We start from the raw sequence: 288,358 nt of genomic DNA, 5'->3' as shown, positions 1-288,358 counted from the left end.
GTATTCACTGCAACTCTAAAGAGGAATATGGTATTGTACTGCTCTTTAGCTAGAGCTGCAACCTGATAGCTATCATTACTGCTTCAGCCTCTCATTATTTGTAAAAATATGTTGTGCAATTAAAATAATTAATACATGGAAATGTTCAGCATGATGGGAGAAGATATGCAATGTTCGTTAACACTTCAATATTGCGATCACGTTATGCAGTGGGATAAATAAACCCAAAAAAATGTTATGCTAGTTTGGCACCATGCTGAGTGAGGACGCATTGTATAAATGACCTAATCTGTTAACCCTTTATAAGTGCTCACATTGGTTCATTTTAATGGGATTTATTGTTGTGTTTTTGTTTGTTGTGTCAGAGGATGTACGGGTTAAACGTGATTAGAGCTGATTTATAAAAATACAAAAAATCTTGTTATATTTTAAAAACAGTTATAATGACAGCACTTCAGTCACTTTTTGTTTGTGTTTTTTTAAGATACTTTAACATTTAGTTAAAACCTGCTTCTAATTTGTATGTAAATTATTTTGAAACAATGCATATGGTCCAAAACTCACTCTCTCAAATGGGTTTAGAATTGGGTTCAATGTTGACATCTGGAAACTTTTAAATCAGCAAAGCATCAAATAAGAGCCCACCTACTAATCCCACAGTTATTACAAAAAGTAAGTAAGTAAAGCAAGGAACTTTTTAGTTTAAATACAATGCGGTATTAGGTGACTTAACTTTACTACTAACATTGCTGCTAACATTACACAATATTTCAGGGCTGGTTTTGAGGGGCTCTGTGAAAGTATACCTGTCATGCTGTTGTATATCAACTTATCATGCCAGGTTTTCCCTTTAAATCTAAAATCCTCTTTGCTCGTCTTACTTACGTTGACCTTAACCTCAGAGACCTGAGGGCCATCATGCTGAGGGGGCAGTGTGTCAAACAGTGGAACAATCCTGTGATGGATGGCCGGGATTCCCCTCAGTCAGATTGACCTTTTGCCCTTTTGTCATTGACTAAACACGAGAAGCTAATCTTACGCTGCCGACTCTTTTACATTGGGCTGTTTAATGTCTCAAGTTCACTGACTATCAGTACAACAAAGGAAAGGGGGTAAAGTGAGATTGATATTTGACATCAGTGACACTCAGACTGCATAGTTTTGATGTGCAGAATACCTCCAAGCTCTACAGGACCATAACTATATCATTGGTGCTGCAGAACAGCAGGGAATGCGACCTGAGGGCATGTTCATCACTCCATCCACTTCATTTGAGGTCCTCTGATAAATTTTTCAGTCTACAAGCAGACCAGGGCAAGTGTTGACTGGTGCTCTTCTATGTTTACTCTCCCTGTTGGAACATTTTCCTGCAGGAAACTCTGGTTTTGTCTCGGGAAATCTGTTGTGTGTTGAAAGCTTGAACAAAGCTATTCGTTTTAACACCAGATCCATTGTACCTAAGACTGGCATCCAGACCTGTTGGGCTTCCTTTTAGTAACCTTTCAGTCTTTCTGTGAGTTGTTAACTCCACCTGCAAAATCTTCACAATTTACCTTGTGTTACATGGATTTGAAGATGTGGTGAAAACATTCAGTCAGGAGATCCTTCTTTACATGTTTCTGTAAAGTTTAGCTGAAATACATCAAATATTAAGAGCATAACTTATATTTAGATGGTATTTACATGGTAACGGTTTTGGTGATAGGGAGCTTTAAAAGATACTCCACAAATATTCATCACAAAATCCACACATAGATACACACTTTATACTGTGTGTGTATTCTGATTGCAGATTAAACACTAAAAGCAACCAATCCTCAGCAAAATCAAAAATCATATCCGAAAAAACCCCACATAAGGATGATCTCAGTTGGCATCTCATGTTAAACATTTTCAGTCTGAACCAAAGTGATGGCTCTACGGACTTAGTGACTGTTCTTTTCTCAGTAAAGGCCACAGGCATTACAGAAACCTAGCAATTATTATCGTAACCTTGCTCCAAACAGGTTTCTTATGTGACTGTTTCTTCTTCTAAATCCTGAAAAATGCTGTCGCATGGTTTGATGAAAGATTATTTAGGGGGCAGTCGACCTAGGAAAGGAATCATTTAGAAGTCTGCAGAAGCCAATAACAAACCAATCCTTCAACAAATCCTGTATTTTTTACAGAGTGGGTTAGGGTGTTAAGTGTTGACATTATGTAAAGTAAATATGTCAAACCTGTTGTTCCTGCATCAAAGCAGCTGGATTTCAGTTCATTGAGAGTGAACCTGGATAGTAACATAGACATTTAAAATCAAATTAAAGCACAGTTGAGTATTTTTATTGGGTATTCTTTTCAATATTTTTTACAGTTAATACAGAAACCTGCAGACGTAATGCTACTATGACCACTAAGCACCACACAGGGACTCTCTCTCTTCTCTTACTCATGCCACCATCATTTTTAATTTAGTTTCCAGATGACTGGCTCCACTGTTCTTAAGGCCTTCTTTGAGGGGATTACAACAGCAGTTAAGTGAGAGAAAACCAGGACAGGAAGTTTTTATGTCCCGCTCAACCCTCCAGGTCTGAGTGATTAGTTGTTGTGGGTAACCAATCTGAATATATGCAGGACAAGAACCAGTCCTGCGGTCTTAATGGTCCATCCTAGGAGGGACAAAGGGCCTTGAGATTTATTTAGCCAGGAAAACAAATAAAAAAAGTAGGAATGTACCATGGAATATGTGCATGTTTTATTAGTAGAAGGAGTCTGGTGTAAACGCAGAGCGAATCAGAATTTACTGTTTCCAGAAGTTCACATTAAAAGGAATACATTATAGTATTCTCTTTTACTCGCTACTCCTGCAACTCTGGTTTCAGTCTGTGATCAGATCCCTCCTGTTCCTCTAGCTCTGCCTTCCTAACATCGTTCCTCTTAAACATTCTCTTTATGGGATTGTAACCCCCTTAAAACAGAACACACTTCCTGCTTTTTCAGTCTAGGAAATGTTCAAGACGAGTTCATATCTGACCTGTTCACACTCAGTCTCATTACACACAGGCTAACAGTGTAGCTGTTATATCCATTCAGTCCACTTAAATCCCTCTGTGCCCTGAATCAGGCTGCAGGCCCAGTTAACCAGCCTTTCTTCACACAAGCATAGATTTAATGTAAGCTCAGGGATATCCTCAGTGAGGAACACTTATTGAAATAGTATCCTGACATTTGATCTCTTGCTCTTTAATAGTTGACATACAGTCAGCGGTCTGATACTGTACTGACAGACGGTATTTCCATTAGAGTGCTGCGTCTGTGAGCATTTCACCATCTCCTGTTAAAGCTTAGTGCGGTAGGTGTGCTCATCACTTAAAGCGTTGTTGATTACCGACTGATTGAAATATTTAGCCACATGGAGTTTCTTCTTTCCTGTGTTCACCCAACTTTCGTCTCTTATTTTCTACTCATCTGGCCCACTGATTCCCTGCTCGTTCTCCACCGGGGCAGGAGGAAGTCTTTAATCTTCTGCCTTTTTTGACCGCCCCCCTCCTGCACAGCAGAGCCCAGTAATTGTACTAACACAGTAATGGATCTATCTGTTGGTCCGTCTCAGACTATTATAGTAATGTGATCCCAACGCAGGACGGCATGGCGGCATGGCGGCTTGATTGCGGCTGCTGGAGGTCGGCCAGACCAGGAGGTAGTGGTGGACATGAAGGGTTTGATTAAGTTGGAGGGACGATGTCTTATCCTGCCCCTGAGGTTATCAGTGCACAACCACCCACTAAATAATCTAAAGGTTATCCACAGACAAAGGAAGACCTTCTTGTAACATTAAGTTTTATGTCCTAGTGATATACATTAAACAGCATTTTAAGAAATGGATGATATACTTCAGATGTTTACTGTTTAGTTCTAAACATTGCAGCTGTTTGAAAATGTTTAAGCTCACTGCTCTTATTACACATATTTACATTCAGTAGAATGGGAGAAATGTATCATTTCTTTAGAGTCATGTCTTTGAAGATTAAAGCCTACATGTGGTTTGTTCTTCACCTACTCTTGAGAAAATGAACAGAATTTTTGCTTTTTGCTTTTTTGGGGTTGTTCAGGCAAGCCGTCCATCAACAATCTGTTGTGGGGGGGGGGGGGGGGGGGGGGGGGGGTTGTTCTGGCAGGCCGTCAACCAACGATCTCGAGGAGCCTAAGAGAGCTCAAGAGCTCTCAGGAAAGTAGGTGGTTAGTGACTGAGATTTACAGATAGATACATGCAGTAATATGATGTACTGTATATGCACAGAGAGAGAGAGAGAGAGATAAGAGCTCAAGGTGCCAGTTAAGCCTATAGCAGCATAACTAAGCTGGTCTACACCAGCACTAACTATAAGATTTATCAAAAAGGAAAGTTTTAAGTCTATTCTTAAAAATACAGACTGTGTCTGCCTCCTGGACCCCGGCTGGAAGACGATTCCAGAGGAGAGGAGCCCGATAACTGAAGGCTTTACCTCCCATAGTACACTTAGAGACTGTAGGTCTGCATTCTGGGACCGTAATGTTCTCGAGGGGCAGTACGGCACTAGTAGCTCGTAGCTGAGATGGTGCCTGGCCATTTAGAGCTTTGTAGGTTTGTAGGTGTATGACTTCATCTGAACTGGAGGTCTGAATGTTGACACTTTTTTAGAACAGACTTCAGTAGAAATTATGACGCTACACTTGACTTCTTTCTTGGGATCTTTTTTTTTTCAGTACTGGAGGTAAATTTGATTATGACATCGAGGCATTAGCCTCTTTTTACGTAGTTTTTCGCTCCAGTTGTAAATCCTTAAAAAGTCCTACCCCTAGTTCAGGTAAAACATGCTGTGTAAACAACAGACAGAGATCACACAATAGACAGTTGAGTGAAGGCATCTCAAACTCTCCACCTGTGCCCTTTTAACCCTTTAAAAGTCCACAGTCCACCATACATAGTACTGTAAACAACACAGTTAATAAACTCTGGGAGCTCAGTTCCCTCTGTGTCCCTTGAGGTCTGTCACGTTGTACAAAAATTATAAACTGTAGAAACGTGCCTGTCTGTGTTTGAGGAGGAAACAGGCCCCACTGATTAGCTCACAAAGTTGACGTGCCGTAAAAAAGCTCTGGTAAGATGTGGAAGAACATGCAGTGTTTGTGTCCTGTATCACTGACCCTCAGTGACCCCTGCATGCCAGGTCTGACCCTCGTCAACTGACACAGCTGCATGAACTCCATCACTAGGACTGGGACGCTGTGTAGAAGTCCTCATTATTCATTTTTATCCTGAAGGCTTTGTAGTACATACATTTTCAAAGGGAATGAGTGTGTGAAATACGTTTTCTCAGATAACTTCACACCTCTAACTCAGTGGCTCCGCATAACTCCAAAAGAATTGTTTGTTTCAGCTCCTCTTTGTAGTACTACTTGAACTCATTGGTTTCCATAATGGGGTAAACCGACTTGTTTTTTGAGCATTTTACAAAATCAAACCAAATATGTTTCTTCAAGCATGAATTATACTTATTCCATATTGATAAATTATATATTTTTTAGATGCTCTTATTTGCAGCCTACATTTGTGTTTTGATAGATAAATCAATACTGTGAATATTCTTGATATTTATCCCTGACAAACTGATGGCCTCTTTCACATTATTTTTCAGTCACCATACTAACGTCAGTGTGCGTTGTGGCAATTGACTCTCAATAAATGATTGATTTGACCAAAAACAGCAATATATTTTTTGATCACAGAATGCTGTGCTCTTTATTAATTAAGTGAGTAATGCATAAAGTGTATGGACGTAAAACTAAAATGTAATTTTAAAGTTCAAATGGTATTCAGCTTACACATTCTTTTGGCCTGTTACAAATGATTGCTGATTGATGGTTTATGACCCTTTAGTCTAAGGCAGAACCTGGCATCTTCTTTCTCATGTAGGCCAGTTTTTTCTTCCTTTCAAACTGTCTGCATTAGCCTGATTCAGAGCTGGGAATCAGCCAAACTCCATAATTGCTGCAACTCCAGAGAGTTACAAAAATAGAGGAATTGTAGACTGGCTTTGCTCTGGCCTCATGCCATTCTCTATTGTTGGCTCATGGTGGACCTGAGCTTTGGTACCTACTGTAACAGCCTGCCATAAAGTCTGAAAGCTCCTTACGTGCTACACTGATGTCTGAGCCAAAAGAAATTAGTTCAATCATTAGAGGTGTGTCCAAGGCTAAGTGCCTTGGGAATGTGGACTGTAGTGGAGTGCAAGGCTTTTCTTTTTGGCCTCACTCTGCTCCAGAACTCAAAAGTCAGTCCAAAGAAAACCCTGTTTTGATGTTCACACTGAAGCATCATCCCTCTGGAATGAGAAGATTTGAATGTCTGAGGTTTTTCACCCTTGAAAATGCAGAACACGCTCAGAGCTTTCCTGGTTTTAAATTGATCCATCTGTTGAGCACTTCCACGACTCATTTTTCATCGCTGTCAAAGTGATTTTTATCAAAAATTTGATGACAGCATTGTAAGACGATATTCTTTTCTTGAGGCAAATTAAGTGGGCACAGTCTGAGGATGATTTATATGGGTTGTTTACTGAGAAATGATTAGATGGATGCTGTGTGTGGCTGTGGGCTAAACTCATCTTTTAGAGTGGACCACATCCAAAAGCAAACAAATGTGCAACCGAACCGCCAGATTACACTCTGATTGTTGTTTGATTCCTGTTTTTTTTGGTTGTTGATACAGACGTTTTGTTTGCATTATTTCTCTACAGTATGTGTGGCTGTAGGATTCATGAATTCAACTGTTCAGACTGAGTACATGGATATCCCATCTGTGCAGTCTTGTGTGGATTAGAGCATTTTGGTTGAAATGGGAATGTGGCTGTGTAAGTGTGTGGCTGTTGCACAACAGATGCCTCTGGTGAAGTAACTGATTCTCAGTTCAGCGTTGGATCTCACGCTTTGATAGCAGCACTGCCGAGCCAATGGGATGTATCAGTTTGTGGCTGGTTGTCTCTGGTTTAGCTTAGTCAGTAGAGTAGTCGTCCCATAAACAGAGGCTAAAGTCCTAAATGCATCGTCTGCAGGTTCAACTCCTGGCCTTGACCCTTTGATGCATGTCAACCCTATACTCTCTCTTCCAACATGTCCTGTCTCTCTTCAGCAGTCCCATCAATAAAGGCAACTAAAAATCGTGTGATTAACACATCACTAGCTCACCCCTGTTAAACAGAAAAGAGGCATTACACTGAACATTAATGCTCTTATCAAAATGATCAGTTCTTGTTAACTCAAGGCTGCAAAATGTAACTTCAATCCTTAAATACATTTCTTATTTAAACCTTTATTTCTTTATGGTGGACAAGAACAATGGCATATCTGCATGTTTACCTACTAGCAAACAAAACACATGGACCCTTGGTTTAACATGAAGGAAGAAAAGGGGAATTCATGTCTCTTCATATTGTAATGCAGAACGCAGGAGAACCATCTAGAACCAGTGTTTCTCATAAACACAAAACCCCATTCAAAAAGATCATAGATGAGTTACATGTGATCAGCCTGTCAGAGGGTTTTTTCCCCCACATTGTTAACTCTGCTTTGTGTTGAAACTACAAGTGTATACATTTCTGGATGATAATCATGAAGGAGAAAAGTTTTCATTGTCGTCCAAAACATTGTCATCCATTGTCATCACTCACTGATCAGTCATAAAGCGTTCATCAAGTAAATCAGATGAGATCTTTGTAGTAGCTATTGAAGTAGAGTAAACACAGAATTACTCAGGCCTTGTTCCTATTTGTATGCATTTCTCTCGAGAGGCTTTTGTATTGTTTTGCATGACAATGATGGGTCATTAGGGTCTCCATTTGTTGCACAGATTATCACTTTTTTTTCTCATAAAGAAGACAACGGCAGAGATTTATGGAAAGCATCAGAACATGTCATGATAATAATGAGAAGATGCAATGATCGGGGGAATTCTGAAGAAGATCCTACACAGCTGTTTGTGATTTTCAGTATCTCTTTCCCTGATGCTCTGTGTTCTGTTCATCTCACTGAGTTAATGTATTTGGCTCATGCTCATTTCCAGAAGTTACCCATACAACCTATGGTTATGTTACTATTATTATCACAAGCTTTTATATAGTTCAATACAACTAATGGAAAATTGGACCAAACTATTGGGTACTACTCCACTACGTAGTGTCAACTTTTTGTCTGGGTTAAAAAGGACAATAAGCTAAAATATCCAAAGACTAAACTTACGCTGAAACGTCTTACTGTTCACACGATTATTTTCAATGTTAAACATCTGTTTAACTTTTGCAGGAAACAGAACAGGCATGACTGGCAGCCCCCCCTCATAATGACTTGATCCTTTGATTATAGTGTTTGGAGAAAAGCACATGAGTACGTACCAAAGTTTCCTTGAGGGCACAGTGTTGGCACATGAACATTTCTTTCATGAATACTACCGAACAAGTGAGGCTTAATAGAGATCATCAGAGCATTAGTGTGTGAGAACATTTTCCACATCCTGGGGCGATAAATGACTGCTCATTGAGATATTGTAGCATCAACAATCCCTCACACTTGCTTCTTCATATAACAACAGAGTTCCTGCTCTGTGTGATTGATGCTAATGTTGTTATTATGGTTCATTGCAATTTGTAAATTGTTAGAAGCCTGAGTAGTTTTTGAGTGTAAACATAGCCTGGTAAATGAGAGATCTCCTTATTCACTGTGCAAAAACACATCTGATGCATATGTAAACATACATTTTGTGAAGACTGGTGGAATGAGTATTCTTGCTGTTGCAAAGTCTTGGCTGTGGTTCAAACTAGTCCTTATAAAGTCAAATGTATGTTTCTACCTTTTAAGCTCTTGATTTTGTTTGAATCATTGTACCATCCTTTTGCTGAATCAATGTCTTGAATAAGTGATTGGTTGATAAACAGAAAAACAGAATTGTTAATTGCTTTTTCCTTCTGTATTGTCTCGTGAATATCTTAGACATTTGGATTGTTGCTTGGATCTTGGATTCTGGGAACTTGTGATTTTCTTTTTTGTCTTTTGTTTTTTATATTTGGATTTCATTAATTCAATGTAGAGATAAATGACCGACTTCTGAAATCATGTAATGCACTTTTGTATTACATGCCTCTTCTGCTTCTTTATGCTTCACCTGCATGGGGCTCATAGGGGTGGCTGTGGCTCAGTGGTAGAGACGGTCGCCTCGCTCTAAAATCTTTGATTGCAAAGTAGAGTATCACATGCAGAGGTTTCCAAAGATAAAATTCAAAATACTTATGACTCACGCTGTTAAAAGTCAATAATCTTGTTCAGTAGAGAAGTCTCTGTGTGGACTTGTTTGGTCAGCAGAATCTCTGAGCTTGAAGAACGGTTGTGTCAAGCGAACCCTATATAGAATTCTAACTCTTTTTCTTGGAGCATTTTTAATCAGTAACATCAAATGTTAGCAGAACAATAATTCTAGACTCCAATATTCTCGTCTCCATTTATAAAAATACCAATCCAAAATGCAAGTCTGAAACTGGACAGAGCAGATGTTCTGTTCATCATCTTTATTTCTTAAAGCCTAGGATGAATTTTTAAAAAACCTCATGTGCTTACAATTGTACCTGTTGTTCGCTAGCTTAGCAAACGTTTTGACCTCACGTCCATTAGTGCTGTTAACTGCAGGCTGAAGGTACAAAGAAACCCATCATTAAAATCATTTTTCCTTGCTAAGTGGTCCTCGTCCATATATCACGGAGGATTCCTGGAAGGCTGTTATGCTGGAATTTTTAGTGCGACACCAGATATGTTCCCTCGATGCCATTCTTCTAGGCAGCCGAGTGTGACCACTGTGCTCTCTGTGGACCTGTGATTTGTCTGGCACTGCTGTCAAGACAACTGTAAAGGGAAAATGAGTCTCTAAAGATTCATTTAAAAAGGCTCAAGGGTTTAATCCACTTAAACAATCCCATATCTGTGGAAACAGTCCTAAGACATGATGAGACTTGTTCATACTGTTTGAATCCCAGGGACTAATGTTATAGTGCTGCTACAGTAACCTGGAACTCACCTGATCTTGTAGATCACTCTGACATGACTGGTCTGTAGTCCAATGGATGATTTAGTCTTTTATTTACTCAAATGAACTTTCTCTGTCTGCCTTATTCATCTCAGCCCCGCCTCTTACATAATAGGCAAACTTTGAAGTTTGGAATGATTTCACTTCCCTGGACACATTGTCATCAGTACCCAACAATGCCCTTCTTTGTTTGGTGATTCACCCTCTTCAAAATAATGAATGGCTGTGTTCATAATCCTTTTGAAAAACTAACCAGGAAAACCACCTGTGGACAGGAACATGACAAATGGCACGTAAAGTTCAAATGTAATGCTCTCCTTTTAACTAATTTTTAATGATGCGAAAAGCCAGTTGGTGAGAGTTCAAACAATGTCCGGCACTGTAGGGTACTGAAAAAAGTAGCAAATACAGAACTAGGATGGAACTTTTGCAGCCCCATTCAGCTTTGAACAGCAACAGCCCCTGTAAGTGGTTTCTGGTTTTCTGTAATGCCATCAGTGCTCTGTTCACAGTGTGGTAAGGATCTTTTTAAAGGCCTGTTCACAGCATGTTACAGTTTTTTTTTTAAGTGCCTGAAGGAGAATGTTTTTTGTGGTTGTTGCAGCAGATGGTCGCTGCTTTGGTCTCATTATCATGAAACTTTGCAGCACATACACTTAGTGTCCATGTGAACATCCGTTATAACATTAAATGATTGTTGAACAAGCTTTTCCAAAACCATCCGCTTAGTGTGAGAGCTTTAGAGCTTCCATCACATTTCAGAACATGAATAGATTCAGTCCCATTCAGATGACTCAAAATGTAATTCAGTGGAATACTGGAGCACACAAATCACTTAAGGCAAATGTAATAAAGGTACAAAGGACCAACGTTTCAACACACTGCGTCTTCCTCAGAATCAAACAGTACAGGTACAGATTTGAATGAGCTGAATACACTCCTACTCACAGAGAATCATCACTCATTAGTTAATGAAAGACTGTTGTGTGTGTTTTTTGTGAGTCCTGCTCTTTTGAGTTCAAAATCCTAAAAGAGTCCAGACTCAAACAGGAAACACTGTTACTTGTCTTGGAGACTGGAGTTACTGCCATGTTGAAACAGGAAAGACCTTTCACAAACAGTTGTATACATCATGTTTTCTATCATTGCATGTTAAAAAATGGAACCATTCTTTATCATGACCTATCCATGGTTAGCTTAGCATTATTACGCTGCTAATATCATTTACAAGAAGACGCTTCGGGAAAAATGTTGAGACTAAAGTTTATACAGTGTTACAAAATTACAGTAGTAGAATCCTCTAAACCCAGGGAAGTGGACATTTTGTTTTACTCGTTCATTTACAGAAAGTTTTATATTCTTTATAATTACATGCATTTTTTTACTGACAGGAAAATGTTACTTTTCTCAGACTGCACAAAAAAGAATACCCGTCATGTTTGAAACTAAAGGGACTTAGATGAATATGATCCTATTGTTTTAATGATGTATTAAAGTCAGATTGTATGCATTACATGTTTCGTTTGCTATGTTGTCACATTGATGTAAACAAAACAATATATCACCATGATCACAATAAAGTGACATAATGAATCATAAAACCTAAAACGTATAACCAGATTAGTGCCTTGTTTAATGTCCTGTTGGTGATCAGAGGAGCACATAATTCATATTTGCTTCTGTCTTTAATGGATGTTGATTTGTATTCTTTCCTGAACTCTCGTCACAGATGAGGTGAACGTTCTGCTGGAGCTCTCTCCTCTTGTGTCAAACAGCAGTAATGCGTCCCTGACTGTAGATGATGGCAGGTGTCCGGTTCTCCAGGTGGGACAGTACTCCACTTTGGCTCTCCCTCTTCAGCAACTCCTCACTGACGGGTTAGTTTAAACTTTTTACTGACTGTACTAAAGGTATAAATTATTCCAAACGGGTGTATCTTTTATATTTCCAGAAAAAGTAATGCAGCCTAATGGTGTGTTTATGTGTTTGTGTTAAGATTTGCAGATGAGTTCAGTTTGCTGATGCAGCTGAGGAGTCCTCAGAGGGATGAACGCAGCGTCTTCACCATGCTCAGTCCTGACAGTCATGTTATGCTGCAGCTGCGGATCAGCGCGTATGCCGTCATCTTCATTGGAACCCAGCAAAGACACTACGAGTGAGCTCCTGTTTTCTTCTCTTCTTTTCCAGAGCCAAATTGACAACAATAGGATGTATTGAGTGCTTTAAAACCTCTTCAGACGATTAAAGAAGATTTCATTTATGATTTATAAGCTGCAATTGTTCAAAATGTACCAGAAAGAAAAACAAGAACATGCTTTTAACTTTTATGCATTACCCATTATCCAAAAAATCCAGCTGTCAGTAGGTGATTACAGCAGCCATCTCAGGTAATTGAGGCCGCCTCATGCCCATTCCTGTTTCTTGGCAAAGTTCTATGTACGTCTGTCTGCAAGATGGAGAAAGTTCTGTGGAAGTGTATTTGTTTGCTGCCTGTGCGTATTTGTTTGACTGTAAATTGTGTTGGCCTACATCTTTGGAGGAATTATTTATTAGCTGTCTTTTGGCAGGTTTCTCCCCTAAAGGAACCAGAGCTTCAAGCAATACATCATTGCAAGACAGAAATATTGACACACCTCGATACTGTAACTCACCTTGTACAGTTTGCACGTGGTTAACAAGAATTTTAAGCTAATATGTCTTAAAGTTATTTCAGCTCCAATGATTGGTATTCAAAATATTAAAGGACAACCTTAAAGGGATACTTCACCCATTGAAACATGACTCTGTATTGACATTGGATCATATATGTAGTAGAAATGTGAAATACATTTTGAAGTTGGTGCCTTCATCACCGAGAAAAGGCAGAAAGTGTCTTTTTGGCTCATGTGGATGAAAGACACCAAATCCCAGAATGCACAGCACCGCAGGCCACTCCCACTAAGGTCAGGTTTACAGACATGTTTACTTCAACACATGATGCCGTTTCCTCAACTGATTCAGAGATTTCTTCCAGAAGGAACTGGTATCTTGTAAATTCCTGTCAGAAAACAGACTCTATGTCAGTGTCCATAGACAAACAGTGAGAGCACCGACACTACCAGTCCGCCCCAGCTCGAGCTGGCCAGGGCTCCTCGTAAATTTGATTTACAGCAGTGGACAATAACAAAACAGGACAGTGCAACACAACCTTATGGAGTACAACCAAGAAAAAGAAAGTCTATGTGTTTGTTAAATGGTAAATGGACTTGATCTTGTACAACACTTTTCTAGTCGTTCTAGTTCTGTACCTCTGACCAGAGGGGATGGTCACAGCTGACATGTATAAAAAACATATATACATTTTGTGGCTTCACATGAAGCACACAGAATCCTAAATTTCATAATCCACAGCTAACAGGGTTCTCAAATGAAGTCACCTGGACAGTTCAGATGGCTGAAGACTAAAAAATCATGTTGTCTTAAGTGAGCTTACCAGGACTCTGTAGCCTGCTCCACATCTCTGCTTGAGTTCTTGAGCTGGAGACAACATTTACTGCCTCTCACATTTTATGGTCAATCACTTAATCTTGTAAATATTACAACCCTCCTTATCTGACGTCAGCCTGTGCACACTGCCTTGTATATTGCCAAAGTTTAATGTCCTGCTTTTGTTCATAGAGAGCACAGTTTATGGAAGTTAAATTCCTCATATGTGTCAGCATATCTGGCCAATAAATGTCTTAACAAACATTACTGTGTTTACTGAAGTACAGTTTCTTTTTACACCCCACCCCCTACGCCAGTCCAAGTGTAGGGCAAAAACTTCACTTTACCAGTCTCCTTAATATAGAGCACAAACCTGAATGTTTAGCTAAGTTTGCAGAAATAAAAAGGTTTGGGTTTTTCTGCGAACATCTGTCAGGGACTCATTTGAACTCATCTCCTGATTAAAACATGCAGGCATCACAAAGCATTAATCTTTGATATTCAATAACATCATACCCCATGTGCCTCTCTGTCAGGTTCCCATTCAGCGGTCTGTCTGATGGAGAGTGGCACCATGTGGCCGTCAGTGTGTCTGCCAAGAAGCTGGCGCTGTATGTGGACTGCTCTCTGCTGGAGAGTGTAGACTGGGTGTACCATGGCATGGGGATCAGCACAGACGGGCTGCTCATGGTTGGAGGCATCATCGAGGGGTTCGAGACTCCGTTTGAAGTGAGTGATTTCTGTCCCATTTCATGTTTGTCCTTCACTGCAAGTCCTTTATATTGCATGTGTGTATAATAACATATATGAGAAGATGGTTATGCAAAACAACTGTTCCTGGGTTATAGTCCACATGTGTTTAGTCCTGTATATGTGGAGTAACTTATACTAAAAAGACATGCTCATCCTTTGACACACACACACACACACACACACACACACACACACACACACAGAACACACAAGTTGATATTCCAGCCCCGTGGTCTTATCCAACCTTTCCTTTTCATTACAGGCACAAAGAGGTGTAGTCCGTAATCCTTAGAAACCAATGTTTGTTTTCATAAAGTATGCTTAGCAAATCCCTGTAACCTGCTCTAACCACAGACTCAATTACCTCCCAAGCACCAGAGTTACATAAGGTTACAGAGGAAACACTGATGACTGTTTGGACAGAGGATGAGTTCAGTATCCTCAACCCTCTCCCTGAAGACATCTCCGTTCACTTCATAGTTTTTGAACTACACCTTGAAACTCATAGAGAAGAAACTTTACATTGTACCTGAACCTTTAAACTCTGAATTTATTTTTCTCAAAGTTATATTATTGTTTTAGGGTTATTCACTTTATGTGCAGATTATTCTTAAAAAGCAATACATTTAAGTTTTCATCCCATGAGAAAGAGCTAACGTTTCCATTAAAGGCAGTGTTTGAGGGCCCACAATGCACTTGGCATTGCGTTGTGGACATGCCTGCCAAGTTCCACACACTCACTCATGCAGCCTGACAGTCAGAGCTGGCAGTGTGACTGAATCACAACTGGGGTTAGGAGAAGCACTATAGAAACGGCACCTGGATTTGTCCTTAGAACAGATAAGAAATGGATTCTCCATTGCCCTGTTTCCCCTGTTGACAGATTTTACTGAGCTCCAAGGACGGAGCACGTTCACACAGAGGTGGTGACAGTCATGTCTCCAGACGGTCTTTTGTGTTATGCAATGCTAATGATACATTACTGTACTTCAGCAAGACCCTCCCTACATGCACTGGGCCAATAGATTGATGGACATGGGTCTCATTTTAGTGTTCTTGTGTTGTTACAGTTGCTATATTATTAATAACACTATTTCCAGATTTGCATTTAGTTAAACATTTAAGTGTACTCAGAGTTTATACAATGTTGGCTGCAGGTTTAGTGAAGACTCACCATTGACATTCAGTGATTAAATAAGAAATAAGCATGACTAAAATCTCAATTTCCAGAAGACAATATCTACAATTGAGTTGTTTAGTTAACTTCAGTTCTTTAAGTCGAGTTTATCTTTTGCTCACATTAATACGTTAACAGACTTTTTTTGTTATGAATGTTGTCATGTAGAAGTATATTCAGTATGTGGATAGAGTAATAAGTAGTTAGAGAAACAGATCATACTCACTAATGAAATGGTGGTTCTAATCTAAAATCATAACTTTATCAGCCCTCTGCATCATAAATCCCAACTCGTTAATAAGATGCACACAACGTTAAACAACTTCATGTTTTAGGCTATTAACAACTGACCATGTTAACCTTGGTCAGACCCATACCCAAGCACACCAACTTAGGCTAAAATAAGAAGCGCATTTAAAAAAAAATAGTAACACATCTTAATTGACAATATGTTTTACTTACTTTCCCAGTAAACATGAATAATGGAGTGAAGGGCTCATTAAAATGTATCAGTCCTGTTTTGATCTCACACTTAATGGTTTTAAGGATTGACATAAAACTCTTTTTTCTTAACTTGATTTCCATAGTGATGTTAACATCTGTTTTGTTTTTTTTTGCATGCATGCATGCATGCATGCATCGGGATCCATCAGGGCATCTGTGTTTGGCTAAATTACATCTGTTCAATGGCTCTTGATCAATCCCAATTTAAATACAGTTGGATGTTTTCCTAACATGAAAGTATACTGCAGGCATGTTTGTTTTGCAGACATATGTGCAGTGCATATTTTTAGAGCTTTATGAGGTTTTCTGGGAAAAGATTTAGATTTTCTGCAGAGAACATGTCAAATTTCTTAAACACAATCTAGCAAAAATACAGCAATATGTGTGTCTGCATTAAATAAATGAGCAACAGTTCAAGAATGAAGTTCCCTGGAACATGTCCTAAATACTTCTGCACATGGTTTGGTATTTTACTGTAGTATGGGGCACAAACTCACACAGGGTAACCTCATCAAATGTTGTTGGTGGTCTGGAGCCAGGGATGAGGAGACTGAAGAAGCTGTTGTCCCGGTGGAGATGGTGGGGTCTTTATCAGAGTCATGATGCAGCAGAGTTTCATAAGGTTCAGCCCACCACAGTGCAATTAAAGTCTATAGAAGTATGAAGTCAATGAAAGGGAAGTTTAAAGGTGACAGTGAATTTGGAATACTGACATGGAGATAAAATCAGAGATGAAATGGCAGAAAGGTAAAAGAAAAGTGATACACAGTGATGGTGGAGAAATATGAAGAAGTTGGTTGGAGCTGTCAAAGCAGTTGTGGAGTTAAACAGTTAAAAAGTTAAAAGACAAACACAAAATATGAGAAATGCACCAAACAGACACAGGGAGGGTTGAAAAGTTTAAAAAAATGAAGGGTGGGTTGGATAGGAAGGAATCACAAGATGAGGGGACATCAGAAGGAGAGAGATGTTGGATGGATGAAATATAGAAAGTCAGTGGGGGAATAAGGGAATAAGGAACTAGGGATGTGAGCAAAAGAAAAACAAGGAACGAGAAAAGAGTAAAAGTGTGTTTTTTACAAAGGTGTAATACATAGAAGTCCAAAGGATGGTGTGTGAAGTAAAATGGGTGGTAATGTAAAAGAAAAATGAATGAAAAAGTGTAGAGGGCAGGAGGGGAGAGATGAAAGAAAGAAAATGAAGAAGAGAATAGGAAGATGAATGAAGGTTGAGGGAGTGGTAGGCAGGATTAGAGGACCATATGTATTCCTACATGAAGGACAGAACGGATGGAGAGCTGAGGGAAACAAGATGTAAGATAGTAATGGTAAGAGGTAGACAGGAGAGGTAAGTGATAGAAGAGAAGATGAGAAAGAGCTATGGTCAATGGAAGCTAGATGAAGATGGATAGGAAAATGTCTACCACGGACGGGGCTGGCTCCAAGCTATATAACAGAGTTACTGACACCATATGAGCCAGCCCGCAGTCTTAGATCCTCGGGTGGGAGCCTCCTGGTCGTTCCAAAGTCGAGACTTAAAACTAAAGGTGACCGGGCCTTTTCAGTCAGGGCCCCTCGACTTTGGAACGACCTCCCTGAGGAGATAAGACTCGCAGACTCCCTCAATTCTTTTAAATCCCTTCTTAAAACATACTTTTACAGACTTGCTTTTATGTGATGTCGTCTTCTTAATGTCTTCTCTTACTGGTTTTACTATTTTTATCTTCTTTTACTTCTTACTGTCCTTTTATTTATGGTCTTATTTTGTATTTATGCTCATATCTTAATCTCCTCGTGTTTTAACTTGGTAATTTCTTATCTTACTTACTTTGTCTATTTATGTTTTGTATTTATAGTTAATTTTTATTTTTATTAATATTATAGTTTTGGGTTTTTTGATCCTTTAACCACTTGTTTTTATTTCTTTTACTGCGCTTACCTTCTCATTGCTTTTGATTTGCTTTTATCTCTTAGTTTCTTACATCTTTTTAAATCTTTGGTCCTCTTGGTCTCAGCTCATGTTGTTGGGTTCTTGTGTTCCTGGGTTCTTATGATGGTTCTTATGATGGTTGGGTTATATATGTCTGGTTGTGTATCGTGCACTTTGGGTTCTTTTCTGTTGAATTGTTTTTAATTATTTTTGGTATTTTGCATCTGTTATATTCTTACTGTTGTTAATGTTTTCCTGTGTTTGGTTTAGTTTGTTCTTGTTTTTGCTGTTTGTCAAAGCACTTTGTAAACCTGTGTTTTTAAAAGGTGCTATATAAATAAAGCTATTATTATTATTATTATTATTATTATTCTAAAGAGGATGAAAGTAAAGAAAATAGATAATGGACTGAAAGGGTAAAACTAAATGTTAGAAGGAGGATAGGAAGTGTGGAGAGTAGGAATGGATAATGAAGGAAACTGTAGGGGAGATAGAGCATGGTTTGGAGAGAGACAATTAAGAGGAAAACTGTTGGAAACTGAACATGAAAGGGGAATCATCTTGACTGCTTTTATTTGAGACTCAGTTCTAGTAGTTATCTGTATCCTCTTAAACATAGCTACAAAACATTTTGTACTTTTTCTACAAGAATGTTGATTTGTGTGTCTCTGCAGGGTCATCTCCGTCAGCTGACCTTTCTGATGGGTGACCCAGGTGCCGCCAAGCAACACTGCAGCCACCACCCGCCCCGCTGTGGTGAGATCGCCCCGAAGCCTCCACGCTCCCCTCGCACTAACAACGCCTTTGAGGTGAGGAGATGTTAATAAGAGAGGGGGGAAGCACATCAGGAAAAGTCATGTCTTTTCTAGGCATTGTTCCTTTGACTTATATAAACAGCAAGGCTCTGACGCGTCACTGAGGTGTTTCAGGTGAAACCCACAGCCCAGACACTCAGACTCCTACAGTTAACACTGTGACATGATAAAACATCATTAGAGGATCTGAAACAAAAACTAGACTGACTCCAGTGGTTTTTTGATCCAGTCTAGTGAGTTTAATCACTGGGAGTGTTTGGTTGTTCATCGGTTTAAATCTGAACTGTTTGTTTCTCTTATAATATATAGAATTTCTCCATTTTGTTTCCATACAGAACATACTGCTGGCCTCAAATGACCTGGAGGACCTGCTTGGGGAGAACGAGTCCTTTTTGAATTTTCGCAGAATTGTAAGTTTATTTCTGACTTTTTTAGCTGTTAACAACATGTAAAGAAAATCACACAATGTCTTAGTTTGCTGCTGTGGACCGGAGTTGTAGTAGAAGAATGTAGTCCACTGACCAGTGGTCTGTGTGGTTGATCAAAGTGTGGGCTGTGATTCATGTACACCAACCACTGGTCTGGTGTATTTAGCTTCACCAGTGTCAGTCTGAAACCAGCATCTGGCTTTAATAAGCATTGTGGTGAGGAGCCTCAGGCGTCTGAGGCAACAACCAACCGTACCACCTCTGGTCCGTGTGTGTGTGTGTGTGTGTGTGTGTGTGTGTGTGTGTGTGTGTGTGTGTGTGTGTGTGTGTGTGTGTGTGTGTGTTCTGTGAGATGCCTGTGTGCCTAACCTGTCTGTGCTCTGGTCCATCAGTCTTTGTCTGTTTGCTGTTCTTTGTTGTGGCCTGTAAAGTGGTTTATCAGGGTTCTGTAGCTAAAACACTGTTATGTTCAAATACAGTTTTCCTCATTACTTATGGCTTTAATCTTTTAAAAAAAGTGTATGATTTGAATGTTTAAATGGGCGGTGGGGGGGTTACTCTTGGAGTTTCTTTGTTTCTTTAGTCACCAGTTACAGAGAGCATTGCTTTGAAAATCAAGTCATGTCACTTATTTTTACCCCATAATTTGCAGCTTGGGAATGTGAATATTTTATGCTTTCTGTCACACAGATGATTTAAAAAAAAATGTTTTAGTCAGACAAAACTATTCATTTTAGGCCAACATCTTAAAATGAGGGAATACATAGTTTTTTTTATTTTTACATTTTATTTCTCGTACAGTGAATTGAAATGCATGCACTTTCATTTTGCATGAGTTTTGTAAAGTATAGATATAGCTATACCATTTTCCCTGTCCATAACCAATTCAGATACCTGGACTAAAAAAAAAAAACATAGTGTTGGGGGTGGAGAACACTGATTAATCTGAAACCAGTCTCTCTCTTTTTTTTTGCCAGGCTTAGTTTTCATTGTGTCTGATTGGTGCATTGACAGTTTTGTCCCATTTTAAGAAGCATTGATAGGGCCTGACAGATATATTTTTTGGGGCCGATACGGATATAGATATTGGGGAGGAAAAAAAATCAGATACCGATATGTTTGCCGATATCTTTCTCAGCCGATTAATCTATCGAGCTCTAGGTAGTAGTGTTGGTTTCACAAAAACTCTAATGTCAAATTCAGCCCAACACTACTGATGTTATCGAGCAACAAGGGAAGCAGCAGTATTTGTATTTGATGGCCTAATAGGGGAGGTGTCGGGTCATTCTTGGCAGCATTTTTATATTCTTTGTGTTCAAAGATCCCGTTTAATGGATCACTGAACTTCCTGGCAAACAATGTATCTTCATAGTGACCTAATGTTGAAATAATGGTTGTGACTCAGAAATCAAAGTAAAGCTGTCCAAACACCATATGGATTAAGGCTGGAGACAACGTTAAAGAAGTAATGACATTACATTCAGCATTTAAACTTGTGTTGATGAGGATTCATATTATTTACAGATCATTGTGCTGAAATCCACAATGAGCCATCTTTCTTTCATTCAGAAATCTGTTTGTTATGACTATACCCTGAAAACAGAGTTCCTGAAATACATATGGTTGTTTACATTGGCACTTGAAGAATAAATCTTGTTTCTGGGATCTGCATGTGTTTGAAATAGAAACAATGTAAAGGCCGTGCTCTTGGTAATGCAGGAGAAGCAAAGCTGGTTTAAATTTACATTTTCATGTCCATGCAGTATGCCTGTATCAAATCTGGTTCTCTTTACAGTGCACAGTAGTGTATCTGCAGAGCAGTGCATAGTAAAGCCCAGCAGACCAGACCATGCCGTGCCATGCCAGCCCCACCAGGCAGAGCTTCTCCATCACGATGGCATTGAGATGCCTTTGTGATGATGTAAACCACAAAGTGTTCTCCTGCTGTTTTGTGTTACACATTAATGTTTGCAGAAACAAGCTGCACCAGATCTGTCTTAATAGTCACTGAAATCCCGTCAGCTTGCTGCGTCTCTTTCTCATTATCTCTCTTCTGTTCATCTGTTTCTGCTTCCAGTTTATTTTGTTGTGTCTGAATGTGTCTCCATGAGCTCTCTGTCTGTCTCTTCATGTATACTTGTCTCTGTCTGCTCAACTGTTAAAATTACTTTGTGTCTTTCTCTGTGCTCCATAGCAATGACTGACAATAACCCAATCAAACATCCCTTTTTTATGTTGACCTACGTTACTGTACTTTAAAAGTTTAAAAACGACAATGTTGTAAAGTATATTTCTGTACGCCCATCTAAACTTAGCTAACCAGCTGCAGGTTTCCCTTACATGTATGTATGGGGAATATTAACTACCTCTAACTATTTAAGTAACCACCAGCCTTTTACTATCACGAGTTGAAAACTATTTCATGACTTTGGATGGTGTTTAAAAGATTTTGCACTCTGTCAAAAGTACACTTTGTTATGACATCTGGTAGACTTGAGGTTAATAAATTAATCACAGACGTGAAGATATTAACAGTAAAACTCAAGTCAAGTCTTATCTGCACGTTATTATATAGGGGATGGTGAACAAGGAGAACAGTCTGCAGCCTGTTTCTAATTAAATACACACACCAGAGCTGTGGAGGTACAGCCACCCCGTCTCTGGCTCTCTTCACAATCTGCATGTTTAAAAGAACAAAAATAACATTAACAAGATCTAGTTTTCCTTCGTTAAGGTCTGCTGCTGTCGTCTTTGAAGCGGAACATTTCTGACCGTGGGGCCACGTGTTGGGGTTTCCTGACTTTGATGCATGTCCTGTCTGGGGCCAGCAGCTCCCATGACAGGTGCTCTCTTTAGAGACAAGGTACTCCACCAGTTAGTCTACCGCTCCTCCAATGGGCTCTAAGATGTTACACACTCCTGGAGGTCAGGGACCTTAGAGTTTTGAACTTGAGAATATGTTGATGGCTTTGAACCCTTCTAATCATCATGCTCTGCATTTGCAGAATTACTTACCTTTGTTAGATTTTAGTGCCTATGTTATGTGTGCACAAATGTGGATTTTGTTGCATATTAGGAATGCATGTGTGTCGGGGAGGGGGGCATGTCAGAGCTTGTGTTTTTTGTTTCTTTACTCAACATCAGTACGAGAGCAAATCTACTTTGTCTGAGGGCTTTCAGTTTTATAAATAGAAGTAACACTGTACTCGTCAGCGATGGATGGGGAGAGAGAGTGAGAGGCAAACATACACACACACGCACACACAGGCAGGCGTAGACATACGTCTGTGGTCGTTGTATTCCTGTTCTATGTCCTATCACAGCCAAGTGTTTCCACTGGGGTCTCTGGAGAGGCCTCCTTCATAAAACTTGTCAAACAAAGGCTTTTTAATGGCCAGGTCAGACAAAAACAAAGAGGCGGAAAAAACCATCCATTATTTTCACACTTCTTCATGACTCTGTCAATCCACCAGGGTCCATGCAGTATTTATGTAGTCTGGCAGGAGTTACTTAGTATAACTAGACCCAAGGTAGAACTTTCATGTGTAAAGAAAGTTTAAGTGTAGTCGATCGGTGTAATCAATACAAACAACTCCTTTTTACTGAACATATCAGAATCATTAAGGTCTGTAGTTTAAGGACCGCTTGCATTTAACTTTCTTTTTTTGCACCTTTTTCCCCTCACTTTTTCTTTTCTTGGCTGGAGGCATCAGCAGGGGTCAGTGGTCAGGGTCATCCAGATGTGTTGAAGAGACAATTGTAAGGGGCATTTAAGTCCGTGATCATCTCATCCCATATAAGTCGGGGCGATAGTTGTTTCTAAAAAAAAATATTTTAGATGTCATCGATGAATTCTGGATGACTCATCCTCTTCCTGTCAGGAGAGCTTGAGAATAGCAAATTGTGCACTGGAGTTCTAAAAAAGGCTGATCTTTTTTTATCTGTCAGAGCTTCTATGAGTCGGTGTGAATGTTTTGTTCCTGTCCTGTTATTAGCCAAAAACAACACGTTCTCATGCCAGCTCACCTCACATTAAGTCCTTGATCTCTTGATACTCATTTTTTCTGCCTTCCTGTAACTGTTGATATGTTAAACACACGGTTGCTAAACACAGACAACATTTTCTATTTTTCCAATCATTAATAGGGAAGGAAGATGCTACATGTGCTGACAGATCCAAACGTACAGACTCAAGAATTCTCTGCTGTATTCAGCCAAAGAACTCAGACGAGTACTGTCAATAGTCAAAAGGCCATGCAAAGTGTTGTAATACTGTTTACTTAACAGTCATGTAAATATTATTGAGAGAGAAAACACCATTATGTAAGCACTTATTTTGTGTTTAGACTCTGTAGTTAAGTGAGTTATTTTTTAAAGGTCAACTCAATCAGTTTGCTGTCTCATAAAACACTTAAATTAAAGAGCTCTGAGCATGAACAGAGCTTTAAGCTGTGTGTCATCTTCTTGCAATGCATTGCAGAAAGATTACATACTGAAGCAGGAACATGTCAGAGCAGCATCAGAGGGGAAACGGTGGGAAACAGAGCTTTTGTTTTCAGATGGTTTAATGAAGACTTGTATAAAATCAATCCGTTCAGTCCATCTGGTGCGATAAAGTCTTGATCCATAACTTTGTTTCTTTTGAGTTACATGATGCATCAAAGTCTGTGTTAAACGGCTCACAAAATGTTGAGCAAACAATTTGTTTAATTGAAACACAAGGACCAGAAGGAATGCTTTGTGTTAGTGTTACAAAAGGCATAGAGCATGCTTTGATTTCTCAATGAACATTTCTGCTCACTGTCAGACTTTTATTTTTTACACAACAATTCATTTAGCAGTTATGTTTCATCTTCTTAAAGAGTTGGTTTAATTGTTTCCAAAAGAATAAATAAAGTGATTCCAGATAGGCCAGGCAATCCTCACATTATAGGACTCGAGGAAGACGGGATGCTCAGATTAAAGGACGAGAAGAGATTGTGTGTTTGGGAGGAAAAAGACAGAAATGGAGAAAAGAAGATAGAAGAGTTCTTCCCTAAGTCTTTTCTCTCTCTCTCTCTCTCTCACCTAGAGGCATAGAACAATTTTCTTTAAGTGAGAAGCCACAGCATGCATCAAACTCGTAATTTTTCTCTTCAAAACTATAATTTAGTGCAGAGTATCTATGCACTGAAGATAAATCAGCAGTGTAACTGCAAGGTGATGGTTGACTCTGCTACATCAGCAACCTGCAGTTTCTCTCCTTTGTGTTTCTTTCCAGTAATAAACCACTCCACAAGAACCAAAATCCTTCCACTCCAGGTTTCGCTATGAAGTGCATCAAGGATTATGTTTTCAGTGCAGACAGCGGGGCTCTCTGGAAGCTATTATGTGGCAGGGAGATGTGCTGGGAAGTTGTTTAGAATTAAAACGAGATCATTGATTTCCCCCACACATCTGCCCTGCAGTTCATAAAGCGGCAGCGCCCACAGAGGTTCTGTTTGCCCTGAATCAACCTCCCTCTGCTCTCGTTTATTTTTATTGCAGTTTATGCTAGACCACCTCCCCCTTTGTTCCTTAAAGACATGAAGTAATGCTTCCTGTGGCAAGGAGCTGCTCAGCAATTCTCAACTTTCATGCAGAGGAGGTTTTTCTTTGCATCAAACCCAGTTGAGTAAATCAAACCAACCTCAGACAATCCTTGGTTAATTTTCACCCTCAAATGGTCTTTCTACTGTGGTTGTTTTGCTGAATCGGGGCACTGCAGCTTTCCCCTCATTTTATTCTTCTCTAGAGGCTTTTGGTTTTTCCCTAGGTCTAGTTATGTGCACGCTCCCTTCCACCCAAATCCATCCATGTGTGAAGTGGTGGGGATTCCCTCACATCATCCCTGGTTCCTTTTGTTCTGCTTCCATAATCTGAAGCAGTTATTCTCTGTAGCAGGTTTTTAGTTGCCCATGGTGTTGTGGTTGGTATGTTGTGCCAGCAGCTTGCTGCGATCACATGTTCACTGTCACCCTCAATTTAGTTAAGTAATAGGACTGCTGGCAAACCGTTTGGATGATGATGTTATCATGTGCTATAACATTGAATGTATGCATTGGTTTAGTCAAATAATTAATTCACCATGGACTGTACATCTTCCCTTGTTTTACTTTTTTCCAGCATTCACAGAGGCCACCCTGAGGGCGAGTGGGCTGGGCCACAGTCTTCTAAAGTATATGTCACATTAGATGTATTGTTTGTTCAGATGTATGGTTGGTACTTGTGGAAGGGTGTGTACCCAGTAGGTGTGTGGGTGTGTCTGCAAGGAGAGGTCTCCCTGTGGGTACAATGTGCACAGAGGTAAAGTGCAGACAGACCTGAGGTGTCTCCTGCAGTCATGCTGCACCGTGTTGGATGCTACTTGCTGCTGGGATGCCTGTTGCTGGATTTAGACAGATTGCACGTGCAAGGTCAAAGGCGACGGAAAGCAAAGGTACTGCCTGCTCTAACCCTGTTCTCATCTGTCTTTACTTCTTTTTGTACCTTGTTGCTGTAGGTTGTGAAATGCTCTTCAGACCACTGTATTACATACGATTGATAAATGCCTCCTGGGGTTTAACTGGGAGGAGGGGATTTTTTTCTTCTAGAATGGATGTTGTTATGATTTTAGACAAAACACTTCTTGCATTTGTGGCCCCTAAGGGTTTGATTTTGCTCTTGAGCTGAAGTACTTGGACAAATAATTTTCTGACAATGTCAGACATTTGCAGGTGCAAGCTTCTCAAATGTAAAGAGTTACTGTTTGTCTTTGTCATTAAAGAGTCTTTGGGTTTTGGACTGTATGTAGGACAAAAGAAGACAAGATAGTTGTGAGCATTTCACATTTTGATTTGATGTTTTAAAGACTTTTGGATGAATTGATTTATCATGAAAATATTGATATATGCCCCTGGGAACGGGTGCATATTTCTCCATAATTCACGTGAAGCCAGAGGTTAGCTACCAGACAGGACTGCCTTTTCTGTGCCGCATTTCCGTTGCAGTTGTGAACTCCACACAAAACAATTGTCTTGAGATATACTTGCAACTAACATGAATTAAGTTTGATGAAATAACTTCATGATGCAGATTTGTAAAAAGTGAAAAGTCTAGCTTTGTCAGCCCGGTCCATAACAGGATCATTCATTAAACAAGTTTTGAAATAGTTGAATTAAGGTCTGATCGATAATTTCTGATGCATTTCAGATAGTCAGTGAATCTAAACGCTGATTGGCTTTTGCGACACATCAAGCAGACGTGTGGCTCATGTTGAAATATTTGAACTGTAATTGATTGTTAGCTACACTTTTATGTAGATATATTTTTATAGAGATAAATAAATCATTTTCAGAATTACATTAATGGGAGCTGGTATACCATTAACATTCTGCTTGCTTTTTGCTGTACGGACAGTAAACGTAAAGTAGAACAATACATCTATCATTATGGAAACTCTCCAACTGATTGTATTGTCTCTGGGTCTACGTAGTGTGTCCATTTAATGCTTGTATAGGAATGTAGGCCTTTTACTCAAGTTGGAGCTTAGCTAGAGGTTGCAGATCAAATGTATTGTTTAAATATCAAGGTCTTTTGTTTTCTGTTTTATCCTAGGACCACCACTGGTGATTTGTTGGGTACTTTGATCCCAACCATAAGAGGGCACATGGGTGGTCCTTGTGGGAATTCAATCTCAGATCATGAAGGTGTTAATGCTGTCCAAAACCTGCTGAGCTCAGACAAACAAAGACTGTCAATAAGAAGTCACATGCTCACTCTTCTGCACATGACATTATGCTCAAAGTACACATAACCACATATAAATACATCCATAGTATAACATGCATGCTTGTTGTGATTTAGCACTTTGAGACTGGACCTTGTGACCTTAGACCGTACAAATGTTTGGGGATTCAAAGGCAGAATCACAACCTACTAGCATTTGCCTCCTCATCTTCTCACACTTCTGCTGCTGATTTTGTTGCACTGGTTTGCACAATTTTCGTGGCATTCTTTGTTAATTTGTTAAGCAATACTTTTCTAGTTTTTTTTTTTCGCACTCTTCAGTTTTTGGTAATTCAAAAACTGTCATATGTGTCTGTCCTTACTCCTGAAACATCAGATCACTGTCATCATGCATGTTTCCAGGCGAAATTGCCTTCTGCTATTTGCAAGACTGAGCCAGTCGGAGAGCGTCTGCATACCTGTGTCTCGGCTAGATTTACGGACCTTGCCATTTGATTAGCCCTTTGTAGGAGCAAGTGTTCATTGTCTGTGTGTGTGTGCATGTGTGTGGTGATGAAAGTGCTCTAGCCTGCAGCGCTGAGTGTCAGGCTGAAAGGCCTCCATAGATTTAACAGAGGATCAGTCAGCTGCACATGGAGACAGACTTCTGCTGATGGAAGGACACAGTGGTTTGTTAAAACCATTAATGTAGCCCACTTATGCCATGTCAAAAGCTACCCCAAGTCTAACCTATTTACTGTTCAAAATATATATATATATATATATATATATATATATATACATTTTTGCAAAATTTTGCAAAAAAAAGGTTGAGTGGCTCTCCATTTTCTTTCTGTATTGGTAGAACACACACTAGCCGGGCCGTAGCTCCGGTTAAAGGCTACTGCCAGATTTCCCTATGACCCTCATGTAAACAAGCTCAGTAAGAGCTGTACATTTTTGCAGTGTTTACATCTAAAAAATGGAAATAACTTTAAATGAAGGCTGTGTCAGCTTTGACTGGTAAACTATCACTTGACCGTAGAAATGCATGACCAGCACAAGCATGTGGACGACAACCTGCAAGGAGGACCAAAGGCTCGAAGTGTTGGCAGTGCTTGCACTTCTAATCAATCTAATTTGACATTTGTTTATCCACAGTCTGTGTGATCCCATGATTAGCCATGTTAAATCAAGTGTTCTAAATTTGACTGTTTTGAGTGTTTTCTTAACTTTAGACTAGTTGACCAAAAATAATTTAAATCTGCGTTAACCGACTCTAAAATAACTCATCAGGAACATCTCTAGTAGAAATTGCTCTACTTTACTAATGGATAACTGATGTTTGGTCCCCTTTATGCAGTCATGTGTATAAATTACAACCCAGTTACATATTTGTTTAAAAATATCTTGTGAAATTGAACTGGAGTCTAAAGTGGACAGATTTTCATTTAAAATGGCAAGCTTATCAAATTTATCCAAACATGGTACCCGCAGCACCACACTGACTCACAAATCTGTCAACTGCATTACCACACCATGATACTGAGGCAATAATAAAGTAATGTGACAGTGTGATGGATCAGGAAGTTTCAAGTCCTGGCAAGTCAGACCAGTGTCTGTCTTAAAGGCTGAAAAGCTCATATAAAAAAGTAAAGAAGAAATGCTTATATGGCAATTATACAGTATGTGTAATGCAGACGCTTATTCAGTACATTCTGTCATATTTGTAAAAAAAACAGCTTTTAATTTGGTGAACTTATGTTGACAATTCAGTTGTGCCGACTGAAATCTAAGAAGCAATAGTCGGACAGATATTTTTAAATCCCTCACATCGTCATGATAAATGTTTGGGGCTTAATCAGGCCAAAATTATAGCACCCATGATCATACATGTAGAAAAAGAAAGAAGAAACATGGCAAAACTAAAAAAAGAAAATCCACAAGATTAAGGTATCAGGCTACAGTGAATACCACTTTGCACCGATGATGTGAATGTTGTCTCATGTTTAGGGTCATCAGAGGTGATGGATCAGGTAGAGGTCAGGGCTCGGTGCAAACCACTCAAGATCTTTCACACCAAACTCCAGCAACCATCTTTTATCAGCCTGACTATGTGAGGCCAGTTCAAAGGAAGGTTGTAGAAGGCTTTAATAAGAAAAAAAAGTCCAACAGCTGTTGCAACAAACTTGGGAGATGCACACTGCTGATCTGTCCTAAACTTCATTGTGTCCTTTAAGCATTATGATTTCTCTGCACTGAAATCAAACTACCAAACAATTATGAGCAGCCATAATAATAATGATGTCTGCTTCTGAAGGCTGAACCCTCAGTGGTAAAAGGTTACGTACTTGAGCTTAAGGATTAGAATTTAGCCACTGCCGCCAGTGTATGCATAATAGTCAATGGGGTGAATGGCATTTTGTGTAAAGAGCTTAAGGGAGTTAAAAGACTATATTGGAAATATATAACTACAATCCATTTACGATTGGCCATTATAAAATCAGTTTTAGGGTCCTGAGGGTTTAGGTGCTGATACTGCAAATACTTGTGATCGTGCAAAGTTTCATTTCAAGTAGAAGAGAAATCAAGAGTTCTCATCTTGCAGGAGCATTAAGAGCAATTAAAAATTATGTGAAACTGTTCTGTCAATTCTTCAGCCAGAAGCCATGAACACTGAGAGAAAGTAACACTTGATACCCTGGCTGTCGTTTTCACCTATAGAGTGGGCCAAAACCTTACTCACTCATGTTGTGCTTGTGATCAGACAGTGTGGTGTTAAGATACAAAGGCTAGAACACACACATTGAATAAGCATGGTGTCCATGCTTGCTACAGCCTGCTATCTGAGAGTGTAAACATTGTCTTGGCATGTGATATAAAGCTTTAAATAGGTATTAACTGGGATGATTAAAGATTAGTTTGACAGGCTAATTACTGAGATGTATGAAGTGCAGTGTCTGCTCTGGTGTCAAATCTATCAGCTTGATGACCTAAAGGAGTCTTCTGAGTTTCATACCACTGCTACAAAGATATCAGCTTTTGGGCCTGGATTACAATATTCTAGTGGTGAAACGGATCTCGCTTGAACAAAGAGAGTTCTGTAGATTACAGCAAACTTGTTAATACGACCTCCCTGAGGAGATAAGACTCGCAGATTCCCTCAATTCTTTTAAATCCCTTCTTAAAACATACTTTTACAGACTTGCTTTTATGTGATGTCGTCTTCTTAATGTCTTTTCTTACTGGTTTTACTATTTTTATCTTCTTTTACTTCTTACTGTCCTTTTATTTATGGTCTTATTTTGTATTTATGCTCATATCTTAATCTCCTCTTGTGTTTTAACTTGGTAATTTCTTATCTTACTTACTTTGTCTATTTATGTTTCATATTTATATTTACTTTTTATTTTTTTTAATATTATAGGTTTTTTTTATCCGTTAACCACTTGTTTCTATTTCTTTTACTGCTCTTACCTTCTTATTGCTGTTCTCTTTTTATTTGCTTTTATCTCTTTTAGTTTCTTACATCTTTTTAAATCTTTGGTCCTCTTGGTCTCAGCTCGTGTTGTTGAGTTCTTGTTTTGCCTGGGTTCTTATAATGGTTCTTATGATGGTTCTTATAATGGTTCTTATGATGGTTCTTATAATGGTTCTTATAATGGTTCTTATAATGGTTCTTATGATGGTTCTTATAATGGTTCTTATGATGGTTCTTATAATGGTTCTTATAATGGTTCTTATAATGGTTCTTATAATGGTTCTTATGATGGTTCTTATAATGGTTCTTATAATGGTTCTTATAATGGTTCTTGTGATGGTTCTTATAATGGTTCTTATGATGGTTCTTATAATGGTTCTTATAATGGTTCTTATAATGGTTCTTATGATGGTTCTTATAATGGTTCTTATAATGGTTCTTATAATGGTTCTTGTGATGGTTCTTATAATGGTTCTTATGATGGTTCTTATAATGGTTCTTATGATGGTTCTTATAATGGTTCTTATAATGGTTCTTATGATGGTTCTTATAATGGTTCTTATAATGGTTCTTATGATGGTTCTTATAATGGTTCTCGTGATGGTTCTTATGATGGTTCTTATGATGGTTCTTATAATGGTTCTTATGATGGTTCTTATAATGGTTCTTGTGATGGTTCTTGTGATGGTTCTTATGATGGTTCTTATGATGGTTCTTATGATGGTTCTTATGATGGTTCTTGTGATGGTTCTTATGATGGTTCTTATGATGGTTCTTATAATGGTTCTTATGATGGTTCTTGTGACGGTTCTTATGATGGTTCTTATAACGGTTCTTATGATGGTTCTTATGATGGTTCTTGTGTTACCTGGGTTCTTATGATGGTTCTTATGATGGTTCTTGTGTTACCTGGGTTCTTATAACGGTTCTTATGATGGTTCTTATGATGGTTCTTGTGTTACCTGGGTTCTTATGATGGTTCTTATGATGGTTCTTGTGTTACCTGGGTTCTTATAACGGTTCTTATGATGGTTTTTATGATGGTTCTTGTGTTACCTGGGTTCTTATAACGGTTCTTATGATGGTTCTTATGATGGTTCTTGTGATGGTCGGGGTTTTATATGTCTGTTGTGTATCGTGCACTTTGGGTTCTTTTCTGTTGAACTGTATTGAATAATTTTTAGTATTTTGCATTTGTTATGTTCTTACTGTTGTTAATGTTCTTCTGTGTTTGCTTTAGTTTGTTCTTGTTTTTGCTGTTTGTCAAAGCACTTTGTAAACCTGTGTTTTTAAAAGGTGCTATATAAATAAAGTTATTATTATTATTATTATTATTATTATTATTATTATTATTAATAGACTAGTTAATAGACATATACCTACATATAATCTGCTTTTGCAAACTTCCTCCTGTCTCTTCAAACCGACTAACCTTTGCTAATATGCCTGCAGGCCTACATTAAGGATCTGTGCTGGGACTTCAATCTTGTTCCTTCTGGAGCTTGTCATAGTCATATTCTGCTGTACAGATGAACTTAGAGGGATGATGATGACCAGGGGAGATCTAGTGTCAATTCATCCACAGTTGCTAGCTGTGTGGACTGGGTTAAGAGAGAGAGAAAGGGGGCAGAGGCAGTAAATTGGAGAGTGCATTTTGTAATACTTTGTATACCTAATGGTTACCTGGTATAAAAAAAGTTTGGTTTTTCTAAGTATAAAATAGTTTGGTCCGGCAGTATGAATCATCTGCTCAGGATGAGAGGCAAAAGTTTGAACTTCAAAATTTGATATACAATTGGGAAATTGTTAAGGGAGAAAGACTGGACTATTCATTTGGTATGCAGTGCCATAGTTCACACTCCAAAAGCTCTATCCTGATTCCTGAGAAAATATTTCTGAGCATGCAGACCACTGTTCTCATACCCTCGTGCTCTCCATACTGTAGTTCTCTCAGCTCCACTTTACTACTCTCCATTACAAGCCATTAGGGTAATCAAAGTAAATTTACAGCCCTTTGCTCCCTATCCCTCTCAGCAGGGCCCCTATCCCCGCCCCACTGTTCCCTGAGGCCCAACATATTGATGTGCATTTGTTGTGTTTCTGTCTGCATGTAATACTCCATGACATACAAGGGGAGATGGCTGGGTCACAGAGTTTTGCATGTGCATGTTTCTGTTTCTCCTTTCACCTCTGGGTACAGCAGAACTTTAAACTGCTTTGTTGTTTTCTCTTGAAATACGTGTTTTTAATGTGGCAGAGACTTAATGGGAGTCAATAATAAGTTCATATTGTGGCAACTCTTGTTATTAACCAAAGTGATTTACAGTGAACACAATTATGGTTAGTTTTATGTAAGATGGTTAAATTTTTCTGGGAGTGATTTTGAAATGAAGGGAGGTAGCCTTCTCCAGAGGGGACTCTGGAAATAGAAAAGTGTACACAGGTGTGTAATCAACACATGTCCAAAAAGGTAACACAAATGGAAACATGGTTGTGATACCTCCTCATCTTATGATATTAAATTTAAGGTCAAAGATGAAATGGAGGCTCCAGCAGTGTGAGGAGTTTTAGTTCTAATAATCACATATTTGCTGTGGTTTGGAAACACAATGCAACTCGATGAGAACCAATGAAATGTTAATTAGAGACATCATATCCAAGTGTTTTGGACAGAAATTAAACAAAATATGTTTTAATGAGCAGAAATCAAAAAGGCCAGGGGTAACTGCCTAGAAAAGGGGAAAAAAGGACTCCCAAGGCCAAAGAAATCAAACCATTTGTCAGCTGTGTCAGATGTCATGTCATATGGCGGCTATTAAGAAGATGAGAAGATTTGAGGGAGTGTTTTTATGAGAGTTGTAAGCGAGTGATTTAGTTCTCTATGTAGGAAAAGTTCCATTACAACAATAACTGGTTTACAGTCATTTTTCATTCTTTGACACGTCTTCTCGGTCTGGATGGTATGACACTGCTTTATATATCTGTATTCTGTACAGTGATTTGATTCATTCTAGATATATCTTTGAACTTAAACATTTCTCTGGAGACCAAATGGGTCCCCCAGATTATTTCTGCTACACCCAGGTTCGCCCCCCCCCCCCCCAATATAATGGTAGGGGAAACACTGGAAGTTGATGTGCAGAAATTACAAACTAGAATACGGTAATGTTCAAAATTTATTGTCCTTCAGACAAAGTTGTTGGCAAAATAAGACATCCATATCAAATCTAGGTATGTACATCAAAACAATACACAACCCAGCAAAACATCTGTTAAAACATTGTTCATGAATAATCTCCAGTTCCTGTTTTCTTTCTCCACAGAACGGGTTTCTGCGACGAGGGAGTTCTCGAGGAGACGGAACGGTTCCTTCTGGATCCAATCGAAAAGGCTCAGTAGGTCGAGGGGATGTCTTTGTGGTAGATGAGGACACTGACTTATTGGATCCAATCTTCCAAAATGGAGGACAAATCAACCCTCAGTGGAAACCGTCCAGAAATGGACTTAAGGGAAGCCAGAAGGGGAAGCCTGAACTGTCCTCAAAGGACTTGGAGGAAAATATAACCACAGACAAAAAGACAGACTCCAATGGAAGGACTTCCTCACTGTTCCCTGGAAAACCCTCCGATGAAATTATTGATTTGGATGGTGAAGGGGCCACCAAGAAGCCCTCAGTGGGATTACCTGTACTTCCAAAGATCCCTTCAGGTCCAATTACAAACACCGACTCATTTAATGGGGAGCCTGATGAGAGGTCCAGGTCAGTCTCGCCTACACCTCGTGTAATCATCCCTGGTTCTTCTGCAAAGACAGAATTTGAGGAGGGGAGACCAATTACCAACAAACAAGAAACAGAGAACAAGGGTAAACAGCCAAAAAAGGAGCGCCCTGGCACTGTAACTATAGTGTCCAGAGATGGAGACCTGGTCCTAGGCTCAGATGGCAAAATGTACCAGCTCCAGAGAGGACCACCAGGCCGAATGGGTCCACCAGGGCCAGAAGTGAGTGGTCTTCTTACTGATGTAAATCCCTTGTTTTATAGTTTATATTGTATCAGTTTTTGGACATTGCTTAAGGCGGGACTGAGGTTTGTTTCAAACTGACTCATCTTTTCATTTTATGTTTCCTATCAGAGAAATCTGATGTTGGATAAGATAAAAAAAAAGTTAGATCAAGCCTTATGAATGAAAAAACCAATGTTAATGCTTTACAGCTTACAAGAGCTGTTCTCCATCAGCTACCATCTGAGTTTGATCAGGGAACATTACACTGCTCAAACATATGTTGATCCACATGTCTTTGATGCTGAGATCCAAGCTCCAAGGGAACCTCATGGTTAAGGAGTCTCAACAGTTTGTCATAGCGTCACTTAATTTGAGAATCTTACTCTCTGGTTGACGAGTTGTCTTTGATGCCTGGAAATAAGAGCATCTAATACTATCCAGTCAGAAGGTTTACCTGGTGGGAAAGATGGGCCAACACAGGGACCTCAAGACGGACAGAATCCGAACCAGACTGCACATCTGGTGGCGTCTGGGTCAGCCTCTGGAGTCAAGCCACCATAAAATCCACAGGATCACTCAGCACGATTAGTGTGATTGAAGACGTCTGTAGGAAACATGAAGGAGGATGTCCTGTTGGCTTAGAATTTTCTTTTCATGCACCAAATTTCAGGTCTTTCTTGCATTGCCTGCAGCTTCAAACCTATACTTTAGCAAAAAGTATGAATTTTGTGGAAATGCAAGGTAATCTAACCATGACATGGCCCCAAAAAATCCACCTCTCAGATGGGTTGGCAGGTGCATTGAAACAATATATCAAGATGTCTGGAGTGTCGTGCATTTCTTCACCTCTGCCAATCTTTTTAAAACAATATTTGTGTATCAGGGCACATTTTTTTCATTGGTACGGGTTGTTTGGTGTTTTAACTGAGTTCCCTCATATTATAGAAATTCAGTTGAAGAATCGATTTTAAGCTGTAAAGTATTTTGTTTTTGGTGCCAAACCTTTTAATAAGTGTAATATTAATAACCAACAGGGTACCCCATGTACAGCCAGCCTATGTTCTCAGGTGCCGGGACAGTTGTGGAAACATACAATGAAAAAATGGCAAACAGAAAATGACTTTACTGTCACTTTATTGTGAGTGAACAAGCTGTAGCTTCCTTGGTGGACTTGAGGAAGCTACAGGCAAAACACGTTGTTCCCTCACAATAAAGTGACAGTTAAGTAATTTTTCAGTGTACTGCTGTTTATTTATTTTTTCTTTAAATTAGTGTTTTGCAGACAGTCAAAAGGCCACACACTCTGAAGTTGTATTTTAAAATTGTTTGACAAAACTGTATTAAAGTCTGGGCATTGTTGATGCATTGCACTATTACTTAAGAGTATTTATATCTTTTAGTGTTTCAGTCTTTTGAGCAGTTTTATTGAGGGTTGTTACTTTTTTCACAGGGTTGCTCAGGTGATCCTGGCCTTCCTGGGTTTAAAGGTGATAAGGTGAGAGAAACTTGTTTATGACTTTACAGCCTATGATGATGTGTTAACTTTGTCCACTTGACTCTGGATTTTAGTGCACCTGTGATTTTTGCATGTCCAGCACTGGGGCCATATCTTGTTTCATAGCTCAGTATCACCTTTGACATTTTAATACCCACTGCTATAAACTCATTTCATTCCTCCATTAAGTCCACATGAAGATTATTAATGCCACAACTCAACACTTAAATGAGCTAAATGAGAAAACGAGGCTGTGGCATACAAAGACTAATTGATTAGTCTTGCATTAAAGTAGCATTTCCTAATTGATTAGTCTTGCATTAAAGTAGCATTTACTAATTGATTAGTCTTGCATTAAAGTAGCATTTCCTTGACATCTCATAGGGTAAGATGGGCCATGAAGGGAGTCCAGGAAAAAGGGGGGAACCAGGACCTCCTGGCCCAGCAGGTTTACCAACCTTCTACCTGTGGAAAAACACAGCAGAGGAATGGGCTGCCTTTCAGGTAAGACAAGCTGAGTTCTTATTGCAGCAGCCCTACTAGTCATATTAGGAGAATGTACCTCTTGATGGCAATGTTTGACTTTCATCTGGTTGTTCAGCCAACCACTATAGTTATATATAAAGTATTTGAAATTTTCCCAAGAAATGGTATCACACTAAGCTAGAATTAACTGGTGAGAAGTCACTGGTGTATCTTTTCTATTGCAGAGTTCTAAAGGTCAAAAGACAACTTTTGACCCTAAAGGGGACTAACTGTATCAACATGTCTGTGGTTTTTGAGCAACACAAGGCTAAACACATCCCGGGATAATCTCACTACAGAATCAGAGTGATGAAATCCACATTTCATCCAAATCATACTAAGCTAGCGCATTTGCTCGAAGTCTCTTAAACATCTTTCACTTGGTGTCTATAGACAAGATAGCGTTTCTTTGCTCTTCTCTTCTTAAGCCTTTGTGCAATTCATCATCAGTTACCTTAAAGATATCAAATGTCCCCAAAGGCTGAACTATCCTACCCTCTGTTAGTCGGATCCCCAGACTATCTGTAAAACCTCTGACCCTGCAGTTAGCATGCGTGCAAGCTGATGCTCTGTTTAATATCTCTGCAGTGGCCACAGCTGTGTGTTGTAGAACACACCCAGCAGTATGTCAGCATGATGGAAACTGCAAGTCTGATCTTGAAATAAGAGGCCCAAAATAAGTCTGTTGATAGTTTGTGAAGGAGATTTGTTACTCTAAGTGCTTTGAACTTTCTGTGGACGTCCTGCAGAGGTCATTCACATTATTCCCTTTTTTCTGAATGGAGTAAGTGATTAGCCGAAGACAGATTTGTTTAGTAAGAGGGTCTGCAAGAAGCTTATGGTATTCATTTTCAGTTATGTGTTCCACAGGGTTTCATCAGGCATACTCTATTTTTCTTTTATGTTCTTTAACTCATACTGTGTCTCTAATCTCCCTGCAGCAAACCAATTTCTATCAGTTACTTCGTTCCGGTTGGCCTGTAAGTATGCTGCAACATTTAATACCCTGTCTTTTTTTGGTGATAAGTTTTTGTCCTGGTTCTTGTTGACCTGATGCTGGTTTCTTTTTTTGTGAGTTTACAGAGTAAAGAAGGCTCTGCAGGACCACCTGGAGAGATGGGTAGACCTGGCATACAGGTTAGACGAACCCAAATACAGATAATGAGGCTAAGTTGATATAACACACAAAATATCTATTTAATGACATCCTCCTGATCTTTTTGTCTCAGGGGCCACCTGGGGAACCTGGGGAGCGAGGACAACCTGGGATGCCAGGAGAGATGGTAAGCATCCAAAACTTCACTTCCTGTTCCACAGATCACATTGTTGTTTTTCTAACTGTCGACCATTTCTTAGGTGTCTTGTCTAGGGTTGCAGGTTTCTGCCTGCAGGAACTTATACAAGGCAATTTTAAAATAACACTGCCAATCATGATAGCCTCAAAGACCTGTCAATAAAGTTGTTATTTAGACTTAATGTCCCAATGATTTTTATTAACCTCTTGAATGATTTAAAATGTGAGCCCTTTATTGACGTTTAATGATGCCTTCAGTTACAAAAAAGTAGGTCACATCTTCATGGCAGCACTATTGAATATTTTGGAAATATCTGGGCATCATTTCATGTTAAATGAAATCTGACATATTTGGATTCATTCTAATCTTTAGATCATTCATCATAATGTTCAAATTAACTTCAAAGGGATTGACTTGTGAACGAGAAAACAATAAGAGTTTATTTTATTTTAAGAACAGACCGAGCTATGGATCCAGTTTCACCAAGTTTAACAACAGAGTGTTAGGTTAAATGAAGTGTAGCAGAGCTGGAAGAGCAGGGTGAGTGTGGTTAAAGGGAGTGGGTGTTTGGAAACCCTCTGCACATGAACCTCCCTATGATGTAATCTTTCTCATTTTGAGAGAATAAGCAATGAAATTATATTTATTGCTAAATTAAGATGTTCCATATTTTTTTCCAAGTTTGATTACACCGAGGAGTACTGGATCCAGTTTTCTCAATTTATTCTGAGTTATTTCACATGTTTCGTATTCTCTCATTGCTTGTGATTTAGTGCAGGATCCCATCAGATTTGAAAACCTTTGACTTTGTTTGTTTGGGTGGACAGCCTTAAATGGTGAAGGTGAATTAAACTGTGTTATATCCATGTCAAAAACCATTTTAAAATACATAAACATGCGTCCTGGAAGTCCGCTGTGCCCATGTGGAAAGTGTGAGCCTGATGACATATATAGTGTGAGGTCTCAGCTGAGTAATGAGTTGGTACTGAGACCAAACAGTGTGGTTTGGATAGTTGGACACACTCAAGTTGCCGGTACACTTTGGTTTGTTTAAACCCTGTGTGGCAGAGAATATAGATCCACTGTTTGTGTATGTTTGTGTTTTAGTCACTTTGTAGCCTGCATGAATGTAAGCATGTTAGGTTTGATGGGTCATAACCAGATATCTTCTTGTTGGTAAGGTTACCTCATCTTCTGTGAGCATAGATATATACATGTCCAATACATACATACATGCACAAGCATACAATAATTTGGCTTAATTTTGTGACGCCTGTGTGGTACACAACATAACAATCATTTCCAACCTGAGGCGCTGGCGCCAACAAGAGTTCACAAGACAAGTCATAGGGTTTGTAAGTTTTATTTTTGGATTTTTATGATTCAATATGTGATTGAAATGATTACAGTTTGCAAGCTTGTCATAACAATGCTCTAAGTAGCAGACGAAGCCTAGTGACCTCACAGTGAAGCTTATGTTGAAGTGCTTTGAACCTGTAATTATTTAGATGTCCAGCAGGAAGCAACTCCACTCTTTGCAAACAGAAGTTAGATGTCCAAGGGGCTGACACGGCATCTAACTTGAGTTATTTCCTCAGTAATCATTTTTCAAATGATTGTATTGTCTCTACTGACACGTTTAACGCGGGATGTTCATATTGTAAATAACTGTCCCATTTAGAGTAAAATAGATACAAAAGTGGTTCAGGCTTTCTGGGATGGCTTCCTCTTGTTTACATGTTGCTATTACAAAATCTTTCATCTCTGATAGAGAAGTAGCTGTGTACGTCCACCCTCTCATCTGAATGACTATGGTCCCTTCTGGCTTCAAAAAGCAAGTTTGCCAAAATGCTGCACTTGAAGTATTCAAATTATAGTCTACAGCAAATGGGTGATGCACCCTACTGTGAGTGGCCGCAGTCAAACAATGTTGGTTTAAGGAGCTGAAAACCACTGTTGTAGACAATGCGCCACTTAATTCAAACCCCATGCTATCTGAACACATTTGAAACAAATTGAAAGAAAAGGCCCAGTGAGCAAGGCACAGAATCCCCGACTGTTCCAGTGAAGCTTTTTCTGCATTATAATTATACAGGCAGCTTCCAGGTGTGTGTCCATTAGTCCAGGCATCACAAATCAATCTGATAATTACTTATCTTTCAGTTTAATTGCAAACATGTTCAAATTAAAATAAAGGAAACATGCTTATCATGCCCACTCTGGCATGTGTTTCCCCATAAGGATGATTCTCTTGCAGCTTAAGATATAACACTGGATGGCAGGCACAGGTGGTTTAGCCATTCTCTAGATACATAGATACATGTTCTCCACCTGTCTGCAGAAAGAGTTATTGCAGCCACAGTCTTTTTGGCACATCGTTGATATTCAGGTGATGACCCATCTGTGTGATGAATGGCTCTGGTGAGTGAAGGAGAGGGTCAGTGTCTTCATGGTGCAAACGTCTAATGTAAAGTAAAATTCTTCTACAGTGTGTAGCTCACCGTGTCTGTAGATTAATGTCAGTTTTGTCAACATGATCTTTAAGTGATCTATAAAGATGTCAGAACTGTTCACCAAGCCTGATAAAGAAACAGCCAGCATCAACAGGAGGAATACTTTATTTTGTCTGGTAGGGTGAGATGGGTCAACGGGGCCCTCCTGGACGAGCCGGGGCCCCAGGGAGAGACGGGGAGAATGGAGAAGATGGAGAGCCCGGGTCATCTGGTGCTCCTGGATCACAGGTGGGAAAACTCTGTATAGTAATCACTTTAACGGCACACGAATAATGCATGTGCATTATAGTTTATATATAATGAGGTTCTTATTGTTTCTCCATCCCATGTGTGTTTGACATCAGGGCCCCTGGGGATACAGGGGGGAGCGAGGCACCAAAGGGGAAAAAGGGGATGAGGTGAGTAATGACATTCAAGATTTACTGTTTGTTAAACTGTGTGCAATGTGAGCTCATTTTTATATTTTACCACCTAAATATTCATTAAGCTCCTAGTTTTCAAATCTGTCTCTGTAGCTAAATGTTTTTTTCATTTTCCTTTTTTGTTTTGTCAAGTGTAGAGCAGGTAGTTTGTGGATAGATTTACATTTTTTTAGGTGAAACCAGCTGCTGTGAATTTAATCTTTATCACATTAAATGGTTTGTTCTTTACGTATTCAGGGTCTTGTTGGCCTTAAGGGTCCGAGAGGGGAAGTTGGTGAACCTGGTGAAAAGGTACTCATTAATGCTATTCATCAACCATACTGAATATAAAAAATATAATTTTTTCTTGCAAAATGCTGATTCATGCATCACTGCTACACAACATGAAGAGCTTTTATTAGCTTTTTTATGAGGTATGAAAAAAGCAGACCGACCATGTTGCCTTTACTGTATACTGCGGAGATTGCTGCATAACTTTTTTATGATGTTCCGTTTTATAGGGCTCAACTGGTTTACCTGGCCTACCTGGTCATGTCGGACCCCCAGTAAGTCTCATACCCTTCTTGTTTTGGTTCATAAGCCAGGAGCATTTCTCTGTCCTCTGTGATCTTATTTATGAAGAACATGTCATATATAATCTGAGGGACAAGTTGCCTGGACACTACAGGATTTGTTTAAAGAATGACTCTTACAGCTGTCCTCATGTGATTCAAATCTTAGTCTTTAATGTGGTGTTAAATCAGAGAAACAAAAAAAAGAAGCAGCCTGTGAGCACTTTTATATTGTTTTAGTCCCGCTTTGAGCAGTCAGGACCTGACTCCTATTGTCTCTTCACTCTATTGTCAGGTCGATTATCACACTAATAAACTGGCATGAAATAAGAATCTCTACCTCAACTCAACACAGGCACAGTGGACTGCAGTCATTGATGAATCCTCTTTTTGTATACAGTGTGCAGAGTCTGTGTGTTATGATGATGTATTGTTGTAAAGTCTGCATTAAAAACCTCAATCTTCTCTGCAGGGGCCTCAGGGGGTGCGCGGTGGCGACGGGCCAGAGGGGCCTATTGGGCCTGATGTGAGTGTTGTGCTGTCAGACTGTAGTTGCTTGTGAAGTTCCTCCTCTAAGCCACTACCACTCATTGTTGTTGGGCTTTTCTCAAATATAATATTTACACATAAAAGATGTTTCTTTTCTTTGGTTATATCGTTCACAGTTTCCTTCTGCCTGACAGCCTGGCTGTATCTTCATGTGGTTATCTTGACATTCAAAGAATTAGATCAAGAAACATCGTCATGAAATTATTATCCCAGAGCAACTATAACAACTGAAATATGTAATAAACATTAAATGTACTCCTTTAATTATACTATGGTCCCACTCCAAACTATTGAGCTTGTTTTTTCTGTGGTTTAGCCACAAGGAAAGTATACAGTATTTATTCAGCTCGCTTTGAAGCCCAAATGAAGAATATTTGAGAAAACAAAATGTATTTATATATCCTCTTTTTACGGCTGTACCAATTGTCTCAGAGATGTGAGTGAGGGAGAGGAATACCCTACTCTACATGGGCTGTGTTTGGCTTTCATACAACCTTCAGTACATTTCAAAGTCTTTGTAATGGATGTGCAATTAATGACAGACTTTTTTGGGGTGACTTTCCACTTTAAAATGTTGCTATAGGTGTTTTTTTGTAGCAGAGGGTGACCATTTATGCTGTTCTGAACTTGTTGTCATCAGGGGGAGAGAGGACTGGATGGTCCTCCAGGTGCACCTGGGCCAGCGGTAAGCAGACCAGCAGTAAAGATGTCTAAATATTAAGTTAGTGCTCGTTATCAGCATGTGTATGATCTCTGTGTGTTTCACAGGGCGCCGCAGGGTTCACAGGAAGAGTTGGCAATCAAGGGGTTAATGGCTCGAGGGTAAGGATTTAGTACAACAAATAGTTAATACAACTCATTCTGATTGGTTACTTGAATTTGTTCTTACATGCATTTGTTAAAAGATATAGACAAACACAAAGATGATGAATGTACATGAAAAGGTGATCTCATTCTCACACTGCATGAAAATGTTTTGTATTTTTAAAATAGATTTTATGTGTGTTTTAGTTTTAAGACATTTTCAAAAAATTAACAAAGTGTTTGAACGTGTGAGCTATAATACATGAAACTATGTTATTTTATTACATTTGTAGAGAAAGCTTTAAACATTTTGGTCTGAGTGTCTCCAGGTAGTCAGCAGGTGAGGTCCCGTGTGTATAAATGGTTTATTGTTCCTTTCAGGGGGACATGGGTCCTGCTGGCAGTGTCGGTCCCAAAGGCCCACAGGTATACATACATTATGTTTGCTTTTATATGCTCCAGTTATTCAACTTCCAGGAAATGTTGTGACACTTTGTTTGGCGTTAAATGTTTGGCTTTCCTTTCCTTGACTAGGGGCCTCCAGGTTTAGAGGGACAGATGGGACCTCCAGGACTCAGAGGATCCCAAGTGAGTATAGTTCAAGGCCATGCTGCTAACGGAGACTGATGACTGGTGCTTCATTCACCTTGCAGCTACTAATATGCAATGGCTCATATTTTGGGACACTGCTTTGGTTTAAGTTAGCCCTCAGGGGCCCCCTACTGGTCTGGGGCCCCAGGCAGTTGCCTTCCTTGCCTGTTGACAAACATTGCCTCTGCTAATATGCACAGGGTTACAGTTGATCTTTGTATCTAACAGGGTCATCTCGGACTGATGGGTGCTGCTGGACGTAAAGGAGATTCTGTAAGTTTTTATTATCAAGTGAACTTTTTTTCCTTTTCCTTTTGTGAGCCAAAAGAGACCTCCATAAAATAAATATAAACTTTGAATTATTTTAAATTAGAGTGTGTAATGTTATTGAAATCTCATATCCAAATATAAGTATATCCTTTCTTGGCCCATGTCAAACTTTTCATACCCAAATGTAAAGACCAAGCGTGAGTTTCTGTACGAGCTTGTCATGGGTCTCGACTGGTGGGTGTCCTGCTTCTGTTTGAAATGAACACTTTCTGTGTGACTTTCATTCTCCTCCACGCCGGGTTTTTCTGTAGTAAATTTTGTACCTGCATCCGATCAATGCAGAAGAATACAGAGTCTTCCAAATAATGAAGAAACAGTTGCTATCTAGAGAGTGTGAGCATTTACTGTTCAGCAACTGATGCACTAAATTAAATGTGTTAATGCGTAATCTAACTTTTATGACATATTCATGTATTTAAACCTGTCTTGTGTATTTGATAACCATTTTTAACTGGTACGTTTCAATTGTGATGAATTGGAATAAAAAAATCATTATTATTAGTTGTACATATTCAAAAGAAAATATTGATAGTATATTAAGGGTATGTCCGTATGCATGACTGATCTAAGAATATTAAGAGGAGTGTAAGTTCTTGAAATCCTCATGTTGGGAAAATACTTAATCAACTATGCATTTCATGCTAGAATCTATCAGTTTGGGAAATGTTTTTTTTCTCATAGCTTATTGAATCGTGTTATAAATCTGTAGTCAGGTTTTAGAATCACTAAGTTTTTTCTGTTTTGCATCGTACAGATTAGTTTTACATTGATGATGTCCTACTTTATTTGTCTGCCTGTAAAAACAACTAGCTGTGTAAAATACTCTAGTCTTATCTAAGAACAGAGAAAACAGAGAATATAATATCTAATCCTTCTGTGATGTTTCTTTTTTTCAGGGGCCTGTGGGGCCCCCTGGGGCTCGTGGGGATCCCGGCTTTGAGGGACCCATGGTGAGTGGCATTCAAACATGTTCTTCAGGGATTCACATCATCACATTACAGTCAAACACATTTTATGGACAGTTTGGGGTTTGATATAGTGTTAAGCAGCTGTCATGGTTGGATTCAGTCCCCCTCCTCAGCAGGGTTTGGTGAATGATCCTTTTGTCACCACAGCAGCTTTTCCTCTCATAAACTGAAGATTTTGTCTCGTTGATCTCAGATGCACTCCAACAGTGTCACAGTGCCATCTACTGGCTGTAGTATCTCAGTGGACCATGACATGATTGGATTTATTCCAGTTAAAATCAGGTAGTCTCATTGAGGTCTTTTTTTTAAGAGAGACCTTTGCACAAAGATAAAAACATTTACATGTTTAATCATTGAGAGACACTGATCATTATAACTGTTGCTATGATATGCTCATTTATCTGAAGTATGACTTCAATGTTAGAAAGATGGGAGACTGTGACTTCAGATTCTTTGAGATCTTTTTCCATTTGTCTGCAGCAAACTATTTTAACCTCCTTCTTTCAAACTGATGATGTTAAAATGAGCAAGGACCCGATATTTTAATTTATCATGTGTTGAGATATAAACAAAATAATATGCAACAGTTCTTCACAATGTTTCACTTTCTGTGTATTCACAATGTAGTCAAACTAATTCAACTTTTTTGATTTCTGATATTAAATTAGCTTCCAGCTCTGTGAAATGTGATGATTTTCCTGTTAACACTTCTAATAATTCGTTTCTAAAAATGCTGATTGGTCCTTTACTTCATCAGCCTTGGTCACTCATTTCTGATTTTTTTTACAGGGTGTCGCTGGGAGTCAGGGTCCTATGGGTTTTCCTGGGATAACGGTGGGTGCTTGTGGTAGAATTCAAAACACATTTACTGCAAAACCAAATTGTGTAAAATCCCATTGACCATTTAACTCTTTACAGGGTAACAGGGGGCCAGACGGGAGCAAGGGGGATCCAGGACCTAAAGGCGACAAAGTAGGAGCAAACTAATTTCCTGTGTTATAGCCTTATATTGCCAACAAGACGAGGAGCATAATCATGTTTGTCAAAATGTTTAACGACATGTAATACTCTAACGTCTGTGTGATTTACAAAGATCTCTTCCATTCAGACAAAATATTTGTTTCTGTTTTTATCTCAGGGTATTCAAGGACCGGCAGGTATTAGGGGACCTCAGGGAGAGAGGGGTACCTCTGGCTTCCTGGGTTTCCCGGGCGCCAAGGGCCAACCTGGCTCCACAGGCACTGAGGTACAGTTAAAGTCTTATGTCATCCAACTGACTGATTTACACAAGTAACTATAAAAGCAGACTTGTTTTGGATCAAATAGCAAATGTTTAGCTTTTTGTAGGACGTTGATTTACACTGGCAATAAGAAAAACAAGCTTGATTTCAATATTTTAATTCAACAATGTAGTAAAGTATTAGCAGCATCACACTGTATTAAATGCTCTTTTAACCAGAAACAGACGTGTGGTGAAGGTGGAAAAGGGGATAAGCTTGGTTGACTTTTATATTTCTTCATTCAGGGCACAAATGGAGATACGGGCCTTCAGGGGAAACAGGGCAGCCGTGGGTTAAAGGTCAGTGATGATTAATGTGTCTGAACACAAAGAAAGGTCAGATGACTTCATATGTTGATCCAAACTTCACATTTCACTAAGAAACATGAGAGCGTCCAGAAGGCTTCTGAATGCACATTTAACAATCCAATATATCAAAAAGCAACAGAGCGCTTTTTCTGAAGCCTGCAAGTCAGAGCGAGCATGGCTCTATAAACATCAGGGTTTTAATCTCAATTCAGGCCTCAGCCTAAACCTCAAATAGCTGATCAAGAATAATTGCAAACTTAAATTATGTGATTTTGTCTTTCAGACATACAGTCATATCTTGTATTTGTACGCAATCCTCAATCCCCTACTGGGACAAAAATGATTGCTTTTTTTGGCTCCTCCTGTTTAGGATGCAATTTGCGTTTGTGAGAGGGACAAACAAACTATTGACCGACTTTGCATAACTATCAGCAACAGTGTAAACAGTGTACGTGGCTTACATAGCTAAGCATTACCTATTTGCAGATCTGTATCTGTTACTACTGTATCTGTTACTACCCTTCAACTTACCGCCTTACTGCAGTCCCTAAACAGTCTGATAGAGGCATCGTCTGGACAGTCCACAGAGTATCAGAGTCCATATGAAGTGTAAAGCTGAATTCAAATGTCCAGATTCATTCAATCTTGTTGTGCCAAGTCCAAAAGAGGCAAAAGCGGACTTTGTGCAGACATCCATAGAGCTTAACAGACTTCACTGACTTAATCTCTCACAAATCAGGCTACAAAGACACATGATATTTAATTTCTCTAATTACAAACTAAAAAAACACAAGCAGTTCAACAGGAATGTGTAGAACAGTTACAATAACTTTATTCAATGACAATATGACAAGATCTGAGAAACACATTAGACATTTTCTGACTCTCAGAAATAAGTGGGAACTAGGTCAAAGGTCAAAAATGTTCAGAGTACAGATACGTAAAAAAATAATCAACCTCCTCCCATGACTACATGACATAGCATTGCTGCTTTCAGATTTAAACATAATTTATACATTTTAGGATTTAATGTACACAAATGACAAAGTATAGCGTGTACTTGATGATGCTCGGCCACAGTTACTAACATCCTCATGTCTTTAAAGGGCAATAGAGGACCAGACGGGCGTACCGGCAAACCAGGACCCAGAGGAAGCAAGGTATTACATCAAACAGAAATCATTAATGAATATATATATATATATAGAAGTGTAATACCAGCTTGGTTCCTTATTGGGTTTTAATGTGGTTTTCTGTTGTTTTTTTCTGAAGGGTCGGATAGGAAAGCGAGGAAACACTGGCCAACCAGGTCCATCGGTAAACTAGTCTTTTCTTCTAAAGCCTATCAGACTGTAACTAGATGGTTAATTGCCCTTTAATCCAAAGAGTGTAGACCGCCCTCTTTCTGTCAGGTGTCATGAGGACACTTTTGTTGTGATTTTTTGGTGTATAAAAACGATTAGTATTACAAATAAAACATCTTAGGAGTAGTTAAATTCATTCAGATTTTCATACCTGATGTCTCAGTTGTAATATTTGTATTCATGTTTAGAGTTTTGTCTCTGCAGACTTATTTCTAAACAGTTGACATGTTTGTATGTTTTTGCTTGATCTCTCCCATCAGGGTTTGACGGGGCCTCCTGGACCAGAGGGAGCAGAAGGAAAGCCTGGTACACAGGTTCCCATTCTCTATCATATTTCAATCTTACCAACTGTCAATGCTGTGTGTGTGTCTATGTGTCCTCCACTTCCCACCACTTACTGTACGAGTGTTGCTCTGTAAATCTTTTTTATTTTTAGGAATTATGTGGACTTGCATAGACTACAGTAAGTCTTAATATTAGGTCGTTTTTTAGGTGTGTTCTTATATTAGATGTTTATTTGCACAGGGACGAATATTTCACATACAAACCACAACATAATTTAAGGCCTTCAAAATGCTCTACACTGTAGAAAACTAAACTATAAGGATATGCATTTAACATCACAGAACTTAACAATAAAGACAAGGTGCGCTATATTACGAGTGCTCTAATCTGGTCTTTGTAAAAGTGTTTTTCTTTTGTAATTTGGTTTTATAAAATGTTTTCCGAAATGTAATTTTTTCTCATTTTTGTAAAACATATTTTTGGTTTTCACTTCCCAGCTGCCGTAGACTGCGAAGATGGTTATTTCCTCAAACTGCCAGAGCTCTGACAGGGTGTGGTAATATTTAGTCCAGACAGCAGGAGGCAGTGTTGTACAGAGCAGGACCTCTGTGGGGAGCTGTTACACATACTGTATTGAGCTATATACTGAATGCTGTGTAGCATTGTATTTTATACATTATTGACATATAACTCTTAAATTGACGATGAGATGTGTTTTATTCTCAATTAAGAATACCTTAGGTAGATAGATATAGATAGATAGATAGATAGATAGATAGATAGAATTTATTTGACGTGGACATCACAGATACATTGGACGAACAAAATGCGTTGTTAAGTGTTTTAACATACATGTTAGTTGTCAAAGCCTGTCCACATGAGGCTTTTGAAAGAAAATCATTAAAGATAGGAAGAAAAGCAATAAGACAGGGAGAAACAATAACAATTTGCAGAAGGAAAAATAGCTTTTTTTAGCATATGCAGTCTTAAATTAGTGACTCGGTTGAAAAAAGGCCTAGGGGAAGTTTCTTCATTCTAAAAGAAAGCTGTTGAACCGATAAGTGCAATGTTAAAATCAGTTGTATTAAAGGGATTATTTAATATTTGGGAAAATGCATTTGTTGGTTCTCTTTCCTAAAGGTTAGCATTAAAGGCTGAACTCAACCTGTTATCTGTCTAAAGTGATGATACAGGAGAAAGTATTCTTAGGTTGGCACTAAAATACTTGAAACAGGGGGAAGCAACTGACCGGGCTCCGCCTGGAGGTTACAGCATCCACCTTCCATCAACTCTTAAGTTCACAAATTACCATGTTTAAATCTGGATTGTTAAATCCTTGGATGCTCTGGAGTCTTTTCTTAACCCTGAGGTGGCCAGAAAAAGTCCAGTACATTACTACTCTGCAGATATATATTCAGTTTAGAAAGAACATGCTGTGCCTGCTATTTTAGAAGAGCCTGTTAGCGACAGATATCAACATGCATTGTGGGCGATCTGATCACAAGTGGACAGCTCTTCATATGGCAGCTCAAACTTTACAATTCAATACATCTCTCCACATGTCTGCATGTATTAATGTGATTGGCTCTCTCTCCCCTACTCTACTCTAGGTGAAAATAAACATGTAGCCTCAATCTAAGATAATAACAGTGCACTATCTCTGTTAACAGTAGAAAAATGAAGAGGTGGATCTGTGTTATATGAGGTTATCAGCCCTATTGGTTATAAGTTTCCTTACTGCTTTGCCTTTACCTTAGCAAACTGGTAGAGGGTCATACTCTGTATTTAAAGGCTCCTCAAATAGGGACTGACATGAGTTATAGTAATACTTAAGAGTGTCACCAGATACAGCAGTGAAATAATAAAGCTGGCAAGAATAACAGGCAAGTGTTCATATCCTCTGGACTGGAACTATAAGTTACTTATAGCAGCTTAATGTCAGAGGATATGGCCTCTGACATTAGTTCATACTTTGCTGCAGTAATGTGTCGACATGCAGCTAAGACTTCTTCAAAATGTGAACTGGGGTTATTTGTACCTTGCGGACTGAAATTTAAAAAGTGTGTTAGAACAGGTTAGCAGAGCACAGATGCCCTGATGAGCCGTAGGGTTAAAAATATTTGATACTTTTATTTTATTGATTTATTTTACTTTTACCATGACTGCTGTCTTTCCCTTACTAACTAACTTTTCTTAAAAGCCTCTACTTGACTTTGTTGCAATAAGTCTGATTATTTCATTCAAATGGAAGATGCTATATGAAAGTGGTGTCAATCTTCAAACATTATTTTTAGAAGGGGAACAAATTAGTAATTTCCCCTCATTGGTCCTTTTTTTGTAAATAAATAAAGAAAATGTGAGAGTTCATAATTTGATTTAAGTGAAATGTACTTTTTGCACTCTTAAAGAAAAATTGCATTGTGAGTGTGTTTTCTTTGTGTTTCAGGGTCCCTCGGGTGCAGCGGGCAGCGCTGGCAGTAAAGGTCTAACGGTGAGACTGTTAGCCTCAGAGTGTGCTCTGCGTTTAGCTTATGACATCATCCCTCCAGCTGGCTCTGTGCCACAGGCTGCAGGGTTCAGCAGAACAAGTCACAGGTTTAAAGATAGACTAGGACATAGTCGTCTATCCCTTTGCTGGATCATATTCTCTCATAGTTAATGAGTAGAACATCTTTTCAAACCATAGCGGCTACTCTTCAGCTTAACACACCTGTTCTTCCTGAAAGGCTTTCCCAGTCCGTGTTCAGCTCTTTTCTAAGGTGTTGGATGAGGTTGAGGTCAAGGCTTTTGTGCCTGTTCACCAAAGTGGGGAGACTATTGTACTTCAAGACATGTATTGTTTATTGGGGAACATTGTCATGATGAAACTTTGAAAAGGAAACACCTACTTTAGGCTGATGTAAAAAAGGTGGAATCAGACGTTTGTCAAATAATCATTGTGTGCTGTGACAATGATTTCTCTTTATTGACAGTGTAAAAAACAAAACATCAGTTGTTTATTATGTTACACTTTCCCTGTCCCAAGAATGCTTTTTAAAGAGCTTATTTTGTACGGCTGCTGAGTAACAAGTTCTGTATTAACAAATGAACAGCCTCCACATTATCGATTGCTCGGGATAACAAAGACGAATGCATCCGTTAAAGCGTCTTAAACTCTTAATCACCAATACATTATCCATAGTGACACATAGGCAGGAGCCTCATGAATCGTGAAATGACCATAAAACAATGAGACAGCAGATTAAGCAGCTATAAGTACAACGCTCAATCAACTATCTCAGACAGGTAAATAAACAGCTCAGTGTCGGTGCACTGGTAATGAATAACAGTTCCACTTCTGTATTTATGTTCAGGCCAGCTACTCCTGTTTATTTTTCTTGTCTCATCCCACTCTGTCCCTTTTCACTTCTCATTTTGTTTTCTTGTTCCTGATACATTTTTGATGACTCTTTTTCTTCTTTTTAGGGTTTTCAAGGAATTGCTGGAGACAGAGGAGCAGATGGCCCGCCAGGTTCTTTGGTACGCATTGCTGTCATTCTGTGGTTGTTTCCTTCTAAAGACAAAGGTTTGGAAGTACGACAGAGGATTTGATTTCAGTGAAATTGAGTTTTTCAGAGAGGAGATAAACAGATCCTCCTTAGCATACAAATGGAGAACATTGTGAATCTATTAGCTGTGAAGAAAGGGTTTAAATGTGAAGTGTTTGTCTGATGTTTGATATGATATCTAAAGTAAGCTGAGCAAAAACATTGCAGCGAATCAATCTTCCAATCTAACGACAGACAGACTGTTTTCTGTGCAGTGATTTCTTTGAAAGTACAGCTGACCTGCAGCGTCCATGTTTACAGATCACCTTGAAAGTGTTTGAGCCGACAGTTCTGCAAATTGAAGTGACTGAACAGATAATCAGGTGGTACAGATTGCTGGACATTTGTTGATGGTGTTTTTATCTCACAGGGGCCACCAGGGAAATCAGGGCCTCCAGGATCACCAGGACCCCTAGGAGACAGGGTGAGTGCTCTGACTTAAAGCAGTCATGACCTCCATCACATTTACACCTAGCTCTGTGCTTCATGTGTGTCACTATGTGTTATGGAGATGTGTGCTTGGCATGTGTTTTCTCAGGGTTTCACAGGAAAGCCAGGCGTGGAAGGACCTCAAGGCCCAGTAGGCATGTATGTAAGTGAATCCTTAGCAGGGCATATACATGAATGCACCTATACTACTTTTCTACAGCTGAAACATCATGTATGCAGTATATGAACTACAAGAACAGTATACTGTCACAATTCATTATGAATACAGTTTATTGATTTTCCTGCTTATAAGAAATTGTTTCCTGAATTCATTGTGAATTATGTTCTGTTGAAATGTAATTAAGATTCCTCCATCAACTAAAAAGAAGTGGAATTGATGGATAAATGTAGATAAACCTACAATTAAAAACTAGAGTTAAAGAAAACAGTCAGTATCTTTTTTCCTAAAAAATAAAAAATAGACTCGTACAAAAGTAATGCCACTCAATCACGTATGGGGCTCCTTACAAGGTTTTTGGGGTTGACTTTGACTGCAGAGACCTGCCTATATTTTGATGTTTTGGTTGACTCGGTTCTCTATTAATTGGAAGGTTGGCGGTTTGATCTACGGTACATCTTCAAATGTCTTTGAAAAAGAAACTGAACACCAGGTTTCCCCTGAGGGCATAGCTATTGGTATAAAAATGAGAATGAATTAGTTCAGTAGAAAAAGCACTTTAAGTGGTCAGAAGACCAAAAAAGTGCTCTATAGATACAGTCCATTTACTAATTAACTTGTTATTTAGTTATCTTATTTCATTCTTGATAAGAAAGTATTTTGGCATACACTTTTGTCACTTTAATAGATACACCTGTATGTGCTGCTGACAAATCTGCATGGTGCTAGCATACCACCATGTGTTAGAAATGTTTCTTGTTAATGTTGCTCATGGTGTTCTCGGGGCAAAGGGGGTCCTACCTAGTCTTAAAAAGGTGCTTCTAATAAAGGCATGATATAAGAGTGCTTGTGTAAATAAACCATCAGATATAAATGACATTGTGTATAAAGTGAAATCATGAGCTCTACCCGTAGTTTTTAAGCTGCCCTACAGATTTAAATTCTTACAACTCTTTGGCTAATGTCGAATGATCCTTGGTGAGCCGTTGTGACATAAGCAGATGATTAATGTAATTCTGTCATCTGTTGTTCCTTCCACTGACAGGGTATCCAGGGCAACGTGGGCATGCGTGGGCCTCCGGGGTTCATTGGAGAAAGGGTAAAGCCCTCTGTCTCTCTGCATCCTTTAATGTCAAAGCTGTTTAAATGATTAAATTGATTGAAGAAGATCCGGAGAAGAGCGTCAAACATGTTGTAAATAACAGTCAAGAGTGTTAAACTGGGCAGATCTGGGAATAAAATACCCATTTTCAATAACAATCATAATCTCCTCTTTCCGTCCTGCATCAGGGTGAGCCAGGTTTACGAGGTTTTCCTGGGCCTGTTGGGAAGCCAGGACCTGCAGTAAGTGTCTACAAGTATTTATTTTTTTTCTATTTCCAATTTTCTGACCCCTGGGACCTGTATAAGGGAATATGAGAGTTGGACTGAGGGGTTTGGACAGCAGCTGTAATAGGATCAAACCGAGGAGGGTTGGGTAAATAAAAGGTAAACCAGTGAAGTGTGCAGCTGCTGTGCAGGAGCTGTCTGTTTATGTGGGCAAACAGGCCACTGTGATTTATTTTGTTTGGGGCCACTGCTGGCAAATCTAATGGCAGAGAGACAGAGGACCAATAAATTGCTCCAGTCCCGTCCTGCCTGTCCCCGAGCTGCGTTCCAGGATGCCAGGTGACATCCTCAATGACAAAGCATTTTTATTCCAAATGTTATAAATCCAGTCCACTGTGCAGGTATTATTAGTGCATCAAGAAAACTAGCACCAACGTATGTCATCTCTAAAGCTTCCCATGGTTGGAGAGATTTAATTTAGGTAAATATTTGGTCAAATGTTGTTTAACATGTACAGGGACAGTTGTGAAGTAAAGACACTTGAGTCTGTCTGCCCACCTCTGATGGTCACTTGGTTCACTTTATGAGGTTTGTTTACTGAACAGTATACCATTGTGTTCTTTAAATGCATGATTATCACCTAATGAGGGAGAAAAGATGTTCAGAAGTGTCGCTGCCAGCCTGCTCTGTGTCGCTAAGAATCCCAGCACAGCATGCAATACACAATAAAGGGGGGTGAATTTTCAATCGCATCAGGTCACCTGCAATGTGTGACAGCTGCACTCGCAGTAATGACGGCGCCTGTGTCAGCATTTTGTATCAGTATATTAGACACATCAGTATATAGGATGCAGCAAACTCTTTAGATGAAATGTTTGTCTTCTATACCCGATCTTAGGGTATTTATAACCAGCTAGTTATATACCAGCAATATATATATTTATTATACATATCTTAAATCTCACTGCTGAGCAGATGTGTAATGAACCTTAAACAGGTTGAAGTTTTGTTCAGTATAATAAATAATGATAAGTGAAGTGAGAAGAGCTGTGAAGGTAGGAGGCTTTTTAATGAGAAAACGCAGCAGGCATCTTACACAGAACACATTACCACCTCAAGTGTTAAACTCATGCAGGGACTCCTTTTGTTCATTGTTCTGTAAAACACAGGTACACACACTATAATCTCTAATGATAGTGAATTCATTGAATATTTATTCTAATAACTTAAATAATTTTCCTTATGTCGTTTACTCTGCTGTAGCGAGTACTAAAAAGGAGCGGTTAAACTTTCTGGAAAGTCTTCAAAGTTTTCCCACCCGATAAATCAATCCTCTTCTCTTGGTTGTTTACATTTGGGAATAAGAATATCCATCTTGTGTCCAAAGAGTTGCACTGTCAGTGACGAAGCTGGGACTGTTTTCTCAAGTTAGTTTCTTGTCCACAGTTCTCCCTGCAGAGCCATTAAACACATCTTCTGCACACTCACATGGTCACCACTGTTGTGGTGAAATCCATCAATCTGTCATGGAGTGAAGAGATGAAGCGCTGAGGATGTGTATTCACCAAACTCTTCATACAGCTGCAAACTGAATGATGTTGTCCACATCAATGAGAGTGTAGAAAGCCACACTTTGTGTTGTACATTTGGCTAAGAAAAAGTTTTTCAAATCTTCACATCTATACTTCAGTCACAAAGAGGATAAAATACTTTTGAACATGTACTCTAAGGAGAATCTTTTGACATTATTCATCCTGTGATTTTCTTTTGAAAAGTCTTACGATTCATACAGAAACTTATAAGCTATAAAACCAGTGAGCCAGATAAATCTTCTGATCACTTTAATAACATACACCAAACGTCTCTCACTAAGTAACTTACAACTATCCCTGGACTTAGAAATTCCATTTTATGTTGCTAGTTTGATGCTTTTTCAGCTCATCTTACAAAAATTGCTCTTGGAAACGAGTTGGACCAGTAAACTTCATGCAAAACCAAAGGAGTAGCTTTGGAGTAGCTGTTACAAAACACACACTTATGGAACTGGTATTGTAAGTTAAAAACCCAGGAGTAAATATATATGTGGACAGCATAAAATTCAATAATGCAAAGGTACATTTGTTTAGATTCACAATACTGAAAGAGGAGAGTGAACCTTTCCCGCTGGAGAAGAAGGTCTTCAAGTTATATAGAATAGAATAGAATAGATTTACTTTATTGATCCCAAACTTGGAAATTGTGGCGTTACAGCAGCAGCTTGTCCAAACGCACAATATGAGCAAAAAACACAATATTAGCAAATCTAAACACAATATGATATTAAATACAAAGTAAATAAGCACTAAAAATATCAAAACTAAGAATGGGAATATATACAACCAGGATTTAATTAAGCATTACTAGTCTTAAATAGGAAGATTAAATATGAAAGATTAAAAGTAAATGTGCAAAAACAGAGTTGTAAATGGACAGTATTGACATAAGTTAAAGTGCATGAGTGTAGACATTATAAGCAGAAACTATACAATATAACGGCGAGTAGACAGCCAAATGAAGTAAACATGAGTGCAGGGATCATTTTTAAATTTAACATGTGCAGAACAGATTACAGTATGGTGATCATGATGACAGTTCTCTGTTCACAAGAGGTCGCAGATTTCTTGTATCTGTCCTTGTGACAGTGGAGTTGTATCAGTCTGTTGGAGAAGCTGCCATTTAAACTATCTTTTGACCCAATATGATCACTTCATTTCGTATTTCTTGTTTTGTTTATTTTTCTCTGCATCCGTTTGTTCTTTGACCATAAACACTTTTTTATGAAGTTTTGAAAATCTTCTGAGAGACGAGGGCACAAATATTATTAGGAAGCTTTGACCTCAGATGTTCTTTTTCTTAATTTTTCACACAGTGCTCAGACAAAAGTGTGAACTGTGGGTGTGATCATCATGTTCTGACTCATCTGTTTTTCCTTTTTCAGGGTCCGTCAGGTCCTACAGGAGAGAAGGGACCCCGGGGACCTCAGGTGAGAGAACCCTAACTAAACAGGAGAGAGATTGTGCTCTAAATTAGAGAAGACCAAATCATTAGCTTCCCCCAAATGTTGTTGTTGGACCTAAATTATAATGCTGCTGGTTTTATATCATTCAGAGTCACAGTTATTATTGCTGAAGAAATTCTCATTTAAAATCCAACATAGAAAACATTTTGTTCAACATAACATTGACTGATTACTGATTTATTTTTTTCTTTGTAACATTGCTCAAAATATGCAAAACAAACGGTTTGTAGATGTAGAGCTATCATTTTAGAAAAGAAGAAAATTCAAAGTAAAAGTCACTATGTTTATTAAAAATGATTGTGTGATATGTAGAGATTCCAGTTTTCATAATGAGAAAATCGGGAAAATGTGAGAGCCATCAGACCGTATCTTTCACTGATCTATATCTGTCTCTCCTCTGATGTACAGGGTCGGCCTGGAGATGAAGGCTCAACAGGGATACAAGGCCCAGTAGTAAGTTTTAAAGTTTAATACTTTGCATCTTGATGTCTGTCAGGCAGCACAAGGGTTCATCATTGTGTGTTACAGGCTCACACGTTTGTATTAGAGTAGCATTTAATGGACATACACACACACACATATATATATATATCTTTGTCTGTTTCCCTTGGTTTGGTTTGGCGACCTTTGGAAAAAAACATGATGTGCACAGCAGTGTACATTAGGAAGTTTGTTAAAAAGTTGCCATTGTGTTTAATACAAAACAATGTAAATGATGAAAGGTTCTGTATGTTCACTCTACCTGAAAGCCGCTCGTCCGCTCTGTCAGGATGGCTGTGCACAAAAAGCATTTTCAGATTGTAAGAACTTTTTCATAGTTCTAGAAACCTTTGGAACCCTCCCCATTTTTTATTGATTCAATACCACAGGAACTATCAACAATTGTAGTTCCTTCAGCCTTGTTTAGAGGAACCTCTTTAGCCCCTGCTTCAGAGTAGGTACTCTCCCAGCACAAGAGGGAATTTGAGTGACTGTGATTGGTCCATACGTCAGTGTTAGTTGATTTGTTGATTGATTGATTGATTGATTGATTGATTGATTGATTGATTGATTGATTGATTGATTGATTGATTGATTGATTGATTGATAAATTTAAATCAGACATATCAAAAATACAAAACAAAATGAAAAGCACAAAAATACAAAAAACAATGTTCAAATTATTTCACAAAAAAGAAAAAGCAAATTACATATATTAATTAATTACAATTGGTATGCCTGAAAAGGAGCAGGAAGAAGTATAAAACTGATTTAATCCTACCCCTTTTCCACAGCTCAATAATTAATATTTATTAAATTAACTTGTTCCTTATAATCTCTCTATATATACAATCTATCTATATACAATTTGCTATACTATATTTATGATACTATATTTGATATTTACAATCCAATGATTTTCCATACATATATACAACTTGATATACTATGATTGTTTATCATTTATATATTTATACAATCCATATATCTATATCTATATATACATATGTATTTGTACAATTTGATGTACTATATTTACATTTTATATATTTATACAATCCTTATATCTATACAGTTTGCTATAGTATGTTTACAATTATACATTTGATACAATCTATATATATATATAGAATTTGATATAGGCTACTATATGTACAATTTACATATATATAATACACATTAACATACACCTGTGTATACAAAACTTGTAAAACCAATTATTATTATTGTTATTGTTATTATATTTATTTCATTATTATTATTATAATTTTTTCCTTCTTAAAGCTCTCCCACATCCCTGTACCTTTTGAAAATCATTGCTTTGTACATTTTTTTAAACTGGATCATGTTTGGACAATGCTTTAGCTCCGTGCTCATACCATACCACCACAGTTTCACACCACCAATTGAAATGCATTGACTTTTTAAAATTTAACTTTTCCCTCAAATTATAACCCACATCTCTGTCAAAAAAAAGTTTTTGAATATTACCTGGTAGCAGTTTGTTTCTTGCTTTGAACATGATTTGTGCCTCTTGATAGTCAACCAGGTCAATGAACTTTATAGTACGGGAATGTAAAAACAGGAGGTTGGTGTGATCATAATATCCTGCTTTATTGATTGTTCTTATGGCTTGTTTTTTAAGTGTGACTATTGGTAGCAGTGAGCTTTTGTAAGTGGTCCCCCAGACCTCCACACAGTAATTTAAAAAAGGTAAGATCATTGAACAGTAGAGAACATGCAATGATTTGTGATCCAATACATGCTTTGCTTTACACAGGACTGAGATGCTATGTGACAGTTTAGATTTAACATTTAACGGTTTCCAGCAGAGCTTGTGGTCTATTGTCACACCTAGGAATTTATTTACATACACTCTTTCAATATTAACACCATCTATCTTAACATTTACGTCATTATTTAAATTAAAATTTCCAAACAACATGATTTTTGTTTTGCTTAAATTCAGTTATAATTTATTATTGTCAAACCACCTTTTTAATTTGCTCATTTCAGATGTAATTAGCTCCAGAAGCTGCTGCAAATCCTCTCCCGTACAAAAAATATTTGTGTCATCTGCAAATAACACAAACTGTAGAATATTTGAGGTTTTACATATATCATTTATGTAGAGAATAAAAATAATTGGGCCCAACACTGACCTCTGGGGGACACCACAAGCAATGTCCAAACAAGATGACGTGTACCCAACTTCACAAACTGTTGCCTGTATGTAGATAGCTCCTCAGCCAATTTAATACAACCCCCCTGATATCATACCGTTCTAATTTATTAATTAATCTGTCGTGATTTATTGTATTAAATGCTTTTTTGAGATCAATATAAACACTAGCGGCATAATTCTTTTGGTCCAGGGAATTTGTGATTTCTTTCAATTAGCTCAATGACTGCTAATGAAGTGGATCTGTTGGGTCTGAATCCATATTGGCTGTCAGTTAGTAAGTTGTGTTTATTGATAAATTAGTTTAGTCTGTCAGGAAAGAGTTTTTCTAAGATTTTTGAAAATTGAGGAAGCAATGAAACAGGCCTGTAGTTTGTAAAGTGGTGTTTGTCTCCAGTTTTGTACAGCGGTATGACTTTTGCAATTATTATTTTTCTTGGGAATTTACCAATTTTAAATGATAAGTTACAGATGTGCGTTAGTGGTTTTGCAATTCCCTGAATGAACTGCTTAACTATTCTCATGTCAATGTCATTATAGTCAGTAGAAGTTTTGTTTTTACATTTATGAACAATCTCTGTAATTTCACTCTCTTCCACTGCTGTTAGAAACATTGATTTTGGATTAATGTCTATGAAATCATAATTCTTGTCGTCAGATCTCACAGAAACAGGGATTTGTTCAGCCAGTATTGGTCCAGCATTTACAAAATAATTATTGAAGCCATTAACTGCATCATCCATATTATCAATAGTCATATCATTATCAATAAAGTCATGTGGATATTTAACTTGTCTAGAACCATTTCCAATAACACTATTTAATATATTCCATAAACCTTTAATATTGTTTTTATTTTTATCTAATAATTTGCTGTAATATTCTTTCCTACTATTTCTCATAATATTAGTTAGCTTATTGTTATATTTCTTGTATATATTTTCTGCATCTTTGGTTCTAAGTTTTATGAATTCTTTATATACTGTATTTTTCTTTTTGCAGGCATTTTGTAATCCCTTAGTTATCCATGGACTATCTGAATATTTAAATTTCATTTTGAATACAAGAGCCAATCCAGTATCAGCAGAGCGTTAGCAGATAACAGTAAATGAATGTCGGTAAAATATCTCAGAATGGAAAAAAATCACAAAAGGGCCGAGAAAGAGGGTTCAGGCATTATTGAGTCTTTATGTGACAGAGGAAATACAACGGGCCTCATCCCATTGAATTTTTTTAACGTCTGATGTCCTTCTCTGAGAGCACCGACCTCCTGAAGCGCGAGAGTTTTTCTTCTCTGTTGCATTTATATTTTTGCTCAGTTTACATCAGTTTATCTGGGAGTGTTTTCAGTCAGTAGTGAAATGGCCAAGGACCCACGGATTGACTTTAAAAAGGTGATTTATATGATGGTAATTATTGATGTTCCTATTGATAAAGTATTACTAACAATCAATAAAACAATCCTTAGAAATTGAGGACATGGCAGCTGTCATGCTTTGACTGGATTTGCTGTTTTGATTAATGGTCTGAAGGGAAACACATGTACGAGATTGTGTTTATACTTTGATCCTTCATCATCTCATTAAATAAAAACTGATTTGATCAAATGAGTCACAAATGACAAACACTAACACACTAAAGCATAAAAAACCACTCAACCTGCCAAATTAAAAGATTAAAGATGATAGCCATGTGAGACTCAAAATAGATTATTTGAAGACTGCTCTATGTCTTGCGTGATTTTTTAGGGCCCTCAGGGTCTTCCAGGGTCTAATGGAGCAGCAGGAAAACCTGGACCCAGAGGAAGTCCAGGCCTCCCAGGACCTCAGGGGCCACAGGGGCCAGCAGGAATCCCAGTGAGTGGGTACCTACAATTAACTGCTGCTCTTACTTCCATATTCTAGATTCCATGAAATCCACAAGTTTTTTTTCATTTGCACACAGTTTCTGTACACGTTGTTGACCTGTCATAACACACAAACCGAGAACATGTTAACGTTTGTCCTCAGGGCCCACAAGGTGCTGATGGGCTATTAGGAGCAGCAGGTGAACGAGGACAAAAGGTAACCTACAGTGCATATACAGTGTAAGCATGTAATGTATATCCTTGTATGTGAAGCCTTTATTTATGCTCTGTTACTGAACTAAAACTGTAACTTTAAGGGTTTACCAGGCTCATCTGGTGATGCTGGCCCCATAGGACCAGATGGACAACAGGTAGGTTTAGATTTATATTAGAGCAAAGAATATAATATAATATTATCAACTTTAAATCAACTTTACAAAAATCTTATTTCTTCACCTGTTTTTTTCAAGGAGTGTATTTATCGTAAACATTAAGCTCAACATTAACTACTTAGGAAATAAAAATGAGGTTCCATTGTAGCTTAATTGCTTTGTTGTAGATGAGCCAAGAAAATATTATGAAACAAAAATAATACATCACTTCTAAACTTGTTGTAAAAATAGTGACTTAAAGGTGTAATATGTGACTTTCAGAGTACAAAGCAGCAGTCTCTGAAACCAAAACAAAGCTTCCCTCCACTATCCCTCAGTGCAATGCTTCCTCTTCTCCCCCTCCCCTAACTCAGTGTTCAAGCTGAGTGCTGCTGCTTGTAAGACTGATCTTAACTGGAGTGTTAAGATCACACTGATTATCCATCTGCACAATGGGCGGCTGTGGATAGAGTCGGTCGTCTCTCAGCCGGAAGGTTGGGGTTCGATCCCCAGCTCCTGCAGCCACATGTCCAATGTGTCTTTGGTCAAGAAACTTGACCCTGAATTGCTCCCGCTGCTTCCTCAGCAGCTAATGTATGTGTATGAATGAGATTATTAACTTCTGATGGTCACTTTACATATCAACCTCTGCCAGCAGTGTGTGAATGTGTAGGTGTGACATGCACTTGCACTTTGATTCGTCAGAAGACTAGAAACATGCTATACAAGCTCACGTTCATTTACTATTTACCTTTTACAAATTGTGTCCTCATCAGGGTCTACATGGGCAATCAGGAAGTGAAGGCCCACCTGGACAAAAAGGAGACCAGGTCAGTGATGATTCCTGAGGGGTTATATAAATCTCAAAGAACTTGAAAAACCCCTGAAAGCCATTTCATTTTGAATGATGTGAGGCCATGTTGACCTTGTCAATCTTCAGCCTCAGGTGGAATGAAATTATTGACACCTAGCCATGTACATGCATTGAAAAGCCTACAGTCGATATGTGTATCTGACTCCTGTCGCCTTATGTTGTCATGTTTGACAGGGGGACATAGGGCCGTGTGGTAACTCTGGTTCTCCAGGATCCACAGGAGAGAGAGGTCTCGAGGGCCCTAAAGGCTTACCCGGACCTCCAGGACCAGCAGGCAAAGAGGTCCGTGCAGCTATCTGCTTTTTACAAACATAATTACAGACTCACGTGTTCAACTGCTGCCTCGTAAAAGACTGAGCAGCTCCACAGGAGGTGATTTTCCAATTCAGTGAAGAATTGAAGGACCTCATCACATCACCATTACCTCCAACCTGTTTATTGCATGAACTAAAGAGTGTGTTGTTATGTTGAACAGATGTGCTTGTTTTGTCTTTTTATTCCTTGTTAGCACTACAGACTATTGGCAGACTCAAAATATTTCAGGTGCTTTATGAGATATGTTTTGAAAAGAAGCACAATCACTGTTATCTAAACCGTGAAATTAAATTTGACCAATGATGCAATGATGGATAAATCAGATTCCAGTAAGGCTTTCCAAATGTTTATTATACAACAACAAGATGAGCAGAGAGCTGGCAGGGCTTGAAATTTCTGTTTTACCTTGAGTTATCACGGAAATGTCAGTTCCACAACCTGGAAATGTGCCTCCTTTTTGGAAAGCATCAGAATATAAAACATTTATGGAGTCCAGGAGAGTCCTAATAGAGTGTGTAATTACCTTTTTGTGTTCTAATTGGTATTAAAATACGATTTTCCAGTCTGAGCTTCGGGGAAAAACCGATGAGCAAAAAGAAAGAAATACTCTGAAGAGAAATGCAGGAAGTTTTGATCAAATTCAGCTTTCCTGTCCACTAAAAGCTTAATGGCATCCATCTTCTCGTAAAAATTAAATGGCACACATTTATTGGCGTACCACCCAAAATATGTTTCTGTTGTTTGAGTCCAAACATAATCAACTCCAGTTTCTTGTCCATTCCTCTTTAGGGTGATGTCGGGCTTACTGGTGAAGCGGGAGGTGCTGGACCCATAGGGGATAAGGTCAGTTTCACATGTCACATGTTGAAGTTCATCCTCTTCCTGTCTGTGATCAGAAAGATCATTGTGTTGGTTTGATTTTGAGTGACCTGCAGGTTCTGATCAGACCCTGGTTGTATCCCACAGGGACAGTTGGGACCTCTCGGTTTATCTGGTCGAGAAGGCCCTTGGGGAGCGCTTGGAGACAATGGTGAAAGAGGCCCGAAGGGGGAGAAGGGCAACATTGGACTAATGGTGAGAAAAGTTATACCATACTTGTGTGTTTGATATGAGTCTTTACTAAGATTAAATGACAAGCTGTTGGTTTTTATATTTACATTGGATGTGTTTAAGATAAGTCAAGTCAAATGATAAGTAAATGTGTCAGTGTTACAGTAATTGTCTCTCTTCCAAAAGGTTGGGGGTTCGATCCCCAGCTCCTGCTGTCATATGTCAAAGTGTCCTTGGGCGTGACCCTTAACCCTAAATTGTTCCCGCTGTCGCAGCAGCAGCATGTGATTGGTTATGAATGCATTAGTTAATACTGATGGACACAGCCTCTGCCATCAGTGTGTGAATGTGTAGGTGTGACCTGTGGTGTAAAATGCCCTTTGATTAGTCAGAAGACTAGAAAGTGATTAACAAGTTCAAGTCCATTTACCATTAAAATGCTTGTTATTATTATTATATCTTGATTTAGAAAACAGATGCATAAAATCTAGATTTATAAATCAATAACATTTTTCTCATCATGTAATCATTAGTCATGTATGAATTGTCTTAATGAAGACCAATTCATATTTCTAAAATCTGAGGACTTAACATTTTACCAGAATTCAAATCAATCAGAACCCTAGTTCTAGGACTAGTTCATTGATTTTGATTAATGAACAGCATAAATGGAATATGACCTGATTCATTAGACTGATTAAAAACTGTTTATCCTCCTGAACAGGGTGAACCAGGTCTGATGGGTGAAGTGGGACCTGCAGGTCTCTCAGGGTTACAGGTGAGTTTGTTACCAGTATGAGATTCACATTTATTGATTTCATCTGACAGTTGCAGTGTGTTTTACCTGTTTTCATGCATGTTCACACTGAATACAATATTTATTATTTTCTTTTTGTGTTTGTGAATATTTTAGGGAACCATTGGCCCCCGGGGACCCTCAGGGCCAGATGGACCTCAGGGCCAGAAGGTAACATTGACCAAGTAACAAGCTGCTGGAATGGGCTCACTGATGAATTTTATTTGAACAGAATCAAAATTTATTTTCAACCAATATATCACTTGTAGCTACATGTTTTCTTTATTTAAGTGATGCTATTTTTTTTGTTACATAAATCAGTTGTACCCACAGTGATAATCCACAGATGACACGTCACTTTCGGGTTAAATGTGCATTGTTTGTTTTGGTTTGAGAATGTCTGATGTGATTACTTACCTCAACAGTTTAAAGTCAGTGTTTCCCTTGTCGAATCTTTTCTAGCTTTTTAACTCATTTTAGTTTCAGAATGGATCCAAATGATTCTTATTGAATTTAGGAGGATTTTCCTGTTAGTCTACCGGCTAACTTTCTGACCGACAGCGACAAAATCATTTATATTATACTAACTTTTATGTTATCACTCTACATGAGTTCAGATCCCCCTCAGAGCCACTCTCTGCACAAGGTCATGACTGTGACATTGTCAGGTTGACGCCTGATTCAGGTTTTCATTGTGGACAAAATGACACAAAGTATAGGGGACTCATCAGTACTGGATCTCTGTAATCCCCAGTTAGAGAGGACCCCTGCCACACCAGGCACTTACTGTACTTCTCCATGATCACTTTTTCCTATCTTGAGTACATCACCTGCAGTGCTGTGTGAATCAAATCAGTGAAAGCATAAAGTTGTCTTCAGTTCAAGTCAAGAAAAGACATTAAAGATCTTTATCCATCTCACCAGGGGGAGTCAGGCCCTGCTGGAATTACTGGACCTCCAGGGTCAGAAGGCCCTCAGGTAAACTCTGATTCTATTAATGATTTTGTACAACATGATGTACGGTACAGCTGCATGAGGAAAGTCATCTCTTTGTTCTCTGTTTGTTTTGTTTGAAGGCAATATCTGGTGGAAGAGGTGTCAGAGGAGACACAGGGGGGCTGGGACCACCTGTACGTATCACAACACCACACTTCATTTAACACATCCTGCATTTGACAGTTGTCCTCCCCTTGTTGTAGTGGTTATACGACGTTAGCAGAATTCAGATTTTGTTTCAAATTCTGTTCCTGCAGTGCTGCTGTTCCTAATGTGATGTAATCTTTAAGTACATGCTTTCCCCTATATTCTGTTAAACTAGTTAATGAAGTGATCAGCTAGCTAATTACATTGTTAAAATTGATTAGTTAAAGTAATGTGGTGCACATCTTCTGAGTGAAAACAAAGTACACAAGGAGGTTTGTCTCATCAACAAAAAGATCTGTCACACTGCACCAGCTGTAGCTCAGTTTGGTTTGTAGTAATGCTAGTCTCTGGAAGATGACATTGTGACCGGTCTCCCATGTCGGTCCATTCTTAAAAATATTTGATAACTATTGGATGGATTTATTTTATTTTAAAGGGAACATGCAATTTATCAGCGTTCCAATAAAGATAATTAATCTGATGTGTTTTACAGAGAGTTAATAGCTCAAAGTGATGAGCTTCTATATAACCAGATGGACTCCTGGTCCTATTGAGTGCATGTCATTGCCCACTATCTGCCCACATGTCCTGTCTCTCTCAGGCTGTCCTGTTAAATAATGGAGAATCTAAATAATAATAATAAGAAGAAGAAAAATACCAGACTGCTGAACTCTCATCCGGGTAATTATTCTGAATAGTCTCAATCACTGCCTTGCAGGGTCCATTGGGACAAGTTGGACCTCAGGGAGATGAGGGAGCTAAAGGAGAACCAGGGCCCCAAGGAGAGAAGGGAGAGCCAGGAGATCCAGGTCCACAAGGGGAACAGGTTTGTGAGGTTTCCATCTTACATGTATCTATTATATGGCATTAATCCATCCTCAGTATATTATAAAGTGGAAGTCTGCATGTTTCTACCTTCTTCATTGGCACATGTGAATTTAAAAATGTGTATACACTGTGCAGAACAATCCATAAAACTAGCTCAATAATGTGAATTACATGTGCAGGGGGAAGACGGTCTGCCAGGAATCCAAGGTCCTTCTGCTCTACCAGGGTTAGAGGTGAAAACTAAACCACTACTAAGCACTTTCTATTTGTCCTATGAATTACATTTCTGAAGATTGCTTTTTATTCCTGCTACAGCTCCTTGAATAATTTATTTTGGACTTGTCCTCTTTTGCAGGGGCCTCCAGGAGAGATGGGACCCCAGGGTGCTGCAGGTCCCACAGGGGCTCCCGTAAGTCTAGCTGTGGATGATGAAATGATTTGCTTCCTGCTTTATAGATCATTTTAACTTTTGTTTGGTAGTAATTATTAATGTGGGGGGAAAAATCTGAATAATCCAAATGACAAACTCTGACCGCTTTGCAGGGGGCGTATGGAAGACCAGGACCTGAGGGGAAAGAGGGCACGAAAGGGGAGAAGGTAAGATTTTTATGAAGCAGAAGAATCTGCCTCATTAAAAGGTAGAGCATGTTACATAATCTAATAAATCATTGAAACATTTAGCAAAGTAAAGTCATAGTTTGGAAATGTTTTGTGTAGATACCAACACACCAGTCTGCAGGGCTCCCCGGCTTTTAAAGGGAATGATAGCTCACACTCTGAATGGTTTGAGTCATGTAACTCTCAAAGCACACTTATATGCAATCGAGATACTTAATCCGACCTCTTTGTGCCCACATTGTGTTCAGCATAACTAGAGAAATGTAGTCGTCCACAATCACTTTGCAACAAGTGCTTTTGACAGCATGCTTTACGTTGTCTAAATGGGGCCCAATATCTTAAAGGGGCTATATGTAACTTTCAAAAATACTGAGTTTGTAGCGATACTGCAGGCCGTTAGGTGAACTTCACCAGTAACCTGTTGCTCGCTCTCCCTCGCGTGCTCGTACGTACACAAAGGAGCATCATCATCAGCCGTGAAACAATGGATATTTACCGTCATAATGTTTCTAGAGGAGGTTAGTGGTCATAAACATGTGAAAGTCTGTGAAGGAGTCTGTGTGTCTGTAGTCATTTTCCATCCTACAAACGACAGTCTCTGCAGGCACTGACTGAGAGCAGGAGTGTGTGATCAGTTTGTCCGCCTTTGAGAGCTCCTAGGGCGGATAGAAGTGTATGGAAGACGGCCTCTGGCTGTGGAGGTGAAGACCGGGAGTGTGTGATGAGTTTGTACTGTTGATCTCTGTAAGCGGAGCGGAGTGAGGAGGACGTTGAGAACGCTCATAAAATGTCACTTCCTGGAGCTTTTGCAGAAAATACGACCCGGGGAAAAATTTTATACAGGTAACACAGATAGACAATGAACATCTACTTTTTCACATCAGTTAACCGATCGCTTATTAATGAGCGATAAAAAACGATTTATACATGTAAAAGTTACATATAGCCCCTTTAAACGTGAACTTATCAGTTACATTTCCTTTCCAGCAGGGGGCATCTCACTATATTTTTAACTCCTAGAATGAAGTTTGATCAGTGACAAAGATATCCATACGCCATTCAGATGTGTGAATGATTTATTCCTTTATTCCTCTTCTTTTTTTCTTTGGTTACAACATAACTGTGTCTTTATATGTCTCACTTCTGAAGTTAATGGTTTTACAAAAACCCAACAATCTCATTTGAAGTGACCAGTTTGTGTTTGACTTTTGAAGGGAGATGATGGAAAGAGTGGATCACCAGGGAGGACGGGTCACATTGGAAGGAGGGTAAAAGCTTTTAGTTCTCTTTAGTAGAAGCTTTGCAGGTGAAAAGTCACAAAATAATAAAAATCATGTTAATATCTGTGTTTTAATACTCATGCTGTTACATGTTTACAACTTACTTAGAGAGCCTTTGATTACCCTTGAAAACAGGACTGAGCTTTCCTGCAGATAATGTAGTGTAGTGCATGTGCATGGAATAAAAAGGGACATGGGCAGAAACAGCACTGTCTCTGTACTCATTCATACATTAATCATCAGATTGTCTCGTGTGTCACCTCTCATTGAAAAACATGACAAACTTATCCTCAGGGGAAACGGGGGAAGGCTGGAGTCAGAGGGACCAGGGGAGACAGAGGACCAAAGGTGGGATACATGAAAAGAGGCTTAAGGCTTTGTGCTCGTCAGGTTTCATTATGATGCAAGAGAAAAAAATATGTGTGTGTGTTTGATCTTTCAGGGTGAAAAGGGAGACACGGGACTAGTTGGCATCTCCGGGTGGCCAGGGCTCATCGTAAGTTATTTTATTTAGTCAATAAACATCCATTCAAATGTTCATACCTGAACATATCTGCACTTTAGCTCTAAGGTTGTCCATGCAGCAATCTATTTCATTGATTTTCTAGAGAAAGATCAATAACGTCATAATTTCAGGATTAAAGTAAGTTTAATTTGTCTTTGGTCTGATGTGCTTATTTTGATCGGACTATTATTTTTTGTCTCCAAGGGAACTCCCGGCTTACAGGGAGAGTCAGGGGATGGCGGTGAAAAGGGCAAAGAGGTAAAAAAGAACACATAAGCCTGACACAGATGAAAGAGAAGTTCACTCTGCTTGCCTCTGAATGTTTTTCATTATATATTTAAATGTACTTACAGGCTGTTTGCAAACAAAGGAAGAGGATGCACAAGTGTGTTCCTGAAGGATATCTTTTAATAAACTTGGATCAAATATACAGTGAAATATGAATAGAAAATTCTGAAGATAGCAAAAGGAGGAAATAATACAAAATGATTGCTTAATCGTGTATGATATAAAACACATATGGATATATAGTACCTATTTAATATGTTCATTCACATACACACACATCTGCATGTAGCTGCATGATGCCTCTGTGATGCTTACAGCAGGTCTCAGTTCAGACTGGTGCAGAACTTCTCAGCCTCACTGTTCTTTATATTTCTTATTGTTATGATCTTCTGTCTGAGTAAAGGTGCAGGTTTAAATGTTTTGTTTGTGTCTTCAGGGTGGGAAAGGAGACATGGGACTGCCTGGACCACCTGGAGCTGACGGCACAAAGGTAAGAGCTGTGAAGGCTTTCATGGTTTGCATTTTGTTAAAGGATAAAAATCAGGAGTGATCAAAAACATGAATAAAGACTATTCTATGAATATTACCCATCATCAGGATTTAACAAGAACATACTAATTCACTAGATAGGCCCCCTTTTATAGCATTGTTTCAACTCTGACAGCAGAGGCCTGTGCGGGAAGTCCTTCTTTCTAATTTATTTTCTGGTGTGTTTTTTTAATCCTGTTAAGAGTTCACCACTGGACTGAAATTCACTTTTATGATTCATTTTAGCTTCTAATCAAGAAAATATGTTAACATGAATCGAGAAAAAATGTTTCTATTGTTTTCATGAATCAGTAACTCCAATAAGGCCAATAATTACCTGGACATAAAAAAGTATGAATATTTGTATAAAATCAATTCATAACAAGTGCTATCTTAAGAAAAAATAATGTACTTTGAGGAAAGCGTTTGGCAACATTGTGCAAGTGATTGCAAATATCATGTTGAAAAGCTGCCTACTGTGCTGGCTTTGGAAAGCATGCTTATGTTAACATGTGTGTTTCTTTCAGTTTAGCTGTGAGTTAGTAGAAAAATGTTTTACATGTCTTAAAAAGACAACTCTTTCTTGTTCAGGGTATTCGTGGTTCTTTCGGGCTGCCAGGTCCACAAGGCCGCAAGGGAGAGCAGGTACACAAATTAATATGTCTTGTGTTTTTAAGCTTGAACTATTACTATTTTTTATATCATACATTAAACAATTATTCAAATGTCTGGATCCTTTTCTATTTCTAGGGAAACATTGGTTTTCCAGGACGGAGGGGAACACTGGGGATGCCAGGCCTGCCTGTAAGCGTCTCTGTTTGAGCTGGCTGTGTAACTCTTCTTTAGTGATAGATTGTTACAGGGTTTGTCTTTTATCTAGTTGTTTGTTTTTCTGCCTTCTTCTATAAAAATAACTTTTCTTCTTTGGTCTTCTTTGTATTTACGATTTACGATATTTTCATTTATTACTTTTTATCTGGAATGTTTTGTATTTTGAATTTTAAGTATTTCAGCTGCCACTCAGATTTTTTAATCCCATCCTATCTGAAAAAATGAAGACAGAACAACTGTAGAAAATGTGATGGAAATGTTTTTTTGTTTTTACATAATAACTCAAGTCCTTCCTGTAGAGCAAAGTTATCTGTTCTCCGGGTCCCAGACTGTTGAATCATTCACAGTTCAGCAGCATATAGTGATTTTATTCAACAGACTGTGTCTTGAGGGGAAAAAAATCTAATGACTAAGGTTATGAAATCTGTGAGTTATGGCTGATAGGGTTCTTAATGCAGCAGATAAAAGCACTCTGAAGCTCGTCGTTCATAAATCCACTTCACAGAATATAATCATACTAATGCCCTTTTCATCTCCTGTTCTCTGCTCTGTTTCAGGGTTTGTTTGGATTAAAGGTATGATATCATCATCTTGTCCTGACAGATCAAAGTCACGTCAGCTCTTTTTCTCACAGTTATCTCAATGAAATGCCCCACAGGATTCCTTTGCATTAAGATTGCTCTGCTTTGTCTTGATGGCACATATAATCATAAAGGCGTCACACTTTGGTGCTGGCGTCAGAATGTAATGGGATTTTGCAGCAGTTTTTTTCTCTATCCATATCAATGTGCTTTATAGAAAATGGTATGCAATTGAGATATAGAACAGTGCATGTATGTTCATGCTGTGCTTATCACATTCCTCCTCCCTGCAGGGTTTAAAAGGCTACCAAGGCTTGCCTGGTCTTCCTGGCAGGAGGGGGCTCCCGGTGAGTACCAAAGAGTAACACTCCAGGGGATTAATGAGAAAACATGAGTATAAATAACTATGAAGCTCTTAAAGTGTGCCACATGTTTATATTTGTGCTGCGTGTAACTGATGTGGGAATCTTCTTTGTGTTTTAGGGTCCACCCGGGGTCCCTGGACCCCCAGGAGAGTCACTGAACTTGACTTTGTCTCAAATCAAGGTACGTTATTTATTTCTTCATTGTCATTGGAAAGCATCATGTACAACCATAAACATATTTACCATGGAGGTATTTGAAGTAAGTCTGTTTGAACAGACATGAACTAAACTGATATATCTTAAACTGACTTTTTCACTCATGGTTGTTTGTGTGTTTTTATTCTCTCTCCTTGTCTAGGACCTGATGTATGTGTCCGATAAGCCCAACTATCCTCTGATCCAGACTCTGGTGGACTCTCTGCAGCAGGAGCTTCGGCTGCTGTTGGATCCTCCTGATGGCAGTAAGGAGCATCCTGCAACCACCTGTCTGGAGCTCTGGCTCTGTCACCCGGACTACAGCAGCGGTCAGTTACTGACAATTATAAGTTAAAAACTCATCCATACTGAAGGAAGATGGAAATCAAAGAGCGAGCATACACCATGCTTACAGAGTTTTGTCTTTAAAATGTTTTTTATTTTATTTATTTATCCTTTATTTTAGCAGGGAGGACCCACTGAGACCGAGGTCTCTTTTCCAGGGGTGCCCTGCAGCAATACAAAAATAGAAACAGCACAAATATAAACATATTAACAGTTAACAATAATAGCATCTAGACACTGAAACACATATTCATACATGCAAACCATGTCCATTTAAATGACTTCACATTGTGAAACAGTTACAATTTCCTTACTGAGGTAGTTTGGATACTAGATCTTTATAAACGCTGTATGAAACAAGAGGGGGAACTTAGCTCTCCTCTGAAGGTCATTCCACATAATGGGTGCAGCAACACTAAAGGCAGTCTTTCCCCATTCAGTTCTAAACCTCAGTGTTTTCAAAGTGATCCAGTTTTGAGACCTGTTTGAATGGCTCATCATACATCATTCTAGCTGTCATATCTCATATCAAGCAGTTTGAGAACTTTTCAGATTGTATGTAGCATATCAAACTTATCAAATATTGATATTAAAAGCTTCAAGTATAAACTCTCCTTTAACTTCTAAATACGTTTAGTGGTTACAAACAGAGACATGTACAAACACTAGCTGGTAACTGACAGCTCAGTGTTTAGTTTAAAACATCAACAATGTATTATGAGTCATGTTTTATTGTGCATGTACCCTCAGTTACTTTGGATTGTCCTCTTTGTATTTTAGTATTCAGTGCTTTTAGTTCTAATATTCAAACTAACAAGATACTTTTAATAATCCAAATATTTATTTAATTGTGCTTTCACTAGCGAGGATCACGCCACAACCATGTGCCTTTTAGATATTTAATGATGGATAACCTGAATGATGAGACAGATGAATGTATGTTAAGGTAATGATTATGATGGAAGAGGAGGTTGTCAGTTGGCTGGTCTGGAAGGATGGACTGACTGCAGGGGAGAGCGAGACTCAGGATGGAGGTTCAGTATCAAACGTAATTCTACCCGAGCTGATCACAGCCCAGACTGTGTCCAGAATTAGACGAACGAGATGAAGGGATGAGGAGCGAGGGTGAATGGATGAGAGGAAGGGAAGGAGGGTGAATGGATGAGAGGAAGGGATGAGGAGGGAGGGTGAATGGATGAGAGGGAGGGTGGGTTGAAGAACTGAGACAGCTCAGGATAAGTAGGCTTGTCAGGTGATTGAAGGTGTGGTTTGGGCGTTAATATTTTAACTTCATTAAACAGCCATGTTCATAAAAACTCTATTTCTGTTTGAAACATACCAGCCATTTATGATTACAGCAAAACCAGAATGTCTTTGATATGTCTTTACATTTTTAATGCCCATGGACAATGAAGCTGTAGCTTCTTTAATGTTTTACTATTATCTTCATGGTATGTTTTTTTTATTTGCCTTCTTTCCTCTCAGTTTTTTCTATGTCATATTATGATATAAAATCCTCAGATGCCTTTATTTCTGAAACAACAGTGTAATGTATGTACTTGTCTGTGTGATTTATGTGTGATTGTCTATTGAGTGAGAATAAGAGCCCTCCTTTAATGTCCATGTTGATTGTATCTCTATGGACTCAGCGGTGTAAAGCTGAACTGTCTCAGGGGCACTGTGAAGGTTTATGGCCACTTAGCTGGGCTGGTGTCAAATGTTAATCAGTGCTGAACAACAGCAGACAATAAAACGAGATGTTTTTATTTTCTCACAGTCATTTGTAATCACATGGATAGATGGCTCCCTTCTGAAAATAACAGTTTATTCTATTAGTATCTTACAGTCGTTTTTTTATTGGCTGATTTGTGAGAATTCCTCTCAATACCTGATGAAGAGTTGATTCATATACACTTGAATCAACTCTTGGATATACGTTTTTCTTAGTCCTTCAGTGTACTCAGCAGTTGATAGTATGATCACCACTTTGTAGTTCTCTATTACTCTGTGTTGTGTCTATACTTAAATAGTGCTGGACAGCCTCTCCTCCAGTATTTCTGTGGTCTATTTGTAAATGTTGATCTCAACACTTTCGTCCCTGCCGACCTCATCGAGCTCTCGCTATCTTTTCTCTGCAGGAATGTTTTACATTGACCCAAACCAGGGCAGCCCAGCCGACGCTCTGCTGGCTTACTGCAGCTTCTCCTCCACATCAAAACAGACCTGCCTTCATCCTCGAGACTCACAGGTATGAAGACATCAGCAGAGAAAGGGGACAGGAACCCCCCCCCCATCAATGATGTACCCGCTAACTAAAAATAGCATGACCTGAATCTCAGTTTGGTGAATGGCAGTCAGCTGAGTGTGAGGACGGCCTCTTTGAAGATATGATTGTAATAGTTAGAGCCTCATTTGTGCTTTATCAGTCACTAGATAAATAGATTCACTGTCTAAGAAATTATGTGTCTACCACTAACACAGATACACACAGCTGCACACACACACACATTTGCGCGTTTCTTCTCAACCATTTTCACAACAAATAAAAATGTTATGTAGAAATTATTTCTTTGGCCTTAAAGTAAATAAACTAAATAAGAAACTAAATCTGACAAACTCTGAATACCTTACACTGACGGAGCTCTGTTACTTCAGTCCAGGGACCGTTTTATCCAATCAGGTGCATTCATTGAGGCCACGTCATCGCGTAACCTACTGCGAAAAAAGAACAAAATAAAAACATCAAGCGGAGAATTGAGTGCTCTGGCATGATCCCTAGCGTCTCCGCATGAAGCTGTGGAGCATTACAGTTAGGAGTCTTTTTTTTTTATTCATTTCAAATGATATTTAGTTTATTTCCTCTTTATATTTGAAATGTGAATCATTCTCTCTCAGTGAGCTTCTTCTTTATGAAGCTGGGTTTAAAGGTAGATTTGGTAGTTTTTAAGTAATAGAAACACAATGTCCCTTTTTACAAATGAAAACAATAACACAAACAAAAAAACACACTGCCGATAGTCAGCTCACAAACCTTTCAACTATTCTCTAATTGTTGTACTGTAACAGTATGTTTAAGAAATCCTTTTCTTGTGTTTGCCATTGTTTAAAAAAAGACAAAGTCTAGCTTCAACATCATTTAGACAGAGATAGAGAGCATAGGGACTGAGTAGATAATACATTGAAATGAGAAAGAGGCTTTTCACCTATTTAAAAAGTTATAGTACTATTGTTGTAAACTCAAGGAAGAATTAAGTTTGAATATACCAAAACATGGAAAAGAGGTAAAATCACGACCATGACTTTTCACTTAAGTTTATTTGTATAAATGAAGTAATGCTGATTTAGTTAGTGACTGTCTTTTTTCTGTTTTTCTCTGTATAAGTTCTAACAGAAGAAAGTAATCAACAAGGTTAGCTTTGCATGAATAACGAGGCCTCCCTGTGGAAAGGAGCAGAACAATGTGGCTAAATAAGGCACAACATTCATCCAAAGCAAATCAGCACAATCAGGACACAGATTTATTCTCTCATTACTCTGAACTGCAGTCTGAATAAAAACAAGCCCGCTCTCTCTCTCACCTCACACTTCACAACACGTAGCAGACTAAAGAATATGTGAACTGGTCCTGGGCAGCGTGAAGTGAATGCATCGCTCAGCCCGGTATCCAATTTACCTTTTGGTTCATGCTTGAGCTGAATGCTAATCCAGAGTTCATCAGCACAGCTGTCTGGACATCGCTGACCTTCACAAGTCTCTTTTATGAAAGCACTTGCATGGACTTGTATTCAGATTTTCAATTTTGTTCCTTTGCAGTTGCCAATGAAAGCCTGGATGGAAGAGTTCACTGATGAGGGAAGTTTTCAGTGGCTCAGCAGGCTGGAGCAAGGGTTTCAGGTGAGCCATCGTTCTGAAAGGAGCAATAAAAACAGATGTTAAACCCACATATTAGATGTTATCTCAAACTTAGATGTAGAATATTAATCACAAGAGCTTTCATTAGACGTTTAGGAGCAGAAGAAATCTGCAGCACATATATCCCTAACATACTGAGACTGTAAATGTACCATTAAAACATTAAGCTAAAAAACATTCATAACTTTAAGACACCCTTTTTATTCCTTTTTTATTTGTTGTAAATCTGAATCATCACGAAGCAGCTGATACATGACTTTCTCATTTTGTTATTAGTTTTTCTATCCCGGTGCTAATGTGGTCCAGATGCGTTTCCTGAGGCTGCACAGTCGCTCTGCCGTCCAGAAGGTGACTTACTCCTGCCATCCAGGACACAGACTGGGCGGGACGGATCGAGACATCAAATTCCTCACTGACACAAGGAAGCAAAGTTACCTCGGCGCACTTAAAGATTGTGTGGTATGTAGAAAGTTTTCTTCATAGTTTCTCTTTAGCAGATAAAGGGAGTAGGGGTCATGCTGCTGCTGTTGTTGTGATCATTTTTGTAGAGGTATAATCTTGGCTGGCAAAGGAATTGTCTGAAACATTTAACCCATTGAAACTTCTTCAAAGTAAATCTTTTCATATCTTTAAGGAATAAACAGTGTTTGCACAAGGTTAAGCCTTTAAACCACAGATACACCAAGCAGACATCAAAGAATAAGTGGTGTTCAAGTTAAAAACTTAACATTTCTTGTCTTGGCAGAAAGGTTGACTCCGAATACAACCTGAAGACTTTAGTTGAAAGCTAGCTGAAAGTCCTGCGCCTGCTTTAGAGGACATAACTCTCCTTACCAGCAGGTAGCGATAGATCGTATTTATCATTCTAAAAGGGAAACTTGGAAATCATTTGACTGCAGATAGGTTGTCATGATAAAGCAGCTTCTAACTACAGTTTTGAACCACGCAGAGGATTTCATAAAAAGAATCCTGCTTATCAAACAACATGTTGTTATAAGGGTGCATTTCCCTGCTCTCACACACCTCGTCATTAAGCTTAACAGCCAATCAGATTGATTAATTTTGCTCAATTGTCCAAAAAACTCCATATCGGTGCCAAATGTTGTACCAAAGAACATCTGAAAATGAGAGCCATCAGTGCTAACAGATTGCCTGACATTGGCAGATGTCCGACTGCTGGCTTGCTGTGTCGGGGCCAATTCTAGTGATTACTTAGAAGTGTAGAGCTCATTGTTTCTTTAACATTGGATTGAAGAACTTAACATCCAAGGAGCTGGTGTAAATTGACTAGGAAAGCTATCATTTCAAGGTCAAGGTATCATTATTGGAGTGAGCCTTGAAAATCTTGGATGGAAACACAGGAAAAGTATCTGCTCTCCTGGAAAAAGAGGGAAAGTAGGTAGTTGAAGCCATGGTTGATACAAAACTGAAAGAAAATATATTTCCATAAAGGAACTGATGAGTCACAGGGATTCAATGTAAAGAATATGTTTTCTGTTTCCTGTGTGTCAGCCTGGAGAGGGGAGCCCTTCCGGACCCCGGGAGTCTGTGTTTGAGTTTGAGGACCTGCAGCTGCTCCCACTGAGAGACGTGGCCGTGATGGAAGGTGGAAACTTCACACACCCGTTTGGCATCACTATTGGACCTGTGTGTTTTAGCTAGATATGTTATTTAGCTGTGCTGTTCTGCAGGGACTCACAGGTCCAGGACAGAAACTTGGGTCCAAAGCCTGGACATCAAGAGGACAGCTGGAACATCTGTTTTTCCAATTTCTGAAGATGCCCCTTTTCCTCTCATTTTTGGGGAAGTTTCCTTCAAGTTGAGTGACTTTGTTTTTTATGAATTTGAGAGGACACAAGCGTCTCCAGGCTTTTCTCACAGAGACGTAAAGTTTGTTTACAGAGACATTTATCTTGTATTGAATAATTTAAAAATGGTTGTTTTTTTGTTCTTTTATATACAATGTATTTTATGTGTTTTTTTAACTTTATTTTGGACTTCTGTTATAACTTTCCCAGTGTGTATATAAAAGTTAGACACCCTAACTGACCTCTTAACAATGTGTTTTTTTAATGGAGACACAGCTAGTGTTGTCTCATTGGCGGTATATGACCAGGCCAGTGAAGTGAACGACTTCTTTACTGTTAGTGAACTCAGATGTGTCACTGCTCTCATGGTGCTAGTCCATTTTTCCTTAAATCCCGGGAAAGAATAGTAAAGGACAGTCATTTTGTATCATGCAAATTCATGCAGTTTGTTGTCACTTTTTTTAAAATACAGGAACATTTTTTGTTTTTTATGTTTTGTTTTCTGTTTTATTTTTACATTTCATATATATATATATTTTACATCTCAGGTATGATACATTAGTGATAAACTCATGGGTCATTATTCTGCTGTTTTTGCAGTTTTTTGGAGGTCTTTTTTATTGAATTAAAAAGAGACTTGATAAATATTAGGATCAGAAATTTTGAATGTTTAAGAACGACAAAAATCACCAATGAGTTAGTTTTACCAACAAGTATGACGTGTATATCTGAAGCCTCCTATATCTTTTCTCCATACCAAAGACTGACTTTGTTGTCAAAGAATTGTAAAACAGACTTTCATTACACACAATTTGGTTTGTTTTAGTGTAAAGACACTATCCTCTTACTATAAATACGGGTTACTGTACATGTAAAACACCAATCATGTATTAATCCACAGCTGAAAATAGTCACTAACAAATGTGCTTACAACTCCTGAGTCCTGTTTCACAATCGTTTGCTTCTACGACAAATGTTTTGAGAAAGGACTGCGCATTTATCCGAACACATTAAGTTACTAAAAGTATGAAATCCTGAGTTTAAAAAATGGGGGGGAGGATATGAAATGCCCATGTTGTATTGGTTGTACTGTATTGCTTCAATATCTTCCTGTGCAGGAGCTGCAGCTGTTACTTAGCTGTGTAGCGTGCTCAATGTTTGGAAAACCAAAGACAGAAGTTTGGCATCCAGAGCTTACAGGTGCACATATTTCATCACGTTCAATTTCTTTGACTGGACACTAAAGGTCATGAACAAGTTTGGATAAGCCCTGCAGAGTTTCCTTGGACCCCTGGTGGAAAAAAAACAACCTATGCTCCCCCCCGCTTAGCTTTGAGTTACTCCTGTCAACCTGAATTTCTTCTTCATTCAATCTAAAAAGGGCTTGGTTCAAGAGAAAAGAAGTAAGCCTTGTAGTTCTTCAGCAGTCAGTCAGCATCTGTTGTTTGTGCCCAGATGCAATCAGCAGTGACTGATGAGCAGTGTGCTGTACACTCTGCAGGTAGTAGGGAATCATAAGACTGAGATCTCAGGGAGTTTGTGATGAGAGTATAGTCTTACTGCTCAGCCACAACAGCAGCTTTGCAGTTCGAAAACCAACACTTCATTTCTTAGATAAACTACATACACTAAGCTATACAGAACCACATGGCCTGAAAGTTTATCATACCGGTGCTACATAACAGGGAATAAATGTACATAATCCTCAACTCAACTGGAAAAGCTGTGTTTAAAGTTCTGTATCTAGACCACAGGTTTGCAATTCTGGCTTTTACACAGAAGCAATATATCATGTTTTCTTCTTTCTCTGATTATCATTCCATTGTATTGCCTTAGCTGGCTGAGACAGATTATTGTTCATGTGTTTTGTAAAAGTCTCTTTTTTATATGAAATGACATGCTGGACATATGTCTTGTGTGATCCCTCCATCAACTAATTCAACAATTGTGTTGGCTTAATTAAAAAGAGGTACATAATTAAGTTTTGACTCAGTGTATTTTGTCATTCTTAGTTCTTCAATTCCAGTTTAGAGGTACAGTCATTCTGTCCTGTGGTTCAAATCTTTTAGTCTGTACAGAAGCAACTGTGCCAGTAGTCTTGGGAGTAGTAACAATAGCAGCAATGTAAGCAGTAGAATTAATAGCACAGCAGGAGTTGTAGCAGTTTTTAAATGTAATAAAGAAAGATAGTTGGAAGTTATAACTATATTTATAGTTATATTATATTATTTAAGTTGTTGCTAATTCTGCTTTATTTCCTTGTTAATTGTTTAGCACCAATACACCAAGTCAAATTCCTTGTATGTGTAAATGTACTTGGCAATAAACCCCGATTCTGATTCTAAAGTATGGATGATATTATTATTATTATAATAAAGACGCATATAAGAAATATATTGAAATCCCTTTGTATTTTGAGGTGTGTTCTGTAGTTGTGTTTATTTATTTGTCATCTTATTGTGTCCCATTATTTCCCAAGATGTAGTTTAAGATGTATCTAACCTTAAACATCTTCTATAATACATCCATGGGAAACATTTTTTCTTTTTTTTTTAACCGTCTCTATTGACAAATTTAACATATACAAAAAATGTTTATACAAACTCTTAAAGAGGATGAACATACAACAACAAAATACACAGGAACAAATTAATTCAAACATAAATCAAGACTAGGGGGATTATATATAAAAATAAATAAATAAAAATCTAACTTTTCCAAAAGAAAACATCAGGCAAATGTAAGCAGACAACAAACTGGAGCAAGGACAAAATAATTCAACAAGGGCCAGAAATCAAAACAACAAGAATTTCGATAAGTCAGCACTAATCTTTCTAGCAATCCTGCTAGATTTCATTGTTTTTAGAGATAAGAAAACATATTTGAATCATTTATAAACCAGTCAAAGGAGGGTTTGCTGTTTCTGCACTTACTACAGTGAATATGATATTAACTCATGAGTAAAATAACATTTACTATGTCAGTAATTGAAGGGTTTAAATTATCCATAAATAGAGAATACTATAAGTATCAAAAGATGGAATATCATTAATTTTTAGCTCATGGGAAACATGTTAAAGGGTTAACACTCAAAGTAACAACGTGCTTACGTCACATGACGTTCCGCGTCATCTCATCGTCAGCCCCCCGCCTCTGTCTCAGCTGTCTGTGGCTGCTCTTTCGCCAAGTTTAGCCATGCTTCCCCCCAGTTTAATTTATCTGACATGTCATTGAGCAGCAGGTTGTTTTGAGTGACAGTCGAGCTGCTTTGTAACTTGTTAGTTTTTCTCACCACTGAACTTTGTCACGTCGCCTTACGGAAACAAGCGGAAGAGAAAAGCTATCCTCTCGTAGCTAGCTTACAGCTTTTAGCTTGTTGGAGAATAACGTCCAGCCAGGCACAAAGGTGAGACAGAGACAGCTGGATGTGTATTTAATGAGATAGAGTGTGAACTGCATGTTGTGATGTATAGAAGGAGGGCTGTTGTTAAGGTTAAGATAATAGTTAAGCCTATTAAGCCTAATTAGCTCGTTGCTGTAATAGATTAGCTAATGTAGCTCTTTGATATCAATCTGTAGTTATTGCGAATTATAAAAACTATAATGGTGTCGAAAGAGACATTAATTCATGTAATGCCAACTAGCTAGCTGCATGGGTTATAGAGCAGCACATGCTTTTATAATGTCAGAATTACAGTATGCACTATACTGCTTTATTTTGAAATTCTTTGTATTTGCAGTCTGTGATAAATATTTCTCAGACAAATTGTTACTATCTACTTGTTTCCCAAAAGAAAAGTGTTTTCACATTGTTTTCTGCAGCTTCAGTTAAGAGCATTGCGCAAGAACACATTGTTATTGTCAGCTGTCCATGGTACTGAACAGAGATAGATATATTCAATTGATCTTAAAAGTTTAATTTGAAATGTATCCTATGTATTTGAAATATAGAGTTTGTAGAGCATGCATGCATTTAAAAAAATCATTAAGATGCAGTCAACAGGCATTTTTGGTGCATTTAAATTGAAACAATTTCAGGATTTAAAAAACCTGGAGAGGCTGCTTCTAATGCTTCCTTGATTGCTTAAAATCTTCAATTAAACATCGTCCATTCCTAGCCTCCACACTGCATTTTTAACAGTTCATGATATATGTTAACAAATTAACATTGCAGATGGGTCAAATAACACATTCTTGATATAGATAGCTTGACTTTGTTTTCCTTTTTATAGTAATAGATCAATTTCCATCTTATGACCATCAATTCTCAATCAATAACTCAATCAAGTTTTTAATGTTTTAGTGCAGACAAAAATGACAAAGGCTTACATTTGAAAAATTGGAACCAGTACTGTATAGTTATTTTACTATATAAATAATGTCTATGATTGCATAAAGATAAATTCTTATTTCTTTAGGAACTTTTTTTGGTCGTGCTGATTGTGTGTATTTTCTCACTTTTCTTAGTGCTGCTTCTATGACCTACAACTGTCCACCCCGATCAGAGGATGTATCCGCCTTCCAGAAAGGACTTCATCTCTCTGACACTCAGTGATCCGCACAGTCACTCTTACAACAATGGGAAACACCGGAGACAGTCCTGCTGGAGGGTGAGTTGCCCTGTAGGGCAGGGCGGTGTGCAGAACTTGTCTCTATTTAGAGTTTTACAGCTTTGTGATGGAAAGCCTGAGCTTTCCATATCATATTGAACACAAGACTACTGTCACAGTTTGACTTTGATCACACAAGGCGCTGATCTGTGTGTGTAGTTTCAGTTATGGTTCATTGCAGTGGTGGAAAAAATATGTAAAGTTGAAAATAAAGGTGAGGCAGTTTAAATTATTAAGCCCATTTACACAGAAGCAATTCACAGGCAAAGAAACGCATTACAATAACAAAACCCATTTAAGTGGTTAAAATCAAATCAAGAGAAGTAAGATAATCACATAAAAACTGCAGACTACAGTGCAGTATTATATCGTAATGTGCTCCTAATGCAACAAAGAAAATGAAGTTGCAGTAGGAAAACCTATCACTCATAGGTACTGACATACATTAAGATATAAAAGTGACTCAGGAAATACAGTATCTCACAAAAGTGAGTTCACCCCTCACATTTCTGCAAATACTTTATTATATCTTTTCATGGGACAACACTGAAGAAATGACACTTTGCTACAATGTAAAGTAGTCCGTGTACAGCTTGTATAACAGTGTAAATCTACTGTCCCCTCAAAATAACTCAACACACAGCCATTAATGGCTAAACCGCTGGCAACAAAAGTGAGTACACCCCTAAGTTAAAATGTCCAAATTGGGCCCAAAGTGTCAATATTTTGTGTGGACACCATTATTTTCCAGCACTGCCTTAACCCTCTTGGGCATGGAGTTCACCAGAGCTTCACAGGTTGCCACTGGAATCCTCTTCCACTCCTCCATGACGACATCACGGAGCTGCTGGATGTTAGAGACCTTGGACGCCCCACAGATGCTCAATAGGGTTTAGGTCTGGAGACGTGCTTGGCCAGTCCATCACCTTTACCCTCGGCTTCTTTAGCAAAGCAGTGGTCGTCTTGGAGGTGTGTTTGGGGTCATTATCATTTTGGAATACTGCTCTGCGGCCCAGTTTCCGAAGGGAGGGGATCATGCTCTGCTTCAGTATGTCACAGTACATGTTGGCATTCATGGTTCCCTCCATGAACTGTAGCTCCCCAGTGCCGACAGCACTCATGTAGCCCCAGACCATGACACTCCCACCACCATGCTTGACTGTAGGCAAGACACACTTGTCTTTGTATTCCTCACCTGGTTGCCGCCACACACGCTTGACACCATCTGAACCAAATAAGTTTATCTTGGTCTCATCAGACCACAGGACATGGTTCAAGTAATCCATGTCATTAGTCTGCTCGTCTTCAGCAAACTGTTTGTTGGCTTTCTTGTGCATCATCTTTAGAAGAGACTTCCTTCTGGGACGACAGCTGTGCAGACCAATTTCATGCAGTGTGCAGCGTAGGGTCTGAGCACTGACAGGCTGACCCCCCACCCCTTCAACCTCTGCAGCAATGCTGGCAGCACTCATACGTCTATTTTCCAAAGAAAACCTCTGGATATGACACTGAGCACATGCACTCAACTTCTTTGGTTGACCATGGCGAGGCCTGTTCTGAGTGGAACTTGTCCTGTTAAACCGCTGTATGGTCTTAGCCACGGTGCTGCAGCTCAGTTTCAGGGTGTTGGCAATCTTCTTATAGCCTAGGCCATCTTTATGTAGAGCAACAATTATTTAAGATAAGATCCTCAGAGAGTTCTTTGCCATGAGGTGCCATGTTGAACTTCCAGTGACCAGTATGAGAGTGAGAGAGTGATAACAAATTTAACAAACCTGCTCCCCATTCACACCCGAGACCTTGTAACACTAACGAGTCACATGACACCGGGGAGGGAAAATGGCTAATTGGGCACTATTTGGACATTTTAACTTAAGGGTGTACTCACTTTTGTTGCTAGCGGTTTAGACATTAATGGCTGTGTGTTGAGTTATTTTGAGGGGACAGTAGATTTACACTGTTATACAAGCTGTACACGGACTACTTTACATTGTAGCAAAGTGTCATTTCTTCAGTGTTGTCCCATGAAAATCTATTTCCAGCATAGAAGCTTAAAGCAGCTTCACCTTGTTTGGATATGACCCAAGGTGCTACCAGCTCTGACTACTTCCTAATGCTCAAAGGCTCCTTTGGTTTATATTCTTCAGCAAGATGGAGAATGCGTTTTGCAGCATGGTCATAGAGTGATTATTTACAACCAGCAGCACTTTAAATTGACTGTTTACATTACATTAAGAGTACTGTGTGAATGATCTGAAGTTATCTAACTGTCCCTCACTGTATTTGTAAAACATTTTATAAATGAGTTTTATTTTATATTTTTGGGTAAGAAACCTTTATTTCTAATGAGAATTATGAGAGTATTGTGACACTGAACCCGTCACAGTTACCCTCTGAGGCACCTTTGGGAAACTTCAGAGCCACATATTCATACAGACTCTGATTTACAATCATTAAAACATCAATGAGTCAACTTTTCAAATGATGGTGTTTATCACTGCTGTAGCATCACATAAATAAATTAATTGAACAATTATTAGATTAGAAGCTTTAATAAGGTTTCACATCTTAATAGGACATGATACTTCCTTTCAATTGTCCCCCATCTTTGATTGATAGGCATTACATTTTGAGATATTTTAATTCATAAAGTTACTTGTAAGTAACTTTTAATCTCTGACTGTCTACTTTATATTTTGTGTGCAGAAAGTCTTCAGCTGTCAACACTCTTGCTTGGTTATGCTTCTGATCTATTCACTGAGATATATCATCTCTGTCTCGATGTAATGCATCTTCTTTTTTTTGTTGTTGTAACAAATCGATTCCTGGCTTTCAATCTTCCTTTCATACATTCTTCTTTGTTGTGAAGCAGCCTGCCCTGAACTTTCAAACTTCTCACATAAAAGCCTCCCCTGAACACATTATGTGTCTGATTACTGCGGTGAGATAAAACAAATTCAGTGCTCCCTGTCTCCCTCTTACGTCTTCTTCACATTTTCTTTAATCTTGTTATCTTTACTTTGAAATGTCTTATGCCTCTCTCTCGCCTCCTTATGCCTTCTCAGTATGAGCCTCTCTCGTCTCCTTTGTTGGTTTTGATCTTCAGGTTTTGCAGGTATATTGTGTTGCACTTATCATATCATGTCTTGTACTTTTGTTTGCTTTTCTGTTGCTCAGGGGCTTTCAGTGTTTCTGCCGGTTTCCCCTTTATTCTGGTACAACTGTGATTACAACCTCACTGATGACTTTGTGTAACAATTTAATCGTTTTGATGTCCTAAGATGGATATGTCTCAAGTGCAACGTTTCCATGTGATTCAGTCATCAAACCTTAAAAGATTGGTGTGATATATACGTCACCAATTGCATCATTTACATCCTGCACTTGATGATGATATTGATTATGACTGTAATCAAGATGGTTTTGATGCTGATTAGAACTCTCAGCTGTCGATGTTATTGTTGATGAAGACGACATATTATCTTTATTATTATCAATTATTTATTTGTTTAAGTGCTTGGCCTCTGTGCACTGTCTGTCAGCACCTGTGGGTCTGATCGAACTTTAAGCCGTTTGTTTGCGCTTACTTACAATGTTTCCTCCTCTCTCCTCTCTTGTTCCTTGCTTGTGTTGTACTTACTCTCTGATGTTTGTCGCTTTGGATAAACGCGTCTGCTGAATTGTACAATTGTACAATGCACGACGACCGAAACTTGGAGCATGAAAGAGTTAGCCTCAAACATTATCAAAATGTGCCATGCAGAGGGAAGTAGAAATCAGAGAAAAGGAGCCAGGAGGGTCATTTCTAGGGAGAGAATGAGATAAAAAGTATGCTTTTCTAGAGTGTGAAATCCATCAACACTGGGCAATAGGGCATTAGTTCATTGTGTATATGCATAGAAAAATATGGCAGGTACATGAGTGTGTGCGATAAACATAAGCCTCACTCATTAACGTTCTTTTGAGGGATTCTGGTAACATATGCAGACAGCCAAGTTTGGTCCTATCCACCAGAGTATTGAAGTGAATTGTTAAGGTGCAATAACCAAGCCATAAAATAGTTTTTTTTTAAAGGGATGCTTTCAGTATACAGACATTTTAATGTAGACTATTAGATATTTTATAATTTTATAATATTTACCAATAAGCCACCTATCTCCAGTTTCATAAAGATCTAACCTCATACCTACAGCATGAAATAGTAGAGACATTCATAAATACTTTAAAAACATTTAAATATGTGTTTTCATAAAGGATACTGTACAGCACTGAACACTAGTGTTTTATGTGATTATATGCTTCATGGGCTGCATGACACTGACATATTGATCTTATGTGAGGACGTTTGGAATTGCAACAGTATTTATGAATGTAATAGAAGATCTGAAATCATTGCTGTATGCACAGGTTAAGAGAAGATCAATTTGATGTTGTATTGTGCTGGAGCTGGAGCATGTTCCCGTTAGTTTTCAAACCCTCTGTGTGGCCTCAAAATTATTCAGTTATGTCTCTAAAGATCTGTTCCTGTCTATGTTTGCACACACCTTCAGTCCAAAAACTGGTATGCAACTGTTATCAGTATTTAAAACAGAACTTTAATGTAACTTCCTTAGAATCTGCAGATAACACCATGAGATCAAAAATCCTCTTTGATCATTTTGTAGGATTCTTTCTATTGTTCTTTTTTTTTTCTTCAAAAAAGCAAAACAGCTTTGTCAGCTCACATTAATGTAATTCATTGGTTTCACTGAATTGAAAAGGTATAGCAGCACTCCTATCGACTGATGTGTAACATTTTATTTCTGCAGTATATCAACAGACATTTGGTCTACAAGGCCAGCTTTATAGCAGAGACCTCAATCTGGCTCAGAACCCTCCCTGTACATGTGGGTCGTCAAATTTGATGACGTTTTATGGTCCCTGAGAAAACTGTTCTCTGCAAATCATGCTCCTTAGATTGGTTTTTTGGCTCAGCGTTTCTTCTTACACCGCAGAAAACACACATTCATCTTTATAATGTATATCACCTTTATTTCAACGGAAAGTCACAAAGAGATTAAAACCGCTTTAAGATATCTCTCTACAGGATTTAACCATATGCACGTTGGTTTAGTTCAGTATTTCCAAAGACATGCACATCCGGTGAAGCTCTGGAACTTTCATTGGCGTGTGTGCGTGTGTGTGCATGTGTGCGCGTGTGTGTGTGTGTTTTCAGCAAACCTGCAGAGTGAGTTTCCTTTCCTCCAGCTCAGTGCACAAAGAGGAAATATATCATTGTCTGCTAGTTCTCGCCGAAGAAAGTTCCCCTCATCTCACAGGCATCTGCTCTGTTGTTGTCGTGGGACACCTGATATGACGTGACACCTGTCGTCACCTTACTACAGTTACACTTCATGCTTCAGGTCATGAGACAACATGTGCAAATTCCATGACCTAAAGAAGACTTTGGCATACAGTGTAAACCTTTTTTAACAGTGTTGATAAGTAAACCATTTAATGTGGTTTGTTTTACTAGTTTCCAGATAAAACCTTAAACTTACAAAAAACTATTTACAGTAATTAAAAAAATATAACTTAGTTTGAATCAAAGGAGGACTGTATTCAAAGGGATATTTAGACTAATCGTTTAATTTCAGACATTGTAGGAAATTAACACTATTGATATTTGTGTTATATAGTCAGCCTTTTTATCAATTAATAAACTGAAGCCTACAGTTAAGAATTAATAAAGATAACCATTGGATGTGTATTTGGAAGGGCTTGAAAACGTACAGTACACTTCTAAAATCTTAAGACAATAACCATCTCATATAATACAAAACAAACGTATTAATATTAGAACAAAGCTTTTCAAATGTATAAGTTCTCTCACGACAATAAAAACTGTTTACTGCCAAACCAGTCATTTTGAAAAGACAAAAGAGTCTCTGTTGGCCATACAGCGTTACAACAAAGCCCAGGATTTGCTCTTCACATGCATATTGTTGGAGAAAAGCCCTAAGTGACATGCGTACAAAAGAGGAACATTATTGTAAGACTTGATGTTCTGATAATTCTATGCACAGTTCAAATACAAAGTTTATAAAGACTGAACATTGAATAGGATGTTTGTGAAGTTGTTGTGTTGAATGAGATTTAGCAAAGTGAAATCGAAAAGTCCCCTGAGGTAGAGTCTGCTGTGTGCTCCGTCACAGCTCAGAGAGAATGGCTCAATAGTTTCTCGGTGTTGCACCGGTGTTAATTAGTACAGGTAGCACAGTCTCTGCCTGTTAGCGTTTTCTCCTGAGAGACCCCAGCTCTGTCCCTCCCTCTGCACCTCCGGTTGATTGGGTGCGAATGTTTATTTGTGAGCCGTCAGGTGGAGCGAGATGTGGCGTTTATTCAGGGTAAGCCTAACAAGGAAGGCCAGCCGACTTTTCCTTACACTCTGCTGTTTTAAAGATTTTTTTACATGTTTTTAAGAGGGTGATGGATTTTAAAATCAGCTGGTAGATGCTCGTGTTTGTGTGTAGCTCTTTATTTGCTATATCTGCCTACAGAAATGGAAGCAGCTGTCTCGGCTCCAGCGAAGCCTGATCCTGTTTCTGCTGGCCCTGCTGCTCATATTTGGACTGCTCTCCTATCCCAGCCTCAGCGAGCAGTGGAGAGGTAAATAATGCCCACATACACATTGAGCCAACACACACATACACACATGCAAATACACATGCTGGCAGAGACTCAGTCTGCCATTAATTTAACGGTATTGCTACATGACTAGTTGATTCTGATGAGTTAGATTGACTGTGTGTTGTGTTTTTGTGGCGAGGCTGTATTGCAGTAAATCACTTAATCTCTCTATGAGACGATTTGAATATTTCTCTCTTTGTTTAGATTCAATTTGGGATCATTTTAGTTGCACCTGCTGCTTGCTTTAACAGTTTTATACTTCTACCCGTACAGCATTTCATTTTCAGACCACATCCACAGTCAGATTGCTAAATCTGAAAATGCTTCTATTTTCCCCGTCGGGGGTTTCTATTGAATGCACTAGGATATTTTCACAACCAAACTGAGCTCTCTGAAAAATCGCTCCCTCGAGTACATAAATCCAAATACAAGTTGCTTTTAAGTATAACGGAAACTTGGAAAAGACTGATTTCCCATATGCCTGTTAGGACTCAGTCAGGGGCTGAGTTATATAGGAAGACAGCCTTCTGTGGTGATCACAGGGAAGAGTCTATTGTAATGAATGTCACGTCATTTCTTAGAAAATGCTTGATTCACAATTGATTTAAAGCTTTTGAAGCAGTGGACATAGGATGGACATATCTTGACATGTTTCTTGTTCACTCCTAGTGTGTCTGTGTTTCCCTGTGTGTCTGTGTGTAGGGTTGTCTGACAGGGACGAATGGTTGGAGTTGAATGACAGAGAGCTGGATGCTGTTCTTCCAGCTGTGAGGCCTGTATTGGGACAACATGTGGGTAAAGCTCCGGTACCTGTGGTAGGGCCACATGTGGGGCCAGCTGTAGGGCCAGATGCGGGTCCAGTGATCCGTCTAGATGCGGGTCCAGTGATTCGTCCAGATGGGGGTCCAGTGATCCGTCCAGATGCGGGTCCAGTGATCCATCCAGACGCAGGTCCAGTTTTCCGTCCAGATGCGGGTCCAGTGATCCATCCCGATGCGGGTCCAGTTTTCCGTCCAGATGCGGGTCCAGTTTTCCGTCCAGATGCTGGTCCAGTGATCCGTCCAGATGCTGTGGTGGAGCCCAGAGGACCAATTGTACCTATTTTGCCCAAACCTCCCATTAAGGTTAGAGGTGTTTTTGTAAGACAAAAATCATAAAAGTTTTTTTAAGCATTATTTCCAACTCCAATTAATTAGCAGAATGTTGAAATAGGCCTACTATTACTGCAGATATATGTCACATTGCACATTGTGTTCAGATCACAGACAATTAACACAATCAGAGTCACAGAAAACAAAACAAATTCATCAAAACAAATATAATCTGCTGTGACTTTGTCTGGATCATGGATTTGAAAAGCTGTAGTTCTACATTTTATTCATGTATCTATTGTGTTTGTGAAAAGGTCCATCCATCACTGGTGACTCCAATTCTTTGTTAATGTTTTCTTGTCTGCTACTCAAACAGACCCAATGGCCACTATTTCCATAAGGTTTTAAAATTGTCTGATATGTTTCTAACTGTAGCTGTTTGTTTGTTTTTAATAGAAATATCTGTTCTCCAACAAGAGAGGTCCACCAAGTCTCCAGAAAGAAGGAAATATGTCTGACACAGTCGGTGGAGAAAAGAAAGAGCAAGAGGTGGTTCAAGATGAAGGAGAGGAGGAGGAGGAGGACAAAGACAAGAAAATAGTCAGGTGATCAGTTGGTTTCTTGCTAGTTTAACCCTTTACACAACTGTGCAGTAATAAACAAATTAACAAGATTTTGCTGTGAAGATGGTAATCATTTTCCACCTGCACCCAGGTCCTGTGGTCTTTGTTGCAGTATTGAAGAGGCAGTCATAAATAATTCAGGTGTAAGACAGGTTTTTTTGCGTTTGTCATGCAGTTGGAGAGGAGCAATGATTGAAGCCGACCAAGCCACAGAACCTCCCCCCTCGGCCAATGACAAAGGAGCTGCAGCTCCCCCAGCCCCAGTGAACCCAGCTGACTCTGTTCCACTTGAAGGTAAATAAAGAAAACTGAACTCAACTATTGAACCCAGAATTCTTTCCAAGAGTGAGTGAACATGACACATTGGAATTTCTGCACCTATAAATTACTCGTCATGTTGTTTCTTTTTTTTAAATCATAATCCACACACCGTGTAAAAGATGCCTTGAACAGTCTGAAACCAAAATAGCTCAACTTTACAATGAAGTTAAATAAAGAAAACTAACAATTCTTCTTTTTATGCTGTTTTCTGGTGCAACTGATGAACACCAGAAACTTTTCTTACTTTTTGGGTCCACTGAGAAACTTTTTGATCTCAAACAGATTCTGTAACTTAGTGTTATCCATGTCTGCTGGTGTATGCTCTTTAAAGCCCAACACCTTTTTTCTACTGTAAGTCTGATGAGATGCAGGGCAACACCTTGCTGTGTTTAAAGAGAAATGACAGAGAATATTCCCTCTACTGTAAATCTTATTAAGGAAGATCTCCTGCCTTTTATGATCACACTTTCATTTCTGATTCATTCTTCTGTCTGTAGTTTCCCCTGGCCCTGTGGACAGACTGGAGACAGTACGAGATGCCTTCAGACATGCATGGAAAGGCTATAAGAGCTATGCCTGGGGTCACGATGAGCTCAGGCCCATCTCCAAGTCCTTCAGCGAGTGGTTCGGACTGGGTTTGACACTCATTGATTCCCTGGACACCATGTGGATTTTGGGCCTTAAGGAAGGTACAGTTTGTCAGTAATTCTTCATGATACCAATATAGAGATAAGATGTTGAGCTGTGGTTCATAATAAAAGGATCATCTGTTACTTAAAGATAATGTCTTTGCCATTATTTGCATTCAGAAAGCTTTGTCCAGTGTCGTAGAGCACCTTATTCTGAGTTTGTCTGAGTGAGAACAAGAGATGGTCATGACATTTCCGGGCTGCTGGATAGCCTAACGGTTATGTAGTGCGCCCCATGTACAAAGGCAATAGTCCTCATTGCAGCGACGTTGGGTTTGAATCCGACCTCTGCCCTTTGCTACATGTCATACCCCTTCTCTCTCCTCCCAACATTTACTGTCACTCTTCAGCTGTCCTATCCAATAAAGGCCAAACGGCCCAAACATTTCCATTAAAGAAAGGTTACTGAACACCATTGTGTTTGCTGTCAATTATAGTTCCTTAAAGAAAGAAAATTGGAATTGGTCAATATCTGAATCTGCAGGTCAGACCTTGAAAAAAACTGAAAATCAGAATCAACCATAGAAATTGCAATCAGTGCATCTCTAGAGCAAACATAACACTGCTCTGCACACTCCTTAAATCAGCTTTGAACTTGCAGCTCAAGGCTACATTAGTTTTTACTAACATGAGACAACCTGTCAGCTGATGAGTTCCATTTTGGGTAATGAAGGTTCAAGTTTTGACAAGGAAGAATAATGCACAAAAAAATAGAATCTTTACATGCTGCTACAATTTTAAATTGAAAATGTGTTTTTTTTTTACGGTCCAAGGTGAGTCCAACTCTATATGTAAGGAGTGCATTTCTAAATCACTGGACCTCAGTCAGTTGCAAAATTTGTTACAGACCACTTAATGATTTCAGTCTTTGCAAAACTCCTAAATAAAATGTTTTTTAATCTTCATGTTTAATGATTGCTATAAATTGTAACGTCTTTTCGTCCCTCCTCCCTCCTTCTCTCAGAATTTGCAGAAGCAAAGAACTGGGTGGACAATGAGCTCAACTTCAACAAGAACGTGGACGTGAATCTTTTTGAAACAACTATTCGTGTCCTTGGGGGACTGCTGAGTGCCTACCACCTATCAGGAGACCAACTCTTCTTTGAAAAAGCTGTGAGTCATAGATGACGATGTCCAGAAGTTTTAGACCTGCAGCTCGTTCACTTTTTCTTGAAATCAAATTCAAAGAAACGAGAATTCAACCCACAGTTGAATCATTTTGTGGAATTGATTAAGTTAATGGTGCCTCCTCTGCTCTATTTAGGATGAACATTTAGAGCTGATACAGACATTACAGAGATGTAACATTTAAAGCAGAAGATATAGAATTCCATTACATAGTTTATTCTTACTATTCAGAAAGAGTCATTTCCGCCTATTTTCTCCACTTGAAGAAAGATCTTGGGTCCAGGTTGATGCCTGCCTTCAAAACCCCCTCAAAGATCCCGTTCTCAGATGTCAACATCGGGAAGGGAACAGCTCACCCCCCTCGATGGACGACGGACAGCACGCTGGCCGAAGTCACGAGCATTCAGCTGGAATTCAGAGAGCTTAGCCGCCTCACTCAGGACCCGCAGTACCAGGTCAGTGTACATGAGGGCCTCTGTAGCGGTGCATTGTAGTGTTTGTGTCCAGTAATTATGATCTGTCTTTACTTCCAATGCTGTGAGATGGAGCATAAAAAAAGATGGAGCAGGTTAATGTAAATATTTTCTGGGTTGAGTTGAAGGTTTCCCATTCAGTCAAAGTTAAACAATAAGTACAGCAAATACACACTTGATTGTGACTGAAGTTAGAAGAATGACGTATGTTGTCAGATTTGATATATTACCAGAGCTGCAAGGTTTTATATGTGATTTTTCACTCTTAAATATAATATAAATCAAGTATATTTTCTGAAAATAACTCTGTGAGTCATGACTGTCTACAATGGGTGTAACACCCGAGTCCCACTGTCTGTGATGTTTTCAGAGTTTTCAGAGTCCTATCTTCAGTTTGTTTACATCGCCCGGACGGCCAGCTGACTCCTCCCCTCGTGTATAAAAGTTGTTTAATTGAGGGACTAGAGAAAAGAAGAATAACATACTGTACTCACTGCTTAACTGTGTTTCTAGATCACGCTCATTTCAGGTAAATTTACATGCAGTGTGAAGATACCAGCATAATAAAGATCGCTAGCATTAGCATGCTAACACAACAATGCAGCGCAAGTTGTTTTGGTTTCATGCTGGTGCTCAAGGGTGACATCTGCTGGATCAAAAAAATCGCATATAAAGCCTTTAACACAGATAACATTCAGCTTATACAGTGTTTCCTCTACCATTATATTAGGGGGGTGGCCTGTCCGGTCATTTAAGGATATATTTCCGATAGAACATGACAGCTGTCATTAAAAGTAACGCATGAACACCAATATTCCTTAAAGTGCTTGTGACCCCCCTCACCCCCCGAAAGCTGTAAACACTGTTATACCTCAAGATTTTCATCCCCATATGACATAACCTTAAAAAGTCATAACCTGAGCGAGACAGACATAACTTTCTATGAGCTCAGTTTCAACAAAGGGTGAAATTACTTTGAATGATAAAACAGTTTTTTTTATTCATACATATTAGTCCACAGAGTGGCTGTACGTGGAGATGGACTTTCAGGTTCAGTATCTCATGGCGAGATGAACTAGATGGTTTTTCTCTCTTTGTAGGATGTTGCAAATGAGGTGATGAGGCTGGTCCACAAGCTTCCAGGCAAACACGACGGCCTGGTGCCCATGTTCATCAACACCAACAGCGGCCAGTTCAGCCACAAAGGAGTCCTCACGCTTGGCGCCAGGGCAGACAGCTACTACGAGTACCTGCTCAAACAGTGGATCCAGGGAGGCAAGACAGAAGAAGAGTAATTCCAACCTTACCTTTCTAAGTGTATGTGTGGTGATCAGGAGTGAAAACACTGGATTTAGAGGTGGAACATGAGAACCATAAAACATATTATTAATCAATTCAAAGGCATAATAACAAATCTTGATGCAGAGACATATTTAAAATATTGAAGTTTAAAAGTACTGAGAGAAGTGTGAGGAAGTTAGCTGTGTGGTTACAGGATTCTGCTAAACAACGTCCTGGTATAGCAGCAGCTCTAAAGCTTTGCTCTAATTTTACAAAATGTTGTTTCCAAGAAAATAAGAACTAAGTCAGACGGAATGACTAAGCTGAAGTTCCTACATGATCCACTTCCTGTATTTAATGCAATCTGTTTCATACATTTGCCATGTTTCTTATAAATGTCACATCCAGAGAAGTGATTTATTGCTTGAGTCATGTTCCAAAATGAATAACAAAGTTTTACAGATTGGTCGGTATGTGTAATATAATGGTGATAAATTCTGATGTCATCATTTCTGTTTTGTTCAGCCTGTTGGAGGATTACCTTCAGGCCATAGAAGGAGTGAAGAAACACCTTGTGAGACACACGGGGCCCAACGGATTGACCTTTGTCGGAGAGTTGAATCATAATCGCTTCAACCCGAAGATGGTAGATATGCTCAATTGAAGTTTATGTCCCTAAATCCAAAATGTATGATGAATATGCATGGATCATAAAATGCATGTGCTTGTGGCCTGCATGTTTGAAGTACCACACACAGCATAATAAAAACTGTGAGCGGATACATCGCACACTGCAATGAACTCCCATCCACAGACAACGACCGCCTTGTTAGATCAATAAGTCTTTGTGCTTTTGTTGGATCAGTCCGTGAACGAGCTTGTTTTCTGTCTCTCTCTCTACCAGCCAGTCGAATCAATTCCAGCGCTCATCATTATCTCTCATCTCTTCTCAGTCTCGCTCTCAATTATACCGCTCTCTCTTGTCCACTACAGGACCACCTGGTGTGCTTTCTGCCAGGAACGTTAGCACTGGGGGTTCACAACGGCCTCCCAGAGGACCATATGGATCTGGCCGTGCAGCTGATGGAGACGTGTCATCAGATGTACACACAGATGGAGACCGGACTGAGCCCAGAGATCGTACACTTCAGCTTGCAGGCCAGTGACAGCCGGGACATTATTGTCAAGGTGAGGATCCCAGCAGATACCTGACATTGAAGTTTTCTCCTGTATAAGGGCGATCTGTTATCAATATCTTTTTACTTCTTATTTTTATATACTCTTTTTTTTCAAATCTGATTCCTTTATCTCTATTTGAGTGCAGTGCTATTGTTTTATCCAAATTTAACTCAAACGACCTTCAGAAACTTAAAATACTCTGCTAGGAAACTGACTTCAAAGAGGGTTAAGCAATGAGAAAAAGAATAAAAGTGACATGAGTAAACATTTTCTCTCATTCAAATGTCTCTGTAATGAAATGTCTTTCTTTGAGTGCCTTGTATATGCACGCTCTCTTATATGAAATAAGCTAAATGAGTAAGAGAGTCTCATGAGGGAGTCTGCTGAATCAAACTTTAATCAGCCAGTCTAAATTTATCGTGGGACTTTTGAGTGTAACCTTCCTAACCCTCCTCGGTGCTCATTTTCTTTTAAATTGACTGCTCTGAGTTTTTTAAAGGATCCAATATCTCTGTACTCATCTCAACCACTGCCTCCATTAACCTGCAATAGAAGAAGGAAATATCTCAAACATTTCAGGAGCTCATTCTCATTCCAGGACTCACAGCTAAGGAAATGAATTTCAGATTGAAAAGGCTACACTCATTTATTTGCCGTGAGTAGTTTGAAATGAAACATCCACGGTCGGAGACATGTGTTTGTCCTGTGGTTGAATATCTTTAAATGATTAATGTCATGTCAGTAGATGTTAGTAAGATAGATTCTCTCACCAACAGTAAGGATTAAACATAAGGAGACATTTACTTACATAAGATCAAATTTAATCTACTTTTATAGTTTGTGGAAAATAGAAATCAGGTTGAAGCGAGTGCTGCACTGGGTCAAAACATGTAGCGGAATCAGATGTTCCTCAAGAATAGGGGACAGAAAGTCAAATAGCTTATAAATCAATGACTGTTTATTACAAAATATATGTTGTTGTGAAGAAATGGCAGTCTAAACTAAAATTCTGATGCAATATAATCATCCTTTATTACATAGGGATGTGTCCTGACGAAGACTACGTTGGGTCTGTCTCTTACTAGCAGTCGTACTTTTAAATTCTGTATCTGTCCCTTTAAACGGCAGAAACGCCAATTGATGATACTTCCTTGATTAGATTCAAAGTCATTTTCTGTGAATTGAAATTGGTTGAGGTTAAAAAAAGAAAGTGTGTGATATGTCCTTCTCCTATCTTGCAGCCTGCAGACAGACACAACCTGCTGAGACCAGAGACAGTGGAGAGTCTGTTCTACATGTACAGGTTCACTAAGGACACCAAGTACAGAGACTGGGGATGGGACATATTGCAGAGCTTCAATAACTACACCAAGGTACAGGCAGCACACTCCACAGCCGACATGACTTCAGACCTCACTACGTCTAAAGGGGATGAATTTGCAATCAATAATTATAATAATGATAACTTGAATGTACGGTATATAGCGCCTTCAAGGGACTCAAGGAGGGGGGGGGGGAGAAGAGAAAATGCAACTTCAGAAGAAGTTGCATTTTTCTAACTCAGCAAGAACCTGATCCTTAATACACAATGCATACTTCTGCTTTAAAGATGATTCGCCTGAACGAAGTAAAAAGAATGTCAAACTTATCAAGTGCACTTTCTTGAGTTTTGTATCCATAAACCAATAACCAAATAACTCCATCTTGCAGGTGCTTGATGGAGGCTACACGTCCATTAACAACGTCCGAGACCCCACCAACCCCGGACCCCGAGACAAGATGGAGAGTTTCTTCCTGGGTGAGACACTGAAGTACCTGTACCTGCTCTTCTCTGATGACATGGAGCAGCTCAGCCTAGACAAGTTTATCTTCAACACAGAGGCTCATCCTCTCCCCATATGGCCCTCTCCACCAAAGTGATATCACCTCTCACAGAAGCTGTCTGTAAAGATCCAGCCGGTGTGCGTCAAACGCTGTTATGGCCTTCAGACAGGAGCAAAGAAACTCTCCACGCTGGACTGCTGTGTTGAGCAGAAACCAGATCTTTGCTGTCCACCTGTACTGTGATATATGTCCATGTGGAGGGAATTATTATGTCCATATTTTCCTTTTTCTTTATCTTTCCTAAGGAAAAGGTTCATGTAAGAGCTGGTCTCTTAAGTTAAAAAAAAAAAAATCACTTTATTTTATCCAGTCCAACTAGCTGGGACTTACAGGACACCGGAGAGGAGGCAGTGGGAGGGTTATATTTCTTGGGTGATGGGGTTGTATTTTGTATTTATTAATGTGGAAACAACAATGATTTCACCCTGTGCTTGTCTGGAAACCCTGAAGCACACTTCACATCCCAGGGTCATGGCTGTAAAGACATCCACGTATTGCTTCAGTTGATTCACCAGTGTATTGGGTGCACTAATCAATATTGGAAATCTGTGGAGCATGTTAAGCTTCATTTATGTTTGAATGGATTGCTGTGGTGGAGGGATCACGCATTGTTTTTGAAAATCATTTCCTGTGGCCACACTCAGTGTACCTGCTCGTGTACAGAAATGACAAAAAGGGGTTAAGGTGTATTTATAAGTCTGTTTATTTTGGGAATGTCTGCACCCTGTTTGGTCCCAGCCTAAGTCTGTACAAGCAGTGGGCTGCTAGAGGGAAGTCAGTTCTAATTCATAGTTCAATTCTTTCCTTAAAGTGAAGCAGTGATGGAGGGAAAGTCGAGCCTAAAGATTTAAAAGTAAGAGATATAAACAGTCTAATAAATGAATGAACTCTAAATGTTTATTAATCTACACTGTTCTCACAATAACATCATTCAGTCACCTTTCCCCGGTCAGTTGATGAAGGTTTTTTTATTTAACATGTTTTCATGGAGGTGTATTCTTTTCTGTAAGTGAGTTTAGATGCACTAGACTTACCCAGTTAAAGACTCGTCCTGGATTTGATCATATTTAGTTTTATTTGCACTTGTTTGACATTACATGAAGACATAGTAATCAAAGCTGCAGTGCAGTCTGTGAAGGATCAATTTAAACCCACTGTGTATAACCATTCCCTGCATCTGTGACACTACACATGCATCCTTTGATTCATCCTCCTATCATGGGCGACTTGCGTAAGAAATGAAGGTTGTGGAATAATTGTCTTCTCCAGTGAGTGAGTTTGAGTCATTGCTGTTTAGCGATCTCTGACAGCTTGAAGGACAGAACTTCTCGGTGCTTTTTTTTTTTTTTTCTTTTTAAAAGGTGCCGGGACCCACATCCTGTTATTCTGCTTATTTTATCACTTTTAAATGCTTCCATCCAAAAGATCTTTTTTGTTTTTCTGCAGTGACGTCAACACAGACTGTCAGACAGAGAGCCATATACTGAACTGCATCATTGAATGTGCACTACATTTGCCAATGCTCTGCTGTGCCTATTGAACTGTATTGTGCTACGGTTGTTTTATTGTTTTGTTTGTTTGAATTGCTGCTGTATCAGTGGTGTAAGTGTGTGAAGTGCTATGAGTGAAAGTTAAAGTTCAGAGTTGTATTTTCACATTGGATGGGTGGGTGATGAATTAATACGGCTGTGCATATTTTTGTGTAAATTGTTTCTCACTTGTCTACTTAATTCTGAATGAGTGTCGGATGATGACTCATCACATTACAGTACATTTCTGGTCTTAAAGCCCTGTGCCATCATGTCAGGAAGTTTGTTATAAGCACACTGCTTTACTGTATCATCACTACTTTTGTTCTTACATGGTGGGTTTTTCTTGGATTAATTCACGGCAATGTGTCAAATGTGAGCCTCATGGTAGTGTTTAATTAGATTTCAGGAAGGGGATCCACAATGTAATAAGGATTCATCCTCTGCGGAACATAATTTCACAGCAATTTTCATAGCAATCCATCCGTGTTGTGATATTTAAGAAGCAGCTGCAGACATGTGGCGCCTCCTTGAATAGCACCTTGTTGAGACTCTTGAGTTCAGTCCTGTAAGGTGCGAGCATCAGCAGTGTAACATTTCTGAAGATGGATCTCTGATAATGAAGTGATTTTCTGTTTTTGCAATCTCTTTTGATTTTATTTAATTTTTTAGATATCCTGATTATCAAAATGATTTAAAAGAAGCTTTGATGTGTGAAGAACATCTGCACTGCAACATGAAATCAGCTCATTTGTGAAATTTCACAGTTTATTAAACCATATTAATTCCTGGTGCGTAAGAAATTATGATTAAATGAGGGAATTCATTACAGAGCTGTGTTAAATATATATTAGTATGTTTCTTTATAAACATCAAGTGTTAATGTGACCGCTTTCAAACCGGACTAAATCAGTAAAGGAGGAGTTCCAGCTGTCCTGGTGCATCCTGTCACAAAGTTTTCAGACATGATGCTGCCTTGAAAAAAGGCTTCAGAGGGGATTTTATTATTGTTATTGTTGTTATTATTATTCTTTAGAAATGCTCGTAAGAACTAAAGCCATCTAACATATGACAAGAAGTGGTGAGGAAGCAGGCTTAATCATTTAGAGAAAATCAACCTCTACACCAGTTTGGATTTAGTTTGATGGGTGCAATATTCTCACTGCTTTCTACACGAGTTACTACTATAATACTAAGTATTAGTCCGTTTCTCGATACTTCAGCTTACCCAGCCTGTTAGAGCCACTAGAGATCCAAGGCCTTTGATTTATACATGAAGATGTAAATCATCAAAAACACGCACAAAAGTAAAATGTCACTCTTCGAGGCTAAAGGCTCAACGACCTTAAAAATAGCAGGGCACTTTAATTTTAACTGTAGTAAACATAAGTTAAGAAGAAGGAAGTAGGAGATCTTGTTTGGGGTCTATTTTGTGTGATTGATTGATATACTCATTTCTGCTAATGTGAGTATTACCTGATTGAGAATGGTGTGTGTGTCTGTGTGTGTGCTGGGTTGAGTCCTAATAAACTACAGTGTGTGTGTTCATTTAAAAAAAAAAGAGAAAGGAAAAGGGACATTTCACCAAGTTGAAAAGTTGGCGTCATTAATGTGTTTAAATACTTTTCAGACAACATGGGAGGAATCAGACATACCAGGCTTTGAATACACAGACAATAAATAAAAAAGTTATTTTAATACTCATACCAGTATCTCAAAACGCTCAGATTTCATTTAAATGTATCTCTTCATAAAACAATTTCATATGTATGAAAAGGAGTTTTGTATTGTGCTTCATGATTTTCTCTTTTGGTTTTTGGAAAAAAATTATCAAAGAATTGTGTGATTATACTAATGAACTTTGAATGCAATGTTCAGGTCACTTTCCATATAATTTCCTCTATTTTTAGTCACTCAGCATAAAGGATCAGAAGTGACTCATCAGGCTGCGCTGTGAGCTCACTTCTGTCTTTTCTTATTCTTGTTATTTTCCATTGCTGCCTTATTATTGCTTTTATTTTACAGGGAATTTGGGAAAATGAATCCTTCATTTTAAATACCTAAAATTCTTAAAGTAGTACATTTGGATTATAAAGGTTGTTTTACAAAATCTTGTTGAGTATTTTTTCTTTTTGAACAAATCGAGGTTGCAGGGTTCAGATGTTTGGTTTATGTCTTGATACAAAAATTTTAAACTTTCTCTTATAAAAGCTGATTGGCAGAATCTTCCAAGTTTTGATAATAATGATGATAACTATTACTGTGAGTGGGATTTTTGTAGAATCGAAGCCATAGCATCAGACAACTCTTGTACTTAACATGTACGTGGGCACCAGAACATCAGTGTTGTTCATCAGTGTCTTGCCTGCAGAGGTTCCTGCCTGCGTTACTGTGACCCTGTGTCAGCGGCCAAAGACACAAATCAATAATGTTTATGCTGGTTCAATCGATCTATTGAGCCTAACTGGAGGAAAAAGCACATCGTAACACAGGAAGTCCTAATTCGACAACTCATCGGCATGTTCTGATGACTTACTGACATGAAAAATGTTTGTTTTTCTAAAGATGATTTCCTTCTTATTTTAATGTAAACTCTTTATTTAAGAACCCAGAACTAAACGGTTGAAGAGTGTTTTTGTCATGTTTTTAGGTTGCACAATGTTTTCTGTCATTTATTGAACCCATGCTCACTGTACAAATGACTGACTGAGCACTTTGTAACACAAGTTGCTGCTTCTTGCAATGTTCATATTTTCTTCCTGCCGACTCAGTTTTTAAATAAAGCTTTTTAATGAATATTTTGGACTTTATCTTTTTCCTGACTTGTATATATACAGTATATTTTTAAATAAAAGCCTGAAGGCTTTACAGTACGCTTCAAACAAAGCCACATCATAGCCTCCTGGCTCCTCCTCTGCCTTTCAGATCTCTCTCTCTCTCTGGACTTTATGTATGTCTTTGTTGTCTCTTCACAATAAATAAAACAAAAGCTGATGACAGAGCATGCTTTATGACAGTGTTTCCTAGAAGGCATTCACAGTGTTGACTTGAATTGGTAAAAAGACTACGTGACAGCAGAGGTTTGTGAAAGAAATTCCAACCGTGCCATCTTTCACAAAACTGCACAGCTGGCCTTTTGTAAGAAAAGTTTCAAATATTTGTGGACATTTGTTGAACACCCCAAAGCCTGACTCCACTCTCTGCATTTCTGCATGAGCGTCACATAATCTAAAAGGGTTACTTGCTGTTAACTGTGCCTGCACAAAGCCCTGACCTCAACCACCTTTGGGATGATCTGAAACAATGACAGCGAGCCAAGTCTCATCACCCATCATCAGTGTGTGACCTCACTAATGCTCTAATAGGAGCAAATCCGTAGAGCCAGGTTTGGACATCTTGTGGAGAGATATCTGGACATAGGAGGCTATAAGTGGACATCAAAAGATTAATGCATGTGGTTCCTTAATGACATGTTTTTACAATCACACACCCAAACCATCAGAACCAGCTGACTTTGACTGACAGCTGAACACTTGTTATTTTTAGTTCTCCAACACCAGGGGGCAGCAGAAGCCACCCGTCATTGATCGCACTAGAAACATTTCCTAATGGACTAAATGTATGACAGATGGCTTAATGTTTTCTTCGTAATGTACTTAAGAGGGCTCTAATGTTTTTGATCTTCACATAGCAAAGTCACAATGCGTGTACACATGGAGTGCTGCTTGGAGTATTTGATGGGTTGACGTGCATTTGCAGCAGTGCACGGTAATGCAACAGATGTATGCATTAGGTCATTTATACTTTTTAACACTTATTTATTTTGTTTCACCATCCTTTTCCTTTCACTGCCTACAAATCAAATCCTGCTGAGATCAGTCAGTTTGCTTCAACACTTTGCATCGCGTGACGTCATTTGCCTGTTTGACTGACATGCCATTGGGAGAGAGAAGTTGTGTTAATCGGTGGACAGACGTGACTGACAATGCGTGCTTCAACAACATTGTTGACATTTGTTCCTGCTCTTTTCAGCGCCAACTGTACTTTCTTGACATACACTGCAAGCCTGAGCAGTGCTCGGTGGCGGTGACACACACACAGATGACACACACACAGGTGACACACACACAGGTGACACACACACAGGTGAGCTCAAAGCAGTAGTTCAGTGAGGCAGCCGTCACGCACCGCTCAGGCGTGCAGTGTGTCCCTATGGTGAAAGTGTCAGAACAACTGCAGGCTGCTTATCCTCTGACGTATTTAGAGCTGAAATGTTTTTTTTAAACCTTTGATATTATTTATATAAATTCATATTATGGAGGGTGGCTGACTGTTTCATTCTGGTTTAAGTAACAGCTGCCTGCCACACAATGTAAGAAAGAAACACTGAGACACTAAACCAAAGGTCATTATAACAGTCTTGACTAATATTGTTGAACTCTCTGAACCCAACCTTTCACACCTAAAAGAGACATCAATGATTTCCAGCCTCATGACATTTAATGCACAGTCTTTCATGTTAGTTGTCATGACAACATGCAGCACGTGTGACATTATAATCTTTAAATCATAAGGTCAGTACATGCAGATAATGTCATACATTTAATTCTGGTACATACTTTTTTCACTTCAGCCTTGACACTCTTATCAGATAATGTCCAAGTTAAAGTTCTTAAGTTTATGCCCCAGGATCCTTGAAGTTAAACCTCTTTCAATTGTTCATGGATGTAGACTTGAAATGTTTCTATAGTCAGAAACAAACACCACCATTACAGTGTTAACATATAGAACCCTTGTATTTTCTCACTGCCTGCTATCAGGATTTAATTACATAAATTCAAGTTGTGTCTGTTAAATCAAATCTTTTGGTGTCCACTGATGTGAAGAATATTCACAGACATACAAAAACACAACCATAACTGGGATACCTGTGCAAATGTCAAAGAACTCACCCATGCAGCCCAGAGGTGTTCTGATGTTTCATTCAAGATTACAGCTGGCGCTTTCAATAAATGTTGATATGGGATATTCTGAGCGTGAGAGAGGCTGTCTGTAGTCAAATGGTTGGTGGATTTTAATCTAAACTAATGCTGACAAACCAGAGCAAGAGCTCGTTGTGAATATAACCCATAATTCTGTGCAAACACACACCCACACAGGATCACTTTGCATTGATCCCATTACAGTTTTCTTTTTTTTGCTGTTTTCAGAGAAGGATTTACTGCTGCAGCCAAATGATTTAGACTCCAAATTTAATCCAGCATCTTTAAATCTTCTGTGTATAATTAGATTAGGCTGTTTCTCAGGTTTACATTGGATGTCTGACTGGAGGGATATTGTGTGAAACTACATTGTAGTATTCTGTGATTTGGCTCTCTGAGCTGGCCTGAGGCGCTGCATTTCTATCCCAGGATAATATGGAAACTGAGTTTTTGGGCAACTAATTGTTGTCCTTGGGGGAATTGAAGAGATTTTCACACAAAACTCATCAGCTGTCTGTGAACCTTTTGCCAACAAATTTGGATGAAAATATATACTGTATTACTCCCTTTGCATACAATATACAGGCTGCCATAGTGATGCCTTAACAACTTAACATTTTACATACAGCATGTGTATATCTCTCTGCCTGCAGGGGATGTGTCTTAGACAAAGTTGGGATTTGGTAGCTTACAGGATATGAGAGAGTTTTAAGGAAAGTTTACAGAAATTTGCAAGAAACTCTCAAGACTAAGGATAAAGAGAGCAAACGTGTGATCAGTGTTTGTGCCCCATAGAATCAAGGTGTCTCAACATGGCTAACTTGGTGAAAAGGACTTGCTCCCTCCATAGATCTCACACAGAGGGCGTTAAGTATTTTCTATAGTTATTAGTGTTTACCAACAGGGCCCATAGCTGCAGGCTTCTTTAAGGGTGAAGTTAATCATCTTCCCTTCCTGGGTCTCTTCTCTCCTCCACCTCAGTGTGGGATGAGCCATGGGTGGACAGATGCCCAGAGCAGGAGAACTCTGATCACTGAGAGCTGAAGTCATCTGAGCCCTCGGAGACCTTCGCATCAGACTGAGCGGTGAGATGTTATCTCTCAGTTAAATGTCAGCTGCAGCGCTGCGCTCGCTCAGATGAGAAATTAGAAAAGAAAGACGAGGGGGGAAAGAAAGAAGGGAGGGGAGGGAGGAGGCATGAGAGCAGCTCAAGTCACTGTTTATCATTAAACTTAGCACAAGTTTTGAAGCAGAACAATGCTACTAATGAGGAACAAGGCACCATCCAGCTCTTACACATGTTAAATCTGAGAAAGTCTCATACAGCCATGAGTGCCAGCTTTTTTTATTCAGAAAAAGTTTGCAGAAACACCATGTGTGAGAAATTAGTTTACAATTCATGAAACTACATTGTCATATTTAGCTGAGGACTCTTAAATGGAACCAGCGTAGCAGTTTGTACTACAAGGTTTACATGACCTGGACTCATCTTACTGAGCACACTCCATCACTCTAACCAAAATAAAGATGCACCTGTTCTCCTTTTCTCTGTTTGAGTTTTATTCCCCATTCACTGACAAGACTGATCAACAACATGTCAAGTTTGATCAAGTATCTGTGTTCAAAAATCAAGTCTCTTTTCCAGCTTCTTGGCGCCCTGAAGGTTTTTCTGAGCGTCCATGCGTGGTGCTGCAGAATTCTGACTGCCTGGTTTTTATTCAGCAGATTGGTTCGATCTGCTCAACAACATGCAGGGAGGTCGGGATGGATCTGAATGTGCACAGTCTACAACACACCACGTCTCATGATTGATGTCTGGCTTATCCCTGCAGATTATCTGACGACTCATTTGCAGTGAGCTAAATGATAGGCTGAAAACTCTGTGTGTGTACACCGTGTGAAAGTGTGTCATCCCTCCATAAATGCAGCAGCCCAGCCCTATGTCAGCGTTTAATCAATCACAAACAAACAAAAAGACGGTGCTATTTTTAGACATGAATCAATTTGTTGCTGTGAAAGACTGAATGTTAATGTTGACATTTTAATTATGCAATGACTCCAACAGAAACTACTTCCTTTAGGTACTGAGATTAATATGCACATCCAATGTTTTCACAAAGACAATATACAGAGTCTTTAAGTGACATCTTCAGAATTTAAAGAAAAACTGTTATTTGCTTTTAACATCAAAGCAACCGTATCACATCCACAAATTGAATTACTATTTTGAAATATGAATAAAAAGTTGCAATTTTTTAATATGATGAAAGAACAAAGGTGTAACATTTCCTCATAGAATTTTTCAAGTGAAGAAATTGTATTTTGTAAATATTTGTTTTGTCTGAATGTAACGCTGTATCATCCTTGAGTGTTTTGAAAAGTCTGCCTATGCATGATAAACAAACATAATCACTATACTCATTTGCTCAAACAATAACTCACATGTGGACACACTCTGCAAAGAAAGGTGGAACAGGTCTTGTCCTTTGGAGAGCAAACTGAACAGTGAATGCTCCTTCCCTTTAAACCTGATTTGGGGATCTCATTCACCTGTGGATAATTGCTGCAGCCAGCACAGGTGATTATTCTTGCTCCTAATTGAGCTCAGGGAATCAAGGCAGACATGACATCTCAACATTTACTATTTAATACAGTTTATTTAAATTCAAAAGAATTTGAACTACTTTGATTTCAAACTGCCATGTGTTTGACATTTCTAACTCTCCAATGTTGCCACAGAGCATTTGAAATGGAGTCAATACAGATTAGATTACTGTGATATTCTGTTGGTCAACCATTTTGTTTTCTTGTGTTTTATGTTCACTTCCTGTTTTATTTGGTTATCCGCTGCTTGTGTATGATTCCTATCCGAATTGCCAAGTACCTACTCAATCTGTCAGTATGCAGTACGTACTATCCGTGCTGTATACTGTTAGTACCTACTATTCAGTATGCACACACATTTGTGCCTCCTTCATCTGATTCATTCAGTATGGAAGTGACGTCATTTACGTTACCTGAACCGGCTGCATCCACCCGTTTTTTTTGTTTATCTTTATTCAAGAAGGGTAATGCCCATATACAGTCAGGTAAACAAAAAACAATATTACAATGTAAATCAAGTAAAAGACAGATTAAATAACTGAATAACATCCAGTAGCCTACATAAAGGAAAGAACAAATGAAAGACAGTAATATACAGAATATAAAATAAACCAATAAAGACACATTTAAATAGTTAAATCATTATTAAAATAGAGGGAGAAAGGTTTTATAATAATGCAGATATTTGTTATATTGTCTGTTGTTAATTTAAAGTAGTGATTTCAGTCGGGACTTTAACTCTAGATTAAAAATTGATTCAATTAATCCACGCTCGTTTGTTTTGATTTGGAGGCAGACGTGAAGTGACGATTTATGTTTAATTTCGCACTGCATTGTGGGTGGTTAAACACAATTCATTTCCTGAAAGCACACATCTGATCCATACTGCATGAAACCAGGAAGTTAGTATCCATGCTGAAATGTTCAGTATACTGAGGTGGACCCAAAAAATGCATACTGAATGACCATGAAAGTTCAGTATACTGAAACTCCATACTGAAAAGTACGTACTGCATACTGAACTGTGACAATTCAGAAAGGGCCTCTGCCATTGTTCGATTTCTCGCCTTTTGTCCCAACACACCTGTGTCTCATCTGCAATTAGTTTGACCTGTAAATATACACCTGTGTTTCCACCAGCCCTCTGCCAGATTTTCATTGTCTCCCTACTGTTTTATGCTTTCTAGCCTTATTTTCCTTGTGTTTGCTTGCCTGGTTTTGACCTTCGATTGGATTGTTGGATTTTGGATTTTGTGGATTTACCCTCGTTGGATTTTCCTCTGCATCTGAGTGTGGTTTTGAATTGTTACCATTATGTTATTCACACTTCTTTACATTTACTATTGCAAGACATGTATGGTTTAATATGTTTTAGGTTTTTTTTTAGTTTACAATCAGAGCCCTAGTTTCAGGAGCTGTGTTTATGTTTTAGTGAAAGACTATAAAAGAGAAGAAATAGTTTACTAGCGTACTTAAATTACAGCTCTTTTTATTTCTACTCTGTGGTTTTGTTTGTATCTTCCATTGGGTGGTTTACTGATCGTCTACAGCCAGGGACCGTGTTGAAAATATAAAAGGCTGAGTAAAGAACCCTTTCTAAAACACGCTCACACAGTGTCTGCTTCTCCTCACAGCCGGCGGAGGCTTCTCTTATAACAACATAAGAGCTTCTCCACAGGGGAGCGTCTCAGAGAAAACTGAATACAGAGCAAATTCACACGAGTGCTGCCCTTTTAATCCTCCAGATGAGGTAATAGATATTCAAAACCTGTTTTATAGTCAAGGGTTTTTTTTTGTGTTGGGGTCAGGGAGGACCAGCCCCTTTCATTCTTCCTCCATCATAATTCCTGCACTTTAATTTCAAAAGCTCTTTTTATTTTAATACCTGTCAAGGACGCATGTCTCACTCACATCAGCTTATTCCTGACCCACAATGATTATAGTTCCCTCTTTTAAAAATTACACTGATTTAATTTGATATCTCTTGTCACACACAGAGGACTTACTTGCAGAGTGCTTGAGTTCATCATGAAAGTTGGAGAGCAGAAAGCTAACAGAAATCAGAGAAATGACCGAATACTTGAGGAAAGTAGAAAGAGAAAAGTAAATGACCTCAAACCACAAAGATCAATATGTTGTTGTTTTCTTACTTTTTTTAAAGACTGTCATATTGATGCAAAGCTTCTCTCTGTTGTTAAATGAGGTAGGTAATGGAAGCAACTCAAATGCGATCGATACAGCGCCCTTCAGCAGCCCTGCGTCACCTTTTTTGAATTTGGTAGTGTTCAGTTAAACCTTCGGTCCTGGGGGGGGGACAGGGCCTTCTCCATTGCAGCTCCCACCCTCTGGAACTCTCTCCCTAAAAACATCAGAGACTCCCCCACACTCACTTCCTACAAGATATGATCAGTCAGAATTGTATTTTAAAGTTCATCAGTGTGAAGAGGGTAATACTGCATGGATCATTAAGGTGTGACTCCATTCAGAGTGTTAATGGTTTCAGACACTCTGGCCGTATCCGAATTGCCAAGTACATACTAAATCTTTCAGTAGGCAGTAGACAGTACGTACTATCCGTGCTGCATACTGTTAGTACCTACAATTCAGTATGCACACACAGTAGGTAGATATTTGTGCCTACTTCGTCTGATTCATTCAGTATGGAAGTGACGTCATTTATGTTTTTTTTTGTTTTTTTTGTTTAGCTTTATTCAAGAAGAGTAATGCACATATACAGTCAGGTAAACAAAAAACAATATTACAATGTAAATCAAGTAAAAGACAGATTAAATAACTAAATAACATCCAGTAGCCTTCATAAAGGAAAGAACAAATGAAAGACAGTAATATACAGAATATAAAATAAACCAATAAAGACACATTTAAATAGTTAAATCATTATTTAAATAGAGGGAGAAAGGTTTTATAATAATGCAGATATTTGTTATATTTTCTGTTGTTAATTTAAAGTAGTGATTTCAGTCGGGACTTTAACTCTAGATTAAAAATTGATTAAATTAATCCACGCTCGTTTGTTTTGATTTGGAGGCGGACGTGAAGTGACGATCTACGTTTAATTTCGCACTGCATTGTGGGTGATAAAATACAATTCATTTCCTGAAAGCACACATCCGATCCATACTGCATGAAACCAGGAAGTTAGTATCCATACTGAAATGTTCAGTATACTGAGGTGGACCCAAAAAATGCATACTGAATGACCACGAAAGTTCAGTATACTGAAACTCCATACTGAATAGTACGTACTGCATACTGAACTGTGACAATTTTGAAAGGGCCACTGTGTGTCTGCTCTAACTGTTCTCCTGTTGCCTGCAGACCTCACACATACAGACGAGGAGCAACTCAATGCTTAAGATTCTCATATATATTCTTTTCGTTGGTCATTGTGATATGATGATACCTTTTTTTTAAATGTAGTAACACTATATTCTGACATATTCAAGTATATGTTTGAAGAGTAACAATAATGATCTGAGTGGGTCCCCTTCTCTTTGCTGCTGTTGGGCTTAAAGGACAATGAGATATTTAAAAAAAACAATCAAAGGAAATCCAGGGGATTACCACCTGAAAGGATGTGAACTTTGACCTGAGCAGTACGAGACAGGTTAAATGTTTTAATACAAGGTAAGTCAAATTTCCATTGCAGGAACTTTACTTTGGGATCAGTCATTTCTAGGAACTCCAGGGACAATCATTTCCCATCCACAAAAGGTCCCTGCTCTGGTCAGGGGTAAATTCTTTCCAATACAGCACCTTTGGGTCTCAGGCTTGCAGTGCAAAACAAACTTGATTTGCACTTTGCTGGCTTTAGCTTATCATTTCTGCAACCAATTTTTTTAAAACTGCAGCTGCTCACCTTGAATGTTACAATTTTTTTTACTGCAACACATTTATAGAGTTCCAGACGAAAGAATCTGAAGGGCATTTTATTTGAATTGGGAACACCTGAAGCACAAATTCAATCTCTTCCATACCAAGTTCTCCAAGGTGTCATTGTTTTATAGTCACATGAAAAATGAATATAACAGAAGTTGCTTTTTGGAACAAGAGTTGAACAGTAAAAAAAATATTCATTGTATTTTATATAGACTGTAAGGAGATAATTAGACCTCCTTAATGGGTTGCTGAAACATTTGTGTTTATTGAAAAGTACCTGGGACTGACTTTATGTGGAAACTCGACATGACTGCAAGCTGTTGTTGGTTAGTTATTTGTGTTATATCCTGTAGTGTAATTAAATTATTAAGATGTTATATCTTTATTTAACCTCTGATTTAAGAAGGGGCACCACTTCCTGTTAAAGGAAGAAAATAACTTTAATGGTATAAGTTAATTAATTAATCAGTCAGTTTCATATCTTGAAAGAAGTAAGTTCTGGAAATGTTAAACAAGAAAACACACAGACAAAGTCCTGAATTTTATATGTAAAATTTAATATAATAGGGGGTAAACAGTAATGTATAGATGAAACAGATAAAGAATATGATTATTATGATCAGGATAATGCAATTATAACGTATGGTGACATTATATATTTAGTAATGAGATAAGACTCGGTATTGTTTGAATGACTTAATCAGAAAATGGTCAAAAAGAAAAAGTTGATAAAAGAATTTTGGGATTCTATTTGGATTTAAAGGAGGGCTTTGAATAGACATGACTCAAGACTCAATCTTCCAACACCCCTTGCCACCAGCAGTCTTACTGTGAGATGTGTTTAATTGAACTCTGCCGGCTGATCCCGCATTTCAGTCTCTGGCAAACGGTTCTTTTCAGGCCCAGAGAGGTCCACGGGCCAGATTAGATGCCTTGACACCTTGGTCGGAGTGTGCAGCCGGGATGGAGAATCGTACGTCGGTTCAGCCTTCGTCTCAGAAGCTCCAAGAGGATCCAACAGGAAAGAAATTATTAAAGAGTCTTTTGAGTCTTTCCAATTCAGATTAACCAGATGGCCATCTTGATGAATCCAAACTAAGGAATTGGCGTTCAAAATTGAAGAACAAAGACTTTGGAGAAGAAAGTTCAAAAACCTTGCTTGAGCCAGAAAGAATTGATGTTCCAAAAATTGTGCGTGAAAAAGAAAGTTCGGCAGAGACTCGTCTCTACGGCACAAACTTAAAAGAAGTGATTCGGACCGAAGTCCGAAGAGAAGAGAGCAAGAGCTGAAGCTCTAAACTCCACAAACCAAAAACAAAAAGAAAACTAAAGATCTGAGCTGAGTGTGAACTCTTAACAGCTGGAACATATATACGTCACATATATATGTCACCATATATATGTCACCATAACATATATACGTCACCATACATTCATTTCGATATCATTTCTATCAGATCCACGTTGATGTAGGTTCACGTCATATATTTAAACAAACATTTCTGTCAGATTCATGTTGAGATGAAAATCACACCATCTGGGAACATCCTCAGTTAATCCCAGCCTGTAGGTGAACAAAAACATGTTATACAGTCAACATTCTTAATAATACATATTAATAAAGTAGGAAAAGAAATTGGTGTCTTTAAATAACACCTTCTATAGCTAATATCAAAGAGTATGCTTAATAACACGTGTAAATGTATAATTATGAAGGTTACGTATTCATGGATATTCTAACACTAGATGGCAATAGCGCTCCACGTGAAATTCCTATTAAACATAATATAACTCTTATTCCTATTCTGAAGATCAGATTGTGAGTTTAAAAAGATGATTATAATACATTCAATGTGACAATTACAAATATCTAGATGAAGAAAGACATAAATGTTCATTTGATGCAGAATTGAAAGCTGTCCTTCAACAGATGGTCAATTTTACAACTTTGCAGAGACTGGTTTCGGTCACAGTTCATGCCTTTGGGGTCAATTCGTAGATAGAAGAGTGTTCTGTTTCCGCTCGGTTGTTTATTCAAGGTGTTGTAAAAGTTCATAATATCCTGTCTGAGAGGGAGACTTAAATCATTGATCAGTTCCTTTGTTCCTTGGTAAAAGTAGACAACATGTTAATCCACGGTCCTGAGTCCTGCAGGAAGAGAGGTCGTAAAACATAGCTGCTGATAACGGCTACAATCCACAGCACGATAGAAGTTTCTCTGTATAGCTTTTGATCTCTAATAGTGCTGCAGAACTATTATGGTTTTTCTTGTGCATGTTTTGTGTAATTAACAGACTAACAAGGGAGTCTTCCTCTCTACTCCCTGATCCACAGGGGGTGGATATGCACCAGAATACACAACCATATATTAATCCCAAATATACAAATGCAATGATCGGGAAGACTATATGCAGGAAAACATAAATGTATTGGTATTCATAAATGCAGGATTCTACTTTGTTAGCATAATGAGATTTCAAATGTTTTATGAGAAGCATTCACCTACTGTAGGTTCAAATATGAATAGCATGTATCTTAGAGTTTGCTGAATCTTGTAATATAACTACTTCCTTGACCAGAAAACCCAAAGGGGCACAGGGAAAAGAACAATTCTTTCACCTTAGCAAAAAGCACAAATGATGAGATTGAAAGATCACTTCAGTATGAAAGTATGAAAACAAACGATTGCTCTACTTCTTAAAATGTTTCTGGTCCCTTCTAAAACTGCAGCTAAGTTTATGATCATAGATGGACTGAGCCAAAACAGAAAGGCTGTGAAGGACGCTAAAAGGCCCTTAAGAGCTGAGAGGTAATGCAGAGTAATTCAGTGTCTGATAACTATGAGCTAATCATTTCACATAACACAAAGTCATGTGACCCACTGTAAATGTAGACATATTGATTTGTGCTGCTGTAAACACAGGTAGCTGTTGTTTAAATGCCCACCTGTTTGGAGCCCGTTTATCTTCCATGTGAGAAAAACTGATGACTCTGTTAAGCTTTTAGTCATTCGCAGTTAAGCCTATTAAGTGGAGTATTTAAGCCTTGTTAAGCCTTCAAAATGATTACAGCTAACCATGAAATGTGGTAATTTAATAGTGCGAAGGTACTCTTCTTCATTTTTAGAAGAATCTTTTCCTGTGGTGAGATGTATTGTTTATGCTAATCAGTTAAAGGAGAAGCTATATGCTAACAGTCTGGCTGCATTTCTCTCATACACACACATTCAAACACACAGGGCGGTTATCTTAATGTAGCAGTTTGATTCACAGCGGCCAGCTCTTTATTAACTCTTTAATTGTGTTAATAATGAGATCACTAGAATCTACTTCGTCAATCTCTGGTAGCTCATCTCAAAGCTTCTGCAGCTAAAATTGAAAACCATGATAATAGCCAAAATCATTAGCTCTGCGGTGGTCTGAAACAAGTAGTAATTATCTTAAATGCCTCTCGCTCTCTCACTCACTTAGTGTCTCTTTACCAGGTATATTTCCTGTATCTCCTTTTTGCTGCTCTGCTATACGTTGGTATCTCTGTTCATTATAAAACTGTACTGCTGCTTTCCACTGTTTCCCACTCTAATTACTGGGATCGATCATCTTGAGACACACACAAACAAACGCAAACCCACATGTACACATTGTCTCTTTGACCTCCTGCTCAGCCACACATAATGACAGGAGACATGGATTTAAAGGAGAAGCGCTCACTAACGTATTTGAGAACAGATTTTGAGAGGAATCAGCCTTTTGTCTACATAAAGAAGTTTAAGATCTTTGATTTCAACTCAGGACAAATTGAAGCAAAAACTTAAGTGTTGCATTTATATTGTGTTTAGTGTATTTATTAGCAGTTAAATTTTGCACACGTCGCAAAATTTTATATAATGTATTAAGCAGTTAATGAAATCTTAAAGAGATTACTTTAAAACATCTATGAAGCATCTCTAATATTATTTACTTACCTAGTTTATACTTTGTCATTGGTTAATTATTCAATTGTAAACCATCTTTAAAGCTCAAATATTATTAGTAATAATTTATTACTCCTCTGCTGTTCTCTGCTTTGTGGAATGACTGACAGTGTGCCATCGTTTTGCAGAAGTCCTAATGGACCATTTTGCTTTTTTTTTATCCTGCCATTCATTACACTAAGTAAGTCAGTAAGTGAAGTTTATTTATTTATCACTTTTCACAGACAACGCTCACAAAGTGCTTTACTTCAAAACAGGAACAAGCGAGTAGTCCATGGACCGACAGTATAAATTCCTGCTATGACCATGAACAATAATTGGCGCAGTAAAACATAGATCAAAAGGTAGACTGGGTGGACATGATTACCCACAGGCCTGTCTAAATATAAACTTTTTCAGCTGCTAATTAATGAGATGGTTGGGGAATTCCAAAGGACTGGTGCGATGGCCTCAAACACACGATCTCCATGAGTCTTAAAGTTCAGTAGGTCACCCTTGCCATTCCCCCTGAATCTGAGGTTGATTAATTAATTCATATAAACCTGAGAAACGTCAGCCCACACATCCTGCAGTGGAGTGCAGTAGGACGACTGGTTGCTGCTCTCAGGGTGGTAATGAACAACACCGTCTGCTGCTCATGGATTAAAAGAAACAGGGTTTAAAGTTACCATAGTGACAAAGAATGGGTGTCCTATAGTAGTTTAATCTTTGATGAAAAGCACTTTGCTTTGTCTTATTTTTCATATTACCTCGGTAAAGCCGTTGTTAATTTCTTTTTGTAATTATTTTAGTTTCACTCGAAGGAAGAAAAAAAAAATGAGGAATCTAATTAACATTTTAAACAAGTTTGTTCAATCAAATCCTTTTTATTATGAGAAGAAATGAACTACTGTTAGTGACTGAGCTATGGCTGTTTGTTTATGAGAGGAAGATTGAAAATAAATACTCAGAGAAGGAAATCATTAACTGATAACCAAGTCCTCTGCAACCATGCACATGCTATCAGATGCTCTTGCTTTTATCTCGGCTGCCTGGGTTGCTGCTCTGCTGACAGCTCTGCTGTGTCACTTTCAGGAGACTCAGTGCCGACTTCATCTGCGTTTTCGGTCAGCTCGACTTCAACCTCATTTGCATCTCTGATATTCAGTTGCTTTCTCTATCTCATTGATTCATTTTCAAAGACCACATTTATTTCCAAAGTCTTTTTCCATTTTCCAAGTCAATTGATCCATTTTTGAGCTTTGTTAATTTCTTTGACATTATGATTCTATCAGCCCACACACACTTGGTCACAATTTGAAATTAAAATGACACAATGGGTCTTCTTCTAGCGAGCAGACGGTCCTCAGTTTGCTCGGGTCAGCCTTTTAAACGCTTCAGTTAATGTTTAACAAAGCAGAAGGAATCACTCTCAGCTTTAAAAAGAAGGCTCAGCTCAACTCTGTTCAAACTACACAGAGCCATTTGTCAACACAGTAGCCTCAGAGCACAGAACTGCATCATTTACAGTTCATATAACTACTATTTTACAAATGTTACCAATCCCTTTGGTAACAACATAGTTCTCCTCTGCCTCCTCAACTTGTCATGAGGGAAGAATCATAGCAAGCAAAGACTGGTATCTCTTGAGAAATGAAATGAATAAAACAAACAATGATATGTGTATTAAACTGATTACAGGGTATGGCATGTTGAAGATGAATGATTTTACAGTAATATTGCAAATGATTCTCTAAGTTACCTAAGTGAGAAGAAATACACACTGCTCTAAGTTGAGACATAACCCATAAATTAGAGACTATGACCATTATGATGCTGGATGTTTCTTTACATGTAATCAGAGAATAAAAACAGATTTTATTCTCCCTGGTGATGTTTTCTCTACAAACAGATAACAACCAGGCCTAGAAATAATATCAAAGTTGGTCTTCAGACTTTTAAATTACTCAAATATTATAGTAATGTTTTTTAGAATATAGAGCATCATTACAGGGGTCCCTCTCTGACATAATTTAGTCATTCAGTTAATTATGAAATTAATAGTCTGATTTGGAAGAATTCATTAAATACGATTCACAGTAGTTGTTTCAGATGAAATTTTAATATGCTATAGTGAACATTATGCAACACACATTATTGCTGATGTACTATAGGACTAGATTGTACAAGCTAGCTGCTAAAATTTCCTTTAAAATAGTACAACATTACAATTCATTATTTATATTAACTATATACTGATGTACATATGTTTGATTTTTAACTTCTTGTTATCTGATGTACATATGTTGTTATTTTTGATAATTATATTCCTGTTTCTTGAGCTGTTGTGACAAAAAAACATTTCCCCATGGGGGTTCAATAAAGCTAATCTTTATCTTTATTACAAAGGAGCTTTACCATTGTTTAGATATTTTACAACTTAAAACAAAATCCCAATCAGCACATCAAATGTAGGCTACCATAATGTCTAATGAAACACCTGTTTGGTTATTTATTGGTGTCTAAAGTGCGAGTTGTTGATTGGCTACTCATGGCTGCGTCACTTCCTGATAGAGGACGGTCAGAGGAGGAGAGAGACGCCAGTCCGCACTCCGTCGCTGTAGTAACGTCTGGGAAGGGGAGACACCGAGCCGCAGCTCACATTCATACTTCAGACGGATATCAAAGAAAAACACCAACAAACAACCGACTCGAGTTACACTACATGTGGCTTCGAGCGTGAAATAAGGCTGGAGGGATATTTTGTTATTAACTTGACGTCGTTTGGAACTAAAACCTGAGCGGGATATATGAACTCAACGGGACGCTGAGAAGGAGCACAAAAATAACTTTTTAACTTATTGTTCCTCGCCGAGGAATTATCGTTTCTTTCCGCTCCAACAGTGGAACAAGTAGGCTACAAGTCGCTTGAAGTTGTGCTGTGTTATTCCTCATTGTGGAGCTGCTGCTGCTGCGGTGTGTGCGTGTGTGTGTGTGTGCGTGTGTGTGTGTGTGTGTGTGTGTATATGTGTGTATGTGTGTGTATGTGTGTGTGTATGTGTGTCTACGTGTGTGTATGTGTGTGTTGGCGGTGAGCGAGACACCAGAGAAGCGGAGGCTCGTCAGCCACCTGACCTCCTGGAAAATTAGACCTTAGCTAATGCCACGCACGCTGAGATCCTTACGTGGCTCATTACTAAGCCCTCTGACGGAGCGGGAACAGTGTCCACCAGGCTGTTGCATGTCCAGTCCTGACGCAGCATTCCGCTCCTGAAGTTTGTCCAATTCAATTACTGATATCTAAATGACGGTAAGTGCTAATTAATGTGTGTCAAATGTGAAACGGAATTTGTTGGACTCTATTGAAGTTCCTCTTGTCATCGCCCTGTGCGGCAAATATCGAGTAATAAGTGGATACACTGTCTGAGCCTGAAACAATGGATATAAACGGAGTGCATGTCCTCCAGTGGTCGTGATGCCAAGCGCCGGTCTAATCCCGTGCAACCAGCCCGCAATGCCTGCTCTCTAACCCCGCACCAGTGTGGCGCCGTGTCCCGGTCTCACCGCCAGGATGAGCAGCACCGACCTGGAGCGCATGTCGCTCAGCTCCTCGGCCAACTCCGTGGCCTCCAGCGCGCGGACTCTGTCGGCCAACGTGAAGAAGCTGCACAACGCTCTCAATCTCCTGCTCAATGACTTCGAGAGGGAGCAGTTCATCCACTGCCTCAACGTTTACCACTCCAAGAGGAACGTGTATGACCTGGTGCAGACCCTGAACGTCATCCTCAATGCGCCCAGCAAGAGGCAACTTCTGCCCATGCTGCGGCTGGTCATCCCCCGCTCTGATCAGCTCCTCTTCGAGCAGTACACCTCGGAGGGCCTCTATTTAAAATCGGATTTAGCTGCAAGCAATGGCAACGCTGAACCCCCACCGGGTGACTTCCCAGGCGCAAGCCCGACTCCTTCGGGGCATTTTTCCCCAAACAACCAGCCTGAGTATCAGGTCGCGTTGCGGGGTTCTCCGGACAGCTTCAGCACCAGCAGCGAGGGGACAGCTCCCCTGGTGCCGCTGCTTGGGAGAAACTTTATCCACGAACCGCCTGGAGAGATACGGCAGGTCAACATGAAGCGGCACAAGAGCAACGAGGGCCTGGGCTTCAGCATCCGGGGCGGCTCGGAGCACGGGGTCGGCATCTATGTGTCTCTAGTGGAACCGGGGAGCCTGGCGGAAAAAGAGGGTCTCAGGATCGGTGACCAGATCATGAAAGTCAACGACAAAGTCTTCGACAAAGTCACTCATGCTGAAGCGGTGAAGGTAAGTGTTTTTCTTTCTTTTGCACTAAACCTGCACACCGCTGCAGAATGCAAATGCATACTGTCAGTATACGATATAAACCAGGAGCATAATTACAGAGATCTGTCACAGTTATGGAAACTTCTTGCACTGTGCTTGTCCTACAGCCTGTTGTTTATAATAACAACATGGCTGTATACCTACTGTTTATAAGAGCTCCTGCTTTGTATTATTTCATTTTACCAGGATGTTGTTGTCTGAAGCAACTTTGGCAGCTTTTTCTTTCAAATTTAAAAACATCTCTGGCCCTTGAAAAATTGAATTAGCCTTTTAAATTTTTTTTGACTTTTTTTTAGCCAAAGCTATCAATCATTGAAAAGTGAAGATAATATGCAGATTAATCAATGATATCACTTTTTTTGCTACCCTAGTTGTAAAAGCTGTGTACATGTACACCATACAGAGACCACTACTACAAAGCATGCATGTAACTGGACCCCTCATAGCAGCTGGTACATGGAATAGGGGGTGTGTGTATAGTGTGGGTGGTGCTAGTGGTGTTGGCTCCAGTGCTCAGGAGCTATAAACTCAGAATTTAGATTGCGCCCATATAGTGCATTATTGTCAATACTGCATAGTGTAAAGAAAGCCCATTAGCAAATAGGGTGATAAAAGAGCATGTCTGATTTGTGCACAGTGAGGATTGATTTAGAGGAAACCTTGTGAGGTCCTTGGTTTTTATGAGAGCAATATGAGCTGTCCATGGTGCTGAAATCAAATCTGTGTTTTTTTCTCTTGCAAAACTGCTCTTGCCTCTTTTTTTCCCCTATGCTCTACACACCAATTTTCCTGATCGATTTTGTGATTGTACTTGTTCATGCTTTTTGCCCGTGCTCGCACGTAAGAGGGGTTAGGTCTGTAACAAGGTTCAAGTCCATTTTGAAGCATCTGGAAAATCAAACTCATACTCAATGCTTTTACTATGTATGTATTATGAATTGTGTTTTCTTAGAAAATGATATTTTAGCAATTCCCAACATGTAAAAAGATCCTTACTTGATATTCTATTTTTTAGTAGTACCTGATCCTTGTTCTATTAATTCAGTATTACAATAAGTGCACTGCTTGTAGCAATAATGTTATATTATGCTGCTCTCTTGGACAACAGATTTGATCATTTTCAATAAGACTTAAATCGACACAAATAAAGGAAAAGTATAGTTTGAATTTAGAAAGGCAGCCCCAATTCTAACTTACATCCACTATTTTCAGTAAATTAGTGGACACAATACTGCTTAGACAAAGAGAAACAACCACAAAAGGTTAGATATCTATAGGTTTTTTTGTATTTAATTGTATGTAGTTTGAAAGGTCACCACTTTGTTCCCTCAGACAGACGTAGATTATAGCTAATAAAGTCCTTTCTAACCCTCAGTGATCTCAATAAAGTTGTACAGACTTTTATCTCCTCCCTTGTTGATTTTTGTAATTCACTTTATGTGGAGCTCAGCCATACGAGGGGCACCTACCTTTAAAATAATTCAAAATCCTGCACCTGTAGGATTTTGATTATTAGAAAGAGATGAGAGCATGTTCTGACTGATTTGCCTTTATCCCCTCGTTGCTTGTTTTATAATACATAGTAGGCTTTACCGGGTCAAGGTCCCTGGAACATTAGATATATATTTTAATCCTGCAGCACAGATCCTCTGGTTGACTGTGGCTTCATAGTCCAGCCCTCAAGATTTAAGAAACATGCACTATCATATTCACACTTGAATTTGATCCTTGTATTTTTCTCTATTTTAGTGGCACAAAACACTTGGTAACTTAAAGTGCTTTATCTGTCCTTCCATAGTTTCTCCAAAGAAGATTCATACTCTGTTGGAGTAATTTGTGTTTGGAGTTTCTCTGAATCTGCTCTTTGGACTATAATCTTACTCAGGACTGCTGCAGAAAGTCTCTGGACCTCTTACTGAATCAAGCTGAGCTGGATAGAATACTAATGACAAAATTAACCGTCCATGGTTTTCCAATCAATGTTCTCCATACAACGTTGTCTCTCATCTGCAGAGTAAAGGCTATTGATCGCTGTACTGTAAATGAATAACTGAAGAGTTTTGTTGCTTTAAGGCAGCAGGTCATTTCTTATTTAAGTAGTCGTATCAGTTTGGACACTAAGAGGGAGTGAAAGCAAAGGTGGATACAATTATGCAGCTCTTGTATGTTGTCTATTCTTTCCTTTTCTTTATCTACGTTTTTGACAATGCCAGTTAATTCTTGCTCCACGATTGTTCTGCCACTTATTCCACTTCTAAGAAATCCATGATTGCTTTGGTATGTTACTAAGCTTTGCCTATTAGCAGTCATACTGTTTTCCCTTCTGCTCAGCTGTTGTCAGGCTGACAGGGCAGGCATAAAGCCAACAGTAAAGAAAGCCTGTCTGAGATAAAAATCCCCCCTGAGGTCATTAATGGTAGCGTCTGTTATTTTTATACCTTCTCGGTTTAGACTAAATGTTATTACGGGCTTTTAGAACTGTAATCACTTTAACCTTTTAAAGTCCACCAGACAAAGTGCGTTCATCTTTACAAACTCACCTTGTGTAGCCAAATATTATACAATCCAATAGCACAGTATTTAGTTTAATTCTTTGTAAGAGAAGGCAAGTGACATTTGAGCTTGATGTTTAGATTTATAACATCTTAACTTTCTGATAGTTTCACTCTGACTCAATGGGATATCCCTTCAGTTATATGTGGAAATAAGCAATAACTGATATTCTGTATGTGAAATGTTTATCTCGACTGGGTTGATGTAAGATGATATGATCCTACATTTACAAACCCCTAGATATATTGTTTTGTCCTTGCGCTCTGTGTTTGATAAAGTATTGAGACGTGCAGGTTGGGGTAAATGAAGGACGCAAATTGAAGGGAGATGAACATTGTTCTACTTTTTTTTTTTATTCAAAGCATAGCCTTATCTTAACATCACCAAACTTGATTGTTTCTGTTTATTTGATCTACTTTTATGACCCCGTGGGAAATGACAATTTAACAAGCTGGGACTATTCCTAGCCCTTCTAACATACTAGTAGTTCCAAAATGTTTCTAAAATGTTAAACACTGTGGTTAGATGTCGGTGCTCTAACTAACTAAGGTTAAGGCAACAGAAGTTCTGGTTTAGAAAAAGAGCATAGTTTAGGCTTAAACAATTGTTCATTGTTGACTTACTTTCACAGAGGACAAAAACAGCAGTCTCTTGAATTATAGAGAATGAGCAAACATGCATCTGGGAGAGTTTTGTAAATCCACCCAGAGTTTGAAGATTATATAAACAGTCTATAAGATGATGATTTTGTTTTCTTTTACAGCACCTATGAAGATAATTGTTTGTTTTTAGACTTTTCCAAAGTGACATAAGTAACGATTGATCTGCGATTCTAGCAAAGACCGGAAAAAAAGTAGTACACTCTGAAGTGAGTTCAAAAGCAACAATGTGGGGCCTATGACCAACCAGTCACTCCATGGTGATGAAAATCATATCAATGTGCTTCACATTTTTTAAAAAGGAATTTGGCGAGCAAACAAGTAATTGTTATAAATACTGTAAATTCAAGGGCATTTCGGAGTGGGCTACAGGCTCAGTCAACATTGTGTTTTATCATTCATTGACGTAACAGACATTTATTTCTAAGAAATTCTTTGAGATGATACAGATATTCGATTTACAGCATGTTATACAACACATTTTTTTTAAACCAAAGGGAATTGTAGACAGAATATTGAACTGTAAATTGATTAAAAAGCACTTACTTCTTGTTTGAACAGCCTAAATGACAAAAGTAATCAATAATAAAATCTGTAATACTCAGTACTTCCTACAAAACATAGCACAGCTCTGTAACTAGTCACATACTTTATTAAAGGTTTAAAGCCTGAACAAGTGCTCTTTATACATTTCACGTCATGTATTATGTATCCTAATGCATGAAGTAGTCTTAATTTTTTAAAACATACAGACATTTTGCACTCCAGGACATGACTGGAAACAGCTCAGTGACTTTCAGCTTCTGGCAGTTTAGACAGATGAAATGTCACCTTTGAATTTTCTGCTGTCTGGACGCTCTTTTGATGAATCCAGTTGTGACAGCAATCACATCTGATCCAGTCTCCTCACCCCCAACTGAACTCTTTTCCCACAGAGTTTCCAAACTAAAAAATTCTGTTCGTTCAGAGTCAGCACTCTCATTAACCCTGTTTACAGCATTGAAGCGTTAGGCACTTTTTTTGGTGCAAACAGCTCTGATAAACCTGTCGCATGCTCTCGACCCACCAAAAAAAACACCAAACAAAAAGAAAATTGATTGGGAAGAAGGTGGAAAATTGAGTAGCTTATGAAACATATTTTTCTAAGGAACTGGTAGAGACTAAACCATTCAATGGATTAACATGACTACAAATGATTTTGATCCAGCTCTGCTAGAAGTTAAATGTTATAGTAGTCTTATTTGAAGAGTACTTTTCAAAACACAAGATACAAAGTGTTTCACAAAGGCAGGTTTAATCTAAATGGCCAACAGGGTACCCTGCGCACAGCATAACACATTTTCAGGTGTGCACGGTTGAAAGAACACTGAAAATAAGTTAATTGTGAGCGAACAACGCTTTCTGCCTGTGTCTTCCTCAGGTTCGCTCAGCAAAAAAGGCAGGTGTTAAGATCATCAGCTTTTTTAGATATCAATACAGGAAACAACAAAGTATGAAAAGACTTAATGGAGCATTTTGTCTTTATAGTAAGACGAATAAACAAAGGGGAGCAGGAGTGAGAGCCCAGGAGAGACTCAAACTTTGGCCACTGTGATAAGGACTCAGTAGTCAGGGTACTCACGCTAATAAATGAGGTGCTAAATTCTTTATACAGTACTGCACGTTAAGTCAGACAGAAATTAGCATTTAAGACACTTTGCTTTTCTCCTTTGACACACAAAATAAATCACTGATCCCACAAAAACAGCACATTTTGCTACAAGTCTTTGTAGTAATGTACTTATTTTGTTTTCAGCACATTACTCATTCCCAATGTTTTCCTCTGCTGTATAACTCTACTTAAGCCTAATCCGCTCCACTTTAGCAAACCTGTGTTGCCTGATGAGTTCAGGGATGGCCTCTGAAAGCAGCAGATTGTTGTTTAGCCCAGGGGACACATCAAGGGCTTACAGCTGTATTTCTTTCTGTCTCTGACTCTCTCCTCTAAGAGAGAGAGCCTAAGAGCCTGCCTTGGCCCTGGTCCCTGGAGCCGCTGCCAAGGTTAGGTACCCAGTCAGCATTTAGAGTTATCTTTTACTTGTGCTGGGCAGTCAGGAGATGTGATGGGATGGCGATAGGGACATAAATCTTGTTGTTTTGGAGCCAGAGCCACAACAACACTAAGACAACAGTTTTCCCTTTCCATCAGCTGCAAACTTCCTGTCTCTGACTTCTTATTCTAATTGGTTTTAAGTCTGGGAAGCAAAGGCAGAATACTGGCATAGGGGACAACTAAGGACAAAGACCTACAAAGGAAGACACAAGACAAGAAAGTTTGTAATGACCTTGTTGACAGACATATCTACCTGTCGTCCTCTTGTCTTACTTTGTATTTGTACCTTCTTCAGTTATTCCAATAAGAGAGTAGATTTGTGTTCTTGGGGCCATTGATGCTGTGTGCATCCTGCAAAGGGACTAGAGGAAGGGAGGATTAGATAAAAAAACAGATGAAGTCCTGGCCGGTCTTAATTCATTGGGTTGACTCTTGGGTTGCTGCCAGGCCCATTGACATGCAAAGACTTGGCCATACGTCAGAGAAATGGGAGCTGATTGGCTTGAGGCAGCTCTTCAGCCTGCTAATGGTTGCAGTGTTGATTAGATGGTGGCAGGCAGATAGAAATTTCATTAAACCTGGGTCCAGTTTTAATTGATTCATTGCCTAGAACTGATCCTGAAGTCCTTAAAAAAGTTTGTCTTGCTCCATGTTTCCAACACCAGGACCTCCAAACATTTTTCTATCATAAGTTGGTTGAAAATTAAAGAAGCAGAGCCACTTGAATGTTTGTCAAACGGTCATGATCACACTGCGTTTCATTTGAACATAAGGTAGCCCGGTCAATGAAATTCTTAGTTCTTTTGTGTTCTCTGATACCTTTTGAAACAGGATGTTGGAGCATCACAAACCACCCTAAGTGATCATTTTGCACGTGTCATTTGGCTCCTCCAGTCTGCATGCTGCACAAAAACTGAATCCCACAGTTTGCCCAAGTCACACGGTGTTCACCACCAAAGTACTTTTATTCCCTAACTCAACCAAGCAGTTTGATACCTAAACCTTAAGAGCCTGTCATGTTTAAGGCCTGTACTGTACACTGTTGTGCTTTGGCAGATAAGCCCTCTGGCAATATGTTCTGCCAGAGTTAAAACAATCCACTTGTCCTTACAAAGATTTTGGTTCTGGTGTGGAAAATCTTCAAGATAGTGAACTGCTGAAGATTCAATGTTTTACTGTTTTAAACACTGCTGGTCACTAACATGTTCACTGATTGTTCAGTGCATCTACAGACATGTCTGTCCAAGAAGCTTTACCACAAAGATAGTGTCTCTGAAATTATTTAGGATAGTCAATATTAGTTAAATTAAAGATAACATTGGTCTCTGGAAATCATGTTGGAACATCTCAACGAAATGTCAGAGTTGTTCTATTTCAGCTCATGGGGGCTTTTGACAGCTTGTAATACATCTCTGGTTATGTATGAGGAAATACATTCCAGTTGGGTCAGATTGACGCTAAGGCTTTCTCGTTTCTCTCGTTTTTCTGTAAAGACAGGCCAGCTGTCAAGATTTACTGTTCTCACGCTACCCTATAAAAAGGAAAAGGCTAAAAAATGCAAACAGTCCGGGAAAATCATTTCAGAGCTTGACAGGTGAAAGTTCGAGTGCCCTATGTGTCTGATTTACAAGTTGCACAAATAATATACAAAGTGCATTAACAGAAATATATTTCATCTTTCCTTTTTCCAAGAGAAGAGTGCCTTAAGAAGGAAGGCTCTCTTAAAGCAGCTCAAGGAAACTTCCCCAATGGGATCAGTTTAAAAGTCTTGCTATCTCCAAACAGCCTTTTAAAATAAATGATGGGTTTATTTTATGATCTGAGATGTGGAGTTATTTGAAGTATATGTACTTCCCTTGAGCTAACTAAGGTTTTGTTTATACGTTCTATAAATTAGGAGGAGTGTACATCAGATGTGTGATGATGGTAAAATATTATATGACCTCTTTAGACAATGTGCTGTAATTGCTTGTATCACAAAGTCCCACACAATAAAAATCTAAATGGGTGTAAGTTGTTAAGTTCTTTGGTGAGATGAAATGGCCCAGATTCTGTAAGCCTGCAGTAGTCCACTTGTGATGTGTGATAGAGTCAGTGTATGCTGTGACACTGTACTGCAGCTGCTCGGCTGATTCAATATTGTGTTGAGCAGCCTTGAAAGAATAATGGTACAGTGCCTTTAGGCCTGGCCTCTGGGCTACTGTGAATGCACTCGTGTTATACTGTATGTATGTGATAGTGCTGAGCAGCAGATTTGTCTACCGGGTCTCCAAAGTTTGGAGTGCATCTCTCTGTAAACACAGAGACAGAGCTGATTGTTGCCTAAGGCGCCCCAAAGGTTAGACAGCTCAGCAGCACAAATGTCATGCTGCTTAAATCACAGCACAAGTGAATAATTTCTTTCATCATTCCCAGCTCTCAGCAACTTCCACTTACGTGCCCTTGAGCAAAACACTTAACCCTTAATTCATCAAATGGCAATGAGGGGAGTTTTGCTATCTTCTTGAGAGCTTCCTGCTGTAATATCTAATGAAAAAAGGGCAGAGCTTGCTCAACAAACCCTCCTAGTTTAAAAAATACCTACTAAATAGACCAAACAAGTTATTTGATTGACTATGGTCCCTTTTATTAGAGTCTGTGAAACCCCATTGGTCTACATTAACACATATTGTATATCACAAGCGGATCTTTATTAGGTGGGTGTGCACTCATACAGTTATTTATGTGCATACAAATCAAAGGGGTGTCTGCTGTGCTCTGATTTGTGTGAAAGGTACATCTTGTAAGTGGCTAAGAGAATGCAGTCTCTATTATACAAAGCCCCCTCTTTCTTTTAGTGAATATTTCTCATTCAGTGATATATTTTTTTTTTGGGGGGGGGGGCTGCAAAAATGTGTTCATGATAAAATGAAGGGACCATTTGGTTGTCTCTCAAAGGTTGCTTGTTGAAAAGACTTGGGTGGTAAATGCTTGCTCTTTTGGTTCATTGATAGTGTTTGTTGTTGATGCCACACAGGGCTTATTCTATTCTGCCCTTTTTTCTTTAACTCTGGCAGTATTAATTGTATAATAATTTATAATTCATGATTTTTTTAGATGACAAAAAGTTATCTACATTCTAGTTGGAAAATAACACTCTTGTAGGCTGAGCTAAGAATTTAGTGTCAGTGGGGGGGCATCAACAATTTTTATACATCTTAGTGCACAAATAGGCCCAAATCTTAGTGACTGGAAGTTGGCGCTGCTATAATATGATTTTCACTGTTGTGCACATTTTTACTTGTTTTAAGAAGAATTAAATACCAAAGAACTTCATTTTATTTTAGTTAGTAAAGACTATACTCACTAAGAAAACCCCCAGAATCCCCCATAGGTTGCCACTGTTTTGAGGTTTACTGTGAAGAGTCTTGGTTTGGGATTTTGGAACCAAGTCAAGCATTGCATCTTTAATGTAACTCAGTTAACTGGGAAGTAGACCGTTAAAATGCAGTTTTATTCATTCCAGGCAACAACAGCAGTGGTCTGTAATGGAGTGGAACAGATTGAATTTTTGGACCAGCTTGGTTGATCTGATTAAAAGAAAGTGCACTGGTGGTACTTTGAAAACTACCCTTGTGGTGCCCTTGAGCAAGACACTTAGCAACTCTTTGCTCCATTGGCTAAAAATTACTTGGCCAACGGCTTGCACTGGCCGGCTTCCAGTAGTGAATGTGTGTCTGACTGTATGAGCATGAACCCAGTCATGGCTGAAGGGTTGAGGGTCAGCGCTTATTCTTCTCAAATTTTTGGCAGCTTGAACTTTATGCCTCAAGGATAGAAAATAATTTCCATCCAGTTCTGTGGGTCGAGGACTGACTGGACATTTGACCTAAATCAGTCAACTCAAAATAAAAAATCTCAACGAAAAAGCCCTAAAATGATCACACTATTTTCCCCCCAAGTGTTCAGTTCAGGTATGGGTTGAGTTCAACGACATACATTATTAAAGTGCCAGGCTCTCCAGGTTTTAATCAGGAAGAGGGGCAGGACAGTTTAATGCTTTTTGGTGGAGGGAAACGTAGGAAGCAGAAACAAGATGGATGGATGAATAATAAAGTTTGTCTGCAAAGACAAACGCAACACACAGTTCATAGCATGGAAAATCCACTTATTGATGTTTTGACATGTAATTAAAACTTAAAATGGGTAAGCATGATAGATATTGAAAAATAACTGATTTATAACAGGATGTTTAATGACTGTGCAGCACTCTTGAAAATGTGATTCCTTCAAGATTAGTGCAGCTCCTTTTGTTACAGTATGTTTCCTTCTGAAATAATAATAATTTAAATTCTCATACTTTAATTCATTAGACAGGGGTAAATTTCTATCTTGTGTTTTGGCATGTTGAACTTATCAATGTAGACATTTGTTGCAGAGTAAGTTTAAATGCTTAAAGGCTTTTTACCTTCCTGTAGAAATGTAATTGTGCTGTAAAGTTTGGCGTTTAAACATGGGGCCCATGGGGATCGCCTCATTTCTGGAGCAAGCCTCAAGTGACCATTTAAGGAAAAAAGTAGAATAACTCGAATCTAAAAGTATCGATGGTCAGAATATCATGACATGTAACGTTCAACAGCTAAAATGGCCTTCGCTTTACTGTCTGTTACACTTCTTCACTGGCTCATCTTTTAGACTGGGAGTTTTCTTCTTGTCCTTCACGAAGCAGTTCTCTCTCTTCCTCCTTTATAACTATTCCATACTTTCATATTTACAAAGACTTTAACCTTCAACTGGTCAGACAGAAAATTATAGCTTTTACCTTCTAAGCATTCATTTACTCTCTTAAAGGCCATGCCCCCTCCTGTATGCTCCTCACACATGTGCACGCTCAAACACACGTTCAGTTCAGTCGCTGGTAGCATCTCCTGGTACTAAATCAGCACAAACTTTCCCCTCATTTGATGTCAAATCTCTCATTATTATGTCCATCTTAAGACAGGCTTTTTATTCTCCCCTGGTTAGCCCACCTGGGGTCTCTTAGACAGATCTGCTGCCAGAGTGACTCTATCGTAACGGTCTAATTGCTTTACAATGGAGCCGCCAAATGCTTCAGTTCACAGAGAAGGTGTCCCCAATCCATCACCTGGTCTCAACAGTACTTCATCACCGGAAGCAGCCATTAATATCCGGTCAATGAGCTGAATCCTCCTTTCCTGGTCACTGCTATCTGCAGACAAGAAATGACTTATTCTATTTATCCCTGGGGGGCTCTGACATTAGATTTTATTATTAAAGGCTTGTGGTGAGGCCACTGAAATGCCTATGGATGTACATCCACTTTATTATTACCCTAAGCTAAAATAATGCAGCACAACATCCATGTGGTGAACTCTTACTTTCTGAAGTTTTGAATGTACCGGAGAGAGTTCTCAATTTAGGTTGATTGTAATTTTGGAAGGTGTAGTCTTTGGTGCTGCTGATGTTGTTATTGATACAAGACTGCTGTATGGGACTGTTTGAATTTGAGGCTGGGTTATACGCAGTAATAAACACTATTAAATTAAGCTTTCACTCCAGCAACATAATAGTATACTTATCTTTAAAGTGGTATTACAGCTGCCACAAAAACTAGTCAGTAAATTCTTTTATCAGTTACCCTTACCAATCTTTATGTTTTGGATTGTCATTGAATGGGTTTTGTACTGAACAATGCATGCAGGTATTTCTTTGGATATGTCAGCTTTCTGTTTGAGAATATTTGACTGACACTGTTTAATCGTTGTTTTGCATGTTTTACACACAAAAAAATACCTGGCATGATCTTGATCTTTCATTTCGGTGTAGAGCGTCTCTACTTGCAGTATCTGTTGTATTGTGTAGTGGTCTGCTGAAACATTGCCCATATACCAGCAGGCTTTTGTCAAGATGGTCTTGTAACCTTGATACATTCTTAAACACTTGACTTGAGATAAACTTTTACATTTGCGTCGTCAATGAGGAACTGTAAGTGAAGACTGTGCTAGAATGGAGGCAATCAACACCACGCTTGTTGAGAGCGAGGAAATAAATCAAGCATAGTAATCTGTTCTTTAAGTGGAGTTTGTGCCAGTGGGTGATGATAAACGGAGGCTTCTCGGTGAAGCCCTCCAGTCTGTGGCATTTTTTTATTTTACAATGTAGGATAGTAACCTTGATCAGAGGTTGTAACACAAGCGCACATCTGCCATGACCTCAGACAGAATTTATGATTGATTTGAGCTTTTTGGATATTTTTCTCTCAGGCTCCTTTTCTCCCACGGTGGGAGTCCTCAAACTACACAAGTTCTGCTTTGAATATCAATGAGGATTTGGAAGGTTCATTGTTACTTTGGCTCCTTCTTTTTGCTCCCTGACAGGTATAATTATATGCTGGGCACAGAGACACTTAGATGTGTATAGCTAACACACACACACACACACACACACACACATTCACAGGCTCAGTGGTGATTATTATCCTGCACAGAGGCTTGAATATGGGAGTTGTTTGAGAGATAGATCCTTTTCATGCCTTATAGAAACTTGTAAAAGAGAGCTCAGAAACAAACTTGACCTGTTGGATGTTGGAGGAGTACAGTTTGTTGCAGGTGTGCAGGACCACTGTTCCTGTAAAAAATACAATTTCTTTTGAATGTACTGTAGGATTAGCAGGAAAATGTTTCTTAGTCAACATCAGTATTGCATTCTTATTGTTCCTAGCAACTATTTCCCCTTTTTAAATGCCAGTTTTGATTCAGACTAGTCAACTAGTCTAAAGGTTAGAAAGAAAGAACTCCAAAACACCTGAAAGTGCACAATTTATTTATCACAGTTGTACTACAGGACTGCAGCATCTGGGGGTAAACCATGGTAAATTGGTTTGAGTGTAGCTAACATAAGTTGTGCTTCCACTGCCAGCCTCTGGTCCTCCTTGCATGTTGACATCCACAGGTCTGTGCTGGTCCTGCATTGGTCCAGTGGATATGCTAGTTAAACCTGTTACAGCTGATGTTAGTATGAATTTTCATGAATTCGTTCATATTGGTACCTTTGTGAATGTACCGTTTAAATCTGTCTACCATCTAAGAGTAACTAACTAGGAGAAAATAATTTAACTAATCTTGTTCTTATTTTATTTATTTATTTTTATTGTAAGTGTTAGTATTAGTTTTACTCTATTATTATTTATGTTATTATTTCTTGTCTGTATTATTGATTTTGCACCAATGTACGCCTTATTATTTAATTTACTTTATCAGTATTGTATTTAATTGTTGTGTCTTATTGGTGGAATTGTCTTTGTGGGGGTGGACTGGCAGGGGGAGGGGTTGGGTGGGTGGATTTATAAAAAAACTTGTAGGATGTCATTGTATTGTTATATGTTCTGAAACCTTATAAAATGGCAATAAAATATGTCCATAAAAAAAGAGTAACTATTCTAGGTTTGAGTAGCTGTAACCATATCTATGGAAAACATCTCATAGCAGCAGAGTTATATTTGGATTTATACAGTAGAAACAACCCCCACCTAGCTGACATGCAACTCTATGCAACTACAACTGCGTGATCTTGTAGTTCTCCTGTGATCTTGTGTAGCTGAAGTCCAGCGGCTCATGGCTGAAACCTTCGTAAAGGAACCCAGTGTTCCAGGCTGTGCGCACCGTTAAGACGGAAAACAAAAGCACAGAGGAGATGAATGCTGCTCACATGGAGAGTGTGGAAACTACCAGTTAGGAAGGGCATTTCTCTTTGAATAAATGGTACCCACAGTGTGAAATGTATCCCCTTTTGGTGATGTGGATGTCAGTTAACAAAGTTGAAATTATATTTTTTGATGTTAGCAGGGTCTGACTTCTTTCAGTGAAGGCAGCATGAATCAGCTGTAATATGAGTAGAATAGATGTGGTGAAACGCTGCATGACTACAGCCTTATACATAATTGCACAGCTATTTATTAAAGTAACTGGATTGGTTATTATAGGAGCTACTGGAAAAGTCTTTGGCTTTGTGTGATTAAAGCTCTGTGGTTCTGCTGCACCAGTAGAAATACACACACCGAATGAATTACACAAATTCTGGCAAATTCTACTGGCCCACCTGATGCAAGCAGCCATTCAGGGATTGCTTTACCGGAGAAGAAGAAAGAGTGGTTTAATAGAGTTGCGTAAGCACATGAGGGGACGATTTAAATAATCTCCCCGCATGAATAGGACTTCCTGTGAGGTTGTTAAGTCCTCTGATATGTTTGTTATCAGAGGAGCAGGAGAGTAAAAACACTTGGGAGTCCTCAGAGCAGAGTTATTGGCTTGTGTAAATCACACCAGTAATTAAGATATTAATTGGTTTAATCATCCCCATATTAAGATAGCGACCACCAGCTGAAGTCAAATCCTCTACTGTTTGTCAGATTAAAAAAATAAAAAAAGTCCTTCACAGCACACAAAGCGAGTGCCGATCTGTGAGCTGGCACAGATGTCTCTTTTTATGTTTGAGACAATCGGAGAGGAGCCTCGCTGGTCATCTGATACTGTGGAGCTGCCTTACTCCTTACCTATCTGCTGTCCACGTACACAGAAAAACTCTCACACACAACCGCCTCCTTTCTCTCACCATCTGCTGTCTACCACTAGTTCAACACTTGAAAAGACAGAGTAATGATAAGTAAGAGGAGTGGAGAATGTGGGAGGAGGTGTGAATAAAATGATAAGTTAACTTGAGCGCCGTCATGGTGGGTTGCACATTTTAAGTAATGCATGTAATTGTTAGATTAGGTGTTTATTCCAAGCACAAATCGGGCACATAATGGTCATTCAACATGTCCTCTTATCTTCTGTAGCTACGTGATGGGCACTGAGCCTGATGAGGGAACCTGTCTTTGAATAATTTAAGAAGAGAGAGTGATATCACCTTGTTGTGAACAAAGTCCTTTTACTTCTGTTCTATTAGTGCAGATCTTAGTTTTTAGTCCAGGCTCTTTTAATGTTGTGTTGTCACCACATGTATTATAGGCGTCTAATTTGAGAATTCCTTGCTCTTTGCTTGAACTTAAAGTTGTTCTGAATCCACCGTCTTGCTTGCTGACTCAAACAATAGGTCTCTTTTTGCAGCTGCGAGGTGCTATATGTAGCGCTGGGCAATAAGGAAAAATCACAATCATGATCTTGTCACAATTATTTTTCAAGGTACTGACCAGTTCAACCCTACTTATTTCCATGTATGTTTTAAAATGCCCCAAAACAGTGCTAAAAAGTTAAGTTTATTTGAAAAGTGATTTTGTCTTCATCAACCATCTGTTGCTTTAAAGGTCTTTTCCCCACTGGGGATCAATAAAGGACTATCTTATCTTATTATGCAAAACACACTTCACCATGTTTTTGTAACACTAGTGTGTCCTTAGTCTGTCTACAAACCCCCCAATCATGAGAAAAGTCCATCCTCTCCATCTTCTGCCTGCTCAACTTTTCTTTTAGAAAATGTGTGCTCAAACAGGCCGTTTGGAGATTTTCCCTTTGTGACATCATGAAGGGCAGTAACCCTTCCCCTAGGTGGGTGACACTCCCATCATCATCCTGCTCATCATGTTTAGTGTTTGCTGACTGAATGTTGCAGTGCTTCAAGGCTCAGAGACAAAAAAATGTCTTCCTCAATCATTTGTACAAAGGAGAGCAGCTGTCTTAGATTACACAATACCTGTTTGAGTCAAATACACACGATGAAATAAATTGTTGAGAAAACTTGACTTCTCATTCGGTTAAGTTTAGACTCACGCATATAGAGCTAAGGCTAAAAGTTATTCTTTTGATTCAGCTCTGAATCACCTGACTCTTTCTTCTCCATCGCTACAACTGACAAGACTCAAGGAGACTAAGATGAAAAAAAAAAGATGGATCAGAAATTGCGTAAAATATTTATTCATGTTGATGAATACAATGAGGACAAAGTTAAGAGTAACCAAAATGTAATAAAGTGGGTTTGATCATAAAACTAATGAAGGTGTCAGACACTTGACTCCAAGTCAACTCAGAAAAGTCTAAGGTAGGTACTTTTATACCTTGTTGCCTTTACTTCTGTCAGAGGGCTAAAATCATTTCAAGTTAGAGTTGTGGATAGTGATCAAAGAAAAGAAAGAGAAAAAGAATGTCAGAGCCTTTATATGTGCACTGGACCTTCTTTCATCATTTCCACTTCTTCTCTCCAGCCATTTTAAGAATTACACCACTATCCCTCTTTTGCTTTTGCTTTGCTTTCTCAGTTTCTCTGTCTGTCTGTCTGTCTGTCTGTATTTGTTGGTGATCTAAGCATGTATCCATATACAGTAGAATACAAGGATAATTTAACTTGTTCTGGTGTCTAGCGCACAGACATATTTCAAAGAGAGATGCACAATCAAATGCTGACACCCCGGACATAAAGCATGCATTGATGCATGTCAAAAAGGTTTATGGAGTTACACACAGGATGAGCAGTCTAGTAAAGTATTAGGGGCAGGTGTTTTTTTTAAAATATATACACAGGTGGAGATCCATTATTCTGATGGATGAAGGCGTGTAAAAGAGTTTTGTTCCCATTGTGGCTGGATTCTGGAGATCAGTGTTCTGCCTCAGTTCCTCAGTGAAAAAGCCAGAACGAAAATCCATATGTGATTGTGTGAATTCTTTGTGGCCTCATTGATCTTCACCATCTCTGTAGCTGCTGTCCCTTTATGTGAACAGCAGATATTCTTTGAGTGTAATGGGTCTTCATATTTTCTGAAGCCTCTAAATCCTGCACCCATTGATACATGATTATGTGATGCAGAGATTAAGAATGTGTTTTGAAGATGATGGTCATTTAAATGTTCTTGGATGATATTGCAGCCTTGGCCTTGAATGTTAACTCATGTATGCCAAACATCTTGCTTCTATGGATTGCAACCAAAAGGTTCAATGATGCAACACAATCCTAACACATCATACCAATGGAGTATTGGTTTAAAGCCTTAAGTTAGAATACATTTTCATTTTTTTTACAATACATACTGTAAGTTAGCATGTTATTGTTTACTAGTTTTATAAATGGAAAAACAGGGTGCTGGCTTGGCTCACTTGGTAGAGCAGTAGTCCTATATACTGAGGTTATAATTATCTGGACTGGTTGCAGGTTCAACTCCCGATAATGCCGCTTGTTGTTAAGTTGTCCTATCAAATAAAAGCAAGAGACCAAAGTACTCAGCAGCATGAAATGACAAAAAATTTTGAGACCATTTTAAGATGTAATTATAGTGCAAATACCGAAACAAGGAATTAAAGTCACGCATCTTAGCAGAAGTAAGGTTGAAGTCATCAGTGATGCACAGATACTTGTAAGCTGGAGATACAAAGTCTAAGTGATACAGTGATACATTATCATCTGCTGCAATGCTTTCTGCACTGAGAAAGAGTAGTATATGGTGGTGTAGTTGGAAAGGATGCGTTCACTCACTCCAGTTCAAGCTAATGTTTAATGCATAAACCTTCTTATTGCAAAGAGTTGGATTTCTCATACGCCTGAGGTGGAGTATATTAACAAATTATATCTTTACATTCCAATTATGGTTAAGAATGATGTTCAGAAATTGCAACTACTCATTAAATAGTGAGGTTTCATTTCCCAAAAAAGGCCCTTTTATTTTGTAGCATCCGACCTAGAGCGAACCACTGTCTGCTGTCAAGTTTGTTTAAACTCTGAGGCAACTAAAAGCAGCGGCATGATTAAATTATTCCACCATTTTGAAGCTGAGGCACGCAGCTGAGTGGGAGAAGTGTTGCTCTGAGAGTTGCACAAGACCACAGAAACATGATAACACCTGCTAAAAAGCAGCTAACATAAGCAGCATAAAACTGGTTTAAATAGTTAATGGGCTGCTGTGTGGAAACATCTGAGATTTTTACTTTTAGTCCACACTGCACAGCCCTAGTTAAAGTTACACAACATTGCTAAACTTGTATTTTAGGTAGTTACTCATCCATAAAATCCACATCCTTCCTTCTTTTTAAACCATGGGAGTCAAGCCTAATCTCTGCTTGCACTGCATTACAGAGGCAATTACCCTGAGAGAAGAGGATGAGTGCAGGGTCTTGGCAAGATGGAAGACTGAAGGGTAATACAATGGAGGCTGGCAACACTTAATTCACCCTCACAGCATCTGCTGTGAGGCCTTATCTAATATCTCCAACATGTCCTCTATCAAACTGTCTGAAATCAAAACTCTGTCCCCATTGGTTCATGGGAGCTGCAAGTATATATAGCGCATCAATTTTCCTCTGATATTCCCAGGGTCAAACCAAGCTGCTGTGCTCCTGTTAAATGCTGATTCTGAACAGATTATCATCCCCTGCAAGGTGGCATGTTTGAAGACCTAAAACCAGCCGCAGACAGATAATTGATTCCATGTTGAGGGGATGATTATTTCATCTCTGGATTATTTCTGCTCCAGATGCAGCGAATGTATTAACGTATCATGCTATTAGATTGAGCAAACTATTGGAAAAAGTAAAACAAGAGAGATGAGAAGGTGGGGGAGGAAAGGGGGGTGGGGGGAAGTAAAGCAACAGCAGGAGATTGAGCTGGACCTTTTCATCTGTCCACAGCTGGTGGGTTTTGTCAGAATTCAATACACAATTATCACCAGTGTCCAGTTCAGTCCTCTGTGTGACCTCTGCTGATGTGATCTGTGATGAGGAGAGTAAGGTGGAAATACAAAACATGTGTTACTGACCACAGAAGGATCGATGCACCATTCAATGCTTACATTGAACTGTTTATTCTTCCCTTTTTCCATTTAACAAACAGAAAGTACTTTCAATCACTGTCAGGAACTGTGTTGATTAGTTTTAAAATTATTTGTTTTGAATAGTTTAAAAAATGCTTTTATTTGTTTTATAATGACACTGCACTGCAAGTGTTGTTTAGCTGTCAGTTTTGTATTGCTCTCCTTTGGCATATTTAAAGAACATTCTGGTAGATATCAGCAGCTGATTTGCATTTTTCTCACAGATGTTCTCATCACATTGTACTAGAAGAGGGTTTGATTTAGTTTAGACTAAAGACAGCAGTAGAAATGTAATTTGAGTGTGCAAAGACACAAACATCAATGTTAAAAGTCACCCTTTAATTATTTTTGAGAGAGCATAGAAGAATTTTTAAAGTAAAAATGAAAATTAGTATTTAAAAATGCAGTAATGTGCAGACATGTATGTCAAGGTTTCCTCTTGCAAGGTCATACTTCTCACAGTCCTTCCCCTCCCATAGCTTCTGTTTTTGAGAAGAAACTTTCTTTTACCTGGTTTGAGTCATTTCGTACAGAACAAAAAGATGTGTGTTTTAGGTTTGTGTGCAGGTCTAACATGGCAACGAGCCCAGGTTGTAATGGAGGTTTCGCCCTCAGCACGTCACCCCATTCACCCCCACTGAGTGAGTGTGGTGTCAGGCTTAGTCAGCATTGGAGCTGTGTGTTTTTTTTTCAAGATTTTGCACAGGAAATGTGTGCGTGAGGGTTTGGAGGGGATTCAAGTTCGGGTTCAGGACAGGTCAAGTGTCAGGGAGATGTAACCGTCTCTGTGGTGCCTTTGTCAGAACTGGGTGAGTTCTCTTATGCTTTATTACCTTCACTCTCGGAGCCCAAGGCTATCAGCGCATCCAGAGTTATTGCACCTCTCCCAGGCAAGGTACACACTTTAACATACACACATCAAAACACACTGCACTTTTTTCTCCCACCAGTGGCAATACATTGTGCTGTGAGACGCCGACCCACCATAGAGAGCCCCCGCAAACTCCATTACTGGTTGTCCAGGTTGTGTCTCTGTGTGACATTTTTTCATTTACATCTCATGTGTTCAGCTGAAGCGTTATGAAAGCAGCTGGATAACTCCTTTGCATGTGTTTTAATACAGCAACACACGATACTCTGCTTTGAACCCTCTGTTGTCTCTTATTAGTCCCTGCTTGTCTGAAGAGCCCATCACCCAGAGAGAGGCCGGGCCCTTCTGTCAACTCTCATTCTCTGTTTGAGCAGAGCAGGAGGAGGGAAGGTTTCATGGGAGAAATTACTCTCTAAGAGCCTCTGATAATAGCACAGTGGACTTCTGATCATCGACTCCCCCAGTGGAGCAATTACATCATCCACTGCCCATTACACATTTCTGCTCAGCCCATTATAAACTGTGGTCATACACACAGACATGGTAGTTTCCACAATTCTTTGTGAAACCATAATGACTCATTTATGATGGCCAAAACACAGGTGGTGCTTTGACTATTGATCGTCCCAGATCCATTTATTGGGGTTCTTAATAATAAATGTCGGAACTTGTATAATACTGCTTATCAGTCAATGTTGCGTCTTATTCTGCATATTTTTGTGACAGATTTGGGAATTATTCTGGAAGAAATATAGTGATTTACATTTCCAGTTTGACCCCAAAAAGTAAAATATTAAGATAAAAATAATCCTGCTGGAGAAAGAAACTCCAATTCTCAAATATGTATCATTTGCAAAGTCGCATAACAATGGAATGTAAATCAAGATAAGCATTCCTTTGTAACAGCGTATGTTATTTCTTTTTCTCAGATTTAGGCAGCCAAACGAGTGTTCTCTGCAAGACTTGACTCCTTTTAAGAGAAACCAGCTACAACTTCCTCAGGGACCTGGAAGTAGAGCAGCTGCTTCTTCGCTTTTATGGAGACTGCTAAGGTGGTTCAGGCATCTGATTAGGATACCTCCTGGGTGCCTCTTTTTGGAGATTTCCGGGGCATGTCTAACCAGGAAGACACCCTTGTAGCCCCAGAGGTTCCTAGAGGGATTATTTATATACAGTATTTATGTGATGGGGGAAGCCTCTGGATCCCCCAGGCAGAGCTGGGAAACATTTATTATTAGAGGGATGGTTGTAATACCTTGGTCAGCATGCTGCAACCACTCTGGATGAGGGAAAGAGAATTGATTGATGGTTGATAGTGTGCGTATGTCAGGAAGGGATGTGATTTTAAGTAACACTGTGTGTTTGTGTTGCAGTGTACACCTGCATTGTCAGCAGTATGACAGCAGTACATCAACCTTTAGACCAATAACTAACAAGATCGAAGTCTAAAAATATGGTTTGGGTCACGGCTGTGGGCATTTGTGAAACATGAGCTGATGCATGGCCCTGTGTAAACCGCTACATTAGGTCAAATTGAAGCTTGCCTATTTCTACATTTGATCTGCATTGCCTGTGTTCTCATGACCTCCAGATATATTAATTGATATGAACCCATACCTCTTGGTTACGCTCTCTTGTGCTCTTTGACTATTGATTATTCCTGATTAATTTACCTGATTGAACATGGGGGTTAAAAGAAAAACATGAATCCAGGTGAAAGAAGTCGCTCTGGAATCACAAACAATGTAAGACTCGTTCTTTGACAGCTCGCTCTCTGTTGGTTTTTGATAATATTTGTTTTTGCTGTCTTACCTCGATATCAAAGGAAACATAAAACACAGAGAATCAGAGCGCACCTGCAGAGAGAGACAGAGAGTCAGCAGAACAAAAGGCAGCAGTAGTACCCAGTTCAGAAAGAAACCTGTATGTTGCTCTTTGCCGACTCAGGAGGAGTGCTCTGTGGCTTGCAGAGATGCTGCTAACCTTATAGTGCTGTTGTTGTGGTCGTGGTTTTCTTTTTTCGCTGGATGCATCCATCACTGTGGACCTGAGGGAGAGCAGAGGCAGCTGGGTAACTGAAGGCAAGAGGACCAGACAGCTGTGAACTTCGTGTGTGTGTGTGTGTGTGTGTGTGTGTGTGTGTGTGTGTGTGTGTGTGTGTGTGTGTGTGTGTGTGTGTGTGTGTGTGTGTGTGTGTGTGTGTGTGTGTGTGTGTGTGTGTGTGTGTGTGTGTGTGTGTGTGTGTGTGTGTGTGTGTGTGTGTGTGTGTGTGTGTGTGTGTGTGTGTGTGTGTGTGTGTGTGTGTGTGTGTGTGTGTGTGTGTGTGTGTGTGTGTGTGTGTGTGTGTGTGTGTGTGTGTGTGTGTGTGTGTGTGTGTGTGTGTGTGTGTGTGTGTGTGTGTGTGTGTGTGTGTGTGTGTGTGTGTGTGTGTGTGTGTGGTTAGAAACACCAGCCTGGAGGCATTTCTAAATGACACCTCTGGGAGAGAAAGGGGATGGATGAGGAAACGTTAAGTCAGTTTCACTATGAAGGCTTTTTTCTTGACTCATGCCTGTTGTCTGACCCTGCTTACAATCTGTCTGTCAAACACACATGCCCACACAGGCACTTGTTGTTTTTTCAGGCTGACAAAAAGCCAACAACTTCTTAGCCTATATGGGCTTCAAAGGAAACAGAATGAACATAAGAGTGCAGTAGAGAAAATGAAGTATGAATGAAATCAAACGAAGACATTCAGAAATATTTCTATTAACGTCATTGCTCTTCATAAAGGCGTTAGACTTTATGACACAAAGAGTCGACGAAGCGGCACAAAAAGAACATCTGTTATTTTATCTGCAGAGATCTGCGTGGTCAGGCAAAATGGAAATATTCTTCTATCATGGAATCGTTTTTTATGTCATGGTAGTAGTTTAAATAATAGCCACTGTAGTATACGCGACTTCTCCTGACCTCTCACATTTGCGTACTATGAATCTGGAATCTAATGATCTAAACTTCATACTTTGCATGAGAAGTATGAAAGTTTGAATCAAGTTTGAATTTGATTTTTGGACACAGCCTAAATCCTTTCTCTTGTCCTTGTACTGACTTTAAGGTGATACATGTTGCTCTAGCCACCTGACTTGAGCTTGGTGTAGGACATAAGCAGCATGATCTGTTTAAGCATGATTTAATGATTTGTCAGCCGTATTGGGTAAAGCCTGGTCAAATATAGTTGAAAACTTTGCCATACAGTCTGCTCTGATCTTTCTGTCTAAAGCAATTCAATATCTTTTAATCTGAAGCACACTATTACTTTCTGTTGAAAAGCAGTCTTTTAGATGATGTAACAAGAAGTGCACAAGATTTCATTAAAATGAACTATTAGACAACTCAAAAGCCATTATTTTAAGCAAATTTAGCCGAGTTTAATACTACATGTCTAGACTCCTTTTGACCTGCAAGTCACCCGATAAACGCTTACTTGGCAAATAGATGCAGGAGCACAGGAAGTAGACCCTGGAGAGCCAATTAGACGGTCACTTCAGCTGCTGTATCTCACAGGCTGACTCAGTGAGAGCTTAGTTTTAAGGAAAAATGCCACATTGGGATAAAAAACAGTTACTGAAAGTTGAAAGTATTTTATGTAAGCAGTTACTTTAGATAGTGTTCACAAAGGGTGTATAGATCTGGACTAGCACAGAGAAGCTGTTGGTGTGCATGTGAGGCATAATGAATGCAAAGTGATGCAGATGTCAGCTTCATTATATCATTAAAGCCTCTTGTTGGCACTTAGCAATGTCGTCACCCACTCCAAGTACTGACTCATGGTGTCTGTCTGTTTCCCTGCTATCATGTACAGTAGCACTGTTTAGCTTTCACTGAGTGCTTCACATTTGAGTCATTACTCTGGAAGTTGTGGGTGTCATTTTGTCACAGAAGAAAGTAAGGACATTTTAAGGCAAAAGCACTGCTGCGACGAGCAGGGCATGTGAGGACATGAATGAATACCATTGACAGACTGTACTGATGAAATGCATTCTCATTTGTGTTATTTTTATTACATGCAGAAAAGTCTAATGTGATAAAGCCTGACTTGATACAACCAGTTTATTTTGCATTATTTGCTGCACAAAGCCGGCCATCAGGCAGAACTATAGACTCTTTCTGATAACTGGACATAGCCACTGTGATTCTGCTATTTGTAAGCATCAAATTTGGACAAGAGGTGCCCGAGAAAAGCCAGGGTTCAACAAATGTTTTTAAATTTAAACAGTTCTAGAAAACAGTTCTTGATGCCCAATGCTAATAAATGCATTGGTTAGTTCTGACTAGAATTGGCGCTGGTAGCGTAGTGGTACATGCTTCTCATGTAAGGAACCCATAGTCCTCCAATCAGGCGGCCCGTGTTTGAATACGACCTGGCTCCTTTCCTGCATGTCATGCCCCTCTCTCTCTTTGGCTCAGATTTCTGAATGTATCCACTGTCCTACCTCTAAATAAAAAGCCCCAAAATAACCCTTCAAAAAAACTGAGGCAGACTTGTTGGATGAAGAAAGAGCTCCAGAGACTAAAAATGTTATTTGTACCAAGCTGTTAACATGTTTAATTCTGATGTTAATGTGATCATTCCAACATAGGGATCTCTGGGGATCGCATTGTTTAGTCAGACATTGTTGAAGTAAATGTTGCATTTGTGCATTTAATACTTCAACAGCTGTCGTAGCAGAGAGGGACACATTCAGAAAAAGTTTCTCAAACGTCTCATTGCCTCTCAATATGTAAGCGGAGAGTACTAAAAACTGGAACAAGGCAACATTTTAGATTAATCATTTAGCGACTGCAATGTCACCCACGGGTTCTATATAAAGTCCGACTGAGCAAGGCTCACCTTGTGTGATCTCAGTGTGTGAGAGTGTGTGTGTGCCTTTAGTGCTTGTGGTTTAAGAGCCACTCAAAGTTAAGTGGTGCTGCATGAAGGGCCTGTGAGGCGACAGAGACCAGCACACACATGCCATGCAGCTGGTCCTCCTCCAGCCAGCTGTCTGAGAGATATACAAAGAGAATAGGAACATATAAGTGTCAGAGGCAAAGAGATGGACATACAAGTGTGTGTTGGATAGAAGCAGAGGCAGGAAGGGCTTTTGGAAATGCCAACCCACACATCTGTCTAGGGCAATGAAATGTTGGAGGCTTTTGAGTTAATTAAACAGGATTAGGTAAAAAGGGAGCTGGCTGCTTATGTATTTATTTTATTTTTACCTTTCTTTGTTAGTCTCAAACCTACCTCATATCTCATTTTCTATGCTCATCTTAAATACTTTGTACATCAGAGTTAGTTTGAGTTGCTGGATACTATGAAAATCTTTCTTTTAAAAAGGCACTGTTCCTCCTCCAGGTGCTTTCCTTTGTCCCTTTTTTCTCTCAGTGATTTGTTATCTGTAATCATATCTGACTATATTTTGAGGTAGAGACTTTACAGATGATAATAAAGGCTGTTCAGAACCATGTTTGGGAATACTAATCAACTATAAAATCCACTCTGAAACACACACATACACACACACACACACAGCCTGCAGCTAATCAGCTTAACAAAAAGAAAAAAACAGATTGGAGGAACCTTTTGTGTGGAGCACATTATAATGCTGTGGAACGATATCAGCAGAGGGAATGTGAAATGTCCTTTTTACAACGATATGATTCTAGTTAGACGAGACTTCTGGGTCCTAAACTGATAACTTTGTAGTTAATATTTATTTTTCAAAAGGCTTGGCTTCTTGTTGTTCCATAGTTTATCAGCACACAGAGAGGGATTAAGAAGATGAGTTTTAAACCCTTTATCCTACAAACACGTGCATATGCTCATACACATTGTAAAGACGTGAGGGAATGGTGAATCCACTGAAAACTGTCATTTCTGGGAAGAGAGTTGAGCTTTCATGCTGACAAAATCATGTCCAATAAAGGAATCCCCCATACATTTGATCAAATCCAGCAAACATATTCTGGTATATTTGAGATTTATAACCTAATGATTTGTGTTTCAGGTTGAATACTTGATCCTGATTGTTTAGTGACGGCATTCTGGGGCCTATTATTTCTGTTTCACAGACTGCTGCAGTGACTAACCATGTCTTCAGTTTCATTCCTGATCAGACTCCAGAGGTCTTCGTCAATCTGCATAAAAAGTCAAATGAATTCATCCTGTTTAAGCCTGTTTATCATTGCAAATTGCAAAAGGAAATTAGAAAAGGAAACGAGTAATGCTCAAGACACCAAGAGCTATGATAGAGAAATCAACAAAGATCTACATTAACTCAACACCAATCTGTGGCAGTGTCTAAACACTGGGGATGTAAAGACAAAGCAACAAACTGACAGACACAGGGCAGGAAACCTGAATCAGCTGCTGATGTCACTTATGCAGTCATTTTAAAAGTGTTGTATGTCCCTATCAGTAGATATGTTCCATTTAATACCGATCATCTTGGCTAAGTAAGAGTTTATCATTGTTGTTACAGTCAAATCAAACAATATGCCTAGCTGTTTTTTTGCAGAAGAAATACAAACATTTTAATCTTTTTTTTTTCATTCACACAAGCAGTTTAAAGCCTGTTTAAATTGACCAGATTAGATATTTAGCAGAGGCAAAAACAACAACAAAGTGGAGTATGTTACCTCCTGAATACAAAGTAAGAAAGTGTATCCAAGCACACATGTCCTTGCATGTAGAAACATGCAGATGCACATTTGTGTATGGATATGGATACATCATGGACCTGTTCGTTCAGCAGAGTAGAAACACATGCTATGTTGGTTTCATATCGGCGTGCGCCTTAAGCTGTGTGGTGGCTTTCTAAATGCAGCCAGCAGAAGTAGGCCAGGCTCTCAGGCTACAGTTTGTCGATGAGGTCGATATCTGTGCCGGGGCAAAACACCCCATGCACACCAACTCCCCCGTGTTGGACCATTAGGATCCACCAGCAGGGTGAGGAATAGATTAGGCTGCGGCAATGTGGGTCATAAAACCATCTTCAGCTCAGCGCAGCAGGGGCCAGTCATCAATACAGACAAACGCTCACATGCACACAGGGGCAAACAATGCAAAATTGACACATCTGGATGCACACATGCACAATATACTCTCGCAGTCCATAAATTACGCAGCCTGAAGCTTTGTTTTAGTGCAGCAGAGCAACATGGTGTTAAACAGGCTCTGTAGTGGTGTCAATCAGTGGAGCATGGTCATCGCTAATTAGCTTTAAATAATTACTGCTAGCAAACCGAATGAAAGGAAAGGCAACATAAACTCGTTGGTGGCCAAAACAAATCCAGTTCAGTCTGTATTACATTATCCTGGAAGGTTTGTTAAGATACAAATGTTGAATGCATTAAATCATTACTTGAAGATACAGTCAGTAGCTTTTTCCTAAAAAAATAAAAATAAAGACTTAAAAGGTAATGTTGCTCAGTTGTCACTCATGGGCCTCCATGTGTGGCGACTGTATGTGCAGATAATCTGTCCTCTGCCTGTATTTGGATGTTTGTGGGCTTGGAGCTGGTGTGTTTCCCACAGCCGATGACAGCATGCATTTGAGTTTAGGAGTGGATTCAATTCAGTGATTGGATGCAATTCAAATTGGCGAACGTGACTTCCAGGATGTAGCTGCAAAGAAGAGAAAGTATAATTATAGGTTTAGCTCATTTTAAAACGAGGCTGAACCTTCTGTTAGCATTCACCTGCAGAAGTTGAGTTTGTCTGTTTTCTCTTTGACAGGCAGGTGCCAAACGGTTAGCTTGTGCTAGCCTGGGGTAGCTTGCAGTAAAGGTACGATAAGGAAAAGAGACACTATAAGTCCTGCAATGACTGTGTGTGCTTTTGGGGGGAGATGAGCTCAGGAGGAGGGGTCCAGTTTGAATGTTGTGTTTACAAGCTGCAACAAAAAATGCTACTGACTCCACCTTGTTTTAATTGTCTTCAGTTTATTGTTGGGAAGCCATTGTTTATTTATGAAAGAGTCCAGAAGGAAACGTGCACCAATCAAGACTACTTAATTAACCAAGCTACTTTCAACAACTTCCCTGCACATTTATTTCTTAGAGCCATAAATAAGTACGACTAATGCACTTGCTGGGTATACTTCACTTTGGTCATGATGAAAAAAAGGGATGGGTGTTGCTGGTCAATGGGCTTCATTTAGTGTACCATTTTAGTAGCAAAGTAAAGTATAAATAAAGATAGGCTTTATTAGCAGTACATACATTTGGAACAACTGCAAGCTACTGAAAAGATCTAATTACACATGTAAGTTAAAGTATTTTGATTACATCATCCAACCAATAATCCAACATGTTTGATTTCAGAAAGACAGACTAAAGCATCAGATGGTCAAGTTTGTGAAGATGTGACCAAAGGACTTTTTTAAGAAGGGTTCCAAGGATTGTATAATTTATTAAATTTGTAGTTGGTTAATATTGTAGGGTTAGAATTTGGACTATCAAGCAGTATAACAGATTGAAACCTGACTTGATGAATGAGGCAAAATGTAATCCTTGCATTTTCAACACTGGCTCTTGTTAACGTGTTAAAGATACGTATATCAATCATTAAGCTAAATGTGGAGGTTTTAAAACCCTGATGATCAAACAAGGCTGATCTCTGTGTACAATCAGGTCCCATGTGTTTTGTAGCAGAATGGATGTCTTTTCTGTACTTGATTCAAACATGTTTTTCTCAGTCTGCTGGACTAGCTCTTCTTTGCCCCTCTTGATCCCACTTCACATTTTTCTGCGCATCAGAAGACGGGCCAAGCTCAGGGGTCAGGAAACAAGCCTCCATTTAAACTGAAAGAATCAATGTGTCAAACACTGAGCTACAAATGAGAAATGGCCTCTAAAACGGTTCACTTAGCAAAGCTGTACAGCAACTGACATACAGTTTTTTTTCTTTCACTGTACTTACAGCCACATCAGCTGCTGCAGATGTCTGCTGGCATGAAGTGAACATGTCAGTAACTTTGCAGTTAGTCAGTAAGGTTTACAGCTCCTTTTGAAACACATTTATTACAGAAGTAAAAGTAATTTATCACAGTTAATGTAACATAGAACATACCCTGTCGTGAAAAACATTTGGTTGGTTACTTGGTAACATCATGGTTTAACTTCCCCCTAAAACACATCCAAGAGACTGGCCGATGCACACTTCGTGACCTTTAAACCAGTGGTTCTCAACTGGTATGGTCTCATGACCCAACACCAACTCTTTGAGGGCCTGTGTCCACTGTTTAATGTGCTTGCAGCTCCCATTTTCTAAACAAAATGAATGTAGTTCAGCGTCTTCAGGATTCAGCGTCATAAATGTCAAAACGACCTCAGCAGCAGCATTAAATTAAAAACATCCGGAATCCAAACTAACTACATAAAAACAGTAAGATAAGAAACTGTAATTTAAAGCTGTTTTATGTCGCTGCGCTCACAGCGCTCGCAATAGAAAATATGCCAGGACATGACTCCTTTAAATGTTTTCTTAGTGATATTTCCTTGAATTAAAGCTAATATTAAGCACAGATAGCTATTTAAAACCCCTACAGACATTACAGAGGGAAGAAGAAATTATCTTTCGTAACCTCGCAACATTCTGGGGATTACGGGCGCTGTCAGGAAAAACAAATATTGGCAACATTTACTAAACCAAAACTTCAAGATGTTCAATCTCCCACCATTCACTGTCCCTTGTGACTTCAAATAGTGTTCTTGTGTGACTCCCCTTCATCACTAGACAGGACGCTGTGACACCCATGTCATGTGAGATATTCCTGCAGGCTTTGTGTTGGTAGTTGGCGTCTGGCTGCAGGTCCTCTTGATCTTTGGCAAGCTCTCTTAATTCTTTATATGGATCACCGAGGTTTAATTTGATAAGTAAAAAGCATTTGCATGGCAAAGTCCCAAATTGATACATTATTCAAACTAATGAATCAAATCACTATTTCAGGATGACTTCCAGTTCAAAATGGTTTGACTTAACAATGAAGAGTTTTTTTTTATTCAGTAAAGAGTCATTGTAAAATGTCAAATATAGGAAGTAGGACAGCAACATTTGGAAACCTATCCACTGTTAACATAATATACTGTGACCCTTGTGTTATATTTCACTCAGCCTCCCATTTTCCCTTAAAAAGAAGTCAGGTTTCCTCTCAGCTGTTCAATTTTTCTGCACCTGCTCCCGCCTGCCTGCAGACAAATGTGCAGTCTGGCACTGAGCTACAGAGACATAACGAATCAGAATAAACTACAAGACAGCGTGCTGATCTGCGACAAAAACTTTCTACAGTGATTCTTGTTTTCCTTTGGGTCCAACAGAAGCTGACACCTCTATGGTAGACAACACAAATAAATCCTCTGTGATTTCCTTACATTGCACATAGCAGTCAAATAAATGAATAAAAGAAAAGTTTAAAGGGTGGTGAAAAGAAAAGGTTTCCTAAAGAGGTAGAGATTTACTCTTCATGTTATTCACTGTCCTGAGTAAATAGGGATCCTGGTTTCTCCACAGACATCAACAGCCTAAAACAGAACATATGTTAAATAAATATTGTTTATAATTTGAAGGTTCTCTAAATGTAAGGATTGTCCCCAACCAAAGATGATTCATAGTTGTAGCTTCAAGCCAGTGGTTTCTTTGTCCTCTGTCAGGTCACGCCCTCTGCACAGAAGGTCTCAAAATGTACAGCAGCTGAAATGTCCCTCAGGAAATCTCTTCTGGTTGTTTCTTCACTCTGACCTCTCAGTGACAAAAAGGCAAATGAAAAGTTTCACTAATGGTGTAACATTAATCCAGAATGGTTCTTTTTCGTTTACTGTATTCAATTAAATTAATTTATAACTAATTTAAATTATCAGGAAAATAGTGTTACCCCTGGATCATTCTTACAGAGTCCGAAATGACAAAGTACAGCTCCCACTATGACAGTTTATTTTTGTTAGACCAGCCGACCAATGAAAACCCTTCACAGCTTGGACTCTTTTCAATCACTGATGGTTAAGACGACTATTTAAAGTCTGCCACAGTAAAGGTTGCTTCCCCATGTTTGTCATTGTCATAATGAATAATCCAGATCAGAATCTTAGATGAAATGTTGCCCGTCAGTTAAAAGAATAATTGTTTTTTTACAACAACAAATCCACAAATATTGTACTCCAAAAGAAGGTAAAGAGGAGAGGTATGCGTAGATTCACTGCCAGTCATGATGCTGCTCATCTAATTTGTAAATGAGCCTTTAGGCTATGAAAGATACGACACTTTATTTCCTCCTCACATCAAGCTGCTGGAAGGCAGGAAACATCCAGACATGCGGGTTATTAAAAACATGTCGTACCTTTAATATCTTATCAGCTTAGCGATTGTTTTTAAATCGAGTACACACAGATATCAGTTCATAACATTGACTGAGAGAAAGAGAGAGAAAATCTGAAACAACAGAGGCCTATTAAGACATTTAATCACTCAGCGTGAGAGATGTTAGCGTAGCCTTCCAACAGTTTCCTGCCGGGACAAATGATCCTCAGCATTCAAGTGAGTTGTTTCAGAATTATGATGTACAGGAAGGTCTTTTTGGACCGCTTATTCTATTTATTCTGATTAACAGCGGCTAATACACAGATGGGTGCTAGTTATGACTTGATGTCATGCCCATACCATGCAGGCTCTCATAAACCAAGCAGACCGATCTGTATTGGATGAGGTTTCTATGTCCTCTGTCAGGTCATGCCCTCTGCACAGAAGGTCTCAAAATGTACGGCAGCTGAAATGTCCCTCAGGAAATCTCTTCTGGTTGTTTCTGCACTCTGACCACTCGGTAACAAAAAGGCAAATGAAAAGTTTCATTAATGGTGTCATCACCACCTTTAAACTGGACCAGATCCATCCTCTGTAATCCTTCTGTAACAGAAGTGTAGCTAATCCTGCTCCCCCCCCCAATCAACCACTAATAATAGATCCAATTTAAATGGTGAAATAGTTGCCGGACGTTTGTTCAGGATGAATAACAGAGGGACGTGTAGGAGGCCTAATGCAAAAAATAATGAATCAGCCACATTTAGGAAATTGGCCTTTACACAGAAAATTGTTTCTCAACATTCAGTCATGATCTAAATCACCAGCAATGGGAAGTGAAATTAAAGGAATGAGATATAATAAATCATAAATAAAGTAGAAATTATTAAATAAGCTTTGAAATCAATAAAGAACATAACTATTTAACCCTGGCAGTGCAGCTGAGAGGAACAGGGTGGATGTCTTTGCAGAGCAACTTGTTGACATGTGAAGGGGGGCGGTGATCAGCTGCTGTCAGAGGGTCATTGTTGTGTTGAGAACGTGGTGGGCTTAGGTCAGCTCACAACAAGGCCCCATGTGTAAGATATCAGAAAACCTTTCACCTGTGTTTTGGTACTGAAGGCTTCTTGGTTTGGAGCTTAAATGACAGATTGGTTGTGTGTAACAAAAGTTTCATGTTCTGCAAAGTATCAAGGAAACACAAAGGTGGAATTCTGTCTCCTTAAGGTGCATGGCATTAATTCTTGATTTGAAGGTGCCTTTATTAGTTAGTATCTACATTGTTGTTTCAAAAAGGAATAACTTTATCTTTTTAAAAAACACTATGTCACACTATGCATAGATATTGGATTCAATCATGGCGTGCCTGCTATCCAATTTAATCCCTTAGCAGAATAAAATACAGTATGTTGCACTTCAAGAGATTATGAATAAAATAAGCAAACATTCAGGCAGTTTGAGGCAGGCAGGCATATCTGAGGCTAATTTCAGGCTACATTTAAAATGAGAGATTTCCTGCGACTCTCGCCTGGATTCTGCACGGCTAGGTTAGTTGTAAAGTGAAGCAGCGTAGCTCTAATCCCCCTTTACAAGAAGGCAAGCACAGGTGTCTCATTAAAAAACACTGTCAGGAGCTCTTTGGGCCAATTACTTCAAATGTTCACAGTACACGGTCTCATATTCTCATAATAAGAAATCAAAGTGACATGTTCACACATTGATTTTCTTCAACATCACAGCGCTTTCTAGACGAAAAGATGCTTTTTTTTTTCTCCCTCCACAGATTAATGCTGAATTAAGCATTTCAGGAGATGTCATGATTAAATTGAAATGTCTGAAAGAGACATTTAGAATTCCCACAGGGCATGAAAGGCAGCATCAAACTGACTTTATGTTCTATATGTTTGGTGTTTGTGCTAGCCTGGTTTTTGTACGCCTAAATGAGTCGTTTTTTCTCTGCCTTCCCCAGCAGCATGTTCTCTTTCTATCTGTTTAACTTGAGAAATGAGGTGACATCTGCTGTGAGGCAGCTCTGGCTTGTTTCTTTGTTGACTGACTGGGTCTTAGCGTTTAGCTCAGTCCCCCTCTTTTATTCATGCAGCTGTGGATACAAGCCAAATGCCTGAAATGACACAATAGTTCATGCAGTTTAAATAGTTGTTTTTTTATAATATTTCTTTAAGCAGAATACAAACTGAATAATATGTATAAACTACACAAGTGCACTTAGTAGAACCAGATCAGGTTTGTCTGGAGGCATAAAGGTAGCTCCCCTCCTACCTCCATCTCCCCCTCCCAAATAATAGGTTGTTAAATTTCACTTAATTGTCCCTCCCAGCTCTGTTACAGTCAAGATGGCTGCAAAGAGAAATAGAATAGGGATGTGATTGTTTTGTGTATGATGCCTTACTTGAGTAGATCATAATGGGTAAGTAAATGAAGTATGGAGTTATTTTTAAAAGGGGATCGAACTCTCCAAGGATATCAGTTCTTTGAGTCATAAGAAATGCTAAAATATGGCCTGAAACAGTCGGCTTGTTTTTAGTCCAGTCATTTGCAACAAATGCTATTTGCAACTTGAGTAAAGGCCTTCAGTGTTGGCTCATTGCCCTGACATGTTGACCAAAAGGTTGCCCCATGTATCAGTACATTAAGTGTTGAGTTAATTGACAAAGGCATTTCAGCAGCTGGCTGACATTTCAGGGTGTTTAAATGACCATTGGTGTGATGTTTAATTGAATAAATGCAAACCAGATTTGTCTTACCTTGGCATGCAAACCTAGAAGAAATGCCAGCAAAAGTATTGCCAACACTTTGTGATGTGACCGCCACTAAAATTGACCCCAGCACGATAAGATTGTTGACAGGTTTCCAAAACTGGAGAACTTATTGATCGTTTGCTGCCTCCAGTGGCTTATTAACAGGACTGAGAAGTCAGTGGTTAATGGATTAAACAGGCAGTAAAATATGTTTTTTTATGTTTTTAACCACCAAAACCATTAGAGCTTCCTGGGCATACAGGTATAAGCACAGCAAAATATACGGCCCTTGCAGACAAACTTTTCACGTGTTCACCAGGGTGAAAGTTCACACAATTTCATATACCAAAGTCTGGAACACAAAACTCTTCTTTGAAACACGCAGGCTCAATATTTATTTTCAGTGTATTTAGTCCCAGATTGTTTTAGGAGCACACCTCTGTAGACCTCATGTGTGCCTCAGTGATTGATTTCAAAGTGAATAAAAGACACATCAATTAAAAAGTCAAATATGCAACTATAATGTCCAAAACAGCTGGACGTACATTCATCTGAAGATTTCACATATCCAATAAGTTTGCCATCTGCTATCAGTGTGAGTGGGTAGATGTGACCTGCGGTGTAAAAGCACTTTGAGTAGTCAGAAGAATAGAAAAGAACTACACAAGTTCATGTCTGTCATTTTGTTCAGCAAGATACCTACAGTACCTGTTTCTTTCCCGGGAGCCACCTTGAATTGGATCTTCATCTCGAGCTGGGAGGGACAATTAAGTGAAATTTAACAACCTTTTTATTTTGGACCGGGAGAGGGAGGAAGCTGTTCCCCACCTTCGAACAAAACAGCTCTTTGGTCGGACTCTTTAGTGGGGACTAAAGAGTCCGACCAAAGAGCTGTTTTGTTCTATAGGTCTGAAGACAAATTACTTTTACTGTTGTTTCTTTGTTGCAGTGACATATTGTACATTTATTGAGAGTGTGTGTGTGTGTGTGTGTGTGTGTGTGTGTGTGTGTGTGTGTGTGTGTGTGTGTGTGTGTGTGTGTGTGTGTGTGTGTGTGTGTGTGTGTGTGTGTGTGTGTGTGTGTGTGTGTGTGTGTGTGTGTGTGTGTGTGTGTGTGTGTGTGTGTGTGTGTGTGTGTGTGTGTGTGTGTGTGTGTGTGTGTGTGTGTGTGTGTGTGTGTGTGTGTGTGTGTGTGTCTTCTGTGCAGCGTGTCTGCTTGTTTGTACTGTGCTTTATTTTTAGCAGACTTGGTCTCTTAATTGGCTGTGATCATCCTGCAGTGAGTCACAGGATGACATGTGTCCTGCTGAGTCACATCTCTGGACCCAGACTCTAACCTTTTTTCTAAAGGGCATCACTGACTATTGCACAGCTATAATGATGAACTCAGTCTTTATGGTTGTTCTTGCAAGTTTTTCTGAGTTGTTCCGAAAGTTTCTTTTTGTAAAGATATAACTCCCCTAGATCTGTGCAGCCCAGAATTTACAGACATTATAAACATGGATGTTCAATCCACAAAACTGAAAGACCAAACAGAGTAATTCATTCAACAGCAGGTTTTACCATTGGCAACATGTGCATGTGCATATTAGTGTGATTATGGTCCATTAATATTCATGTTTACCCTTTGCTTAGCAAGATGCTTGAGAGGACATTACCTCCGCTTGACGTCATAAGATATAAACACCTTTGTTTGAATTTTGCCCTCGCTGACTCTCTGACATACACTCAGCTCAACTCATTAGTTTGGCTGATATCAGTCCACTACTAATAAATCATATAGCTACATGTGTTGTAAGTATATATTACATGTTGTTACAAAAAAACTTTTTTAACAGAACCCACAATGCAAAAATCAATGCTTGGGATGTTTGTCATCATTTTGCTTGTCCGTTTTTTATAAGTCTCTCAGCACTGCAGCTCGTATATCACAGTGAAGATAGGGAATCTGTTGACAGTATATAAAAATGTAAAAAAAAAAAAAAAAAAAGATTCAGAAATGAGTTCAAACCTGGTTCCCAATCCTCGTAGAAATGATTTATTGTATAAATGCAAGAGTCCCTCTATCGACCTGATATTGGTGATCAATTATTTTTTCCACGTAACTCAGTATCAAAAATTAGTTTCTTTCTGGCTGTGAACTACAATGCACATCACCATTAATTGGACACAAGAAATGTGTTCAATTAATGGAGCTGAATTAGATTTCACTGAAGTTTGTTGCAGGAAAGTTTATAAAATCCTTTAAATACTCAGTTTAACTAGTATTCAGACTAATAGGTCATATTTTGTAATAATGGAGAAGAAGTCTTATTGAATGTTTCAACAAGAATTCTGATGTCATGCAGGTGACACCCTGTCAGTCAAGAGCTTACCGTTTTGAATCAACAGATTTTTTATTCCAATCAGAGATGTTTACATGTCACAGCAGGGATAGCATAGATGCAAGCATAAATGAGGATTCAGTGATTCAGGTGCATTTGTAAGTCATGACAGCGTAACGGTGAGCAAGAAAAAAAGGAATACAGGACCTTGAAACTAAAGGAGCTGAATGAAATTCAGCCATCCTTACGTTTATCACTTATCCACTTTTATCAGGTTTCTTTTACTATTACATGTTAAAATCACTGCCATGAAAATGCTCTCAATTTCTGTTAAAATGTTTAGCACCATTGTGGTTTTGTTATATGATGTTTAAATTTACTAGAACTTAATTGAATCTGTATCTTCATAGATTTCAGTACCAGGAGTCCAGCTTTTAAACACATTGCCTATTTAGAACTACCAATTTGGTAAAAGATGTCTCCAATTTTTTGATAATTCGTTTGAGTGTTAATTGGACCTTATTCTTTAAAAGGAGTTGAGCTGTAAATGAATCTTTTCCCATTTTGATTGGATGATGACATCTTAAACATGATGAAACCACCCGACATAGTGCAAGCTTTTCAAAAGAACCACTCAATACTGTCTAGGAGATCGGCTTCATCACTGATTCACAATGAACTATTCCTTCAAAATCTTAGATATTATGATTCATGTTGAGGTTGATGTATGTGAAAGGAGTCAGAAAGTTTCCTTCAGATCCTTCAGTTTGCTGCGTGTTCAGACACAGAAAACCCTGGAGAGCGGCTCGTATTCTCGTATTTTTATGAGCAAAGTAATCCAAATATCTCCATTTTATTAAATTTCAGAATTCATATTAAGGTTAAGGCATTTTATCCTTTCGCATCTATATGGTGCTCTCTCACAAACACATGTATATTCATAAATCTTCTTTGAAAAAAGCTGTTTTTACAAAGCAATCTGAATAATCAAATGCTTCAAAGAGCTTTTAATTGGGGTTTGGTTAACATGCCTGTCAAACACCCTTAAATAACTGGATAGATTAGAAGGTGAGTCATCATACTTATTAAGGTATTGTCAACAATTAACAGAGTTTAACTAGTATATTGTGTTTTCTGTGTGTTTGTATTGAAATGAATGTTCTTTTAGCCTGAATTTAATGTGGAAATCTTTATTCATCATTGTTGTTTGTTGGCATAGTGGGTCTACATAAATGAGCACAGCAGAGGTCTTTGCTGTTCCGCACCTCCTGTGCTGTGGCTTAGTGGTAGAGTCGGTCGTCTCTCAACTGGAAGGTCGGGGGTTTGATACCCTGCTCCTGCAGCCACATGTCCGATGTGTCCTTGGGGAAAAAAACACTTAACCCAAGTTTCTCCTTCTGCTTTGTTGGCGGTGTATGAATGTGTGTGATCGGATTGGTTACTTCTGATGGTCACTTTACAAAGCAACTTCTTTTACCAATTTCAAGCAACCTTTATGTCCCTACCAGCTAATTTTACCAACGGACTGAAATGAATGGCTTCCAATGTTGTACACTCACACCCATTCAAACTAAGCGTGTGTCAACCTGCATCAGAGTCTTTAACATCCACTCAACCAGATCTGTAAAGTCACACTGACACACTTATTGAAATCAAGTCATTTCTGTAAAATCAGATCAAGTGGTACTTAACAGTTTGTGCAGCCTGACTCCGTTTCAGCGACTGAAAATGTTATTCTGGTTTTCTAAATTTGTGATCTGCTGCTGGCTGGTTCAGCGGTATCAAGCCCAGATGGGACCGCTCCTCGCTGTCTCTCTTCAGGCCCATTAGTGTCATACTCTGGGTTTTCAGCTCTTGCCAGCACCCATCTGTTTCTACATCCCCTGTCCACCCACCTCTTTTTAGACATGTCACTGCCAGGGGTGGGTGTGGAGGAGGAAAGGAGCTCACAGAGACAGCTGACAACAGAATGCAACAGACCTTGTGTGAGTGTGTGTGCATGTATATGCACTTGTGTGTGTGTGTGTTTGTGTTTGTATGTGCACACTCCTTCGGTAAAGACCTGCCTGGCATCACTCTCACCGCTGAGGCAAATGTTCGAGAGATGATGTTTTGTGCTAGAGTGGGTACGGAGGCTGAGCTCAAACTGGAATTTCTCCAAGTTGAATGTGATTTGATATGCTAGCGGTTCAGGGCTTTAGTTATTTATTAGTATTTTAAATGTAATGCATTATGCACTTTACCTTGAGCTAAGAAAATTATTATTCTTGGCCTACATCTCATTACATCACAGTCCAATGCAACAGAGCCCAAAGCTGACTAAACTCCTGAAGGAGCCCACTTGTATGAGTAATGTTTTAATGCTTTTACTACTCACAGGGCAGCTGGAATGATAAGAAGAAATGAAGTGGAAGAGAGGGGGCATGACTTGTAACAGAGATGTCTGGACAAATTTAAACAAAGGATACTGCACTTACAGGATCAGCTGATAATATTATGAAGATATTTTTTAATTATGAAATAAATAGAACCGACCACTAATCCCCAATAAATCCTAAAATGATACTTGCCAAGATCAATATTGATTCTGTCAATGTATATCTTTTGTTAAAGTTTTTTTTTGGGCCATTTTTTTGCGCAATTGGAACCCACTGCAGCCTCTGTGCATTAGGCAGACGTCATAACTCCTAGAATATACATTGCCCTGTTTGTCTTTATTTGTCTCTGTCTTGCTGACTCCCCTCTATTGAAGTTTCTCTGCAGCAAATGGTTATTCACCATGAGTCTGGTTCTGCTCGAGCTTTCTGCCTGTTAAAAGGATGTTTTCTGCCACTGTTGCCAAATGTAACCAACTGTAGCGAAGTATTTTGCTCATGTTGGATTTATGTTGTGTCTCTGTAAATAATATTATAAGAGTACAGAGTAATATTCTCGACTCAGAGCTCTCATCCAAACAACCAAGGTCATCTTTTCTGAAGTCAAATTCAGATCTCTAAAAAGTTATCAATTCATTCATTTCATCCTGTCTAGACTATTGCAATTCCCTGTATACCGACATCTCTCGACTTCAGTTCATCCAAAACTCAGAAGCCAGACGACTAACCAACACTAAGAGATGAGACCATTTCCCCCAATTCTCAAATCTCTTCACTGGCTACCGGTTAGGTATACGATTGATTTTTAAACTAATTACTTTTAAAGCACTTCACATACTTTCCCCTCTCCTACATCACAGATTAACTAATTCCCTATGTGCCTAGCCACTGCTTGCGTTCCTCAGGTACAGTAGAAGCCTCCTCAAAGTTCCCACAGCCCGCCTTGTCACTGAAGATGACGGGGCATTTTCTGTAAGAGCCACACAGGTCTCGAACTCCCTACCAGAGGAACTGAGGCTAAATCAGTGCCGTCTTTTGAATCACTCCTAAAAACCTACTTTAACAGAAAGCCTATTTTATAGTATTTTAATAACTAGCTTGTTTTATGTAACCTGACTGTACTTTATCTTGCTCTCTGAGCAGCTCTGGTCCTACGCTCAACATTTTACTAGGTTTTCTATTTTACTCTGATTGTCTGCCTTGTTTTATTTTGTGGTGTAAAGCTTTTGGAACTGTGTTTATAGGTTCTATAGACATACATGTATTAGTATCACTGATATTACTGAGAATACAATCTAGACCTGCTCTATTTGTAAAGTGTGTTGAGGGAACATTTGTTATGAGTTGGTGATGTACAAATAAAAATTGGCAGATGATGGTATACCTTTCTAACTGAAGAAAGATAAAAAACATTAAAATACTGAATAATAATTTCTTTCAGTGGGGGGAATACTGAGAGAGGCTGCTGGCTGAGCTGCTGATAATACTCAAAACTAGACTTAAACCTTTCAAATGGCTTTAAAAAAGGACCAGGATGTGAAAGTGAAGGTTAGGTGAAAATCACAATAAATAATAAGTGCAAGTATATAATAAGTAATTTCTTGGCTTTTTTAAGTGTCAGATATGCATATGTCAGATATGTTGTTTCTCTTTCTGCTGAGGGGATAGATATTTAAATTGATCAATATTAATATTTGTCAGAAGTTTTTTTTATAGTGATCCATATAAATGTAATTGCTGTCCCTTTTGAGATGATGTGATTGCCCAACCCCATTCAAGAGGATGTTGCTTCAGTTAAACTTTCAAGCTTGCTGTTTCCTGAGTTCTGTGGACTATTTTATTCTAGAATTGTGCTTCTATACTTAAAGTAACCTGATGTTATCCTCTACTGATTTTCAATTCAACGACTTTTAGGGAAGAAACCTGCTGTACAGCCAGCCTAATAGAACGCTGTGTGAGAAACTTGATTTGTAAAGAAGTTGAAAAGGGCTGATGCATGCCTTCAAATGGAATAGTGTACAGGTGATTGACTGCCGCTGATATGGAGGCGTAGACAGATGTTTAAAGGGATGATGACGAACAGGAAATGTCATTTCGATTGTACGTCCAGGAGAAACAGTCAGAGGCAGAGTGATGGAGGGAAATGGATTGAGGTGGCAACTGTGTTTAGATTGGTAGTGTATGTGTGTATGTGTGTGTGTGTGTGTGTGTGTGTGTGTGTGTGTGTGTGGATGTGCTGTGGCCGCTGGAGTTAATTTTCTGCATAGATGAGCACTGAAAGCATGAAAAACAGCTGCGGATGGCGCTGCGCTCATAAGACAGGGCTTCACTGCAGGATGCTGGGGGGGGGGGGGGGGGGCTTGTCTGACAGGATCTGTATGCCCTGAGGTGGTTACTGCAGTGCTGCGATCTCAGAGGCCTTTGAATCCCCAGAACAATGTCATGGAGTGTGCAAAGGTAGATGTCAAAGAGGGCCAGAGAAAGGATCTGACAGGATTTTTCCTTTTTATGAAAATTCTGTGACAATAGATCTCAGATCAGTTAATAAAATTTCATATTCTGCTTCATGTGTGTCCAATGTTTAATGGTGGTTACACTGCACCTCATCAAGAGAATTCAATGTGCAAATGGGGATGGGGTTCATCAAAGCTGGAATGATACAATATTATTATGATCCTTCAGTCATCAAACTTATAAGAGTTTTGTTTATTTTGGACAATTCTTAGTTTTATAACTATTACCTTTGTTAAAGTTTAAATTAGGTCCTGGGAGGAGTTCTCTGTCTGCGTTACCTTAAAGAAAAAAGTTGGACAAGCAGCACCAGCAGTACCTTTTGTTTTGTTAGCTTATACCAGGTGATAACACACTACGTGATAGTCTGTGCACGAAAAATAACTCAACATGTCCACAGATGGAACTAGCACGATACTATCGGTGTGATTGATTTAATTACACAAAAAGAGGACCACATTGCTAATAAACACAAAAGTTACAGCTTAAATGTTACTGCTGATGCATGAAGCAGCCATGGTGGATTTTAACTGGGGCTACTGAAGGTTCTCAGAGTTTCAAAGTTGTGAATTCTGACTTCAGGGGGGTAATTTCTGATGATGTATTAGACCGAAAACTTGGAATTTCCAACTTCCGAGATCAAATGCGATACACCATTACTTCTTTCATCTCACTGCGATCTCTTTTCTTGCAACTTATTGGGACCGTCAAGCACACAGACGACATTGCAATTTAATCCTACCTTATACTCTATGTTGCATAAAGAACGTTAAGCAGCCTTTGCAGTCACTGTGAGATTTGATATTACAGTTAAATAACTCTATTTGTATTTGATAATAGGTAAGATAGGTATGATAATAGGTTGATACTTGGCTTTATTTTTACAATACTGCCACACATTTCTATTCTGAATCAGTTTCCCCACTGCTTATGTTACAATTTTTAAAAAATAGTGAGATGAATTCATGTTTTCAAATTCCTTGTGCCATGGAATATATAATCATGGTAAAGTACTATTTTTGTTATCCAGTCCAGATTTTTCACTCTGTGTGCATTTCAGTCATCCAACAGGTTGTTATCTGAATGCAGGACATGAACAGAGTTGATATTTGCCAACCAAGCACTGAACTTTTCTCTTCCCACCAGAGTAAACCCAGCTCAGCACAGCAGTGGGGTTTGACGACAACATTTCTCTTCCAAGGAGAAGTAGTCTCGCAGCCTTCAGGTGGATGCATGAGTACTTATGAATTGGCAGCAGTGAGCTCTCTGGTGAGCACTGCATTGTAAGTGGAAGTAGAAGGCTACGCACTGAAGGCTTAAATACAGAACATCTCCCTTTTGTTGGATGAATATTGAATTGAACAGCTTTGATTATGTGTGAGTAGCAACAAAATAAAGATCTGTGCCTGGACTCGCTCACAGGCTTTGCTCTTTTAACAGAAACAGGAAATAATTAGAGTTGAAGCTAGTTATGTAAATGTGTTATCTATGCATGTGCAATGTTTTTATTACATATATTTTGCACAACTTCAAATTTGAAAAGGTACCCTTCACACAGTTTGAAGAAAATATTACTCAAAACATTTACCATGACGTTAGGAAAAAAAGCTGTTCATCATAAAATAAAGATGGTTGAATAAGATTTAGTTGCTTCAGTTTCAGGGTCGGGGCGCTTTTGCATGAAAGCCGTGCCTCTAAAATGTTGGTGGTAAATAGAAAAACAGTTTTTTTTGGAAATATAAACTTAAAACAAGAAGCTGTGCTGTAGTTATTTGGGGCCCGGATCTGATTTCCGGTCAGGTAAATATTTCAATTCTGACTTTTCCTGTACAAGGATCGGCATCATAAAAAAACTGTTCCAGGTTCATATGAGTGTCTGCTCAGACTGCCTCCCTCAAACATGACAAATGAATGAAGACGTGACATAAACACATGACCTACCTTATGTGTGTATCCATCTTAAAAGACACACTTTTATTCAAACTATTTTAGGCTGAATTTTGGGCCCAATATGCCCCTCCCCCAATGTTCGGGGCGAGAACAGGAAATGAGACAGATGTTAATAAAAAAAAAAAAAAAAGATAATAAAAGTGTGTGTTACTGGCCGGGAGCTCTGTCAGTGTTGTTTTATTCCATGAAAGATAAAAGACTTAGACTCTAGAAGGAACAGCTCGGCCAGATACTTCAAATTACTCGAGGCTTTAACAGCTCCTAATATCGGGGCAGAGAAGCTAATTACTTCACATTGACAAATGGGTTTGAAGAACATCCAGACAAAATCTCAAGAGCTGTATTATAGCTCTGTATTGTGATGAACAATGATTGACTGAATGTAAAGCTGCCCAATTAACCCTAAAACTATGACCTTGTCTTCTTGTTGTCTCTGACACATATGCTCTATTGTTTGAGGCTCTCTGAAATGACTCAGCCCAGCCACGATGTTTGTATCTGATTTCTTCTTTTTAATCAAGCCACCACTTCAGTTTTTTCTTCTGGTGTTGTCTGTTGTACCCTTGTTAAATGAACACTGGTTTCAGTTTCTTTTAGAAAATTGTTGTTGTTGTCTTCAGTGTCTTCATATAGATAGTCGGAGGCCTACTTTGATGTTACAGGCTGATCTTTTTTATTGTTGCTGCTGCCTGATCATCGCAGGGTGGATGCAGGTGGGCAGCATTATTCATGACCACCTGTCCAACTCGGCTGTATATATTAATAGGCGGTGGCCTTTAAGTATCCCCTATGGACCTTGTACATCAACTCCAGCTCGCTCCTGAGCGTTGGTTATTTATTGGTGCTGACTGCAGAATTTTGTCTGCTCACACAGGCTACTGCTGATCCCATAAAAAAGGCTTCAAGGTGTTCATAAACTCATGTTAAATTAAAGCACTAAATGGCTCTTAACTTGCAAGGCGCATGGGGAACAAAGATCCCATTAAGGAGATCTAAAAACAGGCGCCTGTTCTCATTTGAAGCTTTTGGTTTCAGCGATGCAGCTGTAGCAGCTCTTCATTTTGCCCTGCCCGGATTGTTTGACAGAAAGTCAATCAAGAGACTTCGATGGGATTCCTGGAAGAAGATGATCAGTCTTTTTTTATTAACTATATGCTTTTGTAATGTTTGGCTATCCCTGTAGCGTCTTTATCCTTAGTTTTTAAGAGAACTCACCATGCCTCTTCTGGAACTACATCAGGACTATCTCTGCATCTCTTTACTTTAACTGAAAGGGGGAAAAAAGAAGACTGGTTTCAATCTATTGGTCCAGTGGAGGCATCCAGCATCCTGTCATTCATATTGATTGCGTCATGGCATAGCTGATTAGGATTCTGATATGCTACAGTAAATAACGCAGAGGAATTGCCTGCAACACAAGAATGATTTCATTTAAAAGATTGCATCAATATTACACTGAAAAACAAATAAGCTAATCTATTTATGAATGAATGATGATGTTGGTGTTCATGATGCTGCAGCGAAAAAATGCAAGAGCGCTTTGCAGCTTCACAGATTCTCTCTAAAGCAGATGTTTGGGAAAATTATGTTATGCTCGGGAAATATTTCACTTGTTTGTTTTGTTACTTTAGAGACTTTAGGAGAGAAGAGAGCGAGAAGTCTATTCTTTATTTGTACACCTTTGAATCCACTCACAGCTAGCAGCCGGCAAAGATCAAACCATCAGACTGTCAGTAGTAAAAGTAGATATCAGTAGTATCAGTAGATATTATGTACCCAATCCTTTTCTCTTCTTGAAAAACTTTAAGAAAGTCCATGACTGAGTTTGAAATCACACATTTCTCACTATATAGTGAACACGACATATGACAGTGAACACGACAGTGGTGTCTGAAAGCATAATCATACTCTTTATAGTGCATTCATTGTATCCCACGATGCATCGTGAAAAGTAGCGTCCAACCAATAATGGTCACTAATGGCAGTATATTCTGTGTTCATTGTGGTTCTAACCTTTTTGCAACAGAGAAACACATGAAGAGTTCATATTTGGAGGCATTTTACTCATTCTAGAAGCCGTTTTAATGAAGAGTGAAGGATTCTTAACGGCTTATCCTTATTATTATTTTTTTCCCAAATGATGATGACAGGCACGAGACCAGAGTCTTTAAGTATGTATAAATTAGTTTTTATGATGCGTAATGAAATATATTTCATTACACATCATAAATTCAATATTTTATTATTTTAAATTGTTCTGTGAAAATACACTCAGTATAAAATTAGTTTTCACTGAAATGCATGCAGTTATTTACTGTCATTATTGGTCCTTGGCCGGTGTTGAGCTGCATGTTTTAGTTATGCGACAGCAATGACGTCAATGACGGTATAACTCACTAACTCACTAGGGAGCAGGGGGTAGGGCATGAGTGTGTGATTTCAGACACAACCCATGTTTATTATTTTCATGTTATTATCTGTCATGGGATCCTGTTCACAAAAGGTTTTTGTGCATTTCATTCTGTGGAAACACACCTACTTTTAAACAAACCTCCTTAAAATGATGGACACAATAGAACTCCACAGGACTCTTTGGTTATTTCATCATTCACTGGCTTACAATATCAGGTCTGAGTAATTTTCTGTTCTGTTATTGGAGTGTCACATGATAGCACTGCTGTGCACTTCAAAGGTCACGTGGGACAAATGCTGCGTGTGTGTGCGTGTGTGTGTGTGTGTGCATATTAAAACACTGAGAAACAGAACTGTTACGTGTGTGTGTGTGTGTGTGTGTGTGTGTGTGTGTGTGTGTGTGTGTGTGTGTGTGTGTGTGTGTGTGTGTGTGTGTGTGTGTGTGTGTGTGTGTGTGTGTGTGTGTGTGTGTGTGTGTGTGTGTGTGTGTGTGTGTGTGTGTGTGTGTGTGTGTGTGTGTGTGTGTGTGTGTGTGTGTGTGTGTGTGTGTGTGTGTGTCATTCTATGTCAGACCCCCAGAGACCTCCTGTTGGTTCAGGTTGCTATTTGACGGGCATGTTGATGAAAGCCTGGAGCTGTTTGCTTCCTCGCTGTTCAGTGGGATAGATGGGACTCTCGGTCCCACACTTATTTGAAACTCTGAAAATCATATTTAAACAAACCCCCACCGTTTGCTATGTGGTAGTTAAAAACGTTTTCGATCAAAACATTGATTGAATGTCGGGGCACTTGAGGTCTAGTGGTTAGTTTGTGCGCCACATGTATGAAAGCTTTGGTCCTCAAAGCAGGTGGCCAGGGTTCGAATCCGACCTGTGGTTCTTTTCCCACGTCATGCCCCACTGAACTGAACATGCTTTGTCTTAATGTTCATGTGTTGGAAATTCAAATAATGTCAGATGTTTTGCTGAATGGATGTGCATTATGTATTCTATAACTGAGGGACAATGTGCAAATTTAACTCTTTCTTTTATCATTGGGGAATTAACTTTTTGTTGAAATACAATATCTGACCCCAAAATGATCATTACTAGCACTATCTGTAAGTTTAATACATGTCTGCAGGGGTTCTTTTACTTAACACCTGTTTTTTAGAAATGTTGTGCATGAATGGCAACAACACTGGTTAAAATGAAGCCACTCTTTTGACCAGTTCTGCATCCCCCCCTCATCTATTTTGCTGATAATAATCTGTGTCTCTCCTCTGAACCCCTTCCTGGAGAAGGCTTGTTGGTTCATTTGCATATACCTACAATCAGTAAGGCTTTCTTTTTGGTTCGCAGACTAGATGCAGGAAAAAAAAAAACAATTCCTGCACTCAGTGTGCGTGGAACTAATTTATTTGACACTAATGAAATACATGGTTCCTAATAAGATTCCACTCATATTATATTATTAATTAGAATGAAATCATTTCTCCTACCTGCTCTGAATTCATACGTAACAGAAAAGAATAAGGAGTTTGATTTCAGTCTGCAAACAGAAATTCAGAATAAGTTAAACTCATGTATAGTGATGAATAATGTAAGTGTTTACCTTAGTTGTTTTGCGATGGCTCTTCAGGCATCAAAAAGTTCTCATCCAGGTACACCAGTGGAAACTTTCCTGCCTCCACGGTCTTTTGATCTTCCCACACACAAACAAAGTCGCCTGAAAACAAAGGTAAACACACTCTTACATACAAACACAGTAAAACACACACAGGCAGCGCCTAATGAGACCGTCTTCAACACCATTCAGACATGCACCAGCTCCTGCCTAGGTGCTGTACTTCTACCTTTCCATAATTCATGTCCCTTTGCCTGCAGGACTGTCTATAAAGGAAATGAGTGTGGATGAAAAAGGCCTTCAAATAAAGAAACTGTGGGTACATTTGTGTGCAGTGAGGTGGCCTGCTGGTTAGAGAGGACACCCACTGACAGAATTGCTTGTTTGACCCCTAATATGTGTTTATGTTCAGCTGATAATGTATGTGTGCTGTCAGCGCAAAGTGTCCTTCAGCATCTGATTTTACCCTCCTCCTCCCTGGTTTAGATGAAGCTTAACCATCAGCTATTTCTATTTCTATGTTCATATAAAACTCATCTATAACTATTAAAACGTATATTTTACCCATTTGTTTGGGGGGGCTTTGTATGCTTTTATTAGGACAGTGGATAGAGTTGGAAATCAGGGAGAGAGAGTGGGGATTAACATGCGGGAAAGGAGCCATGAGTCAAATCATAAACTGGGACATTCTTTTTTTTCCTCTGAACAAATTAAACTGGTCATGTTTTAGCTGTCAAGGTTTGTCAAGTTTGATTAATTATTGCAGTTTATATGTAAAACAACTATAAGAATTTGTTAACCAATTAATATTACATGTTCTGGTGCAGCATTTCAAAAGAAAGTAAAATAAGTTTGTGAAATAGTTTTAAAACAATATTGCTAAAAACAAACAAGGACAGCAAAAGAGCATGATATTCTTTCTGGCACCAAGGAGGAAGTTTTGCTGAATAGTCGTGTGGTGGTTTAGGAACTATAATGTAAAGTACATGATGACCCCAATCTCACAAAGATACTTTTCTACTCTCCATCACATTGTTTATTTAAATTTCTGCAAAAAAAAGAACAAAATACAAAATATACAGGTGGCATGAAAAAGAGAGACTCATATTTGTAAATCTGTTTGTTATTCTATATTAGTTATCCTCCCCAGTATTGCCTCAGCTGTTGGGACTGTAAAGATATGTCCAGGCATATCTTTTAGGGAGTCTCATTGCATTGCAGACTCAGTGATCATTCCTTTTTTAAATCTCAAAAAAGGAGACCTTTCTGATGGCTCCAGGCAGAGCTCTGGTGAGAACACAGAGGTACATCATGAGTGTCGTGTAAAGAGGTGAACTAAATCGATCCAGTGTGAGCAGCAGTAACCAACAACATCAGCAGCTGCAAACACCTGCAGGCAGAAAAAAAAATCAGCCTTTTTAAAATGTAATGAGGGATGAACTCTCAGATATCAAAGCCAATGTATACAGATGCAAAATAAAAAGGGGCTCCTCTGTGATCATGCACATGACAGTATTCAGTTCTCTGTTGTTGAAGAATGAAACCCATGTCTGCTGCTGCTTTTTAAAAGTTTAGCTCCAAATCATTCTTTCATTTTTCACTTTGTTCAAAATAAGGCCGACTCATCAAAACTACTCAGTGCTTATGCTTTTAGAAACAAGAATTATGCATGCAGCTGTTCCCAGTTTAATAACACAGAACAGAGAGAACTTTCTTTTATTTTCAGATGAAAAGGAGCAAAAAATAATGTGACCGACTGAAGATTGAGCAATGAATCTGCATCCACTGCTCTCATTATCTGTCCTCTTCCTTTCTGTTGCGCCCTGTCAGTAAATATCAGTGAAAGATGTTGGGCATCTGTGTCCGGGAGGCGTCGTCGTAAATAACAGCCGCTGAGAGATATGGCGTTCAATACAGGAGAAATGTGAGGGAGGAGAGGAGGTATAGGAGGCAGTTTGATTAATTAGCTGGTGTAAAGGAGCTAGCAGGGGGTTGATTGATCTGCAGCAGCGCCAGCAACCCTGACACTTTCCTTTTGAACATTTCAAGCGTCTATATTGGACACTGTGTGTCCATTAGCACATTCAATATCTCAAGGCCAAAACTTATTTCAAGTTTAATGGTTTGTAAAAACACCTTTGATAAAAAACATGCACCCTAAAATGCTTCACCAAACCATTTAATGACACGGATGGAAAATAAGGACAAAAACTGACAAGGATGGATGGAATCTAGCAAGAAAAACAAACAAAGTCAAACAACAAAATGTTAGAAATCAAAATAAACACTCTGGAAAGGAACAAAAAACTAAAGCAAGAAACAATAATGAACCCTCTCAGAAGGCCTGTAGCGTGGGAGAAGCAGTGGGTGGGGAATAGGCAATTACAAAGCTATAATGAAACATTATCAACACTAATTACAACACATGAAGAAGTAATCAACGGTGGTCTCTGTCATAGACCAGATATGAGATGTTCAAAGGGGACAGGACACTGGAGAGATGTTGTTCCTTTCCCTCTCTCCACCTCTGAACTTGTCCTATCCAACATGATAACACGTGAGTAAAGTAACATGAACATGTGAAGTCAATTACAGAGACCATAACTCAAGTGGATCGCTGCATAAGAAGGGAACACGTGCCTCTTAACAGAACTTAAAGACACAGTAAGGAAAACGTGGGTGTATTTAAAGGATTGGCATTTGACAGGAAAGCAATGACAATTCATTGTAATGATGTTAAAGTGTTGGATGTAGGGGCTTTAACGGGCTGTAAGGAAGGGAGGAAGGAAGGAGAGGATTAGAAATACAAAATTGCAGAAATTCAAAAATGATATAACAAAGGAGGAACAAAAAAGACAAGATTAAACTCCCTAAACATTTTCCAAACTATAATATATTGGCGATCGACACCTTCTCATCCCTGGTTGGCAAACACTCAAGCTTTGCATGACTCTCAGGTTTCTTTTTCAGACACACAAGGTACCCTATTGCATCTATTGTAGCCCGAGTCTGTTTTGTGGTGGCAAGTGGTACATGTGAAACGGTCTGCTTATTAAGGTTTAGCATCCAACAACCATCCTACCTCGATCTTTTTTGTAAAAATCCTGCTGTTTGACTCGTACATCCTCTCGAGGCCCTCACCAACCTGAAATCTTTGGTCTTTCTTTGTCACTTAAAGTTTTTTTCTGGGGTCATATTCTATGGATGGATGTACAGTGGAGTTTATCGAGAAAACTCAGGCAGTGTCTGAAGGGTATCATCCCCGTCTATATACCATGCAGAGGGCTGTGACACAAAATCTGTGTATTTGACAACACAGGAATAAAAAGGGCTAGGTGAAAACCATGTGCCAATAAGAGTTTCAGGCTTAAAATCTATATCTTAAGGGATTGGAAAAGGGAAGTTTTTTAATCTCCTTATTAACTTTGTTTATATATCAAGTAAAGGCAGGGTTGGTCATTTACGAAAACTAGCATGATTTTGAAAGTAGCATTCTCTCAGTGCTTCGTCTACACCCACCCCCCTCCCCTCTGTGCTCCCTCAAAGGCCACGCCCCTCACTTACATGTATGGAGCCCCCTTGCTCCAGAAGTGAAGCTCAGCTCATCGCATGTCGTCTCATTCAGCTTCAAGTAAACACTAAACTTTATCATAATAGATTACTCACAACAACAAACGACAAACTCTCAGTATAAACTCTGTCATCTGTGACCCACTTTGAGTGTGGGCTAGTGCATGCAAAGGGTAGAAAACGAACAGGGAGGCGTCTGATTGGTTCATCAGATTGGTACCTCTTGGCAGACATTGGTCAAAGTTTTTACAGGCTTACTACTGCTACAGATGACAGATTTTCTTTGTTCCTTTTTCATTTCTGTCAGGACCTAATGACAATTTCAACCAAAATCTTGTATCTGGAGAAAATGACCAACCCTGCCCCCATTTCCCAAGGAAAAATCTTAAATGATGAAATGTCACAAAATACTGATAAAAAGACACAAACATTTTATTTCAGCTTCACGTCACTTTTAAGGTGTGATGTTTAATTTTGTCATATTTCATTTAAAGTCATTCTTCAACAAACATGTTTTGAAGGAAGCTGTAATCAGCAAATTGTAAATGTTCTTTTAAGATTCTTAACTTTGATTTATGCTCTGTGTTTACATCTGGAGCTATAAGCTTTGAAAACTGCTACTGTTGTCTGTGTGACGCAGCACTTTTACATGTCTACTCATTTTTCGTTATCTAGACTGTCAGCATAAATCTTCTATGTGTTCACATTAAAATGAGAAGTTATTGCAGCATTGGGGATTTTTCGTCATTGTGTCACTTGTGTTATGGATTGGCTTCCTGAAGTGTGATAAAATGATGGAAATATGGAGAAGATAGACAGGCAGAAGAAGTGCAAAGTAATTACAGTGTTTGTACTAATCTGTTGATGACTGTAGTTTAATGCTGTCTGTCATTGTCTCCCTTGTAATATTTTTGCATCATTGTGCTCATATACAGTATGTGTGCACGTGTGTCTCGGTGTGTGTGTGCAGGTGGTCTGGGTGTTTATTCAAATAAAGAAGAGAAACAGAGTGAGAGATGGATTGGGGAATGGAGGGATTAGAAGGAGCATTGTGGATGTTTTCCTCCTGCTAATCCCTGTGATTGATGACTTGGTTCCATTAAGTCTCTGTGTTGGCTGCCTTGTCAATTACTCATTAATCCTCCCGGGTGTTTACCTCATTTGAGCTCTAAACTGATTCTTTATGTTCAACAAATGTACATGTGCATGCTCTAACATCTAACAACAACATGTGTACACAAACACACCACACAGAACACGAGTATTTATGTTGAGGATCTGACATTTCTCGTTTCTTTACAGCAGCCTTGATTTCTATTTTTTTTTGTCCATGATGACTTTAAGTTAACTCACCAAATAAGTTGAAGAGGTTTTGGAAACACTGAAAATTGATACTTTAATGAAACAGCGAATATAATTACACATAGTTAAATTGATATAAAAGGAACACAGAGGTCTTCAGAATAATTTTCTTGCATGTTATATCAAATTTCACAGAATAGCAGACCCTTACTCTTTCTGGTTCACTTTGCAGCTTACTTACTTTCCATATTTATCTTCACAGAAATCCAGTTTATGTTGGTCGATGTTTTTTACTTCAAGTTTAGCTTTTGTGTTAAAGAGCATACAAACATAGCAAAGTTTAGAAGACGTTGCCTACACTTTAAGGGAAAATGTTTAATTTGTTTGTCCTTAGCCATTCATGATGAGTACAGGGTATGAAAAAGCCTGCAGTTGTTGTTGATGATGTTCTCTGTTTTCCTTGGACGAGGCTCATAGCACAGCTGCATAATCTGACTTTGATGGGAGCCAGGAAGAACTATACAGACTTCTTCTGTCTTTTCCTTCTCTCTGCCTCTGCTTGAGATTCAAACCAGAAACTATACTGATTGGTCCCTTTATATATGTCCCTTTTCTGTCTTGCTGCTTCAATGCCTGAATTTTCCCTCTGGGGATCAATAAAGTATTATCCTATCCTGTCCTACAAGTCCAGAGAATGTAGTGGATAGAGGACATTGTACAGTGTATTATCTGACTATTTAGGTGAACTCTTTGGTTCCAGAGTGTACTGTATAGGCTGAGGTTGCAGCTCCTCAAACGCAATGCACTCTGGAACATGTAGGCACAACCTGCAAGTCTCTAAAGGCAAAGGAACCCAAATATTTTGTGTAATTTATTGCTTCAATTTAAATATTACTTGTCAACAGTGATTCTAAATTCAGAAAAAATAAAATTACAATGTTAATACACATTTATTTTTAATTATTTTTACACTCTGACCTACATTGTCAGCAGACCATTGGTGTTTTTCTTTGCTGACAGTTTTCCATGTTTTTACTGATGACACCTTTTATTCCTGCTGTAACATTTAAGACAGTCTCATTTGTTTTCCATGTGATGATCTTTGAACTTTTACATTAAAATTACAGTTTGGCCAACAGAGATTCTGAAGCTGCATTCAATTTTAGAAGTGAGCACAAAATGGTTTTTAGCACCCAAACTTTTCACTCAAATTGAATGCGAACGCACCTGTTCAAAGTCGGCACTTGAATTGTGCATTGAATCATGCTGGTTATATTTCAGTCTTTGAGTTCAGTGTACATCATACTGAAACTCAAGCCTTGTTGTCACTGGTTTTGTAGCATTAATGATGTAACACTATTGTTTGTTTTATGTGTTCTGACTGCAGTGTGCACTGTTTAACTGGCACATCATGGGTTAACTTGTCAGATTGACACATGCAAAGAGAACCGATGTGAAAACGAGCTCATTTGATTCCTGCGTTTATTCTTTGGTCTCGCTCAGTGTCAGGGAAACTCTTCATTGAGGGTCTCACAGGCACGCTGGCTGCCGGTTACACGCTTGGCCATTTCCCCCACAGGCGCAAACACACGCGGCTGAGAGATGGATCGGACTTTGAAAATTGTGCCAACGCTGCACAGCATCGATGGCTATGATCCATTCGCAGCGCTGACAGATCCGTTTGCCTCCCAGCCGCACTCGGATTTCCAACAAGCCATCAAACAAACACATTCCAGTTCTGTTTCAGCTCATTTGTTCCCAAGAGAACAACAGGCCCTGCGTCACAGCTGGCTGTTGTAATTGGACAAACACACGCTGAACACGCAATGCCGCAGTGCCAAAACAAATGCATCCCTTTTTCATTAGCCTTTACCTTTTTTTTTAGGTAATATAAGTAGGAAATAACCCGTCTTTTAGCACTTGTCATTTGTCATGAACTTTTCAAACCAACACGATTATGTCTCAAATTGAGCTAGATTTTTGTAAATACTATATGCAAATGTTTTTTTTTTTTTTAAATATAATTTTAAATGTATTGCCTTACACATTTTTTGTTCGAGCTATAAAAACTAAGTATGGGGAAAATTAGCCGCACCAGGAAACAAGTAAAAGGCAAACCTCACAAGGGAGTGTGATAGCCTGGTGTAGCATCGGTTTCAAAGTGTGGGTCCCGCCCTCCCAGGGGGTCTGCAGGTGGCGCTATGAGGGGCTCTGAAACTTTGTGTGAAGAGTGGGAAATGTAATAAAAGTCAACTAATGAAATAATTTGTAACAACCTTTAATAAACAACACACAGTACCAATCTAGCCAATCAGAATCCAGCAGCTGCTTTGGGTGACACTGATATTTCAGAAAGTTGCTGTACCACTGAAAACTAGCTACCTACCTCCTCTTAATATGGATATATTTCTAAAAAAAGAAAAAAAAACACCAGGTGACCAGACTGAACTGTGGTTGTTGCTGCAAAAGAGCAGAGCACTCTGTATGATTATTATTAATCATACCTCCAGATAATTTAAGTTAGAGTTGCAAGCAGCGTATGATTAAGCCCCAACGCTTGAGAGGAAATCTGTTTTTGCACGTCACTTTTCCAAGAAGTTTGGACGCTGATTCTTTTACAAATCTGTCACACATGGAAGTTCCAAACTCTTCTGTGTCCAACAAGCCCAGCAGAGCATAATGCATGTGTTCAGTATTTACATTAGCCTCTCTGTTGGGTCATTGATTATTGCATTTTGCTGCAGAAGCAGCACATGAACACGTAGTTTCTTTCCACAGGAAAGTTTGTAATTGTTTTTCTTATTGAAGTTATAGAAGCTTGTCAAAGTTGGTAATAAAAAAGTGTGCAAAGAAAATGGAGAAGTTGTCCTTCAGTTGATGTATTAGAGGACATTCTCTAAACATCAGGTTGAACCCTTCAAATGTTACGCTGCTGGAGGTGTTTTGAATCTGTGAGTAGTGCCGAGCAGGACCAGCATGCCTTCAAGGTTGAATCCACAATACATGACTTCCTGTTACGTCTCCAGTGTGACAGTCTGTACTTGTAAACGTACACAAGATGTGTCTTACTGCTCTTCACTGCAGGATTCAGAAGTGATGGCTGTTACTTGAGGTACTGAAGTGTGTTTGGGTTTTGAAATGTGGTGCTTTCACTGACATCACACTATGATGAAATGGACTTATTCTTTCAGTTATCCCATTTTATTGATAGTTTTAGTGAATATGATTACATAAAGGCACATAAAGATGAAGTTTATTAAATGTGTCACCGTACTTGGTGTAGTGACTCATAGAGGATGTACTGTCATCTTGCTCTCGAGCTTGATTTATTCTTAGCAAATGATTGGATGCACGATAACATCAGCATTTTGTCCGCATCAACCTTTATAGGCTTTAAATAAATTATTGTTATTGACCCCCACACTCATCTCTGCCGATATGAAACTCTGATGAGATGACATTTGCAGACAATTGTTTTTCTGACATATCCGCCGCCAGCACCGAGGGGCCACGCGGCCTCGGGTGCGGGGATCTCAAACCGGAGGAGGTTGAGTCTTCCAAGCGGGCGGCCCGGGTTCGAATCCCGCCTGTGACTCCTTTCCCACATGTTATTCCCCACTCTCTCTCTCCATGATTTCCAACTCTATCCACTGTCCTATCTCTCCATTAAAGGATCAAAAAGCCCAAAAGTAAATCTTTAAAGGTAAAAAAACAATAACACTTGCACAACTTCAACTCTTTTTTAAAATCAAATCACATAAACTAAACACTCTGAAACATCAGGACATGGCATCCTCCTCTAAAGATGTGACATAAAATGTAGCATGTTCACATGCCCCCAGATTGAAGATGTACCCAGTAAATGTTGACATTTTGAAAAGTTTAGTATTTCATCTCTGTAATTGCCCTCAGGGGTGGTTTCCAAATGAGATAACAACATTCTAATTCAAATACAGCTTACATGATAGTTGAGCCAATGAGGTTGAAATAATGTGTAAAAAAATTAGCTGATAAGATATGTTTAAAAATGTAAATATTATACTTTACCTAATTAGGGGTTGATAAGTTCTTAAGCATTCATTAGAACATTTAAAAAGAGTGTAAGTGATTCGCAAACTGTTCATATCACACATAGAAAATCTAGGTAAGAAGTTGCTAAAGTAGAACTTTTTCTGACTCATTTCCCAGGTGTCTCTGTGAGTTTTTGTGTGAAATTGATCCCCTGTGCTTGATGAATCTTTTCTGACGGCAGTGAAAGGCAATTTGCCCGCCGGTTTTATTTGTATTTCTGCTTTTGTTTTACATAAATACATCTGATCTGTGTGCTTGTGAGTTTGAGTACAACTGTTTACTGCGATTATACTCCTTGATGAAGTTTGGTTCACCTGCACACAATGTATCTTGACAACAACTTATAGAGAGTGCAATCAACTGGAACAATGAGCAGTGAGTTGTTTTGTTGTGCTGCCAACTCCTCAGCTCAGCAGCACAAAGGAAGACCGGAGGATGGTTTGCTTTTTACCTCTCATTAATCCACCTGTCCAATCCAGAGCTTTATCTGAGCTCTCGTTAAAGCTGAGAGTTTGTGTATTGAACATCAGGAAGAGCAGCAGGGGTTTAACTCCACTTGAGGTTCAGTGTTGCCAACAAAGCACTATTTCTCTCTAGATATCAGGACTTTGGACACTAACTGCCTTCCTGCCTCTCAGGAAAACAAACTCAAATAAACTCAGCACTAAGCACTTTATGAATAGGAATACTTGAACCTGACAGCTGCTCTGCACTATTTGCACTTTTCTAGAACCTGACAGCTGCTCTGCACCATTTGCGCTTTTCCAGAGCCTTTCTACTGTTTGCTTCTTGTGATGTGATTTTTGTTTGTCTTTACATAATCAGTCCATCTGTGTGTGCTGTTCATCTGTGTGTGCTGCAAATGACAGGAACTGCCAAACTGTTTTTCGTTGTTTTTATAGCAATGACAATAAAAATATATTCTATTCTATTCTTTTAGGATTCATGTAGTGAGTTGATATCAAAAGATCAGCAAAAATGTGTTTCACTTCAATACTAAAGACAATATTCTGAGCATTTCTGGAGAACTTTTCAGCAAATATTAAGAACTTCTCTTAGAACAAAGATCCTCATGCGTGAGTCTGCAGTCAGTGAATCTGTTTTTCTTGTTGTGCATTGTTGTGTGTGATCTTACATTGTATCATGGTGATGCGGAAGCGAAAGAGAGGCACGATGTGTAAACAAACTGAAGCTTCACTAAGAAGACACACACTCAGACATGCACACACAACACTTTTTCGACCCTGCTGGCTCTTACCTTTAACAGTGACGTTGTTCCCTCTGTTACGACCTCAGCTGCTGGCTCAGTGGTGGAACGGCTTTGCACCACCATTAGGCCTCTGCGTGTTTTACACTGCAGAACCGTTGTGTTCATATCTGTGATGAACTGGCAATATAAAAAGACTTTGTAACTCCTAAATGAAGAATAACTCATTCGTAAGGGTTTCTACTTTTCCATTTGCTTTAATTAGTGGAACATTTAGATAGTATGATGAATCTGTTAGAATCAGGGTTTGCTCTAATTGCCTCCTTATGCAAATATTGAGTTTATACCCAGTGAAGGCACACACTCTGGTCTTTTCACTTCATGAAAGGACAGACTGCCTTCACATAGCTGAATAGATGACTTGTCATAACCCTAACACCAGGCACCTTTAAACCTCCTCCAGTCTATAACCATGCATTTACAAAGTGATCAAATTGGATGGCTTCTTCAGCCCAGGCTTTGTGCAGTCAGCTTTTGTGTATAAAATGGATTGCCTGGCTGCTCGTGAGAATGTATTGTTTTGTTCACTGCATCATCTGAAAGCAGTTTACCTGCAGATGCCATTTCCCATTATGCTCTGCTATATATTCCATTTTTTACCGAGCTGTTTGCACGGCTTGCAGGCAGGCCCCGGCTACATCAGCCCAGAGTCACAATCAGCATTTTTCCTCTGAGGACGATGCATTAGGACCGCTGTGCCGTGGCTGTGCAGCCGATTACAACTGTTTCTTATTCACAGAAAGATGCAGCCTGCTCTACCACACTCCCTCCATCACCTCCATTGTCCTTTATATTTATGTTTCTCTTAAGGTGCACCATACTCCCTGCATTCCTTAATCTTACTGAGCCTTAACTATGCTCATTTGCATTCTTTTTTCAGACCAACATGCACAGTGAAAAGGTCAATTTGGCATCATAAATAAGAGAGATGCTCTGAAGCTGATTGAATCTATGAAAGAAGCCACTGTGCTTGGGCCACCAATCGTATAACCCATCGACAATCATCATCATTATCATCTGATTGACAATAAATGCCTCTGGGAACATATATGATTTCCCCTGTAAATCAGATGAAGCCAGCGGTTAGGGTTCCAGACTTCAAGACTTCCAGCCAGGTTCTTTTACCCTACTGCTTTCACATCTGCAACAAAGACGTCAGCATTTCTTGCTCCATTACATCACAAAGTATTGTGTCTTATACAGCGGCTTCACTCTGGATCACTTCAGCAGTATGAGCCCAAAAAAGAAACCAATTGTCTTCTGATTTACTTTCTATTAATGCAAATTAAGTTTGCTTCAATGACAACATCATTAGTCAGATTTGTAAAATGTAAAAGATCATGCTTTGTCAGGTCTGTCCTCAATCATTTCTGATTTGGTTTTTTTAAGTAGTCACGGAATTTAAATTTAAATGGCTTTTGCAACACACCATCAAGCAGATTTGCTACTCAAGTTGACATATTAGATTTATAGTGGATTGCTACTTTAGTTTATGTATCTGTTTAGAGCTGCTCAACTTCAATATCTATAATTAACATCATCAGTATCCATCTCTTATCGCTCTATCCCTTAATACCACTTTCAAACCCAGTTCTGTTCGAGGTCTCTGCCTGATAAAAGGAAGTTTTTCTTTGTCACTGTACCTTTAATTAATGTTGCTTAGTGCTCATGATGGATTGATGTTGAGTCATGTTGAGTGTAGATAATATAACAATGAGTAAAGTCTAGACTTGCCCTTTTTGTTAAGTTTCTGAGACCATATTTGTTTGAATTTCTGCTATACAAATACAGATTAACTGATTATAGAGACTAATAAATCCTTGTTACAATACCATCTCTGGGAGCTTGTGTGTCATCAGTACGGATAACATTCTGCCTGCTCTCAACAAAGCCTGCTGATACCTGATTGGTCAGCTCGGACCACAGATATACTTCAACAGAAAACCAAAAACTTCCCATGCTGAAATCCAGACTCCCATGAATATGACATTCTACGTACGACATTTTAATATATAATCTGTAGATATAGATTAAACAATTACTTCATTAAAAAAGAGGCCAATCATTTCACTTGAAAGTTGCTTGGGACACTTGGTGCTGCAGTTCATTGACAGATCTTTGAATTCCTTTTTAAAAGCTTTCTCTTTAATCCCAATCATTCAATTGAATTTTCTATTTGCCTCTCAAACTGCAAATGTCTAACTAATAATTAGCTCTGTCCCAGTTCTTTAATATCATTCTACTGCATGCACTTAATACTTCACAATGAACAGTTTTGCATTAGTAGTATATTGGATGGAACCCAACGACTCCCTTAGCTTTCAAAGACACTAATACTTTAATGCACTTTATTTTATTTGTACATTTTTAACCCCAATTTCCTCTTTTTGCAGCATATTTAGCATGTCCAGGCTGCACACTGTGCACACTGTGCAGCCCTGATTGCCTTTCGATTTCTATGACCCCCTGCCGTTGCTGATGGCTCAGAGGGATGTGTCAGACGCCATGAGCTGGTGATGGGAATTGTTCAAATCAAGGAGATAACCTTCGTCATCAATACTGCCAAAATTTATGACACAGTAATTAAATCAGGAAGACAGGCTATTTTCCATTTGACTTCCCGCTGATTGTGTTTTGCCGTTCTTTCTGCATTTGAGTTTTTTTCATCTTTGTCTCTCTCTCTCTGTTCGATTGTAGACCTCCAGTGTCATGCTTGGCAATGTGTTGCTGAACTTATATCTACACCTCTGCATTGATGCTGTCCACACAGAGGGAAGGTGGTGGGAGAGGCAGGGAGGGAGGGAGTGATGACTCCAGTCACTGAGCCTCAGTGCTGACAGGGTTTTGTTGCCCCAGAATTGAAGTTATTATCTCTCAGCACAAATCACGATTGTGAAAATTGATTCGGCCTGAGCCCAGTGCTCTGGGAGACAGACCTCCTCTGCAACACGCCGCACTCTGACAAGAAATAATTTGAGTTAGAGTTGCAAGCAGCGTTTGCTTAAACACATTCCAACAGAAGTAGGGTTAGCAGTTTCCTGCAAGTGTTGTTGAAAGATTGCAGATATAGGAGGAATAATGTGAGGGTTAGGGACTCAATATGTTTATCATGGTTTGTTTTTTTATTTTTAAGGGATCGAGTGCAATTTTGAGAAGAGTTTTGCACACAGTCTCCAGAGAGGACAACAGGAGACGCAGTGGTGTTGTGTTTGCGCCATTTAAGAACCAAATTAATAAATAACTTTTAAATAATTAAATACAAACAGGCCTACGGAGCATCAAAGGAGGAGGGCGGAACCTTGAATTATATATCTATGCAAAGGAAACAGCATTAATATGAGACATAACACAGCAACAATACAATTGTGTGAAAAACTGCAACAATGAACAGAAAGTTTAGAATAACTCATTAGCAGCATAACCCTCAGAATATAATTAATGTAATTTATGTCAAGAAGAAAAAAAAAGCAGATCTTCATAAAGACAGAAAGAGGAGATTTCTATTGAACTGAAATTTCTGTCTTGATCCTAAGACTTTGTGTTCAAAGTTTTCAGGGATACAAGTTATGAAAACTTTTCAATGAATTGAATTAAGGTCAGTACTGACATCCTTTGCCAAGAGGGTGTTAGGCCACCTGTCTCAAAATGTTCAGGAACCCAACACAGAGCCGAGGTCCAGAAGGGGCTGGTTTGAGGGATTTGGGGTTAATAATATATTGTCCTTTCCTTTTTTTTAAAGATTGAGTTTTGGGCTTTTTATACCTTTATTGGAGAGAACGGAGAGTGAATAGAGTTGGAAATGTTGAAGCGAGAGAGTGGGGAATGACAGGAGAAAGGAGCCACAGGTCACATTCGAACCCAATCTGGTCGCTTAGAGGAATACAGCCTCTGTGCATGGGGCATGTAAACTAACTACTAGGCCACCGGCAGCCCATATCATCTATTCATTTTAAATGGACTGAAGTTGGCTTTTTGTGTGAATGATTGCTCTAAACGTGTTTATTCTACATCAAGCCTTGGTTCTGTCCCTAAACAGAGTTTACCAGATTTCAGTAAAAATCCTCTACAAGCCACTGAGAAGAGATTTCTCTACAAGCTTGTCTACACAGGATTCATGTTGACCTCCAATCTGAACCAGACACAATAAACTGTTTTTGACCTCCATTGTTGCCTCGCTTTAAAGGCTCTCTGTACGAGCACATGAAGATCACCAGTAAGTGTTGGTTAGAGTCACTAGATAAAAAAAATGCTTTCAAAACACATACTGTAAATTGCTGACATGGAAGGAAGTTTTATTTACTGTGAAAACAAGGACATAGGATGTTTCCATGCTTTTAAAAGAAAATTATTCTCTGATGAGCTAAAGCGTTTAACTCCTGAAGAAAGCTCTCTGTCCTGGAGTTATATTCCTTTTTTTACAATGTAGTGTTTACCATCTTTTTCAGAATGGCTCCTGTTTGTATTTGTGCTGCACAAAGATTGTTTGATCATGAAGAGCTTCCACCCCATTCAGTCTGATTTATCCAGACCAACGAACACATGGGAAGACATTGATCTGCAGAGGGATTACATACAGCAAGCTATCAGAAGGCAATGAGGCACAGCCAACAGCAATTTTCACTTGAAATGTGTTGGAAGTGTGTCTGCATGGGTGTTTGGTCATTTGTTTTTTTTTTTGTTTTTTAGTTGTTGGGGCACAGCAAAAATTGGTTTCTTCTCTGTAATCTTTAATTTTCTCCCAAATTTAACGGTGTGTGTCACTTTAATATTCACTGCTACAACCTCACACTGTGTGTACCCATGCATGTATTCATGTGGGTCTCTGAAGTAGTGTGGGTTTCTGGGAACTCTTTGCTCTTTGAAACTGCTCTCAAGTTCATATTCTGAGAAAAACACATTCTGACCGGTGTTTAAAATGTAGCTTGAATAGACTCTCTTTCCCTCTCGTCTCCTCCTCAGGTGCTGAAGGGCAGTAAAAAGCTTTGCCTCTCTGTGCGCTCAGTCGGGCGGATTCCAGGCGGATACGTCACCAACCATGTTTATACCTGGGTTGACCCTCAGGGCCGAGGTGTGTCCCCTCCCCCTGACCTGCCTGAGCATCGAAGCGCCACCCTGAGAAGAACTGACAGCCAGAGACGCAGCAACATGCAGTTACTGCAGGAGGGCGACGAGAAGAAGGTGAGGCTAAACATGGAAAACAAAAACACTGGGGTACTGGAATAACAGAGCATCTTGCATTTAAATCAAACTATCAGGAAGGAAATATAAATAAACACATCACATTTTTAGTGGCGATTTGTATTTTTACATTTTTTTAACGGCTGGCCTTGGCATTTATTCATGGAAAACATTTGTTGCCTCACATATATTTCTCACTTTAACACTTTTTATTGCCACCATATAATTTAACAACTCTGGAAGTTGATGCAAAAAAAATATCGAAATGAAATATTCATGAAGATTTTAAAATGCAAGTTAAGTAAAGCAGGGCTAAGAATAGCAACACCAAAATGAAGTCATAAACACCAAAACAAAACTCCTGAGAAACATTTGCAACTTTCCCCACAGGCACTTGAAGTGTTGCTTCTGTAACGGGCGCCACGCTGGGACACGACATTCAAACTGAGACGATAACTCTGCTGCTGACATTCAGCTTGGTTAAGCAGTGTTTGTCTTACTCTGCTAATGAAGAGCATCAAGTTTTTTTACTTGTGCTGTGTCTTCAGACTCCAACCTGGATTCACCTGGAGTTCATCATAACAAGTTGTTGCTTAGACTCCAACTTTGTCTGCAGCAGGATGCCTTTTGGGTGTGTCAAGGCAATAAACATCCGTTTCAAAATAAACAGTGGGGTGTTGTTAGCCCTGCTCATGTTTAACAGAAGTGTTTTCTTGCTTTCTGACTCTAACTTGGAAAACTTGATGTAAAAAGCCACCCACCAAATGTGATGTCAGAATATATTTGAAATTATAAATAAGTCAAGTGTTAACAGAACAATGCCTTTAATTGCAAAACACAGTTTCAGTGGTTCTTGAATACTTCACAAAGTCGAGTTAATTACTAGGGATGATTTTATTAACAGTCTTAAAGGTTAAAAGTAAAGAGAAAAATAAAATAAAAACTCATTTATAAACTAAATATGATTTCATTTCACTTATTTAGTATCAAGTCAAATACTTTGACCTTAATAAGCTTTATCATATTTGCCAGTTTCTCAGTGTGGACTAATTCCCTGATCCAGTCCCTGGACGGATGATGGACACTCTAGCAGCAAAAGAAAAACTTCAGCAGTAATTAGACTTTCTGTCTCACAGACGTCGACATGTCACAGCATAGTGACCTGCAGGGGAGAACTGTCAGAGCAGTTTAAAAGATTCATTACACCAGAACTTTCAATTTTTAGCGGCCAAGCGCTGCACATTAATCTAAAATGATTCAGCTCGATTAGTACAGGCCGTATAAGTGTCATGCAACCATTTTTAGAAAATACGAGTCCAGTGCAGTGTGTCGTAAAATTCTGTCCATTTTAGCTCCTTTTTGCTCTTTGAATAAGCAATGATAACCAGACTTATATTGATCTAAATTAGAAATGGATACTAATTTGTTTAATGAGTATTAGCATTTTATGGGTCAGAGGTGGGAGAGAGCTAGAACTTTTCACATGGTATCTATTGAATCAGAGACAATCAAGCCCCTTTCTAGCAGAACAGTTTGCAGCTATGAAGTATTTGGATGAATCAAAAAGTTTTGCACTGCATTAAACTAAGAGTTAAACTTCTGGCAGTGTTTTGTCATCCACAGCCAACAATCTTTGGTTGTGTAGGTTACCTTATGTGTGTGTATGAGATGCCAGAGGGTTGTGACAAAGCATCAGGAAGTGATTACCTGGATATAACAGGTCTACTGTGTCTGAGCTGGAGGTGTGATTGAGGGCTTAAATCACGGGTAGTAGTAGCATTTGGACAACTGTGGGCTAGACCTTAGTGAGGACCAAACATCACACCTTGTGGAGAATCTTTTTGCTGATACATTTGAATACGTTTTTTGGATTTGTGTGTCTGAGTAAGCCACTTCACAGTTTCATGAGAGTCAAGTCAATTAGTCACAGTGTAAATCATTGTCTTTAGTGTTATGATTAATAGAAACTCTATTCAAAGCTGCCAAAGTTGCACACTGTAGCCATGGTTACAGGTGTTGTTCTCGGCTGTCAAGACATTTGATGGGAAAGTGGCTCAGTTCACTCACTGTGATGACTGCAGTACAACTCATGATTCATCACTGCTGTGATTAATTGTTCTGGTCTCTCCCAAACAAAGACTCGACGTAGGCCATCTCACATTTCACTGCTTACAAAATAGACACCACTGGGACTCATTTTCAAGTGAAAAGGGAGACTGAAATGATTCCATGATAACTGAAGAGGCCAAAAGACACTCTGAGCCATAATGGCTTCAGGATGAGTCTCTTAATTAAAACTATTCTCCGTGTCCTGCATTAATGTTGTAGGGCACATGATGCCTCTGTATTCCCACGGAGCAGGAGACTTACCTTCAATAAGCAGACAGTGGTTATTAAAGAAGAGGAGCTGCAGCACCATATGCATTGGCCGGGATTAAGATCTCTGTGCCAGATGATATTAGATTCTCCAGCAGGGGAATAAGAGTGATAGCACTGACATTATTTAAAACAGACATTTGCATATAAGTCCTCTTTTAGTGGCCAGGGTGCAACTGAAAACCGTTTTAAATCTTGGAAAGAGACAGCTCCATTAGGACCATGGCAACTCATCAAGGCCTTCATTGTGTTGGAGGAGAATGTACAATTTAAAGTTTGGCACACGCCTGAACCTCTCTCCGTAAACCTCAATGTGGTCCTTTTGCTTTCCAAATGTAGATATTTATTTATTCTATTTGAAAATAGAGAGTAGGGGTCATCCAAAGAGTTGTCAGTTAGAGATGAGAGGAAGCCCAATGTCTAAAGCAAAGCCTGGGGAATACATTTTACTTCTGATGCTAAGATTGAGTTTGACATGATTTGGAAATGTAATTTCGATGTGTTGGTCGAGGTTTAAATCCTAAGTTTGAGATGCTTTAAAATGTTTGATATATTTTTTTATTAATTTGGTCAAGGAATATCAAGTAAATATTTTGAAATCCTCACATTTAATGTTGACTCTGGCTTAAGAAGATGATTCCACTGAGGGAATTTAAGGCTCTAGAGCCATAATAAATCATTGTAGAGTTAAGACATCCTTGATGACTTGACCCAGAGGCACCAGACAAAAAAGAGGGACTGTACGTGCTGGAATCAGTCAGCACAGTTTCATCAGACAAATGAACCCTTCATCAAACACTATAGCCTCTGGTTTAAGACTGAAGATAGGCCTTTAAAGGTTTTTTTTTAAAGATTTCCTAGACCAAGACAGCTGCTGCGGAGTCAATATAAACTCACAGTCGATTTATTAGGTACATCTGCTCATTTATGCAAATATTTTATCAGTCATTCACAGGTAGGAAGTCTTTTCACTATTGGATTGGAGACTAGTCTAGGTGAAGTGCTGAAAATCAAACCAAGGATCATAACAAGGACAATATGTGTTAATTTATTTGGCATGGTATGTTTCAGATGGACTGGTTTCATTCAATCACAAACTGCTGATTTGCCCTTGTTTTACTTGCAACCATTGCTGAAGTTCATGAAGAATTGGATGAAAAAACGCAAAAATGCCCTGACAAACACATCTGACCAGAAACTTGAAGATTTAGAGTGTCTATGTGATGCTATAGTGTGAATATGGGCAGTGTGAGGAGTGTGAATATGCCTCAAAGAATGACTGTAGCTCAGGAGACTGTACTGAGCTGTTTTTCAAGAAAAAGCACCCCCCATTGGGGGAAAAATGAAGTGCAAAAAACAGCAGATTCTTGAGTGCCAACTTGAGGCTGACTGAGAAAGCCAAGGAATCCCAATTAGGTCCCATGTTTAAATGCAAAGTTTGACAGCAGAAAAAAACATTGTTGCAGCTTGGTTCAAAAAATGGGTTTGGTCTCTAGAGCTCATTTCTTTGTTGGTAAAAACTGTATGGGGTCAGTTGTTTTGTAACTCATCCATTTGGTGACATTTAGGCTAGACTGATGCATACATTGGCATAATAAGGAATAAATAAGGAATGGGCTGAGTTGACTGACAGGCAGTTGCATTGTAGCTGTTTGCCAGGTGTTCCTCCTCAACTCTACCTCATTACCTACCGCTCGATTGATCGGAAGTTAGGTGAAGATAGCATTTCCAACATGGTGACAGCCATCATTGGGCCTCTTCAGGTGATGTCACTGACACTAAGTCCCTGTTTTATACAGTCTGTAGATAGAAAGTGAACCTCTTTTATCAAAAGAAGGGTGACTCTTTGCACAGGTTTGTTTTAGGATCATGCAACAACCTAATATCGAAGTGGGCTTTGACTAAAAAGAATTGAATAAGTTTAATATAAAGCGTAAAGAGTTTTTAAAGTAAACAATTTAAGAGCTTCTTTTATACTATGAAGGAGCATTGGACAGCTAATAAATACATTAAATCCAATCAGCTGCATAAATGGGGATATTTGGAGACTTGATTTGAGAAGATAAAGATCATGCATGTACTGTACTGAGGCAGTATAACACTTTTTACACACTGTTTTACTTAGCCCATATTCTGCCCTTTTTGGGGTTCGTATATTTAATCTATGTATCTACTTTTGTACGTTCACAATAGCTAAAGTTTGAAAAAAGTGTCTGTTTTCATGAACTGCTCCTCCTTGCTCCCTCTACGCTCTGAGTCCGTCAGCTACACTCTGTTGAGCCCACACTGTTAGACCCCACGTGGGCCAAGTCTGCTCTGATTGGTCTGCCGATCCGCTCTGTCGTTATTGGTCAGTTGTTCAGCGCGCTTCTCAGAAATTTCAACATGAGCTGCTGGGCTTGCCACAACGAGCCAATGGGCTTAGCTCAGTGATCTCACACTGACAATGACGCCGCACTGACACATTTTTATCGAGGGGGGCTAGAACCGAGCGTTACATGCAGCTAATGCTACAGCTAACAGGAGGACGTAGGAGAAGCTGCGTTTCCGTGGACTTTGAATTTTTGCAAATAGATGTGCCTCAACATGCACAGGACACTTGGAAAACACACTAAAGGACAGAAAAAGCATAATATGGGACCTTTAAAACAATTATAGCTACGCCTCTTATCGGTCTGTTTCCACACATGAAAGTAGTTTCATTTGCTTAAATAGATTGAATATGATACAAGTAAAAGGACTTTTCACACATATTAAGGAAGTCTGTAGTGGAATACATATGGTACCAGATGAAATGAAAAGTTAATTAGATGTTAACACACATGCAGCACTGTCATGTATCAGTCATGTAGCATCATTAGCTCCATGCAGCAGGATGCATTTAATTGGATGCTCGAGCAGAGATAATTTGTAGTCCTCTAATTTTTTCTGGTCAGTGGATTATTTGAATTCAAACAGCATCAGATGTTGTCGGCTCAGCTTATCAGGGGACTGACACGGAGGAGCCTTGTAAACAAACTGATTGACCATTTCAAACAGTCCATCCTCCAATCAGAACAGATTCAGGGTCCTCATTAATGGCTCTGAGTAATCACATTTAAGCAGCTCCTGAAACACTTCATTTTCTGCCATCAAATCCCAGCTCAGCCGGGCTGTCATTCCCTCCATATATTGGATTTCTCATCTACCTTTTCAGTATAAACAGCCAACAGCACAGGCAAATCTGGAAGCATGTCAAGCAACACAATTAAGACTGAAATGTCATCCTGACATTGAGTTTAAAAACGTTTCTTGTAAAGACAGTTTTTAATATTAACCCCCCTGTTTCTGCCTTCTTTATAACAGGTCAACCTGGTTTTGGATGACGGCCGGTCTTTGGGTCTGATGATCCGAGGGGGTGCAGAATACGCTTTGGGAATTTACATCACCGGAGTAGACCAAGGATCAGCAGCAGAGTGTGGAGGACTCAAGGTATCAGCTCAGTCTTTCTTTCTACCACAGTGTCACACTCACACAGTCTCACTTTGATTCAACATACAAAATCTATTTTCAACTTACAAAAGCACCGATTCCTGAGTGGGAAGACGTTTCTTTCCCCTGCTGTCTTTAGGAGCCGATCAGAGCACGGGGTTCAGGTACAAAGCAGCTGGTTGGGTTTTAATAGAGTATAAAAAGAGTGCAGGGCAGCATACAGGGATCAGGGCATAGCAGCACGGGCTTGGCTATGATAAGATCTCTCTGACTGATGGGCCTGCAGCTTGTTTTCTTTAAAGGATTAGATTTCCTTTTCACATCTACTGTTTGCTTGTGAAACTCTGAGCAGTCATGAAATTTCCTTCAAAAGCCTCTGTCACAGTGACATGACCACACAATAACACTTTTCTTTATTTTAAATGATCATGCTTCTGACTACTTAAGGGCATGCTTCCAGCTGTTTTTTGCTCTTTTATTTCAACATATGGGCTGTCAGAAGTGCTTCAAGGTTTTTGAACAAATTTAAAAAAAAGTAACAAAAGCCATTTGTTGGCTTTGTTGTGCTGTGACTTTACAGCCTTTAAATTGGACATCAAGTCCTGAAAAGCAATCAATGTTGCTGTCAACAGATAAGCTCTTAAAATGTTTAAGATTTTTCCCCCTTTTTGAACTTCTCTTGGTAATGGTTGCATTCCCTTTGAAAGGAGGCAGTTAGTAATAAAGACATGAATGAATTGTGAAGATATATTGAGGTTCAGGGTTGATAATATAAATTATGACAAAATACAAAGTGTATCTTTTGAAAACAGCTTTAGTGTCCCCCAGTTATTAACAATAAGCACTGAGTTCAAAAACAGCCCCCTGCTGTTGTTTAGTATGAACTGAAAGATAATAATTTTCTTTTCTTAACATCGATGGCACTGGATGCTTGTGTTCCTTTGAACGGCTGAGATATTTTGTTAATTACATTTTAAACCAGCTGTCAAACTTTAAACAGACAAAAAACTGTTGGAAGAGAAAGATGCATATATGTATAGACAAATTTATCCCAGTATCCACGGCCGACATTCAGACCAACACTGTGATCGATCAATCACAGCAGTCTGGCATGTGCTACCTCTGAGCTTCTTTCAGCATTTCTTTGTGCTCCACCAGGTTGTAAACAAACGTCTGTATTGAAAACACATGGTTCAATTAAAAAAAATTAGAAAAATCATTCAGGTTGTTTTACAGAAAAAACTTTACATGCTGATGACCAAAGTACAGTAGGACTCAGTAGAAATCAATGACCGTTATTCTACCTTTATGCAAGCCTAAAAAGCTTTCCAATCATCACCTATGTTTACTTACTTTATAAAAGCTTGTATAGCTACAGGCAGCTCTTGGAAGGTACAAGAATTCAAATATATGATGTTTTTATCTTGACATGCAATGAAAGATTTTTTCTTTAATTAAAGTCACTTCAGTTTGGAAAAATTATTAAATCCTGCAGAATTTTGAATTAAATGCAGAGGCTGCACAATGATGATGTCATTGGGCTGGGATTGGTTGATTTTAATAATCCAGGATGGCAATATGGGCTGTAGATCTGAAAGCATGTTTTACTTGGCATGTGAGAGAGGGTACAGGAAGAAACTCAATACCTGTTTTCATAATGATCGAAATGCAGATCAGTGACAATTCCCTAATTTCTTTTAATTTATGGAGGGCTTCTTTACATAAGCGAGGGATTTCTTCCTTAGCAGAGTTCATTTACTTCATTGATTAATCCAAGAATTAGAGTGACATAAGGCTATATTAATTTTCCCTATTTGCAGTTTTTTATTTTTTCTGCCCTCTCTCTTGGTGTTACTTCAGCCTCCTTTTGCACCATCTACCTTCAGTATTAAATCTCACTGACCTGTTTCAAAATGTAGGACAGATACACAATGTAGACAATACAAAATGTTGTGCGCACGTATCTTTTCAGTTTCAGGCAGGAAGGCATCCTTAGAGAGCACAGATTTGGCTGGTTTGCTTACCGGTATGTGTTTGTCACGGTGACATGGCAACGGAGGAGAGTGAGGATGGACGTCTCCTCCCCTGAGCCCTTCATCTCATGCCTGTTAGTGATCAGCCTGTCAAGCAGCCAATTACACAGTCACCTATTACAGGGCCCACACAGGCGCACACAATTAGAACAGCATCTCAATGTGGAGTCTTATTAGAAACCAGTGAGGCTTTTTTATTATTAGAGGAGGGGAAGGAAAAGATCGGAGGTAGAAAAGGCTTTTATAGGTGATATCAAAGTTTCTTATATTGTTATTATTTTATTTTTTGCAGCTTTACCTACCTCAAGGTCTTTTTTTTTTATTTCTTGTGTTTTGAAAACTGTGTGGCTCAGGATTTTCAGAGCTCACACAGCTTCTTTTTTGCCCCAGTTTCCCCCCTTTTTCTCTGTTAGGCACCGTAGTATTTGGAGCAGAAATTCATCATTATGAAAAACTGGAATGTTTTAAAAGGAAGTAGAAATTTCAACACTAGTACACACATTCATACTTGAGTCCAGGCTTCGATGAATGTAACAAAGATCTAAATAAAGTACATGTATCTGCCTGGTGAGATGTGTTGCACCTGTTTTTTAAATCTAGGGTGTTGCTTTTGGACACGACTGGCTGTACAGGGGTAAACAGCAGGCACAGACTCGACAAAGTGTGGGGGAGGTCGAGAAAGAGTGAAAGAAGGGAGAGCGAGTACAGTCACAGACATCCTACCACATTCAGTCACCTAGTTTGCATTATGTGCACACTCCCTGTACACACATACAGGTAGGCAGGAAATTTGTATGACATCCAAACACTAGATCTCAGGTCATGGTATTTAAATCTTGTAGACAAGCCCCCCATTAAAATAGGTCAGGTGTGTGTCTGTAGAATATATCATATCCAAAAACCATCCCTGTTCACTTCAGCTGCACATTCACTGGAGTCTCTGGTATTGTGAGTGCTGAAGGCTACATCATTAAATATGTTTGCTGGAAAAATTTTCCAGTTGGATATCCATAAAATTCCCTTGAATTTATGAGCCCCAATGAACAAGTCTGAAAAAAATCTATTAAGCCACTACAGGTCCAGTTAGGTACTGTTTGAAACACCCAACATGTACATGATCTATGTAGATTAATGTTACTGTGTTTACTAAAGAAAACTGAACATATCATTTACTCTTACTAGATAACATCACAGTATTAATTACAGTTAATGTTGTATCTATTTAATGTGAAAAATGTGGAGCAGTAAAAGGAGATTCTTGTTTAATCAAAGCTTGAACTCCGTGTTGAATCTTACAACAGAAAAATGTCACCTTTGAAAGCTTCTTTGAAGGTGACCTTCAGTATTTTTCATTGGGAGATACTGTAAGGCCTTAGAGTTGCCAATTAATTTCACACCTACAGTAGAAGTTATTTCTGCTGCTAGTTTGACATCATCTGATAAGGATTATGGGAGTTGTAATCTTCATCCATAAAAAAACTACTAGGCCTACCGTTAACAGATTAGGAACCTTTTTTGAGTTTAATTCACATCACTTTTATTCATAAAAAGGAAAGAAGCTTAAGTATCTTTAGTTCATATTAAGAGGTTTTGAACTTCCTTGTACCTTATCATGTGTTATATCCTGTTATCGGGTGACAAAATGAAACAGTACAAATAAAATGATCGATTAAATGGGGTGTTAATATTTAAATTATGTTTGCACAGATCCATCAAACAGAAGACAGTGGGCCAGTTTGAGACTCTTTCATGTTTAAATGTTATATAGATACCTTTAGATAGTCAACTTCTTTCTGATCATTATAAGGAAGATGAGTTGACGCACTCTTTCAGTTGATATGGATAGTATCCATCTTTAACATAAGATTTAAAAATAAACCCACAAAAATATCTTTTTAACCCACAGGGCACCACATACCTTGATTTTCTATATTATTCAAACTATTTCAACACATGGCGATACTTTTGTTGTTAGCAGCTTGTAAAATAATTTAGTTCCACTTCTACAATATCAGTGTATGCTGTATTTGTTTGATTTACATGTGGTTCATTTGTGGGCGTCATTGTTTTTAATTATATTAAGTTAGACAGAAATTAGTCTATGTTACTTTTAATGTATTGTTTCTTTAACATAAAGTAAAGACCTCAGTGAACAGTTCAGGGGGGATCTGTAGAGAAGAAACACTTGCCCACCCAGCTATGTATGAAGTCAAAACTACACTTTCAGAAAATGTGTTAAACATTAAAACGATGTTAATGTTGATTTATTCATGCCTTGTTGTCAGTGTTTCTATCTTTGCACCAGCAAATAGCAGCCCTGTTAACATTTGGATGACGAGGCTTCTGCCGTCTCCAGGGTTCAGCTCTCAGCAGGAGGACAAACTGCACTTATCTTAGATTTGACACATTTTCTTCTGCAAGTAGATCAGAGTGTGTGCTAAGAGAGGATCTATAGTGTTTGGTCATCTTAAACTTCATGACTTGCATGAGCTATTGGGTCCATGCATGGCTCGGCCTCTTAAGAGCCTTAATCAATTCCTCATGGCCTGGTTAAACATACATAGAATGTATTTTGTCTTTGGGGATGGATTTAAACTTTACTCTCCCGTAGAAAAGGCTTTAATGGAAAGTTTAACCCTTGATAAGACTTTTTGTGCAGGTATGATCTGTATCTCATTGGTAATCATCGTCTATTATTGTCTGATAGATAATACATGCCTCTGGGAATGGATGCAAATTTCTCAGTAATTCAGGTGAAGCCAGCAGTTTGCGTTAAACGACTTCCAGGTAAGTCTTCCTTTTCCATGTGTCATTTACCTCATTTCCTGGTCTGGAGTAGCTCTCTTTCTTTAATCTGTTTCAGTTCATCAACAGTACACGTTATACAACCACTTCACACAGGATTACTTCAGCGGTATGAGCCCAGAAATAAATCAGTTTATGTGTGATTGACTTGCAATTAACAGGGATTATGTTTGTTGAAATAAAAACAGCATTGTGCTGATTTATAAAAACTAAAGTGTTGAGCTTTGTCAGTTATATCCTCAAGAGGAGAAGAAGTGTTTTTCGCTGATTGGCTTTGTGACACTGAGTCGAGCAGCGTAAATGCTTGGATGGAGAACAGATTGTTAGCTTCACTTTTATGCAGATATCTGTTAATTTATACAAATCACTCATCGATGGGAGCTGGTATAAGCCATTAGAAACGTCCTGCCTGTTTTGTGTTTTCCACATGACTGTTTCTCCTGCCTACATCAACACCTGCTAATATGGATTGGATAATATAGCTCAGACTTCCTATGTAGTACAACAGGCTGTTTCGAAACGGCAAAGGTACAATGAGTCATTCAAAATGAGTCATTATTAGAATTTGGAATAGTTGTGTAATTCTATGTAAAGCTATGCAAGTGCAACACTGACAAAACTAGTAAATGATTCATCATTCATACAATAATCAATCCAAAAAATACCACTTTATTTTATTAATGTTGAAGATTACTCCTTTCCTCTTTTATTTATATCATTTTCATTTCAGTATCATAAGAAATTGGCTGCTTGTCGGACTTTGACCATCTGAAAGCCTCTTGATTAATCAGCAGCTGGTTTTAAAGGGCCAGTTCACCTAGGACTCAAACTCTTCAAGAGGCCCCATTACAGGGGGACAATAAGTCCCACCCCTACATTTTTTCATTTTTATTTAAAACTCACGTCCCTACAGTATGTGTCCTGTGAGGTAGGAAGTATTTAATACCTCTGTTCTGAGGGTATGGTGCTCTCTATCTGGTAATCCTTGAAGGGGCTTGTCTAAGTGGACCTACTCATTAAACATTTACAACTCTGAGTGAAAAGATTTTTCTGAATGCATAATTAATGCAATGAGACGTCTATGGGTTGCAGAATACAGTTTGAGTTAGATCATTGTCCTCTTTTGAATCTGTTGGCCAACAGGATTGTTCCATAGTGATCCATTAGGTTTTTAAGCTACTGCAAACAGGAAAAGGAAAACAAACATCTGGTGCAAAGGCCAAATAAGGAAATAAAGTTTTTAGAAATATTCACAAAAAAAAGGCATTTACCAAAAACACTAAGGAATAGAATGGCGTTCGGGCAGGCCGTCCACCAACGATCCAGAGTTGTGGCTGCTAACTGCTCTGCTAATGTTAGCATAAGGGATATGCATGTGGTACTGTTGATGTTTTTCATACTGTTGTGAAATCTTGACTTTGAAGTTTGATTGGTGGTGGGCACTGTCCTTGGTACTGAAATCATGCTGCTGCCCTTTTTTTTGATTATGACATGTACTGGTTGTTCCCCAGTAGCAAAGGCCAGGGACAATTATGATAACAGTCTTGAAAAATCACCAAAAAAGCCCGTATTGTTAAAACTTTTTTTTCATGATATTTAATGACTTATGCCCTGACGGAGTCAAAATGAACCTGGACCTTTATTTAGTTACTAAAGAATGATTTATAGGGGCGCGCTGGTAGCGCAATGGTTAGGGCGCACGCCCCATGCATCAAGGCTGTCATCTCGAGAAGGCCTGGGTTCACTTCCACCCATGGCCTCTCTCCACATGTCATTTGCCACTCTTTCTCCTTGGTTTCCAACTCTATTCACTGTCCTCTCTCTGCATTAAAGGCACAAAAGCCCAAAAATAAATCTTTTAAAAAAAAAAGAATGATTTATAAAGACCTTGATATTTATAGTACAAACCATTTTATTGCTCTATATGACAAATTCCAAGGAACTAGGTCACATGTTTTCCTGCTCATCAGGAGCTATTGACTGCACCTGTGATGTTCTCTCTCAGCTGATGGCTGATGACAATCAGCTGGGCTGGGAGGCTATATTGGGAGGTTGGGGTTTCCCATCTCAGTTGTGTGTCTCCAGAGAATCGATACCATCAGTTGGCTTTCTGTATTTTCAGTTCAAGTAAAAATCTAAGTCGAGTGTGTGATTGAATTGATGTTTTTCTTCTAGCCACCTTCTATTCCACCCTATTCCAGAGACTAGCACTTCTCTTTTGTTTTGGCTCCAATGTTGTGTTTGTCTATAATTATGATAGAATCAGTGGGAGGCTTAGGGGGGCTATGCTCCTTCTGCTACCTTTCTCAAATCCAAGGCCTACTGTTTTTGTACCCTTTTGTGACCAGTACAATGTTTGTTAGTTCCCTAACTCACGACCCCTATCCACCCAGGTGTTGTTTCTTGGGTAACGATCGCTAACCTTTTTCAATCATGCACAAATGCAGGGCTAATGGCTAAATGCTGTGGCTAAATTGGTAGAGTCTGTCCTCTTTCCACCAAAAGGTCGGGGGAATTCGATCCCCAGCTCCTGCAGCCACAGACACTTAACCCCAAGTTGCTCCCACTGCTTCGATGGTGGTGTATGAGTGAGTATGAGTATTATGGTAGTGTGTGAATGGGTGACTGTGACCTCTCATGTCAAAGCTCTTTGAGTCGTCAGAAGACTAGAAAAGTGCTATACAAGCTCAAGTCCATTTTCCATTTTCCATGCAAGCAGTCCTTAATTGAAGTTTCCTGTTTGTAATAACTTGGTGTGATCCGTTGTGCATCCAAAATAATGTTACAAACATCCTCAGGTCATGAACTTACAATCCAAAACTTCTCTGATTGTCAGTTGCTCAGCAGGAGAGGATGTTTGCTTATAACTGTCCCAGTTTGTGGTGCTTACGCTTCAGCTCTTCACCCCGCAGCGCACTATCTTCACTATCATTGTGCATGCTCTGGTATTCATCTGGCTGGTATGACTATGATGGATGGCTTCTATTGCTCCTGGGTTTCTATAATCATCACACCACCAAGATGTCATATTCTTGCCCTTCAGAGCTTGAGAAAATGAAAGCTGCGCTGTGTAAATGTTACCCTACCACTCCGCTCTCCTGCAGCCCCACTCCTCCTCTTTTGATGGGAAGCCTCGTAAAATCCTTTCTTGTTGAATGTTGGCATGCACGTAGCATTAATGTGGCTCTGCAGCAGGAACGCACAATGACAATGACCGAGGCACATATTGACAGAAGTGTGGTCCTCATGGTATGTGTGTAAATGCCTTTAAGTAACTGTGTAGGTTCAAATATCTCAGGGACAGACTTTGTCCAGTCACCAAACTCCCCCGCATCACCCAGCCTACTCACTCTTATCTATAGAGTGAAAGGTCAGCCCTGCCCAGTGCCCTTCTGCTGACATCTGCCTGTTTCTTTTAAATTAAATTAAAACCCAGGCTAAAAGGTCATGCCTACTGTGTGTCAACACCTGAAGGTATCCAGAGAGGACACAGTGCAACAGTGAAATTCTGTAACAGCGTTTTACTGCCTCTTTTCCCTGTTGTTGTGGCTTCATCAAGCGTTTGCCGAACTCAAAATTAAGGTGATCAAGCTAATGGCTGCAGGTTATAGGTTAGAATAAATGTATTCTGCTTTACTCTTTCCTTTTTTTCTCTCCCTTACCCAATCCAAACACACACTAATAAACTGCGCAAACACAGGGCCCGCGACAAACTGAACAAAGAGAGTGCCAAACACGTAGATGGATTAAGGCCAAGCATTTTCAATTTGCACAGAGGTGATTTCCATCCTGTCTGATGATAGAGCAATCCTGCTGAAAGAGCACAAAACAAATCAGGACAAAAAAAAAAGAACTTGGCGAGGACCCTGTGTGTGTGTGTGTGTGTGTGTGTGTGTGTGTGTGTGTGTGTGTGTGTGTGTGTGTGTGTGTGTGTGTGTGTGTGTGTGTGTGTGTGTGTGTGTGTGTGTGTGTGTGTGTGTGTGTGTGTGTGTGTGTGTGTGTGTGTGTGTGTGTGTGTGTGTGTGTGTGTGTGTGTGTGTGTGTGTGTGTGTGTGTGTGTGTGTCCCTCCCTTACCAGAATATGAAACTTAAAAGATGTAGTTTTACTCTCCCACACAATAAAGAAGTCTTATTGCAGTTCAGTCCTTGTGTGTGACCTAAAACTCCAAACATATTTCTATTTTGTCTAATATGTTTGATATGGGAAATGTCATCTTAAAGGAGGTCAATTTAAATGTAAAGTGGATCTCAAAGACACATGAAGCTTGGAGTTCCTCAGGGTGCTATCTTTGGTCCCATCTTTTCATACTTCAGTCTTCATTGTGGCCAGCATTTGTATAGTTGCATTCATTCAGCATATCCACTACACTGACTATAAAATACACGTTCCCCATCACGTTTACAAAATAATCTACTAACCAAATGTTGACACATCCATGTTTATATTAAGAATTGAGGTTGGTGCAATTTAAGAAAGAAGAAGAAAAATCAAGGTAAACATGGATTTATACTTCCTTTAGGTTTAAAATAGACTTTGGACTTTATCAGCTAATTAAAAGTTAATTATCACTGAAGATTATCTTTGATCAAACCAACCTTTGATGTTAAAGACAGTTGTTCAGTTTTCTACTCAGCCGGGAAGCATTTCCAAGCACAACTAGCCAGCCACTGAAAAGGTCAGGAGAGAGCTCAGTACAATTTACTTTGCAGCCGGTTCATAGAAAGAAATAAAAGGGTAAAAAAATAGAACAGAAAATACCAGCTTCAGTTCTGTCCTGCTGGCTCTGCCGTAACAGGTTTTAAATTAACCTGCATGCATTTGTTGCTTTGTGACACCTTCTCTCAGCTCTCTTCAGCTTCTGTTTAAAGAAATGTATTAAGTTATTCCTTAAAAGATAATTTCTTATTAAAATTGTAGTTAGGGAATAACATGATGCTTCTCAAGATCATTTCTGGGTACTCTAGCATTTCTACATAACTGCTTATCCTTTCTGGGCTCCCACTCAACAGTTGTTTCTATCTATCTACAGTCTTAAAAATCACAGGGTCAGAAGGAAATGTAACATGTGAAACAAGGAGAATGAAATGCAAGTTTCCAAAGTAATATCTTAAATAAATATATTCCCACCGTCCTCTCTCATCTGACTGACACATTTAAGCCACTTGAGCCAGCAGGGGGCTCTCAATCAAAACAATGAGAAAGATGATGTCATGGCTGGCGGGGAATCATGGAAGTGATTCTGTCCACTACTTCACCCCCGCCCCAGATGAAACATGACCGTTTTTTTTATCACAGCAGGCATACAGCAACAGTACGGCAGCTTTCAGTAGCAGTTCCGGCTTCCTTATGTTAGGGTCTTTGGTGTAACATCCGGTGTTTCCATGGCAACAACAAACATATCATGCCTGTCATGGCGGCTCTGTCATGGCCACCGCCACAAAAGACATGTTACAACTTTAAAATAAGGATTTATCAGGCTTTGATAATTGTTGGAGCTAATGTAAGTACTCAACTAAAAATGACATACAGTAGGATAGGTAATTTAAAGATAATAATAATTTAGATATTTGAGTGTAAAAATCCTACATACTACACCTTTAAACAGTGGTTGTGGAAATTCTTTGTTTTAGCTAGATGTTTTATCATCATAAAAACTGGCTCAGCAACTATTTGCTCTGTTTTGCTGTGATTTTAGAATCATAGTCAAGCTTGGCATGAGAATCTAAACATTCAGTGTAATGTTGTAGCTGATAAAAGGATTATCTGCATAACTTGTTTTTTACAACAAATGAGTAGAGGAGCAAAGAAAGTGAAAAATGTGTTCACAGCATGACACTGGATAGGAATAAAATCTTCTCACAGCACATGTCAGAAGTAACACATCAAACAACTTCTGATAGGACAACTTGTCAAGACTGAAAGAGAAAATGCATTTCGTTGTCCCTTGAGGGGAACTCTTCTAACTGTTGAAGAAAGCATCCAAAAGGGATTGAACAGGCATAGAGAGACGTTTTAAAACATGGCAAACAAACAGCAGCATTAGTGTAAAACATTCAAAATGTAACTATGACCTGGGGCTTTTAAAGCTTTCATACTATGATGGATGTTTTTTAAGGCCAGTGAAATTCAGATGTAGAACACCTAACAAACTTTAAACATTTATGGAAATATGAACATAGTAAATGTAAAACAGACATTTATCTGCTGCTTGAAAAAACATATTTGTTGTGAACATGAGAAGCTTCACTACAACACAAATAACTTGAACTGTGTTGTGTTGTGTGTCGCAAAGCTGACTGACTTTCTTTCTAATTTGGCTAGATCGCCATGGTTACTTACTCTTAACCTGTTCGATACCAGGTTATGTTCAGAGTTAAGGCTTTAAATCAGCTGTAGAGTGCCATCATTTTGTATAATTTATTACATCACACATACTGTATGCATCACATCAGTGTTAATGTACATACTGTGAAGGTTACCCTTGTATGAGCCTTAGTAGCTGAATACATCCATGGAAGTTATGTAGCAAGCTCCAGTGTTTATGTACCTGCCTGAGGGCGGTCCTGGGCCCAGCTGACACATTAGCTGAAAATTCATATGAAATGATGCAACAGGTAGTTGCTTGCTATGTCCTTCCCTTGTCATTTGTCCTTGTGAGATAAACAATTTATAAAGTCATACACTGTGCAAACATGCTGATCCAAACTGTAGCTGTGTGAACTATCAATTCTGTTCTCCATAGTAAATCCTTTCTGCAGGTTCACGTACAGTGAAAAAGATACTCTGCTTCCGTGTGTCTGCAGCTGTGTGAAGTGGAAATGGGCTCCACATTAGAATATTTCTAGCTGCACAGCTGGAAAGCTCTTTAAATGCAAAGTACACCATTTATTTGTGCTTATTATAGATATACTGTATGACTGTGTGCCGATAGTGGTAGAAAAAAACCCTGTGGTGCTAGAGTAAAAGAGAAGGATACTCACTGTTTCCTGCTTTAATAAAAACGAGATCCAGATATAAATGCAACAACAGCGGGCCACAAACAAAACAGAATGGAGTGATGCTACCTAGAGGCTCATTGATCAAAGTCTCGCCTGTTGACAGGGCCTTCTCATTTTAGGAACCGCCAGAGACCACAGAGGAGTAAATAACAACTGCTGCACTTCACATAATAAAAACATGTCAGCATGCCCTCTCTTTACTCTTTTTTCCAAAGCTCTTTTAGAGGTTGAGAGATATAAAATATTTTCTTTGCAAATTGTTGTGACTTCCATTATTTTACTTTTTCTGTGGTAGAAAGTAAAATGCTGTCCTTCAGACTTTTCCTACTGAAAGATGGCTATATTCAACTTTGCACTAAAAAATGGTACTATCACTGCATGGATTATAATCAGACACAGTGTTGAGTTCAACTTTTTTATAAACAAAAAAGATGATTAAGTAGCTATGATAGACCATATCACATTGCACCCATTGTGTTAGATGCTACTGTATGTTGAGAATAAACCCCATCAGGTGATTCTATGAAATGTACTCATCCTCACACCCACACACATATACACCCATATATGATATGAGAACACTCAGATGTTGTGTCATATTAGCAGGCGGCCACACAGCCCGTCTGCATCTCTGTGATGTGTCTCCTGCAGAGCTCTCCCCACATTATCAATCGCCCCACTGAGCCAAATGCGAGTAATTGTAACGTTTCTGTTGGCTCACACTACAAAGTCACAGCGACTGCTCTGTCACACATGTGGAACGGAGACAAATGGGAGAAGCTCAGTGAGTTTTGAGAAGGAAGTGTCTTATAAAAGCAAACTGCACATTTTCTGTGTGGAGGAGAGAGTCGGTAACTGAGCTCTGATTGGTCGTGTTCGCCAACAGCAATAAACAAAGTCATCTCACAGGCAGTATCCAATAACACAGATGGAACAAACGCTTACCCAATCCCATTTGTGTCCTCTGTGGCAGTTTCTCAGGACTTTTGAACAGTGCACTGTGGTTACACACATTTTTTATGCTCATGTCGGAGGAAACATTTATGCAGGTTATTTATACAAGTATGCACATGAGCCATCTCATTTGAAATAAAACACAAACCTGCCAGCTAAAGAGCCCTGCGTTCTCTTTTCTGTCCCATTGAATGTAGAAGGTTTTCTAATCAAGTGAATTTATTTTACTCAATAACATCCTTCCCCTCAAGTGCGCCCATAACGCACGCCGTATGTGAGCCTATGCACTGGGCTGTGACATAACGGTTTAAGGAGAACCATGGGTTGGTGTAAGCTTTGACCTGCTTTACAATATCACAGATACAGAACGACCCAAGAGATAAATGTTTTTTTTCCTTCTGATTTAAAACAAAGCAAATGAGCTACAGGTGTGAAAGCTCCTGAAACACTAAACTTTATCAAGGCAAACATTTCATTAAATAACCCGAGAGCTTTACTTTGCATTCAATGCCGGAGTTTTTATTCTTTAAACAAAGTAGGCATTGACAAAAATAAAGACTGAGAATCTAATTGCAAATCCCACTTTTTTTTAACTACCAAAACTTCAACTCCAGCTTAATGGCTCAGGCCTCTGAAGCCATATTTACATTTGGATGTACAGTGCAAACAAACAATCAAATTAGGAATCACATTATAAATACAACCTAAACGTATATGAAGAAACAGGAGTAAATTGTGCATCATTGGTGCAACACTACAGGTTTGATTTTGGTTACATTTCTAGGTTATAAAAGAACAATATGAATACTTACTTTGTGTGGAACCTGTGTGCTTCATGAAGGTTTAGTTGGAGAAAGTGGTCTAACATCCTTGATCGCTGCTAGTGAGTCATGCCAAGTTGATGTCATTTAAAATTGAAAAGGTTTTAAGTAGGCTATTTATACTTTATGCACAATTATAGTAAAGAGCCTCAATGATAATAACGCTCATTATTTTATTCTTTAGGTTTTAAGTAATAATTTTTTAATGACCCACATTTAAGAAAGATGTCTCCACTCCACTGTCTTGTGATTGCTCTTGCAGAGAGAAAACTTTAAATATAATGGGTTGACAGACAGGGCAGTGAGTATTTCATTATTATTTAAATTTCTACTAGAATAAGAAAAAGATCACACGGTGGACGGATGATGTCAGTTTATTACCTATTTGACCACAAACAGATCCTCAAGGCAGGTCAACATGAAAGAGACTCTTTCATTTGTTGCCTCAGGCTCTGCCAGAAAGTATGACAGAGATCATCTGTAATTCATTTGAACTATGATTGATTAAGGTTGTCAAGATACCAGCAATTAGAAATGATATATGATTGTAGTAAAAGTCAAACAATATTGATACCTGTGTAATTACCATGGCAACATAAATTGCAGAAATGTCTTGTTTTTAATTACAAAATAAAAGCATACATGTTTCTATCCCTTATGACCAGCAGCAGCTTCTAAATCTAAAGTCATTTTACAGCTTTGGTATTTTTTTATTCTATTGATCATCAACAGAGTGGAGATTGTGTAGTTTTGAATCATGTGGTATCCAAATAATCAAAGTATTGACGATTTATAAACACCTTATAACAGACACTTGAAATGCTTTAAATATATCAAACTACAACAATATTTTTGTATCCCAAAATATTCTGTTAAAATGTGCCCTTGTTCATATTTGTGTATGGTCTCTTTATGGGGGAAATAATCTGCTGGGTTGTTCTAGTTTTTTATAATCTGAAATGGAAATGTTGTTTTGACTTAAGATTGAAAATGTTTGAAGACATGAATCTCTTTAGATGATTAAAAGCAAGTCAAAGTAGGCGATCAGCATCCCGTCTGTGATTTTATTAGGTGAGGTCCAAACTTCTAAAACTCTCATTAAGAATTTAGTGACGGGTCTCGTAAATATAAGTGAAGATATAAGTGAAGCTTCAATCATTTCAATGAAGCTTAAAAAGCAGAATTCATTCTCATTCATGAACAGTCTGAGGGTTGTCTGACCTGAAGTCTCAGACCTTGTTACTTACCTCTGCTTTAGTGTCAAAGGGCTGTTTCCAGACCTGCTGCCGTGTTCCTCTGAAGCTTTGTGCTCATTTCAGGACGTTTTCTGTCTGGTAGCCTGACACGTCTCTCTGGAAAGAAAAATGCAAAAAAGAAAAAGTGCATGAACTGCAAGCTGTAAGTGAGTCTTGTGACAATCTGGAAGAGTTCATATATCACAAAATGTATTTCAAAGCCTTATTATAAAGAGTTCTATAAATACTGCATTATGTCATTTCTTTATTGTCTTTTTCGACAACGAGGGAGGGGCTGCACATAACAACACAATCACATTATGGAGTCTTAAAGTCTTCTCAGACAAAAAGGGGGCGCGCTGGTGGCGCAATGGTTAGGGCGCACGTCCCATGTGTTGAGACTCTCATCTCAAGTGGTAGGCCCGGGTTCGCTTCCACCCGTGGCCCCCTTCCTCATGTCATTCCCCGCTCTCTCTCCCTGGTTTCTGACTCTATCCACTGTCCTCTCTCTGAATTAAAGGCACGAAAAGCCCAAAATAAATCTTTTAAAAAAAAACGGCTTCTACACTGTTTAAGAACAGATGTTATGGTAACACCTGGGAGGTTTTGTTGGGCTTTATAAGCCCTAAAATACAGCTCAGACGTTTCTTCATGAGGACCCAGCTTGGGTTCTTGGTTCACTCGTGCTGAAAACCATCAGAAAGAGTTCACTCTTTGCTCACTCATCTGAGCTTTTTGCCACTCAGATACAGTTGAACAACATATCAGTGTGTGCTGGAGGGATTATTAGATGCAGTCTGGCTGTGTGTTGGATCATTAGTATGCTCAGACAGGATCAGTCAGTCAGGCTTAAACGCGCTCAGACTTCACTCATCCTGAATCTCTGAACAGCACAGCACTGCTGTCAGAGTTGCATCAATCAGATGTCCGGCTGGCTACGTAGATCAAGTTGGTCTGAAAGATGGAAATGTTTTCAAACACATTCAACACGTTCATCCCTAATATCTTACTATGTATAGTATATAGTAGTATATATCGATACTACTATATCTTATCTCCCTGTGTGTGTGTGCAAATAGATAATACACAAAAGGTGAGATGGAGGAAGCAATCTTTCTTTTGGTTCAGGAAAGAGAACATGTTGTTTTATTTTTAAGCCAAATGTATCCAAGATCAAGCATACATGAAGGGAGACTTTTGTTGGGAGTTAATTTTGATTGCTAAATGAAGTGCTAACATTGTGTTTTGGTTGCAGTATCACAATTATTATTCGTGATGCAGTGGTTAGCACTGTCGTCTCACAGCAAGAAGGTTCCTGGTTTGATTTCCCAACCGGACTTTGGCTTTTCTGTGTGACGTTTGCATGTGTGGGTTCCTTCATCTCACAGTGTAATGACATGCAGGTTATGGAAATATGTGACTCTAAATTACCCGTAGGTGTGAATGTGAGTGTGAATGGTTGTTTGTCACAACAAATGCCAGTCAATCACATGTCAGCCCTGTGACTGACAGGAGACCAGTCCAAGGTGTACCTGCCCGCCTCATGCCCAATGACAGCTGAGATCTGCTCCAGCCCCCCGTGACCCCAAACAGGGTAGACCTTATAGATACTAGAAGAATAGAATTAATATTGCTAAAACAATACATTATTATAATATTTTCATATTAGACATTTTTGAATCCAAGTTCTTAAGTATCAATATTATTTATCATGCTTACCTTTGGACTATTTTTACCTGTAACGTATTTTAGCTTCGCTGAACCAACCTCTTCTCTAAGTTTAAAATGAGGCAAACTTGAGTCAATGATTTGAGAAATGGATTCATTACATAGTTGAACACTTTGTGACAACATGACTTTAAGAACAATAACACTTTTTTCTGGGGTTTTTAACAGGGGTGAGTACTTCTTATGATCCAGATTGTGGGAAATGTGTACCTTCTTATTTTTGGAAGCAAAACTCAGACTATATAATACATTATAAAATAAGATTAAAGAGCTTTGTACTTTGACATAATAAACCAGAAATAACCCCTCTGTCTACTTAGAATAGAAACTTCAACTCTTAAAAGTTTTAACCTGAAGCCTGTCTGGATCTATTTAGTCTCTAGATGTTGTGAGCTGTTCTACATAAAACTTTAAGAAGTGTTGACTTTAATTGAATTGTTTTGGAAAGCTGTGACCTCGGAGGGTTACAATGATCTCCTCTCTGGAGTGTGTGTGTGTCAGTGTGAGAAATGTGGTGACCTTTTTAAAAAAGCATATTAACCTGCAGATCACGACTGTGCCTCTGTGCACCAGGAAACAATCAATTTCAGCTGTCTGTCTCATTTCTGCTGTTTGAGATCAAACTGAACCGCTGTACGATGTGAACAAAGTCTGCTGTTAGCAGGGGTGACACAAATGCTGCATGACCTTTCAGAGAGAAACGATACTGATGTGGCTGATATTGGTGTACACATTTCTTTAGTGAAAGACTGCAGTGCAGGTGGAGGACAAAAGAGAAGCAATAAAACGCAGGAACCAAAGTTGGAGGAGTAAGAAGTTTGGGGGAGATATATATGGTGAGGAGGAGGGGAAGATTAGGGAGTGAAATTGGATGAAAGAGTCTGAAGGAGAGAACTACAACAGACAGAAAGGATAGCATGAGGAGAATACCATTCATTATTAAAATGAAGACTGCTTGAGTTATAAAATACATCCAAAAAAGACTTGTTAAAAGCTGTAAGGAGTTCTACAAAGCAAAGTTAAGGAGAAAAGAGGTATAATTAAATTTTAATTATCCCAACTGAAGGTCTCAGACTGAAGATATATGTGTTTTCTGCACTTTGGCTCGCTCCATGTTTCCATCCCTTTTTCATGTCTGAGGAAGCTACAGTTCATTTACACTCTCTAATCTGCTACAAGCTTTACCCATTTAAGAAGACAAAGGTAGAAGCAGTTGGACAGAGTCGATATCTAATCTCTCCGCTGTTCTCCTCCCTCTGCCAAGACACACAGGCGATGGAGAGACATCAGGGGAGCTGAAGTACGAGAGGCAGAGATTAGAGACAGCCCACACACTTTTCTCACTTTTTCACAGAAAAAATAAATTTGTGTCTTGGTTGATTAAGCAGCTCTGAATGCTGGTGTGATTGGGATAAAATCACTAGAGCCACATTAGAGACACATATTCGTAGTGTGAAGATGTCCCTGAATGTGATAAAGGAGCATGACGTCACCTTTGAAATAAAACCCAAAACACAGTCTGTACTCAGACATGAGGTGTGCCCTGATTGGCTGATCTGCAGGTCCATGAAGACACATTAACTTCTAGGGTGAAACCTGGGATAAAAATTGTGGGTTTTTTTTTTTTTTTTTTTAAGGTGTTTGGTTAAGAAAAATGACTGAAATTTGCAACCCACTGCTCTCTGAATCTATGATTTCAAAGGAGGAGCCCCCCCCCAGTGCTGCTCCAAACAGTTTGATTTAGACACAAAGAATGAATGTTAAAGACTATTTCAATCGTTTTTTTTTCAGCAGTATTGAAAAGGATATCTGATTAAAAAAAAACAGAAATGATGTCAAACAACAATATGAGTCTTTCCTGTATAAAGAGTTGAGAAGGGTTGGTACAAAACATAGATACTCCATTATAGTGTTCTGACTTTGATACAATGATGATACAATTGTCGTATCACTGGTGCCAAATAAGCATCATTTAAATAAAGAAAAAAGTGCAGCGATCTGAAAAGATTTCCCTGCCAATTTGACTCACTGCGTCTTTATGACTTCTCACACATTCAGACATGAATGAGGGCAATATAAAAGAAGAAGTTTACAGAGGATGAAAGACGAAGAGGACGGGACAAACTCTGACAGCTGTGAAAATAAGTGATGAAGCATGATAGGAGTTCAAAAAGACTCTAAATTGCTGTGAATAGATTCATTTATCCTGAAACTTTTCCTTTTAAGGGGCCTTTTAGTCTATGGTTAATCAGATATTGTGACGTATATGATTGTCTGCGAGGTTGTACTTTGTTATTAATGTTATCGAGGCCCATATCACGTATTGCATTAATGGTTTCCCTGCAATTCACAGCCCTATTGTTAAGAGCCTGGGATAATCCTGACCTCAATGGCATCCAGAAAATGAAACAAGTCACCTCTTTGGCACCTTTTTCAAGCTTTGTGTGAGAGTATGCCCACAGTCTCAGACTGCCAGAGGAGCTGATCTATAGATTAATTTATATGTAGTTAAAAATGGAGCAATTATATTAATCCTGGATGTCAAAATGACTTTAATTTAGGCTTGAATATTGGTTTTGCAGTCTTAACTGCACACACTCTTTTTCTCTGATCTTTTTTCTTAGTCTGGGGTTTTTCATAGATTGTTTCCTTGATGTAGAATTAAGCTCAGATCTGCTTGCCCTTGAGACTGGTTTTACAGTTACAATGGCTTCAAACTAATAAGTTATCAGAGTTGAATAGCTGGAGCAGGAAGCAGGGTTTCTCCAGTCTTGGAAAGTTTAGATAAATACCTGAAATGTCTTTCTATATCCGTTAACATGGGGCTCGTTTTACTCAGCGAAGGTTGTCGACATATTGCAATTAATGTTATAGCGGCCAAATATTCACTATACCTCCATGGTTGTAAAATCTGGGGAAATTAACTCTTTGACAATTTCCAGCTGCAGAAATATTTGAGAGAAACAGATTAAATCCTGAATTTAGGAGCTGCTCAATGTCTACCTGCTAAGTGCTCCCTTATTGTAAACATTTAAAAATGACACATAAATCTAGTACCATGTGAGCTTATGGTACATGGTTTGCAAAACTCAGAAAATCAATAGCAACTGTAAATATTGTTTTTATGCTTTATCTTTATCTTTAAGTCACTGCATTTGTACATAGCCTTTAATTCCAGTCCTACCTGGTAGTTATTGCTTATTTTATTGCTTATTTACTATCTCTATTCCATTTTATTTTTCATTCTTAAATTATTTCTATACTTCCTACTTCTGTTTGTCTTTTAGAGCAATGGTAAAAACTGAATTTCCCTCTGGGATTAATAAAGTATTTCTGATTTCTGATGACCTGCAAACACGGTAACTTTGGTGCTTAGAAATAATAGATAGATTTCTTTGAACTATATGTCTCACATCTGAGACAACAAATACAATGTTTGATGTAATCTTCTCCATCTGTAACCTGCTAAATCCAGAAAAATGGAAAAATAATTAAAACGCTGTAAGACCATTTCAGCTTGTTAAAAAAATAATCAGGTGTTATGTAAATGATGGAAAAATAAAGATTAGAGCAAAGGGCTCTTTAGAGCTCAAGTACTGACGTATTTTGACACTTTCATTTTAGGAACTTTCTAACACTCTAAGAATCAAGAAACATCTTTATTGCAAGACTTAAATGTTTTCCGTATAGATAAAGACTGAAACTTAACTTCACAGACAGCAGATATGAGATAACTGTTAAGACAGTGAGGAAGCAAAATGAATAATGCATTCACTCAAAATAAATCTAAAGTGTAATCTGCAGTGCTGAATAATCTGGATGTATTACTGACCAGCAGGGCACACACACACACACACACACACACACACACACACACACACACACACACACACACACACACACACACAAATATACAAACACACAAACCTGAAAGAGAGCTGCAGAAAAGGAAGCATTACAGTGAAAAAAGCGCTTAAGGAGCAGATAAAAGTCCTTCCCTGCTCTTAGTGTAGCTTTAGGGATCAGTGGTCTGTAGTTGCCAATTTATCTGCCATCTCCCCCTCTATGTGTCGCCACCATTCAGCCCCGAGCCGTCTGACCCCGCCTGTTCATCACATCGCTCTGATAATGTCACGAGAATCTTTGACAATAGTCCTGATCAAAAGACTCCAGTCGGAAAATTCAATGGGAGTGTAATGGTCTGTCTGCTTGCCTCTTCTGTCTTCCAACACTGATCTGCACGCACTTTTTCAAACTGATATAAAATGATGTAAATGTGTGTTTCTCTCTTCTGTTTTCTTTTTCATCCAATTCTCAAAAGTTGCCTTATAAATCCATCTGACGTTTTAGAGTTACTCAAACCATCGTAATGTCCTCACATTAGTGTGCTTTATGAGATTCAGCCGGCTGATTTAGTTGTTTTCCAGTTTCTACAAACATTGTCAACACTTTTTCAGGCAGTTTCAGAATGTGATGGAAATGGTAGCTGCGGGTCATTGGGGCTTATAAAGCATGAAGTCACAGAAGACTGAATTCTATTGAGTGGAGACGCTCAATTCCAAGAATGCTGCTTTGTTTTGTGTCATGACAATTTCTCCGATAAGTATTGTTTTTATTTTAGTTTTAGGATATATCAGACTGCATGATTTATCATCACACAAAAAGGAAAAATCAAAAACCTCTTGTGAAATGGCGGCTTGATTATTGTCTAATGAACTTCTACATGTAAGATTCCAATGGGTAACTTCCTGTGATTCATCAGTGCGGATGTGTATGCTTTCTTTGTTTAGTCTAATTAACTTTGTGCACATTTAGAGCTGAGGCCGTCCATAAGGGGGGACAAGGGGGAAAGCTTCTGGGGCCCTGCTTCATGAGGGGCCTGTTTAGCAAAAACATAATCCATCCTACATTGTAGCACAATAACACAGTTTTGTTTAACACCTAAATACTCACCTTCTTATTAACACAAAAAAACACATTTTGTTTCTAGTTGCCTATTTCAAAATCGAACAACCCCCCTTCCTTCCATTTCTTAATTCTTGTTTGTGATGTTGACCTCATTGGCGGGTCCATAGAACTTAAAGGTTGGACCAGTAAGTCGGACTTTGTTAACCCATACCAGGAACTGCACAAAAATGAGGATGGCAGAAAATAAAGGAGGCTATAGGGCATTTGGCCTAAAGACAACAATAACTTGTTACAAAGCTTTTTCATTCGGATCAAAAAACTGATTGGAGGCTATCGCTACTGATCCAATATGCATGCACTAATATGATTAAATGGCGTCTGCAGGGGGCCCATGCACTCTGCCTTTCATGGTCCCAGCCATTTCTTCAAGCATGCTCAGAGAAGCAATTCATTTACTAATCTAACGTAAAGTAATTTTAAGGTGACTGATCTAACATACACTCATGAAGTACAAATTGTCTGTGTAGAATAGATCTGTGTAGATCAAGCTTCAACAAGCACATGTTGTTTGTTTAAAGTCTTATAGTTGATCAAAGTGCACCGTCTGACCACCATGTTCAGAAATGTATCTGGTAAAAGCATTAAGAAAAAAAAAAGAACTGAAGAAGGAAGAGCTTTTGTGGGAAGCAATTAGTTTGAGCAGAAGCTCAGAGGGGATATAATTCCTCACTCACCACTTGCCAAGTGATACATTTTAATTTGCATTTAAAACTGTTGACAAGTGAAGAAAATCTGTCTATTAAGGATTATTTGTGAAGCAGCAGAGAGGGGAGAGAGGATGGTTCCAAGTGGTTCTGTAGTTTTTTGTTTTTTTGGCTTAATCTTTTCGCTGACTTTTGTGTTATTCATTCTGTAACTCATGTTGGAGAGGTTATAAGTAAATGAGTGGTATTATTGCAGAGTTGAATACATTAATCTGCCTTCTGATGAATGTATTGCACTCCCTTGCTGCCAGTTATTGCTTAGACTAGAAGTTCACTGTTGTTGATTTTACAAAGTATCTGGCTTAATGATGCATAAGAAGATGAATGAAAGTATTCTTTGTGGATGTGGATGTTACTCTGTAAGACAAGCTTGACTGTAGTTAAGACTTTAGATCAGCTGGGGAAAACATGTAAGGACTGATATCAACAGGATGGATCTGAAAGCTCTCGCACCGTTTTCACACTTAGTTTTCTGCTTTTTGTTTTAAATCAACAAACGTGCAATCCAAAATGTCATGGTTTGTAATCAGATGATCTGCATCCACATATCGATGTATCCTTGGGCAAGACACTTAACCCCAAGTTGCTTCTGCTGCTTTGTTGGTCGGTGGCATATAACTGTGTATGAATGGATTAGTTAATACTGTTGGACCCTTTACAAAGCAGCCTCAGCTCTTTGAACTGGTGTGAATGGGAAGGTGTACCCGTGGTGTAAAATAACTGTGAGTAGTCAGAAGACTATAAAAGCACTTCACAAGCTCAAGTCCATTTATCATTTACTATTACATGTATCTATAAATTATAGTCTCACTTCAAGCTAACACAAAAAAACATTGTTTTCATCACATAAAATACAGTCACATTGAAATTAAGCAAAGACTCTCGATGCTATTTCCATACAGATTATCACCAGCCTTGTCCTTCAAACTGACTTTTGATCATTAAACATGCCGTCTTTTTAAATGCATCAGATTCTGCTCATCATGTTTCTCAGCAACATCTGTCTAAAAGCTCATACAGTCCTCATATGACAAGTGAGACGTCACTACAGGAAAGGCAGCTTGTTCATGTCTACATGCTTCATGTGTTAGTCCTTTAGAGCTGCTATAAAACCTGAAAGTGTTTCACACTCCTCTGCCTTTCCTCTGCCACGTGCACGTTTGTGTTCAGAGCCACAGGGACAATCACTTTTGAAAAGTTTGGATTTATAATTGGAAGTTTCAGGGCGGTTTTAGTGTGCGGACGTGTGTGGCATTTAAGTGCGGTCAATCGAACTGCACTGTGCAGCAGGAGTTGTTTTCCTCTCTTTATGAAGAATGTGTGAGGCTATTATAAAACGGCTGCATTGATTAGAGCTTTAATCGTAAACATCATTGCCGATGGTTGTGGTTTAATTGCCCAGAATGCATCGCTGTGGCGGCGCCACTGGTGTGAAGCAGACATTGATCACAAAAAATGAAGTGCTTGCGACTCAGGACAGGGCCCATCTACTCTGAAATAGAAGTATAATGAGGGAGAGGAGGGGGGAGAAGAATAATGAGAGGAGAAGGAGAGAAGCAAAGGAACGTCGATGATGATTGGAGAGGCAGCAGCACAATCAAGTGGCTCAACTTTAACCAAACAATGCTGTATGTGTCTGGGGGGAGAATTTGTAAGAAAATATAATTCTGAGGTTTTTTTAAAATTACTGACTCTATTCTCAAACTCTGTATTCTTTAGTTAACGTGCAACGTGCAGGGGTTCATCTTGTGTCATGTTTAAACCCCCACCACTAGATGGCCATGTCATAATAGATCTTCACCTATTTTAATCTTTCATAAGAGTAAAACATGTTAAAAGGACAAAAGTATGTAAAAAGAAGTCACTTATAAAACACAAGTCTACCAAACAAGCAGGATCGTGAGTGGTGCAATTTATTCCTCTTCCTTGCAATATGGCGATATACATTAAACTGTTACCCCTGTATCGTGATATGTATCATTTAACCAGATTATTGCAGATAAACGGCAAAATCATTCTTTACATTCATAGTTTGGTTGTAAGATTTATTTCTATGCTTTTTGTGTCTTTATTGGAGAGATAGGACAGTGGACAGAGTTTGAAATCAGGGTAGGAGAGAGTGGGGAATGACATGCGGGCAGCCCAGGTTCAAATCTGACCTGTGGCTCCATTCCCTCATGTCATGCCCCACTCTCTCTGTCCCCTAATTTCAGACTCTATCCACTGTCCTATCTCTACATTAAGACATAAAAATCCCCCAAAATAAGTCTCAAAGTTCCATTCATAATACAACAGGAGATAATCAGCGTGATCTGAGTAGCTGGTGCTGTCAAACTATACAGGTCTGAAGGTATGTGTCTATCCTGTTGTTATTCAGAATTACTGATTGGCCTACTCCTTGAGGGGGGGAAAAATCAGCATTTTGTCATGAAGCCCTGCCTCCATACTCCAACAGAATGCCCAAACAAAAAGATTAAAATGATTGTGTGTGTCTTTGTGAATGTAACTGCAACAACAGCTGGAGTTAAGATCACTCGACTCTCTGACGGGGGTTTTTCACAGCAGACATTTTGACTCCTCATCGTAGAAAAAGCTCAAGTGTTACTAATAGCATTAATGATAGCTCTGTTCTTTTCAAGTGTCTCTTGACAGTGTGACAGTGACTCAGCGCGCACAATACCATTTGATCATTTATGCCTGGGCTTCTACTGTGACATCTTAGTCAACATGTCGTTACTGTACGTCATCCTTTTGTGTGAGACAGCAAGAACATATATTATATATGTGGACATTATTCAAAAGGTTAAATCTCCAAATATAAACCATTTTTCAATACTGCACTTTTGGCAGCAGTTGAACAGGAAGTCTATATTATTGGGCAAGCTTCTACAACACCTGAATTCTGGCAGTTACTCCCATTTTTTCTGCCAGATGATCTACATCAAGCAAAGTAATACTGATGGAGAGTTTCTATGAGCTGCCTTGGTCGGGTGTCAAATGTTATATGGGGCCATTTAAGGACATTGAGATACTTCTCCCTGTAATCCAGCGTGTCTCTTTCCTGCTATAAGTAGACGCTTGAAGGTTGTGTGCAATTTGGAGCAGGTTTTTACAACATTTCTCTCAAAAGCTTTTACTGTTTCTCTGTTTTTGCACGTCTTTTCCCGTCTCTGCAGCCTGGTCCGTCTCTGTTACAGTGTTTGCTGCTTTGGTTTAACCGTGTCCCATATGGCTTTCAAAAATCTCCCCCTTATTCACTCACTCACTAGTCCTCATTTTAAGACAGTCGGTGGATTGCTTTTTAGAGAGCACTGGTTTCAAGTATTTAATATTTATCATCAATTTGTGTTATTTCTGACAGATGTAGTCGCACAACTGCCTCTTAAAGTTTGACACATTGCATTACGGGATTTTGAGCACAAAAAAGTTATCAAAGCCTTGGTATTGTTTTTATTCATTGTGAATGTTTTGTGGATTCAGACTCAAATAAAAACGTACAGTGTGTCGCAGTTTAAAGGTGAGCTTTTGCACCGCCCCTTATGTTACTTACAATATGTTTTCTGATTCTCTGTCAAGCCTTCATTGCTGAGTGAGTTGGTTTTAACAAGTCCTGCAGCCCACGTGATCACAAAGGACATTTTTTCCCACCCCCCTAATAAAGTTGTAGGAATTTCCCCTTCTCATGTCTACATGTCTGTCCTTGGGAAAAATGTGGAACTGTAAAACTGTTGTTTTTTGTTAGGTTTTCTCATGAGATCTTTGTTAAGTTTAAAAAAGTAAGCTTCAAAGTAAGTAGTTATCCTACCTACATTGTGAACATGAGTTGAGATATTTTTTTAGACTTAAAAGAGGTTTACTTTGAAAACTAGTCTCCTGTTAGACCCATCCATCGCCCACACCTCAAACATGTAAAAGCTTTTGCTCTTTTTGGTTTTGTACCGTACCTCCTTGCATTCATCATCATAACTACAGCCACAAGTGATGGCTTCATATGTAAATATGAGGGATCTAATAGGCTTAAAAATGTATATGTTTGATAAGGAAAGTCTCAATGATTTAGTAGAACAAAACCTTAAATAATACATATTACACTATGCTGTGTAGCCTGCAGTAAAACCTTGAACAATTTTTTGAACATATTCAAATTACATTTATTTAATTTCTGAAGTCTGGCTGCCATTTTTTCTTCAGCTGACACAGATACTAACATAAAGAATTTCAATGTTGTTATGATTTGTGTCTGCTTCTTTGTGTAAATTTCACACAGTCAGTTTTTCTCTCAAGCTGTGTCAAATTAAAGTGAAAGTGAGATAAACGCCACTGAGCTCACAATAAGCTCAGCTCCGGGGTTGTCAAACACTTTAAACACTCCATAAGAAGCTATTTCGTGCCTTCTTGTAATGCAAACAGCTGGAATAAACAGCTTGTAATCTGTTTTAAAAATCTGTCTCTCATCCCTGAGGGTTCGGCTCAGCCTGTCAGTTTGACTAAATGCTTGTGAGAGGATTTTGCGGTGACGCCATTTGCGCTTTAACCACCACAGTGCTTGTTAGAAGTGATTGTTTGATTTCATGTGTAAGTACCGTCTTGATTATGTGTCCCTTTGCATTTGCAATCAAATGGCTCGACTTCATTAATACAAATTTTATTGTTGTAGGGCCGGATACAGGTAGAGGCTTTTAGCAAGATCCTGTTTATGTATGTCTTGTCTCCACATGATGTCACTATGTCACGTGAAATAAGTCAGCACCTGTTGTTGGGGTACTTTGGCTTCTATTTTGTGCAGCGGAGGGACATGGAGCTGCAGTGTCCATATCATGTCAACAATATGATTTATACCTGTGAGATGAAATCAAGCATAGCAGATATAAAGTTCATGGGAAATACATGGGAAAGCTCACTTTGAGGTTGAAATAGTGCTTCATTAATCAGTAATGATCTTAATCTTAATGATGGTTCCAACTAGGAAGGAGGGTTGACCTCAAGGGTGAGGCTTACAATACATCAGCTCATTATAGCAGACAGGTGGTACGGTGTAAGGTGGCGTCTTTCTCCTGCTGCCTCCTGGCTCAGCCCTTTGATAGAATGTGAAATTACTTGTGAAAACCTTCTCAATTACATATTAAACAGTTCTGGTCTTGATCCTGTCAGCGAGCAGAGAAAACCTTCATCTTTGTGTAATTATCTCTGTTCGCTGCCCAACCCCCACAAAATCACAACTTTAAGGAAACCTATAAGCTTATTATCTCACCAAGATCTATTTAACATTTTACACACCTCCACCACCTCCATCTGTTATGTAACCTTACGTCTTTCACCTTGAACTTGAACCTTTGCATGTGACAGCCTCTGCCTGGTCCACCCTTGCCACCTCGCTCAGTCCCCTCCACCGCCCCTCTGTGTGTTGCTCCCTCCAAACAGGTGGGCGACCAGATCCTGGAGGTGAACGGACGCAGCTTCTTGAGCATCCCGCACGATGAGGCCGTCAGGGTCCTGAAGTCATCGCGGCACCTGATGATGACGGTGAAAGACGTTGGCCGTCTGCCGCATGCCAGAACTGTGGTGGGTGAGACCAAGTGGATCGCCAGCTCACAGATCGCTGAGAGTTCGGCCAACAGCAGCGTGGCAAGGTGAGTGATGGTCTGGTTAAAAAAAAACTCCAAAAGAGTGCTGTTATTCTGATTTTCTAGTGATTCTACTACATTTATAATGGAACAAAATAGGGAAAACATGGACTTAGTGTTGTGAGGAACATCACCCATCAAAGAGGGGTTTTGAAGCTGAATGATAGACAGTCACTGTGATGTAAAATGCTGACTCAACCTTACTGTCATAATAGGCAAAAAGTTGGAGTTAAGGACTTACGCCTCTTGGAAAACGGCTACATTGTGCCCATCACCATCGACTCAGACACGCCCCTAATTCTTAGCTTTTATAATCAAAACAGATGAGTAAAAACCCCAAAATGTTAACTTCAGTGATGTTAGTTTGTAAAGTGAAGAAACTCAGTATCGTAGCAGGAAAAAAGGCTGAACAGAGATAATGAAGAAAACATCCTCTGTTTCTCAGACTTCAGATAACACAGTCTTTAGCCACCTCTTATTTGCAGACATCCATCTTTCAGATGGCAGAATTCTCAGTCACGTATTTTTGAAGAGTGAATAGTGCAGCTCTGTGGGAAAAATGCCAAAGCCTCTGTCAAAATGCCACACCTGAGCTAACTCCTCTGCAGCTCGTGACCCGAAACAAAGGTGATCCCCGACAACCAAATTAAAGTCTGATGTAAATGCCAGAACAATTTTCTCATCAAGTCAATATCACCCAACCCAACAGTGCAACAACTCAGAACGTGTAATGCCTCTCTGATTCTTCAAAAAAACAAAGGGGCCTATAGAAGGTATTTAGCATTTAAATTGATGAATCATTTCAGGTCTAAGGTGTTTTTCATTTCAAATTGTTGTTAGTGTTTTTGAGAAAGACAATGCGACTTTGTAGCCCGTAGCTTCTCTTTTGCAGTATGTAACAGTTTGTGTCACTTTTTGATAGTTTTGTAAGGATTTTAGTCAGAACTTAAACTGTTTTTTTTTAAATGTAGGACTCCCACTCCTTTCAGTAAAGATACATTAATATTATAAATACATTTAAATATATATTTTTTTACAGGGGATGCAGATTTTATTCAGAAATTGAAAATATGTGCCAAGAGAAGGCTTAAAAAGTTCAGAGCTGAAAACCTGTTTGTATTAAATGACAGAAGAAGTGAGTTGAACATTTGGGTGATGTTCCAGCTGAAAATAAAAAAATATGCCATGACTGTCAATTATCTGTTAGGACAAAGGAGCAGCCAATGAGGAGCCATTTGAAATAAACAGTATGGAGAGAGAATGAATGGATGCGTTGGTCTCAAAAGTCAACAAGGATAATTTGAATTTGAATCTCAAAAAAGGTCTTCATTCAAACACGCATTATGTTGAGTCTGATGTGTTTTGCAGGTGGGACTGCAGTGTTTTTGGACTCTGCAGGTTTCATTTTACATTTTTCTTTATTTGTAGCATGAAAATCAGAGCTTTTATAGTTGTCACTTTTACTTATGGATTTACAGCCTAATACTTCTTGAGCACTTAACGATCTGAAGTCATCTACTCGAGCCATTTCACTCGGACTGATTTTCTAGCTTGAAAAAATGAAGCACATTTCAAACGCTTCCTTTTATGTTTGCAGAGAGAGAGAGAGAGAGAGAGAGAGAGAGAGAGAGAGAGAGAGAGAGAGCGTTTATGTGTGTTTGTGAGATGCATTTTCACGTCTGTGCTTTAAACTTAATGAAAAGCCTGACTGGGAGACCAGGGCACTTTATGTTTCCTGTAAGAAAATAAACCTCTCTGTCTGTGCAGCAGTCTCTGCCATATCTGTGAAAAACATTAAAGCTGTGATAAAATTTGAAAAATCTGTGGTTGTGTGCATTTATCATCCTTCAAGTATGTTCCAAAAAATGAAAAGCTGTCGGTCAAGCTATTTCAAATCCTCTTTCCATGCCTAGTTCCAAAGTGTGTGTGTGTGTGTGTGTGTGTGTGTGTGTGTGTGTGTGTGTGTGTGTGTGTGTGTGTGTGTGTGTGTGTGTGTGTGTGTGTGTGTGTGTGTGTGTGTGTGTGTGTGTGTGTGTGTGTGTGTGTGTGTGTGTGTGTGTGTGTGTTCTTCTTCATTACAGCAAAATCTCATTATAAAGGTCTCCTCTTTGTACAAAATGCTCATCAATTTGTCTGCTACTTCACATGTTTTAGTCGTACATTTTTAAGACCTTCATAGCCAACACCGTTTAGCATTGCTTCACACTTTGCCCAGTGGCTACTCAAGGAATTGCAGCCAAACATTTTTGTCCTGAGGCCAGAATGTTGTTCCCTACAGGCAAATGTAATAAAGGCAAGGCAAGTTTATTATTTCAACAAGGCAATTCAAAGTGCTTGTAAAATAAATTAAATAATGACTTTTGTTATCCATGTAGGCTTTGAATTTTCAAGAAGGGGAAACACTGAGCATATGGATTGTAGACTGCATAACTTAAAGTAAGGTTACAGCATCTTATTGTAGAGGAAAATAAATCTCACTGTCTTTGGACTTAATACTAATTCTTTATTGATATTTATGCATGTGTATCAGTGTGACTAAGAGTTGTCCAATCCTCAGAGAGAATGCACAGAACAAAGTAAATCCCATGTGAATATGCATGTTTGTGCGCTAAGTGAACAAGTGGATTTATGTGTCTGTGTGCATGTGTGACGAGTCTGTCCCCATGTGATTAATCCGTCCCCTTCATCTGTTTCTCTGCAGCTTCTCGATGGACAAAGGAGCCTCTGCGGCAGGAAAGGTAAGATTCACAAGAACTCATTTCCTTTTGGTGTGTGTGTGTGTGCGTGCGTGCGTGCGTGCGTGCGTGCGTGCCGACTACATTCAGGACGGTGCGTTAAGTGTTTTTCTAGAGATAAGATTATCTGTCTGTTAACTCCACCTCGGTCCAGAGAAGTGGTATTGAAGATTGACGTGTTCAGCTGCACTGAACACTTTGAGGTCAGACTTTTGTCACACATTTAAGGAAAGTTAAGAAAGGCTCATTGATTGTTAATGTTTGGGTTTTTTTTTTTTTGGATTATACCTGGGACTAAACATGATGTCAGGTTGGACTCTGAGATTCAAAGATGAGATGATGTCCCAGCTTTGTGTATCATGCTCCTCCAGTGCTCTATGTGAGTGAATGAGCACTAGTGCTGTCATTTGAATTTAGGGAGCTAGTTTGGGTGTGATAGGTTTTTAAGAAGTAAGACTGTGATCAGCAGTGTTTGGTATCTGTCTATCAGCATATTGTGCTGTCAGATATGGTCTGAACAGCCCATTTTTTGGTCTTTGGAGATCAACTGTAAAGCATTGATCTAAACTAAATCCCCTAACATTATTCTCTGCGCTTGGTATGCATTATGTTTTCAATCTCATTTTGGCTGCTTGCTGATTGAGGTACTGATAGACACACATGATTTTATCTACCTTGTATGCCAGCTGGACCATGGAGGTTATTTTGTTTTGAAATTAAAATATTATAATGCGTAACGTATATTGTGTTGGCCTTCATGCAGATGCAGACAAAAGATAGTGTGCTTTTCATTATGCAAACATTCAGAGGGTATTTTAGACTTCAGCTTTGGTCTACATGTATATCAGGACTGATGTTTTTTGATGCAGCAGTTTTTAAGGTCCATGCTGCATCCTACTGTGTTGGATGGTATAGTGCACGGCATTTAATTATCTGTTAATGTCTTACCCCTTTGCATAATTTAAACCTCATTGTATCTACCTGCTGTATTGGTTAAAAAATGCATTTGAGGCTGATGACAACGCTGAAGTGACGCTTATTATGCATCCCTTGTCTTGACATTGTTAATGCCACCAGACAATCAACTGCAACCTACCAGCTAAACTGCCCTTGCTTTATTTCCCTATACCATGAAGCTGTCTTTAGTGCACATACACGGTGCTTTCACTGCCATTACTGCTGACTTTGACTGTGACTTTGCAGAGTAAGAGACTGTGTGGGAAAGGAGAAATATTAAGATCGAGGAGTTGCAAGAGACAGCAGCTGCCGGAAGAGAGAGAAAGGGGGCGAGACTGAGGAGCGGACGCGGAGACGGAAAGCTCCCTTTTCATTATGGAAGCCCTGATGGACAGTCTTCTCCTGACAGGAGGGATGCAATGTACTGCTCCAGCTTTAAGAGGGAATGCAGAGAGACAATGGATGTGGGACGCATTTCCTGACATTTCCTGCAGACTCGGGTCCAAAGAGGTTTTAAAAGTAATGTAAAGCCTTTGTTCTAACCTGGTGCTCTACAGCACAGTTTTAACGTGCGCAGCAGTGGCCAAGATTACCTGCCCTTTATTTTTGTCAGCGGTGCCCTTTACGGATGAAAAAGTGAAGATTGATTGTCGGGGCAACAGTAACTGAACATGATCTCTGAACCAAAGGAGTATCTACAAGCCCTTAAAGATGTTGAAGTATACCCATGACATGCATGCTACAAAATCTCTCTACTCACCAAACTCACAAATGTTCATTCAACTCATCAACTCAACCACTGAAGAATAAAATGCTATATTGCTGAGTGATTTAACACAACATCTCAGACATTTATGGTATTTGTCTGTTCATTTACTCTGTAAAAAAACTGGTAGCAACTCTTCCAAATGTGTCTTCCATCTCTGTGAATTAGTACAGTCAGGTAATTTGCAGGTGAAGATGGACTCAACAAATCCCTCTATTGACATTTAAATTACACACACACACAATAACACAGTATCAGTGGTGTCAGTAAAAGCATTGCAGCTCCAGCAGCATATGAATAATTTCATCAGAGGATGTCAGGCCTGTATTACAAGCAGTATTACAAACTGTTGTATTTGAAAGAACGTGTGAGATTTTTCCGCAGCCTCCAGTAGTCAGCCGGGATAATTTATGACCACTTGGTTGCTTTCATCCTCTCCAAGCATTTACAGGAAAACTTCCTATCGAGCCTCTTGTGCAGTATGTTTCAGAGGAATAAGTCTGATGAAAAACTGAAAGACCAGCGAGGAATGCCCAACAGCGGCTCTTGAGGTGGGACTGGATTAGAAAAAGATTACAGAGTTTATAGCACAGTGGGGTCAGAAAAGCAGGTGTAGTGTATTTGTCACTTCTGGATAGGGTTGTCACCATGCAAGATTTTAACTAGGATGCAAAAGTCTAATGATATGGATAGCCACAGTATTTGGATACCACGGCAACAAAAATAGAAGTCCTTGGCACCCCAAATTAAGAATTTGTTTTTGTTTTTAATGACCAAGATTCAATTCAATTCAAGTCAATTCAATTCAATTCAAAAAATTCAAAGGCACACAGAGCAGTAAATTAAGTAAACAAAACATTTTAACCTAAAATGAGATGGCAAGTAAACTCCTGCACACTGTCTAAATTGCACAAATGTATTGGTAAATGATAAATGTTGCCAATGCATTGGTGCAATTTAGACAGTGTCCCCTCCTCTGTCACCTCCTTTGCTCTCTTTCTGTTAGAACTGTAACTTTTTCATTCTTATCAGATGCTTAAATTACTTGAGAAATGTCAATATTTTCTGCCTTATGAATTTTAATGGACTAAAGCTGCTCTCTCTTTTGCCCTCGGTTAGAATTATGACTATTATGATTATTATGAAGATAGAAGTTGTTGTACTTTCTCAATACTGACCATTTAGTTAACAAACACTGCATTGTTTTTACATTTAGGAAATGGCATTTGACCAATTGTTCTCAAATTTTCTGATTAGTAAAAATGCAAACCAACTCTATCCATGACTCTACTATTATTATTATTATTATTATTATTATTATTATTATTATTATTATTATTATTATTATAATGATAAATATCTCTTTTAGCTGCTTTAGCCTGCTCTGATTTCCATAGATGGGATCAGTAACCTTTTTATGACACTGTTCAATCCACTCAGGTTTTAGAATAGAATAGAATAGAATAGAATGACTTTATTGATCCCAAACTGGGAAATTGTGGTGTTACAGCAGCAGGTTATCAGAGCAAATAAAACAATATAAGAATAGATACAAAGTAAATAAGCACTTAAAATATAAAAAATAAAAATAAGAGATATATACCTCAAGGATTTAACTTAACATTCCTACTAGTTTAAAAAATGAAAAATGAAATACACATTTATTAAAGCAAAACTCACATAAACATTGTCATCAGCTGTCAGACATCAGACTGACAGGTCATTAAAAATCTCTGAATGTGGGGAGAGCTCTATCTATCCCTTAGTTTCATTAAATAAGATGGCTATGTTTTTAGGTTGGTAGATAAACAGAAAGACTGATGGAAAGTCAGTGATAAAAGAAGAAGAAGAAAGATGAATGATGTCTGAGAGTGGTGAAAAGAAGCGTGATAATAGGTGAAACGGACTCCAGATTGCAGTGAATAAATACATTTTGTAGTCTTTAGTTAATCATATCATGGTACATCATGATATCTGATTGTCTGGCAATATGTTATTTATCCCTGAATTGCTGTATCATGAAATTATTGTTATCATACCACTTACCTCCTATCATGTTGTACCATGACTGACCCTGCAACTCCCACCCCTGATAGCTGGATGGATGGATTAGATAGATTAGATAGATAGATAGTCCCCCCCTCCCCCCTCCCGCTTCACTGCCCTCTACATCCATCTATCATCTGCTCATGGTCACTGAAGTGATTCTGATCCAGACCTGTTATTACGTTGTCAACCTTTATATTGTTGCTCTTGTATCATGCTGTTTGAACAGAGCTGAGTATCCATTCAAAACCTGTGTCCTTTAGACCGACCTTGAAACAAAAACAACATGTTGTAATATGGGGTCTTCTGATCTCCCAGACAAACACTTATAAGCAGTGGGTCATGGTGCGTATATGCATCGGGCGCATTTTAATATGTGTATAATATGTATTAGATTCACAGATTGATGCACAGATTCTTATGAGGGCTATTATTTATTTACAAAGTAAACTTCATGCTGTGTTAACATGGATCTAAAACCATTGAGATCATAAACTTATAAGTTGTAAGTGTAGTTAAGGGAATGGCAACACAACATGCAAAAAAAGACAGGTCACTAAAGATATGGTTTTCTGGTTTTTTGATGTAGCGCTTGTCTGGTTTCACAGTCCTGACCTCAATTCAACCTTTTGTTCACTTTTTGCATTTCACTGTTAAGGTGCTTTAATGTAGAAGCCCTGCCAAAAGTATCCCTAGCAGCTCCAGAAATCCCCAAGAAGAATGTGAGAATACCAAGTGCTCCTTGTTTGGCATGAAGGGGACTGGAATAGAAAGATGAAACCACATTTTGTATTATGAGAGGCACAGTGTACAAGCTCAGAATGAGCCAAGACAGCTGAAGTACATGTAGGTGGACTGGTGGCTGCTCTGAATGCATGACTCTGTGTGTGTGTGTGTGTGTGTGTGTGTGCGAGAGAGATAGAGAGAGAGATACACAGAAACGGGGGAGAGAAGGGCCATTAAGAGGGAAAGATATGTAGCAGCAGGGCTTTAGGGCACGGCAGCAGGGAGGGAGGTGATAATTCACAGTCCTGCTGCTGCTCCATGTGAGCCACACAGCAAGACTCACGTTGTGTCCAACACATCTGCAGCATAAATATTTATCTCTCTTTGAATGATCTGCCGTTGATTGTGCTGCTTAAACATGCTAAGAGGGTTGTGCTCTTATCTTCTGCATCCTCTTGTCACGTCTCTGCTGCCCGTAGATTCAAATGATCCCAGCGGTCACATCGTCTGTCCTTCCAAAATATATCTCTCCTCTGCTCTCCTTCCATCCTGTAATTACAGCCCAAAGGCCAAGCAGACCGATAAGCTAATTAATTAAGGTCAGAAAAAGCAATTCTCTGTCATTGATACTGCCCTGATCCCATTTGGGCCGTGATCTAGTACAAATGAATGTTGTTAAGGGAACGACAAATATTTTACAGCAAATAACAAGGATGATTGTTTTTTTTTTAAACCTTACAAACCTAATTAGTCAGGGATTCATTTAAATTAGTTTCAGGAGGTTGAAACCCCAATAGAAAGCCAACTACCTATAAATGTACTATAATATAATAACAAAAAGTAATCACACACACCGAGCTGAAAAGCTTGAACATCTGATAGCGAAAGCTCAAGGCATTCAAAGATAAACTTCTAAAGAGCAAAACTGCTGTTGCTCAAAACTGAAAGTTATCACTCTGAACCCCGAAGACGCTTTTATCACCGAGATAAAAATCTACTCTGAACAGCAATCTGGCAAACAAGAAAAGTTTCATTCTTAGACTTCTTGTGTTTTGCAGTGGCTTCATACTTCTTTGACACTCTTCTTATTTCCAAAGGTTTAACAAACAGCATGGTTAAAAAAAACACACAAAAATGGATTTCCATTGCTTTAGAGACGAGCAGAGTTGGAGCTACATCAAAGAAAACAGGCATTATGTGAAGAATGGCTAAATGAAATCCACCACCAACACACTACACTACACACATCTTAATCCAGCTCACATGATGATGTCACCACATGGCTGAAAACAATTTAATTTAGGTTTTGACCAATATCAAACAATGCAACGAGTCATGGTGGTGGTGGTTGTATTGCAAATAAGGAAATGATCAAACAGCAGCTTCCAGAAGGGTTTGTCCATTTCATGTAGCAGCCTGATATCTGTTGTGACAGCTTGTCACTAAACTCATTTCTTCTCATTGATCACCTGGATATTAAATCCATCAAAGCAGACAGGGAGTCCACCTGGGAACAACTTCAAAAGCAACCTGTAATGTCACATTGTTGAGTCTTCTTGTAGATGTTGTCTGACTTTCTGTTTTCACTTACAAAAAAATTGGCAGAGAAATTGATTTACAAGTATTTCCATATTTACAAGTATATATATATATATATATATATATATATATATATATATATATATACATTTTTAAAGGGGATGTGGCTTATTTTTGTCTTTATTTGACAGGACAGCTGAAGAGAGACAGTAAATGTTGGGAGGAGAGAGTGGTGGGGGGGGTAACATGCAGCAAAGGGCAAAGGTCAGATTCTAACCCACGACCGCTGCAATAAGCACTTTAGCCTCTGTTCATGGGGCACGCATCATAACTGTTAGGCTATCAGCGCCCCACAATTATAATTTGATTAATCATTAATGAGCAATAATCTGAGATAAATTAGATAAACTAACTGTTCTCATGCAGTTTGTACCCAAACATACAAAAATATTGCTTTTTAACTCATAAATAACCCTCGTAATTATGGGCTAGTTCAGGGGTCTACTTTAGTTGGTAGGTTTACGTTCGATTATCCTCACCCCAGGGTTGAGGCAATCGATATTCAACATTTAGAGCAACAGCTCATAGTTGACATGGTTGAAGGAGTGTTAAGTCCACTTGATGTGATTGATGTGGGTGATTTAGGGTTCAGACAATTCTTTCCCACTAGAGACAAGATAGATCCTGTCTGATACAAATAATCAGTACATGTTCACCTCTTCTATAAACACACACAATTCTTTTTTCTTAACTTTACTAAGTGCTATTTCTGCCTAAACCTAACTAAACGGACCATTTCACATTTACATGTTAAAATGTAAGAAGGAGGCTAAAGGCAACTTTATAAAAGAACTAACATCTCTTATAAAAGATGAAACTGACACTTCGTGTGTCAGCTGCTTAACATGTACCAGCTTGTGTTCAACACAACAAAGTGTCATTAATTACCTTACATGAGAAAAAACATAGTCAGAGAAATATATTTTCCAAAGAAATTGAACTCCTTGAATGTAAATCACAAAATCATATTCCCTTATTCCCATGAGAAGTACACATGTGCTCTGTGTTAGGCCTCAACTTTTAATAAGAACATCTGCCCTGAGAGGTCAGAAACAATCTGTGCCACACACATGAAAAATCCATTTCTGCAATTGCTGGCATTGCAATCTTTCCTCAACTTTCTTTCAGGGAATTCTTTTGCAAACATAGAACTTATGCGGGGGTGAGAAGTTAAGACAAATCTTTGCTTTAGTGTGCGGTTAAGTATTTTGACCATCACGGTGAAGAACTGGAAAACAAAACACACCTAAGGTTGTGTTGTCTTTTTTCTTGTCTGTCAAAATTAGTGATGAAAGTTAAAAAGCCAAAGTTAACTTTCGGTCTTCCCTTCAGAATTTCTGTTCTGTATGTTTGGCTTCATTAAACTGTGATTAACTAAAACACAGATAATGTCAATCCAGAGCAACATTAGGCCATATTATGTTAAAAAACAAATGATCTTCTCTCCGAACACAGCTAACATTAGCATTCAGTCACATATAGCTAATCTACATTTGAGAGTCACTGATATGATAAGAAAGGTGTGTATTTGTTCTACATATTAATGCTCATCTTTTTATATCAGCTTGAGGTAAAGCCGGAGGTTAGAGCTTACATCGTTTCATATGTTCTTATCTCTCTTTAAGCTCCATTGTTACTTTACTGTACTCAAAATATGACCTGATGTCGTTCTGGACTAGCAGTATCATTCTTCTGTGTCTCTTCTTATCAATTAGGAATCTTTCATATGGAAACTGTTACTCTATTATGCAATCTTTACATGTCATACATAACACACAACATTTGAGCTTCCCACCCTGAGCGGGATGTCAGGGCGACATGGCTGCCGTGGAAATATGGTCTTATATCAAGGATTTTTTAAATACACTACACATGTTTGGCAATGACAAGCTGCTTATCTCTGAATTTTTGAATAATAAATGGCTAAGTGAATCAAATACTTCATAAACAACTGTTACTGCTGTTTTCAGATGTCACAGTCATGTTTTATGAACTGCTGTTTACTTTTTTTTCGAGTGGAGAGATCTTTTCAAACCAGCAGGGTTACTGCTGCACGTCAGGGTTTTTTGTTATTTTATTTTTAGGAACCTGCTTGAATTGGGAGCATTAGTCACCCTATTTGTGTTTTTGGTGCAAAGAGGTTTCTGATGACTATGTGGGCTTTATACTCAACCCGCTCGGACAGCCGTGTATTTGTTTCTCTGGGAGCCTTTTATTAAAGTCAAAAGATTCAGAGCTGTGTTGACAGAAAAGTGAGGTACAGTAGATAGTTTATTTTGACCCTGACAGATGTAAAGTGCTTTTTTGTGTACCAAGAGTTTATATTGAGACTAATAGAGATGTTATGCAAGTAAGCATGAAAGGAAAGTAGTCTCACATCTCTTTGAAAAATTACTTTTTGGTACTTTGTCTCATTGCATCCCTAGAAAGAGCTAAGGTGTGGGACATTTCCTAGCCTTAACTCGGTCCTTTATTTTGCTCCGGCTTTATCTGATCAACTCTTAATCGATTGGATGTGGACGCTTGTTGTTGTTGGTCACTGCGATAAAAAGGCCAATCAGCTTATCTGCTATTTAACAGACCCAGCCGGAGAATGATGTCATAAATGGACCAGATCCAACAGACGGACCAGAGTGACTGGATGTACAATAACTGTGAATCGTGCTCTTACAGTAAAAGCACCCTCTCTGCCTCCCCTGCAGACGTCATTAGCAGGAGACTGCAGGTGTTCCACTCCAGTTGAGTGACGACCGATTCCATTAGCTTCCTCAAGTGCCAATCTGCCCTCTAATGCGACAGCCAGGGACTGACTGACTGACTGCTCACATGACTCGCGTGGCTCTTTTGGTTCACATAATGGCGCCCTTGAGTTAAGCTAACCAGGGTGAGGATGCTTTAGAGGATATTTTTGTGGTTAGCATTGAGGCGATTAAGATTCAGGCAGCGTAGCTCTAAAGTTCACCTTGCACATTAAACAGTTTTTGGCTCGACTCAGACCTGGGACAAATGCTGCAGATGATACAGACGGACGAGTGGAGGCAAAGAGTAGAAAAGGGGGGGAAGCGGGGAGGCAGTGGGCCTGTTTTCTTCCTCTTGTTTCCGTCTCACAGACTCTAAAGCTGTGACTCTGAAGCAGCTTCTTTGATTAAGGAGTTAATTAAAGAAAAGCTGCATGCTGGGGAGCAGATAACCGAGAAAAGAAAAAGGAACACGCAGAGAGAGGAAAAAGAAGCAGATATGGAGCTGAGAAGTGATATTGACAGCTCGCGTGTCTCTGAGTGTCGTCCTGCTGATTGGCAGAGAATGCCAGCTGGTACCTCGGGGACAGGAATGAAAGCTGTAACAGAAAAAAACAACAACCTGCCACCCACATGTGTGAGCGGGACAGTTTCTGCCCTGCTGCCTGCAAGCTGTGGTGTGAGCGCCACAAAGCTTTAATGATAATGGACGAGTGTAGGGCTGCAGGAAGAAGGTAGCAGGATGGTAATTTATACATTTGGGATGAGAAGACTGATGGTTAGTTCGGTGTATGTGGGTGTAATTTATGTCCTTGTCGTTTTTCTTCTGCCCTGATCTTTTGCCAGCTTTTGTCTGCCCTCTCACCTCCTCCTGCTCCTCTTACATCTCTAGGTCTTTGTGGTTATCTCCCTCTCCTTCCTACCAATCCATCATGTCTTCCTGCTTCTTTTCCTGCATTCTCCTCCTCTTTTATCTGCCTCTTTTGTCTTCACAACTTTCATCTTCTGCCATCCAAACCTTCCTCTGCATCCTCCCTCCATCCTTTCCACCTTCCAAATTTTTTATCCCCCTCTTTCCAAATATCTTGTCCTCCTTCCCTCCTGATTTTCCCCTCAAATCTTCAACCACACTGTTCCAAGTCCCTCTTCCACCTCATTTTAACCCTCTTCTTTTGAGTGTTGTTTTTCCCCATTCTTTCATCTCTATTTACCTCTTTTCTATCTAATGCTCCATTCTTTCTCATACTTCTCTAACCCTTCATCCTCATCCTTCACCTTTTTACAGCTGCTGTCAATCCCTGCTCTGCTCTTTAACTCTTTATTTTCTTCATGATCATCCCTTGTCTCCATCCTGCAAAAAAAAAGGAATAATTAACTGGAATTTAATACTAACTATAAATGATTTAAAAGAGAAAGAACTGAAAATGCCATCTTCTTTTTGTTGTTTTTGTCTCCTCCTTTCCTCCCATTTCCACCAGTCTGGCTTCTATAAAGGTGTAGCGGGCTCACAAGTGACCCTGTCCAGCCTGGTGAACCAGTCTCGGGCCATGCTGGAGGAGCAGGCTCGTCACCTACTGACAGAGTCAGAGCGGCAGACGATGGGCTACTACGTGGAGGAGTACCGGGACGGACACATCGGAGTGGAGCAGCTCGTCGTGGCGCTGTTTGAGCTGCTTAACACACATGCAAAGGTGAAGGTTGATGGAGTCTGAGAAAGACAAAAGGCTCAAAAGACTTCTGTACTCCTATTAAATCAGTGTTTGATACAGTGAGGATTAAATCAAAGTTGTCTAAGCCCTTCTCAGATATATGCTCAGGCTCGTGGCTGATTTTCCTTTTTTTTTTTTTTTTTCATCCTCCTCTTAAAAGTCTCCGGGTTTTCTCACAGTCTGCAGAGGTTCACCTTGTAAAGAAACAAATAAATCAAAGGTGTTTTTATATTGCCAAATTCTGGGGAACATTGCTGTTTCACACTCCCACAGAAAGCTTTTCCAGCTTTCTTGTATTATATCTAAAGAATTGAGACTTAGAGCGACTGGACGGCAACCTGTCTTAAGGGCTTTTTTGAGGTGTAGTTCCTTTATTTGTACAAAAGCACAACAGTATTTAATTTGTTGTAAGAGTAGAGTTTGAGCATGGCTTCAAACTAATGGGAAGTTTGAACCATATCCCACCAGCATTATAGATAAAAGTCTTAAACTCATTTCAACTTATTAAACCATAGATGTTTACAATGAAAACAGACAAGGCCAGAAGAATTAAACTTCAGATACATTTTTTTAAAAAGCCCTTACATATGATCCTTACTACCTCCTCAACGTATGGCTTTTGTGTTTGAAACATGAAGGAGAGAAACACTGTCGGTGCCAATAAAACAGCTTAAACACTAATTGGACAGAGACTGAAAGAGGCAAAGCACAGGGTGTATGCCATAGATTTTTTTTATCATCATCATCATCAACATCGACAGCTTGTCATAAATAATCTAATCAACATCAACACCATCCTCAAGAACATCATCATCATTATTATGTTCATCGATATAGTCATCATCATCAGTCCCATCAAAATCATTAAGTGCAGTTAAGGTGTTCTTAAGCTTTTTCTTAAAGGACTCTGCAGATTGAATGGAGTTTGCTAATTCATTCTACCACTAGGGGATTTGGCCGAGCTAGAGATTTAGGGCCCTGTTGTGATTGTAGGGCCAAACCAGTTACATTAAGGATTAAATAAAAATAAATCCAGGATTTACAGTAATTGAGTTCTAGTGTTAAGGTAGACTTTGTTGGTTCAACCCATCTAAGTATATAACATCATACCAGTGCCTCCGCTCTCCTCCCTCTTCCTCCTCCCTCAGTTCTCTCTGCTGTCGGAGGTGCGAGGCCTGGTCACACCGCAGGACCTGGAGCATTTTGACGGGCTGGTGCTGCGACGAGAAATTCAGGCTCTCAAAGCAAGACAGGGGACAGGTGGAGCAGCGGCACACCAACCAGACTCCCTCTCAGTGGTGTCGTATCCGGACACCCTGACCTCGTCTTCAGCCAGCTTCATGACCAACACCACCCTGAGCTCTGCACGGGTAGGCCCTGTTCATCACCTTAATAATTATCTGGCTTCTCCTGATATAATGCATGTAAGATAAGATTTTTTTATTTTTGTTATAATGAAAGTTATTTGGTGCATATATAAAGTAACATTTGATATTGTATAGTCGAACTGCTAGCTCTCTCAGTTTAAAATAAATATTCCATGTGCTGCTCTTTTTGCGGTTTATTTTTCGGGCCTTCATCGCTGCCTGCCTGTTTGGTTTGTGATCGGTCCCTTCTCTGTTTGGCTGTCTGCTCACTCTGCCTCACTGCTGGCTGTGTGCATGTCTCTGTGTGTCTGTGTGAGAGGCAGAGGCAGAGAGGCTGGTATGATACATTTCAATGGATTATAACAGATTCTGCTGCTGCAAAGAACCTGCTCTGGTGTGGACTTTGTCACGCCAAACAACGGCGCGTTTCAGTGCTTTCCTGTTGAGATTGAAATGTCTCTCAGCTGATATCTGATAGGTTGTGGTTTTCTTCCACCTCAATAAGCTCCTCACTTCCATCTTACACAAAAAAACTCCCCCTCTCCCTCCCCATCTGTAGGAAAGGCTGCTCTGGCTGATAGATATGATGGAGGTAGGAACTGAAAGTAATGAATGCTGTGGGCAGATTTGAACCAAGCTAACAGACACACACACACACACACACACACACACACACACACACACACACACACACACACATTCACTCTTACTCGTTTGTGGTTTTGCTGTGAGTTTATTTGCAGTTTGTTTTTCTATGACATAGATTTAATAAGAACTTTGGAGGCTTTAAAGAAATTATGTTTCTCCACAGTATGAAGGATTAACACACCTGATAGTCCGTGTTATGGCTGAGTTAAATGCCTCTTACTAGTTTTATAAGGACAATTGGAATTTAAATATGTTTGAATACAATGTATTTTTCTAAACTGAATGTGCATGTGTGTTGCTTTGTTTTTAAACAGATGGTCTTGCATATAGTTTGCCAAGAAAATAATTCCACTAAGGCTCTATTTTCTCTGCAGTTGTGTCACCCCCACAAAAAAAATTAAGCTGTGCTTATAAAAATACAATGCTCCTTACTACAAGAAAATGTGTACTAGTGAAAACCATTACAACTTGAAAGAATGAGGCGACGCCTGTGAACTAGTTCAGGCAGTCAACTCAAGCTGCACGGATTCACACCTGACGTGTCATCATCCACAATCACTTGACAACACCTCCTTCAGATGAGCTGTCTATTTAAGATGCTCTCTCCCTCTGCTCTTTCACTGTCAGCTCTAACCTGCACCAGCACTTCACTCTCGCTCAGCCCCACAACCACCCCAGCATCCACCTGTAGACTCTGACTGGGGGGGTTTAAGATATCATCCCATCCCATCACTCCTCAAATTTCTAGATGTAAATTCAAACTGCAGGAGAGATGAGGTCAGAGCCTAGACGCCAAACACAAGCTATGTTTTGCTGCAATGAATATTTAAATGATACCAACTTGAGTTATCTGACATGGTATAACATTACCTTACTACACATAAAAGTAAAGCATGCTGATTGCAAATAAATGTATATGAAATCTGTAGGCATCAGATGTAGAATTATTGTATGTAAAATTCATTAATTAAGTTTTTTATTACTAGTACTTTTAATAGTTAAGTATTTTATTTGTAAAGAATAACCATAGTCATCCTATAGAAGAAACTATTATACTCCTATGCAACTCTCGCTAAAAAAAAGAGGATGAACTCTAGTTTCAGGCCTTTAGTGAAGTAACTGAATTCTCACTATTTAGAATGATCTGATCAGTGTTTATTTAAAAAAGGGCGAGACTGCCCAACCACTTATCAACCTCAGTTCTGTTTATGTCTATTTCGCATGTCAACAATTCAAACCAAATGTGTTTGTGTGTAGTAAATATGTCAGCGACCAAATGTTTGATTGTGTATGAAGATCACTGATGCAAAGACAGCTGCATACATTAACACAAATACACACATGCATGACCACACATTGTTTAAGCTGACAGAGAAAATGAGCTGTTTGCAGATGTTGCCACTAAACACTCCTTCTCATTCAGATCCCTCAGATGGGTTTCTGTGCCTGTGTGCTTTCTCCTCCATGAATTGTGTGTGTGTGTGTGTGTGTGTGTGTGTGTGTGTGTGTGTGTGTGTGTGTGTGTGTGTGTGTGTGTGTGTGTGTGTGTGTGTGTGTGTGTGTGTGTGTGTGTGTGTGTGTGTGTGTGTGTGTGTGTGTGTGTGTGTGTGTGTGTGTGTGTGTGTGTGTGTGTGTGTGTGTGTGTGTGTGTGTGTGTGTGTGTGTGATCAGTATTCTTCCTATGAATCTGTGTGTTTGGACCCATGGGTGAATGCTACCACTGCTGTGTTAAGCAGATTAGAGAGCTGGGTGGGTTTCAGAGGATAACACTGGATTTCTGAATCACACTCACAGCCTGGTATATGTTCAGCTGCATACCAATGCACGTGCACATGCATATGGTAAACAATCAAACACAACACCAGATCATAATGGCTAAAGACACAAACACAGTTGCAACCTGAATTCAGATTTAGGCCTACTGGCTGCACCAAATGTTGGTTTAAGATTATTCAGCTAAATCTCAAATAACATTCACTCACAATGTTAGTGTTATGTAAACACATGTAGATGACATCTTTCTTGTGGGAAAGACATGGTCAAGATTAGTCATTTTCAGCTACTTTCAAAAAACCTGAATATAAATTGCAGTGTTTTTATTTATCTTTAAAGGTGACCACATAGCAAGTCTAGATCATCAATGCACCTTGAATAACTTACCTTAGTGTCATGTCAGACTGCATCTATACATTTAGGAGAAGGTTTACTTTGCAGTTTGTCAACAGGAACAAGAGGTAGATACAGAGATAGACCTCAGGGATCAGAAATTTCAACCATTGTAGAATCCGAGGAGTCATGTTGTAGAGATGATGTCATACCAGAAGGGATTCAAAATGCTTTGTAATTGTCTTTTTGGTCTAGGGGTCTTGCAATACATTTTTCCTTTCTTGAACCGATTCAGATATCTAATCTTTGGTACTGTATGATACTGAGTACCTCTATTATGGCAGGAAACTGTACAATTTGATAGATGTTGTGTTGGAGTGTCATCTCACAGCGTACGGTGGATCATTTATATCGAACAACTAAAGTTCACTGTTTATGTGTTCTCACTGTACAGTCTTATTGTCAGTGCACTCACTGAACATGTTTAATCGGGACAGAGAATCAACAGTTGTCAAAAAAGTTTCCTTTGAAAATTGCCACAGGTGGAAGTTGAAGTCATTCATGTGTGTTTTTTTAGGTCTCATTGGACTTGCAATGGATTTTTGGACGTGTTAGTTCCTTTACTCTCAGAAAAGATTATGTACACATTCTTGCACCTTTGCTTTTTCCTCTGTTTTCCAATTGTTTTTTGTGCCGAATCAAATGTTTGATATTCATGAGTACTCAGGAAGCTGGTTGTCTTGATTCCAGGATTAAAATTATTGATATGAGGATTTTCTGAAATGTCAATTGAGGATTTGAATGCAGGGGGAAATTAACTTCTGCCAAAGCTGTGGAAATACTGTGCGGTCATGTTGAGCTTCATACAAACACAGTCAACACGCTCTCACTTTCTCACACGCACACACACTCAGTATCACCTACAAACCAAAGCTAACAAGCAAACTAAACCATAACACATTTGGCTGCTGGAGGTCCTCAGCATTTTCCTGCCCATGTTTCTCTCATTTATATTGTTCTTGATAGGAGGAGGAAGACACATCAAACAGACCTGCCTGCTATTGTTGATATGGGGCTTTCAGACGCTGTCTGCCATTTTGCGCAGGCACACTCAGGAAAAAAAGCCTTGAAGTTGAAGAATTGTCTTGTCGCATTGCTTTCACTTTGTGAGAGTATGCACTCATACAACCAAAATTTCAAACATGCCAGAATTTTATCTGACTGGTCGGAAGCAGCTGATCGTCCCTCATGCCCCCCTGTACACTACACGGCCAACAACGAGCAATCAAGCTGAAATTCAGCCAGATTTCAAAACCAGTTATGTCAAAATTTACACAAGTAACAAGTGAGTTACTTACACAAGTAACAATGACACTACACATACTATTTGAAGAAAAACACTGACTGCAGACATTTAACTAGCCTTGACTTACATTAAACTCTGTCAGCTCAACATTGTCGTTGCTGGTAATCATCACGTCATTATTCAGCTGAAACCATGCAGTTCATTTGTTGGGCTAATAAATTACAAACAAGGTTAGTTGCTTTGACTTCCATACTGTGTAAACTCAACAGCCTTTTAGGCAGAATTAAAGGCAGATACGGACAATACGTATAGGTGTTGGAACAACTGATGCAGAATGAGTTGTTTTACACACAAAAAAACACAAAGAAGAGCTTTTTGTGCATGAAACCTTAATTTCCCCTTCTTTCACTCCACATCTTGTCATAATGGTAAATGGTTAACAGAGCTTGTATACGACTTTTCTAGTCTTCTGACTACTCAAAGCAATTTTACACCACATGTCACATCTACCAATTCACACACCTATGGTAGAGGCTGCTATGTACAGTGACCATCAGAAGTAACTTTTCCCATTCATACACATACATACGCCGCCGACAGAGCAGAGGGAGCAACTTGGGGTTAAGTGTCTTGCCCAAGGACACATCAGACATGTAGCTGCAGGAGCTGGGGATCAAACCCCTCGATCATCCGGTTAAGAGACGACCCAATCTACCAACTCAGCCACCCATCATAATTTACAATGCTGCATAAAATGTACATCACACCCATCAGTTGCACTGAATGCAAATCCTGTTCTTCAGAATTGTCTAATATGATTCCTGGGTAGACTGATTGACACGTGCACAGACACCCACACACACACTCTCTGTGGAGCATCCATGCAAACACCGCGTGCTCTGGCCGCTCTGTGCACAGCAGCGTCTCCGCATGTACAAAGTCGATTGACTCTTGTGATAGATAAATTGTCTGTAATTGCTCCCCGTGCAGTAACGGGTGCAATTAAGCCAAATTGATGGGGCTTTTGTTTTGGTTTAGTGGCAGAGTTAAATGAAGGGCAGCGTTTCTCTGAACTCAGCTGCTCTGCTCTGAAATCACTCACAGATCTGCTGCAAATTACCTCCTCTCAGCCAGGCTGCTGGGATTGGGCTGCCAAATCCTGCTTTGAACTGAGCTGATGGTTCTGTATCGATTTCACAGCATGTGTGTTTAGCTCGTGGAAGAACACATAGTACTGTTTTGTGTGTGTGTGTGTGTGTGTGTGTGTGTGTGAGCATGTGTGCATGTGTGCATGTGTGGATGCTTTATTTGCTTGCCTTTCTTTTAAAGACAAGAAAGTAATCACAGTTACTGGCACTGTGTCTTTTTTTCTAGGAACATCCACCAAATCTAATTTTGCTTTTTTTCTGCCTCTCTTTCCCCACCTTCTCTCTTTCCCCACCTTCTCTCTTTCCCCTCTTCACCTCTCCTCCCTCTCTCTCCATTTCTCTTCCACGTCCCTCAGAACGACAGCGTGGCCGAGAGTAATGAGGGGGATCCTCCGGAGAGTCTGAACACGCTGCTGACCGACATCTCTCTGGTGAGCCTGGCAGTCAGACAGGCAGGCACAGGCTCCTGCTTTGGCCTGATAGAGATGGATGCAACACAGGGGAAAAGAGAGGAGGGGTTTGAAGATAATGGTAAAGAAAGGAGTGGAGATGTAGAGGATGGATGGACATACTTGAGATTACATGCAGGCTTTGTTTTGTGACCTGAGATGGCGTACAACAAGAGTTTTAAGCAAAGAAATGAGAGTGTGAGATAGAAGACAGAGTTTGGCTCTGTTCATCCCTTTTTCTGTTGTGAGTTAGGAGAGTAGAGGTCTCTGTATGCCACCTGTCCTGTTCCTCCTCCTTTCCCTCTGTCTCTGTAACAAAAAGAGGCTTTTGGTTGCGCCTCTGCGCAGTTTTGAAAGCAACCAGAGATATTGAGAGGTCTCATCTGTTTGTTTTGAGCAGCACAAAATGTGCAGGAGTTCAAGGAGAAAGCTTTTAGTCTACCTGCCACTCAAACCATACCTTACTTTTACCTTACTTTTATTTTTGGAGCTCATTTTATGTCTTTTTCCATCCATTGGAGCCACTCATGTCTCAGTGTTCATTCCACTGTTCAGTTTGTGTTCGAGCACTCTTACCTTGAAACACAGGAAAACATCGGAAGCAGCAACGTGTCCAACCTGGTTTGGATGCATTGAACATCTTGAAGTTGGTTGGTATTGTGTGGTTAGAATTGTGTCCATGTGGGAAGCACACAAACATAAGCACTCGGTCAGACTTTGATTTTAAATGTATTTCCTTTGCATGTTTAAATAGGTACAAAATCTGTGACTCTAAAAATTTTCTATATTTTTTTTCCCTTTTTAATCCCTCATTTATATATATTTAAGATACAATATCTGGTTGTTGTCCCATGTCTTAAAGCGATGTATCACCCAAAAACGTTTAATTTATTTAACCTAAAATGGCAATTTCTTTGTGGTTATCGAAACATGAACTTTTCCAAATACTGCAGATATTCCTTTTGATTTCAGGAAAACCAAACACCACACTGGTTCGAGTTAGTACATAGGATCAACTTAAAGGTGAATCCATATCTAGAGTAACCTTGGAAACTGTTTTTGTAATGCACAATGTCAATTTTCAAAACTGTGACTGTAACAGATATTGAAACCCCATAACCCTTCTCTATTTTGGCTGCACAAGTGTAATAGACAGGCATCTTAAAATCTGGATAAACTATTCCAAATCATCTGTAATTACATCTAGACATAACGAAATGTAATTAGTAAAGAAAAGCTCATTTTAATTAACATAAAACTAAAATGAAGATGAAGGAATACCTCAGGGCCCTTAAAACGTGTATTTGAACAGATTTTTGATGTACTACTGATGTACCATATGTGATTCATGGCTTCTTAGAATGTCTCGTAGTTAATAACATTGATAGATTAATTAACATTACGCCCTCTGGCATTTAATTTATGCAGAAATATATTTTTTTAATCCAATGGGCAGTGTGTAAGCAGTGTGCTCTTATTATGGTATTCTGTTCAATAATAAACCATCACACTCTTAATCTACAAATAATCTAGCAATCATTGATGAATATATCCTCTCACTTCAGGATGACGTACAGTCCACCACAGCTGACTCTCCCCCCTCCTTCAAGCCTCCGCCCCCACCGGGGGTGCAGAGGCGCCCGACTAGACGAGATCAGCTCAACAAATGCCCCTCGTCCGAATCCTCCCATTCAGGCTTGTACTTCACAGCCCAGACCTCTCACAACCACAGCAAAGAGCCAGGACGCACGGCAGCCTCGCCCTCTCTGCACCACAAACGAGAACACCCGAAGGACACTTCTCGGGACTACGCAGTGGTCAGAAAGAGAGACCCCCCTGTTCCTTCAAAGAAGGACCAAATTACATCTGCCCAGTTGTCAAAGGTCATCCAGCACAGCATCGGCCCCTTCCCCAGAGTCCAGTCCCCAAACAGAGTCACCAAACCTACTCCCCCTCCCCCTTCACCTCCACCGCCACCACCACCTCCACTCCCTGCTCCTCCTCCTCCACCCCCATCTCTGCCTCTCAAGCCAGTTTCCATGTCCAAAGCGTCCTCTGCTGGTGCTAAACCGCAGTTTGTTACAGTGGAGGTTCACAGACCCAACGCAGAGCCGGACGTTAACGAGGTGCGCCCGCTGCCTCAAGCTCGAGGTGAGGAGTGTCGAAGTGAAGACCTGAGAGTGTCACATTTTAGTCATTTACTTCCTGAAATTAATAAAATGTACATGTAGGGCTGCACGTAATTATTTTTAAACTACTGAATGATTCAAAAATATTTCTCAATGAATAAAATTCGAAGTTTTGTGTTTTGAAATAAATTTCACACTTGGCAGGCCTTTCAAAACTATAACACCAGTTTTTTGTAGAACCCATGCTGTAGTTAATTTATCATGCCAAGAAAAGCAAACATATTTGATATGTTAGCTTCAGAGCTCATGTTAAACATCTTGATTTAAGTATTTGTAGTGATTATGAAACATTCACATTGGAGTGCAGTTGGGATCCTTTTACTGAGATTTTGAGACGTATTGTCTCTGTGTGACATAAGAAAATGCTTAGTTTCAGTAATTAATTTATTATGTCTGAACGTTTGAATTCACTTGGCCCTAAAGTGCTTAAATGAGCAATAAGGAAGAATAATGTGCACAAATACCCCTTAATGCAAAACGACACTAATCTCAATAAGCTTTTAATCTCATATTACATTTTACAATCTAATCTACCTTGGCACAAATCTAAAAATCTGAGTTGTTCTTTCATTGCAGCTAAGCATGACAGCATCTTAAACTAAAGTACTTCCCTTTATTTCTGTCAATATGCGGAAAACTCAAAAAAGTAAAGACTGAAACAACAACACTTTTACTCGATAAGATTGAATAGCTACTTACTGTGCTGTGTTGTGTTGTGACATCATCATGTGTGCCTGTTGTCTCTCAGGTGGTGCCCTATCTCAGCTGTCAGACAGCGGGCAGACCCTCAGTGAGGACAGCGGGGTGGACATAGCTGAGTCAGGACACATCAGCAAAGACAGCAGCCCCAATTCCTCACGCACACACCAACCTCCAGACACGCAGCGGGGCGGGGGGGACAACCCCTCCAAACCGGTGAGGGGGTGAATCAGAACAGATGTTTGAAGAACATGAATAGATAAGCTAATTAATTGTAAAACTCTGTGGAATAAGAAATGTGTGCTGTTGTATTTCTATCTTTGTGAGGACCAATTTCTTTTTCCTCTGCGGATTTGGCAGGGACAGAAGCAGTACACATAGAGAACTGAACAACAATTTCCCAATGCAGTACACCACAGCATTTATAGCTAATGCTAATATCCACTGCCTGTCACTGAACAGGCAGAACATGCTTACAGAAAGAGCTGATCCATACTGATCGTTACATTGATTGACAGTTATAAAAAGTTGTAAGGCTTGCCTGCACTTAATACAGATACACCACACCGATGCCTATACATGTTGAGGAAATTATTAAGAACTTGACTTAACACAATAAGACTCAGTTGACTCAGATGGCTTACGTTGATGAAAGTTTATACATACAAGAATACTTCGTCTGATGCTGTGTCCCTGCTATGCCAATTCTCTCAAACTCTTCGACAGGCTTTGAATATATAGAAAAGACATTATTGACGTCAGAGTCATACTGACCTGAACTAATCTGTGATGTCAATTTGGAACAGACACTAAGTCTACCAAACATGCAGATATAAAGGGGAAGAACCTCGACACACTAAGCTGTCCTTGGTTTCTAGTCATAGCTGAACTTTATCAGGTCTGACTGACATCAGAGAACAGTGAATAAACATAATGATGTTTGTACACTTAAATCTTAATACAGAAATTCCACCACATACATATACAGTATATACATCTAACATACTTGTTGTGAGGGACATTAAAGTCCTGGCTCCTCACTTCTTCAAAGCGCTGATCGTGCATTAATACTGAGTCACAGGGTTCAGTTTGGGACTAATCCAGATTACCATTACTGGGTTATAAGGGTAGAAAACTTATCACTGGGGGTCCTCACAAGTGTAGATATACAAACATGTGTGCACTAGCTGAATACATACTAAGAGTTAGAGGTTGATAAATGGATGTGCTTTATTACTAATCCTCCTACTGAATCTGTTCTCAGTCCTAACAGTGATCTCTTCTCTCCTCCCTCTGTTTATCACACAGTGTGTCTTTTTGTTTCACTCATTTGTTTATTCCTCACTCATGTCGTTCATTCAGTCACATGCTCCATCATTTATTCCATCGCTCACTGCACTGTAGTGTAATGAAACTCTGAAGCCTGTGTGGTTTGCTTTGATTGATGGCAGGAATAACACGCAAGGATTTGAGCAGGCTAAATGTTTATGATGGTAGAGCTGTTTGATTCACAGTCTGTTTAAGATTTGAATTATCAAGAAGAAAATGGAAAGGCTAAACTGACTTTGTATCATTAAAAGCATCATTTTATTGCTTAGGCGTCAGTGATTTACATTCTGTTTGTTCCAAGGTGTCAAACAGGAGTGTGGTGATAAGAGAAAACGTATGTGCTCATAAAACAGCCCAGAATAAACGTAAAGAGGACATTTGTTTGAGCCTTTTTATAGTCCACTCGTCCTTATGTCAGTCAAACTCACAACAGGTTCACTGCTTGTGGCAGCTGTGAGCGAGTATGTGAAAGTGGCTCAGAGTCAATGAAGATAACACTGCAAGCCACATAACATGTCTAAGAGAAGGCTGACATGACGATGAACTAACCAGCTAGTTCATTTTCTACAGAATCAAATTCAAGCTTCTTGAGAAATAGCCTCTGTTCCTCCGGCCTCTGTAACCTGAGATTACTGTAAGTGTGGAGGTTTCATCTGTAAGCCTTTACTGAAAAGTTTAAACATGTTTCCAGAATGTTCTGTCCAAGTAGACAAATGAACAATGCTACTTGGATGTTTGCTAGCGTGTCGTAATGGCCAAAAAATTATTGCAGCCTTCAAATGTGACCATCTAGTACAGCAGTTTAATTTATTGAATGTATTTCAGGGGGGTATGCCTTGTTTCTGTTATCAACAGAAAACATGGTGCACGGAGAAAGGGGGGCTGCAACATGCAACAATGAAGGACCCCAACTAGAATAGAAGAGAGGATGCTGTAGTTTTATCTTGTGTGTCTCTTTACCGATCGTGCAGAAATTATATATACAGTATCTTGTGTATGTGGACATGAAAATCTTGAACATGTTAAACATAAAGATTTTTAAAAAAGGCTTTGGAGAAATGAACTCCCTTTGCATTATAGAAGCCAGTGAAACAGAAGCTTAGCTTAAAGGTGACTAAATGACAGAACATGTCATGAGTGAATTCAGAAGCTTGTATTTCTTTTGTCCTGTAACTTGTGAAGCTGTGAACTGGATGTTTCATGTAACAAGGAGTGAATACTGGTTACTATACAGTCATGGCCTTTATGAATGTTTATATCCATAGGGAGTGCTGTTGGGCATGTGTGCTCAGAGAAAGCAAAGCTCTACGGGTAAACACAGGCAGTAAATATATGTAAAACACTGCATATGTATTCATAGTGGCACAAAGGGGCAGCAGACAAAGAGAGGTTGAGCAATGTCAGAATATACTCAGGGTCATAAATATGCATTAGAAAAATGTTCTTATATATTTACTTGTGTTCCTCTTGCTCTTATTCTGCAGCCGGGCCTGTTGGAGCCCACTTCTACACTAGTTAGGGTTGCAAAGAGTGCCAGCACCCTGGGGATTGCCATTGAAGGTGGAGCCAACACTCGCCAGCCCCTGCCACGGATCGTCACAATACAAGTAAGCCAGGAAGAGAAAGAGTAATGCTAAAAAAGAACCCCCTATTCTATTCTCCTGTTGATACTGGCTGTGTTTTGTGCCTTTAATGATGCTCTATGGGCCCAACTTCCAGGTGGGATTTCATGTCCCATAAGGCTTTATATGGAGTCACACTGCAGCTGAACTTTCTCTAAGATTGCTCCTAATGTTGCTGCTAATTTTGTCCTTGTCGGGGTCTGTCACACTGATGGTGAAAAGGCTTGTCTGCCTGGAGATGACGGCGATTCACTGCAATAACGTTTAAGTATGAACAGTAGCTATGATGTTGATGCGTTGTAATAAAAGGCAGGATCAGCAGCACCCATGGGAGATTACATAATGTATCGCCTTTCATACTAAGGATAAGACCGTTGAGATTTAAGAGTGTTTGGTTTAACCATGAGACTGAAAAGAGTTGCACAAGTTAATTGGAATAAATGACTAAACAAATCTTATTTCATCTTGTTTCAATCTATTTTACATTTGCAGGGTGTCTAAGTTGACAAACAATTGAAACTCTCCTAGCGATGCAAAGTGAAATCCAAATATTGACAGCCTAGTTAGAAAGTAGAACTTAGTCATGTCTGAAGAAAGCTACGGCTCTGACTGGGTGTGCATTTATCTGTCTATTAGGGCAATTTGCAAGTCAACAAAGCCTGATATTAGCTCAGGACTATCTGTGGCACGAATCATTTCCTAACCACAGACACCAGGGTTTTATAATTTAGAGATCAGAGCGGCCAGCAGCTCCAGACTACAGTCAACACCTTTTCAAAGCGGTCTCAGCCTCCCACTCCACAGAGGTAGTGATTGAAATAAAAAAAGGGTCCGTGATTGCGAGGGGAGGGATAAAAGGATCGGAAAATCAGCACATTCAAAATCAAAGGGTGCACTGGAAGAAAGCACGGTGAGCGTGAGTGAAGGATGCAAAGAATGAGAGAGCTGTTGATAAGGAGAGGAGGAATGATAAAGAATTGTAATGATGAGAGAGAGAGGAGGAGGAGGTCTGGTGTTGTGGGGGAAGCAGTAATCTGGTGTTTGGCGGCGGTGTCAGTGATGGGGACATCAATGTGGGAAAGGTTTCATTGGGAGAAAAAAAAAAGTGTTTTTTTTTCCAAACTGCTGTTTTCCCATCAGTGCTTGAAGTCCACACCCTAGGAGTATGGATATTAGCTTCTCATCCATTTCAACTTGTGTTTCTGTTCTTGTCCTCTGAAGTGAGGACACAGCTTGCCCAATGTTATATCAGAGCTGCTTTTTTCTGCACTATTGTACGAGATACCTTTTGCTGTTTCACTCAGAGACAACAAAGCAGGAGCTCCTACAGGGAGAGGATTAAGATAAGATGGAAAAGACTGGGTGAGAGTATCACTGGTATTATTATTTTCTATCATGTGGAACGGGCCAAAAAATGACTATAACATCCAACCGCTCAAGTTTCTCAAGAAGAAGCTGATGGATGTATCCCAGTTATTAAAATGAATAATCCCTGAAGCTTTGTTTGCACTCATGCAGCTTCCATACTTTTAACAAGAGCAAGGAAGTGACTGAAATATTTCAACCTCTCATTTGTGCAGACTGAGACACTAATAAAGAAATGCAGCTGATTGCCACAGAATATAACTGAGGAAATGGCCCTCTCTCTCCCTGGGGGCTTTGGTTTATAAGGACAGAGACACGAGGAGGTCCAATGATGCTGCCTGAAACAAGGTTTCAGTCCATTTTACGAGCTCATTTAAACAGTTTAAGTGAATAAAAACCATTCAGCCAAGTAGACAGAATTTTTAATCAGTTTACAATAATTTCTCAGCCTTGAAATATCACTTAACATTTTTGGATTTGCATAGTTTCAATATAACGTTTTGTATGCTGAGGACTAAACCCGATCAATCACCGGCGATACAAAGCCATGAGGAACATGACACCACTGCTGCATCCCTGAACAATAACACCGTGTAGCTTCACACTTGTTCAGAATCATTAATAACATGGCAGCCTGAGGGTCACTGGGAGGAGATTTTACACTTAACTCAGTTTTGAGGGGAAAGTAAGCTGTGAAAACTTTGTTCCGTCAAGCGTCAATAAAGCAAACTCAATGTTACTCTGGCCTGGAGCAAAGCACACAAACTCTTGAGGCTTGTACTTCCTCGGTTCAGGTCAACACATTTGAATGATGTTTTTTTCTTTAGGCCTAAAAGCAAGAATAAACATGTCGATTTTCTGGCTTTCCAAAGTGCATTGGTTCTATCTGAAAGACAGGATGGCACCACATCAAAGCTAGGCCCCTTTACAACACTGTGTGCGGCATCAGAGGTAAGCACAGTGGAGTCATGAAGCGTGAGGGCACTCACCTCAGGTCGCCTCAATCGTTGGCCGCGGAGGATGAAGTACAGATGAGTACACTGCTGCCTCTCTTTATCAGCTCCCATCACCCCCCTCCTGAAGCGACAGGCCGTTATCACGCCATCTTCCCATCATGACAACCCGGCTCCTGCACTAGCTCGGGGTAATTGTTGTTGGCTGAGTAAATAAGAGAGGTGATGATGCAGTCCTGGTGTGGAAGATACTTCTGCTGTTTGAGTCATCAGAGTTGCTGAGGTCACTGAGAGAGTCATGAAAGAGAGAAAGTGGAACAGTGATAAGATAAGGATATGGAACGTTGTGCTTTTGTTCCTGCAGATGTGTTGGTTAAAATGAAGCTTAATCAATCAACCAACCATCCTTTATTAAAGGTACAGCTGTACACCACAAGCCTCAGTAGTTCTTGTAGGTAGTTGTCAAACACTGGTAGAGTTAACACTGGTAGTTTAGTGAAAAGAATGATAAATCTGCTGCAGTTTGATTTTTTCTTTACAGTTCAGGCGACCTGGAGGGTCAACTGTGCGAAACTGAAACCATCCTCAGTCTTGCTATATTAGAAATATTTGATTGCATTGTGATTGTCAGGTTTACTAAGCAGGAAGAGGAGAAGGTGGTTGATCCAACAGCAGCAAAACAAATCAAGGGAGATCCTCAACTAGCAGTCGCTGTCAGTCCACTCTACCTGAAACTGAAATGTTTTTAATTTGAGAGTCACATCAAGCTGCTCGAGCTGCAATGACATGATACCAGAGGTCAGCAGAGCAGTTTTTGTGTGTGTAGAAACTATTATCTTAGACATCATGCATAGCACATTTCATTGTCTTAAGACACACACACTCAAGAGCACACAGCTTCTTGCCTGAACTGTCTTGATGTACAGAAAGCCTGCTGACTAATTCCACTCAGAAATAGTGAGGGGGGAGGAACAGCTGTCATGACTTTTATTTGCCTTTCGGATTCATGGTTGTAGAGGAGAAGCCGGTAAGGTTAACAAACATGACTTATGATTCAGGTTGGCATCAAGTGTTCAGATGATGTATTTTTTGAAACGATCATCCGGAGCAGAGACGCCTCGGATCCTTTCTTCACACGGGGGCTAAGTGCCTCTGTGCAGGAGTTCAGCCTGTGGCCGGAGATACTTGAACTGATTGTGTTTTAAAGTTACACTGACACTTGGGGCACTTTGTTGGGTAGCAATCTGCTGCTTCTCTTGGAGGCTTCTGATTTCACTGCCAACCAGCTGAGACCTCTTGTGTGTTTTGTGAGTTTTTGTCTAGTGAATATCTGTCTGAAGATATCGACATCAATTTAAAGGCTTTATATGTGATTTTTCACTCTTAAATATAATATAAATCAAGTATATCCTCTGAAAATAACTCTGTGAGTCATGACTGTCTACAATGGGTGTAACACCCGAGTCCCACTGTCTGTGATGTTTTCAGAGTTTTCAGAGTCCTATCTTCACTTTGTTTACATCGTCAGGACGGCCGGCTGACTCCTCCCCTTGTGTATAAAAGTTGTTTAATTGAGGGACTAGAGAAAAGAAGAATAACATACTGTACTCACTGCTTAACTGTGTTTCTAGATCACGCTCATTTCAGGTAAATTTACATGCAGTGTGAAGATACCAGCATAATAAAGATCGCTAGCATTAGCATGCTAACACAACAATGCACCGCAAGTTGTTTTGGTTTCATGCTGGTGCTCAAGGGCGACATCTGCTGGGTCAAAACATCATATATAAAGCCTTCAATCCCATGTGATATGAGAGGGGGTGTTGCTGGTTGGAAAAAAAGTTTTAAATTTTATTCATCACGTGTAATTTAAAAAGCATGAAACTGCATACAGTACTGACTGCAGAGTCTTCATTGTGTGCTCTCAGGGCCAGACTGTGTGTGTGTGTGTGTGTGTGTGTGTGTGTGTGTGTGTGTGTGTGTGTGTGTGTGTGTGTGTGTGTGTGTGTGTGTGTGTGTGTGTGTGTGTGTGTGTGTGTGTGTGTGTGTGTGTGTGTGTGTGTGTGTGTATTTTGATGTCTGTGAATGTGTTCTTTCTGTTCCCTCTGTTTCTATTTCTGTATGCTTTTACAGTACCTGACCTACTTATAGGAGGATGTTTCAAATTAAGCTAGGGTATTTATAAAGCGTGTTAACTTTGGTGTGATAGAACAAAACCAGGGATCTCAGTCTAAAACTCTCTGTAGGGCCTGTGGGCTGCCTCAGCAAATTGATTTTTTGTGGGGGGGCTCAGCCTTGAATCTGCACTGCAGTTAGTTTTTTTTTTTTAAACTTCAAGATATTTACCTAAGAAATGTTTGAAATGATGATTGCATTTAAACTAAGATAGGATTAATACTTTCTACAACACTCACAGCTTTGTGAAATTTCCTGACTTCTCTGTTAAGTTAAGTCATTTCATATCCTACATGACAAGTGTCAGCTTCTGCCCTCTGGGAGATTGATTTAGGATACCAAACTGTAAGAGGAACAAGTAGAAAACACATATCACTGCTGAACAAACAGTAGAACATAGGCAGGCCACAATCACGCATCATATTTTTTACCCAAAGCTGTCGTAAAAGAAAGAGAAAGAGTACTTGTCATCGGTAATGTTTCAGAACTGAAATGTTGTCAATTGATTTATGCAATTGAGACAGTGTGAAGGTGTTTGCTTCCTTTTTTTTCTAATTAAAAACAAGAAATTACCCAAGATTATGTGCCAAGGTGATATCAAAACAAGTAACAGTATCATTTGATTTTCACTCGTATCCTATCGACATTTTAACTACTGATATTGTGACAACCCTAGTTCCTTCTTATTTTGTCTTATTTTGATCTCTCTCTCTCTCTCTCTCTCTCTCTCTCTCTCTCTCTCAGAGGGGGGGCTCAGCTCATAACTGCGGACAGCTCAAGGTGGGTCAAGTGATCCTGGAGGTTAACGGGAATTCCATGAGGGGCCGTGAGCACAGGGACGCCGCACGCATCATCGCTGAGGCCTTCAAAACCAAAGAGAAGGACCACGTGGACTTCCTGGTGACCGAGTTCAATGTGGCTCTATAGCTGAGGAGAGGAGGAGAGAGGACGATGATAAGGAAGAGTCTGAGAGCCACAGGAGTGAAAGAGAATTTAAGCTTCTATTGATTTGAATGGCACAACTGTTGAAGACTGAAACAAACCACTAACTGATCTCTGAGCCCTTCTTCTTTCTCATAAATCCTTCCTCGTGTCTGGATATGTGATTCCTCTGATTTACAAAGTATTACTTCTGCTGTGGACTTCGTCAAGGATTCTCCTCAACATGTTACCTCCCCACTGTGAGACTTTATGCACTAAATGGAAAGTTGTGAACCTTTCGTTCATCCTTTCAGTGTTATACATCGTGGACTTACAACCATTGAAACCCACCGAGACTTATCGTAGCACTCCCGCCCCCCCATGGTCACTTTGATTGATTTATATTTTGCTTCAATGTGAGAGACAACTGCTCATCTAAGACTGATTCATGCTCCACTTTGTATATGTACAAATGAACAAATGTAGATACAGATGCATATATATATACTGTACACATAAAGATCCTATATGAATTATAAACCCCCTAACCTTATTGCATCATCAACATATAGTTATATATTACAGAGATGATTAGTGAGGCTATCCTGACAATACAGGATTCTACAAATTTGACATTAATGCTACTGGCCTGTCTACGTTTTATCACTTTTTCACAAAAGGAAATGGATTGAGCCACTTTGGGCTGACATAAAAACACTTTAAATGCTTTTATTTCTCTGATTTGTCAGATTTTTATTGTGAATGATAGAAATCATCATATGGACATAAATGCGACTATTCCTGTTTCCTTTTCACATGTGTATCTTTTCTGTTTAAGGCTTTAGCCAGCGACATTTGAAAATGCTGTTTTATAAGGAAACAACATGTGTCTGTCATACAAAGATAAAGACACCTCAAAAAAGAAATCTTCTATTTAAATCCGCAAAAAAAGCAAATCATTTCTGCTTCACTGTTTGGTAAGGAGAGGGAAAGATAGTTACTCTCTGAAGTCTCAACTGGTTACAAATCAGCTGTCTGCCTCAAGTTTACACTATATTGTTCTAACACAGCCAACCTTAAAATAAAGTGTTTCTCATTGACATTCTTTTAAAGCCTTTTCCCATCATGCAATGAGCCACCCAACCGCTTGCCATGCTGCACACATTTCTCAGAAGAAAGACGAGTTGCAATTCTTCATTTAAAAGCGCACTGAGGCTCCTCTGTGAGACATTGCATTCAATATTTAAAAACCGTTCTGTTCTCAAAACTTGTTGACTTTACATTTGCTCCACATAAAAAGCCAATCCATAATTAACCAGATAAATATGAACAGCTGGAGTAGGATGTGTTTCATAAGCTGTGTACGGACCTCTGTACACTCTGGGGAATGAATAGGAAACACTGGATGATATCAGGGAGATGAAATGCAGCAGTAACTCTGAACAACAGGCTGCACAAATTGATTCCAATGCAGGCTTGGGGGATATGAAAACTGTTTCATAACGGTTTCACACTTGCAGAAAACTCCTGATAACTGCTGGAGCTGTATGTGTGAACGCAAACAGCCGAATTTCTCACTCTGACTTTACCTGAAGTTTCTCCTGCTAGGTACCTTTGTATTTTTTCTACAGAAAGTCCGAGTGAGCTGAGAAAGCAGCAGGATATAATCAGGAGGATTCACCTCGAGCCAATGGGAGGGGGAGTGAGGTTTATATACTGTGACTGCTGCACGTTGCATCGAGTGTATGAAACCTCTAAGACCTCTGTGCACGTACTTAAACAGCTGCATTGTGTAAGTTGTTTTTGGTTGTTTTTGTCAAATCGTCTTTCAGTATTTAGAAAAGCGCTATATAAAATGAATAATTATTATTATTATTGCGTTTTCTGTTAGTCAGTGTGTTGCTCTCCGCTCTTTTGTTGATAGTGTGATTCCAACAAACTACACGTAGCACCGATATAAAGACAAATATTTTCATTATAGCATCGTATAGCGGCCTCTGTTGCTCCGTCCGATACTTCCACATCTTTTTTTTTCAATGTAATGTCTTACCTTGGGAGACCCCCACCCCCCTCTCCCGTCTGAAAGGGATAATCTCCCGCTGTGAGGTGCATATATGAACAGCCAGGACACGAGAATATTCGGAGCAGTGCTCCTGAAATGATCTTGATATTTTGAAGGAGTCCTGAAAATATCTAGTAAAGTTCAGGACAGCCCCTTAAATCTTTCTGAATTGCTTATTCACTGGAGGGGCGAGGTCTCAGGAGGCAAGGGATGATGATTTGGAAATCCAAGATGGCGGACAAAACAACAAAGCCTATCACTATAACAGCTTTGTGCCTTTATATCGATGCTTCGTGTGATTGGATGTATTCACAACATAAAGAAAAGAGGGGAGGAAATCATAATAGTGAGCAGAAAAGAGTATGAAGCCGCTTGATTATGAGCACAAAGAATGCACTATTGATTTTACCTGGATAACTACATTCACACTGCAACTCACCCTGACTTCAGCTGACGTCACACATTTTAAAAGTTGGCTGGCAGAAAAAAGTCCAAGGTAAAGTCAGGGTGAACATTTTGGCGGTTTGCTCACCTGAAAACAGAAACATTAGATACTAAAAACAGATCGAAGTGGATATAATTTCAGAGTTCAGCTAATGACGAGGCCCTTATTCTAACAAAGTTTGTATCGCACATAGAGATTCCTTTACTCTACAGAGCAATTTTAAAAATTCTGATTTCCTCTGTGTTCAAATCCCCTGAGAAAAGATCAGTGTTCAGATTTTACCCACTAGACGTGGAGGTCCTTCATGATTTTAGCTCAGGCTACTCAGCTCTTCTCCTAGGATTCCCCCTGCTGAATTACAATTGATGCTTTTATTTAGCAATTTCATAGTTTTTTAATCATATTCACCCTGGGGGTCTTAATGCAACCGTGCTTAGTGCAGCAATTACGCCCATGAGGGGAGTAATGAGACATTTAGAGGACAACACTGCTAAAGATTTTAGAGGCGCTCCTCCACACATGCTGCATGTTTGCACACACGCACACATTACATCCGCTTATAGAAAAGCAATTAGGAGATAAGCAATCAGGTAGAGAGAGGAAGGGAATGAGAATGAGGGAGTGACTAAAGTAACAAATGAGCTGTGATGACTGTTGTGGACATGATTTGCTTCTTCAAGAAGAGACGAGTGTTGAGAAGCTGCAGTAAACATCCTCCATGTGTCACTCTGCAGACTTGGATCAGACTTGTGTGGATGAGTGCTATGTATGTGTTCAACATGAGTGGTGTCTGTCAGTCTGAAGTTAATGGAAGAAAGGAGGAAAATAAGCTGAAAACAAACAGACAGCAAATAAAGACAAATGCAAATGTCATAGAGGGAGCAGCTGTATGAGACGTGAGGAAGTGAAGGAGCAGTCTGGTAGTCTGGGCTTTGTGAAGAATGCCAGCAGAGCCGCTCTGTGAGAAATTGCTATCAAACACTCCTGAATCATTCGGTTGACAAGCCAGAGAAAAGAACACCAAATTCATGCTTTGTTTTTATATCCCTGCAGTCTATCTTCAAATGTCAAGCTGGACTGGAAGAAAACATTCAATGTTAGTGAGAAACTGGTCAGGTTTTTTAAGTTCGTACTCGTATTCAATATGTGTTCACAGATTATGCCCCTCAAATATAAATCTCCTCCTGAGATACATTTTTTTAAGAATCTAATTCCTAAATATGTTTTGTTACCAATTCTGACATATTTTTCTCAAATCTGATGCATTCTTTGATTCATTTCAGTCAACAAATTAGATATTAAGCCACCTTTCAGCTGCTGTCACATCCTTGCAAAAAAATTAGTTGCATGGGCGCCGGATAGCCTAGCGGTTATGTTGCACTCCCTATGTACTGCATTGTATGTACTGCATGTATGTACTCCCTCTTTGCAGCCGCCATGGGTTAGAGTCTGACCTCTGCTCTTTGCTGCATGTCATCCCCCACTCTCTCATCCCAACATTTCCTGTCTGTCTTCGGCTGTCCTATCCAATAAAGGCAAAAATGTCCCAAAAATATATATCTTTAAACAATTAGATGCACATTTAATGTATCTGAGATACTGGACAGGTACAATGCAGTGTGCTCATGCTTTCTAAAGATGCTGCCTAATTCTGCAGAAAAAGGTGTTTGTAAGAGCACTAAGGCTGACCGTGTACAGACAGAATACCAAGTGATTTTAGAAGTAGCTTGATTGCATTAAAAGTGAATAGAAAGACTTGATTAGGGGAAATTAGGGTGCAGGCAGCGTCAATTCATGAAATCTTGCTTGTGTCCTGGGCCTTCATGAATGATACAAAGACAGGAGGACAAAGGAGAGAGACTGAAGAGCCAAGTTTCTGCTGACATCAGTCAGAGGTTGAACTAACAGGCATGCTGTCACACAAGCTGCTGCTGCATGTTTCTTGTTAAATTACAAACTAATTTACAGTGGATGTGTTGAATGTGTTGGCCGATTAAACAGATGTCAAGCTGTCAGATTTGGACAAATGATGCCAGGTTAAACTTGTTTTAACACACCTTGGACTATTGCTGAAACCAAAAAAATAAGATGAGAGGCTAAAAACCTTTTAGAGCTGAGGAGTTGGTGATGGAAGAGACAAAAAAACATTTGATTCACTGTTTAGACTTTAAAGAGTTATTTAACACAAGGCTGAAAGCAATGCTTTGCTACCCTCTTTTATTAGCATTTAAAGGTTGGGACACATTACCACTAAAAAAAGTAAGTGAAGAGGCAATAAATCCACTGCCAGTCTGACTTTTGTTTTTGAGAAGGACAACCTGCTCCTGAAAAACAATATTAAATATCAACAGTTCATGCTCTGCAGTTTATTTTTATTTAATTTAAAAAGCCCATGCATTAAACACTTGATTTTCTGGCATTCAAACTAATATTTTCTGCGTGTAATATGACAGAGACTTTGAATAAATCCATTGATTTCACTGCAGATAAATATATTCAGGACACAATACAAACAATATAAATAACATGCAATGCGAACGCTTGACTTAGAATTCAGGATGCTTCAGTTTTTGTGTGTGTGTGTGTGCATGAGTGTGTTTGTGTGTGAGTCACCAGGGGCCGTAACAAGACAGAGGGAAGTAGAGCAGACATTCAGGCAGATGAGAGCTGCAGCACGTCCTCTCCGTGGAATTACTCCCTGTTGAAGAACTAATGCGCAAGGAATCACAGCAGCACAGGCGACAATGTTTGTTTTTTGAGTTAAAGTCTAACCATTACACATGACACGTCTCCTGAGTGAGGAGAGAGGAGACAATTAATGATTTAATCATTGTTTATCAAATGCAGTGTTTTGATAGAAATGATACAAATCTTTAATATGCCTCCTGAAACCATCCTACTTAACATTTCATGTCATTTAGATTTCCTTACTACTGTTCGATGAACTGAAGGATACATTTTCTTTATGCACTGAGGGGAATATCTTACTTCTAATGTTGATAGAAACCTGTTGAAATATGCATCTCCATATACAGGGCAATTTTGGTGTTTTAGTAAATATTTACAAATGCCGGCAGGCTGTGAGGACATGAGCCGAAATAAAACTTAGTGTACATGTTAACCAAGAACATCAAGAACAGAAAGATGATGTGAGTTAATTGTTTTTGACATCAATATAAGAATAGATCAATAATCCGTGGCCCACTGGGAGAACCTGAGGGAGCTGCAGGTGACACACATTGTTGGCTCACTATAAACTACAGTAAAGTTATTTCCTTGTGCCACAGATTATTGATTTATTCTTCATGGTATGTTCCTGCAACCGTGCACACATGAGAACATATAGGCTGTGCACGGCCTATCAATATACAGTCGTAAGTCATCCAGTCATTGGACAAATAGACAAATATTGTTGGCTAAGTTATCGTTGTTTTTTCTTGTCTTGTGATGGGATTTGTTGACTACATAGAAAAGAAATGGGTTGAATTCTAAAACTTCTCCAAACAAATGAAGCCGAGTTACAACTTGACCTTAATAAAGTCTCATGTTCAGAGAATAACGGTTTCATTTCAAACCTGTATATTTAAAGAAGAAGTCCCCTTTATCAAAACAAGGGGCACATTTTGGACAGCACAAGAAACCACTGAGCTTCATATAACGTTTATAAAACTTTAAACTAAGTATTTCCATGACATGAAATGCTGAGATTTTGGAGATGCATTTATCGTACTGAACTGAAACTGAGTTCTTACCTATTTGATGATATTGTTTGTTCATATGCCTCCATTGATGCCAAAGTTCCCTTAAGCAAGACACTAAACCCCTCTCTGCTGCGGGTTGCTCAGGTGAAATGTTGATAAAGTGAAACATGTCTCACATCAAATAAAATGTGTAAAAAGTTGAGTAAAGCTCTATGAAAGGAAACAGCCATTCTTACTGTATGTAAACCCTTCATTTATTTATTGAAAGATATATAAACTATGATATAACTGCAGCACTATCCCTCCTCATCTTATGAATTCTCCATGAGCTAACTCCATGAGGACCAAGACTTGTAGACACATGTCGATGGCGGCTCTGCCTTCTCTTTGACCTGATATTAAAGGTGCATCCAGGAGGGAGGGATGATGGAGGAACGCCATGGAAGCTGCTGACAGGCTCATTTATCAGACGTCGAGACGGAGAGGTGCTGGCCTTGTGTTCAACATGACACACTACAGCTCAGACATTAACTTGTTGCTCTGGCTGTAGCAAGGTGTCTCCCCCCTCCCGACCACCCCTTAACTGCTGCTTTCAGACTCATAAAGCACCCAGCGCCACCTGTTGACTCTATTTATCATGTTTAATTTGTCTCACTGAGTGTGCCTCCTGCTTTATTAGCTGCACAAGTTCATTTTGTTGGTGTCCATTCCTCCACCCTGCGATTCTCTTCGGCTCTTTTGCTTTGTTCAGTCAGTCGGTCAGTCAGTCCATCGGTCTTTCTGCCTGCTTCCTGCACATTTTAACAAGCAGTGTTGTACAGTGACATGCTCTTTATACAGAAAGTGTGTTTAATTTTTCAATAAAGATAACTGCACAAAAACTAACATGCTGTCTTTTCTCATTTTGAATAAATAAAACGTGGCATTGAAGAGGAGGAGGAGGTATGTTGACAGGCCTGCAGTTTTACTTTGGTCTTGATTTGTTCTGGCTTTATTCACATGGTTTCCATTAGACTCTCATACCAACTGGTTGCACATTATGTAAACATAAGGAATCTATATTATTTATAATTTCCAACATTCTGCATGATGTTGAAGACAATAGATACTAAAAATCCTGATTGACATTGGGCCAAGTTTCAGTCTAAAACAAAATTTGTATTGCATACTTACCATGCCATCAAAAAATTAAATTATTTCAGTGATTGTGTGCAAATTTTATTGTGACAGAGTAGAAAATAAGAATTTGTCTGACTTTTTAAAAATTCTATGAACTGCAGCCCATACGGATGGCTTATGCATCATCCTTTTGAAAACAGCATTAAAGCTTCTCTCACAGAGTGATGCTGTGTGAATATGGTAGCTTAGTTAATAAAGATAGATTAATAAAATATATTTCAGTTTTCCTATGGTAAAAATTTTCAGAAAATTCTTTGTGTTTTAACATGACAGTGATTCAGTGCTCAAACCAGGCCCACAAAGAAATGCTTTTCCCAGCTTACTGGTCCTCAACATGCCTTGACCTTAGCCCCATCTAATTCCTTTTGGGATAAACTTGAACTACAGCTAAGGGCCAGGAATGATCACTTGACATCCATGACCAGCTATCTTATGTGTCTTAATGGGAGAAGATTCCTGCACCTCGTGTAGGTTCCAAAAATATGGTGAATTTTTTCTATTTCTTTTCTTTTGTAAACTTCCCTCCTATTCTGTCAGGCACTTTAAAGATGAGTTTTTTGTTCAAAAATCTGTTACTTACAAGTTTGAAATTGTAGTCCATTGAAAAGACAAAGACAAATACATAAACAATAAACTAAATGCTATACAATTCTGTTGAAAACAACAGCTTTCATTTGTGGGTGGATTACTGAATCATCAGTCCATGTTTGTGGCTCCTTATCTTATTTGTGGTTATATGGGATGTAAAAGAGTTTCTAGCAGGGGAGCAATTACTGCTTAAATGTTGATTACTCAGCAAAAATGGAAAAAGTCTTGTTAATCTCTTAAAACTACTGATTGTATCTGTGTGAGTGTTAAACTATGTCTGGTGTGTTATCATTATAAAGGCCTCAAAGCAAACTGGTATTTATAGCTTTGAGCATAAAACCGATAATAATGCTTAATTCATGTATTAAGCAAATATTTCATGTGTTTCAAGCTTTTCAAATGTAAGAATTTCAAGTTTGTTATTAATTTATTATAGTTTGGTTTTCATCTTTTATCAGATAACTTTGGGCTCTTTGTAATAGTTCGGCATGCTCCATAATTTCACAGATGATCAATATTGTCTTATCGGTTGCACCTATGACTTTTTTATTTTACTAAAAGCAATGATCATTCAGGCCTCTGGCAACAAGCTAATCCAGCATGCAGGCAGTGATCTGTGAGCCATGCAGACCATGATTTGGGCCATATCCAGGGGCCATTAAACTGTGCCTGTGATACATTATTGCAGGAATGTCCTTAGATAATGGAGGGGTGATTGATTTTAGCTAAACAATCATCTCACTGTGTGTGTCTGTTTCAACTGCTTTTCTAGATTATTTGATGGCCTCTCTATTTCAAAGAAGGATAAAAAATAAACATAAGGTATTTTCTCATTGAAAATGATTGGTAACAGTGTGTTTTTGGAAAAAAAACCATTGTGAATGTCTGCGTATACAACATATCCTTACTACCCTTAGATGATATGCCCATCTCTTTCATTGTAAAAGTATATGGAAAAGTGAGGATTTGGTGCCCTCCTGTGGCCACTTTTTTAACTGCAATTCTTCAGCAGCATCCTCTAGTAAATCCCGCCCCCTGAGCTGCCTCGTATCCAATCAACACTCCGTCTTTGACTTCAAGCTTTCCTAAGGCAAATATGAAATAGTATGTCCTGAATTTAGCTTGTCAGGTAACACATCTCGTTAATAGACTCAATAAATGAGATTGATTTCGTTTGACTCAGGTTATGAAAGTTCAACTTAAGGGTCAGAGAATCATTTGAAAAGGCAAAACTTGTAGGAGGTTAGTTATGAGAAAAATAAATGCCTGAAATTCAGAACTCAGGACTCAGGACTCATATACCCGCACAGTTTGCCTCGACCACACTCGTCAAGACTGGTAAATTAGCCTTACAAGTATCAGTAACACGGGCTTAAGTTGTGACAAATTAACTCGGTAAATACCTCCAGCATTAACATGTGTAACTGTACTTAGCTGAAATATGTTTTTAACATAGTAAGTTGTCGTTTGTTTGCATGTCTAAATTGGCAGAGAGGGGTGTTAACGATACTTCTGGCACTAACTGTTAGCTTCCCTGCGTCTCATCATTTCACAACAGACACAAACCTTCATCATGAGAACAGCTCATCCGGGTACTTTGCCCAAACGATGCCGGCCCCGCCCCTTTCTGGGTGAAATCATTCCATCTGAATGAATGGCGGTTAATGGACAAGTTGGGGTCATTACTGATTTAAAGTCTTAAAAAATGAAAAACGTACTTTAAAACTGCAAGTATGAGCCTAAATCTGATGACCAGTGATGTAAACATTTACAAAACGACATTTTAGATTGTTTGTGTTTTGTTTGTTTGTGTTCAAAGGAACCTGTTAATGGTTGGTTGTGTTGTGGTGTCCATGGTAACGAGGGGGTGGGTCTTCTCTCTTTTAAGTTTTGCGGTTTTCAAGGCAACCGGTCCCTGTGCTGTGAGGCTCTGAGGTCTGCCACTGAAATCTCTACAGACGTCTGAAAATCCTGCCTGCTGAACCGACTGAATACATACATCTTTATATCATATGAGGTAAGCCTGAAATGCATTAATGTTGTCACAAAGTTGCTGCCTCGCCACGACATTGTTTTTGTTTTGATTTGTTAACATTGCAGATGTAGAAGCATCTCTTCTGTTCCCACCAACCTGACTGACTGGTTTACAGTTGTTGTTACTCTAATGTTGTTGAGCAAGTCTTCCTTGAGTTTTTCTCAAGTTGAAAATGCTAAAGCTTCTCGTTGTTGCAAAGCACTTGGGCTTGTTTTGCAGCACAGCCTCCATTTTTTTTCTTTATTTTTATGGAAACTAAAATGTTGCTTTATAACTTTCCCTCGCTTCCATGTTTGCCTGTGACTGTGATGAAACAGAGACTTTTTAGTGTTGGAAACGTGTTTCCTCACATGGCTGTCAGAGCTACATGTTTTCACAGGGCTTGTGCAGGAAACTGTTTGTTCACTCCACACTGTACTATTAAATATCTGCACAAAATGTAAGAAAACAATGTGTTGTGTTTACCAGCCTATAATATCTGGAGAAAACTGGCTGTTTGGAGCAAAAACTTTAACAGCATTGTGTGAACAAGAGGCTGTTGTAGAGTTCCCTTAACAGTAGTACAGTGATCCCAGTTTATCAGGACAAGTACCAATTACATTGTTTCAATAACCCCATATTTTAGCATCTAGATATTCCTAATATGCTCAAATCTATTAACCTAAAAGTACAATAGTTTTAAAAGAAATCATGCCATACAGGTGTGTGGATGTACTGACAGGGATGCAGTTATTCTCTGCGGTCAACAAGTTCATTAGTAAAAGTATTGGTATGAAAATCAGCAGGAAGAAAAAATGGTGCAGGAAAATCTTATTTCTGATCAAAGAACTGGTTAGACCAGAACTTAATTAAGTAATTAAAGAATATTATAAAGCACCCTTTATACCCAACAGGATAGCTCATTTTTTTTGATCAGAGGTCATTACATTCTTTAGTTTTAAGAAATGTCATACAAAAAAAAGTCAAGAGCCAAAATATAATCTCCAAAGTGGTTTTGTCAACAAGTGGTCCAAAGCTCAAAGATATTGCATTTTCATCTATCTACATATAAGAAACTGGAATGTGAGAATGGCACTTAAATTACAAAAAATATGAATTGATTGCTGATATTATTGATTAATTTTCTTTCTTTGAAGTGATTAAGCAATCTACCCATAATTTTAACAATATTCTTTCAATAAGACCACATCTTCAATAAGTCCCTCTTCTCCCACGTTCCCTGAACATAACGTTTCCTGACTCCTCAGTGCTCCTGTTCCTCCTAAGCAGATTAGCTGTCATATCTGAGTCACCAGGCCGTCCTGAACTGCTCACTGCTTTGGTAGCCTCTCTGTCAGCTCCAGCTACACTCCTGTCCACTGTAATCAAAATTCAGACGGTGTAACCCTGTGAAAATTCATGTGGTGTCCCCTTTGGATTGGTTGACTGGTTCAGTGACAGCTTTGGGGATGAGTTAAGAGGTTGGCAGACATTTCCCTCCCTCTTTTATCTGTTTGTCACCTTTCCCTCACTCATTCTGTCATGCTTTTTCTTTTCTGCTTTCTGTGTCTCTTCCTCCTTCATCCACAACCTTCATCTGTCCATCCCGGATGCAGTGTTACTTCGGCTGACAGTCAGGTGATTACAGCCGTGCTGCTGTCTCTCCGTCTGTCTGAGGAGCTTAGCTAGCCTCCTGTCTTGAATGTATTCTGATCATCATTGTCTGTTTACAATCGGTGAAGCCCCCTGTAAGGGCTTTGGAGCAGCTTAATTCCTCCCATCTGGCTACTCAGATAAGTCTTTAGTTCTCCCCGAAATAAACAGGGAGTACGAGCAGAGTAACAGGTGAGTTATTCCTTAGCTTTATACGTAGCGTAGCAAAGCTCAGAAGTCCACCTGGAAAGTTAGTCAATTAGAATTGGTTTGGTTCTGTTTGTTGCTGCCTGCTCTTTTTCTGCTTTTACTCTTCTTATAGTTAGTGTCATTGTGAATACCCATCTCACTGTGTATGAGACAGACGCAAAGTATCAGCCAACATGAAATGTTTTTACAGAAGGGGGCAAATAAATCTCCTCAGAAGTCCTGAGTTCAAAACTGTAGTGAAGTCAAAGTCAGGTAAAACATCCCGTCTTTTTATAACGATGGTATATATATATGTGTATATATAGATACATATATATATGTATAGTAGAAATGTGGACACGTCATAGTTAGAAAAATACAGGCTTTATAAAGTAACGTGTTGACTTAATATTGTGACAACCATAAATTAAACCATCATTCATTTGATCATAAACACTTGTGATTTTCCTCTTTAATTCAAAATATCTTTTGACTTAGTTTGTATATCAGAATTTGAAAAAGCTGGGTGACCTGATAGGATAGATTTTTAGCATGTAAATTGAATTCAAATAAAAAAGTTGCAGTAAAAATTGCATGACATAAAAAATACAATATTCCAAAATGAAAACTGCCCAAATATGTCTGTCTGTGTACCTTTTGTCTGTGCATGTCTGTTTTATACTTTATCTAGGTCGGGAAGGTAAACTCAATAAATTCCCGATCAATACATTCAGCACCCAGCAGTGTGTAACTTTAGCTGATAGATAAATGTAGAAATAAACAAAGGAATCAATTTTCCCTCTTACACATTAGTGTGTTATTTCTCTGCATCCATATACTAAAGTAAGAGCAAACATCTTAAAAATCCCTGCTTTGTATTTACTTTTGACCCCTGAATACAATTTAAAATAAGAAATGCCAGACATGTTATCGTCTTCTGGCTCAGTTTTCTGCTTGTCTTGATTCCCCAGAAAGCCTGGGGTGTAAAAGGAGGCTGCAGGAAACAAATAAATAATGTCATAATCATAAAGTGCACTCTAACTCTGTCTAAAGAAAGTTACATTTTAAACCTCGCTTGTTGAAGTTGTTTATCCCACAGGCCGTGCTCTCGTTCCTTGTGGCCTGCTTTAAATGCATGGCAGGTTTGCTGTGTTGGCCAGCATGCAGACTCTCTGCTGATTTGTGTATGAAAGGCTCGTAGAGAGAACACGACGTGGGTCTGTCAGTGCGACACACTAAGCCTTATGTTTGTTTCTCATACAATCGAAACAAGTGTCTCTGGATACACAAGTGTGCCTGGCTTTTGGAGGAAAATAGACTCTCCTGGTGTGTGTGTGTGTGTGTGTGTGTGTGTGTGTGTGTGTGTGTGTGTGTGTGTGTGTGTGTGTGTGTGTGTGTGTGTGTGTGTGTGTGTGTGTGTGTGTGTGTGTGTGTGTGTGTGTGTGTGTGTGTGTGTGTGTGTGTGTGTGTGTGTGTGTTGTAATCTTCTTGCATTAATCAGGTTGTTGACAAAAAGATACAAAGGCTCATGGAGACCACTTTTCTTAATGAGAACCTGAGTGTACAGAATACAGAATCAATGATTGCTTTTTTATGGGGATTTCTTTCCATCAAGTGTCTTTTTAAAATGATCCAAGTTAAAGTGTTTTTATTTTGATTATGTAGTTTGTTCAGCTGCTTGTGATCTAATCTATAGTTTACAATATTCAGCACTATGTGAAGCACATGTAGAGCCTCACAGCTGACCAGACAGCTGCACCACAAGGGCTTGACTCTCTTATAATGTTAGATATTACTGAATTTTGTCATTTGTGAAATACATAGTTCAAGTACATTGTCATAGTTGTATTGGTGCAAAATAAAGTCATTGTTATGTAGAATAGTGTTTGTCAAGCGAAAAAAAAAACGCTTTATCAGCTGCCACTCTAAAGAGGTTTTGGTCTCAGTATCCCCGTCTGTCGGGGATCTGAACTCATTCAGATGTTATCCCTGCAGAAAGTGGTTTATCAACCAACCAAAGTATTGCTGCACATGATCATGTGTTTACTTCTCAGGTTATCTAGTTTTGCAACTATACATCCATAGATCAAATTAGTGATATTCTGTATTGCATTGTAAAAGACAGTTTTTTTTATGGCGAGGCTCTGGCAGTGTAGGTCTAATTTTATTTTGAGACTTAACTGACATGTTTTATTGTTTTATTGCACATGCTGGTTACTAAGCTCAGCTCATGTTGTGTAGTTGCCATAGTGAGCGCTGCAGCTCTCAGCTCACTTGGGGGAATATTGAGATTTTGTGAACCTGCAGTCTGATCCCAGCTCAGTTACATGTATATTACTATAGTACTTTAAAGTCTGTATCTTATTGAAGACGTCAGGCTAAATTGAATATTAACACTGTCACCATCCCCCATGTGCCTCAACCCCCCCGCCCCCCCCCCCATAAAAGACACTACATGATAGTAAATGTAAAGCATTTAATAGATTTTTTAATTTTTAGTTGTTTTTTTTTAAATTTTCACATTTTTTAATAAAGATATTGTTGGTCCTTTTTGCCTTAATTAGATGGTAAAGATGAAGAGGGCCAGGAAATGTTGGGAGGAGAGAGTGATCAATTATGTGCAGCAAAGGACTGAGGTGGTATTTGAACCCACGGCCGCTGTGACGAGGACTATTGCCTTTGTACAGTGGGCTCAACATAACCGCTAGGCTTTACTGCGCCACAAGTTCATATTTTTAAGGGGAATTATAACTAACCTGAAATAATTATTCATTCTAAAGCTGTACCAAGTGAAAAACTCAAAGATATTTGATTAGCAATCATGTGCCTTGAAATGTAATGTCTTAAGGATTGATCAACTGTGGATATCACAGAGACAGCTAGACACAACGTCACATAACTGCAGAGAAGAAGAAAAGATAAAAGCGCTTTTAATGAATCATTAACCTCATACTTCCGGGCTGATAGCTTGTTTGTAACAGCTTTCAGTTAGCTATAATAATTCATTAAGGCCTTTCTTCACACATCAAACTATTGCCAATAAATGGGATGGATGGCACATGAATGCCTCTAAATGAAAATCTGTGTTGAGTGTTTAATCAGCCTCGCTTCAAGTCAATAAAGTGCAAGATGACAGAGTTATTTAGTAGTTGTATGGCTTTGAATTACTTTGACCTTTGATTCAAATGATTGTTTTTCTCATGATGCATTGAATTCTTGTTATTGGCCCTTAGGACTTCACACAGCAGCAATCCCTCCTGTTGAAGAATAATAACCAAACTCTTTATAATGAGTAAGGGGCAGTTTAAAGGAACTGATGCCTGCAGTGTATGTTAGTGTTTGTTCACAGAGAGCTGATGTGGTGTGAGCAGCAGTCTCAAGTGCTGGTCTGCAGTCATGGCAGACTTTTCACCGGATGTTGTGCCATTAAGACTTTGATTATTACTTTTATGAATCAAATACGATACAGACCAAATAAAATAGCAAATATTCACAAATAAAAAGCTGGACTCCGTGATGACTTTTGTGTTTCTGTGGTGCATCCCATGTACAGAGGATGTCATCCTCATCACAGCGGCTGGGGGTTTGAATCCGACCTTCAACCTTTGCTGCATGTCATCCCCCACTCTCTCCTCCGAACATTTCCTGTCACTCTTCTTCTGCCCTTTCTAAAATTTGCAAAAAAAAAGGCCAAAACATATATTTAAAAAAAGGCCAATCTTTTGAAATTGATTATTTCCACATTTCCACTGGTTCGACCATTGAAGGATCATCTTGGGGTATTGTATGAGTACACTCTATCTCCTTCTTCTGAAAAAAGATTTTCCTATGAAAGTTTGCCATGTTAAATAGTTCTTCAAAATGCAAATTATTGAGCATTTCCTTTTTGTTTCTTTCTTTTTGAGCCTCTTCACAGTTCTTGTAAGAAAAGATACTAAGTAGCTGATATTACTTTGTGTTTCATTTACAGCATCCAAAGACATCTCCTGTTCATCAAGACTGAAGTCCTCCTTAGCTGTGCCTCTGGACTGTGACCAGCTTACTGTCATGACCTGCAGTCTGTAAAAGTAAAAGTCTTTCGTGATGGTTATGGAAGTGGACCTCACTGCAGAGCCCGACCTACAAGAAACTATGCAGAAGGTTCTTGTGCCTGGCTGAGACCGTAGCTGAGGTCAGAGCTAAGACCTGGAGGAGGCAACAATTGGCCAAAATGGAGACAAGAAAGAACACCACAGCAGGGGTACTCTTCTGGACCCCCGCCCCTGTCCGCACCTCATCCCCCAGCTCCGTGATATCTGAGGATGAGTGGGAGGATGAGGAGAAAGAACAGGCACAGAAAGATGATGACTTTTTCAGCCAGATGGATGAGAATGGCATAATTGGACTGTCAGAAGCACTGGAGGATGTGGAGTTGGGGGAAACTTGTGGTGACGTAGACGCTGAATGTTCTGCTAACTCTGGACCCCTGACACCAGAGGAGGAAGACTTCAGTGAGTACGAGAGGGAGCTGAGAAGCAACCTGAGAGATCTGTCCCAGATCGATCCACCAGCAGAGGATGTGATGCTGTCACTGTGTGAGTCTTTGACCCTGTATTTGACTTATTTAACTTATTGGGCTTAAACCTTAACTGAAGTATTTACTATCACGTTTCTAGCCTTTAGGACCATTCAACCTGTTTGACATCGTTGATCACATCAACTTTTGTACAGAATTTGAATTGCAAACACTGAAGGCTCTCAAATATAGTCAGCAAAAAGTACAGGCAGAAATCTCAAACTGTCAAGCATGCATATTATAATGCATATTATGCATATATAATGTCAATGTACACTGCACGGTATACACTGTATACAAAGTACATTTTCCCCTCCTGCAACATGCTTATAGACTTTTAAAATTCTCTGCTTGGAATATTTTATTGTCTCTCATGTATTTTACACAAAAAAGTCAAATTACCTGTACCATCTAATCCTCTATCTCATTTCGAAAGTTCACTGCTTGTTGCAAAATGTTTCCTACTTCATTTCAAAGTTCACAGTATAATATTCATATAGTGCTTGGACGTAATGTTCATATCAGTATATCCCTCTGAATCTATGACATGCTCCTAAAGATCCTCCTCCTAAAAGCTATGCAGCGGTTATTCCTGCACTGTGTGAAAACGTTTCTATCTGTCTGTGTCTTTGGCAGGGGATGACTTCATGGGTAACTTTAAATCATGTACAGTAAATGAGAAGATAACGCAGAGGAAAGACTTTCTTCCTGAGAACGACAAATATTTGGATATGACGGAGGAGGAGCAAGACTGTGAGACAGCAGGGAAGAAAAGTGACATTAAGAGAAAGAAATCTAGAGCTGAGAATAGCTTCACTGAGAGCCATACCTCTAAACGAGAGATTGTGAAGAGCAGCTCTGCACAATCTAGTAGTGATCACCTACTAGCCATGAAAACCTTTGGCGTCTCAAATCACCACTGCCATCCTGCCTCATCTGTCAACCCACAAATTTTCCCTCACCTTCTCCATTTTACTGCTGAGGAAATCACTGCCGCCCCAGGTATCGAAGCAGAAACTTTGCCCGAGATGAGCTCCATAGAAAGTATTCAAGAATCACCCAGAAGCCACACAAGCCTCAAATCAAGTCCTCATCCTGAGGTAACTCTCAGGGCTTCTCCTCAGCCAGCAGCCATGTTTTCTGAAGATATCGTATCAAATTGTCAAAGCAAGGAAACAAACAGGTCTTTAAATGGAATGGTAAAGACAGGTAAACATCATAAACAACCTACACCGTCTCCAAGAAAGACAAAGAAGCACCCTGCTTCACATTCGAGGAGTCATTGCCTCGGCACAGGCAGGGCAGACTCCTCAAGGCAGACCACAAGTTGTGACAGAGACCTGAGGGCACCCAGATCAAGGAGTGATGCAGCTAAAGTGGATGAATCCAAGTGAGTGAAATTCTGTGGCCTTTTTTTTAATCACCATGTATTTAAGCTTTCTCATTAATCTTGCTCCATGATTTCAATTTGTCATTCATGTTTCCAGGAGAGAGCCTCTGAGTTACCGTATACCTGACTTCTCCAAGGTGGAGCCCAGGGTCCACTTCCCCAAAGGTGGTTACACGCCCCCCAAGAGCGGACGCTCTGTCAAGAGAGTGTCCCTTTCACCTGAGCCTCCTGTAGTGTTTAAATCCCCTGCTGAAATCGTGAAAGAAGTCTTGCTGAACACCCCCGATGGATCTCCTGAGCCATCAGACTGTTGTAGAGCACAAAGCTGTGCCCCCCTCTCCATTGTGCCTCAGGAGTTCAGAAGTCAGCAGCAGGCCATTATGCTGTCCGAACAACTGCAGGTACTGGTAGAGACTCACTGGACATCTACACCATGCTGGCTACATTTAAAAACACAGTGCTTTTTTACCTGAAAAACAAAGCATTTTTAAAATGGTCTAAATATAAAAATGATAATATTTAAAACACCAGCCTCATGATTTAGATAAGAGAAGGACACATTGATACAGAAAGTCACCTTTTTCATACAATCAAGGCTCGACATGAGATCTAATGCTGGTCACTTCACTCTGATGCATTCAGTGGTGGCATGCAGCTTTAAAGAGGTTGCATAAAATACATTTTTTGTATTTTACATTCAACAAAGGTTAAAATAGTTTTCACATTTTAAACTTTATATTCAGTGTACTCACCTGTCTCTGGGGAAAAAGATATGCCTATACACTTGCTCATATGCCACAAGAAGTTTTAATTCATCAAACGTTGTGATTCATAAATTAACACTTTTTTGTCGAATTTGAGCAAGTGTGCAGGCATATTGTCTTCCTTAGCCTGCTGTTTTTGCACTGCCCTGCACCTACATGATGTGCGTATAACTACCACCTCCACATCTGTCTCTGGACCATCTCAAAAAGAGCAGACAATAATATACTTTTACTTTACAGAAAAATGTAATCGTCTGAGTAATTATGTGGAAATAAATGAGCATAAACAGTATTAGCCACTTCAATCAGCCAAAGTCCAATATCCTGCATCTCTTTGGCCTCTCAGCTCTGGGGAAGGGTGGGGAGAGATAATATCTGCATTTTGCCTCTTCAAAAGTCGTGGATTCCTTTAAAATAAATACTCGTGTTTCTGTCCACAAATGTCCCCAGAGATATATTTCTATACTTTTAGAGTTTAATGCCATATTTTGAAACAAGGACACCAACCACAAAGAGTTACTAAAGTTACCAGTTTCTAGTACATAGCTTTTGTGTTTTTGTTTTTTTCAAAACATTATAAATATGACCTGCCGATGTGTTTTGGCCCGTCATTCAACTTTTATGCCATTTTCTTAACCAGTCAACAACCTTGTCTTTTGTTCTCATATATCTGCACTCTATTTTCTTCTTCCTACCACTAACTTTCTTATTTCCTCTCACTGCAGGAAGACTACAACATTCTGCTGACTAAGCACGCCGAGGCAAAGAACACCATTGATCGTCTGCGTCTGGGAGCCAAGGTAGTTAATCCAGGGATCCGGCTACAATTTATCACCTTTTGATGGGGTGCATTGTTGCTGGTTTAAAAAAAAAAAAAACACCACATGCCATACAGATTTATGTGCTCTCAATTTGAGGTCACTGTAACTCTTCACAGGTATGGGGAAGCTTTGTGAGAGAAAACACACACAGTTAGTGTGTTATGTCCTGAAACAGAAAGACAGAGCAGCTACAGTGTTGAGAAGTGGAGGGCTTTCTGTAGTCTTTAGAATAAAGGCACTCAGGTGTATGTGTTCACCCTGCACAGTACACACACCAAAGTTAATCAGGACTGTCAAACAAACCCAGGAAGGAGCAGAGAGTCATGTATAGCTGTGAAAACTCTCCATGTGGTCAGTGATATTTCAGGATTCAAAACATTAACGTTCTGTACTGCTGTCTGCTGAGGAGCTCTGAAGAAGAAATATTATCAACCTTCAGATTCCATAGTTCATTTCTCTTATTTGTTGTGTATGGAAGGTATTATCCAACAATATCATAGTTATAGTTGTGTATCTTATGTTTAGTTATCACAATGCCCTCATCAAGTAGAGGAGTAATGGGCATTGATACAGTATGTTCTTTAAAAGGGATGCTCACAAGCAACATATCAATAATCAATTGATAGTTGGATTGTTTTTGTATAAAAATTGAGGCTATGCAGAAGAAGTCAAAAAAGACAGACTGAGCAACAATAAAGTATTTATGATGATGTAAGTGCAGAGAAAATAGCACATTTGAAAAGTTAAGTTTTAAAATATTCTAGAGCAACAGTGACTCGTTCCTTCATCTAAATATTTAGTAATGAATGATTAGCTTCTTGAACTGTATTCCTACAGGACAGACCGACAAACATCAAACATGGCAGGTCCAGACAGTGTGAGCACATCACAGACAGAGCAGTGAGTAAGACAGCACTGATTAGAAATCTCAGAAAGGAGGGAAAACAAATCAATGAAGGAGGAGAGCAGAAGGACTTTTGAAGTGTAGTGAAGAAGCTCCATTAAAGAATTATGGCGGCCATTTTATTTTGTCCGAGGCGAGCTTCAGTCCCAATCAGCACCAATTAAAATCAGCTTACCAAGCCCCCCGCCTCCCCTCCATCTCCCTCAGCACAGCAGTGAACCTCCATCTGTCTCCCCTCCCTCTTTAGCAGAGAGTCACAGACATGTTGGGAGGAGGGGCTTTACACTCTGATACATTGTTCACTTTCATTACATGAGGTAATGTTGTTTGATGCAGGAAATGGTAGGTGTGTGTGTGTGTGTGTGTGTGTGTGTGGTGTGTGGTGTGTGTGTGTGTGTGTGTGTGTGTGTGTGTGTGTGTGTGTGTGTGTGTGTGTGTGTGTGTGTGTGTGTGTGTGTGTGTGTGTGTGTGTGTGTGTCTAAAAGGCACTGTTGAGGTCATTTTAAGGTCATTGTGATTTACTGCTTAGACAGCCCGTGTTTCATCAGCCTTTTCAAATTTGACATGCATGTTAACAGGGAGGGAGGGGGGCACCCAGTGTACCCAGTCTGTTGGCACCCAGTGTACCTGATGTCGTGGCTTCACTGAGACTGAGACTGAGGAGGTCTGAAAGAGAGATTATTGGAATCATACTTGTTCTCTAGGGGGAGATGTTGGCTCCCTGTATGTTTAGAGCATACGTTTGTTTTCCATCCTCCTTGTTCCAAGTGGTGTAGTTAATTCATGGTGTCATAATAAAATCTTCAGTGAGGAAAAAAAGTGATAAAATATGAAAATCCAAACCTATAAAACATAGAAATTATATCTATAGAATAAAACTGTACAGTAACAGGCTTTTATTTATTTCACTCTGTGAAATGATCTTTCCTTTATTACAACGAGACAAGCTACAACTTGTGCTCAGCAAAGATGGGAACTGTATGCAAAGTTAGGATATTGATAAACAAATGTATTAAATTAATAATTGAATCTTCCTTTGTAAGACCGGCTTCTCTGCCTGTACACTTACTAGTATTATTCCTCTCTCTTGGACAGATGTTTTTATATATTTTGTCTTCATATTGATCCACAAACTATTTCAGCACTAATTGAGATCTGCTGCTATTTGTCAAAACATGCAGCAACATTAGGCTGGTTAAAGAGACCTTAGGGTCTTACATTGGGATGTGCTTTTATTTGAATTTTTACAGTATTTTTAACAATAGTAGAAAATGTGCTCTTCTTTGACCTCGTCAAAAGTCTTGACTGAAATTTGACAGTAAAGTCACTGATGTTCATATTCTGTGCATAGCACATGTACTGAATTATCAGCAGACTTGTAAATGTAGAAGCTGAGGTTTTAGCAGGTGAGCCCATGACAATGTAAGATATGGACCACTGTTTTATTCATGTATGCTCTCATTTACCATTCCTCCACCAGGTGAACCTGTACTCAGACCCTCCAAAGCCCGGCCACTTGGTTCAGTCAAGACTAAACCGGGAGCCCTCAAAGGTCATGACGCTAGATTTTTCTCAGGTTCAAAGGGCAGAGATCAACTCAGCCTTGCTTCATCCAAACGGACCGAGCCCTCAGCGAAGTAAATTCATCCTATCAACCTTTTTCCACTTTGCTTTCTGATTTAACATTTCATTTATGATTTAAAATCAATGAGTTGCTCCTCAGCCATCTAAGTTATGTTGCTCTCCTGATTTATTGCTCTCAAAAAACAAACCTCGAAACTTTTGGCTGCTTTAGATTTAACATTCTTATCATTCAGTATGAGCTGTATCATCTACAGTAATTCTTCTTTCCTCTGCACTGCAGGAAGTCCTTCAGCCTGTCCTTCCACAAGCAGCCCAGGCTCTCAGTTGGGACAGCAGCTGGCCAATATTCTCTACAGTCAGGCAGAAAAATTCCTCCAGCAGGTAAACAACTAATTGAAACTCTCTAAAAAAGAACAATAATCCTACACACTGTGTCATCAGATGACAGATGTTAATGATTTTGATGTTTTACCAGCTGCACACTTTTGAAGATCTCCTCAAGACCAAACAACTCAAATCTGTTAAACAGATGGAGGTGAGAATAACAACTCCATGTGTACGTCTGCAAAAAGAAAAAAGTCGACTTGTTTCCTCATATAGAGAATGACGTGATTATCCTCTCGTTCAGGGTGTGTCGCAGCTCGCTGAGGGGCTTGACTCTTTAGAGAGGGGCTACCTGATGGCGAGAGATGAGCACAAACTCCTGCTGCAGCAGGGGGCAGAAATTGGCCACTTTGACTCTGAACGGTAATACTTATTAACCAAAAAAATACACCTTAGATTACATTTAATATTTGGTACTTAGGTGTACTTGTTTTTCTTCTTCATGTGTATTCTTGCACCTGTGTATCAGGGAGCTGGAGGGGCTGATCTTTCAGTGTGGGCTCAGTATGGAAGAGGTAAAGGAGCAGGTGGAGCAGATGCCAGAGGAGCAGCCCACGTGTGAGGCTCCTCCCACTCCACATCCTGACCTCGTCCCTTCTGTCCCCCTGACTCAGCCAAAGGTACAACTATCCATCAAACATCCACATCTGTATTATTGCACTCTGGGAGGTGATAATGTTTGTTGTAATCCATATAGCGCCCTCTGCTGGTCAAAGAGAACTGCTCGTGTAATTCAATCAAACTCAAATGTAATGCTATTTGACTGGTGAATAAATCTAGTTATATCTGTGCATACTGAAGATGAAATTGGATGCTGAAAGTCACTTGATACGCAAATATCAGCCCTTATTATCAGCTGGCTGTTTAATCGTTCAGACTCTACTGTAAACTGTCGGCATTGTCCCTGTAATAACCCAGAGAGAGTCATGTTCTGGAAATATAAAAGTTGTATTCAACCATTGACAATAACCTGTCAAATAAAATTAATCACAATAGAAATCATGTGAGATGTAATGTAAATAAAATAATTAACATTCTAGTAATCAAATCATTGTTTAGTTATACCTTAAACTAACATGCCAGATTCTCATTGGTTCCAGGTTTTTAAAATGTAAATACTTTTATCTTTTCTCTGTTTTATTAACTATGTTGAAACAGGTTTAAGGACGTGGCTTGCAAGAAACAAGTCATATGAAGCTCTCTATGAAAAACACCCCCTCTATGAAATAACAGCTCTATAAGATATAATGATCTAATTCCTCACCTTCCAGAGCCAGCATGTACCTTCACTGGTCGATCAAAGACAGGTAGTGGTGCTTGAGGAGAGCTCAGCCAGTGAAGAAAGCAAAGAAGAAACTCTGACATCTATCTACCTCAAACCTCTGGACAGCAAACACAGATGTGTTGAACAAGACTTTGTCAAACCAGTGGATCAGTGAGTGCTTATGTTTGTATTTTAGATTGTTTCTCTGACTGTCTATGCCTTTCCTGTGAAAGAATGTATTAGTGTCAACAGATATGTACTCTTTGCAGATTGAGCTTCTAACAGTGAGCAAAAATGAACTGTCTACTTTTTTATCATTTGATCCTGAATAATTCTTCTGATCAGCTACCAAAGCTTCAAGGAGTTTCCAAAACGTATTGACCATGGCCAGAAAGACGGAGCTTCTCTTTCTGCTGCTGGAACAACCAATATGCAGCCTGTGGATCAGGAAAAGGGGACACAGAATCACAGGGCAGGAAACATGGAAGGTCACAAGAGTCTTCCACAGAGGTAAGTGTCCACTGAAGCAGACTAGAGGAGATGTCAACACAGTAATATTTGCTGTTGAATATACCTGTAGTTATTTTACTAGATTGTAAAGTACACTTTTTTAATGTATTTAAATGAAAGAACTATACACACATACCTGTCTTTAAAAAGACACGCAGATGTTGACCTGGAAGCTAATTTTGAAAGCACTAGCTGGACTAAATTATCTTCATGTCTGTTGATAGGCAATCAACTCATCGAGACTCGCCCCCTATTTGCAGCAGAAAACAGCTGACCAGTAGACCCAGTCCTCCTTCAGGCAGGGTCTCCAGTCAGTCCATTAGTCCTCCTTCTCCTTCTCCCAGTAGCAGAAGAAGTGTCGAGATGGGAAAGTCCCACAGCAGCAGTCTGAGCAGTCTGGGAGAAATGACTGCGTTGGAAAGGAGGACCACGAAACTCCCAACAGGGATCAACAGAGTTCTTTCTCAGGTCAGTTAACTATGTGATGCTGCTTTTATCATTTTCAATGGAGGAATAGTTTAGTGAGTGATATAAGTGATTGCCTTATATTTGGTTATTTGTACAGCCTTTTTTTTCTCTAAATCTAGAGCTTAATAACTAATTATTTTGATTTGATTTGATTTTTTCTGCAAGAATCAGTTATAGGATTCAAGGATGTAACATTTTCTTTTCTTTTACTGCACAGTCAAAATGTCAGTACCGGTACAAATAATTAAAGGTTTGTTCCTTGAGAACTACTTAATGTATTTGACAAATTAATCAAGACTGTAGCCATTGTCTGCCATGAACTCTAATAACTATGTTATTTGCCAGATTAGTGTTTAATGAACTTGGGTTCAGACTGTTGGTGTAAACATGAACAATCTCATAACTTTATTGTGCTGCGTTGACCAGGATGGGATTATCTCTCCGGAGATGGACAGTGGGTTTGTTGGATCTGAGAGCAGCCGCCTGACCCCAGCAGCAGCTCCCTGTCGTCTCCACCAGAGGACAGCAGAGAGGTGAGGAAGTCTAAAACTGCTTCAGTGCCTCTACACAATTTAACTGCACCATAAATTTACCCTCATGTGCAACCTCCCCCCCCTTCACTTTATTACTGATCCTGTCTCATGTGTTTTCTGTCCTCCCCCGTGCTGCAGTGTTTTAGTGCATCAAGAGGGGAACCAAGGAAAACCTCAGACAGGCCCAGCCTCAGCACCATCTCCTGCCTGCTCCCAGTTACACAGTCAAACAGCTGTGGAGCACAGAAGAGGCTCCCAGTTCAGCAATGACCAACCAAAAAGAAGCAGACAGGGGCGGAGAAGACGCATGTTCTCCTGCTCTCCACAGCGCCGCAGAGCTGACAGTGAGACCAGTGAATTTGGGCTGCAGAGTGACAGCAGTGAGTCTCCAAGTTGTTTGATCATGTACTTTTTTTAAATCTCTATGTCAATGCTAAGGCCTTCCTGTGTTTATATATAGCTTACATTAATTTGTGCTTTCTTTCTCTGTTTTCTGCAGCTGCGTCTGAAGACAAACACTATGACCGGTACACAGAATGTATCAACTCCCTCCACAGCTCCAGCTTAAGCTCCTCCCCCGCTGCACGCTATCACCATAGAGATTCTCTCAGAGCACCGAGCTCCAGTCAGGTGGAGAATCGCAAGTGAGTGTGTGTAGCAGCAGCTGTGATCGCTGTGCAAATAATGGCAGCTTTACGTTTCCCTGCAGAGACTGCTGGACATATTTCTTAGTTTTAACCTATAATGACTTTACAGCACCTATCATCATGTTCTTCTGTGTATTTTATTACAGAACTGGCTGCTAATGAATGTCATTTCATATTAGGAGGTATTGTTTTCTGCTTGGTGTGGTGTTGCATGGTTTTTTTTTTCTCCAAGAGTTTGTGTTATGTTTTGCATTGACACCCTCAAGGACACTTTCAAATTCACTTTGAAACTTGAATATTTTCACAGTGCAGCACTTCAGTGTTCACTTGTACTGGACTTGACTTTGTTTGGCTTTGGAAATGTGTGTTGGTGAAAAACTTAAACATTCTATGATACTAAATGCAAATCTAACTTTTAATGTAAGTCATTTAATTAGATTTCTTCATGTTTGCTCTTGTATGTTTTACATGTAAGTGCTGCCATCCAGGCTCTTCAGGAAGAGGTGAGCAGACTAAAGGAGAAACTAGACAGCTGTTCAAAAAATCAAAGGCCTCAGAGTTCTCTAAGAGCAGCTCCATTAACACAGGAGAACTACACACACACCTCTACACCTCCCTCCAGGTTGGTTTTTATCTTCCAATCGTCTGCTTTTTTGTCTTTGTTTGCATTTCTGTTCTTGTGTATTTATATTTGACCTCCCATTGCTAAGGTCTGGTGAGCGTTGGAGTGAAGCAAGCAGGGACAGAAGAGACAGACCTGCAGCTGATGAGGTGTCAACAATAAGACGAACAACAAGGAAGAGAGTGACCTCTGCACACAGACAGAAAACACAACCTGATGACTGTAGGTCAATCTAACACATTTAATCCAGCATGATAATTTAACATTCTGTCATGCCAAAGAGAATGAGACACTGAAGTCAATGTAATTGTACAAAAATATTACACATAGAAAACATTCATGGACTTTCATCCTAAGAAAGCACAAACAGTTAGCAATATAGCATCACTTTGTGCATTTGTTTTTTCATTGACAGGTGCAGAACTGTCCACACCTGAACCACCACCTCTGGTGTCCAGATCAACTCAAACATCTGCTGCAGCACGAGACAGCCACTGTTTACATACGAATAAAGTCCACAGCACAACACAGACCAGTAAGAACATGCAGCTCTCTACACTGCAGACATGTAACTACGTATTATTCATGGCAACACAGTCTTTAAACAAAAGTATCTGACTTTATTTAGAACTCAAATCTGTCAGAAAAGATTGTTACTGCCACTGATGAGTGTGTCTGCATTTGTTGCAGGGCAGCACCCTGGGGTGTCGGAAACAGCAGATGAACCTGACAGCAGAAGTCATAAAGCTCCTCTTTGTCCGCAGTGTTTGTCACATCGCCGGGGGCAACCTGCACGTAAGGGGAGGGGGGGAGTCCTTCATCCTGTGTTTTGTCCTGCTTTTGTTTGTTCTTACTTGTCTCTTGTTTCCAGCTGTGCAGTTTCGTTTGTTTTATTAATTGTTCTGCTTGTTGTTTATTTTTTCAGACAAACCAGCTGTTAGCAACAGAGAGGCGCCCCCCTCCTCTCACTGTCACCACTGTCTTCTCTGTGGATGCCCTGATGTGAACAGAAGCGCTGACCCAGGTTAGACTCAGGCCTTTTCTATAACAATTCTATTGTGATTCGTAACTTACTCAGACTTTGTTTTTAAGCATCAGCAGCAATAAGTTCTGCACAGTGATAGTGCTCAGAATAGAAATCAGTTCGGTCTGCAGTAAATGAAATACATTTTTATTATCTAATGTGTTGATGGAGCTCCTGACCTGCTCTGTGGTTCACAGACTGTCACAGAGTCTCAGACTCCAGCAAACACACAACCTGCCATCCAGCCCAGTCCCACCCTGCAGGTCTGAGCAGCAAGTACTTTACAGCTGCAGCTTCACCGCTGCACTGCATGCCAGTGTGTCCTCCACCACTCCTGTAAGTAACATGCTCTTGCACCTGCAAGTGATGATGTGCAAAAAAAGTTTATTTACACACTTTCATACTACATATAACTTACATTAAAACAGTATGTAATACTGTAGCAATAGTTTGCCAATAGGTTATTGATTTTATATTAGCCTAACTGTAATAGGCTTTATAAGTCATAATATTCTTTTTGGCTAGGCGCAGTTCTAGCGACATATTTTAACATACATCAGCTTGTATATCGTCCAACATGAACCGAGAAGTCACTTGTTTCTTGCCCACAGAGTGCAGAGTAAGACAGTTTAGTAAAAAAAGATGGAGCCGACTGACGGTTTTTGCTTTAGTGCTCTGACTTCAGATATCTTCTTGGCGTACATTATTCTTACCTCATAAACTTTGAGCCCTGAAATTCTTTTCAAACAAGTTACTTATCATTAACTATCATATGGTGTTATTGTTTTGTTTAAACTTTACACTAGCTGAAAATGTTGTGTTTAGCAGACATGACGCTTTACTTTTTTTTTTTTTTTTTTCGTCATTTACCTTCCCCTTGTTTCAGGGTTTTCTCTCTGCCCCGCTACATGTCTCCTAGCAACAGCATTGGCACATCCTCAGGGGTCAGAGGACGGGGGGAGGTGAGGACGAGGACAAGACGCTCCCTGTCTGCTGACCGTCAGCTCTGTGCGGACGGTTCTCTGAACAGAGCCATCAGAGCAGCCCGGCACATGAAGCACACCTCCGGACACATGGCTCGCTCGCTGGCTTCAGGACTGCACTACCACCAGCTGCTCAGTGCTTCCTGCAGCTACTGAAGTCGGATCACTGCAGACTGGGAGACATAAACTCGACACCAGTTAACCTCAGCCAATCAATCAACCTGGAGATGTCAAGTGGGAGGTTTGGACCAAATGAATAATAAAACTTTTCTGCTATTTAGATTTTCATTTTTTTTCTAATTCATTTGTTTAAAAAATGTATTTTATAAATTCTACACATCAAGACTCAGGTAGCTCTATGAATTGCAACTGATGTAGCTCAGTTTGATAAAGATTCTGTGAATCACACTCTGATATTTTGAGCTATTTATTGACCACATGTCGGTTTATTGATAATACAATAGTGTTTTAACATTTTGTTATGCAAGAATGTGAACTCATTATTTTAGAGGGCCTGTAAACTGTTTCAATGTAACGATAGTAGCGTGCTGCACTGTGACTGAAATGCACTGTTCTTACAGGATGCCGATATCGTGCTTTCCAATGACCATAATAATAATGTGGCCAATGACATGGGATACTGGATATCCTCAAAATGAGTCTGTTTATATGTTGATAATTTATTCTATGTTTGTAGAATTTTTTAATTGTAATGTTTTTGATAAGCTTTGTAAAGTATCATTTTTAGTCACATGCCTTTAAGTGCCAGAATATGAGCCGTAGGATGAGATCTATTGTAGGTGACGAGCTTCATGTGAAGTTTTAACATAAGACTATTTTTGTAGAATTATAAATTAGGCTCTTTTAAAAACTAACATAAGATGACTGTGGGTGTTCTTAGTGAATTATTACCTTAATTCTTTTTACTTTTGTATCCTTTATTAAATGTGCTAAATTAATATTTGGGTCCTTTTTTTATTTGAAATGTTTTTGAAGAATCTACTCTAACGTGACGGTATTCAAAGAAGAGTTGAGACTTACTTTGATGGAAGCCAATTTATTAGACAGCCGTAGTACATATGAGGTACACATGGAAGTACTGTTTGTGCTTCGACACTCGCAAACATACAATCCCGATTAGTTCAACAGTTTTAGGACAGACTAATGTAACATTATTATCTCTTCTCTGATAAATTATTTAGACTTTTTGAATAACTCCGTTGATTTGAGTAAACCCTATACAACAGCAAATTATAAAATAAATAAATAAACACAAAGTCAAGCGTTTGCATCACAGAAAACGCATTATAGTGCAATATACAACTTGTTTGGCGGAAGGGAAGGGAGGAGGGGGAATAAAAAGTCAAAAGGGTGAGTGTCATTTTTCTTTTTTTTGCAAAGCCATTCACCATCAGAGGGTTTTACATTGCACCAGAGGAGGAAACAGACAAAGAAAATAGATAGAAGTTCTTTTTTCCCAGTTGACGACTAACAGCTAGAGCTAAACATCACAAACACAGAGGCTTCACATTGGCTTTTTGAAAGGAAAAGTATCACTACTTCACAGTTAGAAATATCACCAGTCAACAGTGAGACGCTAAAACAGCAACATATGGCATATACACAACACTACTCAGTGCATGGCCCAATTAAACATTGTTACTAACCAAAGATAAGACTGAGTCTGACACAATACTGAAATACAACTGGCCCTGTAGGATTATTCATAAATATCAGCAAGCAACGGCCTCTTTGACATTAAAACGTGAAGTCTGTCCAGAGAAAGGAAAATGTTGTGGTAAGTAAATACTTTACAGTTTCAACAGGTGGAGGGGGGGGGGATGATTCTGGCTTTTTTACAGAGCGTTTTCCATTTCAACATCTGCTCCACCTAGTGTTAACAAAATACTTCTCTGAAAATGTTTGTTTCGAGTATCAAACATTTGCGTAACATTGCCACTGTGACTTCCAAAAGAATCAAATCTGTAGTTTGTAAGACTACAAGTTACCACCATGACCCTCTCCCCTCTCTTATATACCACGTTAGCGTTTTAGTTCACTTGTTTAAAAAAGGAACCTGCACTTTGTCCTGAAATAAAGGCCGTCCAAAGCAGCACATGGGTCTGTACAGATCTATATTAATTGAGGCCAGGGACACCGAAAGCCCAACAAAGATCTTCTCCTCAACAGATATTCACCCACTACAAATATAAATGACCCTTTCTTGCACATCACTAGCTTCTTCACTGTTTTGGCAAATCACAATAAAGTTTTCATGCCAATTTCACCATCGTCAGCAGAGAGGTTGACTCTCCAAGTCTGTGAGAATATAACCATCATTGGCAACTTCTTTGTGCTCAAGGCCTACAGTGGCTAGGGTGCAGCATGGTTTCAACCCACCCCCCCAAACAAAACTGTTTGGAAACATCCCAGACTCTTCTACCACTCATGTTGCATAGTCCTAGTTGTCCATATCTTACTGTACGCTCGAAATGTTCCAAACAGTTTCATCTCCATCAACATATAAAGAAGACAGAGCTTTAGTCTGTGGCTGCCAGATATCATACATAAATCTAAACTATTGCATAAATATGAAAGCCTATTTTTATACATTTTGATACTCAAAACAAGTTTTTTTTCATAGAAGTATTCAAGCTCTTTAAGGAAAAAAAGCTAAATGCTAAATCTGCGGCTCCCAGAACCTCCACACTGGATACAAACACATTAACAGTCCACACAAAGTCCAAGCATGCTACTGAATACGAACATCTCAAATGGGCAGGGGGGGTGTGGGTCCTCTCTGATGATATATTTAAATATATTGCATGTTGACTGATATGATATATTTTACAACATCAACCTCTCAAACTGCACAGCCCTCCTCCATCAGCTTCCAATAAAACTCACAGCAAGGAGGAAACCCAAAGGAATGAGATATGTCTACCTTTACACATTCTAGCAGGTTTCATAGCATACAATATTACATTTTGGTACTTTCAGTTTTAAATGGCCTTCTGTTCTCATATTTAAACCTATTTTAATAAGTTCATTTAGTTGCATCCATTGTAAAACATGAGAATACTTGCAACAGTTTTATTCTTTGATACAACATATATTTTTTATCATCTAAGATGTCTTTTTTTGTCTTCTCAAGCAAGATGCATACACATGAACGTAGGGAAGGATACAGGGGACAGACGGGTCAAAGGGCAGTGGGGTTAAGGGAAAGAGGAGAGAGATGTTGTTGGAGGATTTTAGCTTGTCACTTCCTCGTCTGGTTTGTTCATGGCCTTGAGCTGCTCCAGCAGGGTGGTGGGGGTGAAGATGTTGGTCGATCCTGGAGACACACACGTTTGTCAAACACACACAAACACACACACACAGAAATACTCAGCATTAGATCAGCACCTTAGGAAGGGAACAGATCAAAATGTGTTTTCAGCTCTTGTGATGCAGCTACTTTCGATGAGGGTGGTGTGACATAATGATGGAAGTGATGTTAGCAGCACTGAGTAGCCTGAAGTTATAACGACTAACACTATAGCCCAGATAATGAACTACATTTGTTGTACTTGCAAACTAGTTCAGGTGACTTTCCTTATAGATGGTCCTTGCTACTGTTAGGTAGACATTATTTAGGCATTGATTTGAAGAATTTCGACAGCCTGCAGAGGAAATTGTAATCAATTTTGCTACTTCAAATAATCAGAATGTAGATTCCCCCTCATGAATGTGCCCACTGATGTCTAAATTTAAGGATTTTCATTGAAGTTCAAATCCCCAGTAGACTATCCATCTGCTGTTATCAGTGTTGATCATAAATTCGGAGTAAAATGCTTTTATGATTTACTACAAATGAGAGAAAATAAATCTTCATAGCTTCAAGAAAACCTTGATCAAAACATCTTTTTTTCTTACTGTTAAAAACAGTTTTCAAGCCTGTGTGAGTGTGGCCAATCAAATTTCACTGGATCGGCACACTTTGTATAATGGTGCATACGACAACAGGCCATCAATTACTGACACAAATGTAATTCCAACGTCAGCAATAAGGATTTGGATTGAAACAAATGTAATATTATGTACATTAGACCCTACACACACAGATCTGACTATTACTCTAAATCCTTCAGTCTGCAGACATACAGCTGGATACAGACACATAACACAGGTCTGAATTCACATGCAGCTGACGAATATGGAAGCACATATAAAATAATGAAACTACACGACTGGCATGAATGTGTGAGTTAAAAGCTTTGGGGGGGCTGGTTGAAATCCTGCAACGCGTCACCACTCTACAATGCACAGCCAATCAGGTGTTAGAAAAAGAGGTGGACTTAAAGTAAAGAGCATGCAGGACACTGAAAATCAACAAAAGCAGATCTACCCTACATGTCATGAATATCCAAGAATTAGGTCGATTTTCTGCCATAAACATGAATGTCAATGTAAAATCTAGCGCTGTACTAACACAGGGATGAACTCTTGTGACAGCTGAAGACACATTTCTGATTTTTCAAAACATGAAAGGTGGTGATGTGTGGAGTAAAACAAACCTTTGTCCAGTTCTGTTTGCTGCTCAATCACCTGATTTACAGATGAATGACTACGCAACTCGTTTGATTTACTCCTCACACCTGTTCGACATTATCAAAAGCATTTCAGCTACACTGATTTGTTTCTGGTGCAAAGCTGTGTGTTTCTTTCACTCTGGTTTGATCGGGAGCTTTACTTTCAATGGTCTTCAGTAAAGCTGAGCTGGAGTCTGTGAGGGGTCAGAACAGGGAGTGGAGGAACCTTAGGTACAAACAGCAGAGAAAATAGGCAAGCCCATCTGGATCTGGGTTAATATGTTGATGTGGGGGTCGTAAGTGTCACGAGTATAGGTGGTGGTGAGGGGGGGGGTTAAGTGGGAGTGGCTTCACCTACTTCTCTGCTGTTACCTAAACACACAGCTTCGTAGAAACACAACACAGTGACTTTGATGTCAATAGTCACTAGATTATTTCTGTACATGACTAAGACCAAAATAGCATTAAAAAAAAACAAAGACTTGTTTTAGTAAGTGATGGCCATTTTGCTCAGGAAGTGTTGAAGCAGCAGTATGCGGGGGGGCAGCCATACTGCTGATGGTGAGAGCTGCTTACTGAGAAAACCATAAAAACCAAAAAGTTGGTTTGCAAACGATATCGCTTTAGCAGATTAGTTAGGGATGAGGGAGCTACCCAGGTCTGCAATATTCAGTCTTTCATGGGTGAAAGAAAGTCCAGCTTTAGATGGGAATGTGTGTTTATATGGGGTCGAGTATTTAAAAGTCAATTAGCTAATTCTTTACAAAAATGAACAATGAGGCAGTCATGGGTATGAATGCAAACTGGAGTTATTTATTACATCTACCAAGAAGGTGTTTAAGAATAACCATATTTGTTTTAACTGTTAGCACTTTATACCTGTATGAACATATATGATTAAATAAAACTCAATATTTTAAAAATGCTTGGCCAAGGTACGAGGAGAAGCTCTGAAGCTGACCATGTAGACGTCTGACATCTCATGCAGAAATCCTTCATCCATTTCCAAATACAGTTTTTACAACTTTTACAAGTTTAAAGAAAGCTTAACTTTAAGACAACACACATCGCCCCAAAATGAAAACCAAATGTGACCCATAACATATCTGGATGATTCAGTTCTTTTAATATTTCATACAATTTACCTAAGTAAGGTTGCAAATGATTAGATTCTTTAACACATTCACACCCTGCACACTGGAAACTATCTCAGTGACCGTTTATAACTACTGTATGTGTATTAGTGAATAGAGACAGATCAAAAAATATAAAAAATACTTTTAATGATTGATCACTTTGTTTGACTTAAATGCTTGATTACTGTTTTCTACTTGTAAACAGATTATTTTGTAAATAAACGTATTTATTCTGTTCAGGTATACACCAATGCAATGGAGCTTCTCTTGTTCACATGGGTGTGCAGCATCTTTACTTTGATTGGTTTGCTAAAGCGTATCAGGTGGAACATAACTACATTCCCCGGCTCTGTCCGCAGAGAGGCATCAAAGTGGATGTGAAACGAAGGACAACTTTCTAGGCAACTGCACTTAATTGTTCTGAACTTATTACTGTTTCCTTTTTCAAGTTGCCACCAAAGTTGCCCTGTGAGTCAGCAACCTGACGGTATTATCCAGATAAGGATGACATGTGCTTCTATTCAGCGCCCTCTGCAGAAGAGCCATGAGACATGTAAGCATGTAATGGTGGTCTGAGAGAAAGTGACATGGACCAGGTCAGAGGACTGGGAGTCAAAAACAAACAAAAAAAAAAAACAAGGAAAAAGGAGAGAATCCTTTTTTGAAATCCAACTCAAGGACCTGTCCTAAAAAAAAGGAGTAAGAAAATCAAGGTGATTGTCTTGGCGAGGAGTTGACTACAAAAAGAACACGACTAAAAACTGATAAAGATGGATCTCGGGGGTAGATTAAATCAGGAGTTAGTGTTCGACGGGCTCAAAGGGCCTTTGGGTGGCTGTGGAGGAGCGATTTAATCCACCCAGCTGAGATGATGGGAGGAGGCAGCAGGGATGGGGTCACAACCCCCTCAGGCATGGCCACTCTTCATCAGAGACAGAACCTGGGCTGTTTCCAAAGAACCTGAGGCCTTCAGGCCGAGACACTCTGTGACATACTCAGCATTATTATGTCAAGGTTACATGGACACCAGACTGCAAGGCTGAATACAAACAGCCCCGGCACAAATATTTGTAACATATAAAGATTGTTTTTACATGATGAAAGTATTTGTTTATGTATTAGATTTTTAATACATTTATATTTTTATGGACGATAAGATATGTAAGAAGTGGATGTAGCCTCCTCATTTCAGAAGTGAAGCCAATTCATTACTGATCTATATCATGCAATCTTTGTAATGGCCAGCAGGGGGCAACTCAGGAAAAGTCAGACAGAGAAAACTGAAGAGGAAATGACCCTTCATCTCAGCTGATCTAATAACTCAGTACATCTTCCTAATATGTTTATGATCTTCATCACAGCTTAAAATATTTTTCAATACAGTACAGAGGTAATTTGAATATAAGGGGAAGAATAGACAATTCAATTCAATTCAATTTATTTTGTATAGTGTCAACTCATAACAAGTGTTATCTCAAGACACTTTACAAAAAGCAGGTAAAATACCTTACTCTTTGTCTGTTAACATGACGAAAGAGCAGGTAAAAGACCTTACTCATTGTTATGTTACAAAAAGCAGGTAAAAGACCTTACTTATTGTTATGTTACAAAAAGCAGGTAAAAGACCTTACTCATTGTTATGTTACAAAAAGCAGGTAAAAGACCTTACTCATTGTTATGTTACAAAAAGCAGGTAAAAGACCTTACTCATTGTTATGTTACAAAAAGCAGGTAAAAGACCTTACTCATTGTTATGTTACAAAAAGCAGGTAAAAGACCTTACTTATTGCTATATTACAATGCTATAGACCCGGCCTATCCATCATGAGCACTTTAGCAAAGCAGCAAAAGTTACAGTGGTAAGAAAAAACAGACAAAAAAAGACAGGGAATGCTTTGAGGCATGGCTACATGTTTTTGAGATATTAGCTTAGTAAAATCTGAAGAAGTCCACATTGGGCTCTTTACAGTCTTGATAAATTCTGGAGGTCTGCATGTGGGGTGAGGTTTAAATTCAGCCTTCTTGTTGGGTCAAGGCAGCTAACACCTGACAGAAAAACAGGGACTGGGGCCTGATGAAGAGGTCCATGCATTGAGGGGAGGTCGGGGATGCCCATCCCTGAGGATTACAGGGGAGTAGGAGGGTGGAGTTACAGAAAACAGTACTGAGTGTTCAAAGAAGAAGAAGGAACAGGGAGAAGGCCCTTATACTGTGAGGGTTCAGAAAGGGCTTCTTTGTGCGGCTGCCTTTACTTTTTTCTGTGTGATTTCTCTCTCCCTCCCTCCCAATCTCTCTCTGCCTCACTCGGCTGAGGCTTCTGCGTCCTCAAAGGACACCCTAGTGGACTCTCGGAAGTCGGGGTGCTGCAGGTCCGATAAGAATTTGGTGGGGGTGAGCAAGTGGGTGGAACCTGTGGAGGAACAGAGGCGGCTTCACCACTCTTCTCTCAGCACAGTCCATGCCCCCTCCCCCACTCTTGCATAAACAAAGGGGTTAAAAACAAGCAACCACACAAACACACACACACACACAGATAGAATCATCACCAGGCAGGTCACACACGCATCACACACACTCGCCTTGTGTCAAAAACACAGAATACACACAGACACAGAAAAGACATGGCATGGCTGCAATTCAAAGACAACAGTTGTTTTAAAAAGGACAACAGCTGAAGCAGAGCACAACAAAAAACAACAGACACTTTTCCATTAATAACACAGACTGACTGCAAAGCTTAAAAACATGAAATAAACAGTACAGAGGTGCATAACAAAGGGCTAAGTTAACGTAACACATTGCACACAGAAGGCAGGTTGTTATGACTCCCTGCAGCTACACCGTCCACGTACTAGTTAAAGCTCTAACAGCTCAGTGTGGGGCTGCAAATCTGATGAAAATCATGTGCAGTCGTGTGGGATTCATGATGTGGGTGCATGAAATTCACAGAAGGAAAGATACTGTTCTACCTGAAAAACCTGCAATTTGTTATTTGTATGTAAAAAAGGACAGTTATATGTTTACAGAAAATTCCTCATAATTGATGACTCACCAAACAAAACCACATTTAATCATGTGTTTTTTTTAACAAGTCTATGTCAACATTTTTCTATAGCGACTTTAAATGTGTGATCATCTTTTGCCTAATTCAAAAAAGAGGGCAGCTTTATTCCAGAAATGTATCAACAGACACTCATCATAAAGCAATTATTAAAAGATATTATGTTAGCAAAAGGTTTTGGTATTTGATCCTGTGCTTAAAAAACCATCAAATTCAGAAAGAAGATCGCTTTTAATTGTTGTCTTTTCTTTATGAATGTGTCTTTATTATCTCTGTGGGTTGTCTGTCCGGTCTCCTCACTTCCTTTATTTCCCTCGATGGTTCTCTCTATCTTTATTATATTTAGGTCAGCTCTTTTTCAGAGAACCTGGTGAACCTACAGCTGCTGGTCCAACCTCGCACAGTCCTCTAAAACCTCCCCAAAGGACGTGGTGGCTGGATTAGGCTGCAGATTTGATCAATTTTTACACTTTCTAGAAGACACGTCCACCCTGTGTTGCTCTAAAGAGTAACTTAACACACTGCTTTAAAAAGTGTTTTACAGCAGAACAAACACTGCTGATAGGGATCGCTGAGTGTGGTCAGAAGTTTGCTCTACAATTTGTAACCACTCATCAGTGGTGTCACTGCAGTGATGTACAGGTGTACTCCAGGATGCTATAAGGTGAACATTAACACTACAGTGGGTTAGAATACAAACAAGATTATCAGAGGCTGTTTAGCTACTCTTAAAGGTTAGTGTGTCCAAAACTGTTAGATATTATATAAACCCGTTCTTGCTCTCGCCCTGCGCTCTCTGGCGCCTCCTGGTGCACTACTTACCAATGATGGCCTCCCACTTCCCATTGGCCTGCGTGACCTCATAGGCGCAGCGCATCTCACTGAAGGACACGCCCCCGATGATGAAGACCATGACACGTGGTCCGGTGCGGTACTCTCCAGGAGTCTTATTCTTGTGCCAGTGGCCGTACCGAGCACTAGAAATGTAAACAGGTGTTTTGATAAAGGTTCATCACATGTTATATTGGTTTTAAGGAACAGAGACCTTCTGATTCAAATAGATATTATCTTTTTCCACCTTGAGAGGATTAAGAAAAAATATATTTATCACAGTCCTGACACATGTAAGGATTTATAGGCACCTAAAATAGTATTGTATCTCCACTAGTATGACATCATCAGCTAAGCTAAATCTGTTTATCAACATTTCAACATGTTTTAGGTCACAGGTCCCTTCAAAATGTGGACAGAGATTTAATTACTGCATTAATGGATCAGGGATATATGCTGGTGTAGTGGTTAGCACTTTCACCTCACACCAAATTGATCAGGTTCCTGAGCATGAATGCGTTTCCGTCTCTATATGTCAGCCCCGTGATTTACTGCCAACCTGTCCGGGGTGTACCCCTCCTCTTGCCCTATGACAGATGAGATCGGCTCCAAGCGAGAAAAGCATTATAGATAATCAATGGATGGATGGTCACACAGTTAGACATAAAGTCTGGACACACCACACATCACATTTGGATTTTGAAAATTTCAAAAAAATCAGAGAATCGAAAAAGACTAAGTACTTTGAGTTTTCTGTTGTATCTTTCATCACTACACTGATCTTGACACAAGTCTTGACGAGTCTGGTTGACGGCCTGCCAGAACAACCCGGATCTTTGTAATACAACAATAAGTAAGGTCTTTTACCTGCTTTTTGTAACATAACAATGAGTAAGGTCTTTTTACCTGCTCTTTTGTAATGTTAACAGACAAAGAGTAAGGTATTTTACCTGCTTTTTGTAAAGTGTCTCGAGATAACACTTGTTATGAGTTAACCCTATACAAATAAAAATTGATTGAAATTGAATTAACATCACACCTACAGCTAATATTCAGACTTCTCTTTACTATGATTTGGGTCTGTTATACCTGATACCTGTCTCTGGAACAGCTAATTCCTCCACTATTTTCACCTAGTTCTCAACAGCTAACATGCAGGGGATTTACCAGCTTCATTTTACTGCCAACAACCACTGCATGAGCGTGAGATGAGGGAACTGTAAAGTTGGTAATAGAGGTTTGTGGCTTTGGCATTATGAGCAGCCACCATCATGTTACAAACAGTCATATTCAAGTCGATTATTGCTGCTTTAAGATGAGGACAGAATAAGATGATTTTAAGCCATATTGCACATTAGAGATCACATCCCCACATAAACAGGCCTTTACTGCATCAGTGGAGCTTTTCTTTGACAAACCTACATGTGTCCTAGTATGATGTGTGTGTGTGTGTGTGTGTGTGTGTGTGTGTGTGTGTGTGTGTGTGTGTGTGTGTGTGTGTGTGTGTGTTGTGTGTGTGTGTGTGTCAGTGGGGGAGGTTCAGGATTTGTGGGGCTCAAAGTGGCTTCATTACTCCCACTAACAGACACATTCATGTGCTTGTGGAGTTGGGAATATTGATAACTTGTATTAAGGTCAGCTTGCTTACATAGAGGCAGAACGTTTCAAAGAGTGATATTCAAGCTGTAGTGCTTTTGAGGGGGAAATTTCCACAGTGATTGACTTTTCAGTTTTACAATTTGGATTTTTTTCTGGTATTAGTACAAGGTCTAATTATTAAGATATTGTCTCCTGTGCTATCCTGATCACAACTCACTAACCTCGCAGTCATCGACATCACCTCCCTGCTCTTGATTTTTCTCCAGAATTGATCTGCTCCTCAAATCACTATTGATCCAACACCATCATTTCTGTCTGTTTGATTTAAAAGTGTTATTCCCTTACAATCCCACAAAGCTTGCGTTGTGTGGGATTGTGTATGTAAAGGTGTATTTACTGACAAACTACCTGACTGCAGTGGTGCTGAAGGAAGCAGAGGAGCGGGTGGAGATGTAAGGGTAGTGCTTGGTGTCCAGCTTATCTTCAATAGCATCCTGCAGGGGGACAAAAACCCAAACACATCTTCGTCACCATGATGTCCATCTATCCTCACATGTAAACAGAGTTTGATAGGAGCTTCGCAGTGTGTCATGTCTCCTAGCAACCATTTGTGGCTCTACCATCGGAGAGTAGGCTTTGCACAAATAAAGGGCTAAAAATAGTTGCTTACAAACATCCTGGTTACACAGATGTTCAATTTAGGTTGTTGTTGTGTGCACATATAACAAAAGAATCATGTCAGATCAATTACTTTGTTGCCATAGGACGCCCACTTTAGGTTCGCTTAGTAAATCAGTAAAGTACAACATTGTGTAAGATAAGTCAAATAGAGTCGAAAGCTTTAAAACACACCTCCATGATGTCCTTGACCAGTGGTGTCCAACGGGACAGCTGATAGGTCTGCTCACTCACACGCTCCTTCCTGTCCAGCTTCTTTCCTCTGCGGAGGGTGGACTAAAGGAGGACGGAGAAGAGGAGGTGAGAGGCAGAAAGAGTAAAAAGGACAACAATAATGGAAGCCAGAATAAGTTGTTCATCTCCTTCACATGGTTTTCATCCATAAGAACAGCAGACAAGAGGACGATACAGCTCATATGTTTCAAATGAAGTGGTGAAAAAGAAGAAAACACTCAGAGGCAACATAAAAAATCAAAAGACAATGACAGACTGAGAGCTGGAGAAAGAGTGAAAGAGAGGGAGCATCACTCAGCGGGGATCTTACGTCTGTGATGATGGGGACCCCCAGGTGGGCCATGTTGGTGATGATCTCACTGTCCTCAGGGGGGATCTGAGCGTGCTGGATCAGTTTGTTCAAGTTCTCCTCTGTAATACCTGAACAGACACACACCAAGGTCATATCTTATAAAGGAGAATGGAGGTTTTCATTCAGTTTGTCCAGCTGGTTTTAGGATGAAGGGGAATTCATTTTTGTGATGAGAAAGCAAAAGCAAAAGAATGTATCACTTTGTGGAGCAGTGTGAAGATCTCTGATGTCAACCATCTGATGTCTCTCAAATATCTCCTAAAATACCACAGGCTTTTTTCAGAGCCTGGGCTTGGTTTGTCTATTCTAGGCTGTAAAAATATGGTCATGTTACATTGAGAGAGAGAGAGAGAGAGGTCATTCTTAACAAATATATATATTTTTTACTTTCAAGTTATGATAAGATAAGATAAGCTATACTTTATTGTCCCAAAAAGGGAAATTTGTCTTGGACCCTGTACATAAAAAGAGATCATACAAAACATGTAACATATCTAAAACACCTATGAACATCATATTCTCTTTCTGTAAATCTATCCCTCTAGCTTTGATGTGATTTCTTTCCGTTACCTGTATGCTGCTTACCGTTCTTGAGGAAAATGTAGAGCAGGATGATGCGGATCTTGTCGTATGTGCTGACGTTGGCATCCAGCAGGATGGGCACGATGGCCCTCATTGGGTCTTTGATCTTCTCACCCTCAGCGTCTGTTCCCATAGCCAGATCCTGCCACAGACATGTTTGTCATTTTCAACCCTAAAATACACGAGTCATCTTAAATTTAAAAAGCATACTCTTCTTGTTTTCTCTCACCTGTTCCACACGGCAGAGCTTATCTACTGTTCCCTGGTAGTGCTTCATACAGTCCTCAGCCAGCTGCAGATGGGTGGAGTACTAAAAAAAAAACACAAAGCATGCAGGGTCAGCATAGATATTCAACCACTCAGAAAAACAACCACACACTAATCAACACACACACACCTTGCTGAGCTCCTTCTGATACTGAGGCATCTTCTTCAGCATCTGGGACAGATCTCTCATTGTGGTCTGTTGAAACAGAAGCAAAATCATCTCAGCACCAGTACAAGACATCGAAGACAAAAATGAACTATTGATGTAAGACCAGTTTTATGACGGCAGTGGTTTCTCCATTAACACAAAGTAGGATGGTTTCATGTTGTTGAAATCCATCTGGATTGTATACATTTGAAATGTATGAAGGGAGAGAAGCTAGCCTGGTAGACCGTAACAAAATCTGTCTAAATTAAATGATCTCATTGAAGTAATCCATAAATAAAACTAGTGTTAAAACAAGTCATTGATTTACCAGGCTAGCTGTTCACAGTCTTTCTGCTAACATTCAGCACCTGTTTTTTTTCACCTACTATAACACTAACTTATTTCAGATTAAATGACACTTAATCACTTTATTCCTGAATGTCTAAAGTAAATAAACATTAGCAAGCTCAAGCTATGAACACACATTGTTTTTTAGTTCAGAATAATGAAAGAAACCACATTAAGAAGTTTATCAATATCTTTCAACATAATTGTACATTCACACGTTCAACTATTCAGATTTCCAATAGCTGCTTCTTCTTCACCTTCTCTCCAGTGTTCATCCTCTTGCTGGCAGAGAACTCCTTCAGCTGGCGTGTCACTTCCCTGATGACAGAGAGGCAGTAAAACATGAGAAGAGTTCTATCATTTAAAGGTATCCAAAGCCTGAGCAAAAATATTAAAGTGAAAGGAAGGGTACTCACTGGGACACCTCGGCTATGTGTTTGTGTCTCAGGCTCACCCACAGGTCATCGTCTTCATGCAGCAGAACCTCCTTCTCACGAGAGTCCCCCATGCCACTGGTCTCATACCTGCAGGACAGAGACACTCTTTCCTTAATGAACTCTTTTTCTAGTTACCTTTTTTTCTGATGTGCCATGTGTGGTTTTTTTGTCGTACTTGTAGACGTCGTTCTCGATGGGCAGCAGGTCGTAGCCCATGGCCTGGAAGGTGAGCTCATGAAGGACAGGAGAGACCGGGTCAAATGCCCTGTCCAGGATGACCAGCTGTGAGCGAGCCTTATCTGGACCCTACAC

General features: G+C 39.2%; 5 protein-coding genes across 11 annotated transcripts in view; 4 read left to right on the top strand and 1 right to left on the bottom strand.

Annotated features, from left to right (window-relative positions):
• si:ch211-196i2.1 (collagen alpha-1(II) chain) overlaps positions 1-79,351 on the top strand; it is a 93,063-nt gene extending 13,712 nt beyond the window's left edge. Inside the window, exons 2-68 of one of the 2 annotated variants that reach the window (XM_029277767.2) lie at positions 11,817-11,964; positions 12,084-12,242; positions 14,089-14,281; positions 18,590-18,724; positions 19,066-19,140; positions 33,688-34,365; positions 35,819-35,863; positions 36,248-36,367; positions 37,330-37,368; positions 37,472-37,525; positions 37,618-37,671; positions 40,317-40,424; positions 40,541-40,594; positions 40,856-40,909; positions 41,119-41,163; positions 41,642-41,695; positions 42,359-42,403; positions 42,487-42,540; positions 42,904-42,948; positions 43,057-43,110; positions 43,342-43,386; positions 44,340-44,393; positions 45,201-45,245; positions 45,330-45,383; positions 45,550-45,657; positions 45,937-45,990; positions 47,106-47,159; positions 47,272-47,316; positions 47,624-47,677; positions 50,095-50,139; positions 51,114-51,167; positions 51,606-51,659; positions 51,774-51,827; positions 52,888-52,941; positions 53,133-53,186; positions 56,149-56,193; positions 56,638-56,682; positions 60,640-60,747; positions 60,901-60,954; positions 61,055-61,108; positions 61,885-61,938; positions 62,157-62,264; positions 63,087-63,140; positions 63,264-63,371; positions 64,072-64,125; positions 64,261-64,314; positions 65,068-65,121; positions 65,220-65,273; positions 66,005-66,112; positions 66,294-66,347; positions 66,470-66,523; positions 66,658-66,711; positions 67,947-68,000; positions 68,307-68,360; positions 68,455-68,508; positions 68,722-68,775; positions 69,242-69,295; positions 69,925-69,978; positions 70,084-70,137; positions 70,722-70,739; positions 71,039-71,092; positions 71,229-71,291; positions 71,469-71,634; positions 73,789-73,898; positions 75,464-75,544; positions 75,839-76,021; positions 77,075-79,351. In XM_029277767.2, the coding sequence (XP_029133600.2) occupies positions 11,817-11,964; positions 12,084-12,242; positions 14,089-14,281; positions 18,590-18,724; positions 19,066-19,140; positions 33,688-34,365; positions 35,819-35,863; positions 36,248-36,367; positions 37,330-37,368; positions 37,472-37,525; positions 37,618-37,671; positions 40,317-40,424; positions 40,541-40,594; positions 40,856-40,909; positions 41,119-41,163; positions 41,642-41,695; positions 42,359-42,403; positions 42,487-42,540; positions 42,904-42,948; positions 43,057-43,110; positions 43,342-43,386; positions 44,340-44,393; positions 45,201-45,245; positions 45,330-45,383; positions 45,550-45,657; positions 45,937-45,990; positions 47,106-47,159; positions 47,272-47,316; positions 47,624-47,677; positions 50,095-50,139; positions 51,114-51,167; positions 51,606-51,659; positions 51,774-51,827; positions 52,888-52,941; positions 53,133-53,186; positions 56,149-56,193; positions 56,638-56,682; positions 60,640-60,747; positions 60,901-60,954; positions 61,055-61,108; positions 61,885-61,938; positions 62,157-62,264; positions 63,087-63,140; positions 63,264-63,371; positions 64,072-64,125; positions 64,261-64,314; positions 65,068-65,121; positions 65,220-65,273; positions 66,005-66,112; positions 66,294-66,347; positions 66,470-66,523; positions 66,658-66,711; positions 67,947-68,000; positions 68,307-68,360; positions 68,455-68,508; positions 68,722-68,775; positions 69,242-69,295; positions 69,925-69,978; positions 70,084-70,137; positions 70,722-70,739; positions 71,039-71,092; positions 71,229-71,291; positions 71,469-71,634; positions 73,789-73,898; positions 75,464-75,544; positions 75,839-76,021; positions 77,075-77,224 (5,360 nt within the window). In that variant the 3' untranslated portion in view covers positions 77,225-79,351. Of the gene's footprint in view, positions 1-11,816; positions 11,965-12,083; positions 12,243-14,088; positions 14,282-18,589; positions 18,725-19,065; positions 19,141-25,461; positions 25,616-33,687; positions 34,366-35,818; positions 35,864-36,247; positions 36,368-37,329; positions 37,369-37,471; positions 37,526-37,617; positions 37,672-40,316; positions 40,425-40,540; positions 40,595-40,855; positions 40,910-41,118; positions 41,164-41,641; positions 41,696-42,358; positions 42,404-42,486; positions 42,541-42,903; positions 42,949-43,056; positions 43,111-43,341; positions 43,387-44,339; positions 44,394-45,200; positions 45,246-45,329; positions 45,384-45,549; positions 45,658-45,936; positions 45,991-47,105; positions 47,160-47,271; positions 47,317-47,623; positions 47,678-50,094; positions 50,140-51,113; positions 51,168-51,605; positions 51,660-51,773; positions 51,828-52,887; positions 52,942-53,132; positions 53,187-56,148; positions 56,194-56,637; positions 56,683-60,639; positions 60,748-60,900; positions 60,955-61,054; positions 61,109-61,884; positions 61,939-62,156; positions 62,265-63,086; positions 63,141-63,263; positions 63,372-64,071; positions 64,126-64,260; positions 64,315-65,067; positions 65,122-65,219; positions 65,274-66,004; positions 66,113-66,293; positions 66,348-66,469; positions 66,524-66,657; positions 66,712-67,946; positions 68,001-68,306; positions 68,361-68,454; positions 68,509-68,721; positions 68,776-69,241; positions 69,296-69,924; positions 69,979-70,083; positions 70,138-70,721; positions 70,740-71,038; positions 71,093-71,228; positions 71,292-71,468; positions 71,635-73,788; positions 73,899-75,463; positions 75,545-75,838; positions 76,022-77,074 lie in introns of those variants that run through there. The other variant, XM_065965762.1, reaches the window with a different exon arrangement.
• Positions 79,352-80,521: 1,170 nt separating this feature from the next.
• man1b1a (mannosidase, alpha, class 1B, member 1a) lies at positions 80,522-101,645 on the top strand. The gene is made up of 14 exons (XM_020636074.3): positions 80,522-80,776; positions 81,838-81,980; positions 88,520-88,628; positions 89,352-89,773; positions 90,197-90,345; positions 90,539-90,657; positions 91,182-91,373; positions 92,338-92,486; positions 92,768-92,956; positions 94,075-94,265; positions 94,781-94,901; positions 95,249-95,443; positions 96,676-96,807; positions 97,145-101,645. Exons 2-14 carry the CDS (start codon positions 81,879-81,881, stop codon positions 97,352-97,354), a joined length of 2,280 nt encoding a protein of 759 aa, XP_020491730.1. The 5' UTR covers positions 80,522-80,776; positions 81,838-81,878; the 3' UTR covers positions 97,355-101,645.
• Positions 101,646-116,899: 15,254 nt separating this feature from the next.
• Positions 116,900-246,319, top strand: whrna (whirlin a). Of its 4 annotated transcripts, none has more exons than XM_065965864.1 (13): positions 116,900-118,600; positions 180,026-180,244; positions 185,966-186,091; positions 213,760-213,968; positions 216,664-216,700; positions 227,008-227,220; positions 228,387-228,608; positions 234,170-234,244; positions 235,235-235,285; positions 235,828-236,413; positions 237,200-237,366; positions 239,964-240,086; positions 245,339-246,319. In XM_065965864.1, exons 1-13 carry the CDS (start codon positions 117,857-117,859, stop codon positions 245,519-245,521), a joined length of 2,955 nt encoding a protein of 984 aa, XP_065821936.1. In that variant the 5' UTR covers positions 116,900-117,856; the 3' UTR covers positions 245,522-246,319. The 4 variants fall into 4 exon arrangements, with proteins under 4 accessions (XP_065821936.1, XP_065821934.1, XP_065821937.1 ...); XM_065965862.1 differs by having other exon boundaries at positions 213,685-213,968; XM_065965865.1 differs by lacking the exon at positions 235,235-235,285.
• Positions 246,320-254,827: 8,508 nt separating this feature from the next.
• akna (AT-hook transcription factor) lies at positions 254,828-274,758 on the top strand. 2 transcript variants are annotated; one of them, XM_020636042.3, is made up of 24 exons: positions 254,828-254,885; positions 255,379-255,507; positions 261,317-261,920; positions 262,538-263,291; positions 263,389-263,692; positions 264,781-264,855; positions 267,261-267,417; positions 267,645-267,745; positions 267,840-267,899; positions 267,993-268,111; positions 268,218-268,368; positions 269,020-269,183; positions 269,358-269,522; positions 269,747-269,990; positions 270,417-270,523; positions 270,662-270,903; positions 271,023-271,167; positions 271,646-271,792; positions 271,881-272,014; positions 272,208-272,327; positions 272,483-272,587; positions 272,718-272,816; positions 273,014-273,152; positions 273,736-274,758. In XM_020636042.3, exons 3-24 carry the CDS (start codon positions 261,557-261,559, stop codon positions 273,953-273,955), a joined length of 4,116 nt encoding a protein of 1,371 aa, XP_020491698.1. In that variant the 5' UTR covers positions 254,828-254,885; positions 255,379-255,507; positions 261,317-261,556; the 3' UTR covers positions 273,956-274,758. The 2 variants fall into 2 exon arrangements, with proteins under 2 accessions (XP_020491698.1, XP_020491697.1); XM_020636041.3 differs by having other exon boundaries at positions 273,703-274,758.
• An 82-nt stretch (positions 274,759-274,840) lies between these two features.
• The window catches only part of stxbp1a (syntaxin binding protein 1a), a 30,625-nt gene continuing 17,107 nt past the window's right edge, over positions 274,841-288,358 (bottom strand). The window contains exons 9-20 of one of the 2 annotated variants that reach the window (XM_020636045.2): positions 288,222-288,352; positions 288,026-288,133; positions 287,867-287,927; positions 287,244-287,309; positions 287,076-287,156; positions 286,850-286,988; positions 286,223-286,332; positions 285,853-285,954; positions 285,409-285,494; positions 283,393-283,547; positions 281,762-281,919; positions 274,841-277,136 (exon numbers count right to left, since the gene is read on the bottom strand). In XM_020636045.2, the coding sequence (XP_020491701.1) occupies positions 281,810-281,919; positions 283,393-283,547; positions 285,409-285,494; positions 285,853-285,954; positions 286,223-286,332; positions 286,850-286,988; positions 287,076-287,156; positions 287,244-287,309; positions 287,867-287,927; positions 288,026-288,133; positions 288,222-288,352 (1,149 nt within the window). In that variant the 3' untranslated portion in view covers positions 274,841-277,136; positions 281,762-281,809. The remainder of the gene's footprint in view (positions 277,137-281,761; positions 281,920-283,392; positions 283,548-285,408; positions 285,495-285,852; positions 285,955-286,222; positions 286,333-286,849; positions 286,989-287,075; positions 287,157-287,243; positions 287,310-287,866; positions 287,928-288,025; positions 288,134-288,221; positions 288,353-288,358) is intronic. The other variant, XM_020636044.2, reaches the window with a different exon arrangement.

This window comes from Labrus bergylta, chromosome 17 (assembly GCF_963930695.1).
Source record: "Labrus bergylta chromosome 17, fLabBer1.1, whole genome shotgun sequence".
Lineage (NCBI taxonomy): Eukaryota > Metazoa > Chordata > Actinopteri > Labriformes > Labridae > Labrus > Labrus bergylta.
Note: the sequence above shows the minus strand (reverse complement) of the source record. Positions and strands in the feature narration are given on the sequence as shown.

What these genes read in the sequence shown, in the direction of transcription:
- man1b1a (XM_020636074.3), top strand. Translation starts at nt 81,879, where the DNA reads ATGTATCCGCCTTCCAGAAAGGACTTCATCTCTCTGACACTCAGTGAT. An exon ending in CCTCAGCGAGCAGTGGAGAG is followed by an intron (nt 88,629 to 89,351) that starts GTAAATAATGCC and finishes GTCTGTGTGTAG; the next exon opens with GGTTGTCTGACAGGGACGAA. An exon ending in TGACTCTGTTCCACTTGAAG is followed by an intron (nt 90,658 to 91,181) that starts GTAAATAAAGAA and finishes TTCTGTCTGTAG; the next exon opens with TTTCCCCTGGCCCTGTGGAC.
- whrna (XM_065965862.1), top strand. Translation starts at nt 117,857, where the DNA reads ATGAGCAGCACCGACCTGGAGCGCATGTCGCTCAGCTCCTCGGCCAAC. An exon ending in AGGAGGGCGACGAGAAGAAG is followed by an intron (nt 180,245 to 185,965) that starts GTGAGGCTAAAC and finishes TCTTTATAACAG; the next exon opens with GTCAACCTGGTTTTGGATGA. An exon ending in GCCAACAGCAGCGTGGCAAG is followed by an intron (nt 213,969 to 216,663) that starts GTGAGTGATGGT and finishes GTTTCTCTGCAG; the next exon opens with CTTCTCGATGGACAAAGGAG.
- akna (XM_020636041.3), top strand. Translation starts at nt 261,557, where the DNA reads ATGGAGACAAGAAAGAACACCACAGCAGGGGTACTCTTCTGGACCCCC. An exon ending in GCTAAAGTGGATGAATCCAA is followed by an intron (nt 263,292 to 263,388) that starts GTGAGTGAAATT and finishes TCATGTTTCCAG; the next exon opens with GAGAGAGCCTCTGAGTTACC. An exon ending in AATCTGTTAAACAGATGGAG is followed by an intron (nt 267,900 to 267,992) that starts GTGAGAATAACA and finishes CCTCTCGTTCAG; the next exon opens with GGTGTGTCGCAGCTCGCTGA.